Raw genomic sequence first — 288,358 nt, forward strand, 5'->3', positions numbered from 1 at the left:
TTTGCTGTGAACTTAAAATTGCTCTAAAAAATAAAGTCTATTTTTTTTTTTAAAAAAAGAATAGCTTACGATGCTTTAAAAAGAAAAAAAAAAAAGTCAGGGAATTCCCTGGCGGTCCAGTGGTTAGGCCTCTGCGCTTCTACTGCAGGGGACCCGGGTTCAATCCCTGGTCGGGGAACTAAGATCCTGCAAGCCGTGTGGCTCGGCCAAAAAAATGAAAAGAAAGAAAGAAAAGAAAATAGAGAAAAAAGTCTACATAAGACTTGATTTTAGGTGTCTGCAGTCACTCTGCTTAACATAACCATATTGGCCTCTAAAAACTTACAGGAAAAAAGGTTCTACAGTCTAGCATCATATTTTTGTGCTTCAGACTTTTTCAATTAAGTTGACCTTCAATAATGCTACTTTATTTTATTCTGTGATAATTTCAGGAAGATGCTGGAGAAAAGAATTAAACGTGGGCGGTAGGGATGAAACATGGTTTTCTAAGAAGAAAGCCACTGAGTTGATTCCAAACTTACAGATTTGGGGGAGGCCTATGAAATTTGTCATGTTTCATTTCTCCACTATAATCAGGGAGAACCATTCCCCTTATGGAAATTCCTCAGGTCACAAACGCTCGCCCTCATTTACTGACACTACTGCTTACTTCCGTTTATCAAACACCTACTAAGTGCTGGGCTTTACGTCTGACACCCCACATGCATTTTCTGTAGTTCTCACAACAACCCTGCCGGGGCACACTATTTTTGACAATTTATACATTAAAAGCATTGAAATTCAAGAACATTAACTTTCCTGAGATGACTTAGCTAGTGAATAGAACAGCCAAAATTCAACCTAAAGTCTGCCCAACTCCAAAACCCAGCTCCTTTCCCCAGTACCATGCTGTCCAGCTATTTCGGAAACGCTTTCATTCATCCCAGAACATTTTCTGTAAAGCTACTGACATCATCCTATTACTATTTCTTTCGCTGCCTCCTCTGTCTCTGTTCACCAGCAAATATTCTCCCGCCTTCTGATAATAGATTTATCACCCCTCCCCTAAGGGTGGGGTTCAAGAGGGATGGCCCATGGGTTGGAATACAATCCAAGTCTGGCCAGTCGGTAGTATTCCAATCCTTTTACTTGGAATGATCTGTCCCGGTGTGGATCCATAAGACTCAATCCCAGGTTTTTTGCTGGAACTGTGACAGAAGGGTAAGATGTAAACCTGGAGGCTGGAGACGCTGGCAGTCATCTTGCTGTTTTGAAAAGTACCTGCGAATGAACCCAACACAGAAGCCAGAGATGACAGGGACCCAGCCCTGAATCTGGACTGCTTGCACCCTGAATCTCACTTGAATCGAGGGTCTGCTCCTTCGCAGTTATATGAACTATAAACTTCCTTTTTTTTTTTTCCATAAGCAACTGTGAGGTGGGTTTCCTGTCTTTTGTATCCCTTCATAATATGCTGCCCTACTTATTTAAAAATGGATAGCTCACCATTGCTAGTGGGATTGTAAAATGGTGTGGCCACTTTGGAACACAGCCTGGCAGCTCTTCAAATGTTAAACATGGTATAACATGAGTAAGTTACAGTATGACTCTTGACTCCAATCCTAAGATCTGAAAACGTACGTTCACACAAAATCTTGTACACGAATGTTCACAGCAGCATTATTCATAATTGCCTCAAAGCGGAAACAACCCAAGTCCAGCAACTGATGAATAGTTTTTTAGAAATGTGGTATACCCATATGATGGATAATTGTTCAATGAAAAGGAATGAGATAGTGATCCGTGCTACAACGTGGATAACCCTTGAAAACATGCTGTATGAAAGAAGCTGGTCATAAAAGACCGCATATCATGTGATTCCATTTATATGAAATGTCCAAAACAGACAAATACACAGAGATGGAAAGTAGATTAGTAGTTGCCAGGGGCTGGGGAGAGAGGGGGAGTTAGGAGTGACTATGGATACAGGGTTACTTTCGGGGGTGATGAAAATGTTTCAAATTAGATAGTGGTGGTGCTTGCACAACTTTGTAAGTATTCTAAAAACCACTGAAATGTCCACTTTAAACGGGTGAAATTGTATGGTGTGTGAATTATATCTCAATAAAGCTGCTATTCTATTTATAGTTTGACTCTTTAAAATGCAATTATATTTACAGTTCAACTTTACTACTTTACTGATGAAAATAGAAATTTAGAGTATATGAAGGATTTCCTCTAACTGTATGATTCTAAATTGTCCTATATAAAACACTTTACAATAATGTTCTTTTAATGAAGATAAAAAATCATCAAGGAAATATTACAAAGGAAAAAAAAATAACAAAGACAAAATTACATAATTTTGATAATTCATGAGATATAATTAGATATTTCTATAAGTTTAGCTAAACAACTGTACAGTAATATTTAAATAAATCCTTTTGTTTCACACAAAAGAAACACCCTAACACAGTAGAGTCTTGTAATGCCTTCGTGAACACCAATTTGATGCTTTAAGATTTTAATGTGCTGTTAACAAGTTTTCAAACTCAGGCAAGTTTAGAAATGTCTTCGTATTGAATTCCTTCAACTCTGCGTCCTTTTAAAGGGCCCTACAAATTAAAATAATTGAAGAAGAGGTTAAGAACACACATGTACTTACAAGACAAGAAAAGGACACACACTTCTGGATCCAAATTTGCCTTTTTCACATCGCTAAGATACCATTAAGGTAGCTAACAGTTCCACACATCTGTGAATTTTTAAAGTATTCTACGGCATCCTCATCAAGAACTGGCCGTATTTTCTTCAGTGCTATGTGGCATGTGTTAATCTCTAGACCCTGTGGCAGAGCCTGGCTAGCTGGTCAGTATCTCCTCTGCTTCCTGGATAAAGTCACACTTCCTGGCTCCTCCTGTGGTCAGGTATGGCCGTGAGATGGAGCTCCGGCCCAAGGAAGGGAACAGAAGTGACGCGGGCCACTTCCAGGCCCAGGCCATGCTCCCCTCCACAGGCAACCCGTCACGCTCCCCGCGGCCTGCCTCAAGCACACAGACATGGCAGCTGTCAAAGCCCCGGCTGAAGGTGGTAGAGCCACAAGTCAGAAGGACCCTGGGCTCACAAATCACCCCTAAGAAAAGAGCCATTCCCTGATTCAGAAGACCTGTTCTGGACTTCAAAATGAGAAGTTAATGTCTATCATGTTTGTGCCATTATCAGCTGGGTTTTTTTTTAAATAACAAATATTATTTTAAGCAATACAAATCCTCATACTCAAACATATTTGTCTAGTTTAGCTGTGACAGGCTGGTCTTATTGCAGAAAATGAGTCTAACCTGAAATATGTTTTCTTCTTCCCTTCATATCCAACAAAAAGGGAAAGGGGAAAGAAAACTGGATTAATGAAAGATGATACCTGTCATAAAAGCTGATACAGCCTGGGAACACAGAGGCTAAGAATATGAGCTCTGGACCCAGACTGCCCAAGTTCAAACCCCACCCTCAGCAGGTGACAAAACCCCTCAGTGCCCCATTATCCCCTAGTGGGGAACAGTAACAGTACCTACATTACTGGCTTGCTGAGAAATATAAATGAGTTAGCGCATATAAAGTGCTCAGAATAACATCTGGAACATAATATGCATATGAGCTCAATAACTCTTAACTCTTATTATTAAATCTTTCGGTTAAAGTTTAAAAGTTGCTCCTCTCCACTGCGAAATAGAAAATGATGACGAAGACTCTACCCCTGGGCTGAGATTTCAGCATTTCTTAGATTCCTTTAAAAAATGCTTTTAAAATGTCTTCCTTTTAATGTACTATAACGATTACATATAAAGGAAATAAGTTCCCAGATAAAGCATGACCCAGCTTGACTCTTTCATTATCAAGTTTAAAGGTCGAAGGTCAATCACACTTCTGTGATAAGAAGGCCAAGCAAGGGATAAAGAAGGGGGCCAGACTTGGGTTAACTAGGCAAGTAGCTAAAAAGCTGCGGCTGGTTTTGAACAATTTGTGAGCTATTTAAGAAATCTGCTTAATAAATGTGTAAATTTCAAATCTTATGATACTGATACTAAAATTTAAGATGCCACAAATAATAAAAAAAGGAGAAACCACTCGAAAAGTTCATGTTTTTCAGGGCATTGACTTGGAGAAAACATGCGGACGTAGAGGCAAGCTGACCGACATGCACAAACCAACACAGATATTTTTAATGGAGGCAGGCTGCAAAAGAAGGAAAAAACAAAAAATTTGCATGTGGGTTTCCTCTCCCAAGAGTACACGCTGCTTTGCAATCAACCAGAAAGGCTTTCCCTGCGATCACCTCCGAGGTTCTATCTCGGTCCGGCTCTGAGAGCAATGAAAGCATTAGAGGGGAAGATGGAGCTATGGGTTCACAGCAAGGCCGGGAAGAAAGCAGCTCTCGAAAATCATACAGACTGGAAACCAAAGGTGTGGATGGAACCTAGAATATCCTCAACAGTACTCAGTCGTTCTGTTTCCCTTAGATGAAAACGTGAAGCGAGATCTAAGTTGGATAGTATTAGGAAACTAGAAAGTGGAGGAGATTCAACCTGCCAAGGAAATATGAGAGTTTCCACGATCTTATGCTGATTGAATCAGGAAAAAAAAAAAAACTGATTTAAAAAAGAGCTTCAATCTGTTCATGTAGTCAGATTAATAAATTCCCTACTGACAGGTGACATTCCCTGTTCCTTTTTTTCCCCTTAGAGTTTATGTTAGTTGGTGATTAGGTTAGTATTTTCAAGGACAGGGAAAAAATGCTTAATTTACTGAAATGTGATTTCTTTCAAATAAGAACCTAAATGGTTTTTCTAGAAAGCTTTCCTGAAACACATATTCTCAAACCAGTTCATAGGTGGGCTCAGGGGACCTAAGAACTCCTTAAAGGGAACACATAAAATTTGGCAGTTTATGTGCAGTTTCTTGCAGAGAGCCCAAAACTTTCATCAGACTCTTCAGGAAGTTGATTATTCCCCCAAACACTAAAACTTCCTGTACTGGAGATGAAAAAGCCTCTCGTTTAGAGATAAAGATACACGGTGCAGTAGCGCAGGGATCTAAAAAGAATCAGGCAGTTAGGAAAAAACATGTTTCAGACCCTTCCTTCTGAAGACAGCTCAGGTCTCACTCAGCCTCATGCACAGACCTGTCAGTGGACCATCAGTTCTAAGTCAACGAGCAATTTTACTTAAATGTCAGATTTCTTAAAATTAATTACTTTATTGATCTCTCCTACCTTAAATCCTTTATGAAAGAAAGAAGGACATTAAAAAATATTATTGAACTCTGTGGCTTTTCCCCCATTAACTCTGACTATACATTCCCCACTAATCACACTACTACGGCAGATTGAATTTTATGTTAGATGTGGGGGAAAAAAACTGGGATACAAAACTATGTGTAATATATACAATTTTATAAAATACAAAGACTGAAAAAAACAGACCAAAATATTAATGGAGGTTATCATTTGCCTGGAGGTTTACGGGCAATTTTAAAAATTATTTATATTAAATTGTATTTTTCAGCTTTTATCCAAGAGAGCTGCTAGAGACTGAATGTTTGTGTCCCTGTCAAAATTCATTCAATACATTCAAAATGTGATGGTATTAGGAGGTGGGGTCTTTGGGAAGTGATTAGGTCATGAGGGCAGAGCCCTTGAGAATGGATTAGTGCCCTTAAAAAGGGATCCCAGAGAGCTCCCTTTCCCCTCCCACCATGTGAGGACACATTAACCAGGAAACAGGCCTTCAGCAGACACCGAATCTGCCTGGGCCTTGATCTTGGACTTCCAGCCTCCACAAATGTGAGAAGTAAATTTCTGTTGTTTCTAAAGCCACCCCAGTCTATGGTATTTTGTTATAGCAGCCTGAACAGATTAAGACACATAAGGAATTTCTTTTGTAATCAGAAAATAAAATGCTTTAGTAATGTCAGTCATTAGAGAAAATAAGCTTACAGATTTCCAAATAGGAGAGAAGGCAAACAGAAAACCCAAACTTAAAACACCAATCCAATAAAAAAAACCACAGCACATTTTAAAAGCATTTTGAAATTTCTGTCTTTGTGTAAACTATACTTACGGTTTCAATGACTATAGTAGCTGAAAAAGTCTTCTCATTGATGGATTCTAGGGTACCTTCATTTCCTCTGTAGCCTCCATTTAAAACGAGAATTCTTTTTCCTATAACAGAAAAGGGTTAACACTTAATAAAAAGAAAATGGCCACTTTCTTCTACTTTCTTACAGCCAAATGCAATTACACTGAATCAACGTAGTAGAAAACAAAACTATTCTCTTAGAAGTTCTTAATCATTTAATATCTGTATGATTCTAAAGTACAGTTTGTAGATACTTTGATTACTATAACATTACAAGACTCATCATTTTTTCTACTTATTTGTCAAGAGATGTTTTAATTTTATACCAAGGAGTATAAGGTTCTTGGAGGAGATGCCCAGAGCCCAGAAGTAATCAGAAAAAATTCAGCTTACTTTTAATTTCTCTCTTTTTAAACTCATAAGATGGTTGCTAGTTTCATAAAAGCGTAAATATATGCCTGCTATTTGGTTGAGCCATTCTATCTCTAAGAATTTTCTCAACAGAAATCACATATCCATACAAAGATCTGTATGTGAATGTTCATATAGCAGTTTTGTCTGTAATGGCCAAGAGCTGTAAACAGCCCCAATGTCCATCAGTAAGTGACTGGATAAAGAAACTGGAACATCCACATAATGAAATACTTGGCAATAAAAAGGAATAAAGTATAGATGCACACAACAACGTGAATGAATCCAAAATGATGCACTTAGTGAAAGAAGCCAGACAGAGACACAGGACATGTGGTATGATTTTATTTATATAAAATTGTAGGAAAATATGAGCTAATCTATAGTCACAGAAAGCAGATTGGTGGTTGCGTGGGGGACACGGGAGACAGAGCAGGGAGCGAAGGATTATAAAGGAAACAGGAAACTTTGGGGGGTGATGGACACATTTGCTAACTTGATTGTAAGGATGGTTTTCACGGGAGTATGCATGTGTTGAAAACATCAAATTATATACTTTATACAGATGCAGTTTATGTCAATTACATCTTACTGAAGCTGAAAAAAAAGTCCACAATTTCTAATCCATAAAATGAATTTTATCTTAGGGAGAAAGAATACAGGAGACTAGAGACTAACATTATCACTGTGCCAGCAATGATACCACCATGAAGAGTCTGGGTCAGAGGCAAACAACCTAACTACAGAAGCATTTATACTAGATATGTGTAAGACAATTAAGGAAAAGAAAATGCAAAATAATACTGACTTTTACTCTACCATCTCAAATAGCTAAACAAGTATATTAATAATAATCCTAATATGATTGATTTTATCCGGATATGTCTGTGATTTGCATCTGGAAAGAAAACAAAGATTCTAGAAAGGGAAAATTTATTTACGCCACAAAATAGCTTTCTCAGAGGACTGGTAAACTACCACCTCACCAAGTCAAACTGGGATCAGTTATACTGGCAATTACATGTTTCTAAAAAGGAAACTCATACCCAGAACTATCAAGTAACGTCAAAAACTAAGGTTTTAAGAATGGAATCACTTATTTCGATGGTATATTAAATGGTCTGCAAAAAGATTTACCTGGTGCTGGAATTACTGTTTCTAAATGAGTCTGGTCAAGTTTCAGCTTGTCTCCAGAATCAATCATCTTCACGACAGCTGTGTAATTGTCAATTACTTCCTGCCATGTAAAACCAACACTTTTATAACAGAAGAGAGATGTGAACACAAAGTCCAAAGGACAGAAATAAATGTAAACAATGAAATTCTAACCAAAAGGTAAGAGTAACTTGTTTTAAGAGTAACTCCTTGTATCAATGGAGTTTATTTTCTAGATGCCATATATGACCTCAGGCTATGGTTCTTAAAGAATTCAATTCAAAGCTTAGTTAAGGTTTTCATCTGGAAAGAAAAGGCTGGTGATCTTAGAATAAGACTTTAAGAAATACAATGAGAGGGATAATTCTGTGTCATTTCAAGTACAGTAGGAGGGCAACTTATACACGCACAAGGCTGGGTGCTAGCATGAAACTATACTTCGGAAAAGCAAAAGAGAGAAAAAGACTGGGACTTCCCTGGTGACGCAGTGGTTGAGAATCTGCCTGCCAATGCAGGGGACACGGGTTCGAGCCCTGGTCTGGGAGGATCCCGCGTGCCGCGGAGCAACTGGGCCCGTGAGCCACAACTACTGAGCCTGCGCGTCTGGAGCCTGTGCTCCGCAACAAGAGAGGCCGCGATAGCGAGAGGCCCGCGCACCGCGATGAAGAGTGGCCCCCGCTTGCCGCAATCAGAGAGAGCCCTCGCACAGAAACGAAGACCCAACACAGCCATAAATAAATAAAATTCTTTAAAAAAAAAAAAAAAAGAAAGACAGAAAGAAAAAGACTGGAGCATTGATTTTTACATTTTAAAATCCTAGAGCAATCAAAAGATAAGTCTCTCAGGCAAACCACAAGGAAGTCCTCCTTGGAACTCTGGGCCACTATCACATTGCCCGTCATTAACAAAGGGAATGTACCTTACTTACTAGCAAGGTGCGCTCACTGAATTTTTTTAAGTGGGATTTCATACATACCATTTGCTCTAGCAAGAAAGTGGACCTAAATTAAGTATAAACTATGGCTGGAAATGAAACATTTCTCCAACCATTGTGAAGTCAGCCTTCCTTTCATGGACCCAGCAGGAACCTTAGACACACTGCTTCTGTTACCAGGACGTGATTTTTAAGGAATATCAAAATGGCTTTACTCAGCCACACACCAGCTCCTTCCCCAAATTCCATCATAACTTCATGTTCTTACCTTAACAATCCCCTTTTTCTTATGATATTTCTCTCCAAGTTTTTTGGTTATAATTTTCACTACAATTTCCTGGAAAATAAGAAAAAAATAAAGATGGAAGGAATGATATAAATTATCTTTCCCCTTTTGATCCTTCATTTTAAACATTTCCACCAAAAATCATAGTAAAATGTTAACTGCTTTGCTAAATAAGACATTCTGGAGTTGGAGGCCTTCCCAACGATGGCAGATCATTTCCTTAGTTGTCTCTTTTTATTCAACACAGTTGGTTACCAAGAGGAAAAAAACGCATATCTCATGGCTGATTTCCATAGTGAAGGTTTCCTGAAATCTAAGACTTTCATCCACCAATCTCAACTCTATTAATCCAGGTCTTTCAGAGACAGCTTCTTTCTTTCTCTCCATTCAAGGAAGAAAAAATGCCAAGGATGTTTTATGTTGACGTTCACCGCTGACAAAAAAACTCAGAGAGCAAGAGTCTCACTGGGAACTGCAAGAAACGGAGGCTTCGAGCTAAAGCACAGCACTTTCCACAATGCTCTTGTCTCACGATGTTGCTCTGGCTTTTTGATAAGACTGGACTCCTCCAGACCACCTCCAGCTGAAAGCATCGCTCTGCTGAGCATCTAGTTCTCAACGGGAGAGAAATCTGAGTTTCTTTCTGTTTTTGTTTTTTTTTTTTTTATAAATTTATTTATTGATTTATTTTTGGCTGCATTGGGTCTTTGTTGCTGCGCGCGGGCTTCTCATTGTGGTGGCTTCTCTTGTTGCAGAGCACGGGCTCTAGGCGCGGGCTTCAGTAGTTGTGGCTCACTGGCTTCACTAGTTGTGGCACACGGGCTTAGTTGCTCCGTGGCATGTGGGATCTTCCCGGACCAGGGATCGAACCCGTGTCCCCTGCATTGGCAGGCGGATCCTTAACCACTGCGCCACCAGGGAAGCCCCATGAGTTTATTTCTTATTAATGCCTTCTGAGTTTGCTTCTTTATCATTGTTTTCCTGAGTTCGATTAGCTAACGGCTGACGATGAAAATTAAATCACCTGACTTAATTCCAGATTCACTACAGCAATTCTGTATTTGCTACTTCAAGTGGATACAGCAGAAGTACTAGATGGTCACAAGTACTTCAATAAGCCAGGCTAAACATTACATTAACAAAAACCTAGTAAGGACTTTGGGGGAGAATATTTAACAGCAGAAAAATATGTTTAAGAGAAGGCTTGAATGTTCTTATTCTTAAGCCAGTATTCTATTAAGACTTTCTCAATGAAGCCATATAATAATACCAACAGCTTCTCTGATTTCTGGGCTAAATTTCTCAAGGCCCTCATGGGTACACACACTTATAATTTAAACGTAATTCATTACTTCATTGTACTATTGACACTTGCTCATAGCACATCTGTCAAAACTTTCTTTTCTGAGTTTAAAAACTAAAGCTCTCCAATCCATCTCTGTGGGCTGCTGGTTATTTTAACACACATACTGCCCATTTCAAAATGAGACCACACGCTGAGTCATTGGATCCCTGTTGGCTGATCTTCACTTTTAATGTAACATTCTCCAAGAGGAACTAGGAAGAAAATCTGAATAATTTACTATACCAGAAGATTATCAAACTGAAAATAAAATTTTATTGAAAGTATTGTCAATGCAGGGACTTCCCTGGCGGCCCAGTGGTTAAAGACTTCGCCTTCCAATGCAGGGGGTGCGGGTTCAGTTCCTGGTTGGGGAGGTAAGATCCCACATGCCTTGTGGCCAAAAAACCAGGGCATAAAACAGAAGCAATACTGTAAGGAGTTCAATAAAGACTTTAAAAATGGTCCACGTTAAAAAAAATCTTAAAAAAAAAAGTATTGTCAATGGGAAGAGAACTTTTGGACTAACTAAAAATGCTTTGCTTTTTTTTTTTTTTGCTTTTGGTTTGTTTTCTTTTTCCTTTAAACCAATGGTTCTGAACAAACGTGATTCTAAACATGAGAACCACCTAGGCGGTTAGTGAAAATAGCCATTTCACCCCAGGAGACTGGATAGTGGTAGTATTGAAGCATATATATCTTAGAAAGAAATGGTCTAAATTTTTTTGAATTGTGCTCTGTTTAAGAACTACTGCTCTAAGCAAAATTCTTGATTACACGTTCATAAACAATATATGAAACTATTAATATCAAATGCTAGCTACTCCGACAGGGAAAGCAAACAAAATAATTCATAGATGGTTGCCTCTCTCTAGGTCCTTCCTTTTCTAATCCTGACCCAAACTTCTACTCAGAGACGGAAGTAAGGGAGACTAATGCATCCCAGGAAGTACTGTTTATCAGGGCAGAGTACAACCTAGTGAATCTGACTGCCAGGGAAATCCTAGCTCACCACTTTCTAAATGGCCTTGGGGGAATTACTCAAATAATCTATACCTCAGTTTTCTCACCTATAAAAAGGGAATAATAACAGTAATTACCTTGTAGGGCTGATACGAGAATCACCTGAAATAATTCATATGAAGCACTTTTTTTAATATATATATTTTTAAATTGAAGTATAGTTGATTTACAATGTTGTGTTAGTTTCAGGTGTACACCACAGTGATTCAGTTATATGTATATCTATTCTTTTTCAGATTCTTTTCCCTTATAGGTTATTAAAAAATATTGAGTATAGTTCCCTGTGCTATACAGTAGGTCCTTGTTGGTTATCTGTTTTATACGTAATAGTGTGTAACTGATAATCCCAAACTCCTAATTTACCCCCTCCCTACCCCCTTCCTTTCCCCTTTGGTAACCATAAGTTTGTTTTCCATGTCAGTGGGTCTATTTCTGTTTTGTAAAGAAGCTCATTTGTATCTTTTTTTTTTTTTTAGATTCCACATATAAGCGATATCATGTGATATTTGTCTTTCTCTGGCTGGTTTATGAAGCACTTATTTTCTATTTAATACAGCAAGGATTTTCATTTTACATAACTTATTTCATGATCTTTCATGTGATCACCAGGCAAATGTTTCCCACTGTAAAAGGACATAAACTAAGACATGGAAACAAAATTATTTTTAAGCTAGTGAGGGAATAACTATGAAGATTTAAATTAGAACTTTATGCTTTTTGATCTTCCAGATTATTATTAATAATAATAATAAATCAGAAATTTTCAAATCAGAAATTACCCAAATAACTACTTTTCACTCTCGTGTTATTGATCAAGCCAGCTTCTTTAAGGATAACTAAGATACCCTGAAGGTTTTATGAAAACTTCATATTCCAGTAAGTTCAAAATCGAGCAGCAATAAATAAAAAATATTTAAAGTACTGAAATGTTTAAAAATTATTATGCAATTGTTATCTTAAAAGAACAAGAAATAAAGTGAAATAAGTCAGAGAAAGACAAAAACTATGATATCGTTTATATGTGGAATCTAAAAAATACAACAAACTAGTGAATAAAACAAAAAAGAAGCAGACTCACAAATATAGAGAACAAATTAGTGGTTACCAATGGGGATAGGGAAGTGGAGAGGGGCAATAAAGGGATGAGGGGAAAAATAGTTATTACAGGCTTACATGAAATCATGTGTGTGAAACTTTTGAAAACTGGAAAGCACTACAGAATTTAAAGAATCTTTCCTTCAATAAAAAAAATTTTTTAAAGACTTTAGTAAATTAGATTAAGGAAAAATGAAAAAAGAAAGAAGAAGCAATAATAAAAAACAAATCTTTCCTTGAACGTATATAATTAAAACCTGTTTTTAGAAAAGGGAACCCTCTTGCACTGTTGGTGGGAATGTATATTGATACAGCCACTATGGAGCACAGTATGGAGGTTCCTTAAAAAACTAAAAATAGAACTACCATATGACCCAGCAATCCCACTACTAAGCATATACCCTGAGAAAACCATAATTCAAAAAGAGTCATGTACCACAATGTTCATTGCAGCTCTATTTACAACAGCCAGGACATGGAAGCAACCTAAGTGTCCACTGACAGATGAATGGATAAGAGAAGATGTGGCACTTATATACAATCGAATATTACTCAGCCATAAAAAGAAACGAAATTGAGTTATTTGTAGTGAGGTGGATGGACCTAGAGTGAAGTAAGTCAGAAAGAGAAAAACAATACCGTATACTAACACATATATATGGAATCTAAAAAAAAAAAAAAAAAAAAAGTGGTTATGAGGAATCTAGGGGCAGGATGGGAATAAAGACACAGACCTACTAGAGAATGGACTTAGGGACACGGGGAGGGGGAAGGGTAAGCTGGGACAAAGTGAGAGAGTGGCATGGACATATATACACTACCAAACGTAAAATCGATAGCTAGTGGGAAGCAGCCACATGGCACAGGGAGATCAGCTCGGTGCTTTGTGGCCACCTAGAGGGGTGGGATAGGGAGGGAGACGCAAGAGGGAAGAGATATGGGGATATATGTATATGTATAGCTGATTCACTTTGTTATAAAGCAGAAACTAACACACCATTGTAAAGCAATTATACTCCAATAAAGATGTTAAAGAAAAAAAAAAAAATGCTGTTTTTACAACAAAGTACCTAACTGGGTATTCTTATAGCAAAAATTGAAAATAATTCCAGGCTTAAATTCAAGGTGTCCATACACAAATCTGGCATGAAACTCAAGAAGCATTACTGGTCCATGAACATGAAGTAACCCTCTAATAACAATACAACCAATACTTACAGAGTAGATGCAAAGACAAGTCATTAAAGTTATAAATCTATCTATAGAATTTACAGATATTTAAAACATTTAGCCATTTATACCAAATGCTATTTAAATCATTCGCTTAAAAGCACATTTAGAAGTAAGAAGCCCCAGCGGGATACGTACAGGCTGGAGCCAGTAATCTGTTCGGGCAGCTCTTTTCTTCTCCTCTTCAATCTAGAGGACGCATGAGACATTCATAAAATTACCTCTTTAAAATCCTCAATTTATTTCAAATAACATTCCATTTAGCAAAAGAACACCATAAAACACACTTCACAGAAGATCGATATAATTTGCAAGCTCAGATAAACACAAACCTTTTTTGCAATTAGTTTTTGATTGAAAAAAAAAAGCAACTTGGATTTAAGAAAATAAGTGATAGGCAAGTCAACTGACCAAGAAGATAAACGCAAACAACCTCTATTGGGTCAATACTGCAACGCCACCTGCCAGCATTACTCTGCCCTATCCCTGCTTCCTCCCCTGGACTGTCATGAGCTGGAAAACAGGCGATGTTTTCAGGGGGTAAAAACATAACTCTTACAGACCAATTTAGCACAGCATAGTTGGGTATACAGTTTGATGGCAAAGAGGAGCTTCCCTGTTTGATAAGGATAATAAAGCTTGTGAATGGAGGGGAAGAAAAACACAACCAGGAGAGAAGTAAATGAAAGGGTGACCAAAAGGAAAACGTGCTGACCAGCCGACCTGGCTGTATCTCACACCTTTTTCTTTCTCACCTGCTCAGTTAACCCTAAGTACCTACTTTCAAAGGGACTGAACAATGTCGCTCTTTGGTTGATTCAAAACCTCATCTTAGTTCCTCCAACTTTCCAATATGAACAAAAAGTATTCTAAACTTGGCATGGTTATATTCTAAGCAGGTAGATCTGGCTTTCCATTTTACTTTGAATTAAATTCAAAATGGCTTATAAGACCTCTGTGGTGTTGCCCCTGTTTCTCTCTCCAACCTCAAATGTCACCACTCTTGTGCTTACCATGCTCTAGCCACCTGGATCTTCCCTTTGGATGCTGAACTACAGACCTCCCCTGCCCTAGCGGGGGAACAAGCTATCTCCCCACTCCCTGCCCTCAGACCTCCTCAGCACATAGCATTTTGTAATTACTTATCCACTGGTTCACTTGGTCGTGGAATGCCTCCTTCACTAGGGTGAAAGCTACATGACATGCAGGGACTGTGTTTTTCTCCCTACTCTACACATGCAGGACCTCACATGATGCCCAGCACATAACAGCAACTCAGTATCTGCTGAATGATGGAGTGACTACATCTCACAGCGTACACACGTTATGCTATACTTTAAGCTTTTCTAACTGTCCCGCATTGTGTGAGGACTCAGTAACAGGGAAGACCAAACAGTTACCCCCATTCCTTCACAAATGAAGAAAAGGGATGAGGAGACCAGAGGAAATGATGTTACGGGGAAAAACGTTAGCTTCTTGTATCCATTTATTCTTTGTCTTCACCTTTTCTACTTATTTCATAGATTTATTGATAAGGGAAGGTGATGTGTTGGAAGGGAGAAAGGAATATTTAGGAATATATTAAGAACCTTCTGCAGAACGGCTCTAGAATTTCAGGTAAATTTAGAGCAAAAGTATAGCCCTAGATCCAGATAATCATAGGTTTTCAATGATTCATCGTATAAACTTGGCCATCAGGTTAAATCAAATTAAAAATATGTCAGAGCTTTCTCTCCCGGCTAGGAGGTGGTAAGTGGAAATCAGAGGCAACACGAGAGCCCAGGTTGGTGGGGGCATCCATGGAGGATGCCAATTTCACGAAGCCACCAAAGGTGAGCAGAGCTTTCATTTCTGGCTTCAATTACCACTGAGGTTCTCCTAAACTAACTCTATTGACCATAATTTCATGGAGTGTTTTGAAGATAGCACTTGAGGCAAGAAAATAAACCTATCTAAGGAGGTTCCAGCTCCATTCAGATGGAATTACATCTAGGCTCTTTTTTCCTAACCTGGTATGAGCACATTTTTCTCACTTTATATTAATCTCATAATTGGTGAAACTATTTAACTTTCCTTGGTTGGAATCACATCATTCCCCAAACAGCTAGAGTTGACAAGCAGTTCATAAAGCGTACCTCCATGATTTCATCGAGTGCAGATTTCTTCTTCTTCTTTTCTTTTGACTGAGCTGAGCTCTGGGAAGATTCCTTCCGTTTCACCGATGCTGCGTTCCCTATTGTCTTCAGAGCACTTGGTCCCAAAGAACTGATGGGAAGAGGAACCGTGCTGTTAACAAAAACTGTGCAAAGACGTAGGCTTTATAATGTGCAAAAGGAACAACAGAGAAGAAATCTGTTATATGGTTAGTTTCCAACAGATTAGTCAAAACTACGAAGGGCGTGTCTATCACCTACAGACTGGCAGCACCATGAGAACATGGAACCCTTCCTGTCCCTCCCACCTTCAGTTAGTGCCACTCTATCAGTGTGGCTGAGTGACGGATGACAGCATTGGCTTCAGGGTTGGGGCCACCAGGGTCTGATCCTACTTCTGCTGGGACCTTGAGCAATTAACTTTTCTAAGTCTCATTTCTTCACATATAAATGGGGATAGTAATGTGACCCAACTGTAGCTCGACCGGCAGGATTAAGTGAGATGTTTGTAAAACAGCTGGTAGAAGTCCAGCACATCGTTATCAGTTCTATTTCTTTAAAGCAAAGATCTCAACATTCAATTAGAAATTTTTTTATCGTTCCCAATTGCCTAACGTCATCAGTGTACATTCTAAATTCCTGAGTGCCATGATAAAATTGTCACCACAGGCCCCAGAATGCCATCCCTGATGTATTATGTATACTTGTCATTCTGAACAATTTGCTGTTGACTGAGCCATGTCCTGTGCTTCAAGCTTTTGCAAATCTGCACATGCCTCTTTTATACCTAAAATAGTCTCTCCATTGATCTCCATTTGCTGAACTTCTTTAAGATCCATTCTTCATGAGGCTTCTTGGAATTTGTCGTTTTTGAACCGCCATAGCACTTTGGGGCAGGCTTCCCACTCCACCTGGTATATAACCATTTGTATACGTGACTCCTCTCTCACAGTAGGGGAGAGAATATATATAGCCACATATATATATATATATATATATTTTTTTTTCCCCCGTAAAGTAGCAGTAACTATCTTGTGACTCAGATAAAATAGATGCTCCATTAATATTTGCTGACTCACTGAATATTATCAGTCTAGTTATTTGATTTGTCATACTTGTAAAATACAAAGAACACATATTTGCGCAAAGCTACCATGGAAACAAGAAAAAAAGTATGATTAATAGAAAATACAGTAGGGTTAATATTTTCCACTCTTTGGACCTTTTCCTTAAGGCATTTAAAGGCAGCACTAGCTTTATTAGCAGCCAGATGACTGTCAGGACTCCCAGTGGAGCCTGCAGTCAACTGAAATCCCTGCTTCTTATATGGGGAGGCTGCAGGTCAGGACTCCCCCACCCTGTCTTCATGGAAGCCATTCTCTCTTTATCTAACTGGAAGGCTTTAAAATTTACCCTTGCAACATTTCACTTACTAGGTTTTGTCCCATAATTCAATCCTCTGACATACTTTTAAGTTCTAAGGTTTGTGACAACTGTAAATAATATACATTGGTTGTGAACAGATTAAGTCCAAATAAAGATAAACTCTTCAATGTGCTACTCAAAATAAATATTCTTTAGATTTAAATGTACTTTGAGCTAGGAATTATTTAGCAATAATTCCAGTTCATAAACAACCCCAATATGTCTATATAAATAGGCACTAATAATCCCAGCAGAAGGGCAGTTAGGATTATGTGGCTATTTTGGGGTCTAGTAATTACCTCTTCCTTACATGTTCACAAACCACCTATTTCCTACTATAATCACTAGGAAAACAAAATGTGTCTATATATACAGTGGGGTATTATTATTCAGATTAAAAAGGAACGAAATTCTGATCCATGCCACAACATGGATAAACCCTGAAGAGCTTATGCTAAGTGAAAGAAGCCAGACACAAAAGGACAAACACTGTATGATTCCACTCAAATGAGGTAGTCAAATTCATAAAGACAGAAGAGTAGAACAGAGGTAACCAGGGGCTAAGGGGAAGTGTAGTGGGGAGTTATTTTTTAGTGGGTTCAGAGTTTCAGTTTTGGATGATGAAAAGATTTGGAGATGGATACCGGCGATGGGTGCACAACAATGTGAGTCTACTTAATGCCACTGAATTGTATACTTAAAAATGGTTAAAATGGACCATCTTATGTTATGTATATTTCACCACACAAAAAAATTAAACTGAATAGGAAAAATAAAGTTTTCTATTTAGAAAATGTATTCAGCATTACTAAATGATTAAAATGTGAGAATCATTGGAAATAAAAAGATGAACAGAATAGCCCATCAAGATCTCATGATGTAGTGGGAGAACAGATACGGAGGGCATTCCGGGAGAAAGAGCAGTAGATGCAAGCGAGGGTGAGACCACAGAGTGCTTAGGAGACAAATGGCTTAGCGGAGCTGCGGTGCAGATGGCAGGTGGTACACCTGTAAACATAACTAGAGGTTATCATATAGACGATGGCTTAAATTGCTGATGGTCTTTAACAAGAGAAAGACATGGGAAGATTTGACGTTCAGAAAGATCCTTTCTGCTTGTGATATCAAGAATCTCTTAGAGGGACTTCCCTGGTGGCACAGTGGTTAAGAATCTGCCTGCCAACATAGGGAACACGGGTTTGATCCCTGGTCCGGGAAGATCCCATGTGCTGCGGAACAACTAAGCCCATGCGCCACAACTACTGAGCCGGCATGCCACAACTACGGAAGCCTGTGCACCTAGAGCCCGTGCTACACAACAAGAGAAGCCACCACAATGAGAAGCCCATGCACCACAACGAAGAGTAGCCCCCGCGCGCAGCAATGAAGATCCAACACAGCCAAAAATAAATAAATAAATTAATTAATTAAAAAAACAGAATCTCTTGGAGCTAAAATGAACAAATGAAAAATATAAAGAAAGTTGATGAGACATGATGAAGGACAGTATTCTAAAAGATTAATAAAACATAATAAATTTGAATACCTAGTTGAAAAGAATATTCTAGAAAAACAAAAATTATACAAATGATCAAAATTGACACAAGATTAAGTTGAAAAACTGAATATACTAATGACCAAAAAGAAACTGAATCAGTAAAAACTATTCCTTCACCTGCAAAAGACACCAGCACAATATCTTACAGAAAACTTTTACCTTTCAAGAAGTGATGATCCCGTCTTTAAAACACTATTTAGAGTAGTCAAAAGAGAATATGTATACAAATCATTTTAAGAGTTTACTATCACCAGGAGCACAGAAAAGAAAATTAAACATCAATCTCACTTCTGAACATGAAATTAAAACGCAAAAGAAAATAGCCAATTTGTTTCCAGCTTTGCTTTGTATGATATTTAATCTTACACCAGCTGCTGTAACAATAATGCCCCTCCTCCCCAAAAAAAGATTCTAGTAGAAAGGTGAGAGATTGAGACAGGGTCAAATGAGGTTAAAATCAAGGCAGGAAATGAACAGTAACAGACTGGAAATGGAACGGAAGGCTTCTAGAACAGCCCTAGGATTCTGCTTTCAGTAACTGGAGTGGGCATTTGTGCCAAGCCTTCCTGGAGACGCGGAGGTGTGTGGAGGCCAGGCTGTGTCTAGAGATGGAAAACCAAAGACAGCATGTGGCTGACAGGGTCTTGATGTTCCGGTTGGGTGTCAGGTCTGAGCCTCTGAGGTAGGAGAGCCAAGTTCAGGACTTTGGTCCACTAGAGACCTCCCGGCCCCACGTAATATCTATAGTCAAGAGCTCTCCCAGACATCTCTGTCTCAACGCTAAGACCCAGCTCAACTCAACGACCAGCACGCCATGCCAAACAACTAGAAAGACAGGAACACAACCCCACCCATTAGCAGAGAGGCTGCCTAAAATCATACTAAGTTCACAGACACCTCAAAACACACCACCGGATACAGTCCTGCCCACCAAAAGACAAGATCCAGCCTCATCCACCACTACACAGGCACCAGTCGCCTCCACCAGGAAGCCTACACAAGCCACTGAGCCAACCTTACCCACTGCGCGCAGACACCAAAAACAACGGGAACTACGAATCTGCAGCCTGTGAAAAGGACACCCCAAACACAGTAAGTTAAGCAAAATGAGAAGACAGAGAAATATACAGCAGATGAAGGAGCAAAGTAAAAAACCACCAGATGAAACAAAGGAATAGGAAATAGGCAGTCTACCTGAAAAAGAGTTCAGACTACTGATAGTAAAGATGATCCAAAATCTTGGAAATAGAATGGAGAAAATGCAAGAAACGTTTAACAAGGAACTAGAAGAACTAAAGAGCAAACAAACAATGATGAACAGCACAATAAATGAAATTAAAAATTCTCTAGAAGGAATCAATAGCACAATAACTGAGGCAGAAGAATGGATAACTGACCTGGAAGATAAAATAGCGGAAATAACTACTGCAGAGCAGAATAAAGAAAAAAGAATGAAATGAATTGAGGACAGTCCCAGAGACCTCTGGGACAATATTAAACACACCAACATTCGAATTATAGGGGTCCCAGAAGAAGAAGAGAAAAAGAAAGGGACTGAGAAAATATCAGAAGAGATTATAGTTGAAAACTTCCCTAATATGGGAAAGGAAATAGTCAATCAAGTCCAGGAAGTGCAGAGTCCCATACAGGATAAGTCCAAGGAGAAACATGCCAAGACACATATTAATCAAACTATCAAAAATTAAATACAAAGAAAAAATATTAAAGGCAGCAAGGGAAAAGCAACAAATAACATACAAGGGAATCCCCATAAGGTTAACAGCTGATTTTTCAGCAGAAACTCTGCAAGCCAGAAGGGAGTGGCAGGACAAATTTAAAGTGATGAAAGGGAAAAACCTATAACCAAGATTACTCTACCCAGCAAGGATCTCATTTAGATTTGACAGAGAAATTAAAACCTTTACAGACAAGCAAAAGCTAAGAGAATTCAGCACCAACAAACCAGCTTTACAACAAATGTTAAAGAAACTTCTTTAGGCAGGAAACACAAGAGAAGGAAAAGACCTACAAAACAAACCCAAAACAATTCAGGAAATGGTAATAGGAACATACATATTGATAACTACCTTAAATGAAAATGGATTAAATGCTCCCACCAAAGGACATAGACTGGCTGAATGGATACAAAAACAAGACCTATATATATGCTGTCTACAAGAGACCCACTTCAGACATAGGGACACATACAGACTGAAAGTGAGGGGAGAGAAAAAGATATTCCATGCAAATGGAAATCAAAAGAAAGCTGGAGTAGCAACTCTCATATCAGACAAAATAGACTTTAAAATAAAGACTATTACAAGAGACAAAGAAGGACACTACATAATGATCAAGGGATCAATCCAAGAAGAACATATAACAATTGTAAATACTTATGCACCCAACATAGGAGCACCTCAATACATAAGGGAAATGCTAACAGCCATAAAAGGGGAAATCGACAGTAACACAATCATAGTAGGGGACTTTAACACCCCACTTTCACCAATGGACAGATCATCCAAAATGAAAATAAGAAAGGAAACACAAGCTTTAAATGACACATTAAACAAGATGGACTTAACTGATATTTATAGGACATTCTATCCAAAAGCAAAAGAATACACTTTCTTCTCAAGTGCTCATGGAACATTCTCCAAGATAGATCATGTCTTGGGTCACAAATCAAACCTTGGTAAACTTAAGAAAACTGAAACCAAATCAAGTATCTTTTCAAAGCACAATACTATGAGACTAGATATCAATAACAGGAAAAAACCTGTAAAAAATACAAACCCGAGGAGGCTAAACAATACACTATTAAATAACCAAGAGATCACTGAAGAAATCAAAAAGGAAATCAAAAAATACCTAGAAACAAATGACAATGAAAACACGACATCCCAAAACCATGGGATGCAGCAAAAGCAGTTCTAAGAGGAAAGTTTACAGCAATACAATCCTACCTTAAGAAACAAGAAACGTCGCAAATAAACAACCTAACCTTACACCTAAAGCAATTAGAGAAAGAAAAACAAAAAACCCCCAAAGTTAGCAGAAGGAAAGAAATCATAAAGATCAGATCAGAAATAAATGAAAAAGAAATGAGGGAAACAATAGCAAAGATCAAAAAAACTAAAAGCTGGTTCTTTGAGAAGATACACAAAATTGATAAACCATTAGCCAGACTCATCAAGAAAAAAAGGGAGAAGACTCAGATCAACAGAATTAGAAATGAAAAAGGAGAAGTAACAACTGACACTGCAGAAATGCAAAGGATCATGAGAGCTTACTGCAAGCAACTACATGCCAATAAAATGGACAATCTGGAAGAAATGGACAAATTCTTAGAAAAGCACAACCTTCTGAGACTGAACCAGGAATAAATAGAAAATATAAACAGACCAATCACAAGCACTGAAATTGATACTGTGATTAAAAATCTTCCAAAAGACAAAAGCCCAGGACCAGATGGCTTCACAGGCAAATTCTATCAAAGATTTAGAGAAGAGCTAACACCTATCCTTCTCAGACTCTTCCAAAATATAGCAGAGGGAGGAACACTGCCAAACTCATTCTATGAGGCCACCATCACCCTGATACCAAAACCAAAGATGTCACAAAAAAAGAAAACTACAGGCCAATATCACGGATGAATACAGATGCAAAAATCCTCAACAAAATACTAGCCAACAGAATCCAACAGCACATTAAAAGGATCATACAGCGTGATCAAGTGGGGTTTATCCCAGGAATGCAAGGATTCTTCAATATATGCAAATAAATCAATGTGATAAACCGTATTAACAAACTGAAGGAGAAAAACCGTATGATCATCTCAATAGATGCAGAAAAAGCTTTTGACAAAATTCAATACCCATTTATGATAAAAACTCTCCAGAAAGCAGGCACAGAGGGAACTTACCTCAACATAATAAAGGCCATATATGACAAACCCATAGCCAACATCATTCTCAATGGTGAAAAACTGAAACCATTTCCTCTAAGATCAGGAACAAGACAAGGTTGCCCGCTCTCACTGCTATTATTCAACTTAGTTTTGGAAGTTTTAGCCACGGCAATCAGAGAAGAAAAAGAAATAAAAGGAATCCAAATCAGAAAAGAAGAAGTAAAACTGTCACTGTTTGCAGATGACATGATACTATACGTAGAGAATCCTAAAGATTCTACCAGAAAACTACTAGAGCTAATCAATGAATTTGGTAAAGGAACAGGATACAAAATTAATGCACAGAAATCTCTTGCATTCCTATACACTAATGATGAAAAATCTGAAAGAGAAATTAAGGAAACACTCCCATTTACCACTGAAACAAAAAGAATAAAATACCTAGGAATAAACCTACCTAAGGAGACAAAAGACCTGTATGCAGAAAACTGTAAGACACTGATGAAAGAAATTAAAGATGATACAAACAGATGGAGAGATATACCATGTTCCTGGATTGGAAGAATCAACATTGTGAAAATGACTATACTACCCAAAACAATCTACAAATTCAATGCAATCCCTATCAAACTACCAATGGCATTTTTCACAGAACTAGAACAAAAATTTTCACAATTTGTATGGAAACACAAAAGACCCCGAATAGCCAAAGCAATCTTGAGAAAGAAAAACGGAGCTGGAGGAATCAGGCTCCCTGACTTCAGACTATACTACAAAGCTACAGTAATCAAGACAGTATGGTACTGGCACAAAAAACAGAAGTATAGATCAATGGAACAGGATAGAAAGCCCAGAGATAAACCCATGTACGTATGGTCACCTCATCTTTGATAAAGGAGGCAAGAATATACAATAGAGAAAAGACAGCCTCTTTAATAAATGGTGCTGGGAAAACTGGACAGCTACATGTGAAAGAATGAAATTAGAACACTTCCTAACACCATACACAAAAATAAACTCAAAATGGATTAAAGGTCTAAATGTAAGGGCAGACACTATAAAACTCTTAGAGGAAAACACTCTTATGACATAAATCACAGCAAGATCCTTTCTGACCCACCTCCTAGAGAAATGGAAATAAAAACAAAAATAAACAAATGGGACCGAACGAAACTTAAATGCTTTTGCACAGCAAGAAAACCATAAACAAGAAGAAAAGACAACCCTCAGAATGGGAGAAAATATTTGCAAGCAAAGCAGCTGACAAAGGATTAATCTCCAAAATATACAAGCAGCTCATGCAGCTCAGTATCAAAAAAACAAACAACCCAATCCAAAAATGGGCAGAAGATCTAAATAGACATTTCTCCAAAGAAGATATACAGATTGCCAACAAACACATGAAACGATGTTCAACATCATTAATCATTAGAGAAATGCAAATCAAAACTACAATGAGGTATCACCTCACACAGGACAGAATGGCCATCATCAAAAAATCTATAAGCAATAAATGCTGGAGAGGGTGTGGCGAAAAGGGAACCCTCTTGCACTGGTTGGTGGGAATGTAAATTGATACAGCCACTATGGAGAACAGTATGGAGGTTCCTTAAAAAACTAAAAATAGAACTACCATATGACCCAGCAATCCCACTACTGGGCATATACCCTGAGAAAACCATAATTCAAAAAGAGTCATGTACCACAATGTTCACTGCAGCACTATTTACAATAGCCAGGATATGGAAGCATGTTAAGTGTCCATCAACAGATGAATGGATAAAGAAGATGTGGCACATACATAGCATGGCATATTACTCAGCCATAAAAAGAAATGAAATTGAGACATTTGTAGTGAGGTGGATGGACCTAGAGTCTGTCCTACAGAGTGAAGTAGGTCAGAAAGAGAAAAAGAAACACCGTATGCTAACACATATGTATGGAATCTAAAAAAAAAAATGGTTCTGAAAAACCTAGGGGCAGGACAGGAATAAAGACGGAGACATAGAGAATGGACTTGAGGACACAGGGAGGGACAAGGGTAAGCTGGGACAAAGTGAGAGAGTAGCATGGACATATATACACTACCAAATGTAAAATAGATAGTGGGAAGCAGCCACATAGCACAGGGAGGTCAGCTCGGTGCTTTGTGACCACCTAGAGGGGTGGGATAGGGAGGGTGGGAGGGAGATGCAAGAGGGAGGGGATATGGGGATATATGTATACATCCAGCTGATTCACTTCGTTATACAGCAGAAGCTAACACAACACTGTACAGCAATTATACTCCAATAAAGATGTTAAAAAAAAAAAAAAAAAGACAGGGAAGCCCAAAGGAAAAACAGAAGTGAGAACTGAGTAATCTTTGTTCCAGCAATGGGGAAGCAGGGCTTATCTTTGTGCCTCACACAGCCTAAATTATCCATTTTTGATATCTAGATCACTTAGTTAATTCTGGGTTTTAAATATATAAGAGATATAAATCAACAGGAAAATAAATCCCAACCTCTAAAAAAATACACCATAATTTCAGAAAAAGAAAACTTAGATAGTCTCTCCATTGTATTATCTACGACACTATTTTCACATTACTGTAGACAGTTGCGACTGAAGTCACAGAACTTGGTAAAATAAAACTAATGTTTTTACTAATAAAGTCACAGTTTGGCATAGGGATGTAATAGGCTGAATAGCAGACCCCCAAAGCTATCAGGTCCTCATCCTTGGAACCTACAAATGTTACCTTATTTGGAAAAAGGGTCTTTGCAAATGGGATTAAGTTAAAGATTTTAAAATGAGATTATTCTGGATTATCTGGGTGGGCTCTAACTGCAACCACATGCATCCTTTAAGAAGGAAGCAAGGACTTCCCTGGTGGCACAGTGGTTAAGAATCCGCCTGCCAATGCAGGGGACACGGGTTCGATCCCTGGTCCAGGAAGATCCCACATGCCGTGGAGCAAATAAGCCCGTGTGCCACAACTACTGAGCCTGCGGTCTAGAGCCTGTGAGCCACAACTACTGAAGCCCTCACGCCTAAAGCCGAGCTTCGCAACAAGAGAAACCACTGCAATGAGAAGCCCACGCACCGCAACGAATAGTAGCCCCCACTCGATGCAACTAGAGAAAGCCCACGTGCAGCAACAAAGACCCAAAGCAACCAAATAAATAAATAAGTAAATAAATAAAAATAAAATTAAAAAAAAAAGAGGGAAGCAGAGGGGGATGACACACAGAGGGGAAGGTGATGTGAAGACGGAGCAGAGATAAATCTGAAGGGATGCAACCAAAAGCCCAGGAATGCCTGCAGCCACCAGAAGCCGGAAGAGGTGAGGAACAGATTCTCCCCAGAGACTCTGGGGGGGAGCACAGGCCTGCAGACACCTTGATTTTGGCTCAAGGATACTGATTTCAGAACTCTGGCCTCCAGAGACAGAATCAATTTCTGTTGTTTCAAGCCACCTAGTTTGTGGTAACTTGTTACAGCAGCCATAGAAAACTAACATAAGGGCGATCAATTTGGGGCCCAGTGGGACCAATCTCAACATTCATCTACACTTAGGAATAACAAATAATAAAGGAAAATAGAAACACATAAGGGTCCAAAACTATATGGCACTTGTTAAGATATACTCCAGCCTGTCTTCCAGGTCATATCACAGCAATATTTTGAAAAGAAATTTTCTTTTCAAATGTATCATATATAGAACCCAATTAACCAATTTCTTCATGATATCTAATATAGATGTTACTACTGAAACACTTTGATCGAAGTTAAGACAGTTGGCAAGTCATCCTGAAGCAGTTAGGCATTGCTGACTCAGACTGCCCATTTCCTTCAATTCTCCTAGACACTTATTTAGTCGTGCAAATAACCACTAGCCTGTAAACTAACCAAAAAAAAAAAAAAAACTCCCACAAACAAAAAACTGAGTTAGGTTAAATAAGCACCATGTAGAATATTAAGTAAAACAGCAAATCACCCAGCTTAAAACTAAATTGCAGTAGATACTGAATATACAGTGCCCTCCTGAATATCCTGTCTGATTTATCTTTTCACCTCCATAACCAAACTGAATGCACTGCACATCACTAGTACTGCACAGATATTTGGTGAAAGAATATATGAGAACTGCAAGAGAAGAGAACATGAAAAGTAGATATAAATACCTGACTACGTGCCATACCAGGGCTTGAAAAATTGCTGTTGAGGGCCAGATCCAGTCTGCTGCTTGTTTTTATAAATAAGATTTTACTGGAACACAGCCAAGCTCATTCACTTATGTATCATCTATGGCTGCATCCCCGCTCTGAGAGCAGAGTTAAGTGATGACAAAGACACATGGCCAACAAAGTCTAAAATATTTACTACGTGGCTCTTTATAGAAAAGGCTGGTCAAGTCTTGCTCAGTACCACACCATCTAGAAGGGAAGGCAATTATTACTGAGTGTCTACTAATGCACTTATATTCTACCAGGTGCTAAGGAGACAGTTGAATAAGTTAGTCTCTGTTCTCAGAAAATCATAATAGAGCAGGTAAAACAACAAGTGTGTACTCCAGCTAACAAACTTGGTAGTGGGCTATGACAGAAAACTGAATAGTATTGCCATAGCACAGAAAGAACCTTTAAGTGGAGAAGCTTTCAGGGAGAAGCAAATGTTTACCACGTGAAGCATTTAATCAAAATGAGCTTTTCCTTAAAAGATAGGTTCAGCTCATCATAGGCAAATAAGAGAAAAACCAGTTCCTAAGAAAATCATTAAACAAAAAAGAAAAAGAGATGAAAATAGCAACCAGAAAAAAATAATTCACAGTACTGCACCTTTTAAAATGTAGTAATCAACATTTCATCAAAATTTTCAGGTTCTAAGATACCTGTTCACATAGCTCACCTTGATTTGGAAGATGCTCCTCCCGAACTACATGCTCCTTTATTCAAATTAAATGTAACTGCAAGAAAAGAATTGGTATTCCATATATATTTCAGGAAAATTATAATAAAACAGCAGATATAATAAAACAAAATTACAATAAAAATTATAATAAATATCACAATGCAGCTACGTAGAAATTCATGGACATTCTGAATACATGAGAGCTGGAATGCTCCTACCCAGAGATCATAAACTCCTGTAAAATATACTGGGCTGATGCTTAACAGAGCTGGGAAAGACCATCATATGATGTAGCAGACAGCCTTGGCCACTTCCCCACTCCACTGCCCCTCTCCCCTTGGTAACAGGAATCCAATTTTGTTTGGGTGTCCATACCCCTCACATATGGCTTGGAGGATGCTATGGTCCGAAGGTTTGTGTCCCCTCCCAAATCCAAATGCTGAAAACCTAATGCCCAAGGTGATGGGACTAGGGGGTGGGACCTATGGGAGGTGATTAGTAAGGCTCTTTGGTCTAAACCAATCAAAATAATTCCACTCCCTTTCCAAGTGACTGTTTTTGAGGTGGACATGTGATACAGTCTGGTCAATGACATTCAAAAGGAAGTATGCTGGTGGGAAGAAGGTCTTCTAGGAAAAGTTTCCTTGCTCACAGGGGACTCCAAAGGAGAGAGATGCTCTCTGTCTTCTTCTGGACAATGCTGGGTCTGCATATGACGGCTGGACTGCCGGCAGCCACCTTGTGTCCAGCTGCTGATAGTGTGGCATCTGGAACCACCCTACCTCTGGGACTCTTGGTATGGCAAGGTATTTCCTTATTGTTTAGGCTCATTTTACTCAGTCTGGTTACTTGTTGCTGTCAGCGTTCCATCCAGTTCATTGTTATCACCTTTTCATTTTACTGATGAGAATAATCCAGACAGATAATACCTCTTGCTCCCAAACATGTTGCTAGTTTCTGGCAGAGCCAATACAAAAGCATCCATATTAAAAAAGGAAGAAAGAAAAGTAAAACTACCTTTTTCTTCATCATTTTCTCTGCTTAATTCCGTAAAAACAGGGACTTCCTTTAAAAAAAAAGTTTGAAGGTTTGGTTCACAACTGCATTTACCATCAATATTCAATAGTCCTTAATTATGACTTGCTACCTAAAATGGTTTAAGATACTAATTAAGAAATTATATGTATTGCAAATATTCTCCAATAAAGAATTATTCTACAGGGGGAAAAAAGTAGCTTTTCTGTACCAAACTGCAGAAGTTTACCTACATTTTTATTTCTATTACAATTTAAGCAGGAAACAACAACATAAAGCAATAAACTCTAGGAATCTTAGCTAGAGCATTACTTTAAACAGCAAAACCTTTCTCTTTTGTAGTACGCTTTAGTGTAATGATCAAGGGTCTAAGACTAACTCAAAGACGACTGTGTATAAAATCCACCTCTGCCACCTATGAGCCTTGTCATCTCGGTCAATCTCATCGTCTCCCTGAAGGCTCAATCGTTACATCTTTAAAGTAGGGATAACCTACATATTTAGAGTTACGATAAGGGTTAATTAGGATAATATAAATAAAACACTTAGCATAGTGCCTGCCGTAGTGTTTGATAAATGTTAATTGTTGTTACTACTGATAAATAAGAAGGATGACCTTGAGATCTAGCTAAAATATTTTGTTAGGTAATGTCCATATAGGATTTCACAAAGGAACACAAAAGAACATGATCTTACTTTGAAAAAACTGATATGTTTAAATGTGGAATGAGGAAGCACTCATCAATAGAATTTCCCCTGCTTTTTTGGGTAAAGATACTGTTTACACCTGAAAAGTACAATTAACTTGAAGGTTTTAGCAATATTAAGCTAAAATGGTACAGAGCAATAACGTTATTCCAAAAAGTAAACCTCTTTCCTCAGTACAAGATGTGAATCCTTTGTAACTTCCACGATAGGAAGTTATAATTTTTTCTCTATTGAAAATGAAGATTTAAATTTTTAAAAAGCAAGAGAATAAAAAGCTTTCAGTCTTAAGGAGTTTAAATTTCACATTTACAGCAGTTTAAGCACTGTTCCTGTTTTAATTTAATGTAGAAAACTCCTAAAAGATTGTGTGACAATACGCATGTTAATGTAAGTAATGTTAACACACACTCACTCTCTCACTTATCAAGAAGTTCAATCAACATGGTACAAAAGTTGATTCACAAAGTGATCCTCACTGATGTCTTAATTCTCATCGCCTGCTACTGCCTGCATCACTCTGTACTCAACGGCTTATACAACATGTGCTCCACAATGATCAGAACAGCTGTACTCATAATAGCTCAAAACTGGAAATGAGCCACATGCTTCTCAACAGGAGAATGGATAAATAAATTGTATTATATTTGTAAAATGAAATACATCAATCAAAAAAAAGAGTGAAGCACTGATAGGAAAGGATGTAGACGAACTACACATACAGAACATTATACAGAGCTAAGGAAGCCAGACACAGAGAGAACAAACTGGATGATTCCATTCCTATGAAGTTCAAGGGCAGACTAAACTAACCAACAATCAATAGTATATCAGAACAGTGCTTCCTTCTTGGAGGACAAGGAATATTAATTGGGAATGGGCATGAGGGAACCTTCTAGGATACTAGAAATGTTCCATATCTTGATCTGAGTGGTGGCCACAGGGACTACCTATCTATTGATCCATCCATCCATCCATCTAAAGACACATACATACGTGAAAGTTCATGGAGCCGTAACCTTAAGATAAATGCACGTCATCCACTTTACTTCATGTGTGCTACACCACAATAAAAAGTTTTTAAAAATACTAAATGGCTAGTAGTTTCACATACACACTAGGCTGTATTTTCCTGCTCACACACAACTTCTAGTATGTAAGCTCCTTGAGGGCAGGGATTTTTATCTTTTGTCCACTGGCTGTATCCCCAGTGCCTAGAAGAATGCCCGGCACACAGGAGGTGACCAATAAATGTCTGTTGAAATAAATGCCTTGATCTAGTTATTCCAACACCTGAACCAACTTTATCGTGCTCTCCCTCCCCCATTTACCTGGATTTTACCCATTAATTCCTCAAGACTCCTCAGCCTAGGGGATATATCTACCTCCAAATATTCTAGGTCCTCCCCAGGCTGGAGCAAGTGCCAGCCCTCTGTGTTCTCACACACTGTGTTCATCCCCAGCACTGCATTAATTATAATCAGTTGAAACGCTCTGTTTATGTCTTCGCCACTAGCTACTGACTCTATTTTAGAAATGAGGAAACTGAGGTTTAGAAGATTCCATAATTACACTTGTGAAGTCAGTAAGTCAGGAATGGACCCAGGTTTGTCTCAACTCCACAGCCCGGACTTTTATACCTGGCTATGCTCTTTCTCCTACAAAACTCATTCAAGGCTTAAACAAACAAGCAATTTTGCTTCTTCAGACCTTTGTCTATTGCCTCTCTGGATGATGCCATGCCCACCTGCTCTCTCCCCTCCAGACCTCTTCTCACTTGTTCTTGAATAAATTTGGCAGTTTTTTCTTCATCATCAAGGTCCTGCTTCTTCTTCTTCTCTAGTTCCAGCTGCCGGCGGATCGTCTCAGGGTCCCTATCTATATACTGAATATACCAGCCTTTTGGTGTTTCGTCCACTTTGCACAAGCCTTAAAAAAAGTAACGGACACTATAATTTTGAATACAATCAAAGCTGACAGTACATATAAATGTGGTCTCTCTCTGCAGTATTTACTCATTCATTCAAATACACTCATTCAAACACATTCAAATACACAAATTCATACAGCACGTGAATTTTCCATATTTACAGTTAGTGACATTTAGACTTTAATTGGAATATTTTATCTCTTTAAAGAGAAAAGAAATATTATTTTGATTTTTGACTAGGTTGAGGCAACACATTTAAACAAGGGAAACATAAAAAGAGCATTATCTTGCTTAGTAATTATTCAACTGTCTCTAAGTACTTAACATCCACTGAGTACAGGATATCCTGCTAACTTAACTAAGCAGAAATCTTCCCCAAAATGGAATAAAGAAACACACTGAATAACTAATACCTTGATACAAAAGTTCTTTCTCTGTTCCTTTCCTGAACTTTCCATCCTATTAGAAATGGGAAAAGAGGCAGCAAATTTAAAAACTGCCTTAAGAAGGGGTAACAGAAGTTTCCAAAAGTGCAATGAAGGCAGGGGGAAAAGTGGAAGAGGACGGGTACTGATCCTTAACCTAACGAGTGGATGCTTCAGTGATACATCTTTGCACTGTTGACAGAATCACTCCAGACGCTCTTACACACCTGCAGCGCACAAAACCAATCCTGGAAGACTATGCTCCTCTCCACCAGTTTCTAACTGCCCTACTCATCCTCTTTTTCATAAATTTACACAGAAAATATGATCATTCTCTCCCTGCCTGCAGTGCAGCCATATAACAGCTGCTCACATCATGTCTTCCTCTTACCTTCCCTGCCCAGCCACTTAGTAAAATCTGTCAGCGTCTCCCACTGAGTGGCGTTCATGTGGATGTGCTCTCGGTGGCTGATGTACTCATTGTAAACGATGTTGTTGTGAACCCTCTTGGTTCCTAAGAAGAAATTACGACACTGCTGACCCTGAGCAGATTATGAGATTATAAAGTCATTATGTGCACAAGACTTAAGATACTTACCAAAGCGTCTCCTGAGAAGTTCTAGAAAGTCATTTCGGAATTCCCTAATAAAGCAGGGAGGGAAAGCATTAAGGTAATTTCTACAAATACATAGCATCACCTTCCTGAAATTTAAGCCATCATATAGTTTGCATGAGCACATGATATATAAAACATCTACGTGAATATCTGTTCCGAACCTTTAAAAACTGAACAAGGGAAGAATCCTGAAAGATTACAGCTTTCAAGAATTAAAGTTAAAAGTCAAGTTGGATTGGAACTTTTTGTCTTGGTAAAGGAGGCACAGCAAAAGTGCCCACACATCTTTGGAGCGGATTCTTCATGGAGTCTCAGTGCTACTGAATGTGGCATAATCATCCCATTCTATAGATAATAAAACGTGAAGTTGGCACTTAATGTGTCCCTCTGAGCTGAGCACACTGTGTTAAGTGACAGATAAACATAGGTGAATAAGATATACATTCTGACCAAGACGTTTACAGGTGAAGAGAAAGAGAAGGCTGTTCCCATCTGGCACAGAGACATGAAAGCATCATTTGATATTTGAGAAATGACAGACATATAGACAATAGTTATTTCAAATTAAGTATTCAGTAGATATTTTCTCAAAAATAAACAAAGTGAGCCTGTCACGTCAAGAAAAACAACTGACGGTATTTGTTGCCAATGATAAAATTTGAGCTTTCAAGCAAAAAATGTGAATTCTGGTAAACTAGTATCCGCCACCATGAGTCTGACATACTTCCCAATACTTAAAGATGTTTCTGACAGCACTGAGTTGACATTAGTGAATATGATTTTATGATATTGCATAACAAAATGTATCACCGTTCAGAATTTCAGAATACCTGTGTAACTCAATGAAGCAATATTTTCCAAATGACTGATGTGTGATGTTACAAAACCATGCATGGGTACAAGATCCACTTAAAGTAAAAGATCACATGGATTTTAATGTCATAGAGTACAAAAGGTTTGCTATATGGTCTCTGATTCCACATTGCAACTAATCTTTAAGAAACTACCACGCCATTGTGTTTCAAGGTAGTATCACAGAAAAATAGCCAAAATTATGTGAAAAGGCTACTAAAATACTCTCCCCGCTTCCCACTACACATCTGTGTAAAAGCTGGACTTTCTCTATGTATTTCAACCAAGCAACATTTCAGAAGAGAATGAATGTAGAAGCAGATGTGAGAATACAACTGTGTTCTATGAAGACAGACACTGAAGAGATTTGCAAAAATGTAAAACAACTCCACTCTAATTTTTTTGTGTGCTTTTTGTGTGTTGGAAAATATAGTTAATTTTCATGTAACAATGTTATTTTAACTGTAATAGGCTTATATTGTGATTTTAAATGAATAAATTTTTTTTAATGTCTCAGTTTTAATCCCTAATTTACAAGCTATAACCCACATAAACAAAAGTCTTTGGGGTTTAAGACCAAAAGGTCTAAAACCCTGGAAAGAAAGAAAGGGATGGAGGCAAGACTAAATATTAATTGTAATAATAATAATTAACAGCTAATATTAATCGAGTACTGACCACTCTTCTAAACACTTCCAAAGTATTAACTCATTTAATCTTCGCATAAACCCTATGAAGGAAAGACAATACTTGAAAGGTACAAAACCTACAGATGAGGGGACTAAAGCACAGAGAAACTGAATAAGTTCACCCAAAGTCACACAGCTCCTGAGTGGAGAAGCCTGGGTTTAAAGGACTTAAAGACAAGCAGTCTGACTCCAGACCTGTGCTCTTAGCCACAATTGTTTTAGACTGAGAGATGGTTTTTCATATGTTTGAAGTGAATGGAAGAAAGACTGACTTGTGAGACATACTTTTTTAACAATTGCACACAATGATAAACTGTCAAAAGAAAACAAAAACTGAGCACAAAGACAATACAGCTATCACATTAATATGTAAGGAATAAACAGAGCTTCCAATATATTAAATATTAAGCATCTATTAAACATCCAACTGAATAAAGCTTATGATATAAGGATGGCTTTGAGTTACTTACTCTGAAAAATAATCCATAAACTGCTGAGGATTTTCTGAAGCCAGCAATAGTTGTCTCTGATGAGATTCGGACATACAATGACACTTAAAGCCATTCTACAAAAATGTAAAGGTAGTGGTTAAATCTTGATTTAGCTCATCATAATGGGCCCTAAATATAAGTATTTAATTAAATCCTAAAAAGCTGCTCTTTGATGATAAATTGTAAAAAATAATCAAGTCACTGGCTGTAAGCACCCTATCGTTTTAAAAATTTTTTTTTATAAGTTGAGTTTTGCAACCCTGCTAATCAAAGAATCCCAGAAGATTAAAGAGACAGAAAAATACTGCTCTGGAAAACAGACATTAGTAAGAAACATTACAGGGCACAGTAACGGAAGAGCGATTTTATTTTTTGACTCAATTTAACAAATTCCTATTGGGCACCTACTTCATACAAAGTGTTATGCAAGCGTTGCGAGGACTATAACAAAGTAAAATGGGTCATCAGTGAAGTTCCATTAAGGAAACTATTTTCACTCACTTTCCTATACTTTAGCTCATTACCCAAAATACACTTGCATTTTATACATAAACCTTATTTTATCATACTAAATCTGTATCTTCTTCAGATGATTGTAAAAAACATCCAAGTTTTGACTTTGTGTCTATTCTACTTAACATTTGAACCTGATTCTCCACTAGTAAGAGAAATGAAAAATGTGCCTCTCCTCTGTCTCCCCCATCTTGGTGAACAGCACTGTCCTGTACCGTCACCCAGGCCAGGACCGAGGACAGCACCCCAGCGTCCTCCACCTCCACTCAGCACTACGTCTACTCCGCCGTCCTAATAACTTACCCAGTCCCTCGGCTCAATCCCATTGCCACTGCCCTGATTTCAACACTCAGTCTTGCTTAGAGCAGTTTCCTAATCTTCAGTCATCCACAGATGCCTACACAATTCTTGCCTCTTCTGTGCCCTACCTATGCGTTACTCTTCCTTAACTGCGTCTTAAAAGGAAACTTGATATCAGTCTCATAAACGAAAAGCCAGCACCACTTTCCATAAATTATAAATAAATCAGTAAGATGAAAGCAAAATAATGTTATTAAATTCTAGAAACTCAAGGGAGTGGATGGGCAGGAGGGGAATACTCCGGATCTGACCTTCCTCCCCCTCAATCTGCCGGTATTAGAGACAGAGACAGGGGAGGGGGCTTGCAGGGGTCAGCTTCTCCTCCCCCAGGCAGGGAAGGGCAATGAAAAGATGTGAGGGCAAACAGGTCAGAATCACCCCAAGTGTCTTACTCTGAAAAGTAGTAATTAAAAGAGAGAATCAAACGTGTCTTCTCTTTCCCTGAGGAATTCTATTTTAGGATAACATTTGAGGATAACCAAATAACCCTAGTTAATGAGAAAAAGCTCATTGTTACAAAAGAATGGTGGTCAACAATAAATGTAAAAAGAACTAGAAAAATAACCACTTTGCAACTTCTAATGAAATAAGTGACACAAGCAAAGATGTTAAAACACGAGTAAAAGGCTGATGGGAAATTGGAGCTATGGGCACGATTCCACACTCCACTAGTATTTGTTACTCGTTCCCCCATAGTTACTTGCTCTTGCAAAGGGGAAAATATTACTTTCCAACATACTTTACAGGCTGTCAACTGTACCCAATTTTCTTAGCACTACCAGACATCATGGGCTTCCTTATTTGATGCAATGTGATATACACAGGGTCACCTATCAAGGATTCTGCTCCCAAATATTTAACCTGAACCTAATCAAGCCTTCAGACCTAAGTTCCAGTTTACAAAAACTACAAGAGTTAGAGAAAGAAGACGAACGACAACCACAAGAAAACTTAATTGTTAAAGGGGGAATCCTCTAGGATCATTACTGGCCTAGCCTCTTCAAGTCAATGTCAAGAAAAACAACTGAGGGGAAGGGAGGGAATTCTATTTCAAATTTAAAATTGAGAGAGAATTAAAAGTCCTAACACCTGACACCAGAGATTTTTAGGGCAGTGAAACTATTCTGTATCATACTATAATGGTGGATATTTGTCATTATACATTTGTCCAAACCCACAGAATGTTCAACACCGAGAGTGAACCTTAATACAAACTATGGACTTTGGTGCTAATGATGTGCCAATGTAGTGTTATTGATTGTAACAAAAGTACCATTCTGTTGCACCAGGCTGATGGTCTGGGAGGATGTACATATTGAGGGCACAGTGGCTACGAGAAGTCTCTGTACCTTCCGCTCATTTTTGCTGTGAACCTGAAACTGCTCTAAAAAATAGTCTAGTTTTTAAAAAGTTTAAACAACCAAATCCAACTATAGCTTTTGACTGGATCTGGGTTTTTTTGTTTGTTTGTTTTTGTTTTTACTTTATTTTATTCAAGTATAGTTGATTTACAATGTTGTGTTAATTCCTGCTGTACAGCAAAGGAATTCAGTTTTTTATACGTATATATACATACATACATATAATTCTTTTTCATATTCTTTTCCATTATGGTTTATCACAGGATATTGAATATAGTTCCCCGTGCTAAAAAAACTGTTTTAAAAAGCATGCATGGGAACAACTGAGAAAATGTGACTATGGAGTATGCACCAGATGATATGAAGAAATATTTATTAATTTTGTTACGTGTGATGACATATATGGTGGCTATAGAGAAAAATATCCTAATATTTTAGAGGAGCGTATTTGAATATTTATAGGTGAAATATCCTGATGCTTGTAATTTACTTTACATATTTCAGAGAAAAGGAAACATGGCAAAGTACTTAAAATGTTAAGTGAAACTTAAAGCGTTAAATCTGGGTAGTGGATATATGGATGTTGCCTGTACTAGTCTCTAGTTCTCTGTGTGAGAATTTTACCTTGACTAGTAGTAAAGAGAACTAAAGAGAAATGAAAGAGAATAACTGTATCAATGTTATTCAACGTCAGGCCCACCTGAAGTATCTCATTCCTCACTTGCAGAAACACTGGATTAGATTATTCCAAGTGCCCAGTGTTCTTCCTTTCCTACCCAATTCAATCTCCAGAGAAAAACGTGATCCTGTCACTAGCCTGCTCTCAATTTTTCCAGGTCCTTCCTCATCCATCTAAATAAGGGGGAAAAGCGTAAACTCCACAGCACAGCATACAAAGGTTTTTCAAGATCTGCTCAAAGACCCCTTGAGCCACTTTATACATAATTGACTCATTTAAAACTCACAACAATCTTACAAGTAGGGACACTTACTATTCTCACTTTTCAGATAAGTAAACAGGCAGAGAGAATGTGACTTGTAAGTGGCCACAGCTCGGTTTCCTAACTCTGATTCTGACTCCAGAGGCCACATCTCACTCGCAATAACATCCTGGTCCTGGCACATGGCAGGTGCTCGATAAATGCTTGTTAGGTGACTAGTGTGCAAGAGCTTAGTTCTCCTTTTTCATCTGATCCCGAAAAGAGGTGTACACCCTGATCATGTCTAAGAGCCACGTCAAGTCAGAGACGTCTGTTACTGTCACTCCCGGGAGTCCGGCTCGGCACTGTTCACCCCGCGTTTCTTGACGACTTGAGTGGGGTCACTTCTCCGAGGGCTGCAAAACCTTTTCTTACTTCATTTCTTTTTTGGGGTTAGACTGGGGAACAAGGAGGTGTCAAAGGCCACTGGCTCCCCGCAAGGACAGGGCTGAAGGGAAGGACGGCCCTACTGAGTTGAGTCCTTGACTCACCCTGCGCAGCCCCCACGACTAGGGACGGGAAACCCAGGCCCTCACCCCGGCGTCGGGGACCTCAGCCTGCATCTCCAGCGGGGTCCCTCCGGGGAGAGGAGGGGGTGGGCAGGGGACCGCCCCGGGCCCGCTTACCTCGTCCCGGCACTGCTTCTGGCACATCTGGCAATACCAGCGCAGCTTCTGAAGCCCCTTGGACTTGATCCTGTTGGCGATGGCCTTAGGGGTAAGAAAATCTGATTTCCCCATCGCGCCCTCCGCAGCAACAACTTTCGTGAGCCCAGCGCCGGGTTGACCGGAAGCGGAACAGGGCTGGCGGGCGTGGGCAGGACAAATACCCTCCACGAAAGGAGGTGGGGCTTCGGAAGCCTGGGCCCCTCCCCAACGCTCGCGAGGCTTCGTTCCATCCTGCGGGAAGAAGCGAGACTGAATCAGACCACGGGGTGGGCGGGGCGTGTGGGGCAGCTTCCGCGCAGGCGCGGTGAGGCCTGTCTGCCCGACCTTGAGTAGAGTCGGTTATCACCATGTTTTCTCCGGCGGGCCTTGCAGGGCTCTCGGCCTGGGCCGTGCAGCCGCAATGGTATGGCAGCTCGCGGTGGGAACGGGAGGGTTGCGACGGATGGAGGGGCTCAGGCAGGGGGCAGGGGAAGCGGGTGGAGGCGAGTGGGACGGAACCGGGGTCGCAGGGCCGGCCAGGCCCGGGTCCCTCAGAGGCCCCGGAGCCCGGGCTGCAGGAAGCGCTCGGAACCGGGAAGGGCGCGCCACGTCTCCGGAGGCGGGCTGGGGCGGGGTGAGGGCCACGAGGAGTGCTCATCTGGGACCTCGAGAGTGGGGCCTTGGGCCCAGTTAATTTCAGGACAGTCGTGGATCCCCTCAGCTACTAAATAAATGCTTAGGGAGCCTCTGCTGCGCGCCAGGCGGCGAGCCTCTGGGAGGCCTTACCCGGGCCCTCAAAGTGGGGGAGGGGAGGGCCCCAGGGAAGGTCCAGCGGAAGGTTAAGGTGTGCTTTTTGTCCTTGGCGCCTTTTGAAACCCTCCGGTGCAGAGCGCAGTAACCCCCAACGCGAACTAAGCAACGACCTTGCAGCAGGCGCTTTGCTGGGCCCAAGTGAATAAAATAAGTGCCCTCGTGGGTTGCAAAGGGGACTTTAAATTATCTGTTGGCGAGGAAGGGGAAGACACTTTGCACTATCTCGAAACCGTTGTGCTGAATCAGTAACCCTGCAAGGTCATGACATCGTCCCAAGGCCCCGAGGAGGAGGAGATAGATGGACTTTTATGCGTCATCTGTTCACTGCCACGCAAGTTTTAGGGATTTTAAACATTGGTCTCCCCCCACCCCCAGAAAAAGCATCTTAGAAGGCCTAGGAATAGGCAGACAAACGTTGGTTTGTATGGTACCCTATAATGGCATGAGATGTGTTGAAGCTAGACAGAGTCTGGAAGAATTTCAGATACAGTGCTAAAGGGTTAGCTATAGACTGTAGCACTTCTCCGGTTTTACAGTAAAGGAGAATTCTAAGGAGCCACCCCACTAAACTAGATTTTTGTATCCTAATTTATGAGAAGGGACTATAAAGCATTAATTAAAATAGATATGTGTTCATTAAGCAAAAAATTTATAACAATAAAAGATTTTCAGCTTAATGAAGTAACTAAATCTGATGTGAAAAACCTACATACAGATGTTAGTGGATTTGCCTTGGAATTCAGAGTTTCTTTCCCCTAATATTGAAAGAGTATTCATGGGAAGTAAGAAGTCACCTTAGTTGGATTCTCACTGGTATAGGTTGTCCCATTTCTTAATCACTCAGCGCACATTTGTTGGGTGCTTGCCCTGCGTCAAGTTGGCACTGTGGAAAGTGCTAAAATGTGGTGAACAAATTGACATGGTCCTGGTGAGCTTTGTGGGACAGTTCCTCACATGCAGTGGTGCTCTGCAAACATCAGCTCTCCTTCCTTCCCATCTTCCTGTGCATTAATGTTATCTGGAAGTATTTTTAGAACTTTAAGTTACCCAAGTTGACCTTTAAAAATGGACAGTTTCTGAAATGAGGACAAAATATATTACATAAAATTGTAAAAATAACTTTTAAAAAACCTGTAAGATCTTTTGAAGATCTTTTAGTAAAGAAGCATTTAAGCGCTCGCTGGGTCTGAGACAACTACTGCGTGGGGTGGGGCTTAAACTGGAACCTCAGTCAGCAAATAAATGTCGAAGTCCTGACCTTACTCCCTTTGGAGTGTTGGTTTTAAATTGTTAGGTTATGAATATTCATCAAACATCAGTTTCCACCTTGGAAAGCATACTCTGTCCTCTTCCTTTTCATATATTCCATCACTCTGGGTGCCTGCTGTCTTTCCTGCCTCTTCTGCCTTTTCCCTTCCACTCCCTATAATTGCCTTTTAAATTCAGAAACTAAAGCCATCTTAATGTTTCACACTCCACATAATTAATTTGGAAGGGAAATATATTATACTTTTGTCTTTGCAGAACCAGAAAGAGGCATTTCCTTGGTTGTGTTTTGGTTATTGAAAGCTTTTTAAAATGCAATTTGTTGTTATAGTTTTGGTTTCAAGGAGGTTAGCATACCAACATTAACTAAACATTAGGCTTAATTAAACATAGTGAAGTTGTTTTAATTGTTCAGGGTGTCAGTAAAATACCCTAAATTTTTGGAAATTAAACTTTTTTTTAAACTAGTATTTAAGAAAATGGAAATAAGAAATTTGGTATCTCAAATTAGGGGGAAATACATTTCTATTTCCTAGTGTTCCACATTGTCTAAAATGGAACTGTTTTATAATAGGAAACCAGTAGGCCGTAAGTTGAACTATGGACACTGAAAAGGGAGAGAGATGGCATTTCAGGGGAGAGAAGAGAGGCCGTCATCTCAGGCTGAGATAGCAGATATTTACTTTTAAACTTGAGGCGGCAGCCTGTAGTGTACCTGATGGAGTGGTGCCAAACTGCCCGGCTTTGAATCCTGACCACCGCTCACCTGGCAGTGTGGCCTTGGGCAAGTTACTCAGTGTCTCTGTACCATTTCCTCATCTGTTAAATGGGGGTAATGCTAGTACCCCATTCACTGGATTAGTGTGAGGATTAAGTGAGTCAGTATTTGTAAAGAACCGAGGACAGTGGGAAAAATGCTTGTGAGGATCCAGATGTATCAGTTGAAAAATGAAAACGAATTTATACATACACGTTCTACATAAAATGTAATGTGAGAAGGTTAGAAGCCTAACAAGACTGGTTTGTGGGTCATGGTTGGTGATAAAGTTCTGGGGAGTCACTTGGTGGAGAGGCCGGGGTCGGACTTTCACCCAGGCATTCAGTGTTAGAATTAGACATACTTCATAATTTTCTTTTCCTTAGGAATTAATGGATGCTACTTCTTCCTTAATTTTTATATTATTCAGCATTATGCACTCCTTAAAATTCATTCAAGCTGTCTGTAATTTCTTTGAATGTTACATAGTTCACCCACGAACCTGCTGTGTGATCATAGTAGATCATGGTAATCCGCCATCTATCTGTGCGATTTGCCCTCGGCTATATTTGACGTGTTTCTAGTTTCTCACATAATCTCCCGAGAATTTTTCAGGACATGATGCAATTTTCCAGAACACAAAACTGACTCAGAACTTCCTTTATCTTCTCATTTGCAAAAACTGTATATTCAGTAGAGCAGTCTGTCGCTAGAGAGAGTTCAGATCAGCTCGTGGTTATTTTGCACTCAAATTGTACTTAAAAAATAACTTTGTAACACAGATAGACATGTTTAGAATTAAATGAAGTCTAAACATGAGAGTGCTTCAAAATTGGGGAAATTAGGGTGTGTGCACAGCAGAAAGAATCACAAAAGATCCTATATCTTCCTGCATACCTCTCACTTGGGATACGTGTGGAGACCCGAACATTCTGTGTTCATCCAGATATGGCATGCAGTTCAGAATTTGTTCCATATGATGTGCTCTGACTAGAAACCTGTGTCAGTTAAATTGGAGTGCATGCCTGAGACCATGCGGTCCCAGTGTCACTCTTTATAGTCTCTAAATTTAGAATGGGCAAAAAAGTTGTTATTCCAAAAAAAGAAAATCATCCCCAAAATATTACTTTTCAAGTGCCATGATGAAAAGATGTTCATGGGATGGTCATTATGTCGATAAGTCTGCCCTCTGAACTAGCAGAGCTTGTCAGTGTTTGACAGCTTTTATCTTTGCCTTTGGGGGATCCACTCTTTTTTTTTTCTTAATGGCTGTGTTGAGTCTTCATTTCTGTGCGAGGGCTTTCTCTAGTTGCGGCAAGTGGGGGCCACTCTTAATCACGGTGCGCGGGCCTCTCACTATCGCGGCCTCTCTTGTTGCGGAGCACAGGCTCCAGATCTTGTTGCGGAGCACAGGCTCCAGATGCGCAGGCTCAGTAATTGTGGCTCACGGGCCCAGTTGCTCCGCGGCATGTGGGATCTTCCCAGACCAGGGCTCGAACCCGTGTCCCCTGCATTGGCAGGCAGATTCTCAACCACTGCGCCACCAGGGAAGCCCTGGGGGATCCACTCTTAAAACCAAACCTAATATTTTCCAGGTAGTCTTCTTCCTCTTATTTTCTTTATTTTTCTTTCTCCGTGGCTGAGTAATACCAGTAGTAAGATACATAAGTCAAGAGATCTTTTAAAAATAACCGTTCTGGTTATGAACTTTCAGACTTACTTTTGTGCACATAAACACATAGAATCACAAAAATGGCATCATATCTTATTTCATAGCCTGCATTTTAAAGTTATTATAGACTTTTTTAGTCTGTTTTTTAGTACAGTTTTAGATTTATAGAAAAATTGAGTAGCACAGAGAGTTGCATATACCCACACCCCGCTCTGGACATTTTCCCCAGTCATCAACATCTTGCATTAGTGTGGAGTGTATACTACAATTAATGAACCCGTGTTAATGCATTATTAACTAAGGTGCATAGTTTCATTAAGGACACTCATTTTGTTGTATACTTCTGTGGGTTTTGACAAATGCATAGTGACCTGTGTCTTCCATTACAGTATCATGCAGAATAGTTTCACTGCCCTAAAAATATCTCCCTAAAATCCTGGCAACCACTGATATTTTTATTGTTGCTATAGTTTTGTCAGTTCTGGAGTCTTATAATTGGAATCATACAGTATGTAACCTTTTCAGACTGGTTTCTTTCACTTAGCATTATGCAGTTAAGGTTCCTCCATGTCTTTTTGTGGCTTGATGGCTCATTTATTTTTATTGCTGAATACTGCTCCAGCTGTATGGATGCACCTGTCTGTTCATCCATTCATTCGTGTATTGAAGGACATCTTGATTCCTTCCAGTTTTTGGCAATCATGAATAAAGCTGCTATAGGCATGTGAATGCAGGTTGTCATGTAGATATAAGTTTTCAGCTCAATTGGGTAGGTATTTAGGGTTATGATTAGGGGTATGATTGCTGAATCATATGTTTAAACTATGTTTAGATTTGTAAGAAGCTGCCAAACCATCCTCCAAAGTAGCCATACCATTTTGTATAACCACTGGTGATCAGTGAGAGTTCCTGTTACCCCACATCCTTGCCGTCATTGGTATTGTCAGTTTTTGTTTTAATTTTAGCCATTCTTTGGGATTTTCTATGTAGTTGATCATGTCATCTATGAACAAAGACAGCTTTATTTCTTCCCTCCCAACCTGTATACATGTTGTTTCCCTTTTTGTCTTATTGCATTAATTAGGACTTCAGTACAGTGTTGAGTAGGGGTGGTGAGACAGGACATCCTTGTCTTGTTCCCAGTCTTAGGCAGAAAGCTCCTAGTTTCTAACCATTAAACCTTAGGGGTTTTTTTGTGGATGTTCTTTATCAGGTTGAGGAAGTTCTCCCCTATTCCTAATTTGCCGAGAGGTTTTTAATCATGAATGGGTATTTGATTTTGTCAGATCCTTTTTCTGCATCTATTGATGATATAATCTTTCTTCTTTAGTGTGTTGATGTGATGGATTATATATTTGAATTTCGAATGATGAACCAGCCTCACATACCTGGAATAAATCCCACTTGGTCGTAGTGTATAATTGTTTTTAATACATGGTTGGATTGCATTTGCTAATATTTTGTTGAGGATTTTTGCATCTATGTTCATGAGAGATATTGTTCTCTAAATTTCATTTCTTATATAATGTCTTTATCTGGTTTTAGTATTAGGGTTATGCTGGCCTTATAGAATTAGGACATATTCCCCCTGCTTCTCGTTCTAATTCTCTTTCTTTTTCTTTTTTTCTTTAATTTTATTTTATTTTTTGGCACCAACTACTATGTCTACTGATAGTTACAAATCTGTCTCAAAATTCATTATTTCCAGGGAGCTCTCCCCCACCCAGTTTTTCTCTCTTGGTTAAATGACAACACTGTTCATTTAGGTCATTAAATTAGAAACCTTTGGGTCAGCTTGCTCTCACATCTGGTCTCCTGTTGCCTAGCCAACCTCTCAGTCCAGGTGCTTGCCTTCTCTTGTCTGGAAGCCCCTTGTTTGGCCTCCATGTCATCAACATTTGGTATCATTTTATGCTTTTCACTGCCATCCGAGATACCTTACTGAAAAACTAAACTGATTTATGGGCTTAGAAACATTCATCATTTCCCCAGTACCTATAAAGTAATATTTAAACTTATTAACCCAAGCTATGTCTCCAGCTTCAAAACTACATCCAGTTCCTAGGAATGCCCTCCTTAGGCCCTCCTTCTTTATGCACAAATTTATCGATTCTTCATTTCTCCCGTGGAGCTTTCCAGGCCAACACAGGTACTTTATGGACTTAAGAGCTAAAAGATAATGTATATTCGATAACATGTCTTCACCAGTAAGAGGAGGATCCTCTCGTAATTTATCTTTCACCAACATTACTTTTAAGTCAAGTCGTTTTGACTTTAATGCATTAGCACTTTAAAGACTGTAGAAAATATTTAATGTAAATTCCATGTAAATCTAAATTTGCATAAATCTTGTTTATGAGATAATAGTATGCTTCTTGTGGTCAGAGACCATGTCCTGGAGCAGAGTAGCTGCTTAGTAAAAAGCTTACTGAATTGAGTTGAAAAAGTTAAGAATTGGTTTAAATAAACTGTACTTTGACACATGTGGTCATGTTAGAATGTGTAGTTGAGCCTAAATGTTATTTGAAAAGGTTTCAGTGAACTGAGGAAGTCAGGAACAATATAGGCAAAGACATAGGGGTGGGAATAGAGCATGTGTGAGTGCCATTGTGACCTCAGTGGAAGCTTTGTGTTAGATCAAATAGAATGAGACCTTTGATGGTATAGGGTTTGGTATCAGTATTGAGGAATTTATGTATATACACACACACACACACACACACACACACACACACACACATTCAGAGTCTTATAGATCATTTCTTTATGGAACACTCTTTAAATTAGTTTATCAACTTTGAAAGTTTTTCTTTGAGCTATTTTTCAAAAAACTAAAATGTTTTTTACCACCTTTATTCTCAGGATCCAAGTTCGAAATATGGCAACCTTGAAAGATAGTAAGTACTTCATCACAATATGTGGATTAAGAAAAACTAAATTTTGACAAATAAAAATGTGCTGCCTTAGCCCATTTACGTATTTGGTCAAAATGGACACAGTGAAGCTATGTCATCTGTGTGCAGCATTGAACTTGTTTTGGAAAAGACCCACGTGAGGTCAACAGCATGGTTGTTGATTCTGTTGTCTGTAGAATGATAGTGATATAACTAGAAAACACTGTGTGTATAAAACGTTATGGAGTATGTGGCTAAAGGCCATTTTCAGTACCATTTAGTGGTTTAAATACATAATTTATTGATACTGTTACGTTGCCGTTTTGCTTGTCCTGTCCAGGTGGCGCAAGGTCTGAGTTATTGGTACTCTAACATTAAGCCTAGCTTAGCAGCTGCTATTAATTGAAGGTCTAACTGCTAGTTATTCTACCTTGCAGTTTAGGAAAATATTTCGGTAAATCCACAAATGAAACCGTAACTCCTTTATCTTAACACAGCACCTCTATTTTTCAGTTACCAGGCGACTAAAATCGATCAAAAACATCCAGAAAATCACCAAGTCTATGAAAATGGTGGCAGCAGCAAAATATTCCCGAGCCGAGAGGGAACTGAAACCAGCCCGGGTGTATGGAGCAGGATCCTTGGGTACGAGGAAAGTACAGTCACACATTACGAAGTACCGTTTAACCTAGAGATCACTGCTCGTGACTCACCTGTCCTGAGTACTTCCCGGCCCCCACCCATCACAGCAGCCCTGTGCGGGTGGGGACCGTCAGAGCTCCCGCTTTGCAGAGAAGAAAAACTGAAGCCCAGTGCAGTCGTAACGACACCTCTGTGACTTGGCATCTGAGCTTCTCTATTTGTTAACCACCGTACGTGATCGTGTTCACTCTTAAGATATTCTGAAAATTTTCTTAGATTATTAAGTATACCATCAAAAGAACTTGGAAATTTAGTGCAGCAGACTCAAATGCTTCATCTCTCCCCGTTACACTGTGATGTGACCTTTTAGGACTGCAGGGTGGGGAGGGGGTGCCCTGGAGTGGAAGGTGACTGAGTAGTCATGGATATGACTCTGAGTACATGAGCGGAATGTGTAAACATCAGCTGTAAAGAGGGAGACATTTGCTTATTTCCAAATTGAAGAAAAGATGTATCTGTATCATCTGTGTGTTAGCACATCTGTGTATTACATATAAATTACCTTGTGCAATAGTTTTCTTGTGCTCTTCATATTTTTTAAGCATGCATTTATAGCATGCTGTTTCTAATCAAAGTGTTTTGGTTTTTGGCTGCACTGGGTCTTCGTTGCTGCGCGCGGGCTTTCTTTAGTTGCTGTGAGGGGGGGCTAATCTTCATTGCTGTGCGCGGGCTTCTAATTGCGGTGGCTTCTCTTGTTGGGGAGCATGGGCTCTACGCACGCAGGCTTCAGTAGCTGTGGCTCGCGGGCTCTAGAGCGCAGGCTCAGTAGTTGTGGCACACGGGCTTAGTGGCTCCGTGGCATGTGGGACCTTCCTGGACCAGGGCTTGAATCCGTGTCCCCCTGCATTGGCAGACAGATTCTTAACCACTGCGCTACCAGGGAAGTCCAGTCAGTTTTTTTACATATAAACTTATTTATTTTATTTATTTTAATTTTTGGCTGCGTTGGGTCTCTGTTGCCGCGCGCGGGCTTTCTCTAGTTGCGGCGAGCAGGGTCTACTCTTTGTTGCGGTGCGCGGGCTTCTCATCGCGGTGGCCTCTCTTGTTGTGGAGCACGGGCTCTAGGTGCGCGGGCTTCAGTAGTTGTGGCTCGCGGGCTCTAGAGCACAGGCTCAGTAGTTGTGGCGCTCGGGCTTAGTTGCTCCGCAGCATGTGGGATCTTCCCGAACCAGGGCTCAAACCCGTGTCCCCTGCATTGACAGGCGGATTCTTAACCATTGCGCCACCAGGGAAGCCCTAGCATGCTTTTTTAAGCATGCTCTAAAGAAACTTTTGTATGAGAAAACGATAGGGCACTAGGCTTCAGTGGAAATGGCTCCTTGCTTTAAAAATGCCATATTTAGGGAATTTCGCTGGCAGTCCAGTGGTTAGGACTTGGCACTCTTACTGCCAGGGCTCGGGTTAGATCCCTGGTTGGGGAACTAAGATCCTGCAGGCTTCGTGGCGCAGCCACAAGAAAAAACAGCCATATTCAGCTTTTCCTAGGAGGCATAATGGAGACTTGCTAGGTTAGGGTTAGCAATCACTAACAGCCCCAGCCGTTTGCTCTCCTGAGTCCTGTTCTCCCACCAGCATAATACTGAGCACCTAGTTAGCGGCCCAGTAGAGGTTGATAAATTACTCTAGCCTATTTCTATGAAGAGGGGAAAGTCATTCACTGTTCACCTTTCGTGCTGAAACGAGTAAGTGTAATAAATTTGTTTCCCCTCAAAACTCTATAACCACAAAACTATCGAATAAGGAAATTGGCTCAGATATCTAATTATAATATTTGTGGTGTAATATTGAAAACTCAAGTTAAGGCTGCCATTCCGCTTCTAAGTCCTTCAAACTAAAAATACTAACTGCTAGATATTAAATGGCTGATCATTTAAAATATTTAAGAACTTTAAAAAAAAATTAAAAAAAATAAAAATAAAAAATAAAATATTTAAGAACTTTAAATAGACATTTTATGCTGTACAATATAAAACATAAAAAGAGACTGAAAAGGAATATTTTCTCCACTTCCCTAAACTTTAGAGTTGAGTATTTACTTCTCTCTGCTTTTTATGGAGGGTCCTCAGGTATTGAAATTTGAGAATCACTGCTCTATACTGAAAAAGGCAATAGCAGGAATTTTGTTGAAGTGGGGGAATGTGGCAGCCATGAAGATGCACTTTGTAACTAGAGTGAGCACAGCTGCTGAATCGTCCTGTGTTCTTGCACCTAAGCCATGCTTCCCACGGGCTGCTCCTGGCCAGCACCTGAGCACAGGTGGGATACTCAGGTAGGCGTGTTCTTGTGAGACTTGGGGCTCCCTGGCAGCCTCGCTGAACTTTCCCTCAACTGTACAGCGGTCCAGGAAGCTGCCACCCCACCTTTCTTCCCACTGGTCAGACTGGCATCCTGGTGTGATGGCTATTCTGACCTCCTTCCTATTTTCTCTCACATGCATTTCCCCAGTAAAATCAATGTGTATTTTGTCCTATTTAAACACCTCTTGCCTTCTGCTTCTTGGAAGACCAACAAAGTGAGGTTGTTAGTAATACCAAAAATAGGGACTTCCCTGGCGGTCCAGTGGTTAGGACTCCGTGCTTCCACTGCACGGGGCACGGGTTTGATCCCTCGTCCCGCAAGCCACGCAGCCCAGCAAAAAAAAATAAATAAAAAATAAAATGGCGTCCATCATTTTAATGTCAACAGTTTTCATAAAAGCTTGCTATGTAGATTATATGAGCATTTCAGTAAATATTTGTTTTCTGCTTTTTTGGTTGTACACTGAAGATTTGTCTTCTTTAGAAATTTGGCAAGTCTAGAGAAATTGGTACTTCTATAAGTCTGGCCTTTTTACAAGTTCTTTAATTGTGCTAGCGATTTCTTTTAGTCAGTATTTAAGATAATTTGGCCCTTAGGAACCTTCGTCTTAAGAGAGATTTAAACCGTTATGGTTTTCAGCCTGATCGTAAATGAAATACGTGCACAGACACTTGATTATATTGAGGCATCATTTTGTAAATTAGGGATTATTGCTGTATTTAGTGTAATTACACATACTTTTTTTTTAGCTCTATATGAAAAGGCTGATATTAAGGTGCCTGAAGACAAGAAGAAACATCTCCTTATTGGTGTGTCCTCAGACCGAGGGCTTTGTGGTGCTATTCATTCCTCGATTGCTAAACACTTAAAGAGTGAGGTGGCCAATCTCACAGCAGCTGGGAAAGAAGTTAAGATTGTTGGAGTTGGTGATAAACTCAGAAGTATACTTCACAGGTAATTTAAGTATATATTGTTTATGTTTAAAAGGCTGCAAGAATGAATAAAGGGAAGTTTCTTTGATAGTTTATTTAAATAAAGCAAGGTGTCTTTTTTTGGTTACCATTTTATACCCAGAGGTTTTGTTTTGTTTTGAATTTTTTTCCAGAATATAGTAGAATGGATAGATTCCTCTGTTTTCTATTTATCTTTTGTTTTTCCTTCTTCCAGACCATAGATGGAATACAATAGGAATATCAGAAGCTATGGGGTTTTGTTTTGGGGGGCGTTTTTTTGTTTTTTTTAATGAGGACTCTAAGGAGCTCTCACAGCCTAGAAATGCCAGAAATGAATGACACTTGATTAGGACTGGAAGGAGAGAAGTAAAGGCAGAGAGAAATGTAAGACAAGAAAGGCCTGATGTTAGTCCTTAGTTCTTGGCAGGTGCTGAAGGAAAGGGACAATCATGATAATGTAGGGGCACCTTAATTCAGTGAACACCCCCCGGCCCCCTCAAAAAAGCTTGATCTGTAGTGAGAGCGTTTTTTCCTTGTTCTCTGTTCTTTCAGCAGAAGTATTCTGTTAAACTATTTTATGTGACCTCTTCATTTTCATGTAGGACTCATTCTAACCAGTTTCTGGTGACATTCAAAGAAGTGGGGAGAAGGCCCCCTACCTTTGGGGATGCGTCGGTCATTGCCCTTGAACTGTTAAATTCTGGATATGAATTTGATGAAGGATCTATCATCTTTAACCGATTCAGGCAAGAAAAATGTTGAAATCCGAGCTTTTTTATGTTTATGTTCAGATTTTTCAATTAAGTAAATGTCTACTTAACAGTTTAAAATTATACTTTTGGAATTTACATTTGCTTTTGCCATTTCTAGGTCTGTCATCTCCTACATGACAGAAGAAAAGCCCATCTTTTCCCTTGATACCATTGCAAATGCTGGTAAGTAGGTTTTGTATGACGAGTATTTTTCCTATAGAAAGGAGAGATTTGTACATGTAGGAAAACAGTGATTGTCAGGGTGGCTTTTTTTCCGCAGTAACAAAAATAACATTGGGCTGTTTCTGTCACCGTCTATTAGTGGCTTCCATGAAATCATAAACATTTATTGTTTGACAACTCTTACTCCATTCTTTCATTAATTGAATAAATAAATAAATATCCATTGAAGGCCATCATTAGATACGATTTCTGTCCTTGGAGATTGAAGAACTTAGCTAGAATGATCTATTGGCTTTGCAATCTGTGTGTGGGAGCCCTCCCTAACCACAAAACAGATGCTCTAGAATAGAGATTTGAACACTATTCACAACTAATATACGTTGAACAACTCAGTTCTCTTGTTTTGCTGTTTAAACAAAGTGATCATTGCTCAGTGATGCATCCTGGAAATAATACTCAGGAACTGATTTTATTTTCCCTTTTTGTATATTAGATTTCTCCTGTTCTAGGTGTGTAACTTTGACATTTTTTAAAATAAATTATTTATTTTTTGGCTGCATTGGGTCTTCATTGCTGCGAGTAGGCTTTCTCTAGTTGAGGCAGGCGGCAGCTACACTTCATTGCAGTGTGCAGGCTTCTCATTGCAGTGGCTTCTCTTGTTGCGGAGCACAGGCTCTAGGCGCATGGGCTTTAGTAGTTGTGGTGCATGGGCTCCGTAGCTGTGGCTCATGGGCTCTAGAACGCAGGCTCAGTAGTTGTGGCGCACAGGCTTAGTTGCTCCGCGGCATGTGGGATCTTCCCGGACCAGGGCTCGAACCTGTGTCCCCTGCCTTGGCAGGTGGATTCTTAACCACTGCGCCACCAGGGAAGTCCCTGTAACTTTTACGTTTTAACGTCTTAGAAACTGGGATGCTTCTACCAGTCGATGGCATGTCATTTTTAATTGGCTATGTTATTTTCTTTCTTCATGGTACATAAAATAGGAGTTATAATCCACCGCATCTTAAGTTTGATGAAATCCAGTACTGTCTCAGCACTTTACACTAATGAATGAATTTTGAAGTCTGCTGCTACGTTTCCACTGCCTAATTACTAAAACGCACAGCAGCCTCTTAACTCTTCCTCTCTTCCACATTCTCAGAAAAGCTTTCCCTCCCTTATTTTCCTGACACTTTCAGATTTCCCCAATAATCAAATGGCTGAAATGGGATTTTTATATTACACTATACGAGTCTCAGTTCTTTCCTTAATTTTCTTTATTGAAAAACACAGTCACTGACTGTTGGGTGGCTTCGTGGCCAGCACGCTGCCAGAGACTGTCCAAAGGATTTGTATCCATGAAATGTGGTGCTGTTACTTTAAATGTGGACTTCTTAAGTTTTATGAAGTTAAGCATTTGAAGTAGAATATCAAATGCTTTGTTTACACATCATATTTTGCTGAAAATCTGCTCTTATCTGTAGTACGGAAATAGATGAAGCTTTTAGAACTGAATCCTTTAGCCAATCTTACATTGACTTCTCTGTAATTGTAAAGAGTTTTTATACTAGGAAGCTGTCTTGATTAAATCAGTCTTTGTGCTGTATCGCTTCAGAGAAATCCATGGCTTGTTTTAACAGAGAGCATGAGTATCTATGATGATATTGATGCTGACGTGCTGCAGAATTACCAAGAATACAACCTGGCCAACATCATCTACTACTCTCTGAAGGAATCCACCACGAGTGAGCAGAGTGCCAGGATGACGGCCATGGACAACGCCAGCAAGAATGCTTGTAAGCGCTGAGCATGTTCCTGAGAGAATTCCCTTGCGGAAAGCAGCGTGAAGACCCTCACGTCAGAAGGCATTAGCGATTCTGGAAGTGGACCAGGAAGCAGGAGAGCTGGGGTCTAGTCCTGGGCTCTGCCACCGATTCTGTGAGGATAGAAAAATTATATTCTCTGCCTTAAAGGAAGTAATATCTTACTTGGTACGCAGTAAGTGTGCAGGTACTTTGAAAAGGTATCTCGTGGAAGAAACAAAAATACCTTCATAAAATTTTTTGAGTGGCCAGTTTGGGTACCCAAAAGGAAACAGAATCTTATTTTTGAATTAAGCAACACACGTCTATAAATGAGTTGGTGAAAAAGGTATTCTTTTCTAGTTTCAGGTCTTGTTGTCTAATCTTTTGTTTTGTTTTGTTTGTAGCTGAGATGATTGACAAATTGACTTTGACGTTCAATCGCACCCGCCAAGCTGTCATCACCAAGGAGCTGATTGAAATCATCTCCGGTGCTGCGGCTCTGTAAGTAACCATGCGTCGCCCTCAGACTCCGTGTCTCATCTGTGCCTGCTAGTTTAACCTTTGCATGTTTAAGTTTTCCATTTTGTTTTGTCTGTTAAGGATGAAATGATCCATTGCTTAATCTTGTTTCCTTAATCGTAGAACATAAAGTTTGATGTAAATGAGATCTCTGGTGTATTTTGATTGTTTCAGCTGAAATATTCAGGCTTAGTTTCTTCTTTTTAGAAATTAGTATATTGCTAGCTTTCACTTTCTTCAAGTTTTAGGAATAACGATGTGAATAATTCAGTATCACTTATAAAATCTGTCTTTGAAACTTAAAATATTATAAATCAAGCTTTCTGAGTTACAGGACTGGTTTGGGGTTTGGTTTTATATAAATCTGCAGATCATTGAATGGTGGTAGGGTCCTGGAATTTTTAAATTAAGTTTTCTGTATCAGTACTGTCTTACAGTAGTTCTTAAAATACCGCTTTCCTCAAGAAAATGTCTTGGTTGTCTAGCTAGATATGTTAATGTTTGTGAAACCAGGGTTACGATAATGGGAATTCTGTTTTAAAAATTATTAAGTTGAACACCCATTATATGCCTCATACAGTGCTAGGCACGGTGTTAAAGGATGTGATCCTTTCTTCCAAGGGATTTACGTGCTAATAGGATAAGAAAAAAATGCAGATAATTGTGCTGAAAGATAAAATGTGTCGTAAGTTATCTTTGACTCATTCTCTCTCACCTCCTGCTAATTGGTCACCAAGTTCTGTAAATTTTACCTTCGAAATATCCTTTGACCCTTTTCCCTTTATGCCCTCTTCACGCAGATCCTTGTCATTTCTCTCCCAAATTAAAAAATATATTTTTTGAGTGGCACATGTTTTTTTCCCTGAAATGCCATCCTTCCGCTACACCCTTGAGTCTACATCTGACTCTGTTTATCTTTCCTAACGGAGCTGGGGGTAATCCTTTTTTCCAGAAGTCCCCCCTTCCTGGTTTGAGTGGGGCAGCCTCCTGTGCGTCCCTTCATCATAGCACTTACACTGTTTTACTAGGAGTTGCCCTTTTGTTTTTCTGTGTCCTCCTGCGGCTTGGGACAGGGAGTGTCTCATTCAGTCTTGTAGCCCCATCACCTGGCACATACTTTCTCAGTAAATATTTGTAGGGTGAATGAATGACGTGCCATGAATATATATATATTTTTTTAATTAATTAATTTATTTGTTTTTATTTTTGGCTGTGTTGGGTCTTTGTTGTTGCTGTGTGCGGGCTTTCTCTAGTTGCGGTGAGCGGGAGCTACTCTTCGTTGCAGTGCGTGGGCCTCTCATTGTCGTGGCTTCACTTGTTGCAGAACGTGGGCTCTAGAGCGCAGGCTCAGTAGTTGTGGCACACGGGCCTAGTTGCTCCGCGGCATGTGGGATCTTCCCGAGCCAAGGATTGAACCCCTGTCCCCTGCATTGGCAGGCGGATTGTTAACCACTGCGCCACCAGGGAAGCCCGCCATGATTATATTAAGACCTGGCAGTTCAGCAGAGAGAGAAGTAACATTTTATGGGGGATGTGAAAACGTGAATCCAGGTTAAGAATCAGGGAAAGGTTTATCACTACGATGACATTTAAGTTGGTCCTTTTGTCTCTGGAGGATAGAAATGGGCAGAATGCCAGAGACACAAATAAACTGGTTGAGACTGTCCTGTAAGTGTTGGTTGGATCCAGCAGCCTTCCTTCTCTTATTTTGCTTTCAAGCGTGAGTTTAAGACTAATCCATCTCTCAGCCTGGTCACTACTGCTCTGTTAGCATCAGAGTCCAGTGCAGTGAGGAGCGGCCCTGCCATTTACCAGCTTGATAGACGTGGTTAAGATACTCTCCCTGCAACGCAGTTGTTTTCTATGACATGGTGGCTAATACAGGGATTAAATAAGTGTATTATTCACGTCCTCCTTGCTGTACTTCGTACTGCTGGAGCCACGCCGACTTCTTCTCGGGTGGCGTGCATGCAGAGGCCTGGGGGACAATTTTGACTGCGCTCTGAAGGTCCGGGAGCTGTGAGATGTGGAGAGCCAGGGAAAGAGGAATGAATGCTCGGAATAGATGGAGGCTACAGCCTCTGCAGAATTGAGGACCAGGCTCTTTCTTGATTAGGAATGCGGGGACTTGGCTGAAAAGTAGCAAAACCAGAGAAATGAGGAGAGGGAGATTGGGACATGAAGACCAAGAATTTTAAAAAGAACTCAAATAACTGGAAATTGACTAGTTTTCGCTTTCTAGAAAGGCAGTCTAAATCCTTTATTTCAAGTGAGCTGTGCAGCCCCACGGTGGATTATTTATATGAATGGACCTGCATGCTCTGTAACCTGTCAGCTCTTCTGCTTAAAGGCTTTAATACAAACACATTTGGCTCTTTGGTAATAATGTAAAAGGCATGAATAAACCATAATTGAGGTACCAAATATTTAGTTGCTAGCCTAAAATTTTTTAATATATTGTATGCTATTTATAGAAAAGTTGTGGTTTAAAGTATGCTTTCATAGTCCTGCCTACTTGCATGAACATGGGTTTATTGCTTCTAACCAGATTCAAGTCTATGACCTTTTATAACAATCATTGAATCTGTTTTAAGGGAATATTTTGGTAAGTATTTATGTGATATACTCAAGGTAGTGAGTGAGGAAGTGGGCTTTTTTCGTCAGAAATTGTATGATTAACCAGCATGGATTGTTTCTTGACCTGCTTGTTTTGTGTTTGTCTTTTTCTTCTAATATAATAACCCAGGAACTAATGAAAATCGAGTTTCATCCTCAGACAAGAGGTAAAGTGGTAATATTTCACACACTCTCCCCTACCCCGTCAGAAAAGAAGCCCAGTCAGGTAGAATTGAAGGTAATTCAGCAGCAGTGAAACGGATTCCCTGAGAGATGAGATGGCCAGGCCATTGGAGCAGCAGCCAGCTTGTGGGAGTATGTGGGTGATGCTAGTGGGCTTTTTTTTTCTTCTTAGATATATTAAATAAACTGTAAGGATAAAGAATTAGCATTCTTAGGACCTCTCTGGTGGTCCAGTGGTTGGGACTCCACGCTTCCACTGCAGGGGACACGGGTTCGATCCCTGGTCAGGGAACTAGGATCCCACATGGCTCATGGTGCGGCCAAAAAGAAAAAAGAATTAGTATTCTTTTGAGTTATTAAATACAGGCTGGTGAGGAGCAGTGGTTCTCAAACTTCCTGGTCTCAGAACACTTTGATATCTGACTTCACAGAGGATGGCTCAGTTCTCTCCATTTCTGTATTCATTCTGTTCTGATATTACATGTCACGTAGGCTCTGGAAAACTCCACCGTGTGCACCTGAGAATGAGAATAAAATAGGCAAATAACATTGTTATAAAAATAGTTTCGCCCTCACGGACCCCATGAAAGGGTCCCCAGACCAAAATTTGAGAACCACTGGTGTAGAGTAGTAGCATTTTATTATGTAGAGTCAGTTCTTTAAGTCCCACTGAAATATGTATTCTCTCTTGACATCTTTATTTTTCAAAAAAACATTGTTTTTTATTTGTTCTATACTTTTATCTTTCAGGTAAAGAAGATTCAGCAAGCTGATTTTGTTTTTAGCTTACTGCTGTCCTTGTCAGAAGAAATTGTTGGTCCATTGTTTAAATCAGTAAAGACAGCGAGATATTTGTAAATTATCTTACAATAAATGACTCACCGTAAGAAAATCACTGTCTTTTCTTATTATATAAGAACAGCACTTTTCCAAATGAGATCTTAAAACACTTAAAAATATTAACATGCTTCTATTAAGAAGATAGTTGAAGAGGCTCCTCAGATTTTCTGGTTGCCTAACAGCCGTGGAAAGCCTGGCCTCCGTGGGGTCAGAGTGGAAGGAGGAGGCATCAGGCCACAACCCCAGCCCAGGCACCCGAGCGCCACACCTTCATAGAACAGCCAGCACAGGGAAGCAAACGCGCTGTCCGGGTCATCTGCTGTTTCTCACGTGCACGGTGTAGAATTTCAGGCATATACTAAATCTAAATAAATTTTTAAATCTTTTCCAAGGACTGAGAAACATTTCAGTAGGATATTTACTCCATGTTCGCATTTAGATAACCATTAAGATTGGGCGCGTGAGCTACTCCACACAGCGAGTTGGCCATGCCAAAGTGTCAGGGTTTTTTCCTATTTATTTAAAAGAGGGCTTAGGGGTTTTTATTGCAAAAGTAGTATAGGAATTACAAAAGACTGTAGAACTATAAAAAAATACAAAGCCCATTCTCACTTAACACTTTATATTACTCTTTTAAAAAACATTAAGTAAATACATGCATATGCTGTTATTTTACCAATAACTTCATAAAAATGAACAATAAGTAATATAAAAATGGATTAGCAACCACAAACCTGTAAAGAGCAGTGTTGCCACTTTAAGAAGAAGGCTGCCAGGGAAAGATAAACTGAACAGAATCTCAGGGTCATTTTCTAGCTTCCCTGAAATGTTACAAGAGGCATTTTGATTTCCGAGCCTTGGTGACATTTTTCTCTGAAAGCTCATAGGTCTTTACCTGTGTTGCTCTGAAATGTCACAAGGATGATTGTTAATAAGCATCCTTGGGGAAGTCTTTGCACACTTGGACGAGTACTTCTGTGTTCTTAATTTTCGGAAGTGGAATCGATGACTCAGACTATGTACATTTTTTAATTTAATGGACACTGCCAAATGGCTCTCAAGAAGATTGTAAACTTGTGCTAACAGTGTATAAAATTGATTTCCTCTACTCGCTGAGACTTTGTCTATCTTTTAATCTTTAATGATCTGATGGGTGAAAAGATAATAGACTACTCATTCGTTGCCCATTTTTTTAAGTGAGTTTTTCTCTTTTTCTCATTGAAACATAAAGAGTTCTTTGCATATGAGTGACATCAGCTCATTTGTGTTGCAAATTAATTTGTGTTAGAAAGTTCGCACTTCCACTACTTGCAGATGCAGCATGGGGTCTTGAGAAATAAAACTAAGCAAGGATTTAACACGAGTGTTCGATGCATAGAGCAGTGGTTAAGAGCATAAACTTGGGGCAAACTGGGTTGGAATCCCAGTTCAACCCTTACCAGCTGTGTGACATTGGGCAAGTTACTTAATCGTTCAGTTTTATCATCTGTAAAACGACGATTAAAATAGTACTTACCTCATAGTGTTGTTATGAGGACTAAATGAATCAATATTTGCAAAATACTTAGAGACTGATGTGGGACGAATGCTGTGTCTGTGATTAAACGTTGCCTGATCTACGTAAGTGACCATCGGTTCAATATCATGTTTCTGATGTTCTGTGTATTAGCACTCTTAAATTCTGAAGCTACGATGATAATAATTATACTTCCCTATAGGAGCTTACAGTCTGGAGCAAAGACAAGCAAATAATGAAAAAAAAAACGTGGTAAGGTTTTTTGGTAAACTGTTACTGAAGTATAGTGTATGTACAAAAGAAGGCATAATTCATAAGTTTATGGCTCAGGAAAATTTGCAAAGTGTAAACACTCATGTATCTACAATCTAGATCAAGATCTAAAAGGTCCTATCGTTACAGAAGCCTCCCTTGTGTCCCTGCCCTTTTTGTTATCTCCACAAAAGTACCCACAGTCATGACTTCTATCACCATAGATGTGTTGTGATTGTTTTTGAAATTTAAGTAAACAGAATCATACAGATGAAGCCTTTGGGGTTTGCTTTTTCTTAAAATTCCACATTATGTCTGGGAGATTTCATTCACATTTGTAGAGCAGCTTTTTTCATTGTTTTATGTTACCGCACGTGATAAATATCTCAGAGTTTAGTAATTCTGTTGATGGACGTTTAGGTTATTTCCAGCTTGGAACAATTATAAATGCTTCTCTAGATCTTTTGTGCACCTCTCTTGGTTTAAATTTGAAAGAATTTCTGTTGTGTACATACCTAGCAGCGGGATTGCTTGGCCATAGGTTCTGTAAATGTTCTGCTGCTTTGGCACTGCCAAACACTTCCACAGAGTGGATGTATTGATACCAGTTTATACTCTCTGGCAGTTGTCTACATCCTCATCAACACTAGGTATTGTCACCCTTTTTCATTTTGCCATCCTGGTAGGAGTGTAGTGTTATATAATAACACCTTTAACTTGTATTTCTTTGATGGCCAGTGAGTGGGGTTAATCATGCATATTGGTTGTTTGGAACTTAGATATTCTCTTTCCAAAAGTTTCTGAGCACTGTGTGTGTGTGTGTGTGTGTGTGTGATTTTTGCTTGTTTTCTAATTGAACATTCTATTGAGAGAACTGTAGATTCACATGCAGTTGTATGAAATAATACAGAGCGATCCCTTGTACAGTTGCCTCAACTCCCCTCAATGGGGGCTTCACATATCACAACCAGGATATTGATACAATCCAAAAATCTCATTTAGATGTCCCCAGTTTTACTTAATAGTTGAGAATCTGAACTCATAAGGACAACACTTATTAGATAACCTAGGAAAATGGGAGGGGGGAGACTAGTATCTTAAAATGTTGGGTTGGATTCCCTGAATTTGCTTTTTAAAAAAGAAAGAAAAAAGCCCTAGAATGGCTGAGATAAAGAGATGATTATATCAAATATGGACTGAAGTCCCATACATATACATGCTGAGAGTTTAAATCAGGATAAACACCTTGAAAAACTGGTCGGCAGTATCTACTAAAGTTGAACATTTGTATACCGAATGATCAACGATCTAAAATATATACTCATCAGAAATGCATGCAGTCACATGTACAAGATATTCATAGCAGCACTGTTCTTAGTTCAGATAACCATGCTTTAAAAAAGGGGAAAGAAAGGTTTACTTAAGATGTCATGGTAATTAAGATAGTGTGGTGGTGTTTCAAGGATAGAAAAATAGACAATGGAACACAATAGACTAGAAACAAATACGTATACAGCCACCTGATTTATGAGTCACTGTAATTCAATGTGGAAAAGAATATTTCCAGTAAATGCTGCTGGATCCGCTGGATATCTCTATAGGAAAAATCCCTGATCCTTATACCATACACAATTTTAATTTGAGATAGATCATAGATATAAAAGGTATAATAATATAGCTTTTTGAAGAAAATAGGAGAAAGGCTTCATGATATTGGGAATAGCAAAGATTTTTTAAACATGACTCAAAAAGAACTAATCATTTAGGGAATTCCCTGGCGGTCCAGTGGTTAGGACTCAGCGCTTTCACCGCCACGGGGCGGGTTTAATCCCTGGTCGGGGAACTAAGATCCCACAAGCCACACAGTGCGGGCCAAAAAAACAAAACAAAACAAAACTAATCATTTGAAAAACATTGATAATTGGGCTTTATTAAAATTAAATTATCAAACGACTGAGGGAAGATATTTACAATACAAATAAATCTTGTATATAGAGTATGTTTTTTTAAACATCCACAAATCAGTAAGAAGACAGAAAATCCAATTTTAAAAAATGAGCTTGGGACTTCCCTGGTGGTGCAGTGGTTAAGAATCCACCTGCCAATGCAGGGGACACAGGTTGAGTCCTGGTCCAGGAAGATCCCACGTGCCGCGGAGCAACTAAGCCCGTGCACCACAACTACTAAGCCTTTACTCCAGAGCCCGTGAGCTGCAACTACTGAGTCCCCGTGCCACAACTACTGAGCCCTCGTGCCTACAGCCCGTGCTCTGCAACAACGGAAGCCACCGCAATGAGAAGCCCGCGCACCACGACAAAGAGTAGCCCCTGCTCGCCACGACTAGAGAAGGCCTGCATGCACCAACAGAGCCAAAAATAAATAAACAAATTTTTAAAATGAGTTTGAAGTATTAATAGACACAGTAACAAATGAATTTCCAGGGAATTATGCTGAAAATGTGTTTATGTGCACAAAAGTAAGTCTGAAAGTTCATAACCAGAACAGTTATTTTTTAAAAAATCTCTTGACTTATATATCTTACTACTGGTATTACTCAGCCACGGAGAAAGAAAAATAAAGAAAATAAGAGGAAGAAGACTACCTGGAAAATATTAGGTTTGGTTTTAAGAGTGGATGCCCCAGGGCTTCCCTGGTGGCGCAGTGGTTGGGCATCTGCCTGCCAATGCAGGGGACACGGGTTCGAGCCCTGGTCTGGGAAGATCCCACATGCCGCGGAGCAACTGGGCCCGTGAGCCACAACTACTGAGCCTGCGCGTCTGGAGCCTGTGCTCCGCAACAAGAGAGGCCGCGATAGTGAGAGGCCCACGCACCGCGATGAAGAGTGGCCCCCGCTTGCCACAACTGGAGGAAGCCCTCGCACAGAAACGAAGACCCAACACAGCCAAAACTAAATTAATTAATTATTTAAAAATAGTGAAAAAAATTAAAAAATAATTTAAAAAAAAAAAAAAAGCTGTACTGATAAAAAAAAAAAAAAAAAGAGATCCCACAGAGCTCCCCAGCCCCTCCCACCTTGTGAGGTTACAACCTGAGAATCTGTGCCCCAGGAGAGGGCCCTCACATGACCATGCTGCACCCTGATCTCAGACTTCCAGCCTCCAGAACCGTGAGAAATAAATGTCTGTTGATAAGTTACCCTGTCTGAGTTATGGCAGCCAGGAGCTAAGACAGTACGGACTACCATAACGCACTGCTCAGGATTAAAGGCTTCAGTGTTCTGTGGAATTGCCCCAGCTGCACTCAGCTCCTTTGCCCGAGATCACACACCCTTTCCAGGGAAGCCCTCAGGCAATGACTTACCAACAAGGGAATATAAAGGTCCAGACCCCTTGTCCCAACTCAGGACAGAGGTGATAGGCCATCCCCGAGTTAGAGCTCCCTATGGGATTGCCTGAGGCCCTCCTTGAAAATGCAGTGCAACCCCCTTCCCTTGCACAGGTGTGGATCCCAGTAGCACTCAATAAACCTGCAGGTTGATCTCCACCTCAGAACTGGAGAACTGAATCTGCGACACATGGTTATGTAGGGGAATGTCCTTGTCTGGGGATATACACGCTGAATTGTTTCCGGGTTAGATGTCACGAAGTTTGCAACTTATTTTCAAACTGTTCTGAAAAAAAAAAAAAAACGGTTTGTGTGTGTGTGTGTGTGTGTGTGTGTAAACATAGTAAATGTGGCAAAATAGTCAATATTAACAATTGGTGAATCTAGGTGAAGTGTGTACCTGTGTTTATACTTGTTTCAACTTTTCTGTAGGTTTGAAATTTTCCAAAATAAAAGATTAAGGGGTAAAACACACACACAGAGGCAATATAAGAGATGTAAAAGGAGCCTGCAGAAGTATTGGAACAGAAGAGAGCAGGGTGTTGTAAGATCCAAGGTACTAGAGTTTCAAAATTAAGGTAGTGTTCAACATTCTCAAATGGCTACAAAATGGTCAAGCAAGTCTAGGACTGAAAAGTGTCCCCCAGATTTAGCATCTAGAAGGTCCCTGATAATCTTGGGGACAGAAGTGTCAGTGGAGAAAATATTATAGGCACCCTGCCACCTAGCATCTTGCTCTTGTCTACAGATTGTCATTTAGCGGAAGAATCATATTTTCCATTCTACTGGGTTTCTGGGACTTCAAAAAAATTGAATATTGTGTTCAAAGTTCTGGAATGGTCCCTCTAAGGAAAACGTAGAGCCATGCAGCAACTCACAGTTTATTGGAGAGGCATGTTAAACTCAAATACTAAATGCACTGTGATAGGTGCAAGAAGAGGGGAACACAGGAGGGAGAGGAGGGGAAGGGAGGAACACTCCAGAAGCTTTCAGAAGAAAAAAGCACAAAAGGATAAACAGACTGAGTAGGTGAGCCACTGCAACCTGGCTACCCATAGGCTGAATCTGGCTTAACCGTGGGATTAGTTTGGCTTGCAAATTAAAACTTTAAAAATGTATTTCCAATAGTTAAAAATATTGATCGAGCTATTGATCACAAAATCTCGGTGTCCCGCATCTGGTTAAGATCTGGCAACACCTGGCTGGAGCGAGGAGAAGACTGGGGCAGGCAACAGTTCTCCATACACAGACTGCTTCGCTGAGTTAAGGACTTTCCGCAGGCAACCGAGTCCTTTCTTCCTTTGACAGGTCCCAGAGGCTGGTGAAGGGCACATCGGCAAACTCTTGCCCACAAGCATGCCACCCGTTTTTGTAAATAAAGTTTTATTGAAACCAGGGCTGGGATTAGAAAGAAGTGAGTGAGGCCGGAATTCGGGGGCAGTGGTTGGATTTTTTAAAAATTGTATTAAAATATTATTGATCTTGATTACGTTTTCTGCTGCCCCCGTAAATTTTGTCCGGAGGTCAGTGCCACGCTGGCCACACCCTGCACCCCGCCCTATAGTGAAGGGTTTTCAATGCCATGCTTAACAGCTGGGACCTGATTTAATCTATACAATGGTAAACAGCTTTTTTTTTTTTTTTTTTAGCAGAGGCAAGCAGAGGATTAGATCCAAGTCTGGGAGAGTCCTGAAGTTTCCACTCCCCAAATCCCACCCCTGCACTCACAGCCTCTCAGATTCCCACTCTTCTCTAACACCCGGATTTCAGTTTCATATCCCGGCTCTCTCTTCGGCCCCTGATCCACTGACGTTCCCTCCTCCTTCATCTCCGAGCGAGCACCCCGGGAAGGCCCCAAGCACCTGCCTCCTCGGACGCATCCTCCACCGGCGCTCTGAGCTGCCGTTTCCTGCATTCTTCCAGGCCCGAGAGTCGATACCGGGACCATCGCTCTGCTCCAACGGGGCGGAGCTTCCTCATCGGCGCGCTCCGCACTCGGCTAGTGCTGCCTCCCCCCGGCGACCATCCAGCGGGAGGCGGAGCGAGTCCAAAATGGCGGCTCTCAGGCTGGCGCGCTCCGTGCTGCTGAGGCTTTGAGGTGGTCGCCGGGGGTCGGGGGGGACGATTTCCCCGCCGCGGGGGCCCTAGAGGATGAATCAGGGGCTCTTCTAAGGTTAGGCGGCGGGGGTGGAGAGAAGTGGCAGCAAGGACTGCGGTGGAGTCCACGGAGCGGGATGTGCGAGAGTTACTCCAGGTCGTTGTTGAGGGTCTCGGTGGCGCAGATCTGCCAGGCGCTGGGCTGGGACTCGGTGCAACTGAGCGCCTGCCACCTCCTCACGGACGTGCTGCAGCGCTACCTGCAGCAGCTGGGACGGGGCTGCCACCGGTACTCTGAGCTGTGTGAGTACCGGGCTGGGTGCGGGAGGGCTGCCTCTGGCCAGTCACGGGTGACACCTCCGCGTTCCCCTTCGCTCTCCCGGCGTCCAGGAGGTGTTGGTCCTTCACCCCCACCCCGCGATTGGGTGTCTTCTCGGCCCCTGACGCCCCTCCGCTTCCACTGTCCCTGGAAACTCGAGTCATCCCTTTGGTCCCTCTTCGTCAGCCGCTAACTTATCCCGCCCGTAGCCCGAGCCCTGTCCCCGCTCCCAGCTCCACAGCCTCTGCCCTCCTCTGTGATCTCATCATCGGTCTTAATCATCGTCTATTTGGGCTGCGTGTAGAACCACCTCCAGAATGTCTTACAGCCTCTGTTACTTTGGTCCTTTTCCTCCCTTGCCCGCAAACTACTACAACTAGTTGTCACAGGCGCTCCGTCTACCGGCCGTTTCTTACAAGCCTGGCCATTCTTCAGCTCCTGACAACACATACTCGTTGACAGCTCTGCTCCGTTAGGGACACTGCCTCTTCTTTATGTGCTCGTTTCATAGACAGCATCTCTGCTTACTCCTTCCCAAGGCCGACTTGGTCGGTTTCACTTAGATTAACTGTGGCTTACGTCTCCGCCACCCATTGATTTCCTCCTCTTCTATATTTTTGTGTCAGTGGTTATCAAAGTGTGTTAGAGGGATCTTCGGCAATTTACAAGGCTCCCCAGGTAATCTGGGCTACAGTACATGGTTTTTAAGCGAATGTCTGGTAGTATCTATAGCTGGTGGCATTTACTAAGTAGAAGCAACACATCATCTCATTGATGGGAAGTCTGTGTGTGTGGAGGGGGAACTACCCCTCATTTAAGTTTCGGGGCATTATTTTTCAGGTGTTAAGCTGGAAAACTGGGTGAAGTGTTTCATAGGATATTTTTTGTTAAAGAGGTTGCTCCACTGAAAAGTTGAGACCCATGAATACACTTTACTTCTTAGGCCCCAAATTCCATTCCGGCGCCATAGCGCTGCCAGAATAATCTGTTAATCTCTCCATCATGCAAATCTGGTTGTGTCATTCTTAAAAATATTTCAATTGGTTACAGGCTGAAAAATCTAAGCTCTCAAGCAGCACACACTTCCCTTTGTGAGCTAGCATTTTTCTTATCTTCTGCCATTCTGTCATCCTAAATCTGCAACCATGCTGAGCTACCTGCCTTTTCCGAAACACTTTAAGCCATCCATTCCTGCATGCATGCTGTTTCCTAGCGTGTCCTTCGCCCCCTGGCCCACCAGTAGTACGACTTCTAGTTTGAGATTCACTTATCACTTGCTTTAGCAAACTCGTGATACCTGTTCTCATAATTCTGTGCATATTTCTGCTATGTTATTGAACACCTTGTTTTGTAATCATCTGTGTATATCTCTCACCCTCCCCTCTCCCCTCCCCAGGAGACAAATTTATTATATTTGTATTCTGTAACCTAGTACAGTGCCATAATAGAATAGGCACCCAGGAAGTATTTGTTGAATAAATAAGGGAACTGATAATCCACCACCACAATAACTATTTAGTCATTTCACCTTTTGAGTTTTAAAAATGTGTGTTTTTAGACAGCTTGATTTCATGGATACTTCTAATCTGAATTTGGAACTGCTGAGTAGCTCTCATTCATCTTGATCTTAAAAGTACACCACCAGCACACCGCTCTCTGCTTATGCTTCTCTTCCCTCCCTCCTCCCTTCTGGTGCTTGAGTATACTGTTACAGCATGCGTAGTCCAGGTTATATTTTTGCTACCAAGTTCCCTAAATGAGGACAGATGTTCTGTACCTTTAGGTAATCAGAATAACCCTGAATACATAGTTACCGTTCCTGCCTTATACATGGAACCAGACAGGTGCTGGCACTCCAAGCAACCAGGTATTCTAGAGTCATCGGGTGATCCCTGTTTTGTGTTAACGTGAACCTCGATAATCACCCAATTTCTGTAATGATTTTCTTGCTTTTAGTGAGAATACGATGATCGGGTTCATTATTCTCCATTGTGGTTTGGTGACTTTTTGAAAATGCTAATTCCTGGTATACTTATTAGTCATAGACTTTTTTTTTTTTTAACATCTTTATTGGAGCACAATTGCTCCACAGTGGTGTGCTAGCTTCTGCTTCACAACAAAGTGAATCAGTCATACACATACACATGCTCCCATATCTCCTGCCTCCCGCATCTCCCACCCTCCCCATCCCACCCCTCCAGGTGGTCACAAAACACAGAGCTGATCTCCCTGCGCTATGCAGTTGCCTCCCACCAGCTATCCATTTTACGTTTGGCAGTGTATATATGTCCATGCCACTCTCTCACTTTGTCACATCTCACCCTTCCCCCTCCCCATATCCTCAAGTCTGTTCTCCAGTAGGTCTGCGTCTTTACTCCCATCCCACCACTAGGTTCTTCATGACCTTTTTTTTTTTTTCCTTTTTAGTCGTAGACTTTTAAATATTCTTTTCTCTACACTATTCTTATTTTAAACCAGAATTCTGTAACATCAGGTCACCACTATGCAATCTTGTATTCTGTTTCTTTATTTCCTTTGTCTTTCTGACACACGTTTATTGAGCACCACTTATGATCTGAGTTCTGTGCTGCGTGTTGGAGACATAGGATTACTTAGGCACAGTCCCTGCCCGTAAGGTGTGTAAAAGGGTGTCGAAATGTCAGTAAAAACAAACTGATGGTATTTGTTCCTTTTTAAAAACACGCTCTAAAGTTAAAGCAAGTATCAGAAGTTACTATCAATTCAACAAATAATGCATTTGAAAAATTCCCTAAGGTAACGATTTGCCAAAGCGTTCAGGGGCAGAAGTTTCTGTATGCATTGTATTATACATTAAATAATGTGTGTGTACACTGAAAGCAGTGCACGGTATAGGTATAGGCAGTAAATGCAAAAGGAATACAGTGAAGGAGAGACACATGCACACTCTGGGTTCCAGGGCAGGATTCACTGGAAAGATGAGATTTGAGTTGAGCCGTGAAGCAAGGTTGTATAATGTAGGGAGCGTGCCAGGTAGAGAAAAGCATAACCTGAGATAACCAAGAGGGAGTAAGTGAGGCGGCCAGCTTGGCATATGTAACCAGTTCATTTGGAAGGTGCTAGAGGAAAATGTTAAATGGAGCGAAATCAGCTTAGGGAGGGACTTAACAGAGAAATTACAACGTGGTAGGAAACACTGCATACTCTTACGGAGGGGGATTGCGTGATGAAAGTGAGGCTTCAAGACAATTGTGCTGTCGGTTAAGTGCAAGAGAAGCGCAAGTGGGGAGACTTGAAACTAGGCTGAGACAGTGAGAGTAGGAAGAGGGAGAAAGGAAAAATTCTGAAAGCCGGGACCCAAAAGGGTGCAGGGGGAGCACCGGAAGGTCTTGGGTTGAAATTGCAAAAATGTGGAAGAATTCAAGAGGACCACATTTTTAAGATTGAGAAAAGAATATTGCTTTTAATAAGAATCAGAGAGTTGAAATGCCTGTCTGTCATTAAGGGAAAGAATGAGTATTCATTTTATTTATCCTCTCTTTTTTCTACGTCAAAGAAGTAACCCATACTTGTATAAAAATTCAGACTACAAAATCTTTGAAGTTAGAAACGAGTCTCCTGCTTCAACTCTGCCCTTCCCCTGTTCTGCAGCTTTCAGCCCCATAAACTGTTACAGTTGGATGTATATCCTTCCAGAAGTTTCCGTGTGTGGGTGTGAGCCAACATGTGTCTGATTTTTATGAACTTTGGATTATTCTTTTCCATTTTACATCATGATTTAATTTCAGACAAACTGAGTTTGGCATGATCATAGGAGATTATAGTTAAAAAAAAAAATAAGCTATTTATTGGAAATCTGGAACTGGAATTTTCATAGAAGTTTTAAAAGATGTAGAGACCTTAAGTTCTGCTAAGGGCAGGCAGAGGAGAAACTTCCTTTTGTAAAGAGAATCTCACTATATCTAATGTTTTATCATTTTACCTCTACCCATTTTATACAGTGTCTTCTAAATACATTTAAAATTTATATGTAAATTACCTTTATGGTCTAAGCTCTTTCAGCACATTTTCTTGGATTTAAAAAATTGATTCAGTGGTATAATTCATTCAACAAATGTTTATGGAGTGCCAACTATATGCCAACCACTGTTGTAGTTTCCAGAGTTGTATCACTGAGCAGTCGAGAAAATGGAATGGACATTTACCTAGCTCAGCGTTCTATCAATACTTATTTGATAAAATATAATAATAGTAATATTTATCGGGCATTTACTTTGTGTCAGCCACTGTTCCAGGTGCTGTTGACCATCTATAAGTTACTTTTGACATTAGTTCTGTACTGGCTGATTGTTAGTATGAATTGTCTGTGGTGTTCTGGTTGGTTGTCAGATCATATTTAAAATTGACTTTCAGAGTCATCTTTCTAATATTTAAACAATATGATGTTCTACTGAAAATCTATTCAGTTTTTTCCAGTAACTGGGTCTTAAGTATATAGTATATTTGATTCTGAGCTGCATATTTACCTAATACTTTTTTCTTCATATTCTAAAAAATATTCATGGAATTTGCTTAAAATAATTTGCTTTGCTTTTGACTTTGTTTCAGATGGCCGGACAGACCCAATTTTGGATGATGTTGGTGAAGCTTTCCAACTCATGGGGGTTAGTCTTCATGAACTAGAAGACTATATCCACAACATTGAACCTGTCACTTTCCCACATCAAATTCCTTCATTTCCTGTTAGCAAGAACAACGTACTTCAGTTTCCTCAACCCGGAAGTAAAGATGCAGAGGAAAGAAAAGAATACATCCCTGATTACATGCCACCCATTGTGTCTTCTCAAGAAGGTTTGTGGGGTTTTTTGTTTGTTTCTCGCTCATATATTTGTAACTATTTTAATGGGTTTTTAATCTTCTTAGATTTCCTAACAGAATTACATAAAAAGTTATGCTAACATATAAATTCTAGAAATGCAGTAAAAATATTGTAATACTACTTACAAATTATTCTAACCTTTAAGCCAACAAACTTGCAGCGGGCCTCACCAGGCAGACCCATGGAATCAAGGGTATATCTGATGAGGCTTTGATTTCCTTTGTAAATTTTAAGTAGGGGAGAACAGAATGTGACCACAGAGAGAAGTCTGTCAAAGATGTATTATATGAGAATGGGATATTAAGTAAATGAGAAAGCCTTTGAAACATAAAGAAAATTGGGGTAGCTCTCCCCCTTCCCCCCTTATTATAAATGTGAGTTGGATAATACTGGAAACAGTGAGTGAGTGAACATTCACTAATATTATGCAGATTTATCTATTTATCTGTTTTGTTTTGTTTTGTTTTGTTTTGTTTTTGGCTGCGCTGTGTGGCTTGTGGGATCTTAGTTCCCCGACCAAGGATTGAACCTGGGCCATCAGCAGTGAGAGTGTGCTATCTGCATTTTTACGATGAGTAGAAATGTTTATGTTTGGTCATATAGAATTTTTACTGTAAAATAATACCTAATCAGGCACAGTAGTCAATCCATGCAGAGTTCCTTTTTTCCTGCATGATTTTACATGTTAATCATTTAGGTTCACTAAGATTCTAAAGAGATACATAGTAATTTGTGGTCTTTAACACAGGTACAGAATATTTTTTCTTGTTAAAAAATGGAAAAGCTGAAATTTCTTTCTTTTTTAAAATTCTAAAGCCATAGATGTGCTTCAGGATAATGCCAATGATGGCAGAAATAACTTTCTAACCTTTTTATTGATGTGCAGTTCAGTGGTATTAAGTACATTCACATTGTTACGCTACCAACACCACTGTTCATCTACAGAACTTTTTAACCTCCAACGCTGTAACCATTAAACAATAACTCCTCATCCCCTTAGCCCCTGGCAGCCACCATTCTATTTTCTGTCTATGAATTTGACGACTCTAAGTACTTCATATAAGTGGAATCTTACTTATCTTGTGTCTGGCTTACTTTACTCAGCATAATGTCTTCAAGATTCATCTATGTTGTAGCAGGTGTCAGAATTTCTCTCCTTTTTAAGGCGGAATGATACCTCATTGTACGTATTAAACCACATTTTGTTTATCTATTCACTTGGTGGTGGATACTTGGGTTGTTTCTACCTTTTGGGTGTTGCAAATAATACTGCTATGAACGTTGCAAATACCTGATTCCCTGCTTTTCAGTTCTTTGGGGTCTATACTCAGAAGAGGAATTGCTGTATCATATGGTAATTCTATATTTAATTGTTTGAGGAACAGCTATACTGTTTCCACAGTGGCTGCACCTTTTTTCCTTCCCACCAGCAATTCCCGAGGGTCCCAGTTTCTTGTGGTTCATTTCTTCTAATCTCCAATTGCACTTTAATAGCATTTTGAAGTGTTAACTTACTTGTTTCAGAGACTAGCTTTAGACATGAAATAAGTTGTTTTACAGTCTGTGTGTCAGTGTTTCCTCATCTGAAAAAGTGGATGAAAACTGGCCCTAAGTTGTAGAGATTTATCCTGGGTTGGTGCGTGGCCATCAGACACTCTGGGTCTCGGGGCAGCAGGCCCTCTACTGAACAGTGCTGGTGCTGTAATCAAATGTGCTGAGGTGAAGTGCTGTGTTCGTGCTTGGTGATAGGCACCATGGGTGTGGAAAGAACTCGCTGTAACCTTTTGGAAAGTTGTCATAGCTTTCTGATTTGAGTCCCTTAGAAAAAGACTCTGCTTGACAGCTTAGCACTTTTCTGCTTAAAGTTCTTAGAGATTTAATCCTGACTGAAGGCAGCAATCAGTTTCACCAGTAAATGTGATACAAAGGGTGCCTTCAGTAAATGTTCTTGAACTCAATTCAAGTAAACGTTGTTTATAGGATCTTGCCTGTAGAGGTTCCTTGTTTCTCCTTTTCTGGCCTAATGGTACATGAACAGCAGGACTTGGAAATCTTCACATGCATCTCGGTCATCCCCAGCTTTCCTTAGTAGCTGCTAAAAATCTGTCTCCTCCCCGGCTTTGAATTTATTTGTATTTGTAGCCTTTATTACCTTGGAGGAAATCTTACTGTTTGTAGCTCCCTATGTAAAGTCATCTCTTTAAACCCCTCATTCCCCAATGTCAGTGTTTTTGATCATAGAAACTTATATTTGTTACAGCATCTCTAAGCATATATTTATTTACTTTAAAAATATAACAAATACGTTTCAATATTAAAATTATCAAAGGAGGTTTCTTGGGCAGAGGCCTGGTAGTAGCTGTATTGAAAAGAACTCCGTTTTCTCGTATAAACAGGTCGTGACTATCAAGTAGGCCTGGAATGTCCTTCTTTGCTGTTGTCATTGGATGTGATTTATTCAGCATCCTGGACCTCTTCATGAAAGTAGTGCTAAGTCAGTCTGTGATGTGTCCTCTTGTACTTTAAGAATAATCTTTGTATGGCTCTGAAATTTTTAGCTGAAAGGCCACTTAGAAGTACACAAAATTTGGAATTGTGCTAAGAAAACATGAATGGTAATCAAATGCTGGGGGGAAACTGAAGGCGTTACATAGGAGGAAACTAAAGGAAAGGCACTGTATATAACTGACACATCAGTGATCTCAGAAGGATATGAGTTTTATGTCAGTGGGTTAGACAGTGGTAATGTGTAACGGCCAAGACTTATGTTCGTTATCAGCTGGCGTGTGATTCAGTTGGAACTACTATCTTCCCCATGTAGAAAGTTTTAGTCCATTTTCTCGGTGCGCTTTGGAGGAGGTTTCTAAATCTGTTTTGTAGTTTTCATTTCATTCTGTCTCTTGTTACACCTCCTGTTTAATAGTTATATTGTTTAATTTTTTTCTAGTCTTTTTGAAAATTTGAATTCATATTTGATTAATCTCAGTTCCTGGTTCACGCACAGGTTCATCTCTGGTCCATGCATGGCCTGCATTTATTCATTTAGAGAGTTATTTAATTATTTTTAATAATGTAATAAGCCCTAATGAGCTCATTACTCAAAACCAAGGCTAGGACTTTGATTATAATCTACGCTTAACCTTTTTGTTTCATTTTTATGGCACGGTGAAATTCTCTCCAAGTGATACGGTTATCATGTTTAAATACTGCCAAGGAAATGTAACTGAGATAGTAGATTTATGCTGGGTAGTGAAGGAAGTATGAAAAACAATTCAGTGATTTTAGCTAGTGACTTCTGTCTGAAATTACAGTAGTAAATTTTTCAGTTTCTCTTCTGGATTATTTGAAGCAAAAGAAGAATCTTATTTCAAGTTTTCTTCAATAAAAATTATAAACATTTTAAGAGGAGAATAATGTAAGCCTTGACCACTTCTCTTTTCAGCTAACACTTAGGGATTTTCTAAGGAGCAGAGGTATTGCTGATTCATACGATATGCTTATGGTTCATAAGGATGTAGTAATGATAGGCAGTACAGTAAGATGCTTATCAAAAACTTTTCCCCTTATTCATGGAAAAGGACATAAAATACAGTCCTGTGGTTACCATTTTTTAATACAGCCACACAAGTCAACTTAATAAGTCATTTACAACCTGATGTCTTTTCTTCCACAGGCACAGCATGTTAGAAAGTATCTAGTATTCTGGTTAGTGGTGTGCAGTGTGGTACAGACGTGAACAGCTTTGATAATAACACCTGTTCACCAAGCTTTTTATTTTGTTTTTATTTTCCTAAGAGCCATGGACATGGTCAGACTTTGGTCATAACATTTTGTTCACAAAGTACTGTCATGGGACTACGCTCTTATCAATCCTTTGACTTGGTTCTCGTCACAAAGGCGTGTGAACGTCTTCTCCACACACAGCAGTCTGTCATCTGGTGGGGGTGGAAGCGTAGAAGGCCTGAAGGAGCAGCGGGCTGTAGTAGAAGAAGCTTGGGCTTCGTGGAGCTGTTCAGACGTGACTCAACTAGTTACTGAGTTTACAGTCTCACCAAGTCACTTTACTTTTCCGAACGTCATATCCATCATCCATAGGATAGGTATAATAATACCTGCCACGTGAGTGATGGTGAGGACTAAGTGAGAGATTTTGTAAGACATTTATATAAAATAGTACGGTGCTGAACGCATAGGACACGTAACAATGAATGTCCCATCTCTCTTCTTTTTTTTTTTTAAATAAATTTATTTATTTATTTATTTTGGGCTGTGTTGGGTCTTTGTTGCTGTGCACAGGCTTTCTGTAGTTGCAGTGAGCGGGAGCTACTCTTCGTTGCAGTGCGCGGGCTTCTCATTGCAGTAGCTTCTCTTGTTGCAGAGCACGGGCTCTAGGCATGTGGGCTTCAGTAGGTAGGTGTGGCATGGGGGCTCAGTAGTGTGGCCATGGGCTTAGTTGCTCCGCGGCATGTGGGATCTTCCCGAACCAGGGCTCGAACCTGTGTCCCCTGCATTGATAGGCGGATTCTTAACCACTGTGCTGCCAGGGAAGTCCTGCTTCCTCACTCTTGAGGAATTTCCTTTTCGCTTGAAAGACAATATACATTTGTGAAGTGACTTGACAATAAGAATAAATCTAAAACAACGTTAATCACATGCTTAGGGCTGAGGGAACACAAACTTAACAGCTGGGCTGGGGTGCGTGCTTGATGGAGGAGCTCTCTGATTGTCAGCCCTGTGAAGATGGTGTGGGAGGAGATGAAGTAGAAGGCATTCCTGCCCGTTGTATCTGATTAAATGTTTACAAGTGAGACCTGTTTGAAGTATTTTATAAATGCACATCTTGCGTAGACTATTACAGTTCTGATGGCCGGTACGCAGTGTGTTTTACCAAGAACATTCTCCCGCCAGCCTGCCATATGTATTTTCAGATTCACAACAGTAACAAATTTTTCTTCCCTGTTTTGTTGTGCTGAGGAATGCGTGAAAAATAGCATTCTCTGCCAAAGTCATTGTTTGGTTCTCACAGTGTGTTCAGTAGTGTTCAGGTGGTCTGTTGATCTGTCCATAATATTTCAGAAAGAAAAAATAAATAGAAACCATTTACTCTGCTTTATTTATTGCAGAAACTTACCAACGTCAACCTAGCAAACTTGGTAAAGATACTGTGATGTTGCTACTTTTAGGGTTTTTATTTCTAAAATATTTTAAATTAACTTTATTTTTTAGAATAGTTTTAGGTTTACAGAAAAATTGAGAATATAGTACAGAGGGTCCCCTTATATCCTGTACCCAGTTTCCCATAGTTTTAGTATGTTATATTTAGTTTGGGATGTTTGTTATAGTTAATGAACCAGTGTCAATACGTTATTATTAACTAAAGCCCATTATTTTTAGTTTTTACCTAATATCCTTTTTCTGTTCCAGGATCCCATCCAGGATACTCATTACTTTAGTTGTCCTGTCTTAGGCTCCTGTTGGCTGTGACAGTTTCTCAGACTTTCCCTGTTTCTGATGACCTTGACAGTTTTGAGAAGTATTGGTCAGATATATTATAGATGCCCTTCTGTTGGAATTTGTCTGAGGCTTTTCTCATGATCGAACTGGAGTTATGAGTTTTGGGGGAGGAAGACCACAGAAGTAAAGTGCCATTTTCATCACATCATATTAGGGGAACATCCTATCAACGTGATTGATCAGTATTGATGTTGACCTTGGTCACCTGGCCGAGGTAGTGTTTCTCAGGTTTCTCCACTGTAAAGATACCCCCTTTCCTGCTTCCCACACTGTCATCTTTGGAAAGAATTCCTTATACCTAGCCCACAGTTAAGGAGCAGGGAGTTACACGCCCCCTCTTTGAAGGTGGAGTATTTCCACCTTCAAATTAAACTCTTCTCCAGAAACTATTTGAAATTCTTCTCAATTTGTCTCTTCTCCCCCAGGGCTTATATTATGAAGCTCTTTTATTTGTTTGTTTGTTTGTTTATTTATTTATTTATTAAATATTGTTTTGTGTGTAGTTTTTAAAAAAAATATTTATTTTTTATTATTTATATTTTATTTTATTTCACTGCATTGGGCCTTCGTTGCTGCGCACAGGTTTTCTCTAGTTGCAGTGATTGGGGCTACTCTTCGTTGCGGAGCTCCAGGCACGCGGGCTTCAGTAGTTGTGACACGGGGGCTCAGTAGTTGTGGCTCACGGGCCCTAGAGCGCAGGCTTAGTTGCTCTGCAGCATGTGGGATCTTCTGGGCCGGGGATCGAACCCGTGTCCCCTGCATTGGCAGGCAGATTCTTAACCACTGCGCCACCAGGGAAGTTCTATTTATTTATTTATTTGACTGCACTGGATCTTACTTGCGGCACGCAGGACTTTTGTGGCCGCGTGCGGGATCTTAGTTTCGGCATGCGGTATCTAGTTCCCTGACCAGTGATTGAACCGGGTACCCTGCATTGGGAGCACGGAGTCTTAACCACTGAACCATGAGGGAAGTCACTATGAAGCTCTTTTAAAAGGTAAACATTTACAGGTTCAAAATAATTAACAAAAGTAACACAAGCGTGTTGAAAAAAAAAAAAAGAAATATTGCCTAAGTATATTCAGTATAAAACGAAAGGTCCTCCTCATTTTCCTCGTACTCCCATTCACCGTGAATAACCTTGTTTAAAGTATGAATCCTTCTAGATCTTTTAATAGGAAGTGTTTTGACTCCTTAGACTCAAGGATATGTGTCTATTTCAATCCCTACTATTTATTTCTCAAGCTACTGCCATCTGACTTCTCCCTCCATCCTTTTCTTGAAGCAACTCTCACTGAGATCCCAAGTACTGCCTAATTGGTTGACTTAAAGGAAATTTTTATCCTTACTGATCTGTTTTTTTCTGGGGGTGTGGGTATAGCTTAGTGAATTATTATAAAGAAAATACCTTTTAACCATCTCCCAGTTCAATACATAAAACTTTACCAACCACCCCAGAGCCCTCCACATGGCCAGCCCCTCTTCCCTCCCTCCACTGTCCTCACTTTATAGCACATACTGCTTTGCTTTTCTTTATAGTTCTGTCAGTCAAACATGTATCTCTAGATACTTTAATTTCTTTTCACAGCCCCTCTTTTTACTTCACATGTCTTCTAAAGTTTCTTTTAATCTACAGATCCTCCCTGTAATTCCCTGCCCCCACCAAATCCCTCTTTTTCCTTACAATGTATTCGTTGAGGAACCTGGGTGGTTGGACTTAGAGGATTTCCCAGTCTGGATTTTGCTGACTGTGTACTCATGGTGCAGCACAATGTGTTTCTTGGAAATTGGCGGCAAGAATCTGAGGATTGATCAGTACCTCTGGCAAGATAGATGCAGGGTCATGTTCCTTCATCAGGAGGCAAATAATGTCTGGTTTTCACTCTTTTTTTTCTTTGGCTGTGTTGGGTCTTCGTTGCTGCGCACAGGCTTTCTCTAGTTGCAGCGAGCGGGGGCTACTCTTTGTTGTGGAGCTCGGGCTTCTCATTGCAGTGGCTTCTCTTGTTGCAGAGCATGGGCTCTAGGCACGTGGGCTTCAGCAGTTGTGGCACGCGGGCTCAGTAGCTGTGGCTCACGGGCTCTAGAGTGCAGGCTCAGTAGTTGTGGCGCAGGGGCTTAGTTGCTCCGCGGCATGTGGGATCTTCCCGGACCAGGGATCCATGTGGGATATTTCTGGACCAGGGATTGAACCTGTGTGCCCTGCATTGGCAGGTGGATTCTTTTTTTTTTTTAACATCTTTATTGGAGTATAATTGCTTTACAATGTTGTGTTAGTTTCCTCTGTATAACAAAGTGACTCAGCTATACATATACATATATCCCCATATCCCCTCCCTCTTGTGTCTCCCTCCCACCCTCCCTATCCCACCCCTCTAGGTGGTCACCACCTAGAGGGGTGGGATTGGCAGGCAGATTCTTAACCACTGTGCCACCAGGGAAGTCCCTGGTTTTCACTCTTTTTGATACTAGGAGTTTCAGTGCTCAGTGCCTAGATCTGTTCATTCGTTGGGGTCACAAGGTACTGATATTCTATCATTTTGCTTTTATCTCATTCTTTAACTGGAATAATTTTATAAAGAAATCCTTTCCTTCATCCACTGTTTAGTTACTTAGTTCATACAGCAAAAGCAGGATAAATGCTTGGTTCTTTCATTTTATCTCCCTAGTCTTTAAGATAATGAATTGGTTCCTTGTCATTCATAGGTGACTAATTATTTTTTTTAAATATATCATTATGAACTCATAGATTTAAAGATATTTGTTAGGTTTCTTTCATTACAATTCTTACCCTTATTGCAAACCAGATCTTCCCATCTTTTGGCCAGTGGAGGCTCCTTCTGTCTGGCTTCCGAATCCTTTTGACATGATGCTAGTGGTCTCTGACGGTGCCCTTGCTACCTGGTGTCTTACAGTGCCCTAGCTCATCGTGTATATTCTTGTGCCACACTCGGAATCAGTCACTTTTCCAAGAAAGCCTTGGCTTCTTGGGAAATGGCATTTCCAGTTCACAATCTGGGCAGTTGGGGTGCTTACTACAACTGGGTTGTCATTGTTCCTAGGCAATAACTAAATAAATATCTATATCATGTATATACATACAGATGTGTGTGAATACATAGACAGTTAGACAGACAGATAATAGATAGGTGACCTCAGGAGTTTATGCAGATATTTCCAATTCAAATTCATGACTCTAGGTGTTTTGCTTTTCATGTTACATCAGTAAATACTTTTGTCTCTAACAAGAATTCTGGTTCCCAGGGATAAAAAGAAGATGATAAAATTAGAACATTCCATAATTACTCACTTGCCATATCCTAGATTACACGTACAGTGTTAAAACCGTCATTTATGATTCATGAAACAGGTAAAATTTTTTTTTTTTGCTTATGCTATCCTATTACTCCTCACCCCCAGTTTTCTATGATTGTACCTTGTCAGACCATATAGCTACTTTCTTGAGTTCTGTTACATCTTTTGAGTTTTCCTAATTTTGATTTATGCTCTTTCATGTCTTCTAGACCATCTTCAAATAGAACATTACAGTTTTCATCTGTTTTTTGAGTATGTGTTTCTCGTGTACTTCCATTGTCTGTAGGGGTGTTATTTTGGTATTTCATCTCCTTTTTCTTATAGAAATTGTGCAGGTGAGTGTAGGTTTTCTGAACATCTGGAAGGAAGTTGAGGGTGGTTTTTCTAGCTTTACGTGCTCCCTCTTCTGCTGTTGCTGTGTAATGTGCAGACATAGCTTGCTTTCTGAGATTTTCTGTCTCATTTTCTTCCAGCACTTGTATCTGGATCCTCTCTTTCCTTCTTGCCAGCTTGCTTTTCCTTTTCTGCTCCGCTATGACTCCAGGCCCAGCAAGTTTCTTCTCAGTGGGCTCTGTCCTGGGCAGAGGAGCCAAGGGTCAGGTTTGAAAGCTCAGGGGGCTTGACCCTTCCGCCCTCTACATCAATCCCCCCCACCCCCGCTTCCCCTGGCCCCTGGAAGTGGTCAGACCTTCCCAGCCTCAGGCCCTCCTCTCGTGTGGCCTGCCTGGCTGGCAGTCAGGACCTGCTGGGGTTTTAAGGCTCTCCTTTTTCAGGAGAATCTTCTTTCAGTCTCCCCGTTGCTTCTCACCGTTTGCCCTGGCAGATGGGTAGTACTCAGGGCTCGTGGCTCTTGGTGATTGGTCCTCACACTCTGTGTTTTGGTGTCAAGGGGTGTACTTTGTCACCTCATGATAGTAGTTGCTCTATTTTTATGTGGTAATTTGGGAAGATCCCCAAACTGCACTGCCACTAAAGCCACTTTCTCCTAGGATTCCCTTTATTGGGCCTTCTTGCTGCATTGGTCACTGTTGGGCACCCCTTGAAACTCCTTTTCTTCAGTGACATCGTCCTCTCTTAGTTCTTTTTATGTGACTAGTTCCCTCTCTGTGCCTCCCATGGGCTCATCTCCCGTGGCTCTTCTACCTCCAGGATGTTGATGCTCCCAAAATTGTATCCTTGACCTGCTGCTTCCCACGCTGTACAGCGTTTCGGTGTGTGATCTTCTCTACTCTCCTGGTCTCACCTGTCATCTGGATACTGATGAGTCCCCAAATTGTCCCCTCATACCACACCTTTGAGATTCTATATCCAGGCGTCAAGCGGCCATTTCCGCATTTCCCATAGGTACCTCACGTTGGCACGTCAAGGGCTACACACAGTATCTCACCCTTGATGACCTGTGTTATCTGTTTCTGTTGGTGGCACCATCTGATACCCAGCCGCTCAAGCTAGACGTGTGAGCGTTGTCTTTGGCCCCTCCGCTCACTCTGCTCCTTCAGTCCCATAACCAATTCTGCTAATTTTCTTGCCTAAAAATTTCTAAAACACTACTCCCAAATTCCCTTTGTTTAAACCTTTATCTCTCTCCTGAACTGTCCTTATCTTCCACGATAAGCTGCTAAATAAAAGTTAAGTCTATCCCATAGTGTAAAACACCTTATTGGCTCTCCACTGCTTACAGGTACAGTGCGTGCTCCTTGTTTCTCAAGGAAAACCAAAAATGTCTGTGGAGAGCAAGTTCTTTTTTTCATTCAAGATAAATATAGCTTAAAAAAACTTTTTTTATGTAAATGTAATTTGATTTCCACTTGGGCCTCTTATTTTTAAATTTAAAAAAAATTACTGTATTTAATTGAACATTTCCACTTTTTTTTTTTTAATGATTGCTTTTATTTATTTATTTTTGGCTGCGTTGGGTCTTCGTTGCTGCGCACGGGCTTTCTCTAATTGCGGTGAGCGGGGGCTACTCTTCGTTGCAGTGTGCGTGCTTCTCATTGCAGCGGCTTCTCTTGTTGCGGAGCACAGGCTCTAGGCGCGCGGGCTTCAGTAGTTGTGTCTCACAGGCTCTAGAGCGCAGGCTCAGTAGTTGTGACGCACGGGCTTAGCTGCTCCGCGGCATATGGGATCTTCCCGGACCAGGGCTCGAACCCATGTCCCCTGCATTAGCAGGCGGATTCTTAACCGCTGCGTCACCAGGGAAGTCCCTAATTTAAAAAAAAAATTTTTTTTTGTTTTAAATTTTGGCTGCACTGGGTCAAGATAAATGTAGCTTTAATCATTCTAAAGAAAAGATGTTTATTCTTCCAACTTAGATTACTTACTGACTGAATAGAAGAGCGCTAATGAGGAAATTTGCACTGCTTCTAAGGAACTAAAATATCAATATTTGTTTATTTGAAAGTAGAGATATAAAAGCTTGGCATCACATGGCAAATTTATAAATATTATTTCATTTAATCTTGAAACAACCCTAAGGGCAGATGCTATTATCACTTCCACTTTACAGAAGGAGAAATGAAAGGTCAAAAAAAAATGTTTCAGTTACCTTGCCTTGCGTTACATGGTGCATTGGGAGCAGGGCTGGATTCGGGTTTTGGTGATTCCGGTCAGTGCTGCGTGCATGGATGTCCAGTGTCGAGTCCTACACGGGGAAGTGGGATTGACCGTAGAGAGGAGAATGAGGCATCCCCTCTCCCCACTCTCGGCCTTTCCTTCTGTGGTTGTTGGAAATCTCAGCCTGGGCAGACCTTCCTGGGTGGAGCAGTACCGTCATCAAGCCCGTCTTCTCAGCGGACAGGCTTGCGGAAGGCGTCCTGGCCCCGAGTCCAGCCCAGTGGCCAGCCCTTCCCTGGACCCTCTCAGGGTCTTCCCTCCTGACGTCCCAGGGCTGGGGCGCGAAGGTCTGGGCAAAGTTTATTCTGTGTATCCTAGGTGGTTACCTGGAGGCATCGTGTTGTTTTTCTTAATCCTACAGCATCTGAGCCTAAAGGTTACATCTGAAGTGATATGAAGGGTTGATATGTGGTGACTTGTCTACGATGTTAAGGACAAATTTCTGAGCGTGAACCTATAGGGCCCTCATGATGAGACTTCTGTTTGCGTTTTCATATTAGTTTCCTGCCCCTCATTGCTTCAGGCCTTAATCTCCAGAATCATTAACTTGCTTACGTTTCCCCAAATGAACCATGCGCCTCCATATCTTTGCTCAGGTTCATCTGGAGTCCCCTCCTCAGCCAGGCTCCTTTAGGGGCCATGTAATGTGTGTCTCCATCATCACCCTCCGTATGTCTTGTTCTAATGATTGGTTTTGTCTCCAGAACTTACACTGGTCTTGCTTCCTCTGCACTCTCTCTCCACTCCTCCTTTTGTGCAAAACCTAAAGCCCTTTTACTCTACCTGAGCGGTCAGTTCGAGACACAGAGAAAGGTACTGACCGCTGTCCTTAGGGCAGTTTGTTCAGAACGCTGGGGAAGCTGTCTCAGGAAGTAGCTTGTCCAGAGTGATACAGCTGCTGAGTGACAGAGCTGGCCCTCGAGGCCCAGAATTGGTCTTAGCCCAGTGTCCTTTGCATCGCTCATCACCCTGCTGTTATTCTCCAAGTCCAGGTGTGAAACAGAGCAGGGTTTATCCTTGGGCTCTTCCAGTGTTCTTCTTTTCCTTTCAGATTGACTCCTTCAGTGCAGTTACTTAAAAAAAAGAAAAAAGAAATCACGTTTGGTAACATCTTATTTGATTCTTTCACTTTTGTGAGTTTCTGCTTATTATTATTGTCCTTTGAAATGGATTTTTACCTACAGCATAAGTTTTTAAATCAGGTTTTTTAAAAATATGTGTATCTCTTGCTTTGCATTCAAACTAGCAGAATCAGCCCTTAAGTAGAGGTGTATACATTTCACAGTGGACAGTAAAAGTACCAGCACATGCTGATATGATAGACCACAGTTTATAGTGGACCAGGCCAAACTTCTCTTCCTTGTTGAAATTTTTTCCCTTTAATTTGTCTGGATTTATAAAAATAAGAGCACACTTCCAGTGTTATGATAAAATAGTTTGTATGTTTCTAAATCAACAAAGTAATATCAAATGCCTTAGAAAAGTTAAGCATTTTGATATTTTACATACTACAACCACCAAATTTGTCTGTTTCTCCCTTCCAGGCATCCATGACAGAAAAAAATACTTTGTCAGTTTTTTATGGAATTTTAAAAATTTCAGAAGTTTAACATTTCTAATATCCACAGTTAGATTTCTTGGATTAAATTTCCTGTGTGTGTGTGTGTGTGTGTGTGTGTGTGCGTGCGTGTGTGTGTAGGGAGGGAGGTTGAGGGGAGTAGGGAGATAGTTGTTACACAGTTGACCTGGGTTAAGACCCCAACGTTAGTGTTTTTGTCGTAGTTAGGATTTATTCTATCTTGCTTTGCTGAATTTGAATCTTATCTGGGACAGTGCAGTAATTGCATTTTATTTAATTATCTGCTATGGTTACATAGAGCTTTTCTGTTTCAGAGAGAATAATATCAAGTTATTTGCTTCAATTTGAAGCGGCTATATATTTATCCTGTACCATTGGTGCTAAAGGCAAATTCAGAATCATTTTTTCATTATTTATCAAATAGCTATGGAGAGCCTACTGTCAGCCAGGCATGCTGCTTATTTATGGAGATACAGGGGTGAACGAAAAAGAAAGCGCCGACTTTGCCTTCCTAGAGCTTCTAATCTATAGGAAAGAAGAAAGATTAGACTAATATTTATAGATGATTTCAAATTATTATTTGAGATATTTACCTAGTGTGCCGTAAGGATGAGGGACTGATGGCTGTTAAGTGGCCGGGATAAGCTGATTCCATGAGTAAATTCTCATGGTGAGGAGGAGGATGGCCTCGAGAGAGAAGACCTTGCAAAGAGCCTGGGTGGAGCTTAGTGTGGTCATGCAAGGGGGAGGTGATGGGGCCTGAATTCTGACTGTGGTGAAGCGATCAGAGGAAGGACCAGATTGGAGAGGTGCTGAGTGGACAGGATTGGGCAGTGGATAAATTATAGAGTGTGTTAGAGAGAGGAGCGGGGCTTCATGCTGGGGAGGCTGGGTGGTAATCTCAACATGTAGGTGTCCTGATCTTAAACAGATTGGCCTGATCTGGAGATTAACCTTAGAATGGACTTTCTATCCCTCAGGCAATGCTCTAGCATAACCTTGTATTTATTTTTTAAAAAGAGGAATCAGGTAGAGTTCAAGATTAAATAATCCGGCATGAACCTGGGACGCGAGCAGACTATGTTGCTTGTTAAGGGCAACAGATGCACTTGCTTTAAAAAAAAGGCCGGGTTTGTGCATTGTTATCATTGTCATTTTTACTAGTTTAATTTTAGGGCACCTGCTTTGTGCCAGGCCCTGTGCTCCATGTTGGGGGTGCAAAGGCTCTCCTTTCATTGACCTCATGGTGTAGTGAGGATTTTTGAAGATGGCCCTGTTTGTCATTGTAGGATACTGAATTAATATTCTTTGAGATTTTAGAACAGAAACTGTTCAAAAACACCTCATGTTAGTTTTGTTACAAAAGATTAAACATTAACCTTCACTTTATTAGTTTAGGGCTTAAAGTTATAGGTAACGCTTGTGCTGTGATGCCTAATGGTTGCTGTAGTCATGTGGTGCTTGACTGCCAAAAATTGTAGATTGGTATTTCATTGGGGTTTGATGATTTAAAGCCTTTCTTTTTTTTTTTTTGCTTTCTCCCCAGTATTGTTATGTCTACTCTTTCCTCTCCTAAGCTCCAGTTTCCACATTTGTAGAATGGAAATAGTAGCCTCCATAGGGTTGTTATTATAAGTGAATGAAGGAATTCCCCGGTGGTCCAGTGGTTAGGACTCTATGCTTTCACTGCCGTGGGCCCGGATTCAATCCCTGGTCGGGGAACTAAAATCCCACAAGCCACGTGGCGTGGCTGGAGAAAAAAAAAAGTGAATGAGATTAATATCCTCTATTATTGTAAGTCTTCAACTTGGTCTTTGAGAGCAGGACCACATTTACAATTTGTTCCTGAAAATCTCAGCACCAAGTATGATGGTTGTCATACCATTATATCCTGAAGAAACACTTACAGTACCATAAATGTACACGTTGGTAATAACACCCAGCCTAATTCTTTCTGATGTGAAAATTCTGACGGTGTGTGAAGTGCTCGGCCCAGAGTAGGTTCTCATCTGCTGGGGTATTTTACTGCCTTCTGGTTGACGGACTGTCCTGCCTTTCCTGTGTGAGCTGCACTGCCAGCCAGCTCAGGTCCACAGACTCACACCTGAAGACCATAGCGTCACTCAGAATGTTACCTCGCTGGTTGGCTTTGAGAGAAATAAATTGAAGATGTGTATGAATGTGCAAGTTGTTTGGGCCAGATCTTTGCAGCTATCTTTTATATTTCTGCATGTCTCTTTCGTTGTTTTTTGGTGATAGGCTTTAATTTTACTGATCCACTTTCAATAACTTGTAATCAACTTTTTCTAACCCTTAGACATATTTAAGAATTTTATTTCACATAATACTTAAAGGTAGCTATTTGCATCTAATTTTACCACAGAAAAGAAGCAATACTTTCTCTCTTTCTCTTTTTCTTTGTTGTGAGCCTTGTGATGTTACGTTACAGTGTTGATTAATTGTTGATGTTTTGTGCTAATACACTGCCATGTGCACAATTAACGCATTGATTGATTGTTTTTCCTGCATGTAATCAGACTTGGTTTAAAGTTATTATTCATTTTTATCAGGTATTATGTAGTAAAAATGTAATGTTTAAAATACGCTGCTAGCTCATAATGTTTAATTATCCACTTTACTCTTGCTGCTGGAGACTTCAAATTCTGCAGTCTAAATAGGAATATTGATTTCTTTTTTACTGTGGAAGGGATTACAGTTCAGTAGGTGGCACTCTTTCCTTTTCTGTTAGTGTTAATATCCAATCAAATGCCAAAAAAAGTTTTTAAAGTCTTAAGAACAAGCATACAACTTAACCATAGATGGCTTGTTTTAGAAAGAAAAACAGCAACATTGTTAATAATTTAGTGTCTCTGGAACTTTGCTAGAGCAGTTACATAGGAATATATTTAAAATTTATTTTCCTTAAGGAAACTTTTGCATCTAGACAAGAATTTGCTTTATCATTTGGCAAAGGCCTGTTATCCTTTCTGAAACTCTAGATTTTCTTCTCAAAAATTTGAAATTATTATCCATGAGTATCTACTTTTCCCTCCATGTTTTGGTTTTTAAACATTATCTTCAAAGTCCCATTAGAAAATACTTTAAAAATGAACACATTTTCCCCACTCTAACATAACAGTCTTCCTTATTTTTCAGTGTGCCCATCCCTTTTTCATTTATGAAGAGAATTTTTGGTTAATTGACATAGTTAATACAGTTTTTAAACCCTTTTTAATTTAACAGTATTTATATTCTGCTTTTTTAAAAATAAATTTATTTATTCATTTATTTAATTTTTGTCTGCGTTGGGTCTTCACCACTGCACGCGGGCTTTCTCTAGTTGCAGCGAGCGGGGGCTACTCTTCGCTGCGGTGCGCGGGCTTCTCATTGCCATGGCTTCTCTTGTTGCGGAGCACGGGCTCTAGGTGCGCGGGCTTCAGTAGTTGTGGCACACAGGCTTCAGTAGTTATGGCTCGCGGGCTCTAGAGCGGAGGCTCAGTAGTTGTGGCGCACGGGCTTGGTTGCATGTGGGATCTCCCCGGACCAGGGCTCGAACCCGTGTCCCGTGCATTGGCAGGCGGATTCTTAACCACTGCGCCACCAGGGAAGCCCCTATATTCTGCTTTTCTAACTTAACATTTTTGTCATCTCTTTTCCTTGTTCCTGTGTATTTTATATTTACTCTTTTTTTAAAGAATGTACCATAATTTACTTAGCCATTGTCTTATTTTTAGAAACTTTTAATGTTTTTCAGTATTACAATGTTGCATCGAGTATCTTTGTGCACATTTTTCTTTTATATTATTTCTTTATGATAAATTCCCAGGGTAGGAGTTTTTAGGTCAAAGGTATAAACACATGTATGGCTTTTGACATGTATTACACATTGCTTTACAAAAGAATTGTATCATTTTGCGATGCCGTAATAAATTTGTGATTATACCAATATCCTGGAAGTCTCACTGGAATTGAATTTCAAAGTATATATTTACAAACTTAGATTAAATACATTTGAGGGGGCATTTTGTTTTAAATTTTTTAGGTAAAAATTGGGAACTAAAAACAAAAATCTCTCACTGGAACATAAGCACTATTATTACAGTGATGTAGTCCTCAAAGTAAGTGTGTGTGTGCGCCCTGTTAGTCGTGATAGGGTGTGTGTAAACAACGATGTGTTTGAAGTAGGGTGGGGGTACGGAGGGGCTGCAAGTGTGTTAAAGATTTTGATTTGCGGTACTTACTTAGTGAATATCTATGAGTATACGCCTCATAGCAGTTAGCTGTTCAGCTACAGAATGATGGTTGAGAGGTCTCATCTGAAATAAAAGATGAAGAATATTATGCCATGTTCCTAGACAGTCTTAAAACCATCATTTTATTTTATTTTATTTTTTGGCCACGCCACTCAGCTTGTGGGATTTTCAGTTCCCGATCAGGGATCGAACCCGGGCCCCGGCAGTGACAGCTCAAAGTCCTAAGCACTGGGCCGCCAGGGAAGTCCCTATAACCATCATTTTAAATGACTGTATGAGAGGGTATCCCTTAGTCTTGAAGATTTAGGCCTCTTCTAAGTTCTAACTTATATGAATACCACTGCAATATATGCTTTCATTCATGCAGTTTTCTCAATATTTCAGATTATTTCTTATGATTGAATTTTGAAAGTTTAACTACTGAGTTAAAGACTATGGAAGTTAAAAAAATTTTAATGAAATTTCTCTTAAAATATTATATTAGTTTACAGTACTGCTAGTAATACAGAATACCCATTTTATTCCATCTTTCATTTAAAACAGTGTTTCTAATTTAATAGATGATTTTATTTACATTTAAAATTTTTTAATTTTTTAAATTTTTCTGGTATTAACATTTAAGTAATTTGAGAAAAAGTATTCTTAACCTTCGGTGTATTGTTAGAGTTGATTGGCTCTAATTTTGTTTTTGAGTATTGAGCAGTTCTTACTGTCTGAAAGGATTGGCATTTCATGATTTTTATTCTTTCTTAGATGCTGTCAAAGCACAAAGAGAAAATTTATTTAATTTTTTTAATTGAATAAAACTCATTCTGCCTTGCCATTACCGTATGGGTCCATTGCACCCTTTTATAAATCTAAGTTACATTATGGGATCTTATGGATCATATTTTCCTGTATCTTGAAACATCTTGTTATTTTATCATCATAGGTATTATTTTATTATGACTCATCATTACTCATCAGTTATTCCCAAATATGCTTTAAAAAAAAAGACTAATAAAATGGAAGAAGGATGAAATCACCTAGATAAGGATGATCCAATAGTGAAATAAATTGTCACCCTTCATTTTTCTAATTTTGGGACTATTTTCTAATTCTATATTCTGTTTCAAGAATGTATGTAAGAAGACGGGAAACATCATCGTTCTAGCCTACTTTAGGGTTAATTGAACATATTTGAAAATGCAGAATTTTTCGTTTTCCCCTTGTGATGGAAAAGAGAAAAAACTGACATTTCATAATTATTAGACAAATCACAAATAAATGCAGAGATAGCAACATTTCTAGCCTTGTTTTCACTATCCTTTTATTCATATTTCTGTAAATTATATATAAAAATAGCTTAAAAATATGAAGGTTCCATTGAGCCCAGATGTCAAATGGTAATAGCTATTTTTCCTGATACACTGAGGGTGAAAGTAAACATTATTTGTTGGATTTAATGGCACTATTACATTTTAACACTTCCTTTTTAGTGTGTAACCCTAATTATGTCTGACAGACACAATTGGGAATAGTTAGAAGGAAACAGTAGTTCTGGACCAATCAGCAATGGAATGGAAAACTCAGGAAGTCCCAGTGCCATGGTAAAGGAGAAAAACTCACTTTTCATTTCCTTTCATGTATGGTATGTTCAGATTAACTTTAAAGGAGACTGAGGTGTAGGTTGGAAGATTTTGTCTGCAATTTTGTGTTACCTGTGTGTGGAGCCCATCTCAGCAGGCATCTCGTCGTCAACTCACAAACCTTGCCAAGTCCCCTGATAGTGGCTGGGTATCCTATTGCAAGTTAAATATGAAACAGGGATACACTTAGTTTTGCATTTAAAGGGTTTCTTAAAGTTCAACTTCAAGTGAAGCTGGTAGTGCATTCATTTTTATTAAAGCTGGCTTTGTTGGGAAGGAGAGGATTGCCAGAACTGTCCTCTGTAGTATTACCAAAAATGCTTTGGGAAAAAATTTTTTTAAATGGCATAGAATTCTGTACCTTTACATATCTGTACAGTAGACATTGTAAGTCTTCTTACAAATACTATGCAATTGTCGAACCTGCCAAAGTGGTATTTAACCCACTGTGGCAGTGGAGCCTATCAGTAAACTCGTGTTTATAGTTTAACAGATATTAAATGTTTCAACAAATGTGTCATGGCAGGGGTTTTTTTTTTTGTTTTTTTTTTTTGAGACTTTATTTTTTCAACCTTTCTAAACTTTAATAGCAAAAAGGTGTAATGCATGGTGAGTTTATATCACACCTTGAAGGACAAGAGACTAAATGCTGGATTTGATGAAACTTGGTGAAAAACAGCAGCACTTAGATGCCCTGACTTAGGTGCCACACACTCTTCTGAGGGCTTTACACATACTAACTCATTTAGTCTTCATCATAACCCTATGAATTAAGTGCTGTTATTGTCCTTATTCTGTAGACGAGCAAACTGAGGTGTAGGGATGGTAAACTTTTAAGATTACACACTAGTAATTGGGGGGTCCAGGATTTGAATCCAGACAGTCTGACTCCAGAGGACTAGTTTGTTTTTTTTTAAGTTACTTGAGCTTTTTTGTGCTTAAATTGTATTAATGTGATATTTCCATTTATAAGGTTCAAAGATCCATAATGAAGATTTTCGATACTTTATGCCACTGGTTTCATCCTGTAGATCTTGGACTTCTGGGAAGACTTGAGGTTATTGCCTGGGTCGTGTGAACTTATATTGCGTAAAGCATTGTATGTAGGCTGAGTAAAAGCACTTATGTGAACAGACATGTAACTATATTTTAAATGAGTATAACAGTTGTGGTTAATAACATACAGTTTCATTTAGTTCATAGCCGTTTGTTATTATGTATTTCCCTAATTAATGTACACTGAAATTACAGCTATATTGTTGTGGGCATTCATGATACCTTTTGATGTTAAAAAAGGGGGCATTATTTAGTAGAAACAATTGGGAACCATCAAGTGAAAGATTTCAGGATCCCCATGTCCTGATGAATCCTCTCTGTCTGGGCCAGGGTGAATTGCTCAGCCAACAACAACAACAAAACCCGGTGTTATTTTCTATTCTCAGTGATGTAACTATAGATTAAATGTTTATGGTATTTTAGTTAAGAAGCACACTTGACGGTTACTACTCTTTTCATCGATTTCATTCATTTCATTTTGGAATTGTAGGGCAACTCTTGCTGTCAATTTGGGGAAGTCACGTGGGAGGCAAAATCCATACCATACCTAAATTTAAAGTTAAAAATGGATATTATTTAAAATATTGGTCTTGTAATACATATTCATTTATTGAAGTCATTCAGCACATACTTACTGATCTCTGGTTATGTGTGCCAAGCTCTATTATGAACACAGAAAATACATGTGGGCAGAATGGACAATAGTCTTCGTCCTTGTGGATTTTACACTTTAGTGGTTAGAATAGACAGGAAATAAAAATAACAAAAATAAGTAAATTACATAGTATTCGTGGAAGGGGATAAGTAGTATGAGAAAAAATAGAGCATTATGAGGGGTAATGAAAACGCTAGAGTTGGGGAAGAAAGTTGCAATTAAAAATGTGGTAGTCAGGTAGATATCATTGAGAAAGGGACATCTGAGCAAAGACGTAAAGGAAGGGAGGGAGTTAGCCATGCAAGACATCTGGGGAAAGAGCCTTCAGCAGAGAAATCTAGTGCAAATCCCCCAAAAGGTCATGTGTCTGGTGTGTTTGACCTGGGGGTGAGCATGACTGGTACAGAGTGATTATAGAGGGGCAGAGTGCTAAGAAAGGAGGTCGGGGTGGGGAACACCAGAAGGGATCATCCTGGGAGGCCTTGTGGTTGGAGTCTGCCTTTTAGTTTTGGTAAGATGAATAGCTATTGAAGTATTTCAATATTTAAACATTTTTTATTATAGAAAAATTTCAAACACACAAAGGTAAACAGACTCCAATAATTAAATTCCATGTATCCATTACCCAGCTTCAATATCTACTCATGACCTGTCTTATTTTATCTATACTCCGATTCATTTCTCCCCCTTCCATATTATTTTTATTTTTAACATCTTTATTGGCGTGTAATTGCTTTACAGTGTTATGTTAGTTTCTGCTGTATAACAAAGTGAATCAGCTATATGTATACGTATATCCCCATATCCCCTCCCTCTTGAGCCTCTCTCCCACCCTCCCTATCCACCCCTCTAGGTTGTCACAAAACACCTACCTGATCTCCCTGTGCTATGCAGCTGCTTCCCACTAGCTGTTTTACATTTGGTAGTGTATATGTGTCAATGCTACTCTCTCACTTCGTCCCAGCTTACCCTTCCCTCTCCCCATGTTCTCAAGTCCATTCTCTACGTCTGCGTTTTTATTCCTGTCCTGCCCCTAGGTTCATCAGAACCATTTTTCTTTTAGATTCCATATGTATGTGTTAGTATACGGTATTTGTTTTTCTCTTTCTGACTTACTTCACTCTGTATGATAGACTCTAGGTCCATCCACCTCACTACAAATAATTCAGTCTTGCATATTATTTTGAAGAATATCCTTGACATCCTATTAATGTGCCCATAAATGTTTCAGGATATATCTCTGAAAGATAAGAACTATTTTAAAGCATAACTACAATAGTATTATCACACCCTCAGAAGTAATAATAATTCTGTAATATCAAATAACCAGTCTTTTTTCAAATGTTTGTCTCATAAATGTCATAAATGTTTATTAGGTTACTATTTAATTTTTTTTTTGAATCAGGATCCAAATAACACATTGTCATTTGTTGATGTCTCTCTCTCCCTCCCTTTCTTTTATCTTTCTTTCCCTTTCACACTTGAATATTTGTTGAAGAAACTGGGGTGTTTGTCTTATAGAGTTTTTCAGTCTGAATTTTGCTTATAGCATCCTAATGGTTTTGTTTTACATGGTCCTCTCCATATCATATAAATTGGTAGTTGGATCTAAAAGCTGGATCATTGTCAGGTTTGATTGTTTTGGCAACAGTATTTCATAGCTGGGATGTCTAATTCCATCTGGGGACATGTCATTTGTGTGTGTATGTGTGTTTGTGTGTGTGTGTGTGATTTAGCAAATATTGAACCTTTAAATCAATAGAAGTTGCAAAATGGTGACAAATTCCATCCCTCTTTCTTCTTTTGTTAGCTGAAGTACTACTATAAGAAAAACTTCTGTTCATCTATTATTTGTGTGCCTAGTGGTACAGTTTATAAAGGATAGGCTAAATAAGTGTTTGATCTCTTTTCTTCATTCATCAGTTTTCAAAATAATGACTTGGTTCCCTGGCTTCTTCCAACAGTCACCAACTAGTTGTGCCTGTGTTTTCCTAAGTTCATTGTGAACTTATTGTGAGCTCACGGGTTTAAACAAATGTGATGGGTGTCAGCCCGTGGCAGCTGTCATCCTTACTTGTGTTCAGATTGTCCAGTCTTTGGCACATAGGGGCCAGTGGTAGGCTGGAGCTGGCTCATACCTACCTGCAAGAGCCGACTGTTGAATATTCAGGAAACTTGTGGGTTGGTGGTTTAACATAGCCTTTATTAAAAATAAAATCCTATACACTTATACAATTACCTAAATTTTATTAAATGCAAAGGTACTCAAAATTTACCACATCCTGGTGACTTTACTCTCAAGGTTAAGTTTCTTGTATCTGTAGAGTGGAACGCTGTATGATTGTGTGCTACTGTATGCGTCCTCCCAGCTGCACATCCACAAACCTCACATTGGTAGTTTGAAATCAGCCATGGCAAGGGTAGTTACATCAAAGTGGTGGTGAAAAGTGTTGAAAATATAAATTCACTTCAAAATGTATACTGCCTGTAACCGTTCCACTGAATGGTACCAAAAAATGAAAACGTATTCTTCCAGTGTTCTAAAACGAGTCTATATGAATTACCTAAGAAGTTGCTCACATAGTTGACAAACAAGTGAAGTTCTGACGTAAGCCCCAAGCCCCACTGACATACTTAGAGCTCCCAACTGTCTTTTTAGCTCCACTCTTAAACATGAGCAGATCACCAAGGATTCCCAGACAGTGGAGAAAGCTCCTAATGTGAAAGAGAACAAAACAAACAACAGAGCAACCTGGAGGACACAGAATTATGCAAGAGGAAAAGCTGGAAGTTGTTCTGTACTGATATCTTAAGAGAGTTAAAAGAACCTATTGTAATGGTGAAGCAGGAACAGAATACTTTGAAGGAGGAGATGGAGGAGAAGTAGAAGCAGCAGAAGCAGCATTCATTCTGAGACTGGAAGAGCGCTTGGAAATGTAAAATCATGGTATCAGGGAAAGGAAGAAAAACAAACTCAGTAGAGAATTAGAAGATAAAGGTGAGGTAATCCTATAGAAAGCAGAACAAAAAAAGATTTTAAAAGAGAAAAGTTTTTTTTACAAATTACAGGACCAGTCCAGGAGGTCCAATATCCAAATGACAAAAGTTCCAGAAAAGAGGCCATGAAGCCACAACCAGCCCAGTAGCATTGAGCACCACTAGAGCCAGATTGTTGTCTTGAATTTACTTCTCTCTGAAAGCCAGGGCTCCTCAGAAAGATGGTTGTTTCCCAGTCTGGGGTCTTAGTTGCAGCACACAGGATGTTCCGTTGCGGCACGCAGGCTTCTCTCTAGTTGTGGGGCTCAGGCTCCAGAGTGCGTGGGCTCAGTAGTTGCGGAGCACGGGCTTAGTCGCCCTGCAGCATGTGGGATCTTAGTTCCCAGACCAGGGATCGAACCCACGTCCCCTGCATTGGAAGGCAGATTCTTAACCACTGGACCACCAGGGAAGTCCCAAGCATTTATGACTTTTGTTTTTATATACTTTAATCAATTGTAAGCTTATAGGATCTGATTTTAATTAAATTAATTTAATTTTCTCCCTTTTTGTAATAGATGTGTATATCTGAAAAAAATGATGTCACTCAAATTTTTAAAAATAGAATTTAAAATAAAGCCAAAATGCTCCCTACTTAAAGGATACTTGCCCCTAATCCTTTATAAAGTGATGAATCCTTCTGAAAAGCAAGTAGTGATCTCACTTTCAGATTAGCTCTTTGAGGGACATCTATCTATATATATAATTAAGACCCTAAAAACCAAGAGAACTCTCTTAAACTTTTAGCTCCCTGGAAGGAAGATAGATGGTGCTTTGTCTTTAGGATATTATGATAACGATATTACAGTTCCGTCACAAAAGACTATGAGGACTAGAAATCCCCCCGTTAATGTTCTAAAATTTCTTTTGAATTTACTTCTTAATGGAATCGAATCCGCTTCTCTTTTTGTTTGAGTAACGATCAGTGCAAGTAAGCACTTTGTTTCTAAGGCGATATTATTTGGGTGGTCATGCTGGTGCCTAAAATAAATAAATAAATGTGAAAGAAAGTAAGGAAGATAAAGGAAAAAACGAGGGTTAATTAAAATGCAGGGTCTTCAGCAAGCCACACGAACTCCTTTCTGATGGTGTCTCTCCTATCACAGGAACATCATTTCATCCCATTAGCAAGTTAGAACTGTTTCTCACCACTGCTCTCATAGGCGATCTGTGTAGGGGAAGGTTCTTTGGAATTGGAGGAGAAGCTGGCAGGATGCCTGTGGAATAGCAATGGGTACTCCCAGAGAGTCAGGGACTTGGTGCCGGAAAGTCTTTGGAACATTAAAGTAGACACTGGATAGTGTATTATTTGGGGGACTGTCACAGGACTCTACTCAGACTTGTTCTAAAGTTTTAAAAGGCATTTTGATTTTATGTTGCTTGAATTCTTCATCCTATTTGTGAGTTATTTCATGAAAGGGTAATTGTATTTTGATTTGAGGGAATAATGACTTTTTTCTTTCACACGGGTATAAATATCATCCAAGGAAAGCTCTTAGCTTTCTCGTAGCTTTTTTACATGATTGTTTACCTCAGCATCTTAAGCGACGTTTTGTTAAGGTTAAGAAAGGAAACGTAGGAGAAAATTAGAGAAGTTATGAAACTACTATTAGCTTTCTAAATTCATTAGGGGAATACTCTGATTTTCCACCGTACCACACCCCAGGGTCCTTTTCAACATTTCTGAAACATGTTTTTTTTCCTGCCAACCTTAGGGATTTCTCAGAAACTTTATCTACCTGTCAGCTGAATTATTTGGGGGGAGGTGGGAGTAAGGACGAGTGGAATTTGAGGATTTATGGGGTTGACAGATTACGAATAGGTTTAAATGGCCTCAGTAGCATATTAACTGTTGAGCTCTGTTTTATTACAAATGGGGACGTGAGATCCTATAACTCTCCCTTATAGCCTATCCCCTCGTAGAAGAACTACTCTTTGAAAATAGTAACTGACCTGGCTGTTAAAAACGGTCTTTCCCAAGGAATTTTAATGGTAGAATAGTAAGCTTTTCATCTTTATTCTAAAGCCACTAGTTTAAAAATCATCAAAGAAATGAGTGTGTTATTACAAGGGGTTTCCAGTAATTTTGTATAATTTGGACTTGGATTCTAGTTCCTTCCCTGAATTTTATATTTAGTTTTTTTCCCTGGCACTTGGTGCTTTAGAACCTCCTATATGATGTAATCATTTATGTCAGTGTCAACTGAAAAAAATACACAACCTGAAAGTTGAGAATTATGTTTTATTCGGCGAATTTTCTGAGGACTTAAGCCCGGAAGACAGCTTCTCAGGTCGCTCTGAGGGACTGCTCCTAAGAGGCCAGGGAGGGGCCAGGATATACAGGCGTTTTGGGAAAAAAACCAGGGAGTGGGAACATCAAAAGATTACTATTAATTAAAGAAAACCAGGCATCTCAAGGTAAGGAATTTAGCACTTTTCTGTGTATGGGAAGATGCAAGAGCCTGTGTCTGGGCTCATGAAATCGTTCCTTTGATAGGCATCTGAACTGTCTGGGGCCAGTCTCCTGCTTTTCTCCAGCCTGAAGGACCCCCTCAGGGTGCACAGGGTGACGGCAGTGGCTGCTGGCCTGCTGGCTGCGGCTTCCTTTGCTTTACTGATACGGCAGGTGGCGTTTTTCATCCACATCAGCCAAGCTACAATGAATATCATTAACAAAGTTGATTTATTCTTGGATACATACTTAACCGGTTTTTCACGAGTTGTGGTCATTCCTGACTAGTTAGGAAGGCTCCAGGCTGTCTTATTCGAGTGTGGTGCAGACTGGAACACAGAACTGGGAGTCAGAAAGCTCTAACATTGACTCCTCGATTCCTAGCTGTGTTATGTTGAACAAGTCTTAGGTTGTTAACCGAGTTCTGTCTTTTTGTTTGTTTTGACCCTCAAAGATATATCTGTTGTTAACTAGAAGTTACTGTAGGGTTGTTGTGAGTTTAATGCATATGACACACTTAGAACAGTGCCTGGAACTAGTCAAGCACCCAGGTCATTAATTGTTTTAATGTCAGTATCATCACCATCATCATCAGATCTGCTGGTATATTACAGGTTTTCTTTTTCACTTTTGTTTGTTTGCTTGTTTAGATCATCCAAGGTACTACCTTACTTCATTACTTGCAGGACAAAAAAATGAGAAAGTGTGTGCAGAGTTGCGCCCCTGGCTCTGCTGCCTGTCTGGAACCTGTTGTCTTCAGGGTGGAGAGAGGTGGAGAACTGGGTGTCCTCAAAGAGGAAGGGCTGAGCCCTAAGCAGCCTCTTCCCCTGCCTGACTCCCCAGACAATGAAAACAGGCTGCTGTTACTGACTTTACAGAGAAACATTCTACCCCCTGCCTTCCTTGTGGCTTCTGTTGATAATACTGTCTGACCAAAAATGGCCAAGCCCTTCTAGCCCACTTGTTTCAAGAAATATTGACAGCAAAATGCCAGCATTCGCACAAACTTTACTTAGTCGCTTGTGGGTTGTTGTAATAAACCTTTGACCTGCTGTGCCTTCAGCCAGCACTTGATCTTGAAGGCTTGGTCTATCAGATTTCAGACCAAGGCAGCATCACCCTGTTGCTGCAGCACTTGTGGCGTCTGCTTTGTCAGTGGAGCCGGAAGTGGAGTTTCTGTGTCGACAGTTAGGAACTAGCCAACTTATTCTGAGCATCCACCGTCTGTGCTCATTGCCTCAAATACATCATCTATTTAATCCTCGTAGCCACACTGTGAGGTAGGTCTTTAATCCTCATTTTAGATGAAAAACTGAGTCCCAGAGAAGTTACATAATTTCTAAGATGGCAGAGCCAAGTTTGTAGGACTCTCCATGTATCTGTTTTTAATTGTTTCTTAATTAATCTTTTATCAAACAAGTGTGAATGATAATTGGGGATGCATAGGGATTCTGAAAGTTATGTTCTTTCTCTCCTGTTTAACTTCAGTGACCTGAGGCTTGTTGGTGGGGATGACACCAGAGCCTTTGCTGTATGTGTGTATATATATGTTCTGTTTTTGTTTTTGTTTTGTCCACGCAGTGCAGCATGTGGGATCTTAGTTCTTTAACCAGGGATCGAACCTGCGCCTCCTGCAGTGGAAGCGCGGAGTCTTAACCACTGAACCACCAGGAAACTCCCTGTGTGTGTATATGTGTGTATGTGAGTATGTGTGTGTGTGTGTGTGTGTGTATGTATGTGAGTGTGTGTGTATGTGACTGTGTGTCCTACTTTACTCCTTGCATCCTTACCTTCTTCAGGTCTTTAGTCACATGTCATGTTATTCTTGAGACCTTTCTGGAGCACCTTGTTGAAAATTGGAATCCTCTTCTATACGTACACATCCTGTCTTCAGATCTTACTGTGTGGTTTCTGGGTTCCAGGAGGGCAGCCGTGATTTCTGAAACACCTGACATGGGCTTTTCGTGCAGCCCATTCCAGATTGGGCTGCGAGAATAATGGGGACCCGTACTCCAGCTTCCCCACTTCCTGACACCATGTCCAGGGAGAGACTGTCTGCTGTTTACTGGCCTGGTCTCACCTCATTCATTCCTTCTCCCATGTCTTTGCCCTTGATAGAGACAAGAATTTGAGACCATCCTCAGCTGAGAATGAAGTAAGGAAACAGAAAGGGAGTCACTTGTGTTTTGCTCCATTTTTTTTTTCCTGTGGTGCATTATGGCTGCACTTTACATATTTTACCCATTTAGTTTGTCTGTCTGCCTCTACTAGAATGTAATCCGTAAGAAGGTGTTTTTGTCCCTTGTGTTCACTGTTCCATTCCTAGCGTAGCCCCTGGTTTGTTGAACAAATGGCTGTTTCCTAGAGAATTTATTTCATGACAGTTACTGTGTATATTGCCCTAGCATTGTGGTTTTGTGTCTCCCCATCCATCTTATACTAAATATGGTTGATAATGGCAGATACTTAGTCTAAATTCACCCTTTGAAATTTTATTTCAAGAAATGAATTCTTAAGTGTTTGAAGTTTGTTGTTTGAAAAACTGATTTTTAAACATGGTTGGTGCAGTAGGGAGATACGATCCATGATGCAATAAAATACTGCTTTTTAAAAAATTAAATTGATTTATTACCTTTAAAAGTGTATATTAATTCCTATAACTAATTGATAACTAGTAAGAGCAAGTACACAGTGGACTAGTCATACTGTTGGTAGCTCTATGCTCAGGCACCCTGGGTGACACAGTGAGCTCACAGGGGTGTGAGGGGTGCCATAGGGTATTTTAAAGTTTCAAGGGAAAAACAAAGATACTTAATATCTGTGGGACACTTGCAAACTACTAGCTCAAGGTAGTTTATCGTTTTAACGTTAGATGACGCTAAATTCTTCTTAATGATGTCATGTATTTACAAAACTAGATTTTTAGTGGTTGCTGTAATTAAAAAGCAAGAACTGTATGAAAACCACTGTAAAGCAGATGAGGGTGGCTGGGTCCAGTCTGCAAGGTTAGAGAAGTTGTACAGGACTGACAGGCACACAGCCAGTTAGGAGTGACTGGGTTACTCAAGACTAAACAGCAAGTTCTAAAAGAATGTATGTTATTTGATTTAAATAGCTACTAGGTTGATAGGATGTAAATACTAACTATTGGTACTTAACAAATGGAATGGTTCTGTACTTCTCTTGGCTCTGGTGGACCGTGAAAAAATTACTGAGACTTGCTAAGGGCACTGTGAACTGAAGAAGTTTGGATACCTCTGGACTAGTCTGGGAAGAGGTAGTGATGCCATCAGCAAGTTTTTTTTGGTTGTTGCTTTTAGTTTTTGTTTTGTGGGGGAAGCAATGGAGAGATGGTATAAGAAGCTTGAAGAATTTAAACAATGGATTAGATTTAACCAGAGGTCCCTATCAACCTTAGTTTCTGTAATTCTATGAACATTTCCTATATATATATGAATTTATATATAAATAATATGTTTATATTATATATTATAGTTATTATATTATTGTATTTTAATAATTTGTATTATATATTTTATTTTAAATACATTTAAATATTTACATTATAATATAATATGTGTAATAAATTTATGCATATGAATTTATTAAGCTTTGGTTTAAATCTTAAGTAAATCTTGTTCCAAGGAGTGAACTTGTTCCAAGGAGTTTTACTTTAAAACTGTTCTAGAATCATTTGTAGTTAACAAACGTATGGAAGCCATGTAGATCTTTAGGTCACTATTGGATTCCTTCAGCCAGGTTTGTGTTTTTGTCTTTTGGAAAGGTTTTGCTCTGATCAAGCACTCAAATTTCCGTATCCCAGATAAGGCATTGCTAGTGCTGATGTTTTTAAATGGAAAGCTTCTATCTACCTATTTTGAAAGTAGTCTTAGAGGTTTAGAACTGAGAAATTGAAATGACCTGTTAGGTTATTTTGCCCCATACCAATCACAGCCTCTTTCTCCTTCCAAAGTAATCTCTACATTGATTTTTGATTACACATTGGAATTATTTTATAAGGAGACACTTCGTCTCATACTATCTGGTTACCCAGTGGGATAGTATAAAATATAAAATAAAAGTCAGGATAAATGCTTGCTTTTTTTTTTTTTTTTTTTAATATACTCTGTTTTCAAGTTGACAGAGTGATTCATTGTTACCTATGAGGTACCAATTACATTTTATATTATTGTGAGCTCATTGATTTAACCATATATAATGGATTTTAATCCATTCCAGTTCTTATCCTTACTGGAGCCCAGTAGCCCAATCTTTTGCTAGCAGAAGGCTCTTTATATTTGCTACTTATTCCTTCTGACTTATCCTAGTGATTTTTGATAGGTTCCTTGCTGTCTGATATGTTAAAATGTTACAGGCTCTTAGGGTAGGTCTCAATTGACTGCCACTTCTCTTGAGTATGGATCAGATTTTCCTGTTTTTCATACGTCTAATAATTTTTTATTATTTTCTTGACCTTGTTAATGATCCTTTGTAGAGTATGGACTCTGTTATCCTTTGAAGAACGTTGATTTTTTTGTTTCAGCAGGAAGTTAACTTGGTTCAACTCAAACTCCAAACTGTGTCTCTCATATGTTGGGCAACAGCTGAAATCTGTTGAGTGTTTGATTTTTTTTTTCACTGGATTATTGTCTTAACTTTTTTTCCAGCTTAATTGAGGTATAATTGATGTGCACTAAGCTCCACAAGTTTAAAGTATACATTTTGATAAGTTTTGACCTATGTGTATACTTGTGAAATCACTGTCACAGTCAAAATACTGAACATGTCCATCTCCTCCAAAAGTTGCCTTAAGCGCTTTGTAAACCATCTCTCTTCTGTCCTCCCTAACTCCCTCCCCAGGCAACCAGTGATCTGCTTTCTGTCACTGTAGGGTAACTTTGCATTTTCAAGAATTTTATATAAGTAAAATCATAGTGTATACTATTTTTCTGACTTTTTTCACTCAGCATAATTATTTTGAGATTCACCTATTTTTTGGCAAATATTCATAACTTAGTCCTTCTTATTGCTGAGTAGTATTCTATTATGTGGACATATCACAGTTTGTTTACCCATTCACCTATTCATGGACATTTGGGTTGTTTCCTGTTTTGGACTATTTTAAATAAAGTTGCCAGGAGCATTTATGCTTTCGTTTTTCTTGGTTAAATACCAGGAGTGGAATGGCTGTGAGTAATAAACTGTTCTTCGTCTCTGAGCCAGGAGTCTGGTGTCATCTACCAAAATCCATGAAACTGTGGCAGACTAACTTTTTAGGCTGAAAGTAGAGTAGCATTTCAGATGCTTTATAGTACTTGAAACTAGATGCTTTACAATTCCATATAAAAGTTAGGAGCAGCCTATAAATTTCTACATGAATGACTGTTGGAATTTATATTGGGACTGCATCCCATCTACAGACCAATTTGGAGAGAATTGAAATCTTAACACTATTGAGTCTTCTGATCAATGGACATGGGATAACTCTCCATTTATTTAGACCTTCTATAATTTTTCTCAGCAACGTTTTACAGTTTTCGGTGTACAGCTCTTATACGTATTTCGTAAACTTGTATTTACAAAAATAAACGAGTATTTCACATATTTGATGCTGTTTTACAATACATGGGATTTAAGAAGAGACTTTATTTTTTAAAATAGTTTTAGGTTCACAGCAAAATTGAGTGGAAAATACAGAGTTCCCAGTTGTTATCTGGGGAAGGCTTGTCTGACATGTGCTGTTCTGCCATTACTGGAAGTTGAACTCCAATCACCAGTTTTTCTCTTGGGAAATGGTATTTCAGAACCACAGTCTAAGCTCTGGAATGTTCCTTGCTATTGGGTTAGCCTGTCACTAATGGTCTTTTCCTTTTTAAAATCATTTGTTCTTTTTACTTACATGCTCAAAGGATTTTTTTCTTTTTCCTAAGAAGTCTACAGACTTTATCAAAATATCTTGGCATTGGTTGTTCTGGTTGATGTTCTCAGGTACGTTGTGTCCTCTTTCAATATGTAGTTAAAATCTTCAGGAAAATTTTCTTGAAGTATTGCCTTTGTGTTTGCTCTATTCTTTTAGTTTGATTTTCTTTTTCAGGACTTACCGTTAGCTATATGTTGGGGCTTTTTTGCCTTTCACCAATATTTGTCTTTTCTTTTTAATTCTTTCTAATCTTTTAATTTTGATTTATAGAATTTTCCTTTTCACGTTCTATTTCTCTTCAGGCATTACTGGGTTTATTAGCTCTTTTGCTTTTTCTAGTTTGGTCTTTGTTTCTAAAATGTTTTTTTTAATTTCTAATTTTTTTGCTTCTATCACCTCATTTCTGAATTTTTCTAATTCTCATGTATGCATTTTTCATAGCTTATGTAATTTTCCAAATGTTCCTTAGCTTGTTTTTAAATAGTATGTTTCACTGCTGAACAATTTATGTTTTTGCCATGTGTTTTTCAGTTTTGCTTTCATTTTTGATGGAGTGTTAATCTGTTCCTCCCTTTTTCACATAGTAACTTAGTTTGGGTTTTGACCTTGATAGTTCTCTGATGCCCTGTTTTTTTTTGGTTAACATCTTCATTGGAGTATAATTGCTTTACAATGGTGTGTTAGTTTCTGCTGTATAACAAAGTGAATCAGCTATACATATGCACATATACCCATTTTCTCCTCCCTCTTGCTCCCTCCGACCCTCCCTATCCCACCCCTCTAGGTGGACACAGAGCACCGAGCTGATCTCCTTGTGCCATGCGGCTGCTTCCCACTAGCTATCTGTTTTACATTTGATAGTGTATATATGTCCATGCCACTCTCTCACTTCGTCCCAGCTTACCCTTCCCACTCCCCGTGACCTCAAGTCCATTCTCTACATCTGCATCTTTATTCCTGTCCTGCCCCTAGGCTTTTCAGAACCTTTTTTTTTTTTTTTTTTTGGATTCCATGTATATGTGTTAGCATACGGTATTTGTTTTTCTCTTTCTAACTTACTTCACTCCGTATGACAGACTCTAGGTCCATCTACCTCACTACAGATAAGTCAGTTTCATTTCTTTTTATGGCTGAGTAATATTCCATGGTATATATGTGCCACATCTTCTTTATCCATTCATCTGTCGATGGACACTTAGGTTACTTCCATGTCCTGGCTGTTGTAAATAGTGCTGCAGTGAACATTGTGGTACATGACTCTTTCTGAATTATGGTTTTCTCAGGGTATATGCCCAGTAGTGGGATTGCTGGGTCGTATGGTAGTTAAATTTTTAGTTTTTTAAGGAACCTCCATACTGTTCTCCATAGTGGCTGTATCGATTTACATTCCCACCAACAGTGCAAGAGGGTTCCCTTTTCTCCACACCCTCTCCAGCATTTGTTGTTTGTAGATTTTTTGATGATGGCCATTCTGACCGGCATGAGGTGATACCTCACTGTAGTTTTGATTTGCATTTCTCTAATGATTAATGATATTGAGCATGTTTGTTGGTAATCCATATGTCTTCTTTGGAGAAATGTCTATTTAGATCTTCTGCCCATTTTTGGATTGGGTTGTTTGTTTTTTTGATATTGAGCTGCATGAGCTGCTTGTATGTTTTGGAGATTAATTCTTTGTCAGTTGCTTCGTTTGCAATTATCTTCTCCCATTCTGAGGGTTGTCTTTTCGTCTTGTTTATGGTTTCCTTTGCTGTGCAAAAGCTTTTAAGTTTCATTAGGTCCCATTTGTTTATTTTTGTTTTTATTTCCATTTCTCTAGGAGGTGGGTCAAAAAGGATCTTGCTGTGATATATGGCATAGAGTGTTCTGCTGATGTTTTCCTCTAAGAGTTTTATACTGTCTGGCCTTACATGTAGGTCTTTAATCCATTCTGAGTTTATTTTTGTGTATGGTGTTTCGGGAGTGTTCTAATTTCATTCTTTTGCATGTAACGGTCCAGTTTTCCCAGCACCACTTATTACAGAGGCTGTATTTTCTCTATTGTATATTCTTGCCTCCTTTATCAAAGATGAGGTGACCATACGTGCATAGGTTTATCTCTGGGCTTTCTATCCTGTTCCACTGATCTATATTTCTGTTTTTGTGCTAGTACCAAAAATGCCTTTGGTAGTTTGATAGGGATTGCATTGAATCTGTAGATTGTTTTGGGTAGTATAGTCACTTTCACAATGTTGACTCTTCCAGTCCAAGAACATGGTATATCTCTCCATCTGTTGGTATCATCTTTAATTTCTTTCATCAGTGTCTTACAGTTTTCTGCATAGAGGTCTTTTGTCTCCTTAGGTAGGTTTATTCCTAGGTATTTTATTCTTTTTGTTCCAATGGTAAATGCGAGTGTTTCCTTAATTTCTCTTTCAGATTTTTCGTCGTTAGTGTATAGGAATGCAAGAGATTTCTGTGCATTAATTTTGTATCCTGCTACTTTACCAAATTCATTGATTAGCTCTAGGAGTTTTCTGGTAGCATCTTTAGGATTCTCTATGTATACTACCATGTGTTCTGCAAACAGTGACAGTTTTACTTCTTCTTTTCCCATTTGGATTCCTTTTATTTCTTTTTCTTCTCTGATTGCTGTGGCTAAAACTTCCAAAACTATGTTGAATAATAGTGGTGAGAGTGGGCAGCCTTGTCTTGTTCCTGATCTTAGAGGAAATGGTTTCAGGTTTTCACCATTGAGAACGATGTTGGCTGTGGGTTTGTCATATATGGCCTTTATTATGTTGAGGTAAGTTCCCTCTATGCCTACTTTCTGGAGGGTTTTTATCATAAATGGGTGTTGAATTTTGTCAAAAGCATTTTCTGCGTCTGTTAAGATTATCATATGGTTTTTCTCCTTCAATTTGTTAATATGGTTTATCACATTGATCGATTTGCGTATATTGAAGAATTCTTGCATTCCTGGGATAAACCCCACTTGATCATGCTGTATGATCCTTTTAATGTGCTGTTGGATTCTGTTTGCTAGTATTTTGTTGAGGATATTTGCATCTATGTTCATCAGTGATATTGGCCTGGAGTGTTCTTTTTTTGCGATATCTTTGTCTGGTTTTGGTATCAGCATGATGGTGGCCTCGTAGAATGAGTTTGGGAGTGTTCCTCCCTCTGCTATATTTTGGAGGAGTTTGAGAAGGATAGGTGTTAGCTCTTCTCTACATGTTTGATAGAATTTGCCTGTTAAACCATCTGGTCCTGGGCTTTTGTTTGTTGGAAGATTTTTAATCACAGTTTCAATTTCAGTGCTTATGATTGGTCTGTTCATATTTTCTGTTTCTTCCTGCTTCAGTCTCGGAAGGTTGTGCTTTTCTAACAGTTTGTGCATTTCTTCCAGGTTGTCCATTTTATTGGCATATAGTTGCTTGTAGTAATCTCTCATGATCCTTTGTATTTCTGCAGTGTCAGTTGTTATTTCTTTTTCATTTCTAATTCTGTTGATTTGAGTCTTTTCCCTGTTTTTCTTGATGAGTCTGGCTAATGGTTTATCAACTCAAAGAACCAGCTTTTAGTTTTATTGATCTTTGCTATTGTTTCCTTCATTTCTTTTTCATTTATTTCTGATCTGATCTTTATGATTTCTTTCCTTCTGCTAACTTTGGCGTTTTTTTGTTCTTTCTCTAATTGCTTTAGGTGTAAGGTTAGGTTGTTTATTTGCGACGTTTCTTGTTTCTTGAGGTAGGATTGTATTGCTGTAAACTTCCCTCTTAGAACTGCTTTTCTGTTGCTCATTTTCGTTGAGGTTAGTTTTCTGGAACTTTTAGGAGAGGGCTTGGTTCGGATAGCTTTTGTGTCTTCCCAGAGCTCCCTCGTTTGGTCTCTGCATGTAGTGTTAAATTATACTGCAGCTTGATTTCTGAGGTCATCTGCCTGCTTCTCCTCGTGCACTTTGTATGACTTTATCCTTCTTTCATCCCTGTTGTCCCTGTTCTGTTCCAGTTCTGGTACCTGTCCCAGGGGTTTCTCCTGGTTATGGGGCCCTGTTGTGGGAGGGTGCCCTGGCCTTCATCAGCCCCTTCAGACTTCACCCAGGGACTCGTCTGGTTTGGAGCGGCCAGAACCTCTGCAGTTTTAGCCACTGTTCTCAAAGTGGCCCCTGCACTTTCCTGTGAATGTCTGTTGGTTATTATTAAGGTTCTTCTGTTCTCAGGTTAAGTCCATGGCTCTGTTGCTTTCTTCTACTTTTTTCGTAATATCCTGATGATAGACAGGTCTTGTGTCTCTTGTTTTTTTTGTCCACATCTGCTTGTATATTGGACTTGTTGGGGATACCTTATCCCTTAGTTTTGTTGTAAATATTATCCATAGGTTTCTGATTTTGTATCTCATTGTTCTGCTGTTATCATATGGAGATTCAGAGAGATCCAAAAATTATGCTGCTACTGCTTACCACCATTTTCCCAGAATTTTCAAGATAATTTTTAAAAAATGTGAATCATCGCAGTAAGTTTCTTGTGCCCCTTTGTAATCAATTTCCTCCCGTCCCTCCACACTCCACCTTTGCACCCCCTCCCCCACAATCGCTGCTCTGTTTTCTATCCCTGTGATTTTTCCTTTCCTAGAGCATCATAAATGGAATTGTTCACTATGTAACTTTTTGAGTCTTCTGTTACTTAGCATAATGCTGTTGAGATTCACTCATTATATAGTCATTCCTTTTTATTGCTGAGTTGTAGTCCATATTATGAATATGCCACAAGTTTTTTATCCATCACCAGTTGATGGACCCTTTAAAAAAAGTTTTCGGCAATTACGAATAGAGCTGTTACATATGTTAACGTGTAGGTTTTTGTGTAGGCATGTGTGTTCATCTGTCCTGAGTAAGTGTCTAGGAGTAGAATGTCGGGGTCACATGGCTTATTTGTCTTTTTATTATTGAGTTCTTTATATTTTCTGATCACCAGTCCTTTATCATATATGCACTTTTTGTTTGGCAAATATTTTCTCTCAGCCTCTGTTTTGTCTTTTCATTTTATTAACAATGTCAAGGAGCAGACATTTGAAATTTTGATGAAGTCCATTTTTTCTTTTTTTTTTTTTTTTTTTAATACTTTCTGTACTTTTTGTATCTTGTGAAATCCTTGCCTATCCCAAGATCACAAAGATTTTCTCATATGTTTCCTTCTAGAAGTTTTTTAGTTTTAGGTTTTACTTTTAGATTTATGATCTATTTTGAGTTAATTTTTGTGTATAAAGTGAGAATAGGTTTGGGTGGTTTTGATTTTTTTTGTTTAGTTTCTTTGTGGGGTTGTTTTTTGTGTGTGTGTGCATGTGGGTGTCCTGTTGTTCCTGCACCATTTGTTGAAAAGTAACCCATTCTTTACTGAATTGCCTTGAGTCCTTTGTTGAAAATCAGTTGACCATATGTGTGTGGAGAGATGGTCTTTGATAAGACATTTCTCCACTGTTATGGGAGAATCCTGTAGAAATGCAGAGAGATTCCTAGACTTGGTGAGGGGCTGGGAGGGAGTTCCCAGTTGTTGGCTTCTGAGTGAAGCGTGATTCAGGGTGATGAGTGGAGAGTGGTGAGTCAGGAGTGAGCGTCGGAAGGTTGAGGAGAGTGGAGACGGTAGGAACAGTGGTTCAGAGAGAAGGAAAGCAGGCCGACCAGAAGGGCGCAGTGCGATTGTTGAGCTGGGTTGAGGGCCTGCTTTGAGGCTGGCAGTAGTAACAGGCCTGCCTGTGTTGTTTCACTTTTGCTGTCTAGCAGTTTGGTTGCAGGCCCATGGAAAGTGGCAACTGGGCTCATCTAGACTGAGGGGTTTTCACAGGCAAGAGTGAAAGAGAAATAGAAAGGTTAGTAAAGGTATTTGTCTTGAATAGGTGATACTTTCACTTAGCTCGAAAATCAAAACAACATAAGAAAGTACACACTGAGAAGGTTTCTCCCCTGGCTTTCCCTCTCCATTTCATTCCCTTCTGTTCCCTGTAGAGCACTTTTATGTTTCTCTTTGCAGTGTTTATTTATGCAGATAAAAGCAACCGTGACTCTTGTTTTATCCTCCCCCCATCATTTCCTACACAAAGTGCTGCATTCAGGGTACACCGTCCTGCGCCCTGCTTTGCGCTTTGCTTAACAGTATAGCCTCTTGCTCTTTCCCGACTGGTAGTTAAGAACTCGAGTCATCTTCGTGATGGATATGCCAAAATATTAATAGCAGTTTTGTTTGGAATATAAAATAATTTTAAAAATGTTTTTTTGTATTTTCTAAGTTCCTTCAGTGTGCATATGTCACCTTTATGATTAGTAAACTTGGAAAACTAAATTTAGCTCTGTCGACAGATGTCTCCTTCGTGCCATCACCTTTCTGAGCACTGAGGATGTGGCAGCAAATAGAATAGGCAGAGGGTCCTGCTTCCTGGCGCTTGGGTTCTATCTCGTGTGGCCTAATAGTCACCAAAGAAGAAAAGAGGAAATGATGGCACGTGTTATGTGTGTAGAGATTTAAAAGAAGGGGCGTGACTGTGACCCGCCCTGGGATGTCAGGGAAGGCCTCCTTCAAGAGGGGAGCATTTAAGCTGATGTCTCGGTGACCACAAGGAGGTCGTAATCGGGGAAGAAGAGGGTACGAGGCAAGAGCGAGCCGGTGCCAGAGCGTGAAAGTAAGATTGGGATTGTTTTCCAGACCCAGAAACGAGGCCAGTGCCTCTGAGAGGTAGAGGGGTAGAAGATGCAGCAGGGGTCAGTCCTGACCTGGTACTCAGGGAGAAGAAGCAGGATTTTATTTTAAGTGCAACGGGAAACCCTTGAGGAGTTTTAAGAAAGAAAACAGAGCTATAGAAAAAGCTGCAGTTGACAGATGAGTCAGAGGAGAACCTGGAAAGCCCAGTTGGAAGCGAACTTTGAAGAAAACCCTGTGGTGTTCAAGGCATCAGGCGGATGCTGAGGTGGAGGGCTGCAAAGAGTTTATTCATTGTTTTTCTGGTGTGCTCTAAAATGTAATCTACCCAAAATGGTAACTCCAGATCTAAGAGATAAATTCAATTTTAGATCAATATACAGTTTAAATTCCAAAGTGAGGAATGCTGTTTTTTAAAGATGTGATTTCAAGTATGCATTTAAAAGCTATTTTATATTTTAGAGTAGGGAACTAGTACGTAGTTACTTACTTCTTTGAGAATTATTATGCTGATACTGAGGGTGAAATGCAGTGTTTAAATTGGAGCTCAAAAACAAATATTTCCTGACTCATTAAAAAAGAAAAATCGCTCTGGCTCGAAATTAGCCAGGAAATTTGTGTTTTACTGCTACTAGAACCACAGTGTACAAGGATATATAGAGAGATTCTGAAGAAGGTACATGCTCATTCCATATGGAGGAGATAGGGTGGCTACTAGAAATTTAAAGGAAAGGGATATAGTCTTGCACTGCTCTGAATAGGAAGGAAGATTGGTGTATTTGTTAGTCAAAATGAAGAGTTAGATTTTTATTATATTGTTTGACAAGTGAAATATTCTAAAATAAAATAATAGAAAATCATGGTCCAATAGTAGTAGGAAGAACAACAGTAGCACAGCTAGAGTGACCACTGAGGGACGGAGGCAGTAACACAGTGGTTAAACCCTAAACTTTGTAGGCACACAAGTCTTGGGTTCAAATTCTGGAGTAGCTCTTCGTAGCTGTTTTATTGGATGAGTTGCTTAAACGTTCCAAGTCTCATTTCCTCAGTTGTGAAATATACGTCACAAATATACATACCCTACCTCATGGGGTAATGGAGAAGATGAAATGGTAGTCTGGGTAAAGATCTTGGCACCCTGTCTTCTGGCCCCTAGAAAGTGCTGAGTAATCAACAATAATATAATTAATAATCACTATAATTTTGTTATCTGTTTACTCATAACCCATAAGGAAAGTATTAATACCCTTATTTTTCTGATGAAAAACCCACTTTGAGAACTTTAAGAAATTTTCCTAAGGTCACACACCTAGGAAATGCAGAGGTAGGATTTAAACTTAAGAAGATCTGACTTCAGAATTCATGCTTTTAATCATAACTCCATATCATCTTCTAAAAAGATCCTTTTAAGATTAGAATTCAGATCATTGGATACAGAGTTGAGAGTATAAACCAACACATCATAGAATGATTCCCCTATCTTGTTTGTTAATCTGAAGATTTCATACTGTATTCTCACGTCCTACTTCTATGTTAAAAATAAAAGCTTTATTATATAAGAAAGATATTAATTAAAAAATTTTTTTAAATCCATATAAGAAAAGGAAGACATCACTTACAATCACACTGCGTAATGGGATCCATCCTGATTTCTCCCCCGGGTGTGTGTATGTAGGTATAGTTCTTATTGGTTCCTTTTTTCCAAAATAAGAATACACCATGCATACTATGTTCTGCTTTGGTTTCCTTCCCACTCTCTTATTTTATTATCAATGTCTTTCCATGTCTGTAACCTTATCCTCGTGGCAGCTTACATTATTACATTGTTGCATTATATAGGTGTGCCGGAATTCATTTACCTGACTCCTTGTTGTAATCTTTAGGTTGTTTAGAATTTTTCACCATCTTAACAATGCTTTCATGAACACCTTTGTCCACATATCTACTTGCACTTTCTAATAATTTCCTTAAGAGAAATTCCTAGTAATAGCATCGCTGGATTGATTAAAGGGTTGCCACATTTTTGAAAAATAAATTTATTTATTTTATTTATTTATTTTTGGCTGTGTTGGGTCTTCGTTGCGGTGCGCGGGCTTCTCATTGCGGTGGCTTCTCTTGCTGTGGACCACGGGCTCTAGGCGCGCGGGCTTCTGTAGTTCTGGCTCGCGGGCTCCAGAGCACAGGCTCAGCAGTCGTGGCACACGGGCTTAGTTGCTCTGCGGCATGTAGGATCTTCCCGGACCAGGGCTCCCTGCATTGGCAGGCGGACTCCCAACCACTGCACCACCAGGAAAGCCTGGGTTGCCACATTTTTAAGGATACATGTTCCAAATTGCCCTCCAGAAAGGTCACACCAGTGTGCTCTCCTGTGGCAGCATGAGACTGCTTCTTCCCCGACACTCATCTCTATCCTGGGGCTTATTTTTGATCTTTGCCAGCCTGGTGAAAAAGGGCTATATCTTATGCCTTTGATTACCGGTAGATGTGTTTATGAACTATTTGTTTTCTTTTCATTGTAAATTGCCTCTTTTTATCCTTTGCCCATTTTATCATGCCTGACTTCTGAGTTTTGATTGGTCCAAATAAACAATTTTCAGGAGTTTAAATTTTTGGGTGGACTGTATTTGATTTCACTTTACAAATATTTAAATTTAGGGACTTCAGGTGCACATCCTTTTTTTTTTTTTTTTAAAGATCATGAGGAGAAATGACAGATGGTCTATAGTAAGTAATATATGTGTCAGAAAAGGCCAAACAACTTGCTCTAAGGATTTGTCTTCTTCCCTCCTACATCTTAAACAGAGACATAACTCTGAACTCATTCTTATGAGTAGGAACTTTAAAAACTCTGATCCCAAGAATGATTCATTGGATCCTTTCCTTTTTGTAATCCATAACTCCCTCTTTAATTTTGAAGATCTTCCAGTCATCGTTGTACTGTCGTGCTTTAAAGTACATACCAATTCTGACTCTTTCAGAAAAAAATCCTCAGATCCATCAGGGTATACTCACTCCATTTTCACGTCTAATGTAATTCTCTGCTGCTTACATAATTATTTCTGTTTCTTCTCTTCCAGTGGTCAGTTTGCATACAGTTTCTTTCCTAATTGAAGATATTTTCTGGTGGTTCACTATAAAAGCAGTGTTCATAATGTAAATTGTATTTTTCTGTTGACATCCATTATAAAATTGAAAATTAACTGCTACTGAGAAATGGGGGTCTTTTGTTGAAGAAGAGTCCAGTGGTAACCGGTTAAACCATCAGCTGAACCCTTCTCACTTGAAAGTTTTAGCCCTTGCCCAGCAGCACAACTGGAGACATTTCTGCCTCTTCCTCTTTTTCTCAAAGTCTGTTCCTTGGACCTCTCAACAACCCTCCCCCTGCCCCCACCCGAGACTTTACCCTCTTGCCTGACAGTTTCCTGCTTGTGGCTTCCTTGTTCTCTATCCCTTCCTCTACCCCGTTCTCCCTCCCACCTGGATTTAAGTTGCTGAAAGACTATATTCTGGGCATCACCTTTCTTGAGTTTCATGTTATATAAAACAAATTGGTTTCCTACACAGTTATGAAGTTCTTGTACTGCCTTTTAAATTACAGTTTCTGTAACTTAGATTGTATATAGCTGTGATAGAAATAAACTGTTTATAAGGAAAAACAACAGGAGAGTTTCTTCAGCTCTAGATATAAGGAATAGTTTATTTTTGCTAGATTAAAAATCGTAATACATTGAGGTCAGTTGATGTACTTGTTCTTAAGCTCTATTTTTTAAAGTTTTCGATCTTACAGTGTAAGATTCAAAGATTTTAAAGTACATGTAACTTTAAGTCTCATACTGTGATTTCTTGTAAATCAGGTTTCATGTGTGGCCAAGTTTTTTACTTCAAATGCAAGAACTATAATAGTAAGGATGGTTGTTTTGTTATTGAGATCCATATGCTAAAAGTAAGCATAGATTGTTAATTGTTGCTGAAACCAAGGGTATTCTTACAGAAACACTTACTAGTTTAAGAAATACTAGCTGGTTAAAAGAAATAAGTACGAGAAATAAATTTTCTCTGAATCTAAGTTGATTACAAATAACTATTGTTATCTTGATATTATGACCTTTTATGCATGATGGACAGAATTAGGTAAAAATTCATACAGTTTAATGAGTGAAAATTTAGTTTCTTGCACTAAATATGCAAATTTTAGATTAAGAAATATTATTTACAAATTATCTAAATATTTCTGATATTTATTATTAAAAAAAAATTGTCTTTTACCCAGATGGTATAGTTGTAAGCCGTATTTCTTAAATTTAGTTATTTCAAAACTCTAAATTTCATTAAGAAGCTTTTCAAATATAAAGGTAAATATTGATTTGGGTTTAAAGTGACACAAGTTGAATTTGATTATTTATATTAAAAGAAGGCAGCAAAATTTTCAGTAATTAAAGTTCTCTCCGGCTTTAGTTTCTGAGTAAAATGTTGTTTTTCTCTGCAAAGTTTGACACTTACCAGTAGAGGGCACTGTTGTAACACGGTAGATGTGTTTTATTGATTCACTAACTCCCCCATCTGCTTTTGCAGTTTGGAAAGTGTTTTTAAAAGCAGTGTTCTCTGTGTAATTAAAATCAGTTCCCTATATAATTAGCAATGGAGCCTTATTCTTTGTGGCAGAGTTTGTGGATGGTGGTTTTTTTTTTTAGCCTGTACTCTTCTGTAGCCAATGCCAAAAACTGTCACCTATTAAAATACAGAAAGTTATATTGTGGTTTATCAGCACTATATTGTAGATAGAAATATATAAAATCACAGTATGTTTTATTTAGGTGCTCTGAGCACATTATTTGATAGGAAACGTTTAAAATTCCTGGTTCTATCTTGAGAAATAGCAGAGTTAATGTGCCATAGTAATAATATCTTGTGTTCAGGTGCCCTGAATAATAATAGAGGACAAGGAATTCTTGCAGGGTTTTAAAAAAATGTATCAGCATTAGTGTGCTGCTTTAAGAAACCGCTGATCTACTTAGCAAATTCTGTATGTAATTTCTTTTTCGTGCCTTTTTAAAATCAAACTACTGATGTAGATATTTAGCTACTGAAATAGTGAATATTAAAGCACAATTAAAGTTAAACCTCTCTTTCTGAAAGGAACATAAATGTTACATAAAACGACAGTAAATGTGCATTCACTGCCTGGCTGCCTTGGGAAATGTGGGGGGGCGGGGAGCGGCAGGGAGGTTAGAGAAAATCCACGCCTGAATTTGAAGTTGTCAGGGCTGTGATTCATAAAGTCGTAATTTATCCATAAATCCCAAAGTAGCTTAAAACACACAGGAATCTTATTTGAAATCAAATTATAGATTACTAGTGATATAATTTTCAGGAACTTAAAAAATTAAGTAATAATTTAATGTGTTTGAAATTAATTTCATCCTATGCTTTAATATTTGTAAAAGAAAAGTATTTGAGAATTAAGAATCTTAATGGTTTAGTTTATTTTTAAATCTTTAATTGGCAGCCATGTGAAATTCTGGAATTAACTAGCATTTTCTTCAAGTTTTGGTGTTTTTTTTTTAACTTTATGTAATACTCTAGTTAAGGGTCTAATCGACTGTTGAAATTGTGTTTATCTCAAAACAGGCCTTTATTTTAAAAGGTGAAGAAGGACTTGCATTGGCCTACTTTATGTATCACAGACTTTGAAAAGCTGAATAGGTGATTTAATGTTGATTTAGCCATTCACTCTGACAATAAAAATGCGGGGTAAAACTTGAGAGAGGAATAAGATGGTTGAGGGGAGCTACCAATGTAATTATTTTAAAAAAAAGCATTTAGAAATATCTTTTATGTATTTTATGGTCACTATATGTATATTTTTAGAATATTTTAGAGGAATTGGAACAAAGCGTGAGCTGGAGATTGGAATGCGCCTTAAGAAAGCTCTGTCATTTCCTCCTAAATTCCCCTGACGTTACAGATGTCGGAAGACCTTCTAGTTTTCTCCCCTTCCTCCCATCAGTCCCACACTCTCTGTGCTTTAGGTGCATCATGAGACAGATGAGACCAGGTGTTTTGAAGAAGCAGCCACATGACAGAGGATATATAGAAACTGTACTAGATTCTTGTTAGGCAACTAAAATATGTTAGGTCGATTAAATAAAGTAACTTAATGCTATTTATCCATAGATATAAAGCTATTGTCTTCTCATTGCTTATGACCACAGTGAGAGTAAAACAAGTTTTCATTTTGTGGAAGCCTTTGTATCGAGTGCTTACTGTTCCTGTATCATCTTGGTAATGATTATTGCTGTGTTTTCCCCCTGGAGAGGCCATCACAGGTTTTAGTTGAGGCTGTTTGTATTCAGCAAGGTCAAGATAAGTTTTATCTCTCCAGATAAGTCAAGTGCATTAGGATCGATAAGTAATTGTAAAATGCACTGAAAATATTATTGCCATGCTCTTAACGAATTTGTAAAGCTGTAAGCTTGTCATATAAAATATGCCTCTTACTGTTTTTATTTATTTGTATGGAGCTCATGAGTGCAATTAATTTTACAAGCATTTTAAAGAAGAGAAAAACTGAGGAACAGATTAATGTTTTTAGAAGTCCTTAATTGCTCTAGATTTAAACCTGTACTGCCGAAGTTTTAGAGGCTAATTTTTTTAAAGAAATGCAAAAGAATAAATATTACAAGGCATTTATAAATTACACATATTAATTGAGTTTACTTGTTAAGATAATCATTTTTATGAAGTTACATATATCTTTACCTCTGGACTTTCCTGCAAAAATCAGATTTCTGCTTCCTTGGTTGGGGGATGGTGGTAGGAAAAAAAGACCTTATACTTATCAAGAGATGATGGTGAGTATTGCATTATTTTGGCACTTCTTTTCTAACCCAAGGATATAAATAAGCTCTACACGTTTAAAGACAAAAAGGATTTTTTGTTGTTTTTTGTTTTCTTTCTTACTCAGAGGAATACTTTTATGACATATGTTCATGAATATATTAGAAAACGTAGGCTCTAAAATGTTACGTTTCATTTTAATATTTTTTTCAGTTAATTTTCTGTGGGAAACAAGACTACGATGTTAGGAGAAATGTCAATTGAAGTAATTTTCCCTCAAGGTGCAGATTACTTGGAAGAATTTTCCCCAGATTACTTGCTTACAAATATCACATAACTATCGAGAACACGTATACTAAAGAAGTTACATACTGAACTCGAGTTCCTTTTCCTCTTCAGTAGTCTTATTAAAAAGAAAGCCTTTCTGAACTTCGTGGGTTTATAGTTTGGAATCACGCTGCCCCTGCTTGCGTTCATATTTCTTAATTCTCCAAAATGCACTGTTTTTCCTTTAGCACTCAATTAAAGGTACCAGTTTGTAAGTTTTCCTTGTTTTAAATGAAGCTTGCTTATCTGAGCCATTAATTGAAATAAGGACTGAAAGCAGCCTTCATGTTGATTTTAGGTATTATTTATCAGTCGGTATTTATATGGTAGTAAATAAAAAACGCTATTGCTGTCATAATTGTCCCTTCTTACTTTTTCCCCCTCTCTCCATACTTCACAGATTGTTTATTTATTTAACCATTTAAATTGAAGGTAATGTAAACATCTGGCACTGTTTCTGGAAATTGTAACCGTTTTCTTTGAAAGTTCCTATAAATGATGGTCTCTGAGCCTCACATTTATTAATCTTTCTAATATGGGCCTACATTTCTACCTACTTAGCCATTTCTCTTTCTGGCTGAAGAATGACACTTTTCCCTCAACGTTAGGTCGATTTGTTTTATTGCTGGATTGGCTAGATTGTGTCATAACGAAGAGAAAATCCAGAGGTGTGGAGGAAGGTATGGCCAACGCCACTGAGAGCAGACAGGCTGTATTGTAGGGTGAGTGGGACCAGGACAGCGGCTGGCCTCGAGGGGAAAAGCAGTTTGAAATAGAAGTTGACTGTTTCTTCAAAAGTTATCTTTGTATGGTGGTCCTAATGCAATATTAAGAAAATTAGAGCCTTAAAAATAGAACAATGGTCCTTTTTAAATATATCTAATTTAGTAAATTTGACCCCCATCTCTGGTGTCTGATTACTCCAAACAGAAGAGAAAAAGGAGAAATCCTATCTACCGACAGAAAAGTGCGTTGCAAAAAGTGGCACGTTTTTACTTCTTTTCGTGGAGAACATTTTAATTGTACTTTAATCAAGAGGGCAATAATAGCAAACTTGGTTTCAAAAGCAAATAAATTTTTTTCCCCTCATAGAACTGTTTTACTGACAGAATATAGTCAAACTCCAAAGGAGTGATAGTAATCTCATATTACTCTTAAACTTTAAAATTTATATTTACAAAAAAAAAGTTTTTTTTTTTCTTCCTTCTTACTTACGGTTTGTCTCTTCTGTATAATGAAGGGAGACACCTAATGACCAAAAGGTAAATGTTACGTGTGTATAAATTAGTTGGTGAAGTGATTGGTATTTTTCTTTTCTTTGTTCTTGAATAGTCAAAACAGAGAAAATTTCAACAAGGGAAAGATGAGACTGTTGCTTAGGGTTAATTTCCTAAAATAGTGTAAGGTGCTTTTTTTTCTTTTTTTTTAATTTAAAAAGATTGTTACTGGAAAACAGTGCTTTACCCGCAATGTTCAGGAATCTCCGTATTCCTGATTGTGGGCCTTGTCATCTCTAAATTTAATCATGAACAGTCATCTAGAGGTATTTTATTTTGAATGAAATGGGCCATGTGCAGGTATTTTAAAGTGCAGATTGCTTTCGAAAAGTTTTCCTGTTGGTTGTGTAAGACTTAAGTTTGAAGGAACGACTTATTTATTGTCACAGTAACTACTGAAATGCTGCTGTCAGAAATGCGTTTATCGTACACGTGGGAGGGAGAAGCCAGTGAGAGCCTCACATGTTCATGAATGTGGGAGCTGTGCACAAGGTCATGGGTATTAATTGTTACGTCATGTTTTGTGCATTTAGTTTTAATTAGCTTATTTGAAAATATAAATGTATTGTCCTAAAAGTCGTAAAAGCTCTTTGGTTACTTTCTTTACCTTTGGAGTATAGCCAAAATCAGTTATTTTACTGAAATCTTTATCTACACTTTAACTTTTCTGCCACCTATTAAAACTATTTTTTCACCTCCCCCAACAGATTGCTTGAACGTTGAAAGTGCATGATTCTTCCTCCAGACTTTTTCCTTGTACTGGAAATAGGACGGTGCTAAACCCATCACTTTTACTTTGATTTGCTTCCTTTATCTTTAGCAAATCTAAATAAAGCTGTCATCCTGATTTTCAGATCTCTCTTTGAACTTCCTTTACCCAAATTGCTCACTTTCCTATCGGCTCACTACTTTTTTTTAAAAATGGAGAGTCCACATCCGATGTTTATTTTTTCCTGTTACTATCCTTTTTTTTTTTTTTGATTTTTAAAAATACTTTTACTTTATAACTTACTACTTGTTACTCGCTTTTTGTTAACTACAAACTTCGTTGAGAATCTTACAGAAAAATGAGAAAATTATCAGCCTCTGAGTCTTTAGGAGTAATTAATACTGACTTTATAAATGTTTTAACGATACCTGAATTTGTAGCCTTAGAATTCATTGGTAGGGACTGAGGGGGTGGTAAGGGTGTGGATACCTAGTAGGGTTTTTTCCCCCCACATTTGAATGTTTTTTACGTGATTAATTTCTCGGTATTTTAAAAACTTTCGGTAAAGTAGGTATACACACTTATTAGCCCAGAATAGTCAACAAAAGTTTTTTTTTTTAAGTTGGAATTTCTTGCTCAGTTCTTAAGACACACAGAAAAAAATTAAACTACCTGTTTACTTAGTTCCTAAATATTCAGAATATGAATGAGAATATAATGAGAATATAGCATAATATATTATTAGAATTTTCAAATACTCTTTTACTAAAAAGTAGAAATACTTTTCTTTTATCATTATTATCTTACAGTGAGAGAGTCTAAGAATCATAGAACTGGAGAGACGTCTGAGATTACAACCCTTCAAGGTTAAAAAATAAGGTGGTTCAGGCTCATAGTGATAAAGTGACCTGACTAAAGTCTTAAAAGCTAGTTAGTGACAGATGGAGATAGAATGAGGTTTCTTGGTTCTTACTCCACTTTGTAAAACTGCATGATAAATTCAGCGTCCCTCTTTCCCCTTTAAATGCCCCTTATACGCCACGTATGTTGTTTTGAGAAGGGCCTGGCTAGAGAGGTAGTTCCCATAGTGTGATGACAATTCAAATGTGAAAAACATTTGAGCTAATGTTTCTGTCGTCTTACCTGTCACGGTTTCCTTTCAATGACTTTTACTGCACTTTCCAATTTGGCATTTATTCAGTAGACATTTATGAGTACATACCATGTGCCACTTTACTGCAAAACGATAGGTCACAGATAGTGTGCCTCTGACCTTCCCAGGCTATTCATTGTTCTAAAACATGCCTTTAAAAAGAATACAAGACCGTCCTATGGATATACCCAGGAGCAGATCTTGGTTTTGTGAGGCTTAAAGCTTATACAACTCCGGGAGCCTTCTTTAAGAAAGTAATATAAAATAACAAATACAAAAAAGCAGATTCAAATTCCTATTGATGGTGGAATATATATATATATATATATATATACACACACACACACACACACATATATACAGTGTGGAATATTATATGATAATGAAAAATGATCTCCAACTACAGAAAATATAGAAAAATCTCTCAAACATAGAGTCAGTGAAAGAAGCCGGACCAAACACAGCACTGCTTCTGCTCTTAAAAGAGCATTTGGTGGTGACCTTGTGGAGGGTAGGAGGGACTGGAAGCCTAGGCTGCTGGTCATGCCCTTCTCTTGATCTGAGCGAAAGTTCATCAAGCCGTATGCTGCAGTATACGTACTTTTCGTATACTTATTATATTTTAATAAGAAATTTTTAAAACTTGGATATACAGCCTTAGGGGAATCCAAAGGCTATTAGCTTCATGGTAAACCCCCCTCTAGATGCACTGTAATACATTCAACCAATTTACTTTTTTCAGACATTTAGGCTGCTTCCAATACAGATATCCTTGTGAAGTTAAAAGATTAAACATTTATAATTTTATGAAATGTTAAATATGTCCATGTTTGGGTTTTTTGTTTAAGTACTGTTTCCAAATAGCAGAATAACAAGGAACTTTTATTTCCTTTCTCCATTTTCATCCTTTTTATTTTAAGAAGTTATACCTTTGGCATAAAATTACCTTGACCAATTTTAAACATTAAAATGTACAGTAGATAACTACTTGCAAACTTATCTATGAAAGATTTTTGGAATTATATGCTATTAATGAAATGCAACCTTGCATTTCACTTGGTTACATTAATACATATTTGATTATATATATTTATCTTGTATAGTTTGGAGTCAGAACTACTTTCAGTTTATATTAAATGAAATGATGATGCTCACCCTCATCTTTGTCACAAGATTAAGATGAACAACAACAAGGAACTGTTTTATTTGGAAAATGGCACAGTTATTATTTTAGATGATATTTAGAAATTTATTGTAGTAACGAGTCACCAAATGGACTCCTAAAAGAAATACAGCATGTAACCACAGGCTTTTAAAAAGTAAGATAATTCAGACAGCATTCGAAATAATGGGAGATGTTTTCAGGGTATTTACTTTTCTACCTCTACCTGTTAGGTAACTTGCTTTGTCCATCTAATGGACCATAGTTATTTACCTTTCTGGCTTTATGTGTGGCTTTTCAACTATTGTTTTAATTCTGGTTTTGTTTCGTAGTTTTAGTCTTATCAACGTGTATCATTACAGATAAAAAGGCATGTAAAGAAAAACACATACTTGGATTTTAAAAATTTATTCCTTCTACTTCTGGGGAAAATAAAACCTCAGTTTCGGATAGTGCTTTCATTTGAAACATTTTTGCACATCTGAAAACAAAAAATATTTTCTAGTTAGTGTGATCATCTGTATATAAGGTCCGGTGAGGATCTGGAGGGAATTAGTGGATGTGAGAAATCAAAAATATACAGTTATTCCAACCAATACCCCTAGCACTATAAAACAATGCTTAAGAGAACTTAAGATAAGTAAACAGTTGAGTAACAGAAGCTATGTGAGAATTTTCCTATATTGCCCCCCCCCTCTTGGATTGTATGATAGGTATCATCTTGCTGCCATTAGTTTCCTTTGAGAGCAATTTCTTATAAATGCATTCATGTTTCTAGAACAAGCTGTTCTACACAGAACAAATTGTTTCTTCCTGTGCTTTAAGTCCCTCTTCTGTGTGCATTTTCTGAATGCTTTCTGTTCCTGCTAGCAAGGTTACCAGAAGCAACTCCTTACTACTCATCACCGAGCTATTTACATTGTAATTTGGCAAACATCATTGTTGATGGTGAGTAATATAGAATGTCTAACGTTTCAACTGTATAACCCATTCATATTAACTTATCTACATTTCTGCAAATCCAGCATATCAGTGTTCAGAGGGACAAAGAGATAAATTAGGGCGAAATTATTCACCTCACCAAAGGATTCCCTTAAAAAGTTAGGTCTTTGAAGACACGATTTTCCCACCATGTATTGCAATACTGTGGCGTACCTTAAAAATCTTCAGTTATATTTTAATACCCTGGGTCCCTAACCTTTAAGAGTTGCCTTTAATTAGTACCTCTGTGTCAGCAGTATATAAAAATTCCAGAATTCCCTTTTAAAGAACCATATGTTTTATAAAACAGGGTGATCTAATAATTAAATTAGGAAGGAGATAAACAAAAGACTCTTGTCTCTCAAACATATAAAAGGGACAAAAAAAAAAAAGAATAAAATGGATGGTGGGTTTAATGCAAAATTTAGCAATGAAGCATGAACTTTATAAATAATTTGTTTTTTATATCAAATATGTTTATATATGTTTTACAAATAATGAGAGCAAGACACACGCCATTTCTAGAGAGGTCGTCAAAACATGATAGAGTAACAATTGTGTGTTTAAATGTCATGAAAAAATTATCCTCAAGGAAGCATTCCAGGATCAAGTTGGCAGAGTGATAGGATACAGTAGAAAGAGCTCTGACCAGGAGTGGAGGGGAGTGGGGGGGTGGTTAGGCTTGAGTTCTAGTTCCAGCTTTAAATCTAATTCACTGTGTAACTCTGGATGAGTTACTTACCTCCTCTGCCCTAGTGGACTTGTTTTTTTTTTTTAATTACAGAACTGCATTTTGTGATTCTTAAGCAGAGATACTATCACTAGGGACTGTTTATGTTAGATGTTGATCGGTTCCCATAGGAGTTATTCCTGTAACTTCACAGGTGTGTCATAGGATGAATAATGGAAAGAAATAGTAAAGTCAGTTAAACAGCTATCGATTGGCTACTTAACAGTGGGTTCAAAACTATAAATCAAGCAGGTTTGATTTAACCACAAGTCTTCACAAAAACAGCTATTTCCTAAAGTGGTGGGTGCATTATATATTTTACTGGATTGCAGGGAAACAAAAATTTATTCAGATTTTGGAAAATTAGATATAGCATGTGGCATTGCGCAGAGATCCGCTTACTGGAGAATATCAAAGAAACATTGGTCTTAGCATGTTGGATTTGGAGGTTTGGTGAGTCCAACACGTGCATTCAGATATCCCATGTGTCAGCAGCAGGCATACAGATACTCCACAGTCCTTGCCTCTGAGAAATTCACAGTCTTGTGCTAGGATCTGAGAGGCCATCGAGTCCACCTACTTCATTTTATAGTGGAGGAAATAATACTATTAAGAGGCTGAGAAAAAAAATCTTCAAAAGCAAGAAAATGAGAGCAAGAAGTTTGGTCTCGGAAAAAAAAGAACATGTTACCATTAAACCTAAAGTTGGTAGAAAGCCTTTAAAAGGACTTAGGGAAATAAGACTGTAACCACAGGAAAAGGCACATAGGTTTGATAGGTGAAAAATACGCAGGGCATAGATTGAGACTCAGTATAAGGAAGAACTGTCTAACAGTTACAGCTGTCTGAAGATGCAGTGGTTCATATCGGAAGGGGGTCGAAGGAGTGAGCAAGTCACTGGTGGGCTTCAGGAACTGCCCAAGAGAGCACTTGAGGTTCTTGCAAAAATATTAAGCAATAGCTGGTTTAATACACTGGATGATTTTGTTTTACTTTCTACTTGGAGATAATCTCGGACTTACAGAAAAATTGTAAGACTAGCACAAAGAATCCCCCATATATTCTTTATTTATATTCCCTAAACATTAACATCTTACTTCATTTGCTCTGTCATTCTATTTCTGTATATATATATATATATATATACACGCTTTCTTTTGTCTTTTCCTGAACCGTTTGAAAGTTGCCGACAAGATGCCCTTTTACCCTTAAATATTTCAGTGTGTATTTTCTAAAAACAAGAAATTTCTCATATGTAACCCCAATACAGTCATCAGAATCAGGAAATTAACATTGATATAATGGCATTATCTAATTTACAGACCATATTCAAATTACATCAGTTGTCCCAATAATATCCTCTACAGCAAAAGAAAACAAAAATGTTTCTGGTCCAGCATCCAATTAGGAATTACATGTTGCCTTTAGCTGTCACGTCTCTTTAATTTCTTTAATTTAGAACAGTTCCTCAGTCTGTTTTTGCCTTTCAGTGACCTTGCTGTTTTTGAAGAGAATAAGCTACTTATTTTGTAAAATGTCCCTCGATTTGGGTTTGTCAGATATTTCCTCACGAGATTCAAGTTATGTGTTTTTGTCCGGAATCCCATAGAATAGTGGTGGTGTGTTCTTCTCGTGGGCCGTGTGAAGAGCCCAGTGGTGTTGATTTCACGTTGACTTTCCTTGGTTAAGGCAGTGTCCGCCAGGCTTCTCCACTGTCAGGTTATTATTTTTCTCTTTGTCGTGGCTAACTTTCTTGTGGGGAGATGCTTTAAGGTGATGTAAACATTCTGTTTTTCACCCAGTTTTATCCACCACTTTTAGCATCCACTGATGATTTTCACCTGGACCAGTTATTACCATTATAGTTGCTGGATGGTAAATTTCTAATTCTGTCCTTCTTTCTACATTTATTAGTTGGCATTCTACTCTAAGGGAGCTTTTTCCTTCTTTCTCACTTATTTATTCATGTATTTATATCAGTGTACACTTGTGGATTTTTTTTTTACAGCTGTGTTTTTATTTATTTATTTATTTATTTATTTATTTATTCATTTATTTATTTATTATTATTATTATTTGGCTACATTGGGTCTTTGTTGTGTTGCACGGGCTTCTCATTGCAGTGGCTTCTCTTATTGTGGAGCACAAGCTCTAGGCGTGCGGGCTTCGGTAGTTGCGGCACGTGGGCTCAGTAGTTGTGGCACATGGGCTCTAGGGCACGCGGGCTTCAGTAGGTGTGGCTTGCAGGCTCTAGAGTGCAGGCTCAGTAGTTGTGGCTCACAGGCTTAGTTGCTCCATGGCATGTGGGATCTTCCTGGACCAGGGATCGAACCCATATCCCCTGCATTGGCAGGCAGATTCTTAACCACTGTGGCACCAGGGAAGTCCCCACTTGTGGATTTTTATTTTAGTCAGTGGTTATACTCCATGACTGTCATCATTTATTTTGGTACTTAAATGGTCCCTGATTTGGCCCACGCAAGCCCCTCAAGTTGCCTTGGTGTTCTTTGACATGTTTCCATCGTTCTAGGAGCACTTCGTTACTCTGTGGCCCGACAAGATGATCCATCTCTTCTTGTACTTCCCAGCTCTAGCCCAGGAGCCAGCGATTTCTCCAGCGCCCTGGCTCCTTTTTTGGAAGAATGGAATTCAGAACCCAGGATCTGGGCACTAGGACTGACCACTGCTGCTACCGTGTCCTTGCTATTAGGTGCTCTTAGCAGACAGAGCTAGGAAATACATTCATGTGCGCGCGCAGACATCTGTATCTGTTTCCATAATTCTCTCTTCAGAGTAGTAAGAGCAGGAGTTTATACTGCCAGCTCCAAATTGGATCCAAAAGCACAGAGTTTATTCTCTTATTTGCTTAACTCTAGAGTATGCGGAAAGGAGCTTCAGAATTGCTAACCCATAGCAGTGTGGGAAACAATCCTACTAACTAGATTTCAGTTTTTGTTCACAGTTATTTTATTTTTTTAATCTTTAGTTTGAAGGTATGTAGTCAAAATTTTGTGTTAGAAGTTACTAGAAGGGCTAGAGGGTTATTGCTTATTTACCAGCTCTAGAGTTTCTGTTTGGGGTGATGGAAAAGTTTTGGAAATAGATAGTGGTAGTGGCTGCACAGCATTGTAAATGTAATTCATGCCACTGAACTGTACACTTAAAAATAGTGCAAGTGGACTTCCTTGCTGATGCAGTGGTTACGAATCCGCCTGCCAATGCAGGGGACATGGGTTCGAGCCCTGGTCCGGGAAGATCCCACATGCCACGGAGCAGCTAAGCCCGTGCGCCACAACTACTGAGCCTGCACTCTAGAGCCCGTGAGCCGCAACTACTGAGCCCACGTGCCACCACTACTGAAGCCCGTGCGCCTAGAGCCCGTGCTCCACAACAAGAGAAGCCACCGCAATGAGAAGCCCGCACACCGCAACAAAGAGTAGCCCCCGCTCGCCGCAACTAGAGAAAAGCCCACGCGCAGCAGCAAAGACCCAACACAGCCAAAAATTAATTAATTAAAAAAATAAAGTACCTCATATAAGTGAAATCATACTTTAAAAAAAAAATAGTGCAAGTAGCAAATTTTATGTTATATATATTTTACCACACACACACACACGTCGCTTGGATTGGTCCCCTTTTCTCCTGTCGACAGTATAGGTATGTGTGTTATTCATTGGAAATAGAGTTAGGTTCATTTGTTTCTATTTATATTCCTTTTTAGGCTTTTCCCCCATCCTTGAGGTTTTTTCCTTATGTAAAATATTAACATGGCTCCAACAAATTGGAAGTGTCCTCAGAGAAGTGTCGCTCCCTCATTTTATCTGCCCCACTGCCCCACCCCCCCCAATCCTTTCCTCTTGTTGCCACCACCCCGTAGGTGACACTGGTCACTCATCCCATTGGTGACCATTCTCATGAGCTTCTGGCTTACCCTTCATGTCTCCCGTATATTCACTTTCTCCTTTGTGTCTCTTATTTGATTACAAGCGTTTTTAATTCAAATACCTCTGTGCCTTTGCTCTTGTTCCTCTCGGTGCTGTATCCACTCTCCCCCAGATGACCAACCTTTCCTCCCCACGAGGACAAGCGCACCTGTGTTCTCTCCCATCAACAGGCGCCCCACCTTTTCTCCACGGGAGCCTCTTCGAGCTGAGCGCTCTCATGGGCACTGCCCCAGTGATGATTTCTCATCACCTGTCCTCGGGTTTTAAGTTTGAAGAACCCCGTCTAGGCCAGGTCTTCCCTGTGTTGATGCTTTTGGACGAATCGGCCACATTCACCGTGACCAGCCGCCCCTCCCCTCCTGCCGCTGCCCCCTCCCTCCCCAAGTGCTGGCATCACCTGGAGCTCCGGTCCCTCTTCTGTTTCTCAAGCAGTTTCTTTGCTTTCTCCTGCCTCTTTCCTTTATTACTGTCCTTCCATATAAACCTTTTAATTTTTTTCTCCCAAATATGTAACTATTCCTGTTTTCTTTCCTCACCATATATAATAACTGAAGAAAAGTGTGGGCTTTGCACTCCTAGACCTGGCCGAGAATTCTGGCCTGGCCCCTCAATAGCTGTATGGTTCTCTGAGCCCCTGTGAACTCAAGCTTCCTTATCAGCAAAATGAGGATAATCATATCTCACAGAGTTGTCGTAAAAGTTAAATGAGATAACGTATACATCGTAGCACATAGCAGACATCCAATAAGTGTTCATCTCCTTCCCAGTTCCCCATCTTAACACTAATATTCACTTTACTTGCAGCACTTATAACCTGATCTCTGCTCTCGAGTAACTTCTGTCAGTCTTATTTAGGAAGTGAAACTTGCACTCATGACATGAATAGGAAAATAATATAGACCGGAGTAATCACATACTGAAATTATTCTAAATATGTTCTTTAAGAGTATCTTTAAATTTTGTTTGAAATGTTCTCTTTTATGAAAGGGATACAAGCTGGTGGAGGAAATGATTAGGGAAACAGAATCTAAAGCAGTTTCTGGACAGATACCATTGTTAAAGGGGTGCTAAGGAAAGTGAAGTTACACCGGGACTTGCTGTCTTATGTAAAATAGTGTAGCTCTGAGGCTGGCATGAAATGCTGCTTACAAAATTGTTGCGAGTGTGGAGAGAACTTTTTGTGATCGCACAGTCAAGAAAGGCTTTATCTTCACAGTGAAAAGACTCCGTGTGTAGCTCTTCTCTCTTTTCCTCTCTCTCTTTCTCTTCTTTTTTCTTTCCCCACTTCTGTTGCTTATAGGGAGAGGAAGCAGGAGATCAGAGAGCAGAGTAGATGAAAATGCAACATAAGACTTTTCCCGGTGATAACTGTGAACTATTTAGGAAGATGAATTGACTGCCTGGGACTGAAACAGATAAGAACCCCAGGAGTGTTTTGATGCTGAATCATCTGAAGTCTGAGAACAAACCTCAAGAAAGGCTTTTCAATCCACGCTAGAATTGGGGGGTGATAAAGACAAAGTTAAGGATTAGAGAGGAAGATACCTGATTGTACCCTTAGGTTATTAAAATTCTTTATAATTTTAATTGGCCATTTAAAACGGAACGCCGGAGGAAATTATAGAGTTGAAAAGTGAAGCATTTAAGTCTTAGATACCAAATCCTCCATGTGAGCTCTTGGTCAGTGGTTCCAGCTCCATTCCACAGAGCAGTAATAGAATAACTTGGGAGGCCTTTTTATTTTTTATTTTTATTTATTTATTCATTGAATTTTTAATTAATTAATTAAGTAATTATTTTTTGGCTGCATTTGGATCTGCGTTGCTGCGCACGGGCCTTCTCTAGTTGTGGTGAGCGGGGGCTTCTCTTGTTGCGGAGCACGGGCTCTAGGCTCTCGGGCTTCAGTAGTTGTGGCTCGCGGGCTCTAGAGTGCAGGCTCAGTAGTTGTGGCGCACGGGCTTAGTTGCTCCGCGGCACGTGGGATCTTCCCGGACCAGGGCTCGAACCCATGTCCCCTGCATTGGCAGGCGGATTCTTAACCCCTGCACCACCAGGGAAATCCCTATTCATTGAATTTTAAAATTCAACATCTGTCATGGAAAATTGTTATGAAAAGCTAAATAGACTTAACCACATTTCGAAATCAGATTCATCTCATACCATCTCAGTACTAGACAGGCCTGTAAACTTTCAACCTTTAAATTTGTGCTAGTTTGGGGGACTTTTTTAAATAGAGATTTCTAGGCCCTCGAATCCACCTTTTAGAATACCGCTGCCGTTGTGGTGAACTGACTCACCTGGCCAGCATCCGGTCCATTGCTCTGCATCCTATCACCTCTCGTTTCCAACTCTTTCTCTCCATCCCCCCTTCCCCAGCCTGCAGACACGCTCCGATCTCTCCCATCTTAAGAAAAACGTTTAAAGCCCTTCTTCAGCTGTCTTCCTCTAGGCTGAGAGCCATGCCCCTTCCCTCTGGGTCTCCCCCATGTCCATGCTTGTTCAAGGGCCCCCATCATCCATCTCATTCCCATGGTAGAAGCCCGTGGGGTCCTCTGACATCTTCTCTTTCGCACTCTTCTAATCAGCTCTCTCTCGAATTCTTGTCAATTCTACCTCCTAGACATGAAATCCATATTCTTTTCCGACCCCAAGGGCCCAGTTCTAGTTTCACAGCTACCCTTCTCTGTCCACCATACTGGACTAGAGCAGTATTTCTGAAATAGAGATCTGGTTACTGCTCTACTTGAAGTTCTTCAAATTATTCTGCCTTCCTGATAAAAATCAAAGCCTTGGCCGTGGCAGGTAGGATGAGCCTCACCTTCCATCACCCCCCTTTGCCCTTTACTCACAAGCCTGCAATGCACCGCCCGCCTTTGTTTTCTCTGCTTCAGAGACCACTTCTTCTTATCTGCCTGCTGAACTTCTATATCCTTTTTAGGATTTAACCCCTTTCAAGTTCTCTTTGACCTCTCCTTGCTAGCCAGGCCTGGCTGGGTGCTTCAAGCATCCTGTTCCTGTGCCTGTGCTGGTGCCTTATCACTCATGAGTGAGCTCCTGCATCTGTGCTCCAGGTCCCAGCTGAGTCCATAGAAGCTCTTATCAGACCTCAGCTGGTCAGTTCATCACAGAAAAGAAGTTAAAGCGGAGAATTGTTTAAAGAAAAGATTCATACATGAAAACCGTAACACTCGATACTCAGTTGAGACATATAAATGTCCCTCCACCTGGCTCTCTCAATGGGGTCAAGGCTCAGTGAGTGTTGGTTGTCTGGTTGGAATTTAACATGACTTTTCTTGCATCAGACACCCTCTGGTACATCATCTGTGATCTCCAGTTTTACTTTCTTTAAATTGAAGTTAGAACTCTAAAACCTTGCAAAGTAATCAGTGCAGGATCCTTCTAGACTTTAACTTCTAATGCTTCTAGTTTGTTTTTTAAATCCTTGCCCACACTTACATCAACAGACATTTTCCCCTCAGTGATGGGTCTATATTGAGTCTTCCCGAAGCGTTCAGTTTAGTTTTTGTAAGAAACAAGACACTTTTTGCACTCATATCTCCTTGGTTAATATTCAGTTAAGCAACACAGCTGCAGTAACAAGTACAACTGGCAAGAACTAGTTTGAGAACAGCACAGCTGATTTTTGGTAAACACATAGCTCAACTAGTGGAGGCCAATATTTATGGGACTGATGGAGAGTTGCTCCAGGCTTTATTAGCTGCCTGCTTTCTGCAGACTGGGAGTGTCAGCAGATAAGTTTTAGAGGAAAATATAAGAGCATTAGTTAATCTCGTGAGTCACTTAAATGAAGGTTGCAGGCTTTTGATATAGATGAAGTTACCTTTCTTTGGTTGGTTGCTGGTCATAATTTGTTTTTTTAGCTGCTTTTATGGTTTTACCCATTTTGATACGTGGGAGTAATTTTGTGAATGAGCTTTAATCTTTCATCTTTTATTTATTTATTATTTGTACCACTAATTACTTTCAGCAAAGACTTGAAGATGCTTATTGTAAAAGGCACAGATACAAATTACATTTTGTACATGCAACTGTTTAAAAAAAAAAGCCCAGCAAATTATATCAGTTTCAAAAAACTTAATATAAATTTAGTTATTTCTGATTATTTGTGTGCTAACTGGTAATGCTGTGAACTAACCAGTAATGTATTGAAAGGCATGGTTGATTCTTATGGTGTACTACTTACAGAAGAAGTTACAAAAACATGTTTTTTTCCCTAAAAACATCAGTAAGTTTAAAAAAATATTTTCTTTCCCCTCTTTTTTCTCTTTACCCTCTTCTCTATATTCTTGTTAAAAAGTTTTTTCCTTAAGATATTTGATTATGGTATAAGGCAGCTAATTTAAGCATCTGTTTATCACTGCCTGGCTAGACTGAATGTAAAATTTCAATTGAATTACCTCCCAAGAGGGCTTGGAGCTCTTAGGGTAAAACACATCATTTTCTCTTTTCTCTCCCGGGATTGTCAGCAGAAAGAATTCATCTAAATAGTTTACATGCATTTTGAAAATGTTGTATCTACTGGACTTAGCTCTGTCGTTTGCGGAACATTGCCAACATAAATGGAATAGCTGCTTTGCTTGTTAACGCAAGCACAATGGTGTTATGTGGTCTTACAATATGCGTATAAATTGTAGCAGTGAATGACTTTTGCTGATAGTTAACTTGTAGCCAGTTTTCATATTAACAAAGAAGAGATTTTCCTCTTTTAACAATTTGTTTTCAAAACCGGGATGTTTGGAAACATCAGTCATTCATTCAGTCATTAAATATTTATTGAGCAATTTTCACGTATACAACTTTATATATTACAAAATTCAGATATACATTGTAAATGCTTATTTTGCCACTTTTCTCTGAAAGTTTTGGGTTTTCTGTGCACTTTCATCTGTTTCGTAAGGGCTTGGTTAAGAACTAATTGATTGAACTGAACCAAACATATCAATAAACAAATTCAGTGTATTCTGTCTGTCAGCAACTATAGCACAGACAGGTGTGTCAGCTCCTGAGCTTTCAACTTGGAGGACTCTTCATTCCTTTTTTCAGATACTACTTTCATAAGAAAGCACCGTAATTTTCTTCTCTTTATTCTACTTGATTGCAAAAATTTTGCAAATATAAAAAAAGCAGATGAAAACTCAATTGCTCCAGTTTTTCTTCTTTTACAATAAAAATGATTATTTTAAAAAGCAGCACATAATATTTCAAAAATTTAAAAACTGTGTTAAAATATTAAATCTTAACATGGTAAAATAGACTATATTGTCAGATTAGTAAAACAAAAATATTTGTTATCCCTAATCATTAGTTCTGCTATAAAGTTTAGGTTGATTTTTGAAACACGTTGGGTTTTGTTTGTTTGTTTTTACAAAATTCCAACAGCATATGTATCTGTTGGTTGATCCTTCAGTTGGTCAGTTATCCATCTTTGAAATGTCGAAGAATCTAAAATGGAAATCATTCTTTATTACATTATTTCAATATATTAAAATTTATTTTATAAGTAGGCTTTAAAATACACTCTTGAGTATTTGAGATGTATATTGAGAAAGTTGCTAATTATTTTGTGAACTCTCTATCTTTTAAGAGAATAATGTCAAGGCCTAAATTACTGAAAGAAAGCTTTGTTATTTAACAATGAATTAGTATAGGCCTTACGGGAAGGAATGTTTTGTCTTTGGTTTTGAATTTATCATTTGAAATGTATGTGTCCTTTAAGATGAGATAAACATGTAAGAAGTAGGGAGGAGCCATTCAGTGTGTAAGTTTCTGCAAGTTGTCCTGTGAGGTGACCCAGCAGAATCCCTACAGAGCCAGGAGTTCGTTTTACTGGACCAAACTTTCATCTTCTCAGGTGTTCTCCTCTGTGCTCTGTGTATCTCATCTGGCTTTTGTGCCCTAGGTGCTTGTTTCCCTTCATATCGTTGACTGTATTTGTCACTTCCTTTCACTCCTGTAGCCAGATCTTTCCTGGTCGTCTTCTGCTCTGACTGCTTCCCCTTCCTTCTCATTGATCCCCTTGCTCTCAGCACTGTCCTAGTAGCCTATCTGATGTGAGTTTACCACAGTTATCTCCTTCTGCCCGTCCAGCTTCAGCTGCTTACCTCTCTTTTGCCCATATCAACTTTTATCAGATATTCTCAATCCTTATTCGGAGCTTTCTTATATAAATTCACCCTCATAATTAAAATACCACCTCTTTTAATATTTCTGTATACCCCATGTCTATTTAATCATCCTTCTCAAAAGAACTCTTGAAGAAAACCAGAAAGAAACAGGGTCAGTTGTCTTCTATCTTTAACTGAATGTTTTGCCCAGCAGAGTAGGTACAAAGGTCAAAATACATTTCTTCTTTCCTACTGTAATCGTCTGCCCTATATCACCAAAGGAATCGCACATTTTATTTTATTTTTATTAGGGCTAAATCCTTACCCTTTTCCATTTTTATGTTGTCTTGAAGTAAACTCTCAGTTGACAATTAGCTCTTCTAATGGAAGCAATGGAATGTAATCCAAAGTTGTAGTTACAACTATATTTGCCTTGGGAATGTTGCACATTTTAAAAACTTTCCCTTTCCCTAACCAGTACACACTGTTCAATGTCATAAATACTGTACCTACTGTCAGCAGGGGGTCTTAGCCTTCAAGGTTCATAAGAGCAAATAAGAAGAAAATGACCATATAAGGTAGAAAATAGTAAGAGAGAAAAACAAAAACAACCAGGTAATTGTTGCCGGCCTCACATCTCAATGCTGTCTGGTTTCAAATGTAGGAGAGGGGGTATCTGGTCATCCTGGCAAGTGCGGTGTGGTGTGTGAGTGAGCTCCTTGGTTCCTGTACATTGAACTGTTGAAAGTGGAAACATGATTTTCTGTTGGTCAGTGTTTTAAATTGGAGTTCATTTCCTGGAAACCTCTTTTCTATTCATTTATTCAGTCACTTAATGTTTATTGAGCACTTACTATAAAAATGTCAAAATCATCGATGAACATTTTATATATGTTTATTGAATATATAAAATCAAATATTCAATATGGAACTATTTTAGTGTACTTTTCTCTTAGAGAGTTTTTCTTGATGGGCTGGGATATAAGCTAAGACTATTTAAATATGAGCCTGATGATGTTTTGATCAAAAATACTTTCCTCTTTTGCTCTATATAGGAAGCCTTCATTGCTCCAGTAACCTTCAAACTGTATTCAAAGTAAGGTCTTTTGCTCTTGAAACATTTCATTTTTTCTTTGATGTGCTTTTAAGCTCCTACCTTTCTTCACATGGTAAATCCTAAACAAGGGGCGGCTTCCTTGGTGACTGCTTCAGTGAGCCCTTGCTCCCTGTTCTATCGGCCCATTAGATATCTGCCTAGAATATTTGTGTCTTCCTTTTCAGCTATGTCAGCTGTTTTGGAAAGTTCTTGATATATCTGTAATGGCTTCAGTTTCCCACTAAAGTTAGAGTTTGTGACAATTATTTCTCTCCTGAAGCTAGCAGACAGTTCTTACTTGTTTCTTAGACATTTCACAGCTCTGCCTTAAGCATTTTGAAGAGATGCTTAAGACAGATACTTTTCTTAAAATCAGTGCATCACATTTCTTATTGATCATTGACCTGTCAGCAGTCATTACTTTAGGAGTCTTATTTACAATAAAAAGGAAAAGAGGATAAAAGCATAGGGTTCCTGGTTGAGTCTTGGTAAATTGGGCCATGATTCTAATCGGGGAAAAAAAACAAATGGGCTTCGGAGTGAGATTTTCCAGTGCATACGTTCTTTCACTAATTGTGTGGCCTGCACATTGTATAGGACCTGTGCTTTCTCATCTACAAGATGAGGATGACAATACCTCCTTCGTAGGGTTGAGGTGAAGATGAAATGAGATGATTCGCACAGGTTTCCTGGCATATGGTGGACATTCACGGCGTTGGTGCTGCGGTCACAAGACAGGGACCGACAGTGCCTTCAGTGAGTGTGGGGCTGACTGTGTGAAGGCGGGAATATCCAGTTGGGCTAGTGACTGGACTAGCAAAGGAGTCGAGACCTGACTTGGGCGTAGCGGGCATGCAAAGCAGAACAGGAGCGTCGGGGCAAGAAAAGAAGTGGCGTGAGGTTGCTGATGGCAGCTGAAAGCAGGTCCCAACTGTTGCTGCTGACTGGTCCTCGCGCTCAGTTTACCCACCCCTGGAACCCAGTATGGAACCTTGCTCTGTTCCATTATGTTATAGTATAAAGCTGTAAAGCCTAGGTAAAAAGCAAGTCTGTTTCAACCCTCCGACTTTCTAAGAAAGTAATAACCCTGCTCTCTATTGTTTCTCCCAGATCTTTTAATGTTGTGCTTTGGTGAATGGGGGTGGGGGTGAAGATCAAAGCCAATTCTTGCTGAACCCAGCCTCATCCTGGGTATGGGGCTAAGCTCTCACGCCATCCTGTGACTGTTCCCAAGGAGGGGCTCCTAATACCAGGGCGCAGGCAAAGAGGGGGCTCATACAACATTGCATCTTAGACAGTTTCTCTTCATTTCTCACAGTTTCTGTAGGTCAGAAGTCAGCTGGGTTTTCTCCTCAAGCTCTTACAAGGCCAAAGTCAAGATGTCAGCCAGCCTGAGCTTGGGGCCCCTTTTCCAGTTTTTCTGCGCTGGCAGATTTCTGTTCCTTGCAGCTGTAGGACTGGGGTCCCGGTTCCTAGCTGGCTGTACTTGAGGCTGCCCACGTTCCTTGTTCCCTCCCCTCCATCCTCCGACCAGCAAGGGCCCATCAGATCCTTCTCATGCTTTGAATCCCTGGCTTTCTTTTCTGCTACCAGCCAGAGAAAACTCTCCTTTTAAAGGATTCGTGTCATTGGATTAGGCCTCCCTGGCTCCTCTCAGTTCTGCATAATTGTAAGAGCGGAGGTCTCCTCATACTCCTGGTTTCACTCACACTCAAAGGGGAGGGCATTGTACACCAGCGAGAGTCACTTTCAGAATTCCGCTTACCACAGGTCGTTTGGCTGAATAAAAAGTTCTAAACTGGTATTTATTTTCCTATAGAATTTTGGACAAATGACTCCATTATCTTAGCGTTTAAAAATATAGTCGAGAAATCCTGTGCCATTGGGAATCCCAGTCATGCATATCCTGTCAGTATTCTCTCTCTAGCAAATTTAGATTTTAGAATTTCACTCGCATTTGCCTCCGTGGGGCTCTCTTTTTTTGCTTTCATTGCACTGCTGGGCACTTGGTGGACTCTTTTAACCCCGTTCTCTGATGAAAAACCTCACGTCTTCTGCCAGAGTGAAGAAGGAGTAGGTGCCTGGACGCTTACATTGGGAAGGCCATCTGGGGGCTGACTTGTAACCCATTCAACCAGCCCCCCTCTGGTAACCCCCTGCCCGTCCTCCAAGGGGCCTGGTGCCTCTGATTCCCCAGCTTTTCCCTGTCTGTCCTGGGAAGCAGTGTGTTTACTCATTTGCATTTGCAAGTACTTGAAATATCAGCTTGTCCTCTCCCTTCACCCAGCCACCCCTTCTCCATTTGCTGAAAACAGCGACATCTCCACCTGTTATTTTCTCTTCTCCTGCTTGCTTTAGCATTGTAGGTTTAACACCGTTTTAAGTTTCTTTAATAACTTTTTTGAGGGGAGGGCAGGAGAATTGGATAAGAACAGAAATGAATCCCTCTTTCATTCTACCATCTTGCTTCAGAAATTCTGCCTTTGATTGTTTAATCATGATTATTTATCTTGCTTTCACTATAAAATTCAGTTTTGTGACACAGAGGACCAGGTTACAACATAGTTCTTTTTAAAGTTAACATGTAAATGTATATTCCGTGTGCAACAGTGGACTAATAAATGTTGGGAAACCAGCCAAGAAAGGCAGTCTGTGGTCTCAGGACGCTTCCAGTCCTGTTGATGTTGAAGAACACAAAGGAACACAGAGGAAAAAAAATGGAGGGAAAAACCTAAATGCCCAGCAGTGGGAACATGCTCTGGACTATAATGTTAAGTGAAAATGGGATATAAACTGTTTAGTATGATTTCATTTATACAGGAAAAAAATAGAAATGTGTGTAGAAAAAATTAAGAGAAAATGAAAACCCTAATTATATTAACAGTGATTTTTAGCCTCCTGGATTGTGGGATTTGGGTAATTTTAAAAGAAAAGTACCTATAATTAGGATTCCCTTTTCGCCTTATTTTCTTCAATTGCCATATTAACTAGCATCTACTTATGTTAATGCTTCTTTGTTTGCCTCCCCATTAATTGTCTACTGGAATATTTTGGAGAGGAGTAGGTATTTGTATGATGGTGTAAAACTTAGGCCAGAGTAAAACCACTGACTGGATAACTTGACTAATTATCCCTGCACTCTTGCCTTTACCGAACGGTTTCAACACCAGAAATTTAGCCACTGCTTCCCATTTTCCCCGTTATTTCTTATTGCCAAAGTAAGTCTTCTATTCTTTAAAAAAGCCAAGAAATGATGAAGAGTACAATAGTCTTATATACATGTTGATGAACTACACTTTTAATAGAGGCATTTGTCTCAAAATCATGTTAATGGACAAATAACTAGAATACTGTATCATTTCTTGGGATTTTCATTGATTTGGGGAGCTAGAATGTTGCTGATAAAGTGCATGACTATTTTATATGTAACTACTTGGAAGGCTGAGCGGGGAGCCCGTGAGCCAGCTACTATTGTGTAACTCTGCCAGGAACCAGGAAACAAGCACAAAGATTGTATAACGCTGGTGTCATTGAAAACGTGTGCCATGTGGACTGTGAGATCCAGTCTCGGAAAATAGAGTAGAAAGTTATGAAATGGTTCAGATTCTTCGAATTACTACAGCAGAAAAACTTTTTATGGAAATTGTCACACATAGGATGTATTTAAGAAGCAATTTTCCCGATTTTCAGAGAGATTTCATAAGGAAGGTGTTACACAAGGGAGGCACACCTACTTATAGGGTCTTGTTTGTTTTTAACTTATTCTGATTTACAGAATTTTTTTCTCTTTAGGATTCATATTAACAAAGATTTTGATTGGGAGCATGTGAATTTTATCCTAAGTTAGCAAGAAATCATAATTTTTAAAATCATAGCAAATTCATCACAAAATAATTCACATTTAGGATGCCATATTAATCTTTAAAATTATTTCTTAAGGTCGTGCTTCATAAAGTAGTAGTGTATATAAATATTTATAATTTCTTTCAGCAGGCTTATGGAAACTTTCCACATGTTCAGTTTTTTTTTTTTATTAAAACCCAGACCAATCATCCCAAAACAAATTTTTAGCTTGCACATTTAAAGTTACTAAGCTCCATTGCATTTGATTATAATTTACTTAAGAATGCTTCATATTATAAAACCTATTTTCTTTATGAGGATTTACTTAGACATATAATGTCAATGATATTATTAAAGGTATTTGTAATGGAGTTTAAATACTATAACACTTAATGTATATCCTTAAGGTAAAGAAAAAAAAAATACTAGAAGAAGCAAAATTTTAAAACAAATAAAAACATTCTTGGAGTGTTTCCAAACCTAAGCATAGTCCATGCCACAAAAGTAAGAAGTCTTTTTGAATGAAGTTAATTACCCACAGGGTGCATGTTGGTCACTCTTTAAAATTCTTATAAAAACAAAGAAATTAATTATCCAGTATAAAAACCAGTCATACTCTTTCTGGCAAACATTCAATTAACTTTTTAGTGCTTGCTACTTAATGTTGTTTTTGACCAACCAACCATTGAAAACTACTTTCCTTTGAAATTGGGCTTGAGTGGAAAACAGTGTTGCATGTAGCTGTTTAGATGGCCGGTTCCACTGGATCGTCAGCTTCTTTCCCATGATCTGTGAATTCAGTGGGTCGTTATATTTTAGACTCACTGTGAGGCTTGCATGGAGCCCAGTTATTTTGTGTGTTTAGTGTTTAACAGAGTTAACCTCTCTAATCTATTGGGAATAATCAGGAAAATTCCTAAATTAGTGTTTCATATTAGAACATTCCAAAAATGTCATAGCATTAAAAAATTTTCCATCTGATCAACTAAAGCTGGTAACAGTTACATTTAATTTTTTTCCAGATAATAAGTGCTTGCATTGCTTTTCTTTTTGATATTTTGACTGATAAATACCTTTTGTTTTTAAAAGCTATATTGCAAATTTGATAATTTTAACAATTTGCCACATTGGCTTTTTTCTTTGAACACACAGACAGGTACGTGTGCACACATACACACTCACACACACACACACACACAGACACACACACACACAGAGCCAGGCTTTATTTTCTGAACCATTTGAGAGTGATTGCAGATATTATGACACTCATCCCCTGTATATTGATACTTCAGCATGTTTTTCCTAAGAACAAAGACATTTCTCCTACATAACCACAAATTAACACACTTAGGAATTTAACATTGATGCAATATTATTGTCCAATATCCTGTTTTCCCAATAATGTTATTTGTAGCTATCTTTTTTACCCCTCAATTCAGGATCCAGTCAGAGATCACACACTGTATTTAAGTTCTATCTTTTTAGTGTCTGTATTTAAGTTCTATCTTTTTAGTCTCTGACAATCTCTTAGCCTTTTTTCCTCTTAAATCTTTTACTGTAGTGATATTATTGAAGAGTCCAGGCCAATGTGGATTGTTTCCTCATGATTAAATTCAGATGGAAACATTTTGGCAAGGATACTTCATAGATGATATTGATTCCTTTTCAGTGTGTTACATCAGAAGACGTATAATGTCTGTTTATCCAGTTTGGGGTTTTTTGGTAATGATGCCGGATGCTCTTCATTGTAAAGGTAACTTTCCCCTGATGAGTGTTAGGGGGAAGAGTCTAAGACTGTGTGAATATTCTGTTCCTCAGCATTCATTTAGCATTCATTGATGATTATTGCTTAATCAGTTATTATAATAGTGGTTGTAAGGGTTGATTTTCTGTTGTTTTCATTTCTTCTGCATTGGAATTCTGTCCCTCTCACACTTTTATCCCCCTTTAAGTTATAAGGCAGGACACAGGATTCTTTTTTTATTCGATGTGTAATAATCTGTTCCTGTCATTATAGCTCTATGCAGTCGGTCCTCCGTATCTGCAGGATCCACATGCGGGGATCCAACCAACCAAAGATTGAAAATACTTGAGGAAAACTTTTTTAGAAAGTCCGAAAAAAACAAAATTTGAATTAGCTGTACACTGGCATCTATTTACATAGCGTTTACATCGTGCTAGGTAATGTAAGTAATCAGAGATGTTGTAAAGCATAGGAGGAGGTAGATTATGTGCAAGTACTGTGCCATTTTATATAAGGGACTTGAGCATCTGCAGATTTTGGAGATGGGGGACGGGAGGTGGTTCTGGAACCAGTTCCCCTCAGATACCAAGAGATGACTGTATATCTTCTTCCCCTGTGAGCATTAGAGTTTGAGGCCCCTGAGGTAGACAGTCCAGAGCTGACACCTGTCAGGTGAGGTGATAGTCGGGAAGAGGAAACGGTGACAAGTGCGCCCTCAGAGAAGTGGGAGAGTCGAGAGAAGCGTGTGGTTTGGGGGGAGCCAGTGATTTTGGTAGAGTTTTTCCTAATTTTAACTCAAAGCATTGATTATTTTCTCTCTTTTAGACAGAATCTGTTTATCTTCATATACAATGAAAATATAAGTATCCCTTATGGTCCAAATTCATTCACATTTTGAGGTTTGTTAGAAGGAGTTCATATAGCTAGAGATGCTTGTGTTGCAGTCTATTTTTGAATGTTTTTATGAAGTTTACAGCTCAAGGGGTAAAAATATTGCAAGGCAATAACACTACTTTAGAAACTTAAAATTACGCAAAGATTCTGCCTTATAGAGTTTGTACTTTTAAAAATTGTGGTAAATGCTCCAATTTTAGGCAGAAAGTTATATTCCAAAAGTGTTTTGGCAACCGCTAATCAGGCAAAAGGGAATTTAATAGGATGGCGTTTAGTGAACTACATCACAGGTCATTAAAGATGCTCCCAGCATAGGAGCTGACGCTCTGAAGAGACTCTTCTTTGGCCGCTTGCGTGCTTCAGAGTATATACATTATGCTGCTTCTCTTGTTGTCTAATTCTTTTCCCCCAGCTCTCCTTTAATTTTTCCTGCTGAAGTTATTGTTTCATGGTGTCTTGTCTTTAATTTGAATATCAGATGGTAACATTCCTCTCCATTGCTGGCACATAACCCAGAAGTAGAAAAAAGCAAGATATCTGATAATGCCCGTGTTTAAATAGAGCAGGGTTGGATTCGTTGGTACCCCTTCTGACAGAGCTAACAGAGACAGGTGGTAACCACAGCTACACGATTCTTATTCAAAGGAGAAACCTTATGTTTGCCGATTAAGATTACCATTCTGAAGTTCTCTTCTCCTTTCAGAGGTAAACTTTGAAAAAAACCAGTAAAATTTGGAAGGATTTAGGAAGGTGGCTGTTTTGGGAAAACTTAAAGATTTCTGCTGAGTTGCTTTTAATTTGCCCTATGGAACCAGGATGGCACCAACAAAAACATGGTATTCTTTTGTGGCTTTCTTATAGCTGTTGACACCCCTAACCTAATAGCATCTTTCGTATCTGACACTGCACATGTGAAGTCTAGCCTTTCTGACACTCTGGACTTTCTCCCATGCATCTTGGGCTGGAATTTAGGTGACTGTCCTTGGGCAAACAGTGTTCATTGGGCCAACTGGCTTAGCCTTCTGTAGACTCAAATAGCTTGAATAACTGTTAGCAATCTTTGTGCTCTGAACCCCAGGCTCTGGCACATGCAGGGCACCACCAGTGCACACGGAAGCTCTGGGGTTAAAGCTGAGGTACGTCCACATCTCCGGTCGGTCGTGGTGGTGTTGCCTTAGCACTCGGAGCACCAGGAGACCCAGCGGTCCTTCAGGAGGTCTGGCACTGAGACCTGACTTAGAGCACAGAATTATCATGCTTGTGAGATTGTCTAAATCCAGTGTTTCCCAAAGTGTGAGGTGCACATCCCTGCTGGCAAACAAGGTGATGTTAGGTGACAAATTAGCGTTTAAGTTTATTTTTTGTATTTTAACGTATACTACAAAAACATAATTAACACAAGGATCTGGTGATTTCACAGGTATTACTGGTTAGAACAAGGGTAAAGTGGGATATAAGTTAAAAATTAGCTGAATTTTAAGAGAAATAAAGGGATAATAATCCACACTTTATGCCAATATTGCAAAAAAAATGGTAAAGGTAATATACCAATGCCAGAAGTTTGGGAAATACTGCCTCTGTTGAACCACAGAAAGAAAAATGAGAAGTGAAATGTCTTTCCCAAAGTTAGGTGGATGATTTGTAGTATAGCCTTGTAGTGTCTTATCTTTTGTATTGCCTTTTATTGGCTAATTATACCTCAGGAGAAAATATACAGTACGTTACTAGTACTGCCTGTTTTTTCAGAGTGCTGCTGTTTCAGACAGCCTGTCAGGTTTCTGTCTGTCTCTCTTCATAAAGGGAATACTAGTTTTCTGTTCCCCACACTTTATACATGTTGTTGTGTTCTGCTTGCTGTACTGTTTAAATTAGAAAATGGATTGCAATCAGCCTGACCCCTGGTTGAATATCTTCTTAATACCAACTCCTTTTCTTTTTCCAGAATATTCAGCATGTTAATTATTTTTTGTTAGTTTGGGTGTATGGGTGGTTGTTTTAGTTTTTTGTTACTTTGGGGAGAATAGGATTTTCTTAGAACTTAGTACGTTTAGTTTATCACTGGCTTGCTTTCTAAAAGGGTTATAAGTCTACATTAGAAAAAAAATAAAACACAAATCAAACTGTATTAATTAAAGATAAGGTTAAGCTGCAGTCATAAAAAGGCCAAATAAACAGTGGCTTCAATAAGACAGGAGTTCAGTCCTGCAGCTACCAATGTGGCTGGTCTAGGCTTGCAAGACAGCTGTCTTCCCCGAAGTCCTTCAGGGACTTGGGTTTTGCCATCGCGTTGCTGAGCTGTCCCCTAGGAGAATTGTCCCAGTCTACTTGGGGGAAGCAGAGTTACTGCCAGCTGGGTGTCCCCGAATCCAACGAGGCTGTTTTGACTTGGAGATGACCCACAGTAACATGCTGCCATTCATACCCACTCGGCTCTCCTCTGGCACACGCCATACCTGGGTTCGAGGGAGGCTGCGAAATGGCATCTCTAGCTGGACCACCCGGGAAGAAGGTGAGAACTAAATTGTAAGGGACAATTAGAGCAGTTTCCATGTTCATCTTTTTAATACATTTATCTCCCAGGTAAGCTTTTTCATTAAAGAGGAGGTTCTGTGTCTTAGTTTGAAAGCTGCTATTATAATAATGTGGAACCGTGAAAGGTTTTTGGCAAGAAGGCAGAATGATTAGATTTGTATTTTAGAAAGAACATTCTTAAGGCAGTGTGGAGGTTGGACTGAAGCTGGAAAAGACTGCAGGGAGGGAACTAGTGCAGTGAGTTCTGCAATAATCAGCAAAAGTTGGTGGAGACTTAAACTAAGTCAGTGGCAACAGGAATAGACAGAAGGCGATCGGTTCAAGAGATGCTTAGGAGTTAGAAATACTAATGATGCACAGTCATCTCTAGGATTTGCCCTGTGCCCACACGTGTTGATGATTCCCCTTCAAAGCCTTTATTCCCGTTTCCAACCTGGCTTTAATTCCATTGTTCCCTTTCTTCCCCGTCCCCATCCCCTCTGTATATAAATAGACATATACTTTTTTTTTTTTTTTTTTTCAAAGCAGGTGCCACAAATTCATGCCTTCCAGTACCAGGAATTAATGAAAATGATGAAAGAGCCTGGGGGTCGGGGCGGAACCTTTGAACTGGAGGGCACCTTTCCTGTCGCAAGTGGGTGGCCTGGGCGGCTGCTGCTTATTAGCCCAGCTGATTATCCTTGGGCAGGAATGCAAGCTCTACGTTGCCAGGTTTTTCAGTTTTAAAAGCAGAAACCTGAAATGTCCTGATTTTTAGATGTTGGTAACTTTAAATACTCTAAATTCTAACAATAGCTATTTCATGGGGTGGCCACAAAGATGAAATGGGTTCATAAATAAAAAGATCTTAGAATAGTACCTAACACCTTGTAAGTGTCACCTGGACGTCATCATTGTCTGCATCCCCATCTTCACGTCCCCCTTCTCTCCTACTTCTGCGGTACTGAGAGCTGCTAAAAAAAAGTAACAGTAAAGCATCCAGGCTACTCCATGCTTCCAGAGTCACAGAGCACATAATGAGACAGAAGGGACTATCAGACATTTTTCAAGCCACAGAACCCTTTCTTCGACAAATGCTTACATGGAAACCTGGTATGTAAGAAGGATTAATTTGGATGTGCTCTGTTTGAAGTGTTTATGGGGAACTGAATAGAGCAGTGGTTCTTCAACTTTAGTTTAGGTCAGAATCACTTAGAAGGCTTATTATAGCACAGATTTCTGGGCCCTAACCCCAGAGTTTCTGAGCCGGCGGGTCTGGGATGGGCCCAAGAATGTTCTCGTCTAACAAGTTCCCAAGAGACGGTGCTGTTGCTCGTGGTGTTGGAGGGGGACCACACTGAGAACTACGCTTAGAGGGTGCGTGCGGTACCTCAGGAGACTTGCTTTGAAAGGAAAAGAATCTGAGGAGGCGTGTTACTTCTCAGCCAGGGCTGCGGCCGTCCCCTCTTCCTTGGATGCCTGTTGTCCAGAATGTGTTCAGTGGTCTTGACAAAGCCTGGTCCACTGGCCAGCAGCATCAGCATCACCTGGAGCGTTTTAGAAATTCAAGTTCAAGGGCACCATTCCAGACCTGCTGAACCAAAATCTCTTGGGAGCCCAGGGTCTGTGTTTTTTAAAAGCTTTCTGGTTGATTCTTTTACATGCTGAAGTTTGAGAACTGCTGGCCCTACTCAGGAGTGGGGAACAGCTTATAAAACGCCCGTGGGTAGAACTCTGTTCACCACTTCCACGACTTGGCCTGCACCACGGTCTACCCCTCAGAGCAGCGCTTGTGTTAAATGAACGGCCCTGACTCCCCCAGGAGCTTCCGTGGCCTTCACTGTTCTGGTGTCATTGGCTAAACTGCTGCATCGGTTCACAACTTAATTTCAAAAAATGATTCAAATTGTAGGAAATGAGATGGGATGACAAGCCAGTTATGTAGAAAGGGTGATGAATTAAATTTTAGAAATATTATTTGTGGTTGATGGCTGCAAATTTAGGGCAAAAGGAAACTAGCATCGTTTATTAGTCTAACATATGCCAGATGCTTTACTAGGGCCCATTTAATTCTCATAACAGCGAAGAGAATTGCCACTGCAAAGCAGGTAAGGGTATCTTCATTTGCAAGAAGAGGAATCAACTAGGAATTGGCAGAGGCAGGATTTGAACCCAGGTATTTATGGCACTAAAACCTATGCTCTCGGCACTCTGAGCTCCCAGAGCCCTTAATCTCCTCCTTATGCTGAGCACTTACAATTTGTAACCACAGAATTTTTCCTGCTTTATTTGGCAGGACCTATCTAATAAAAATCTAATGTATAGTACGATGTGTTGCAAATAGGCAGCACTAACTACTGCCGCAAAAACATTCCTAAATATCAGGCCTTTTGAAATTACTTCTATATTTTATAAATTTTAAACATGTTTCTGAGTATAATAATTCAGTTAAAATTACTTTTCAGGAACATTAACCTAACTGCCAACCAAAAGCTAGGAATAATTTGGTGGATTCTGACCTGAATTTAAATATCTGTTTGTATATGGACTCCTGAGCCGGGCCAGAATTTTAAAAATATATAGCAATAAGTTCAAACCAGGAATAATGCATATTTTCTTATGTGGGACATAATTTTCATTCATCCTGCAGATATGTGTTGTTGGACTTACACAGTGTACTTAAAATCTTTCCTTTTGTTGCCAACATTTTTAATTTGGATAAGTTTTCCACACCAAATAACTGGTTTTTAGATCTTTCCTTAAAATTTGGAAGATTTGGGAACACTGAGCTTCCGTCCCTAATGGCCCCAATGACCTGGAGCAGAGACTCCCCTCTCTAGTATGCTCTGTGGCGCCTTCATGTGGTATATCCAGCTTGCTTTACTTGTAGACCACACTTTCCTGGCCCCTCAAACATCTGGGTCTGGGACCCCTACTTTAAACAATGCCTAGGCTATTACAAGGAATCACACTCACTCTAATAATTTTGTCATCCAGAATTCTGAAATCAGAATTATTAGTGATTTACGTATTCTTTTTATGTACATTTGTTTCGGGAGCGCTTCCTTATATGTGATAGGAAAGATATTGTGCTCATTACCTCATCATTCAGGAAACATGTGTCTTTGAGGAATTGAAATGGAAAAATAAAGAGCCCGTAGATGCAATAAAATTTGAACTTGAGTTTATCTATGAGAACCAAGTACAATTAGGAGAAAAATTCTTAAATGGTAATTTTTATGAGTAAGAAACAACATGGTGTAGTGGAAGAAAGGAACAACAATTTGGGATACTTTTGTTCTGGGACTCATTAGTTTTATAAGTTTAGTAACTTTAGTAGATCTTGATTTCATCTGTAAATTAAGACTGAATGACCTAACCCTTCCACGTATGGAAGTTGCGGTTTTCTTAAATTTGGAAATACATGGTCATTCTGAGGGAAAAATCTACCTTCGGCTATCTTTGGGTATTAGCAGGTACACCAGTCAGAAACTTGAGCAGACAGTGGAGTTAATACAAGTAGATGAGCTAACATTTTCCCCCCAATCCAAATCCCATCCAGCAGTTACTTGCCAGTGGCTTGATCTGTCAGCCCAGGTCCTCTGACCTGAACAAATACTCATTGGGGAGTGAACTGCATCCAGGTGCTTTTCTGTTTCTTTCTGAATTGGACCTCAGGATGCCCTCTGCTAGTTACTTTCACCTATTGGGTTTTTAGATAGAAATGAAATAAGAGTAAATAAGGGGTTTCTTTTAAATGCGGGTTAAAGGTGAGAATGTCGCACAGCACTACTTAAGCTATTTGTCCCTGCTGCTCCAGGCAATACCTGGCATCCTTTTTCTACCTCTTTCTCTCAGAAATAATGGAAAGAGAGAAATCAGAAGCACTTCCCACTTCTAAAAGCTTGCCAACCCAGTTACGCCATAGGTTTTAAGATTAGTGTTTAAAATCCTTTTCAGTGAGGAACTCACCACCCAATTTTCAAACCTATGTGTATAAATGCATCTTCTCCATCTTCATCTTCCAAAGAGTCTTCCTTGCCTCTTACTTTCAATTCCTCAACAACACACGGTTGACCCTATGCCAGGGACATTCTTCCTCCCTCTCTTCAAATCATCCCAGTGACGAATTGTGACAATACTAAAAGTGGGACAACCAGACATATGTGCCTCTAGTGTGACGCAACAGGAAGCACAGTGCATCACCCATGAAGGGCTCTTGCCAAGCAAATTGAACTTGAATGTAATTAAGACTTTAGATCCAGCTACATGCTTATCGGAAAAACAGAGGGTAGAGGAACAAGTGAAACAGTACCATGAGGAGGGAAGCAGCTGAGCCCAGAGTGGGACATTCTGCCAAACAAGCGACCCAGCAAATGAACAGCATGAAAAGGAGAGGAAGGCGAACTGTTATTGCTCAAAAGAGACTTACGGGTCATAGCAGCTAATTGCAATGCATGGTCCTGTTTTAGATGCTGATCAAAGAAACCAACTACAAAAACACGTTTGCAATTTTTGAGGAAATTTGAATATGAACCATGCATTTAAATTCTTATTAATTTTGCTAGGTGTGATAATGGCAGTGTGGTTATACATACTTTTTAAATGTCTTTTCTATTAGAGATACATATGGAAGTATCAATATTTACTGGTGAAATAACATAATGTCCGAGATTTGCATTAAAATACACAGGGGAGAAGGGAGGTAAAATACACTGGTCAGTTCCTCGTCCTTTAGGTCTTGGCTTAACGTTACCTCCTTGGGCATCCTTGGCCAGAGCGGGTGTTTGCCCCATCCCATTATTTTTGATCATGTTGTTACTTCACAGCATTTATCATAAGCGGTAATTAAGAGTTTGTGTTTATTTACTTATTGTCCTTCTTGCCCCCAGACTATAGACTCCAGAAGGACAGGGACCATCTCTGGTTCACCACTGTATACCCAGAAACTAGCACACTGTGTGGCACTTGGTAGGCAGTCAGTGAGTATATATCAAAAGAATAAATGAAAGAAAATCTGATTTCATACAATGTTTGCATTTGAGTGTTTCCAAATTTGGACTTGCACTGTAGTTTGTTATATAGTCTATTGTAAATGTCTAAAGCCTCTTTGCTTACCTTTTTTTGGTGAGGGTGGGGAGAGACAGTAAGTGCTGCCTAAGCTTTTGTACTTAAGAACTCAAATATGAGATAAATATGGACATTTTAAGTAGAGTCTCTTTAATAGTGGGCACCTTGTCGTTAGCATTGAAGGTGGAGCAAAACCTTTATTGTTAAATCATTGACCCATTAGTCCTTTCCATATATATGATAAACATGTCTTTGCAACACGTACCTATCGTAGCTGTGTATCTCACGCTTTCCCCACTCCTTGGCGCTTTCATGAGAAGAACCCTGTTGCTCTTCCCTTTGCTCTCACTTTCCTACAGGAGGGTGAATTCCTGTTAGAGTTTAGGAAGAGGACTTTTTAGGCTCCTAAAGAACTATGTCATCCTGAGTTTAACACGGTGTAGCTTTTAAAGCCCCAGTCTCGTTAAGAGTCTAAACGGTCTGCTGTATCTGTTGTATCTAAATGAGTGACCGGTTTGTAAATTGTTTCAGTGTAGTTCTTTCACTTAACCCCAAAGTGTTTAGTTTGGATCCTACCCAGTAGTTACTTGTTAAAGTACTACACAGAATAGAAACCTTGTTTTCAGCCAGGTAGCTAGTTTCCTTTGTTAATGGATTATTACATTATGTCTTTGTCTTCAGGTAATTAATGTAGGTATTCCAGTTTTGACCGTCTTTTTAAGTTGCATATACACAGAAACTAAGTGTGGAATATTCAAAAAATTTTTAAAGGTTTTTTGTTATGGAAAATTTCAACCGTATACAAAAGTAGAATAGTGTAATTAATTAATTTCATGTAACCATCACTCAGCTTCAACTCCCATCAGCTTCATATGTGGATCTTAGCTATAAAATGTGATAAATATAAGAAGTTAATTAACTTTAAGAATATAAGAACTGGATTAATTCTAAAAATGTCAGTGTATCTGTTGTTAATATCTACATGTATCTCAATTTTAGTAGAGTTTGTTTTAATAACGAACACCACATCTATTACGTAATTTTCTATTTAACATAACCTCCCAGCTAGCTGAGCTTGTAAAAGGCATGTCTTTCCTATCAGGTGAGATTTTAAAGTATGCAGATTTAATCTGTAAATCCCAGTTTAACTGCAATTAAAGGAATCTTTTAAAAACTCAGTTTTATTTTTGTGTTTATAAATTTGAACTGTCATGTATCTTGTTGCTTTAAACCAACCCAAGAGTGTATATAGTTCTCTTTTTTTCAATACTGGTGCCTTATCTATTTTGTTTACTATTTGAGGTATATCCTTTATCTTAAAGTATAATGAATAATTTTGAAGTAAGTTAATGGACTGACAAAAAGTAACTGAATTGGGCTTATACTTATTTAGCTAATTTTCTTGAGAAATACAGGCAGTATGTTGTATCCTATTAATTAATTTATTTATTTATTTATTTTTGGCTGTGTTGGGTCTTCGTTTCTGTGCGAGGGCTATCTCTAGTTGCGGCGAGCGGGGGCCACTCTTCATCACGGTGCGCGGGCCTCTCTTGTTGCGGAGCACAAGCTCCAGACGCGCAGGCTCAGTAGTTGTGGCTCACGGGCCCAGTTGCTCCGCGGCATGTGGGATCTTCCCAGACCAGGGCTCGAGCCCGTGTCCCCTGCATCGGCAGGCAGATTCTCAACCACTGCGCCACCAGGGAAGCCCCAGTATGTTGTATCTTAGAAAGAACTTAGGCTTCAGAATGATAGGGACCTGGGTTTGAAGCCTCTCCGCTACTTACTAGGTTCATTCATTCAACAGATATTCATTGCATACCTCCTATGTGCTCTACACACATAAGCTCATTTTTTGACATGGGAAGTATATACATCAATATATATACATCAGTGCACAAAACAAACAGGGTAAATCCTCTAGTTGTGCCCGCATTTTAGTTGGGGAGACAGACAATATAAAAATAACTGAATAAACATTTGACAAAATTTCAGATAGTAGTAAGTACTGTGAAAAAAATAAAGCAAGGAAGGAAAGAGAGTGAGGATGGGGAATCAGGAGAGGCGGTACTTTGGATGGAGCAGTCAGGGTGGCATCAGAGCAAACCTGATAAAAAAAAAAAATCCAGGTGGATGTTCCCCCCACCAACCTTGTGTATATTTTAGGTAAAACTATTTCAAGCAGAGGGTGCAGCAAGTACACATGCTCTCACACAGAAGCAGGCTTCACATTTTCTAGGAATAACAAGGTAGTCTGTGGCAGCACAGGGCCTGGAGAAGATGGTAGGAAATGAGCGTGGAGAGGTACGGGGATTTGAGAGGCTGGTAGGCCTTGGTATAGAAGAGTTTGGATCTGTTCTAATCTAAAGGCAGTTTTCATCAAGGGAGGGGCATGATCTAATTTGTGCTTTGACAAGCTCCCTGTGGCTGCTCTTTGGAAGACTAGCAGGTAGGGGTCGGGCTAGGAGCCTGTTACCAGGCAGTGGGAGAGTTGGTTTGCGTTACAGAGGTGGCTCTGGAGGCGCTGGCACAGGGACTCGATAATGGATGGGGTGTGGGGTGTGGGGAGAGGAGAAGGCGCAGATGCCAGTGAGGAAAAAGGCAGTTAAGAAGGAAATACTTTTGAGAAGTTACATAAGATGAAAACTGAAAATGGCCCAGTGGATTTGGCAGTATAGAGGCCACTGTTGGCCTCGACGAGAGCAGTTTCGGGGGAGGGTTGGGGATGAAAGTCTGACTGGAGGGGGTTGCAGAGCAGACGAGAGGTGAGCAGTGGAGACAGCGAGCAGGGCAGTGTCAGAGCATGTAGACAGGACAGAGCAGACACGTGGGAGAGTGGTGGGGCCAAGGAAGGGTCTTGGGTTAGTCTAGTTTTGCTTTTCAGATTGGAGATGGCATGGTGTCTGCTACTAGGAAGGATCCGCTTGAGAGGAGTCAGCTGACGGGTACAAGGGAGCCTCAGTGCAGGAGCAGAGTCCCTGAGTAAACCGGCCAGTAGAGGAGCAGCAGGCAGTGCCGGTTGCTTCCACTGGAGACACAAGCAAAGTAAGAGGCCGTTAAGGGCCGAGAGGGAGAGAGGGAGAAGGCGGACGTTGGCAATTTGATTAGAGAGGAGAAGCATGAAACAATCTCCAAGAAAGAGAGGAGAGAGAATTATCTAGAGAAGTGTAGGATTGCCAGGCAGTGCTCTGGGCCCCTTTGAAATGAATGTTTCTGTGTTCAGAGAGTCCAGATTTAGCCAGTTGGGTAGAGACTTAGGGTAAGTGAAGAGCTGGATTTCACCAGGACTGGGATTTGGCCAGGTCTGTACCATGATGGGAGAGAGGGGCAAGATTGCCGAGAGACTGCAGCGTGATTTAGGTTTGGTCTGAGGTGTGCAGCCTGGGAAAAGAGGGTGCTGAGAGCACGGGGGGTGTTGGGTGCCGAATCTGTAGTGGGTCAGGCTCTGTGATTGTCCTCCTGCTACAGACAAGGCTCCGGTGGTCAGGCAACATGCCCGCCAGGAAGGGGTGCACGGAGTTCAGCTCTTGGCTTTCAGCCTTTGAAACCACTACACTGATATTGTTTGGGTCACTTGGGTAGAGGTGGAGAGAACAGGAAACTGGGGACTAGAATCTTCCAAAAACGAAGAGGACTAACTCCTTGGGCCAAAGATGAGCACTACAAGGAGAGTGGTAGCGACGGTACCTGATGGTGTGTGCGTCACAGGGAGCGTGGCAGAGGGGGAGGATGGTCGAGAAGCAAAATGAGGAGCAAAAAGGGACTAACGCCACCTCGGGACAGCTTGGCATGTGGTACATGGGAGAGAAAATGGCGCCAGTGGAGGGGCTGTCATGGAAGTAGTATCCTCTGAGGTTTCACAGAAGGTGGAAGGAAGCCTTTGCAGAAGACCCTGGACGCACAGGTTGTGAGTTTCGGAGGCAGAGTCTGGGCAGATGGGGCTGGAGAGCCACGCGGGAGTGAGGAGCCTGGTGATGATGGGTGGGCAGCCTGGGAGGCTTAGCTTCTGCGATGAGAGGAGACTGGGGTAATCGGGGATGTCCAGTGAGGTATCAGCCTTGCTTTCCTCTGAGCAGTCATGGCTGCCCTGTGATAGGCCCCTCCTGGGGTTTGCCTTTTCTGCACCTTGCGGCAGCGAGGTAGACAGTATTGAGCCTGGGAGGGGCGGCCCCACCAAGAACTCAGGGGTCCTTGCTTCCCTCTCGCAGAGTGCGCGGTCCTGCGGTTACTTGGATTAATTGTACACGTGAGCAAGTCATATGGCCTTCCCAAGCCTCAGTGTTGTCACCTGTAAAACGGAGATATGTCCAGGCTTGCAGGTATTTAAGATTTAGAGATAATGTATATGTAGAACCCCAGTAGGGTCTGGGGATATAGCAGATGCTTCATGACATTTCCCCCCAATATGTACATAGAAAGGTATATATATATATAAAATGCTTGGGTCATTTGTTGGGTTTTCTCCCCCACTAGATGAATGCTGTGGGAATTGTGTGATCCCAATCTCTGTTCATAATGTTGAGGTTTTCATGCTGTCCATTTTGTTCTGAGATATAAATGATAAAATGTATTTCTAGCGGTCTTATCCGCAGTAAAGTCATATTGATTTTTGTGTAGCGTATAATGAAATAGAAAATAATCTCCTGGTGTCTATTCTGTATTATTCATAGAAACAATTTCTAAAGAACAAGTCTGCATTTGTACAATATAAATGCCTTATCTTGTTTACTTGACATAAACTGGCATTTTTGAATTCAGAACAGAGGTAAAAAATCGCAGTTAATTGTTGTCCTTCTTTAACATAATATGGCTCAACCTGAAAAGCTTTTTGATTTGCAGGTAAAACATTTCTGAAATAAAGCTTATATTTTTGCCAAATACTTTAAGGAAACTTGGTAGCACTGAAATAGAGTGAAACTGTTTTTGTCAGTTTAGAAAGTTAATAATTTTGTTAACAGTGATTTATACTGTAGCTAAAAAGCTCTTGGTAGTTTCCCAAATCTTAAAGCTAACTGACCTTGCATTTGAACCCAGCTGTAATGTAAACATTTTCTTGAGATGGTGAGGGCTAGGGCCAGACAATCTGGAGGATATTAGTGGTATTCTGTTTGAGGGAAGTTGGAATCCCCAGATAATTCTCAGGAGCCCTTTTTTAGGTCAGAAGCTGTCTTAGACATTATATATTTCTTAATTCTTTCTTGGTCTTGTTAATAATGCATACTGTTCCTCTTGGAAATCTAATTAGTAAAAGACATACCTTACGTTGAAGTAGGATGGTAAATGTAGTTTTATTTGGTAGTTTTTCTATCCTTTCCACGTTATTTAGTTGCTAAAAAAATATAGTATTCAGGCTACCGAGCTTGAGGTTACTGCCCTACTACCTTTAAAAATTCTTCTTAGTATTCGGTTACTTATCCAAAATATTTTGTTCAAAACTAAAACCTACATCAACTCCCTTTGACAGCTCCCCCCTTTTATATATAGAAAAAAAGATTTCCAAGATGTACTGAGCAGTGTTTTTCCAACTTCAGGTCATGACTCATTAATGATTGTTAAATCAGGTTAGTGGGCTGAAAACAGCATTAAAGTTTTTTTAAATAGAATTCGTCACTCATAGAGAGGCTAGGTATTGTCTCATGACACTTTTGTTGTACTTACACATAGATGTGTATGTCCGTGTAGAAGTATGAAAATGTAAAGTATTTTTTACTGTGGGCTGCTGTCAAAGTCTGGAAACATACTACAGAGAATATTTCAGGTAAAGGTTTTATAGTCTTTCTATGCAAGTTTACATTTTAAAATCTTGAGTTTTCAGCTAAATGGTCGATACTGTTGTTAGTTGAATATTTTAGAAGTTTAAAAGACAGCAAAGTTTTCTATTTTTTAAAAGTGATTTTTATTTTCTAATTCTGACATTATCATATGATCAGAAGCTGAAATTCCAGAGCTAAGCAAAAACCATGCTTCTCTTAATTCAAGAAACATTTAAGGATCTCATGCCAGGTAATAGACATATTTGAACTATATAAGGTACAGTTTTCCATCTCCAAGAAATCACAATCAAATTTTTGTCAAGCCTATGTTGAAATATATATGTGTTCATATTTGTTTTATTTTTTCTCTTTAAAAATGGTGACCTCTTAATAAATTCAACTCTTCAGCATTCAAACTCAAAGGAATTTTTAAAAGGACTATTTGCCCCTGGAACCTTGTCAGATTTCTCCAGGCTCTAATTGAGTACTTCTTCCTGCTTGAATTTTTTTCTGCTTATTAAATAAACTATCATTGAACTAATGTTAATTGTTAAATGGTTTGGACTAGGTTTGTATTGGGGTCCTATTAATATGGTGGATATCTTTACTGCTTTTTCTGGAATCAGGGGAGGACCGATTTGTGAGTTTTAAACTTGTGCGATTTTTCCATTGTGATATTTGTACTATCTAATCTCATCCCTTAATTTCTCCAGACGTCTCTTTCCTCTTCAGTAGACTGTAAATGATAATCAAGTTGTGCTCCAAATATCAAGCAGATGCCTCAATATCTAATTTAAAATAATCTAATACTCAAATCCCCAAGACATTACAAATGACAGTGTGCTGATTAGTAAGAGGGGGGCTTGGTGTTTTTATGTCAAGTACCTTTTGGATAAAAGTACAACATAACTGAGATAATAACTGAGCCAGGCAATTAAGACTTGATTGTTGACTCAAAACAATTGTACTCTGTCCTCAAGTAATCGCTTTTTAAAGCAGATGGCTAGCAATCCCTTGATCATGGTTTATTACTTAGTTATTCATGTTTCAATGTGTATTTTGACTACTTACTGCCAGTTTTCTGTACTGGAACTTATAAAAGGTATTCTATTTTAAAGCAGTGTTACAGAATAATAATGCTACTCCTTGAAACATTAAGAAACCACTAGGAGTTCATTTTATCTCAGCCATATGTCACTTTAGAGAAAACAAAAGCAGATTACAGTTCATAATTGGAGCACTGTATTGGTCTGCCATAAATAATAGGTTTATTAGAAAACTTGTGTCTCCTAGCTTATACATTTAAACCACTTAGTAACATTAGGTTCTTTTAATATGTATAATCTTCTATATAAGATTTCTGGTCAGCCTACCAAACAGTTAATTTCCCCATACTATCTTTATTAAAAGTTTTTTCTTTCTATGTGAGTAAACCCAAATCATTAAAATGAGCAGCTATGTTTAAATCCTATTATGATTATGACAGAAATCTCCAATAGCAAAAGAGTTCAAGTCGAAGGCTGACATTTTACATCCGTGATTCATGGTGTGTGAACAAAAATAGAGAGTCACAGGAGCAGAGTATCAGATATAATTGAAAATTGCTTTGTGTCACATCTTAAGTAATAATATATGGTTTATATGTCTGTTTATTAACCTTTTTGTCATGGGTTTTGTGTGTATATGTCATGAAAATGGACCCCTGTGTACTTTGGAGGAGGGCTTTGTTTATTATCTGTAATCTGTAATGTTACTTGCATGAAAACTAATGCTAATTTTAATTTTTCCAGTGTTTACCACATCTTTATGTTGAAAGCAGTCAAAAGGAGCTTAATTATTTTCTTCTGACTTTATTTTTGAAGTTAATAATTACTGTGTTTGCTGTATAGTAAAAACAAGTCTTTTCTTTTTTTCCTTCCACCTCTAGTTGTCACATTAGTCCCCAGTTGTCTTGATGTTCATCCTGAATTAAGTACCGTAGTTGATGCATGATGACACTTTTTTTTTTCTTTTTAGTGAAAGGGCTACTTGATTGATTGATTGATTGATTAACTGATTTTTTATTTATTTATTTATTTGTTTGTTTTTGGCTGCGTTGTTGGCTGTGTGCGGGCTTTCTCTAGTTGCGGCAAGCGGGGGCTACTCTTCGTTGCAGTGCGCAGGCTTCTCATTGCAGTGGTTTCTCTTGTTGCGAAGCACGGGTTCTAGGTGTGTGGGCTTAAGCAGTTGTGGCTCACGGGCTCTAGAGCACAGGCTCAGTAGTTGTGGCGCACGAACTTAGTTGCTCCGCAGCATGTGGGATCTTCCTGGACCAGGGCTCGAACCCGCGTCCCTTGCACTGGCAGACGGATTCTTAACCACTGCGCCACCGGGGAAGTCCGATACATATTTTTTAAGGGGTACCTTCCTGCTTTAAATATAAACAAAACATGGACTCTGTTCCCCAGTTTTTTGGAGTCACTGTACAAATACTGCTGTAGTTGACAGTCCATTGAATTTCAATAAATGGGAAAAGAATTAAATTTTTGCACACATGATTGACTCTTTATACAAAAACCAAGGTTAGATATCTTGAAGAAGAAATTTATAGAGCTAACATTTGAAGTGAAGTAATAGCGAAACTTTATTTTCATTTTGAAAATAAAGGACCATTCCAAGGTATAAAGTATATTTCATACTTGAATTTTATGAAATTTGATAGAAACATTAAAACTAGGACAGTTGAACTATGCAGTTCACAATATTTAGGCTATAATTTTATTTAAAAAATTCTTTTTGAGCAGCCTCATACCATTAAAAAGAGAACGTTCAGCCCTTTCCCTATCAACATGAGTAAGTATGAGTATCTCATCCTTAGACAGTGTTTATTACTTACTGTTTTGTACCTGGTGCCAGGATGTTTGAGAGGCAAGGAGAAATGGAGAGCCAAAGCTGATTTTTTTTGTGCACGAAGTTTGTTTCATTTTGTGCTGACTTGATGAGAAAATATATTGGTATAAAAACATTGAAGACAGTGACAGTTCTCTGCTAGTGTGTTCTGATTTTAAAGTACATCTGAGCAGTCTGAGTGTTTTGTCCTGTCAGGAAGCCGGTGTGACTTAGTGTCTGTGCTTCGTTTATCATTGAGGAGTTTGAAATTTCCTGCCTATCAAACCATAACAAACACAGAAGTCAAGCATGTAGGTCATTCACACGGCTTCATGGGACTACATCTTCCCTTTTCTCTTTAACCTTTCTCAACACCAAACTTGTTTCTTTTGGTGGAAGTTAAGAGTTCACTCTCTTGGTGGTGACCTTATAAGTGATCAAGTGTTCTTTAAAAATCTATTCAGGTTTTTTTTTTTTCTTTTTAAATATGCACAACGTTAAAGAAAAATTGGAAAGTGGAAAAGAAAAACACCCATAACCTCACTACCCCAGTGCACTATCTATGCTTTTGGTGGGGCAAGGGGGGCAGAGGAGGGAAATCACTTTTAAAACTTTGAGGAAAAGTCCTAGTTCTCTAGTTGTCACATTAGTTTCCTTCTATCAAAGGACACAAATATGTCCAAATCTCACTTAAAAGATATGTTACTCAGAAATCATAGGTTGCTAAATAGTCTGCTTTTTGAGTAATCATGTCAGTTTACTTTCCTGATACTTTATCTTACTACTGTTTCACTCAAACTATATAAATAATTTTTTCAAAATTCATCTGTTTGAATGTGTAGGGCATCCAGTTTTACCCCGAGGAGACCACTGAGGTATTAACTAATACTGGCAAACTAGCAGGCTTCCTGTGAACCTTGGGGTAAAGCACCTCTTATTTTTGATTCATTTTAAACTTCATAAATGTATAATTAATTGCCTAGAATTGTAGTTCCTTATTGATCTTTGGACGAATTGTGTTCCTTATGCTTTTGCTCTTATAAGGTTGAACAGGAAGGTCTGTGTTTGCTCACGTGTGTGACCCTGTGGGTTGCAGGCCAGGAGGGCCGCCACATGTGTCCTCGGCTTCTTCACCGTTGTGTCCCCGACACCTAGAACAACAGTGCCCGGTATGCAGGAAGCGCTCAAGTGGTTGTCGAATGAGCTAATTAAAATAGTTACACTACAACAGAATTACCCTTGCCCTACATCTTTAGGTAACTGGGGGAGTTCCATAAATGGATTTTCTATGAAATTTTACCTTTTGAGTCAAAAACGCCATTTTAATGCATTATGGACATTTTCAAATTGTATCATCAATTTTATTAATTTCTTAACTGGAGTACTCCAAACATACTTCATCTACTGACGTCTACAAGGATGTCATTATGAATAATAATTGCTGTAATTCCTATGTGGGCAAGTGAAGCTTGTGGGACTGCCTTTGTGTTAATAACCGTGAGCTGTTGTGCTGGTGATTTAGAACAGATAAAAACTAATATTCTAATGGCTTTTGTAGTCCTGCCTACCTACAGTTATCTAGGTAATAGCCTAAGACTGGCTCCCTTTCTCTTATCAAGAAATGCAAATGATCTTTTTGGCAGATAGTTATTATTTAGTAGCTTTTGTTTTCAGGTTCAGAGAACTGTCTGGAAAATCTAGAATGTCAAGATTTTTTTTGATGCCTGACCTCTAGAGAAGTAGGCATATTGTAAACTAGGTTACACCATGTAGTTGAGGGCATGTGCTTATGATAAAATTCTCATCTTCAAAGCAGAATTGTTTTTTAGTGTTTCCCATTTGTTTGCACTGTTTGAAATGGTTATCATAAACAATCTTTAGTTACCATAAGCAAAATTCTCATAAACTTGAATTTAGTGTAATAACAATATTTGTTCTGCAATGCATAGTTGTGTTTTAAGGGAGGTTTTTTGCCTTTCAGATTGTTCTCTTTCTGCATTTTATTCCACTCAGAAGGATTTAATTTCTAAATGTTAGAAAACGTTTTATACAGAGACAGGTCTTCCTATAACTAGAACTACAAGAATCTCTTCATTTTCATTAATTGAGAGATGTAAATTTTTTCTCTGTTTTTGATAGCAGTCTTCCACAGTCTCTATTACTGTCGTCAATTCAGTGCTTTCCAGTTAAGGACGATTGTGCAGGTTCAGATGAGGACAAGGAAGCGGCTCCTCCGGGAGCTGGGTTACGTGTGGCGTCTTGTTTTGCTTTGTTTTGCTGTGATGTTCCACATTGCTTCTCTGTGTTCTCTACTTTTTAAAAATAATAACCCTATATTATTTAAACAGCATTACCAATAAATAAGAGGAGTGTAGAATACTGTTTATGTTCATTTAAGAGTTGGGCTTTACTCCAATTTTATAGTGGTTCTGAAGTAGTAAGATGCAAAAACAAAAACAAAAACCAGAAATTACAAGAAGAGGGAAAAATAAGTCAGAGTGATAAACCCAAGTAAGAAATTAAATTTCTGTGTAAATATAAAGGACACAGCTTAAGAGAGATCCTAATAGGCAAGATAGATTTTTAAGTAGGAGGTGGGTAGCTAGAAAAGGAGAAGACAGGCAAATATATACTTATCTGAAGAGATACTTAAGGTACATATTTTATTATCAAATATATTTTTAATACATTTGCTCTAATTAGACTTCATTGGCATATTTATCAGCTCACCTCTGGTAGTTCAGGGATTGTTTTCAGCTGAAAATTATAATACTTCCCAGCCAGAAACATTTTTAAATGTACTTATGTATTTGTATGATACTGCTTCGTGTAGGTAACAGTGCCGTAAGACGTTCTTGTTGATGCGCCTATAAAAACATAAGCTTTGCCTTTCTTTAGTTAAACCAAGCTCCAGAGAAAGCTTCAGGGAATCTAACCAAATCCTAGGTCATCACCGACTGAGAAGATCCTGGGGTAGGTCTGTTTCAGACTTTGCAGTGAGGGTTGCAGACACAGATCCCGAGAGGAGCTGGGGGACATGGTGACAGTGAAGTGGCCCCCTCCTCCTGTGGGCAGGCTCACTCTGCCCCAGTGGGTTATGGCCTCGTGGGAAGGTGGCTGTGGAATTTTACATCTTCTGATGTTTTTTAGTAGAGGCAGAAATTTTAGATTTTTATTTTTTGACATTTCTGGATTCTTAAATCCTGGCAGTTAACTAAAAATGTTGAAAAACATTATGCACCACCTCCTGTGTACTGTCCCCCTCAAAAGACACTTCTAAGCCTTGGATCGCCGGTTGGAATCTTCTGCTCTTAACAGGAATTTGACCACCTCTCATGGTCTCCCCTGCCTGGTCCAGGCCCCAGACACCTCTCCCCTGGGCCACTGCAGTCGCCTCCCATCTTCTCTCTGTGCCCCTGTTTGCTCCCCGAAAGCCTGTTCTCAACCCGGCAGATCTTGGGGTTCTGCTGGGATCACATGTAAGTCAGGTCTTATCCTTCCTTTTTGCCCCACAAGCCTGCTGAGCCTGCACTCAGGCTCTGGGCCACGGCTTTTGCAGGCTCAGATGTCAGGCTCACCTCTTGGTTCTTCTTCTGGATCGCGCTCCTGCAGTGCAGGCTTCCTGGTGGCTCTCTGATGCCTTCAGAGCGATGGAGAGAGCCAGAGGGGCGAGGCGGGAGATGGAGGAGGCAGGGAGCCAGTGCTCAGGTCTTCTCATCATTGTCTGCACGGGCTCACCTGCAGCAGCCTCCGCAGCCCGTGCCCGAAGCAGGCCTCCTCCCTCGGGTCCAGTTGTGGTCCAAGGTCACTTCCAGAGCCTAGAGACTTCCTAAAGGGGAGAAAAACTGGAAGGAATGTATATAAGAAACATCCAAGTAAAGTGTTGACTAGACGGAAGGTATGATAATGAAGGTAAAGAAAAGGTGGAGAGAAAGGTATGATAATGAAGGTAAAGAAAAGGTGGAGAGAATTCAGATGTCCTCCCTCAAAAAAAAGGAGAGAAAGAAAGACTGAAAAGAGTCCCAGGATGAAAAGGCTTAAATGCGAAAACTGTATTGCCACACACAGAAGCTGCCACTTAATGTCCCTTCTAGAGTGTCTAAGTGAACCATCTTGAAGGTATCGCTTACTCAGCAAGTAAGGCCTCCCTGACGACTTAACATTTATTGCCTGCCTAGAAATACAGAAAAGACACTTCCCCGCCTGTGGGCCTGCCATGTGACACAGGCAGCTGGAAGGAGGAGAAGGCAATAAAGTTGGCTGAAAATTGATGGACTACTTTGCTTTCTCCTATTTCTTTCTCTCCCTCTCTCTCCCTCTCTCCTGCTCTCTCTCTCTCTCTTTTTTTTTTCCGCTCTCTCTTTTTCTCTCTTTCTCTCTCTCTCTCTGTCTCAGCTGAATTCCCTACTTAACTGTTTAGCCACAGCAGTATTCAGAATATAAAATCCATATGGTAATGATTTTAAAAAGATTTATAATCGAAAGTATTTATGATAAAATGACAGGAAGACAGATATTTAAAAAATAATTCTCTTTAGTGCACCGCGTTAGGTCTTCCAATGAAGGACAAACTCTAGGAGAATTCTGTTAGCACAGGGTGTCTGGATTCCCATTCTGCATTACTATCTAATTATTAAAACACCTGAATACAGGTGTCCGACACATACACATGGTCTCTGCTGTACGTGGATGAAAACACCCTTGTCACCTCTTCCCCATTTACAGCACCACGCCTCATCACTCTGTCCCTTTATCCTGCCTTTTTAAAAAAATACCATGTATATTTGAGTTTTTTGCTTTCTATCCCAGTGAAGGCAGGAACTCTTTCCCAGTGCCAAGAGGAGTGCCAGGCATATACAGTAGGCATTCACATGGTTGTTGAGTAAATGATTGTCGTAATGTAATGATTTTATTGAGAGGTAATTCACACATCAGGCAATTCACCCATTTCAAGTGTACACAATTCACTGGTTTTTAATATATTCATAGAGTTGTGCAACCATCACCACAATCAATTTTAGAACATTTTCACCTTCCCCCCAAATAAACCCCATTCCCATTAACAGCCACTCCCCATTTCCCCCCAGCTCCTGCCAGTCCTAGGCAACTGGTAATCTACTTTCTGTCTCTCTAGATTTGCCTATCCTGGACATTTCATATAAATGGAATCATATAATATGTGATCTTTTGTGACCGTCTTCTTTCGCTTAGCATAATGTTCAAGGTTCATCCATATTGTAGGATATATCAGAACTTCATTCCTTTTTGTTGCTGAATAATATTCCATTGTATGGACATACCACATTTTATTTATCCAAGAATGAATGAATTTTTAGTAGCAGGTATAGCATTCCAAGTTGATGACTCCTACTACAGAGCATATTTCTGACCAGTGCACCCACCCCCAATTGCCATATAGTGAAATCTCAGCAAAGACAAGTAATTTTCATATTCATCTGGAATAAACATTATTATACTTTGCACATCCTGGAAAAGTGGGATTCATTTTAATTCAACAAAGATTTGTTGAACCCGATGCCTGTCATGTCTCAGGTACTGTAATCCCATTATGTGGCTCACATTTTATTTCTATTGGATGGTGCTGCTCTTACTATTTGTTTCTGAGAGCCTTAGCACTCTGCCCTTTTTTTTTTTTTTTTTTGGCAGTGCCGTGCCCGGCTTGTGGGATATTAGTTCCCTGACCCGGGATCGAACCCAGGCCCCCAGCAGTGAAAGTGCAGAGTCTTAACCACTGGACTGCCAGGGAATTCCATCTGCTTATTTTTTATTATTGCAAACTACCTCATTTTTTAAAATAAATTTATTTATTTTTGGCTGCGTTGGGTCTTCGTTGCTGTGCGCGGGCTTTCTCCAGTTGTGGCGAACGGGGGCTACTCTTCATTGCGGTGTGCAGACTTCTCACTGCAGTAGCTTCTCTTGTTGTGGAGCACGGGCTTTAGGCGCGCGGGCTTCGGTAGTTGTGGCACGTGGGCTCAGTAGTTGTGGCTCGCGGGCTCTAGAGCACAGGCTCAGTAGTTGTGGCGCACGAACTTAGTTGCTCCGCAGCATGTGGGATCTTCCCGGACCAGGGCTCGAACCCGTGTCCCCTGCATTGGCAGGTGGATTCTTAACCACTGCGCCACCAGGGAAGCCCCAAACTACCTCATTTTAAGTGATACGTGTGTTTCTCAATTTGTAACTTTCCCATAGGTGAGCATTTTGAGGGTCTTTTACTTATTTGAGTCCTTAGCTCCTGGTGCCCAGCACATAGTAGGTGCACAACAAACACTGTTGAATGGAAGCCCCCCTTTTGTCGACCTTCTCCACGTAGCTTCCAAGCCTTACTCTAATCTCCAGTGTCCCTGCCAACACCCTGCTCGCTGCCGGGGGTGTCTGTGAGCCACCAAAATTAGACACTGCCAGACTCAAGCTTAATATGGCCACGAAGATTAAATACTTCCCAGTTTTCCCTGAGGTCAAAGCTTGCAGATGGTAGGTGCTCAATGAATATTAAACGCACGATTTGTGTCTCTTGGTTTTTTTTTTTCTGGTGCCAGTTAGAGTTCTAGAAGGAGCTAAAGGTAAGCAAAAATTAGCTCCGTGGGTTTTCAGCTTTCTTTCTTTAGGATGCATTCCAAAGCAAGTTCTAGTGAATTTGGAATCACTGTCTCTGTCATTTCCATTTATTAGCAAGGGAAGTCAAGAATTGAGGTAACTGGTTTGCCTTACTTGGAAGGTAAGCAATTAAAAAAGAAAACACATGCCCCCTTTGTAGACTGTGTTTGAGCAGCTGACTGTCCTAGGGTCCTTTGAACTTTGAAAATGGGATGGGTTTTCTTGTTTTGTGTGCAACTGATATTAAGGGGAGAACACAAAACTATGAATCCATTCATGAAATGTGCTTTTAAAATTATTCATTCCTTTTTTTTTTTTATGTTGGGGTGTGTGTGTGTGTGTGTGTGTGTGTGTGAGAGAGAGAGAGAGAAGACAGAGAGGTAAAGAGAGAAACTAACTTCTTTAGGCATGATTGTTAATTTTCTTTTATTTTCTGTCTACTTATTGCTTTGGATAAACATACTGGAATACTGCCAAAAATTCAGGTGGCTGAATACTAATTTTGCTGAAATTGGCAGGAATCCCCCGCCAATTTTCTGTCTAAATTATGCAGAAATCTGACTCTTGCAAGACGTAAGTCTGGTCAAAAATAGAGTCCTAATTTTCTAGTTAGTCAGTAAGACCTTCAACTGACTAATTCTTCTTGCTTCAGCTTTTACTTTTCAGGTAGGAAAAGAAATCCAAGAAAAAATGAAATGCAGTGAAAGTTACTGGCCATTTTTCTCATGTGACCCAAATGTAGATTTACAGTGTTAAAGAACATGACATTCACAACTTGTCGGGTGGAAAGCAGGTGTGAGCCTCAGAAAACAATTAGTGCATCTTTCAGATGTACGGTAGTTATTGAATAATTACTCAAATAATGGTCAGTAATGGAATACAAAGGGTCATCTCTTAGCTAATCCTCAAGTAATGGAATTGGTGTATCTCTGATTTTTCTGTTAGCCTTCCAAGGTTTAGAAGAATGAGACAAAAGTGATTGTGGGAACTAGTGGAGCCACTGGAGGCCAGCAACGAAAAGGAGACCTTATCTTAAGCAATTAATCAAGAAACTCATATTGTGGGACAATTATTCAGAGCTAATTCTAAAAGAGCTTTAGAGCCCCAGGTCTTCAGATATTTTTTCCAGAATTTTGTCAAGGTCATTTCGAGCATGGGGACAATCCTACATTAGAATAAAGGTTTGGTTAAAAGTACGTATACTCTGTACCTAGAAGTCTGTGCAATGTAAAAAATCAATCAACTTAAATGTAGTTGTAGTTTTTACTTTATTTTTATTTTTGTGGTAGCAAACTGCGCAAAATAGAATAAAGTATTATCCCAAAGACAAATGTCCTATCTTGATCCACTTTAAGTGCGTTGCCCTCTGGCACGTGTCTGCTTCACTGTGTAAAAGTGGGAGAGCAGTGCCGATATGCATGCTCGGTGACTTTTTATATGTGTGTAATTTCATATAATAATTGATTTCCTATTGGTGTGGTTGTGTTAAATGCAGCCAGTCCTTTAATTTCTTTCCCCATGAGTAGACTAAAGAACTGTTATATTCTGGTTCTTTTGTTCGCCTTACCTAACAGCTGGTCTTGTTCATCCGTCTGCACAGTGAGCATTTTGAGACCTCTCTGTAGCGATCTTTCCTACCTTCCTCCGTCATTTCCACTCTTCTGATCACTGAGCTTCCCTTTGAGCTCAGACACACTCCTCCACGCGCTTCACCTCCAGCCAGCCTGCCTTTCCTCCTGTTCCCACGGCATGGCCTCGCCCTTGCCCTCTCTTCCCTGAGATGCTTGTTCACAAGATCACCCCATGCCTCTAGCTTTCTCACAAACCTGGTCTCAGCTGAAACATCACTTCCTCAGTGAACGTTCTATCTAAATTAATAGCCCTTTCCCTCCCCAGGCACGCGATCTTGTTTTATTATCTTCCTAGCATTTAATCACTATTAATTATCTTTTGTATATATCTGTTGCCTGTCCGCCCTACCAGCGTGTAAAGTCCATGAGAAGGGAAACCTTGTTTTTTGTTTACTTAATCTGTATGGCCTGTTGTATATAGATCGTAATAAATGTTTGGTGAGTGAATGGATGGATGGATGGATGGATGGATGGATGGATGGATGGATGGATGGATGGATGAATGAGGCGGTCTTCACTTGGTGATACTTTCCTTACCCTACCGCCTTCCAGCTTTTGCTTCCACCACTACTAAAGCTGTTTACTCAGCTCACCAATTACCTGACTAGTATTCTTTACACAGCTGCTGGAATAATCTTTTTCAAGACGGATCAAACTATTTTAAAACTATCACTGACGTCCCATCAACCTTTCAGTAAAGCCCTGTGTGCCTCTCCAGCCCATCCCATTCCGTCTTCCCCTCCCTGACTCACTCTCACCACACAGGCTTCCTGCAGAGACCCCAGCACGAAACCACGGCTGCTCCCCGGGCTGTTCCCTGCACCCAGAGTGCTTTCCCCCGGCCTGCTCTGACTGGCTGTGCTAACTGTTCACACCTCTGTTTAATTAATCAGTGTTTAGATAGTTTCTCCATTCCGTCTAAGGAGGCAGCATTGTACCTTACACTACCTCCCTGGTTGCTATTTTCTATTACTTTATCCTATTTAATTCTTTCATAGCTCTTGTCATGGATCATAGTAATACTTTTCTTTTGGCTTATTTGATACTTTTCTGATCTTTGGCACAATTGAATACTCCCTACTTGTTAAAAATTCTTATACTTGCTTATACATTCTCCTCTTCCGACTTATTGGCTAATTCCATCCCATTCTCCTTCTGCCACTACTTTACATTTTGCTGTGTCTCAAAATGTCAGTTCTCTGCTCTTCTCAGTCTGTGTGTTTCCCCGTCGGCCTTTCTTAAACCCATGGCCTCAGCCACCACCGCAGGCAGGATAGCGTGCTCATTAAGAGCTTTCGCTCAGCAAACATTAAGGGCCTCCTCTGGGTTAGCTGCTGTTTTAGACACTGGGAATATAGTCCAGAAGATACAGTTCCTGCCCTCAGAAAGCTTACATTTTAGTGGGTGAGACAAAAAAATAGCTAAGCAAATAAATAAGACGATGTTAGGTAGGACTGAGTGCAGTGGAGCTAAAGCAGGTCGTGGCAGTGTTGGGGGACAGGCAGGCCGCAGGGGGCTGGGATCAGAGCAGACCTCCCTGCCAAGGGGACATTGGAGGTGTGAGTAAACTGAGAAGAGAAGCAGAGAGAAGACCTGGAGGAGGAACATTCCAGGGAATCAGCTTGGCAAGTTTGAGGAACACTGAAAGACCAGTGTGGTTTGAGAAGAGGAATGGTGAGTGAGGGCAGGGGGAGATGGTGTGAGACCTGATGGGCCACAGCGAGGGTGGGATTTTACTCTAATTGTGATGGGACAGGACAGCATCGGAGGCCCTCGAGCAGGGAAGGCTCTGGTTTAGCATTTGGAGTTGGAGAGAGTCAGTTCCAGCCTCATCCGACCCGTGGCCTTGATAGAACAGACAGCTGTCATATTTAGCCTTTTCCTAGTCAAAACTATTTCTTTGCGAAGTCACACAAGTGCAGTATTGTAATGACATTCATCCCTGAGGCGTTGGGCCTTCCTGACACGCCTTTTACCAAAGAAAATTTAAACGAAGTTCCAAGTCATTTCAGTGTTAAAAATCAGTACCTTTTGCTTTTGCTTTTTAAGAATTTTTTAATCCGTATCTCACGTGTGTGGTAACTTTCTCTTACTCATAGACTGGTTAACCTCCGTGCTCCTCCCCCTCCTCCCTATCCATGCCAGGAAAGAGTTGATTGTAATTTCATAGCATTTTCTAGTAATTTTTATGCTGTTGTGAATTGCTTGTTTTGTGGCTTGTATGAGGCTGGATTCTTAGGGTGTTTTTTTGTTTATTTTGAGTCACCAAAGTTTGAGAGGCCAGCAGCAGATTTTACAGGCTGTCTTGTAAATACGAGGATCTTTGGAGTTAATAGAGTGAGGCAAGGATAGACACATAAAAATCCGAAGCTTAAATATTGAATTTCTTTCCCCCTATTAAATTTACCATTTGGTACTGAACTAATGTTTCTCTTACCATTTCAAACGAGAGTCATCCGAAATTTGGTCTTCTTTCTAATCTTGCTTTGATAACAGCCATTGTGTAATTATACCGAGCTTTCTTTTGAAATGATTTTGCTAAGATCTCTAGGATTATACGTGCGTAGTTGGGGGAAGCTCACTGCTGGAGCAGCTCCTCTGGGGGACGGGCTCGGCGGCCGGGGTGGGCGGGGCTGCTGGTTGGGTGGAGGACGGTGGCAACGGAGGGTCTCGGCTGCTGCTGCCGCCTCTGACACCAGCTTCTGTCTGAAGAGTTTTCAAAATGATTTCACGTTGAGCTCGTGCTGACTGCGCACGATAACCCTGGGGAGTAGGTGGGGCTGGCATTATTTTGTGTGTGTGCGGATAAAGAATCTTGTGCGCATCGTCGCAAAGGAACGTGGAACCAGGGTCGTCTCGCAGTCCATTGCCGTTCACGCTGTAATGAAACGCTGCCTCAGTAATAATGTGTGGCTTGGAGTAGAGCCTGCTCCTAAACACTGTCCCCAACGCAGAGGTCACGGGGCAAGTTAGTCTCATAGAAAGGACTGTACGCATGATCTAGTTGATGGGGGGCAGGTCTTATGTAAGTGGGCACAAGAAGGGGAGGAAAATGGAGAGCCCTGGGCGACAGCCAAACCTACCACTTACCTGAGCCATTCCCTCTGAGTCGCAGTTTGCAAGTTCTCGTGGGTCTTCGTGGACCCTTGGATTTCAGGTGTGTCCAGTTTAATGTTACTTTAATAACTAAAACAATTTCTCTGTATTATATAGTAAGGAGCATAGTAAACATTTAATAATAATTTGGAACGGCTATCATATTTCACTGGTCTTAAGACACCATCAATCATAAGAAGCACCATTCTTTTATGTACCACTAGGGAAAAAAAAAACATGCTGCCAATTAGTCTTATCATACAGATGTTTCTTTTTAACTGCATAGAACTGAAGAAGAATATTTCTTCTTCAAATTTTTAAATTGTTTGTTGACTGAAACACTGGTGTCCAGTCAGTCATGCTACCAGGAATGACGGTCAGGTTCACCCATGGGCAGGCAGTGACTTCTCCATCACTACTGTCCCTCATCCAATAGAGACAAGAAGATGCTACTGATTATTCTAAAAATAGCAATTCAGAGATATACACGTATTCATATTTTGACAACTTAGAATCAGAAAAAATATGGTAAAATAGTTTTTCTTACTTTTCTAATAGTAATGCTGCTGAAGGAAATATTGATTATTAGCCATGGATGATTGCTTTGCAGCCCAGGGAAAACATGGTTAGTGAAGCTTAGTTGGGGAAATAGATTTTAAAAATGCACTAACAATCAAGCAGTTACAAATTGCAACTCATGTTGGAGATAAGGCGTGACCAGGGGATACTTCTTTGAGAAGTGCTTAAGCTTAAGACTTAAAGGGTGAGAGACGACCAGCATGGAAGTAACAAAGGGAAGAGTGTTGCTAGTGGAGAGGAGCGGAATATGTGGGTAGAAAGACCCTGAGAAGGGAAGGAACTGGGTATGTTCCAGAAAGTCGAAGAATGATCATGTGGCTTGAGCAGAATGTTCTGCACATAGCTGCTTCTTTGAATTTAAACTAAAATACGTCCCAGTTTGGATTTGGGAAACTGTCTTGCCAGGTATAATCACAGTGTTATAGTTCATAAGGCACTTTTCATCTTCTTATTAAATACCTTCTGAGGACTGGAATTACTTTTCAAGTAAAATCTTTTCTTTTAAATCAGTTGCTCATAAAAATATTTGACGTTGACGGGTTTGTGTCCATTTAATTATATGTAGCCGACCCTCATTATGCGCTGATTCTGTGTTTGTGATTCCGCCTGCTGGCTGGAATGTACTTGTAACCCCCAGATCAGTGCACACACGGTGCTTCCACAGTCATTCACGGACAGGTGCAGGGGGGCAGGAAATTTGAGTTGTGCACATTTCTAGCTGAGTCTAAACAAAGTGACACTCTGCCTTCTTATTTCAGCTCAGACTGTCGACAGGTGTATTTTCAATCTATTTGTTGCCATGCTTTTTGCATTTTTTGCTTTTTTGGGTGATTCTGCTATCTAAAGTGCCCCCCAAGCGTGACGCTGGCTGGTGTTCCCAGGTGCGAGAGGGCTTGATGTGCCTTAATGGAAAGAATAGAGCAGCTCCGTGCAGTACTGTTGGCCGTGAGTTCACTGTGAATGAATCAACAGTATATATTAAATGAGATGTCTTTAAACAGAAACACACATAAAACAAGATTCTGTATTGATCTGCTGACGAAAATGTTGTGACCAAAGCCTCATAGGAACCTAACCTTGTATTTCCTTTGGGAGCAGCGGTTTTCACTGACTGAGTGTTTGCAGCCCCTTTGTAGAACATAATCACCCCAAATAACATGAATCCACTGTACCTGTACATGTGAACACATGGTTAACATGTTGCTGTGTAGCAAGCCACCCCAAAGATTAGTAGCTTAAAACAGCAACTGTTTACTGGCTCATAATCCTGGGAGTTGGCATTTGGGGTTGGCTCAGCGGTGCAGTCCTTTTGCTGGGTCTGGCTGGGCTCGGTTGGACATTTGCCATCAGCTAGTAATCGATGGCATCACTCATACGTCTGACGGTCTGACTGGGGCTCTGAGCCACGCATTTCTCATCACCCAGGAGGCTAACCCGGGCACTGGGGTGGTTGCAAGTCTCCCATGAGCAGCAGGAGGGCAAGCCCCAGTCTGCACGTGGTTTTCCATCCTGTGCTTGTGTCGCATTTGCCAACTCTGACCCATCAGCCAAAGCAGGTTACCCAGCCACCCAAATCAAGTAGGCTCCACCTCTTGCCGAGATCTGGTGGAAAGGGCATCGATGCAGGGAGGAAAAGGATTCCTCTTACTGTTACTCAAAAGCCAGAGAGGTAGTACTAGCTGTTAACCCGAATGGGCATAAAAGGAAAGGAAAGTTCAGAAAGCTTAAGCAACCACACAGCCAGTAATTGGCAAAGGCGGGTCACACATGTCTGCATGATGGCAAAGTTTTTATTCTTTCTCTACTGCTTTGCCTTCTGATAGACGAATGGCTAATTTGCCTAGTTTGTCTAGTTCTGGGGAGGAAAAAACAGCAGTAAGATTAGTCTCATCAATACAAGAGAGAAACAACTGTCATTGTCTGTCTTGGAAAAGAAACCGTATCCTATGTGCAGTCTTACTGCTGTGGTGAGTTTAAGAACATCATGGTGGTAGTGATTTGTGAATGTGTGGGGCTCGATCATGAATTTGATTTGCACAAAGGGCTCACGTCCTGGATATGGAATCTTAGTTGTAATAGAATTTATTCTGAAAGACTTAAAGGAAGATGATTAAAATATTAGAGATATTGACATTGTCTGAAGAGATCTCCTTCTATTTATTTCTTTTAAAAAATCCACAATATTACCATAGCCAGACCCTATTATGCTATTGTAATCATAGTTGGACTAAGAAGGGTGATTAACGATAGCAATTTATTGTATCTGAGGAGGAGAGAAAATAGGAGATGTTGTTGTTATCATAAATCATATCGTAAATAACCAAAAAGAAGCACTCAGAATGCTCGTGTAGTGTCAGCAGCCAGCCCTTTCAGGCACGCCAGCCCAGGATGTAGCCATAGAAACCCCAAAGTCATACTGTTATCTTAGCCTTGCTGCAGTTATGTGATACAACAGTATTAACATATAGATTAGGCCATTTATAATACTAGGTGTCATTTCAGGTTGGCTTGCTTATATAGCATTTTAGTTTTTTATTGTGCAGAATGTTAGTGAAATAGTGCTTTTCTGCAGGTCAGTGTATATATAGGTATTTATAACACATCAGCTTCACTCTGCTATTAATTTATTGTGTTATTGATTGGTTGTACTGTATGAATTGTCAGTGCCTAATTGTCTTGTCTTTGCTAGTCATTTCATTTTTTTAAGTAAGTAGGTTTGTTTAGAAAATACCTACCCACTTATACATGTTGAGTTGTGTTTCAAGGGTCTAATTTCAGTCCCATTATAGACAGGACAATTTTTAAAATATTTTATGAGGGCATGTAGATGGGATTCGAAAAAAATTTTTGGCCTCATTTGGAACTAAGAGATAAAATGTTGGAATGGGTTGTTTTAATATTGCTGCTCTTCCTGCATTTCCCAGGCATCCAGTGTCTGCCTGTCATGCTCCAGCTGCCCTAGACACGCCCCCCAACAGCAGCAGCCCACCAGAGCCTCCCCCTCTTGGCAGCACCCTGGGTTCCAGACCCTCTCCATCCTCAGCATTCTGTCAAGTTACTTCACTGAAGTACCATTTACTCAGAGTCTCCTTCCCTCAAAAAGTAAGATAGAATCATTCATGTGTCAGCTTTACAGTCTTAAAAATATTTTGGCAGCAACATCTTAAAGATACTGCCCTTATCCAAGACATAAATCAAGTGGTCGGAATGCCAAGCACTGTAGCATGTGGTCAGTGAGATATTTAGGGGCAGAAAGAACTTTGTCCTGCCCTTTAGGTCATCGCCCTGCATGTGGAGATGGCCCTAATATTAGAGACCTTCAGTTCTTCGAAGCAGGAGTCAGATGTCCATACTTGTGTGTGTGTGTGTGTGTGTGTGTGTGTGTGTGTGTATTTTTTTTTTACTTTTACTTTTTATATTTTTTATTGGAGTATAGTTGATTTACAATGTTGTGTTAGTTTCAGGTGTACAGCAAAGTGATTCAGTTATACATATACATATATCTATTCATTTTTTTGTTTTTTAGATTCTTTTCCCATATAGGCCATTACAGAGTATTGAGTAGAGTTCCCTGCACTATACAGCAGGGTCTTATCAGTTATTTATTTTCTATATAGTAGTGTGTATATGTCAGTCCCAGTCTCCCAGTTTGTCCCTTCCCACCCCCCCACCCCCCAGTACTTCTATTTTGCAGATGGGAAAACTTAGGTCTGAGAGAGTAAATGGGCTGTGCTAGGTCGAACTGTGGCTCTGGTAACAGACCCCAGATATAGTTTCCATCCACTTCCTCTCTAGTTGACCTTGGGATTTCTGTCCTCGTATCCCTGGATGTGGCTACGTATGTACCTTGTACCGATCCTTGCCACAGCACTTGAACTGATGGCCACAAAATGTAGTTGATTCTTCAGGATAGGAAGTCATGTCTTACTTGACTGTACGTTCCTAGGATCTAACATGGTGCTCCCTGCACTGGTGTTCACAAGGCACTTGGTAGGTGAACGAATGATTGAATGATGAGTAAGGAGTGAATGAATGAATGTAAGTAGTATGGAGTCACTTCAAGTAATTGGTTGTAATAAACATACCTAATATAGAAAGATGTTTTTTGAAAAATGTATATTTTAAATGAATCCTTTCATCTCTGTTACAAAAACATCAGTGTGCATAAACTAATAAGACAGTAGGAAAGTTCATGTCATCGTTGCTAGAAAGTAATTTCTGCATGTGTATTTCCAAAAAATTACAGGAAATCTAGTTTTTCAATACATTTAATTTTTGGTGAAATATATGCAGATAGCATTTTATTGTCCCTACAGAGTTCAGTAGCACAAGTATATTTTCTGCTTAAGATCATGAATCTGTGTAGTTAATGAGATAAAAAGCTTTCATGCCTTTGCAATTTCCTTTTTTTCCTAATGTCCATGAGCTTTTTAGATTATAGTGTTTCTTTAAAGGCATTTATTATTCTAGTTAAAAAGATTTTTTTAAAAGATATTTTATTCTAAGTCAATATTTATAGTAGCTCAGAACTAACCCCTAAAAATCCTTTTGGTGTGTTCAGACCATATTGCCTTGTTTCGGTTTTGTTCGATAAGTTTGGTAAAGAAGTGCGTTTTGCTCATTACTCCTCCGGGAAATGTAGGGAGTGTGGATTATTTATTTGTGTCATTAATGAAGGAAAATTGGAATGGGGTTTGTATTGTCTACCCCCACTCCTCTCAGTATTTGTGAAGTTTTAAAAAAAGATGGACCTGGGACTTCCCTGGCAGTCCAGTGGTTAAGACTTTGCCTTCCAGTGCAGTGGGGGGAGGTTCAGTCCCTGGTCGGGGAGCTAAGATCCCACATGCCTCGCGGCCAAAACACCGAAACATAAACCAGAAGCAATATTGTAACAAATTCAATAAAAACTTTAAAATTGGTACACATCAAAAAAAAAAATCTTTAAAAAAATAAACATATTTAAACAGTAGAAAATAAGTTCTTAGTTCTCTGGAAATAAAAAAATCTTTAAAATACTCCTCATATTGTAACATCACTCTTTTGACTTCCGAGCACAGCTTTTATTTTTGTGTCTGTATTTGTGTTAAATGAGAAAGAGCTTGTGACTCAAAAAAATTTTTATACTATTTTTTTACACCTTTATATAATAACATGTCAAAAGATCAAGTATCTTGTAATATTAAACTTCTGTTAACCAAATTATATGCTATTTTATAGTAAAACTGTTTTCATGGATAAGTATAGGAAAATGCTAAAAACCATTTTTAGGATATTTTACAGATTTTTGGTGAATCATGCTCATTATACACATACACACAAGGAATACTTCATTGCTGTTCACCTGTAATCAAACTGAGATTAACCTTCAGGTGGGGGTTTGGGTGATGGTAAAGAATAAACCATTCAGTAGCCATCACATATTTATCTTACTCCAAACTCTTAGAACACAGAATTAAAATAACTCATGTAATAGAAAGCCAGACACTCGTTATGCAAAATCACCAATTAAGTCTGTGTTTGAGCAAGCATAAGCTAGATCAGTTGTATTCATTTGTTTGCATTTTGTAATATTTTAAAAATAAAATATATTCACTCAAGTGGAAAACTTTAATACTGCGGAGAATGGATTAATAAGCGTGGTACATTTTTACAACAGTGAAAATGAATGCACTACAGCTACCTGAATGGACATAGGTGATGCTCAGAAACATAATGTTAGGGGCAAAAAAGCTGAAGAACATTATAGTATGATACCACGTGTATAAAGTTCAAAAACAAGTCACTACATACAAATGTGGTAAAACTGTACAGGACACAAAGAAAGGACAGATATAAAAAGATGAGTAGTTACCTGGGGAAGGGGGTGGGAGTGGAGAGAGGAGAGGATGAATCAGAAAGGAACCGAGGGGAGGTGTGATGACGATGCTAATGCTGTCTTCCGGAAGTCGACAGCTGTTCTACAGGCATCCATTCATTATTATGCTTTATGCCTTACATGCACATCACTTCTGCGCTCTGCAATGTACCAGATAATTTCTAATTCAGAAAATTGTTTTAAATATTTTCACACTTTAAACATTTCACACCTGTTCTTATTAAAGCTTAAGGCTTTCTCTTCCAGCAAAATTCCCTTTTCATTTTGATTACTTTTGATGCTGCAATTGAAGCTTTCTTATAAAATCTTTAAGCGTAAAGAAATTGTAAATTAAAAATAAACATTTGTATATTTAAGTATTCCTAAAATCAGCTCTTGTAATAGTTTATTTTTATAATTCATTTATATTCCTCTAAACCACATAAAGCTTCTAGAGGCATACAAGTTAACAGCAGGGACTTGAAATAAACAAACAAACAAAAAAAGAAACCATAAAAATAAAATAACAGAAATGGAGTAATCCCTCCTAGCTTGTGGAGACCGCTTTGAATTAAGCTTTATGTTAAATTTTTCTCACTTAAATGTAAGCAACAACCATTAATTTTTAAAATATTTTTCTGAGGTACTTGAGCTCCAAATTCTAAATGAACCAGTGTGTTTTCTAAAGTATTTGCTGGAAAAACAGTCCAGTTTTCCATAGCCCAGTGTGACACACATCCTGCAGTTCAAATGCCTATGTGGTAGTCATCTTGCCAGTTCCAATTTGATAGAATTACACACTGGCAAAATAGTACCGTCTTTAACACGATGCGTAGAAACCCAGTGCTGAGTTGAGCTAACAGTAGCGATGGGGAAAACACATGAAAGGAAACAGAATAGAAAACAGTTCACAATTCTGATCTGGAGAAAGAGGGGGAAGTACAATAGCAGCCTGGAGTGATGTTTCTCACTTAGGTGACTGGATGGATGACAGTATTATTCTCGAGTAATGGTAGCAATAATTGTGTCTCCAGTTTGTCTTGTCCTCTGTAGTTTACAAAGCGCTTTCACGAACCTTACGTCTTCCCCCCCTTAGTGCTCCTGTTGGAGGGACTTCTGCTGTGAGCCTTTGTTCTCGCTGCCCTCGTAAGCGTTTGACTTTGTTCCTGAGTCCTCCCCTTGAAAACTGTTACCCCCTTGATCTCTTTGACATCTCCTGATTTCTCTAGTGCCTCCTCTTCTCTTTATCCTTAGAATATCTAAACCTGACTACCCTGATTGCTCCCTTGCTGACATTATCCATTATTGTGATTTCATTGAGCACAGCAAAGATTTCTCTAACACCCTGTCCGGTTTTCTGAACTTTAGTGTATCTCAAGGATTGAGCTAATTCATAATCATCTTCCTTCTCTATTTCTTTACTTCCTGTTTGTATGAATGACTGCATTTCTCACTCACCAGGGCTCAAAGCCTCAAACCTGTGTTTGAATCCTTCCTCCACTCTTATACCTAATCACTTATCAGATTCTGTTCATTCTGTCTTCAGAATATCATCTGCCTCTTACCCGATACCGCTCTTCTAGTTCAGACCCTTCTTGTCACTTCCCTACATCATTTCATAACCCCTAACCTGTCACCTCTCCATTAGGATCCGTTGCCTCCCATCCGTCATATATGTTCCTGCCAGGGTAATTTTGCTAACATACACTCCAGTCATTTTTGTCCCTTGTCTAAAAATCTTTACAAGGTCTAAACTACCACTAGAATAAAGATCATGTTTGTTTTTCTGGAATTCAAAACCTCTAGGATCTGGACGTAAGCTTGCTAAACTTACTTTCTGCTATTTCCCATCTTGCACCCTACCTTCCAGACAAATTATTCCCTGGTTCTTATACAACTTCTTATGTGCACCCCTCCATCTCTGTGTCACCTGTTCCTACATCCTGTACTTCACCATTATCAATCTCCAAATATCCAAAATGCTACCTGAGTAGTCAAGTCTGTCCCAGATCTTTGACATTGAGGTATTCTGTTTCTCCTTTGAACTGCTATGGCACTTTATCTCTCTTATGGTACTAATCACTTTCTGTGTGCTAGACATCTACACGGCGACTCCTGCTGAACTGTAAGCTCTTTTAGGTCGTGGTTTATTTCTGACTTACTCTGTAGCTCTTTCAGCCTTTATCATTGTGCATTACACATGGTAGATGCTTAGTTAATATGTGTGGAGAGAAATCATCTGACCCCACAGCAACTCAGTCAAGTGGGCAGGGCAAGTAACGTTAGCCCCTTTTGAGAGGTCAGAAGACAGCCTCAAGGAGGTTAAGAGATTGCCTTAGGCCTGTTGCTTTGCGATGCCTGAACGCCTTCTGAAACACCGTCTTTCTAATGCCAAGCCGATGTGTCCTTCATGTCACCACACTGCTTCTCAAAGTGGCTGTCCTCAAGCCAGCGGAATAGAAGACATAAATAGCGTATGAATTGTGTCCAGGTTGGAGATTTACATTTTCCAAACTCCAAGAATTAAAATATGTTATGAAGGTTCTTTTAAAAAGTATTCTTTTCTGTCATTTCTGAGGAAAGTAGTCATATAATAACCCATCTCTTGATTCTTTAAAATACTTATTTTTTAAATTTATTTATTTATTTTCCTTATTTTTTTGGCTGCGTCAGGTCTTACGGCACACGGGATCTTCGTTGAGGCATGCAGGATCTTTCATTACGGCGTGTGGTCTCTTTGTTGCAGCACACGGGCGTCTCTCTGGTTGTGGTGTGAGGGTTTTCTCTCTCTAGTTGAGGAGTGTGGGCTCCAGCGCGCATGGGCTCTGTAGTTTGCAGCACGTGGGCTCTCTCACTGAGACACGCGAGCTCAGTAATAGTGGCGCGTGGGCTTAGTTGCTGTGCGGCGTGTGGATCTTAGTTCCCTGACCAGGGATCGAACCCGCATCCCCTGCATTGGAAGGTGGATTCTATACCACTAGACCACCGGGGAAGTCCCCCATCTCTTGGTTTTTAGAGGTAGGTGTGGGTGTGGGTGTGTGGGTGTGTGTGTGTGTGTGTGTGTGTGTGTGTGTGTGTGTACACACGTGTACGTAAGAGGAGGGGGAAAACAGAAAGGCAGTATTTAGTCAAGTTAGGAAAAGAATTAATTAAGGAAGCAGAGGGCAAACAGGAAATCCTTAGCAAACTCCAGATCCTGCATTTAGGGCCACACCACTAGAAAGGAAAACGGTTTGTATATCTCCTGTCACTGGTTGTCACTCTTCAAAGCACGACAACATGCAAGTTTGGAAGGTTCTAGAAAACTTACCACTTTACTCTCTAACAACTGTCAATAATTTCCTTTCTTTCTTAGAAATCATGTTTGAAGCATTGTTTGTATTTCTTAGGTTTTATATATATGTATATTCTAATAACACTTCATTTTTCTGCCTTTACCAGAAGAAGAAGAAGAGCAGGTGCCCACCGATGGGGGCACATCAGCAGAAGCCATGCAGGTTCCCTTGGAAGAAGATGATGAACTGGAAGAGGAGGAAATTATCAATGATGAGAACTTCTTGGGTAAGAGACCGCTGGACAGTCCAGAAGCTGAAGAAATGCCCACGATGAAGCGGCCACGCCTGCTAAGCACTAAAGGGGACGCCCTGGACGTGGTGTTACTGGAGGCTCGAGAGCCACTCAGCTCAATAAACCCACAGAAGATCCCACCAATGCTGTCCCCCGTCCACGTCCAGGACAGCACGGACCTAGCTCCTCCGTCACCAGAGCCGCCAATGTTAGCTCCAGTGGCAAAATCACAGCTGCCAACCGCAAAACCGTTGGAAGCAAGGTCGTTTACACCTAAAACAAAGACTAAAACCAGTTCTCCAGGGCAGAAGACTAAATCACCCAAAATGACTCCGTCACCAGCAATGGTCGGAAGTCCTATTCGGTCTCCAAAAACCATATCCAAAGAAAAGAAGTCTCCCGGACGTTCGAAGAGCCCCAAAAGCCCCAAGAGTCCCAAGGTCATCACTCACATTCCCCAAGTACCCATCAGACCCGACACCCCTAACAGGACTCCTTCAGCTACAATAAGTGAAAAAATTAGCAAAGAGACCATTCAGGTGAAACAAATACAAACAGCCCCCGATGCTGGGAAACTGAACCATGAGAATCAGCCGAAAAAGGCCGTCGTGACTGATAAGACCATCGACGACTCTATTGATGCCGTGATTGCACGGGCTTGTGCTGAACGGGAGCCAGACCCTTTCGAGTTTTCTTCTGGATCCGAGTCAGAAGGAGACATTTTTACCAGTCCTAAGAGGATTTCAGGTTCAGAATGTACTACCCCAAAAGCTTCCACTTCCTCCAGCAACTTCCCCAAGTCCGGGTCCACCCCTCTCCCTCTTTCAGGCGGAACTTCAAGTTCTGACAATTCCTGGACGATGGACGCATCCATTGACGAGGTGGTCCGGAAAGCCAAGATGGGGACCCCTCCCAGCGTACCCCCCAGCTTCCCTTACATCTCCTCCCCTTCAGTCTCTCCTCCCACCCCTGAGCCGCTGCACAAGGTATATGAGGAGAAACCCAAAGTGCCGGCCTCCACAGACGTCAAAAAGAAGCTGAAAAAGGAAATGAAGACGAAGATGAAAAAGAAAGAGAAGCAGAGAGACAAGGAGAGGGACAGGGACAAAAGCAAGGAGAGAAGCAAAGAGAAGGAGAAAGGGAAGGAGACCAGCAGGGAAGCCAAGTATCCCTGGAAGGACTTTCTCAAAGACGGAGAGGCAGATCCCTACAAGTTTAAGATAAAAGAGTTTGAAGATGTGGATCCAAAAGCAAGATTGAAAGATGGAATGGTGAGAAAGGAAAAGGAGAAGCACAAAGACAAGAAGAAAGATAGAGAAAAAGGCAAAAAGGATAAAGAGAAGCGGGACAAAGAGAAAGCGAAAGAGAAAGGCCGAGAAGAGAAGCTGAAGGCTGCCCCAGCCCCCCTGGTCCTGCCCCCCAAGGACATGGCGCTGCCCCTGTTCAGCCCCGCGGCGGCCGTGAGGATCCCAGCCATGCTGCCCTCCTTGACACCCATGCTTCCCGAGAAGCTGTTCGAAGAGAAAGAGAAGCCCAAGGAGAAAGAAAGGAAAAAGGACAAAAAGGAGAAGAAGAAAAAGAAAGAGAGAGAGAAGGAGAAGGAGAAGAAGGAGAAGGAGAGGGAGAAGGAGAAGCGAGAGAGAGAGAAGAGGGAGAAAGAGAAGGAGAAACACAAGCATGAGAAAGTAAGCACTTTATCCTTGGGGGCCCTGTCTGATCCAAGTTCTGTTGAAAGTGCAGGTGAACAAAGCCAGCAATTGTCTGTCTTTTTCGGATGTAAATCACCCACAGCTTAACTGGAAACACGTTTGTAATGCGTTTACAAAATTTAATTTTAATTCTCAAACCCATAAACTTGCCATCAACCCCCCAATACACTGGAAAACGTTAAAACTTCATAGGCCAAGAGCAGTCTAATCACAGACCATCAACTCTCTGTTAACCACACTAATCTCTGGCAGTTTGAAAAGATCTGTAATCTTCAACTGTGAATAATATTTTTGTAATTATCAAGTCTGCAGCATACTAATTTGTACCCAAATATTAGATACCCGGAAAAGGCAGCACCCAGTTTTCTAAGAGCAGGTAAAACCATGGCGCTGTCCTAAGAGGACCGCAAGGCCCCTGGAGTCCTTGCTCACTGACTCAGTTTTGTTTGGTGAGCCATTTTTGCAAGTATTTAAGGTTATGCCTGTCTTCTACTTTCTGTAGCATCTCTTATCCTTCTATTTTCTGCTTTATTTTTTTTTTTTTACAGGATTTTTTAAAATTAATTAATTTATTTATTTATTTTATTTGTGCCTGCACGCGGGCTTTCTCTAGTTGCTGCAAGCGGGGGCTACTCTTCGTTGCAGTGCGCGGGCTTCTCATTGCAGTGGCTTCTCTTGTTGCGGAGCACGGGGTCTAGGCATGCGGGCTTCAGTAGCTGTGGAACGCGGGCTCAGGAGTTGTGGCTCGCAGGCTCTAGAGCGCAGGCTCAGTAGTTGTGGCGCACAGGCTTAGTTGCTCCGCGGCATGTGGGATCTTCCCAGACCAAGGATCGAACCCGTGTCCCCGGTGGGTAGAAGCTAATTCTAAGTGTTTTCCCATGTAAGTAAATCCGGCTTCCATAGAATATAGCCAAAGAAACTGATGTGCATCATGCACTTTGTAGCAGCCAAGACTTCGATCCTTTGGGCACAAGATGCGACCTCTGCTTTTATAGCTTTGCTCTCTGTCCACAGTTCTTTGGGTTATAGTGGTTGACTTGTTGATGGAGAAATTTCTTTTAAACTTTCTTAAAAAGTGTCTAAGTGTCTGGTGCCATACGTACAGATCCTCAGGTAGCCTTTCCCTGCCCTCTGGAAGCATTCCTCTTTGAGGGTGGCTACAAAATCATACCTAGTAATTTTTTCCACATGATAAAATATGCTGTATTTGACCTACAGCAGCTCCATTATCCATACTTTTGCAATGTTTTCCATTTCAGACTTAACTGGGAAGATTAGTTTAGCTGACGAGCTAACTACCCTCTCACATTTTTCTGCCTAACTTTTTTCTTTCTCTGTCCCCCTTGGCTATTATTCTAAAATATAAGGCAGTAGAATGGAAATTCTGATATTAATAACTGAACATCAGCAAGTTAACAAGACACAGAAATCCAACTCTCTTTTCCATTTTTGAAATCACTTTATCATTGTGTTATTTTTCCGTGGTACCTGGAAGATTTTAAAGCACTTCCACGTACCTTAGTTTCTCCCCCGACACACCCGTGACACAGGTCCAGCAGGTATTATTATCAACCTTTATGGATGAGAAACAGCCTGAGTGACTTGTCCAAGATCAAGCTCACACAACCAGCAAGAGCCAGGTCATTTACACACAGACTTACTTCCCGTTTTGAAATGTTTATGGCTGGTGATCCTGCCCGGCAGCGATTAGCCGCTTACCCATCGGGTACCTAATAACTTGCCAAATGAGCCCTCAGCACATCAGAGTACTGTTGCTTTCATCACCATCTCACCTCTGGAAAGTCAGTAGAGGTGTTTCAGAGGCCACTGTGAGCTTCAGTAAAGCCCATCAGGTTAGCTGGTAGCAGCGGCCCATGCTTTTTCTCAGCACCTACCTGACTTTGGGAAGGACATGTCTCTCAGACCATCTTGGCTAGAGGCAAAGGGTCAGTTATGAGTCACACAGATTTCACCTAACAGAGGAATACAAGTCCTTGTATCAGTTTTGATGGTTATGGATCAGTTTTTAAAGATAAAAACTTAACAAAAGTCAGCCATCAGGGCTTTAAAAATAATAAACATTATTGCCTCTGGAGTTAAACCTGAGTTCCCATCCTGACTTTTTCAGCCCTGTGAACTTGGGCAAGTGGCTTAGGTGAGGATTAAATGAGATAACATCTGAGACCTGCTTAGTACCATTTCCGGCACATAAGTAAATGCTGAATAAGTGGAGAAGGCGGTGATGGTGATGGCGAGTGTTACTATTCCATTTTGAATCAACCACTAAAACACAGAAACCTGAATAGAGGCGGCTGCTTCATTGGACCCTGGTGACTGACCTGTGTGTGACAGGGTGAGTCGGCTGTGGTTCCAGTGTTGAAAAATTATGTCTGCTTCCTGGGCATTCTTTTAAATTTTAGCCCTTTGCACAGCTAGGAAAGGGTAAATCTAGTGTAACCCGTGGGATGCCATTGACAAGGAGTAGAAATTGAGATATTAACTTAAACATTAGGACTTCTCTTTTTTCAACCCCACTTAATCCCCCTAAGTATCAAGCCATATGAGTAAATGAAAATAGACCTGAAATTGGGTTGCCTATGATCTAAGAATTTTCTTACGTACGCACAGAAGACAACAAGAGTAAATCAAAACAAGGCGTACATAAGCTGCCCCAAGGAAAAGTCCGCAGTCAGAAGGCCGAGGGCCGTAGTTTCCTTCCTCCTGCTCCTCCTCACCAGCTCACAGAAGCAACGGTCATGGACATTGACCTGGATCAGCAAGCAAGGGCATTGTTTTTTTGTTGTTGTTGTTTTTTAATTTACTTTATTTTTGGCTGTGTTGGGTCTTCGTTTCTGTGCGAGGGCTTTCTCTAGTTCCGGCAAGCGGGGGCCACTCTTCATCGCGGTGCGCGGGCCTTTCAGTATCGCGGCCTCTCTTGTTGCGGAGCACAGGCTCCAGACGCGCAGGCTCAGTAATTGTGGCTCACGGGCCTAGTTGCTCCACGGCATGTGGGATCTTCCCAGATCAGGGCTCGAACCCGTGTCCCCTGCATTGGCAGGCAGATTCTCAACCACTGCGCCACCAGGGAAGCCCCATTGTTTTTTAATTAAAAGAAAAACCTCCCCATATTTACTTTACCTGCCTATAAAGTTTTTACCAGTCATACCCACTTTTATCAATACAAGAACCAATAAAGATCCCACTAATTAAACGGGAATCTGCATGGTAGATAGAAGGAGCCTTGGACTTTGGAATCAGGCAGATCTGAGGCAGGTGTTTTAGTTCCTTAATCCGTAGGCATTTCATCTTTATTTTTCATTTTATTTTATTTTATCTTTTTGGCCGCACCGTGCGGCATGCGCGATGTGCCCCGACCAGGGATCGAACCCGCACCCCCTGCAGAGGCAGCATGGAGTCTTAACCACTGGACCGCCAAGGAATTTCCCGGCCTTTCGTCTTTAAAGTGGGATATGATAATAACACTTTTTAAAAAACTGCAGACAGTAATAGTTAACATTTATTGAGTATTTACTGTATGCTAAACACCATATACAAGTTTAGTTCCTTATCACAACTCTATCAGGTAGATAACTGTAATTATTGTCACTTTAAGATAAGAATCTGAGGCTTAGAGAGATGAATAAACTTGCCCAGGATCACACACCCAATAAGTGGTTGAGCGGGAACCGCATTTTCAACCCAGGCCATCAGCTGCTATAACTAATGTTCTTAACCACACTCCTTTCCTACAGTTAAATTAAAAATGGATTAAGTGAAATAATTTATGGCACCGGGTTCAGTGATGCACCCTCAGAAGGAAAAATCGTTTTTCTAGTAGTGGTAATAATCCAGAGTATGGCGATTTATGCACAGTCTTCTAATTCCCCTTTATGGGCAGTAATATGCATCAGTCAGGGTTAGGAGTCTGGTCTTTCATCTGTTTCAAGTAGAACCCAAGTAAATTTTTATGGAAAACATACGAAGAGCAACGTGTTAAACGGTCACAAACTTGACCATAATAGCTTTAGCTGTGATAAACCTAATAGAAAATTTCAGAGCAGTTTAAATTTTTATTATAATTTTGTGTTTGTGTTTGTGTCAGTGTATGTATTACATGACTTTATTTCAAACCATGGCTCTTTTTACTTGTGGTATTTTCAGTAAAAATATAAATAAGAAAATGTCTCGTTTATGTTAGTGGAATTGAAGGTTCATATAACCTTGTATAGAAGACAAGCCAAAATCCATCTGTCGAACTTGGAAATATGTCTTTGTGCTCTTATTGGAGTATGAGCTGAGAAGACCTGGTAGAGTTTCACCCCAAAATGATGACATCACAGACTGTAGATAAAAAGGCCCAATACTGGGCCTTGAAGAGCCTGGGCTTTGGCAGTCAGACTGACCTGGTTTTTGGTCTCAGCTCTGCCACTTCTTAGTTACTCACCAGGCTCTCCTAACCTCTGACCCTCTGCTTCCTTCCCTCTCTCCCTCCTCCCATTCGACACCGGGAAGAGACCGCATCATTATAAAGTATGCTTTCCCTGTGTTTAAAAACAATAGTTTTATACGTGCTCTAAGAATATTTTGGCTTAAAAGGCTTTCTCTTCTGCCTTCTCATAGGAAACACTGAGTGAAGACTAGTTTGTGTCATTTAAGATACATGGACTCGGACAATCCAGTTTCTTTACAATAACCAATAATGCTGATAATCAACCCAGAGATAATTGGGATCTGTTTATAATGGAAAGCTCATACTTCTATAATGGAGCGCCCCACCCCACCCCCGTTTTTCTCCTGTTGGCTGATGAATTGTTTTATTTGAGCTAACATTGGCGATTGAGTGAACTAACCCAGATGGTAAATGACATCAGCGCACACTTGGTATTTAATGAGTGAGTACGCTTGGTCCTTGCCAGGCCTGGCCGACAGCTCTGAGGCGGGGAGACCGTTGCTCCTGTTCCTCAGTTGAGAAAACCGCGCAGGGAGGTACGGTGACTTGTGGACAAGCTGTGACATGACCCAGGCCTGTCTGCTTAAAGCCCGTGGGCTTCTCAGGCCCACGATGGAAGCTGGTGAGGGGGATGAGAATGGCTCACAGTCTAGAGTAAAGGGCCATCGTGATTTTTAGAAAACTTTAGTCCCTGATCAGCCCATAGTGAGCTCCCGTTCAGCTGCCATGTTTTAAAGGACAGGCAGTGGCGGTCCTCAAAGCTTGAATGATTTCAGTCATCAGAGCAATTAAAATGTCTCATGTGTCTCCAGTCTACCCCCAAATCCCTTAGCATCTGCCCCGAAATAATCTTTTATTGAACTTAAACAGTTTGTTTTTTAGAGAATGAGAAGTGGTCTTCCCGGTTTGTGCCTTTGACAGAAGGTCTCCATCGTCTTTCCTTTCTATGTAAAGTACTGTTGACTCGTTTCCAGCCTTTTCTCATCAGCTTTCATGATTAACTAGTGAAATGAAGGGTTTTCAGTAAATAAAATAACCCCAGTAAGAAGGGGGAAATATTCCCTCCTGTTTCTTATAACTATTTGTTCCAAGGGGAAGCCAGTAACTTAATGTTTAAGTGAGTATGTTTGAATTTATCGAAGTTTCCTGAAGTCCATCCCCGAGGCTTCAGAGGAATGAACTGAACACTCACTGAAAGCCCGAGTCCTGTTTCATTGTCCTCGCGGGATCCCACTTGTTTTGCTTCACCACAACCGTAGATCTTCTGTCTGTTGAATATTTTAAACAGTCTATCAGTGTTAGACTATGTTTCTGAATGGAAATAATGTACAGACCTTCATCGTTAAGAAAGACAACAGGATGGTTACCATTTGTCATAGTTCAGCATCTAAAATATTCGGTTTTTAAATTCAGCTTTTCACCAGTAGTATTTCTGGGTGTTTTTCTGACATATTGGCATAGGTAGACATCTGAACTAGTGCTGGCTGAACTTGCTGCCACCCTACCTAGCACACATACATAGGTTTTTTTTGTTTGTTTTTTTTTAATGAAAGAAGTTTAACATTTAAAAAAATAGAAAGTAAAACTTGGCCAGATTATATTATATTGACAAAGCTGCCCATTACCTTTGCAGAAAGTCCCTGTCAGAAGATAAACTTTAAAGCTGGAATGCATGAAAGAGTTCCAAGATAGAATTTAAATTTAAACTGATTCCTTATAGATAAGCTTTTTAAAAATCCACCTCTTTGCTTCAAGTCAGGATTTAAAAAATAAATTTCCCCTTTAAATCTCTTGAGCGATTTTCATTTTTTGCAAGGCCGCACTGCTGGTGTCCCGGAAAAATGGAGAGTTAGAGCTTTATCAGTTGGTGCCCTGAGGTATGTGGCAAAGAAGCTAAATCCTTGAAGATTAGCAAAAAAAATGCAGCACATGGCAATAAGGGGCTTATATGACTACTAGTATTAGTTCAGGTGAAAGAAGTATTGCTTATACATAAAACTGGACAAATCCACTGACAATGTATTTTTAGTTAGCTACAAAGGAGTCTTATATTACTGGACTTTGCCTCTTTGGTGAATTGGGAAGCTTAGTAATCCACTGTAAATGCTGTTCTGCGTGCCCCAATTCTCAGCATCGCTCTGAAGTACTGTTCTTTTATTTTAACCCTTACAAGCTCGTGTTTCCCCCAGATTTTCGTTTCATGCCATTAAAAGATGGCGGTAAGTAATTGAAGTCATTGTCATCTAGTTTGTTGATTGCTGGGATGGACACATGAGAAATTATTTCATGATTGTAGGAAACATCCCTGTGTTTTTATTTGGGTGGGCATTCAGATAAAGTTAACAAACAAAAGTCTGGTGAGAAATTTTTATTTAGAAACTGTACTTTCTGTATCTACATTGTTAGCATCCTTATTAGTCTTTTTCCGTGCTTGCTTGAATTTTATCTTTAAGTTAAATCTGCTTTAACTTCTTTAAGAATGAAATTTAACTATTAAATTTAACTATTAAGTATTTAACTATTTTTAGGTAGGGTTGCAATATGTCCTGGTTTGCCTGGGACAGTCCAGTTTACACCTGTTACATGGTGTAAATAACAGAGAGAAAAAAATATATTTTACAGTGTACCCTAGACATCTCACAAGTATATGTCATTCATCATAAAAGACATTGACAAAGCAACGAAATAGCTCCATGCGAGACACCAGCATTACCAGAAAAAAGGACTCAGAAATGTCTGGCAAAGAGTCACGAGTAGTATGGTAGAACAGGATGAATTTGGTGCCAGGAGAACTGGATTTCAGTCATTTACTTACTAACTTTGTAACTGGCCAAACCACTTAATCTTTCTGAGCCCTTAGTACATGTGAGTAATAATAGCTTCCACACCTACCTTATAGAGTGGTGAAGATCAAATTGGATTATGTATATGGGACACACTTTGTGAAGTGCTATACAGGTAAGTCATAGTTATTGTGTAGTGTGGTAATAGCAGTGGACCAAAATACAATGTGAAGCATAATAATAGTGAAGAAGATTTTTTGAAAGGTAGGGCAAACAGCTTTATTTTTTAATAAAGCTTAAGAAAGTGTTATTTAAGTGCTTCAATAATAGTATTGTGGGTTGAAGGAACATGGAATATTACTCCCAATACTCAGGTCAATTAGGAGTGTGTGACCCTAAAATTTTTTAGAATTGAAGAAATATAGGAACTTTATATAATTTTTTATTCTCTGAATAAAAAGAATTGTATTCAGTCCTAGTGTTGCTATTTTTGTGACCTTAAACCAGAAAAGGAAAAAGAAACAGGAAAGAAAGGAAAAATGGTTGCTTCATGTATGATCAGTTTCTCTGTAAAATGGAAACCATACCCCAACCGGTTTGTTAAAGAACCTAAATGAGAACATCTGGAAAATAACCAAACACAGTGCCTGGCAAACATTAAGTGTTTTATAAATGTTTGTTTTGTATATATTTGTTTACTTTCCCACAGATAACAGAATGGTGAGAAAAATATAGAAGTCTTAGTAGTTTACAAAATAGACTAGACCACTGATTTTCAGATTTGTTTAGATATGGAACCCTGTGTTCAAAAACAAAGACGAGAGGAGAGGACTTTGCTAGGGACAGGGAAGGAGTGTGATGAAGACCTCAGTGAAGAAACAGACGGGGCATTTGGAAAGATTGTCTAGAAGGAGTGGTTTAGTGGTGTGGTTGGGCCAGAAAGTAGAGTGGAGTTGGGTGAGGAATGAAGGAGAAATGGAGAAATGCAGACGATGAAGTGAAGACTAGAAAGTGTGAGAGGTTGTCAGCGAGAGGTTGAAGGGGAGGTAAGTTTTTTAAAGGATAGAGTTGAGCGCATTTGAAAGCTAGATGAAAATAATGAGTGGAACTGAGAAGCTGAAGATGCTACAAATAAGGAGGAAGTCTTTCGAAGACTGGAGGAGATGGACTCTAGTGTAATTGTGAGCGCAGAGAAGTTTGTAGGGAATTGAAGGAATTCTGCTTAGTAGCCTCAGTATTTTTTCCTGTGGGGTTTGAAGGGCAAAAGAGGAAGGAAATCATGGGATGGGTCTTAAAAGCTGTAAATAATCGCTTCCGATTAATTTTTAAAATATATCTTAAGCACTTATGTGTCAGACCCTACGATAGGATCTGGGAAATAGCAACAAACAGAACAGGCATGGCCTCTGCTCTTAACTAGTTTAACTGGGAATCCAAATAAGCAGATAGTATTAAAGGCACAGATGAAATTGGAGTTTTGATGGCAGAAGTCTGTACAGTTTTAAATATTTTCTTTGGAATTACTCAGTGCCCTAGAGAATGATTTTAGATTGGTCCTGGATGAATGGTGAAATGACCAAGAGGCAAGGGAGTTGAGGGTGCTTGCAGGATAAGTGGTTCATTCAACAGACATTGGTTGAGTACCTCCTGCCTACCATGCACTGTTCAAGAGAATGATCGAAGTCATAGATCTTGATGTGACGGGATTAAAAAAAAAAAAAAACTCAAGAAGGGGACAGGTAAAAACATGAAAAAAATGATAGATTTGATCAATGTGCAATATATTGATTGTATGATATACTATACTGAGCACTGCGTTATAAATTCCTTCCCCTTTAGAACCACTGCACTGTTCTGTTACGATTTAACTCTTGAGCTTGAAATATATAAGTCAGTGGTTTGCACTAGTTGTCACAGTGACTAGCAGTGTCCTACTGGCATGTAGTTGTACCCGAGCCAGGGATGTTAAACATCTGGCCGTGCCTGGGACCACCAAGGAACCGTCCCACCAAAAATGCCGGAATACTCTGATGTAGATAATAACTTGAACTGCACATCTCTTGTTCATTTTGTTCATTCAAAATGTCAATTGTTCTATATAGGATCTTCAAGCCAGAAATTGTGGAGAATCCCTTTAACACCATACTTAATTTGTGTATTCCCTTTCTGATTATTAGCTCAGATATTTGTGAGATCTTCAACTTATTCAGCAGTTATTGCCTTCACCATAAATCCTTTCTAAATAAATATGCTTTGTCTCGTACAATATTTTAGATCATTTTTCTACTAGCCAAAAAATGGAAGAGTTCAGTGTTGTAGTTACACTTCGTGTGTCGGTTTTCTTTTATGACGTTGTAAACATAAGATGAGTTCAATGTTTTTCAAGACCCATAAATAGATGCATTTTATCTTGTAGTGAAGCTATCACTGCATTTTTTTCTGTTTTTGTTAAGTCTGGCAGTTACTTAAACGTTCCACTGAATGACCCAGGTAACAGTTTCTGTTTAAAAATTCTAACAATAAAATCCAAGAAATTAGTCAAAACTAAGAAAATACAGAAATAACTCCCATATTTACTAAAGTGTTTAAAGTTTATGGAATTTCCCATGTTGCCTGGTGGCCTTCAGTTGGGGAGCGAAAACAAAATAGCCCAGTTTATCTTTACATCTAGCATTTTAGACACATTTGAAACTTAAAGGCTTATCAAGTTTGTGGAGATGAGGAAGTAGGAGAAAAGGGAGGAGGTACTTTTGTTGAAAAAAATGTATTTGACTCTAACGTAATATCTTCAACAGATAAAAGTGGAGCCAGTGGTCCCAGCCCCAAGCCCCGTGATCCCCAGATTGACTCTCAGAGTTGGAGCTGGCCAAGACAAAATGTAAGTACAGACATTTCCAGTTAGGGTGCAATAGATGGAACTTAACCTTCACTGCTCCTTCCTAGTGGATTTGATTCTATAGACCTTTTCCCAGTGTGAATATGTAGTAGGGTCAAGCTGTATTTTGAGAAGTCTTCATTTTCAAAATTTTATTGGTTTCTTCCTCAGAGTTAATGCTTATTGCTTTATTCAACATATAGGATCCTTTGTTTTTTGGGGTTTTTTTTTCTGGCACTTTTTCTCTTTTATAAAGACTAGCACAGGACATTGTTTCTGCATAGTTTGTAAGGCTCTGGTTATCTGAAAAATAAGAAACTATGTATTGAATGGACTGACTACCATGTTACACCCAGGTGGATGTAATGTTAAACCTTTTCAAGTGTGTGTTCTCTGTCACCAGGACAAAGAATGAAGATTCTCTTCTTGCTCAGATGGCACATGGTTTTATTCTGTGCATACAAAACAAGGATACTGCCAAAGGCTTGGTGAAACAGTATATAGTAGTAACAACTGAAGTCTGAATTGTCTGCTCTTTTTTTTTTTTTTTTTTAAGAGAGAACTGGAAATGTAAACCCCATGTTTGCTGTTTATTTTCTTAATTTTCACGGAATCATCACATCCACCCACCCTGCTTCAAAGTAAATTAGTTGGCTATGTTTCTTTTATTCATTTTGAGGGTATGAGTTAAGGTCTACAGTGCTATTATATGATCCTAATAGGATAATGAAGCATTGATTTTTTTTTTTGTAAATCATGTTGAAAATCATTCTTCTAAAAATCATATTATACATCATTTAAATGAATTTTACAAGCTCAAAGTACAAGTTTACAACCTTATTTTTTACCAGTAAGCCTGAAAATGGATTAGTTTACCTTGCAAACAATCAAATATTATGTAGAAAATAGGCTTACAAGGCATTTAACTTTCATTCAATTTTTAGCCATAAAAATGAAAGTAGTAGCCATGAACTTATTTATTTAGTAAGTAGAGTAGACAACAGGAAATTTGCTTTGCATTCTCATGGTTCGTTCCATCTTAAAGTTTGTGTGTAGCGTGTATTTTATGCAGCCACTGCTTCTGTTAGTTCTAAGTGTAATACAACGAAAAATCCCAGCATCATTCTCATGAATGGTGGTGTAGGGCAAACGTGGCCTTCTAGGAGAGTGTATATTCTTCTGAAAGAAGAAAATCCGAATAGTTTGTGCTTTTCTTACCTAAATTATCTGTGTAATTTCCACGTTACTCGTTTTGGTTGTGCCAGTAGAGACCTAGACAGTAGGTGGTAGTATTGCTGACAAGCTTAGAAAACGTAACAAAAATACTGTAGATGGAGCTCTTTCTAAACCAAATATTGGTGCTGGTGCCCTCTATCTTACCTACAAAAATTTTAGTAACATCCTTCTCCCTCAACCATCAGAGGACAGAGGGCTAGTTAACAAAGAGACCCAACCAAAATAACTGTACCTACCATCTCCTTGGAAATCCTGTACTTGGGTTCACTACTCTGAAGGAAGATGTTCTTATTTATCATTGGACAACACTTTTCTCCTACCCGTTCATATTTATTCCATTTTTCTCATAACTCACCATTACTTCATCTTTCCTTTCACACAGAAGTTTGGCTTGCTTATTCCTTTAGAGAAATAAGGTTTGTAAAAAGGCACTGATAATAATATTCATCTCATCTACCCTTAAGCGTCTTTCAGTTATTCTGTTGAGTAATTTCTTTTCCTCTCGATAAATCACTCATATACCTAAGATATTGGAAGATGTGAGGAATAGATCCTATGACTCTGGAACAAAATGTTCAGTATTACGGAAATTATAGTACCCAGACATTCTAGACAAATTGTCCTTGAAAGTATAACTTTGTGTAACATGTAAACTTTCTGACATTTAGGTAAATAACTCCCATATCATATGAATAATTAATCACTTGACCAAAGTCAGACACAAGGAAATACTTATAATGAACAAAGGAATAACTTAAGTGAAATATATTACATTTTAAACTTAAAAAGAGAGAGAAGAAGAGGCCCAAGTCACATAGCAATAGGATTTTATATAAAATATAAGTTAATGAGTAAGGGTTTTTTTTTTTTAACTTATTTGTTTTCTGTTTTTTTGTTTTAAATCTAAATCAGGGGTCAGCAAACTATGGCCATGGCCAGTCCATCCCACTCTCTGTTTTTTATGACTCACAAGCCAAGAATGGTTGAAAAAAAATTAAAAGAAGGATAAGATTTTATGAACATGAAAATTATATGAAATTAAAAGTAATCTTTTATTGTCATAGCATAAGGATACATGACTTATTCCTTGGCAGTAATAATGGAAAAGAGATGGTAGATTCATATAAATGTGCCTTTACTTAGTTTGTATACAGCCAGGGGGTGTAATGATGCTCTTTTGAAGTGGAATTAATGAGCAGACTAGCATTCAAATGGGGGAGTTTGAATAGTCTAGGAGGAGGGGTTGTTTACTGCTAAAGAACAGGCAGAGAATAGAGTCTTTTGAAACTACAGGAAAAAGAAAAAGCTTTACAGGGTTCAAATTATACACTCTCTTTGGAAGATCTTTAAGACAATATTTAGTTTCTAAATCTTATAAAGAAATTATGCCTTTGACCCGTGATCCAGGAAGGTACTTTGAGGTTAGATTATTTCCTCTATTCTCTATTATTGTCCCTTGAAGCCAGACAGAGGGCCCTTGTTCTCCCCTTAATTTAACGTGCCTGGAAACTGGATTCTAAAGGGTCTGTGGTCAGTCCAGTGCCTCCTTCTGATAGTGTTAAAATTCAGGGTGACTTTACAAGGACCTCAAATTCCTGTAATAGGTCTCCCAGTAATGGGGACCCAGAGTTCCTGTTAGTCTGTATTGAAGATGAAACTAAAATACTAACCCTGAAGTTACAGTCTCAACATCCATAGTTTGTGGGGGTGATACGAATGGGGAGAAACAACACATTCAAATAAATCATTAAGTAACTGAGTCTGGCCCAACAGTCAAGTTTTGCCTTGATGCCGAGAAAGCAGGTAGGTTTCAGCTTGCCCAGGAGCAGCACCTGGAGCCATATTGATCAGGATTTTGAAGGTCCCGCTGGACTTGGTGACAGAGAGTACAGTGCGTGTGATGTCCGCTATGGGATGGGCAAGTGGCAGCACAGTCGCCATGTCATTCGTTATCCCAGTCTTACCATCCCTTTATTTTGAGCAAGTGTAGGGAAATTGGGCTAACTTTCGGCATTCGTTCATTTATTCATTTCTATGAAGGATATAAATAGAGCAGAGTAACGTGAGGAAGGGAGTACCTTAGGGGTGGGACTGTTTAGATAGGATTGTTGGGAAAGACATGGCAGAACATTAAATGTGTGGTTATATTTATAAAGCTCAAAATTCTGTTAAAGGAGCTTCTCATTAAAAAAGATAACTTTAGGTATTGGTAAAGTATTAAGAAAAAAGGTCAAGGTTTGTAAAGATTTGGGGGTGAATAATGGTGGTGCTTAGGGGGTTAAGCGTTCTTTCCCCCTCAACATTTCTCAAATGTATCTTGAATGCTGTCGTCTCCCTGGTACTGGGGAGGCAGCTCTGTCCTTTTCTCCGTCTGTTCCTTGGCTCTTCCGAGGGCCGAGTGGCTCTCCCACCAGGGAGCTTTGGTCTGGTCGGTAGGGTTACTGTACTGGAGAAGTTGGGAGCTGGTCCTGCTCTCAGGACATTGCTGCCCGTATTCAATGAGCTCACCAGGGAGGGGGTAATGAATTGGGCCCCGCCAAAAATCCAGTAAGGCTCAGTTATTGTTCCAGTTAGATACTGTATTTGATCAAGTGACACAGAATCATTTATGATACCTTTCATGAAAACAATATCATTATCATTAATAATCCTAAATTTTCTTTTGGCTGAGAGGTCACAATAAGTATTCTCTTTCACAAGTTTAATCCTTTTCCCAAAATATGCAAATTATGCTGAGATATTTTTCAGTGACCACTTTACTGCTGGAAATTACAGTTTTCTTTCTGCTAACATTTCATCACCACAGCTATGAGTATTATAATACTCATGGTATTATGTATTTCTTATAATTCAGGAAATTCTTTCATTAATCAGACCTCTCTTAGCAGAGGTGCTGAAAATTGGACGCTTTTTTTTTTCATGCAAGTAATTCAGTTTTTTTATTGCAGTTTATAGAGTTTAGTTTATGGCTGGGAGGAGGCTTCTTAATACTTGTAATTTCTAAATTATTTATATATGCTATAAAAATGAGAGCTAAAACTTTGCTCATTAATCTTGAAAAATAATGTTCAACCTTTAAAAATGTAAACTATGTACAGATATTTGTTGTCTTTTTTTTTTTTTTCTTTAATATATTTTCTTTATTTATTTTTGGCCGTGTTGGGTCTTCGTTGTTGCGCACAGGCTTTCTGTAGTTGCGGAGCTGTGGCTTCTCTTGTTGCAGAGCACGGGCTCTAGGCGCGCGGGCTCAGTAGCTGTGGCTCGCGGGCTCTAGAGCTCAGGCTCAGTAGTTGTGGTGCACGGGCTTAGTTGCTCGCGGCATGTGGGATCTTCCCAGACCAGGGATGGAACCCGTGTCCCCTGCTTTGGCAGGCGGATTCTTAACCACTGCGCCACCAGGGAAGCCCTGTTGTCTTTTTTGTGGTCCAAACTTTTCTGATTAACTATTTTTGATAGGACAGCCAGAAATAGAGGATGACCATGGGCAATTACAAAAATAACCATTTAAAATATTTTTAAAGAAAGTAAGCGTTTTATATTTTTATGTAGCCAGATTTCACTGAAAGACATATAATAGGTGAAACGTGTATAGTGGTGTTTTAGTGACAAGTTCTTTAGAAAAATAATAGCAAATGATTTTTATCTCACTTTCTACATTTTTTCCTACACTTAAAATGTCATTTATTCATATGTAGACTTTTTTCCAGTCTAAAATTTAAGGGTGACTTAAAGAGAGAACATAAAGATACTAGAAAATACTAGGAAACCGAGGCCAAGGAGAGGAAAAAGAAGCAAATGACTGCACATCAAATATGATTATGGCTTGCTAGCAATAAGTGCAGAGTGAAATGCAGTTTTAAAAAGGAAGGTACCTCCTAGTTTCTCAGGAGAGACAAAGTTTTTGAAGACACTAAATTTGAAATTTTATTTCCATAAGGAACCAGATGGCAAGAACACCTTTTTTTTATTTGACTGTTTCTTACACCAACCCCTGATCCAAGGATGTAACATAGACACACACTCAGTGAAGGTGCCTCTGTAAGGAGTCTTCCTTTCCCTAGTTGAAACATTCACTTTCTCTTTGTATTAGTCAGGACTGTTGGTTGCAAGTAGGAGAAACCCTAATCAAACTAGCTCAAAGAAACTGGCTTTAGGCAAAGTGGTAACAAGGGTTCAAAAACTGTCATTAAGACTCTGTTCACTTTCTTTTTCTCCGTCTAACCTCTGTGTGGTGGCAAAGATGGTGCAAGTTGCTCTTGGCTGGTGTGGTTCTTAGTGCTCACAGGCTGAACTGCCCGCCCCACCTTTCACAGCATCTGCTGTGGGTTCCCATCCAGGAACCAGCCCCAGTGGGAGGGGGGAGAGCCCTGTTAGAAGGGGAAATGTTAGGTTCCAGAAGGAAAGAAGGACTCTCCTACCAGAATAAGGGATGAGGGGCAGGCAAAAACAATTGATATGTTTTTATTTTATTTAGGGAAAGGCAATCAGATTCATATTTTTATAAAAGTATACTGAGGAGGCAGAGCAGGGAAGCTTATTGGTTAAAAAAAAAAGATCCTTTAGAAATAAAGTTTAAGAACATTTCAGACCATCATCCAGTCAGATTTGGAAGGCCTTTTTGTTCTTCTATTTTTAATTTGTTTCCCTTCCGATAAAACTGTCTGCTTTGATTTTAAAAAAAAAAAAAAAGAGAGAGAGAGATTGAAAAGTGTTGATAGTTTTCTATGTTTTGCCCTGGTTAACTTGCCACTGATAATGAAACATTTCATAGGTTATTTTGCCTATATTAGAAGCTAACTAACAAGAACAGTGACCCACCCCCCCCCCCAAAAAAAAATAAGAATAAAAATCTTGAGTGACTGTATTTAAAATTTATGGCAAATGACTTATTTTTAATGCTAGTGAAAGATGGTAACATTACAAATGAAACTTCCTAGCAGCTGAACAATGAGAACACAAATTGTGGGTGGTATACATTATTCTTGCTACCTTTTATACTTATAAATTCAGCAGACCCAAACCCATATATCTCAGTTATAATTCCAAGAGGAAGCAGGTGGTTAAAATTTTTCTTACTCGGGTCTTCAGCCCTTTTCTGATTTTTCCAGACTAGGATATCTTAACCTCCGTATATCACTCTCTCATTTTTACTGAGCTAAAGTTATGATGGAATCCCCAAGTTTAATTTCTTCCTCTGGCACATGATAGTTTGTTGAGTAACACCAAAGATGCAGTGTATTCAAGAGAAGAAAATAGTATGCTGTCAGAAAAACTGGCTTTAGGTTTTGGGAAATGTTTTTACTACCCAGTAAAACAACTGGAAAGATTATAATCAAAGCATTTCCTTCTTACTTGTAAACAATTACAGCAGTCCTTACACGGATGCCACATTACAAGACTGGGGAAAATTTACTGGATTCCATTCTAATGCAATTAGAGCTAATTTTGTTCTTTAAATGAATAAAAGGTCAGCTAGTAAATCTAGCTTATCTTGAGTCCAGACTTCAATAAATTGTTTTATTTAATTTGTTGTAAAAGATCTTATCCTTAATGGGTCTAGGTCTTATTAGTTCACTTAGGTTTTAAAATATTTATGACCACCTTTTTAGATATGATTTGAATGATAGTTGGAAAGTTTCTCCCTGCAGTGTTATCAAGGCCCAAGATCACTAATTGAGTGAATATAGGAAGGTACTTAAGATTTGTTATCTAGACAAAGCTGATGCGGACTTCCAGAATTTAAATGTTCTTCAACCTGTGACAGGCAGAGGTAATTTAGCTATATCATGGTAACCTTTTGGATACTATCTGACTATAATTTCCCCTAAAGATCAAACTACCCACACTTCTAGTGTTTAAAGAGAATGTATACCTACTGATGAGAACACTCTTACTATTACTGACAGCAACGTAGAAAATGTAAATTCTTTGCATTCTGTTGTTCCCTGTCTTTTTAGGGGCTATAACATTAAAATACTTACATAGAGACTTTAGAGGCGTAGTGTGATGCTTCTTCCTTCCTGTTCCCACTCCAGCCTTCGTAGCTCGTGAGATGGAAATTTGTGTCACTGCCCGACCTCTGTGATTTAGAACAGGGGTCCCCAACCCCCAGGCCGCGGACCGGTACCAGGCCATGGCCTGTTAGGAAATGGGCCGCACAGCAGGAGGTGAGCGGCAGGCGAGCGAGTGAAGCTCCATCTGCCGCCCCCCGTCGCTTGAACCAACCCCCCCACCTGCCCCCCACCCCCCGGTCTGTGGAAAAATTGTCTTCCACGAAACCAGTCCCTGGTGCCAAAAAGGTTGGGAACCGCTCATTTAGAATATTGCAGCCTTTTTTAAATGTGGCTGCCGTAGTCTCGACACATGGGTTGGGTTGAGGGACACGTCACCGTGGGGACTGACTAGACGCGTTACCCCGTTTGGATTTACTCTTCTGGGTTCCAGAACTGCATCTGTCCTCACGGCTTGTCCTCCAGGGTCCAGCAAGGAGCCCAGCATCCCTCCTGATCTTCAGGACCAGCTCCTTCTCCCATCTCCGCCTTTCCTGACCCTGCCCTCCCCCCCTCCCCCCCGAAGTTCTTTCCCTTCGTTATCTCTTCTCCTCTGTATCTGTCTCTCCTTCCTCTGGTATCTTCCCTTCAGCCTTGGGGTCTACCATCCTAAACCTTCCCACCTTCACCAGCCTCCCCCTCTAGATGAGGGAGAGGCCATGTAACTTCCTCTTCTCATTCTCGCTTCTCAAAGCATATTCCTTGTATGTACTTTCTTCCAATTTTTTTTTTCCAGTTTTATTCCTAAACTCCCTACGCTCTGGTTTCTGCCCTGGAAACTTTTCTGAAGCTTCTCATTAAGATGATTAAATGCGTCCCAAGGCGGTGCTGCAGGCCTGTGACTTCATCCTTCCTGCTTTTCAGATACAGTTGTTCCCACCAAGCCCTTTATGAAACTCTATTCCTTGTTTTTCTTGGTACTACGTGCATCTGATTCTCTTTCTCCATCGTTGCTTCTATCTTTCTTTGATCACTTTTCCTTTCTCTTCTTGCCCTTGGCCTACTACTCTGTTCTTTCTCCCTAAAGTTTCTTTTTCACTCTTTCCAAAATTAGGTGATGATGATTCCCAAATCTTTACTTCCAGCTCAGATTTCTCCCCAAAATGCAGACTAGTCTGCCCAGTTACCTGCTAGAAAGTCTGGAAAGACCAGAGGCACCTCAAACATGGCCTTTCCAAATTGAATACACCATTATTTCCCCAACCTTGTACTCCTTATGCTTTTTATTTGTTGATGATGAGATCAGAGCCTCCATTTTCAAGCTGTCTTAGTTTCTAGAGTAACTTGAAATTAGACAAACACACTCTGACTGGGAGAATTGGGAGATTTTATTTATGTCATATCGCCAGACGGGACATCTGAAAATTAAGACGTGAATGTCTCCCAGCTCCAAAAGTGTTGTTTTGAACGAAACTTAAGGACAGAGAAAGACCCTTTCCTGTGAGGTCTCCTTTGAATGTCACTTGAACTCTTGTACCTCCCAGTCACCACCTTCAAATTTGGGTCTTTCCTCCTTGTCTAGACACAAGTAGTCATCAGCACCAGAGGAGGAAAGATGTTGATGCCTATTCACAGGCCTCTGGAACTGCCCCCCACCCTCCAAGCAAAGATGCCTTCGGCTCGGAAACACAAATGCCCTTAGCTACCGGAGCTATTTTGCCTCCTTGAGAGAATAACAGATTTTTCAGTTTTCCACTTTTCAAATCAAGTACCCAGCACCGATCACCCTACACCCATCTGAGCTCTAAGCTCTACCCTCTAACTGTAAAAGCTCCAGCATCACAGAAACCCAAGGCAGGGGGATGCCTCCCTCCCTTACTCCCAACCCCTCACCCACCCGACAACCAACCAGTCCCCAGCCCCTCCCCGCCTGACCGACAATATTTGTCAATTCCTTACCCTCTTCTCCTTTCCTGCTGCCTCTCAGAACTGTTCTCCAAACTTAGTCCCTCCAGAGCAGTCTGTCTAGAACGCTTATGCTTTATATGTTGTGGCGCTTCCAAACTGCTTGCGGTTTCCCATGCAGAACAGGATGCTTTGCATCTTTATTCCTTTTCTCAGGTTGTCCCATCTGCCTCAAATGCCTCCACCCCCCTGCCTCTTCATCGGAGTCACTCGTATTCATCTTTTAAAACTGTCACTTGTCATTAGGGAAAGTGATCACAGCCCACCTTCCCACCCCTACCCCAGGCTAGCCATCCTTCTGCCAAGTGCCCAGAATACACTGTTTTCATCCAAATTATTCCACTTCGTATGCTTTATCGATCTACTACCCTTATGTGACTGTCTTCCCCCCCAGCCGTTTCTTGGAAATTGAGGGTGTGCCCCATTCACCTTGAACCCAGCCACCCAAGGGTAGGAGACGTAGTAGACGGGCGATAAATATTTGTTGAGATGGATTCACGGACTGAAACAGCCTCTCATTTGTTGAACCATAGCACTGATTTTCACTCTGTTTGAACAAGCTTTCATAGATTTGAAGTGGTATCAAAATAAAGTTTAATTGAGTTACTTTTCCAGAATGGCTGTAACATTAGGAGTTGGTTTTATCAAGTAAAAACTCCTTAAGTAAGAGGGCTGAAGGGGACAGAGGAAGCTTACTCTTAGCCCTGGAGTACAATGGGAAGGCTACGTTTGGTCTTGAAATCTTCTGTCAGAGATTGCTTTTCCTTCCTAAACTGTGACTCCTGGTATTCTGCCTAGCTTTAGAGGTCCTTTGAATAATAAGAGGATGCTGAAAATAAGTTGCTTAAAGGAATTGGAAGATCCTACAGGTGGAGTGACTAAGTTTCCAAATGTGTTTTATTAAATAATGTAAAGTCGGTCATTCTGTAGTCTATGTAAAAGGGAAATGTGGATTTTTTTAAAGACTTGCATTATCTATCTAGTAACAGATGCACCTCTCATATACTCTGGATAGATGAAAAATGACACCCCTCAATTTGAATCTGCTTTTTTTTGAATCTGGGAGTAGCTTTTCTCCCAGAGCACACTCACTGATTGCCCGTCTTTGGCTCTCTATGCCGCGTGTACTTGGGATTTTAATCAATTACTTCTGCTTCTTTAGTCCACAAAGGTGAAAAAACATATATGTGTGTGTATACATCTCTCTATATATCACGTGCTATAAGTATATATATATGATATTTTTTCCATGCTATTTACTGAGGAAGATAAAAATTCATGTAAAGCATGGTGATTTTTGGTGAAGACACAGCAGCTATTATCAAATTTTAATATATTTTAAAGTAGTGTTGGGTTTTCCAAGCATGACTTCAGTAATAACTGAATATTATAACACTACAGTGAGATACAAATCTTAATCACAATCCTGTTCATTTTTCAGGTTCACTGAATATCATCTTACTGCTTTTAATGTTTTCAAATAACTGGGATGTTATTTAATCCTAAAATGAATGAATGAATGAGTGAAGGTTTATCTTTTATGGATAACTTGCAACTTTAGCATATGTTCATGTAAAAGCATCTCATCCTCCTCTGTAGACTCCAGGCTCAGAGAGTATTAAAAGTGAAGTTTCATCAATGTTGAATGTTCAGTGTCATTTGGTTTTGCTTTTTCTTACTTAAATGTACCCTTTCTTTGCTGGAGAGAAGCAGAAGCTTTTCTAAAATCACAAAATCTTTTAGAAGTTCTGACTCCAGGGAATTTGGTTTTTGAAAAGAACCCTGACAGTGCCCTAGACAACACCCTCATGGTTTTACATTTTTTACAAATTGTTTTGCATTTGAAAAATACTAATTTTGATTATATACATAGTAAAACTGTGTCGAAGGAGATACACTTGTGCAAATGGTAAATTTGAATCAGATGTTGGTTCTTCTCTCAGGAATGTAGATGTAAACAATCATAATAGAGGTGGAAAGTGTTAAAGTCTATAAGAGAGACATCTCAAATGATACAGAAGTTCAAGGTGATTGCTTCCAGCAAGGAAGGATCAGAAAAGACTTGGGTGGAGCAGAATCTGAGGAGGGTCCAAAGTGCTGACCTCCTGAAGTCACCTGAAATAATTCTGTGTGTGTGGTTGTGTCACCAACAAGATATGCATTGAGGTTCATTCCTTTCCGTTTATTTTTGACTTGTAGGCAATTTTATAAATTTAATTTTCTGAATATGTAAGACATGTACTTGCCCCCAAAGTTGAAACTATGTAATATGTTCAGAGATGTCTTGCTTTCCGCCCTTTCCCTCTACCTTTATCCTCCTCGACCTATAGGTTACCATCTTTATTTCTTTTTTTAAATTATCCTTTTGTATGCCTGTTTGCAAATATGAGGAAATATGCATTATTTATTATTTATCTAAGTATTCATGCCCTTTTTAGGGTATTTTACAGATCTTGAACATTTGACAATAGAAGTCTAATCATTTGGGTATCTTCTTTGGAAATGAAGATTCTACAGTGGCTATATTTTCCTCTAATTACTTCATACAATCTGTTTCATTTTTCAAATAGGTCATGCCTGAATTAAAAGACAAAATGTTTGCTACTTGGTATGTACTTGGGCTATGACAAGATAAGATGATGTAAATATTCAAGAGGCAAGCCATGAGCTTGAGGAATTAAATCCATTTACAGTTATGTGCTAATTACATGAATGCTAAAAGTCGAGCTGTGAGGATCAAGAAGAATAAGGATAATGATTGATTTGAAGAATCAACATAGCACTGATTCTCATAATTGTCTTTTGTTATTTGTTCCTTTTGATCACATGTGAAATATGGAAATGACTGTGTTACACTTTGGCATTTTAAGTACCGCTGCTCTAAAATATAATTTCTCCTGAATTCTGAATATTCGTTTATGTACCTAAATGTGATAAATTAAATACTTGGTATATTAATTTTCTATTCCCACATATAACAAATGACCCCAAAACTTAGTTAGCAGCTAAAGCAATAAACGTGTTACTTCCTAGTTTCCCGTGGGTCAGGAATTCGGGTGGTTCTGACTGCAGTCTCCGTCAAGCTGTTGCCCAGGGCTTCAGTCACTGGAAGGCCTCACCAGGGATGGAGAATGCACTGCGGGCTCACACAGGCTGTTGGCAGGAGGCCTCAGTTACTGGTCACATGGGCCTCGTCCTAAGGCAGCTTCAGTGTCCTCATGACTTAGCCACTGGCTTCCGCAGAGCAAGGCAGAAGCTGCAGTGTCTCTTATGACCTACCTCGGATGTCACACACAGTTGTTTTCACGATATCCTGTTAGCTGTCCAAGTCAGAGCCCACCCAGGCTGCGAGAACACTCCACCAGGGTGGGAGGGGGCTGCCTGCCACGCTTGGGCTTAGTATTTCCGGGACTTTTACAAGAAAAGTAAGAGAGCAAAACTGTGATGTTTTAGATAACTACAGACACAATGATCTGGTTTTATAGTAATATATAGTGAAATCTTAGTTTACAATGCAACATGGGAATCTGTTTCATGTGTATCTCAAAAGGTGCATGGTATTTCTGAGATTGATCAAAGTTCTAAATCTGAAGAAGAAAATCAAGTTGTGGCTTGAATATGTGTGTGTGTGTGTGTGTGTATGTATATATATTTTTTTAATCAAAGTGGGTTTTCTCCCAGACATCAAAGAACTTCCCTGTTGAGAAGTTTATATAACATTCATGGAGGTGCTTATTACAGTAGTCTTTACCTATGGCATCGTTTTGTCACCATTTAAAAATGGCTGTTGGCTTTTGAGGCAAGTAAGTGAGCCATGTGAGGGAACTTTTGAACTTTGTGCAGTTCAGTAGCCAGTCATACGGACTTTGATAACTTTGATGGCCGGCTTCACAGTGTTTGCACACAATCGCTGACTGAAGAGGATCATTAAACTCCCCATGTAGACGTATCCAAATGGTGCTTGCCTCTAACCTCCGAGCCTCTGTGTGGCTGGAGAGGTGAGGACGGGCCCTTTGTTGACTTGTCAAGCTGTTGAGTTTGCATTACAGGCCAGGCAGCGCATGACCCACTCTATTTATTTCACTGTTTTGTGCTGGGGAAACAGGTAAAGAAATCCTGCCAAAACTCCTCCTTCTGCATGTTTTTATGAATAACCCCAGTGTTTATAGCAGCTAGAGCCCTCTGATCAAATCCTCCAAAAGATGTAATGTTAGCAGCGTGGAGCCATTGTGGGACCCAGCTGTGGGCGGTGTTGGTTACTCTGAAGACATTGCTTATTCAACAGAGAGCTCTGGAGGAGAGCTTACTATGCAGTTAAAGAGGAGGGAAAGTGCCACTAAAGGGAAGAAGTACAGAGAAAGTGCTGTTTAGAAGTAGGAAACAGGGGCTTCCCCGGTGGCGCAGTGGTTGAGAATCTGCCTGCCAATGCAGGGGACACGGGTTCGAGCCCTGGTCTGGGAAGATCCCACATGCCGCGGAGCGACTAGGCCCGTGAGCCACAATTACTGAGCCTGCGCATCTGGAGCCTGTGCTCCGCAACAAGAGAGGCCACGATAATGAGAGGCCCGCGCACCGCAATGAAGAGTGGCCCCCGCTTGCCGCAACTAGAGAAAGCCCTCTCACAGAAACGAAGACCCAACACAGCCATAAATTAAAAAAAAAAAAAAAAAAAAAAGAAGTAGGAAACAATAAAGATCGGCGGTGGAGGCCAATAGGAATCCAAAATTATTTTTACAGTGATCATGTTAGGTTGAGTAATGATAGTTTATCTCACAAGTGATGAGAAATTATATCATGTGATACTGTTTATGTATTTTTTCTGTAATGTTCTGTAAATTAAAGAGATAATAAAAGAATTGTTCTCAAAACTGTGCCTCCAGTTACCACAAAAGTAACTGAGCAGCTAGAATCAAAAATAACTTTCAAACTCTGTGAATTTTCTGGTGAAATTCAAAAGAGTTGGGAAAGACAAGTCACTTTAGAGCCTATATAATACCAGTCTAATCTCTTGGAAGCAGAAAATTAGGACGTGTTTTGTCTCATCAACACTGAGTACCCACTTTTATTTTTTTTCCTTTTGCTACTCAGAAAATTTGAATGGGAAATATAAATATATATATATATTCAATACATACCAAATTTAAAGGGGAAATTTAATTGAACTGGAGGAATATTTGGCATTTTGGAAGGATTATCTTTATTATGAGTTATTTTCATTAAAAGACCATTTCTCTGAATTGAAAAATAAAATTTGTGCAAGTAGGTATTTCTGAGATTTCAGGTACTGCCCCATAAATTGATCAACAGTCTGTTTACATCCATTGGCTGCACTGCTATTGCTAAACCATTCTCATGGGCACCATTCACAGGCCTTGTAGGAAAGGGAGAAATCTAAGAAAAATAGAAAGAGATGAAAGGGGATTGAGACAGAGTCAGGCAAGGCAAATAATATTCATTACGGGTTTGGTATAGCTTAAAACAATTTAAAAGCATTTCAGATAAAAGAATGAAACCTTCATGATGTGTTTGTACCTTGCATTGGTGTCGTGATCATTCTTGGTCTAAGAATGAATAGAAAGATGAGGAATTAGAATCCATGTCGGCACATAGAAATCTCAGTGGTCTTGGGACTCATTAAGTAGTGTGGAAGGAAGGTAGGCAGGAAGGAAAGAATAGAGGAAACTGACGTATTTTTAAATATTTTAAACAGGCAAAAAATATTCAAAAGTAAAATAATTATTCTATAGGAGCATTCTCCCTGTAATATTAGGCATTAAACATATTAAAGTTGATGAACATGTATCAAGACACTGTGTTTAATACTGCAGATAATTCAAAGACAAATAAGATAGTACATACCTTACTCCTGAGGAATATACCACTTAATGTGAGTGATAAAGACAGGTATGCACACAATTAGGATACAAAGCAGCCATGGATGTTGTTTTTTGTGTTTTTGTTTGTTTGTTTTTATTTATTTTTGGCTGTGTTGGGTCTTCGTTTCTGTGCGAGGGCTTTCTGTAGTTGCGGCAAGTGGGGGCCACTCTTCATCGCGGTGCGCGGGCCTCTCACTATCGCAGCCTCTCTTGTTGCGGAGCACAGGCTCCAGACGCGCATGCTCAGTAGTTGTGGCTCACGGGCCACGTAGCTCCACGGCATGTGGGATCTTCCCAAACCAGGGCTCGAACCCGTGTTCCCTACACTGGCAGGCAGATTCTCAACCACTGCGCCACCAGGGAATCCCGGATGTTGTATTTTTTTTGAGAAGGCCCAAGACTGTTATTTCAAAGAAAATACCTGAGAGCATTTGTTATAGATGATAAAATTCAAGCTTTTATGTGAAAGTTAGAATTTTGGAAGACATATCATTACAAATTGACAGCTCCTCAACAATTTAAGAAATTTTTGATGAGATGGATGGCAACACCAACAAATATGATTTTTTAAAATATTATATAATGTATAAATATTTGAAAGATCTGCATAATTCAGTGAACCAATATTCCAGATCACCAGTGCATGATGTTATAAAATCATGCATTGGTAAAATATCTATTCAAAGTGCCAGACAGGTCAATGGACTTTAATATAACAGAATATGAAAAGCTTATTGATATGGTTTTAGATTGCACATTGCAACTAACTTGTAGGAAACTGCCCCTTGCTTTTCATTAAAAAAATGCTACCTGTTAACGTGTAATGGGTTTGTTATTGTTATCTTTAAACGAACTCTCTAATTATTTTTAAATTTCTCAGTTTCAATTTTTAATATGGTACGTATTGGCAGATATAATGCACATAAACGAAAGTTCTGTATGTTTCTCACTAATTTTAAGATTGTAAAGGGATCCTAGGACCAAAAAATTTGGGAATTGCTACTTTAGAATTTCTTTTAGTAAGGGTCCACTGGTGGCAAATTCTCAGATTTTGCTTGCCAGAAAATGTCTTTATTTCATCCTATTCTTGAAAGGTGTTTTTGAAGACAAAATTTATTTGCCTTTAGCATATTGAAGATGTTACTCCACTGTCTTCTAGATTTTAGCATTGCTGTTGAGAAGTCAGCTGTCACCTGTTTTTTCTTTGAAAGTAATTGTCCTTTTTTCCTTTGGGCTCTTTTCAGACTTTTTTCCTTGCCTGTGATATTTTATCTTTTCACTCTGATGTGTGTATGTATAGATTTCTTTTTATTTATCTTGCCTGGGATTTGTTGGGCCTCTTAACGTCTGTGGATTAGTATCTTTCATCAGTTCTGTAAAAGTCAGATATTCTTTGTTAACATTTTACCTCTGTTTCATTCTCTTTCTAGAATTTAGATTAAACAGTACTAATTAGACCTTTTTATTGTATTTTCTTTGCCTCTCCAGGCTACATTCTACATAATTTCTTCTGTTCTATTCAGTTTAGTTCTCCCATCCAGTGAGTTTTAAATTTCAGTTACTGTACTTTCCATTTCTATAAGGTCTGTTTGGATCTTTTCAAATCTGCTAGATAACTCTGTGTAACCGCCTATTACCTGCAGATAATTTCCAGTTTTGCCTTTTATTTTTTTAAACACTGTAAGCAGAGTTGTATTGTAGTTGATAATTGCAGTATCTGTGGTCTTTATGGGTCTCTTTATACTGTCTGTTATTTCTTCTGGTTCTCCCTGTTGCAGCCTTGCTTCCTTATATGTTTATCTTTGATTCTGTGCTGCTTTTTTTCTTAAATAATTGTCTGTATTAATAATACGAAGCCTAGATTTTAAGTTACTTCCTTTCAAGATGATTCGTGCTGGGTACCTAGGTGCATTACAAGTGCAAATTACTTTAAATGTGTTGTCCTGGACCACCAGAGTTGAGAATTCATGAGATCTGATTCATTCTTACCTAATTGGTGTAGCCTGTTGGGAGTCGTTAATGTGGGGAGGGAGTTCTAGTAGACTTTCCACTTTGACAGGCCCTGGGCTTTGAAACCCGTCCTCTGTATCAAAACCAAAGATCAGATTCACCTTATACACAAATGTCCTCAGAGTGAAGCATCTGTGTTCTACTTACCTCTCTGGGTTCCTGCTTTTCCTTTAGTTTTGGTTCCAGCACCCTTATTTTATTTTATTTTTAATATCTTTATTGGAGTATAATTGCTTTACAATGTTATGTTAGTTTCTGTTGTACAGCAAAGTGAATCAGCTGTAAGTATACATATATCCCCACATCCACTCCCTCTTGAGCTTCCCACCCTCCCTCCCTATCCCACCCCTCTAGGTGGTCACAAAGCATCGAGCTGATCTCCCTGTGCTATGTGGCTGCTTCCCACTAGCCATCCATTTTACATTTGGTAGTGTATATGTGTCCATGCTGCTCTCTCACTTCGTCCCAGCTTCCCCTTCCCTGCCTGTGTCCTCAAGTCCATTCTATACATCTGCATCTTTATTCCTTCCCTGCCACTAGGTTCATCAGTACCATTTTTTCAGATTCCATATATGTGCATTAGCATACGCCAGCACCCATATTTTAAACCATTATGGGAAACTGCCTCCCAGAACAGTGTTTTTAAATTTTAGTCTAACCATAAGAATAAGGAGTGCTTGCCCTATGGATATAAATTCCATAGTAATAACTTGGACCTCTCATCTTACATGTAAGGCAAACCTCACTCAGTAAGCACTGAGAGACAGCAGAGTGTAGTTGTTAAGATCGCGGGTTCTGAAATCAGGCTGCCTGGGTTTAAATCCTGGCTCTGCCACATAGTAGTCTGTGAACTTGCGTAAGGTACTTAATCTCTGTGCCTTGGTTTCTTCCTCTACAAAAGGAGGATAATATCAGCACTTGTTACCTCATTTGGTTGTTATGAGGGTTGAGATAGGCAAGTAAACATTCAGCAGGTGCCGGCATGCACTTGGCTTTCCAGCACTCACAACAGCTGGGAACTTGGTTAGTGCTGGATAAATATTCACTATGAATTACATTAAGCAGCTATTGAGTGTCTCCTGGACAAACAGCCCATGTTAAATTCTCTTGGTCTTTGGCTGCATTCGAGTTAGGAGGGTGATCACACTCACATGAAACAAGTGGAGAGCAAGTAACAGCACTGTTTATTTGCTTGTGTAATGATGGAATTTTTGAAATACTGTTTTATAGTCTTCTGACCAGAATAGCAAAGAATCAGTGCTTTGTAGGGGAGGTGTTTTTCTAAACAAGGACTTTGAGAAAGAGGCCCTGTGTGGATTGGTCATGACAATGCTGGGGATGACATGAGCAATGGCCATGACACTTCACATTTGTACACAGTTCTTGACGGGTTCCTCCCCATTCAGGTTCTCACCATAGCCCTCACAGGCAGCTATCTTTATTTATACTTTGTTGATCAGAAAAGCAAGGTCTGGGAAGGTCAGTGCGGGATCGTAGGAAGAGGTAGGTCAGTGCAGCCTATTTTAGAGAGCAGCTCCGGATTCCTAATAAAGATGAAACTTTATGTCTAGGAATATAGCCCAGGGAGATTCATCACCATATTTACAAGTTAACATGTAACATTTACAAGGTAATACGTTGTACAGTCAGTAGGACAATGGGCAAAAACCCTTTGCCTTATTCATACTATGGAATACTATATAGCAATTAAAATAAGTAATATATATCGATAAATCAAGAGCATAAAACTAAGTGGGCAACTAGTAAACAAATAAGTTCTAAGGATCTGATACACAGCATGGAGATTATAGTCAACAATACTGTATTACAAATGTCAAGGTTGCAAGAGACTAGATCCGAACAATTCCCTTCAAAAAAAGAAATGATAATTACGTGGTGTGATAAAGGTATTAGCTAATAAGGCCACTGCAGTAATCATTTTGCAGTTTACAAATGTGTCAAGCTGACACACTGTGCAAACTTACACAATGTTGCTTATATCTCAGTTACAAAAAAAACTAGGTGAGGAAAGCTAGTTGCAAACGATAAATATAGTGTGAATTGTTTATATACTTGAAACACATAAAACAGTGGTACGGTATGCATTGTTTATGGGTATCTGCAAAGGCAGAAAAAGTTCAAAGAACAAAAATTTAGAAACACACCTCCTGGCTGGAGGACAGTGGTTCCTTCTGGAGGAGGGAGGGAGGGAGACCAGAAGCAAATATGTTTTCTCTAAACTTGACATGATATACTTATTTCCCCTCAAATAAAGGCACTTTGTAAAAAGAAAAGAAGAGTTTTAGAATCAAATAGACCTCGGTTCTAAGCCTGCCACCCGTTTACCCAAATTCCTTTCTCTCTCTAATCCTGTTTCCTCATCTATAAAGCGGTGTCACTATAACTTCTTTGAAGTTGTCGTGAGGGCTAGATGAGGTGATGTATGGAAAGCCTCTAGTATAGCACCAGCTGCTTAGAGGCGCACAGTAACTAGTACTTTTATTGTTTTATTTTTTATTTTTGTTAACATCTTTATTGGAGTATAATTGCTTTACAATGGTGTGTTAGTTTCTGCTTTATAACAAAGTGAATCAGCTATACATATACATATATCCCCATATCTCTTCCCTCTTGCGTCTTTCTGCCTCCCACCCTCCCTATCCCATCCCTCTAGGTGGTCACAAAGCACTGAGCTGATCTCCCTGTGCTATGCGGCTGCTTCCCACCAGCTATCTGTTTTACATTTGGTAGTGTATATATGTCCTTGCCACTCTCTCACTTCGTCGCAGCTTACCCTTCCCCCTCCCCGTATCCTCAAGTCCGTTCTCTAGTAGGCCTGTGTCTTTATTCCCGTATTGCCCCTAGGTTCTTCACGACCTTTTTTTTTTTTTTTTAGATTCTGTATATATGTGTTAGCATACGGTATTTGTTTTTCTCTTTCTGACTTACTTCACTCTGTATGACAGACTCTAGGTCCATCCACCTCACTACAAATAACTCCATTTCGTTTCTTTTTATGGCTGAGTAATATTCCATTGTATATATGAGCCACATCTTCTTTATCCATTCATCTGTTGATGGGCACTTAGCATGCTTCCATGTCCTGGCTGTTGTAAATAGAGCTGCAGTGAACATTGTGGTACATGACTCTTTTTGAATTATGGTTTTCTCAGGGTATATGTCCAGTAGTGGGATCACTGGGTCGTATGGTAGTTCTATTTTTAGTTTTTTAAGGAACCTCCATACTGTTCTCCATAGTGGCTGTATCAATTTACATTCCCACCAACAGTGCAAGAGGGTTCCCTTTTCTCCACACCCTCTCCAGCATTTATTGTTTGTAGATTTTTTGATGATGGCCATTCTGACTGGTGTGAGATGATATCTCAATGTAGTTTTGATTTGCATTTTTCTAATGATTAATGATGTTGAGCAATCTTTCATGTGTTTGTTGGCAATCTGTATATCTTCTTTGGAGAAATGTCTGTTTAGGTCTTCTGCCCATTTTTGGATTGGGTTGTTTGTTTTTTTGATATTTGAGCTGCATGAGCTGCTTGTAAATTTTGGAGATTAGTCCTTTGTCAGTTGCTTCATTTGCAAATATTTTCTCCCATTCTGAGGGTTGTCTTTTCATCTTGTTTATGGTTTCCTTTGCTGTGCAAAAGCTTTTAAGTTTAATTAGGTCCCGTTTGTTTATTTTTGTTTTTATTTCCATTTCTCTAGGAGGTGGGTAAAAAAGGATCTTGCTGTGATTTATGTCAGAGAGTGTCCTGCCTATGTTTTCCTCTAAGAGTGTGATAGTGTCTGGCCTTACATTTAGGTCTTTAATCCATTTGGAGTTTATTTTTGTGTATGGTGTTAGGGAGTGCTCTAATTTCATTCTTTTACATGTAGCTGTCCAGTTTTCCCAGCACCACTTATTGAAGAGGCTGTCTTTTCTCCATTGTATATTCTTGCCTCCTTTAACTTTTACTTTGAAACGACTTACCCCAGGTCACGTGCCGGCCTGTGGAAGACGTAGGGTTTGAACTCAGATATCCTGGCTCCGAGCCTAGTTCTTCTTCCCCGGCATGGGTTCTGTGGGTAAGACAGTGTTAATGAAGAGACAGACCTACTAGAGAATGGACTTGAGGATATGGGGAGGGGGAAGGGTAAGCTGTGACAAAGTGAGAGAGTGGCATGGACATATATACACTACCAAGCGTAAAATAGCTAGCTAGTGGGAAGCAGCCGCATAGCACAGGGAGATCAGCTCGGTGCTTTGTGACCACCTAGAGGGGTGGGATAGGGAGGGTGGGAGGGAGGGAGATGCAAGAGGGAAGAGATATGGAAACATATGTATATGTATAACTGATTCACTTTGTTATAAAGCAGAAACTAACATACCATTGTAAAGCAATTATACTCCAATAAAGTTGTTTAAAAAAAAAAAAAAAAGAGAGACAGAGCAGCACGCAGCTCTAATCACGACTTGGCGACATCACCAGGGAAGGAGCTGGAGCCTCACCCCCGCTGCCTGACATCTCGGCCAGCCGTGACCGAGTAAGTGGAGAGGCAGGTTGGGGAAGGGCCTTTAACCCTGAGCTCCGTTGCTCCCTGGACTCCCCAAAAAGTCTTTTGCTGCTAGAAGAACCAAGTGATTGTGCGATCATGTTTTTAGCTACCTGGCTTGACTCAACTATGTGTTTTGACTTTTCCTTTTCTCTCTTTTGTTGACAGTGTCATCAGCAAAGTGGTCCCAGCCCCCGAGGCTAAGCCAGCGCCTTCTCTGAACAGACCCAAGACGCCGCCGCCCACGCCGGCCCCCGCCCCTGTCCCCGTGCACGTCACCCCCGCTCCCGTGCCTTTGCCCCTTCTGGCCCCGGCCAGCGCGCCCCTCACCGGGATGCCCGCTCCGGCCCCCGCCGCCTCGGGAGCTGCCAGTTCCAAAGCCCCCGTCCGGAGTGTGGTCACGGAGACGGTCAGCACTTACGTGGTGCGCTACTTTCTATTTTTGGAGTATTTAAGAAACAGCCACTTAAGAGCTCACTCTTTCCTCATGAAAATGTTTTCAATTAAAAAAATGCAGTGTCAGATGAATCATTATTGAATTTCAGAGGCAATTCTTTATGACTGGAAAGGCATTTTCATTGCACTTTCAAGCTTTCAGCTGAAAAGTATTGTTAGGATGTTTGCATATTTAGTCTCCATAAATAATGTCAGAGCATTGTTTTTCTTTATTCGGCATTGTTTTGGAAGATGACTATATACCTATACACAGCACAATCAGTGTATAAATACAGAGGTGAATAGTGATAGTTAAACCCCTCATTGACTTTCTTGATCAAGCAGTGATTCACTTAAGAGTATAATTTGTGTGATATACACACGTCTGATGGGCCAGCTGCTCTTTCTGAGCAGCAGCACTCATGATAGTAACTCACTGGCTAAGGTGCAGAACATAGCAGGGCCTGCAGAGTGAACGGAAATGAACTTCCAGACACAGAGCTTCCTGGGTCCAAGCCGGTCTTCAGGTGGAAAAACTCACCTTGATGAATAAGTTCGCACGGTTGTCATGGAACCGTTTTTACGTGTTCTCCCCATACTTAATAGTATCAGATCTTACTCAAGCCCTGAATTCAATCAAGTAATAAAGCACTTACATAAATATGTCCTTTGAGCTCTGTAGAGTGACACATAAACAGACGACAAAAAGATATCAGGCACATGGAGGTCCTAGCTGAGCTGACACAGCCGAGATCACCAAGTACGTAGACTGAGATCTGTCAGCCTAGTGGTGGTTCGGGCCTTTCTGAATAGATGGGGCTGGAGGGTGGCAGGGTCAGACTCCTGCTGTTGTTGTAATAAATTGTGCAAGTATTACATCTCTATAAAGGCATTTGGGAAGGAAATTTCAGTGAATCATTAAGTATTTGAGGCACTATAATGATACGAAGGATAAGAAAATCTCAAAAATCTTCAGAGAGGATATAAAGGCATGAAATATTAACAGGAAGAAAGAAATTGGCCATTCAAGACAAAAACAGAAGACATGATACAAAAATCTGTGATCATCAAATCAGTCCATTCGAGGACCAGTTGCTACAGGTGTTTAATTGAGGCCGCATCACCCCAAGATTGGTTAATCGGGGAGGATTTTACACTTAATCTCCTCGGCCTCCATTTCTTCAGGTGTAATTAGGGGTTTGATAGACTAAGTGGTCGCTGATTTCTGATTCTCCAGTGGATTTTTGAGTTAACTCCCTGGAGATGGATCAGATTTGCATAGACAACATGGATGAAAAGCCTTCTGTCTCCTCAGAGACACTTTGTAGACAGAAGACAAAATGTGTGAATTGAAGGAAGGACACAGGCTATACAGCAAAAAGGCTGATTTTGTCACTGCCCAATCTGTGACATTGGAACTGTCACTGACATTCCCTTAGCTCCAGTCTCCCCATTTCTAACCTATCCAAGCATTGTTTTAGGATGATGAAACCAAGTAAGACATTTGAAAGAACTTAGTAAACCGTGAAGGGCTGGGCGTTAGTTATTATGGGTGCTGTGGCAGATTTCCCATGTCACAGGGTCACGGCCTCCTAATTTCAAGAAAGGTCAGCCAGCAGCAGGACTGGCCATGCATGGCAGCTTCAGGGCCCAGGGCGCTGGGCCAGCCTTCGCCCCAGACAGCTGGCACGTGCTAACTGGTGGTCTCTCCCCTTGAAACTAGAGAGGACCGAGTCAGGGATGCAGCTGCCCACAGATTCGTTTAGGAAGCCTTCACATCAGCATCCTCTGCCTCTGTAGAGACTGTTTTGAGAATGGTCAGCCTTAAAATAGCGAGCGCATCAGTGGAATGAAACATCTCTGCCCCCCGTACACCCATCACACACAGAGAAAGCCACTTCTCTCCTGCACATCTAGTCAGTGTTGTATTTTAAAGTACCAGAAGAGACTATAGCTTGCAAAATAAACTGAATGAAATTATATGCTGTGTAATTGGAAAAACTTTAGAAAATTATCATTCCTGGTTTTGAATGCCCGTCATAGAATTGTTTCTTCCAAATCGGTCTTGTTCATGTGGAATTTGAGGAAGTTGTTCAGTTAGGGGTGCTTCTTATTTGGAACTGCTGAGTTAAGTAAAGCAAAGTTCAGAGCACAGCATTATTTGTTGCAAAATAACATGAAAATGTGTGGCTCTTTGGCCTCCCGCGTCCCTTATTTCATTTGCCCTTTAGTTGATTGTACTTTACTGAAAATGTCATAAAGGGAATGGAAAGTTACTTAGTAACAACTCTTTTATATCCTTGATCTTATCAGCTAGTTCAGGAGAAGGGTTTGGCTAATAAGTAATAAGGCAATACATGCACATTGGCCGTATTTATTAATTCCAGGCCTGTGAATGCGATGGAGGAAACAACATAAGAGTTAAGCTCAATAGCTTTCAAAAATATTCATCGTTACTTCCATGCAAACCCTAGTCATTCAGGATGTGTGTGTTTACAGGATTTCTTTAGATAAAAGTGGCTGTAGGTCATATTGCTCACAGAAATGATTATAAAATGCTTTGTTTTTATGACTTGCAAAAGAGAGTTTAAAATATTCATGAGAAATGTCTTGGGAGTTCCCTGGTGGCCTAGTGGTTAGGATTCTGGGCCTTCACTGCCGGGCCCTGGGTTCAATCCCTGGTCGGGAACTGAGATCCTGCAAGCCGAGGGGCAAAAAACAGAAAAAGAAATGTCTTATCATTGAACACTTAGTAGCCATTTGCTTTTTCAGGTGATCCCAGGATAGTGGTGACCATGATCACAGCTTTACTAAATTGTTAACTACTGGGTTTTTTGTTTTTGTTTTTAGTTTAATCTGTCGGTGTATTAGCTTCTCAGTGTGAAGTAATGATCCTTATTGTGCCCTTTTTTGGGTTCTTCTTTCTCAAAGCATCTCTGTTTTGCTCCCTCCCCTGCAACCCCAGATCCGAGACGAATGGGGGAACCAGATCTGGATCTGTCCCGGCTGCAACAAGCCCGATGACGGGAGCCCCATGATTGGCTGTGACGATTGTGACGACTGGTACCACTGGTGAGTCCCCATCGTGGCCCTGGGGGGAGGGGCTCTGCACGCAGGGTGTGGGGGTGCCTCTGGCCCGTCCTGGCTTTTCTCCCAGGGCAGTTCCTCTCCGGAGAGCGGTGTACAGAGCAGAATCCCTACCAAGAGAAAGGCGTTCATGTGCATTGCAAAAATCACGAGTCTTTGGACTATCATTATTCAGCCTAAATTCCAAATGTGTTGCTTGGCTTATGTATCCTCCTGCTTTAACAAAGGAAAAGGAGCTAGAGGGGGTTCCCTTTCCTTTCTTGCCAGTCGTTTTCTGTAGCAGCTGCAGTGCTTGACGGCAACGCCAAGGGAACCCCCCGCAAACGTATCACAAAGTGCAGAAGTGAAGGGACAGCTTGTGTGGTTTCTGCACCTCTTCAGCGCCCCCCCAAAACCGAAGAGACACCAGCAAAATGCATGCAGTCTTCCTGTTTTATCTTGAAAATATCAGATATAAAAAGATAGGAGTCCACTTAGTCACGTGCTATATGATATCTCTGAGATAAAAACAAAGCCGTGGCTCAGAAGCATTAGACTATTTCTGGCTGAAAGGATGAATGAGCTAATTAATTTCTCCAGCGGGGCCTGGAGAGGGGCTTTGTGTAAGGTGATCACCCACACGCCCAGCAGTAGCGCAGCATCCGTCAGAGCTATGTGACTTGGATTTCTGGTAAATACATCACAGACTTAGGACATTATTTAATGACTTGAAATTCTTTAAAAACACCGGAAAAGAATGTGTGGGTAAGTAAAGCTTGTTTGTCTGAAGCCTTTTCTTCCTTGGTAACCATGCAGGCCCTGCGTCGGGATAATGGCTGCGCCCCCGGAAGAGATGCAGTGGTTCTGTCCCAAGTGTGCCAACAAAAAGAAGGATAAAAAGCACAAAAAGAGGAAGCACCGGGCGCACTGACGCCCCGGGGGCCCCTGTCCTGATGCCTCAGGGGAGGTGCCGTGACCCCGCCTCCGTGTCACCTCCCACCATGTTCCTGCAGGTTATGAACCTCGCAAGACTGAGGACAGAAACACACCACCCGCAGGGATTTTCCTTCCGGAACACCCCGGCCTGGGGCCACGTGGTCGAGACCGAAGGAAAACTCACGTGGAGGCGGGGCACCGGGGCCACCTCGCCTCCGTTTTCTATTACCAGTGACAAGTATTACTAATAAAAAGACCATAATCTTCCCTTTAGATTTTTTTGATTCTCTCCAGGGCCTTTTCCTTAAGGTGTTAGATGAGGAGATGGCGTGTGGCCTGCCTTGACCGTGACTGAGGGTGACGTTGGTAGTCTGTCTGCGCCTCCAGCCTCCTTCCCTCTCTAGTGAGATAATCATAATCACATAAAAGAAAACTCCAGGTGGAGTGTCGGTAAATATTTTTGTGATGGAAAATATATGAAGCTTCCCCTCCCTCCCTGTTTTTAGTACTAACATGTAAAATGTTCAGGCTTTTTGTGAAATACCTTATATTTTTTAAGAAAAAGGTTTCTATCATGTCCTGTTGGCTTTTGTGCAAATTATTTTTGTTGACTCTCACCTATTTTCTGTCTCTGTTGCCTCCCGACTTTGCCCATTTCTCTAAACTGCTGGTGTTCTTCTCACAGCTTATCCATTTCATCAACTTGTATAAAAACTCTTCAGACCAGGAGATCTCCCCTAATGTAAATAATAAATATTTATGAAGTAGTTATTTTTAAAAATTTTTTATCATGTTTAAATCTGGCTTTCTCTGAAATCTGCTGTGATTTCAGCCATGTCTGTAATTACTGCTGTACATAAGCAAAGAACGCTAGAAAAAAAGAGCCATGCGTAGTTCAAAGTTACCTACCTTGAGCTGAACCCATGCAGTACCCAAAACACTGGGGGAAAGGACCCGAGCAGTTGGCAGGAAAACAAGGCAATTTAAATCTATGGTTTATGATTTGAAATTGTTTTGTTATCTCTTGTTTCTGTAAATTTCTTTGACTTCCTTTTGTTTCAAAGGACATGTAGATTCCCTGAAAGTTAAAAAAAAAAAAAGGAAATATATATATATATATATACTGTAGCATTTTGTGTTTATATTGTTTTATTTCTGCAAATCTGTTCATTGATATTGTGGTTTAAGGCTGAAATGAAGTATATTATGAAATTTTTTTTTTAAAGAAAACTCATCAAATTTCAGGGTATCACAAAACTTTATTATATTACTATACTGCCCACTATTTATTATATGTTATAGATGTCTGAGAGATAAACCAAATATTTTATTTTTAATGTAAAACATCAAATTTAATTTTATTAGCATATTTTAGCAACTTTGGAATAAATATGGACTTTTACTTGATTTTGAAGTAATCCCAACTTGGGCCAGTGTAATGGATATCTTGAATACTAGAATATGGGCTTTGAACCTAATACAAATATATTAATAGAAATTGTGATTTTTTTAAATGCCAAGTAAATTGATACTAGTGTATGAATCATATTTTAAAACATCTTATGTGGTTAGAGAAATGAGGCTTTCTGCCATGGATGTTAAATTGCAAATCAGTGGAAATGGAGTCACCCTTTCAAGATTGCAGTATTTCATTGCCCTCCTTGTTCTAGAAGTCAAAGTTTTTCTATCCCTACAAAGAAACAAAGCATCTATGTTGAGACACGTGTTTTTTGTTCTATTAATTTGAGATCATCCTAAATACTTTATACAATATTTTCACATGCACAAATCTACCCATTTAGTGCTTTTTGGAGAGGGATGGGGGTGGGGAAGTGCAAAATAAAGATTATTGGCTATTTCATAGTTTGCTTTTCCATTTTCTTTATTTAGGATTTAGCTCCTCGAGGCATGGTCAGTGTATCTGACGTTGCCATGTCTAAGTGACCTGGTCATGCCACTGAAATAAGAATGGAGGTGCCAATATATAACCTTCGCCCAATCCTACTGTCTGAGAGACTTCAGCCCAAACGACATTGAAGGAATTTCAATCAGTTTGTTGTCCCTTGCTATTTCATGGTTGCTTTCCTAAATCCAGTTCATGATTTTATAAATGGCCTTTGCAATAATAAAACCAAAGAATCATTTTCAGGGGGCTGGAGAGCTCAAGGGATTAGTAATGGAATACAGAGCCTTTCACCTCTAGGTCAGTGAGTTGAATCCAGTTCAGGTCACCAGAGACCCAAAGTTGTTACCATCTTCTGACTGTTCAGTGGCCTGTGTGAAACGGGCTGGTGGTCTCAGTCTCTACTGGATGCCTGTCCGTATACCAACCAAAGGAAGTCCGAGAAACTGCAAAAGGAAATGTGGATTAGAAAATGAAACCCTGGCGTTCCAAAGCAGAGTTAGGAAGTTGGGCAGAACCATCCTCCATAAAGTCACACTGAAGAAAAAGAGAGTAACCACAAGTGCCACAGACGTCACAAAGAGACTGGAGGTTAATTCACTTGCCCTAATGAAGTTGAACTAAACAGGGAAAGGAAAAACCTGTATTGGACCAGAGGGGAGAGGGTTACATTGGGAAAGATGACAGTTTAATTGGGAGAAAACCTTGAGGGGACCCACGCAAGAAGAAGAAAGTGGGTTTTGACTTTTGAGGGAGAAGGAAATCAGAGAGCAGCAGACCTTTGAGGAACTACCGGAACTGAGAAAATTCGATGCCAAGGCACCAGGAGAGTATTTCCCTAGGGAGCATGAGAAGTCTCCCAGCGGTCGGGAAGCTGGTTTACCATCGTCATTTATGCCAGCACAACCATCTGACCTCGGCACTGACGATGCTTCGTGAAGAGAAGTAGTCTGGAAAAAAATTGGCCGGGCTAGTGATTTAATTGGAGGGGTTGGTATGAGAGAGAGAGAGAGAGAGAGAGAGAGACCCCTCCCTCCCAGGAACCCCATTCCTCGGGTGAGCTGATCTGCCCGCGGAGCGCTGAGGAGCTGGCCAAGCGCGATTTCTGTGACTGGCACACTCTTTGTCTTCTAAAGGTGTCTGCACTGAAGCACAGTGAGGAGCTCTATCCTCTAGCTGATCTGTGGCTCCAAATATCCTGCAGAAAATCAGAGGGCATCAGAGCATTCTGGCTCTGTCGGGCTTTTTGCAAAGATAAAATATAGTGCCTTACCCTACTGTATCACCTAAACCTCCTTTGTCCTCCTTTGAATAGGACGATTCAACAAAGACCTGGTAACCAAACTAAAGTATAAAATGAACACAGATATGGAAACCTGGCCAGTGAGACTGCTAATGAATTAAGTTCACTGAAGGCACACGGGCTAAGTTTTCAATACAAATAGTTTTATGGCCAATCTCTTCAGATCATAGCAGTTTTCTTTAGAAGTTCAAGTCTAGAAGTAGATAGTCGCCCCCCGACTGAAGAATGAAACAGATAATGTTCTGAATAACGTTCTCTCCACAATAGTATCAGTCATTCTCTTAGGAAACCGTTTCTTTGAGAACCTTGCATTTGTTGTGGCCTAAAAAGTCTAAAGTAACTATTAATCCCCGCGTGCCGGCCAGTGGTGACACTGGAAATGAGATATTTAGGTGGACAGCTGAACGTTTTCTTCTTCCTATCAGGGAAACATAACATTTAGTTTATGTGCGAAGTATTAAAACAACTGCTGGTTACCTTTTTCATCCCGGACAACTCAGCTTTCAGTTTAGTTTATAGAAGGACAGTTTTAAACACTTTGGTTCGTTCATTCAACGTTGGCTAGACACACTTCATGAAAATGGCAAAAGTGCATTAGCTCCACGTTGAGTTTTCCTGCAGTCTGGCCTCCACCATTTTGTACTTGTTTCCACCATATTCTGGTATTAATGTGCATTTCATCAAATCCTAAGCCCCTTCCTTACTAGTTTTTTCTCCACATCATCTTTCTATCCACCTTAGACTGCAGTGGTTTTTAATGTGGATATAGCTTTATATAGTTGAAGGGTTTATATTTACAACAAAATATTGAAAAAGCTTAGCGAACGGTTACATTGACTATCCTGGGAACTAGCAGAGTTGACAATATAGGAAAAAATGCATTTATACGTAAACAGAAGGATGCCACGAGATGTAAATGTGCTGGGCTTTCAGAACAGAAGTATATTGGGACTTCCCTGGTGGCCCAATGGTTAAGACTCCGTGCTTCCACTGCAGGGGGCACAGGTTCGATCTCTGGTCAGGGAGCTAAGACCCCACATCCTGCATGCCGCGTAGCATGGCCAAAAAAAAACAAAAAACAAAAAAAAACAGAAGCATATTTTAGGTACTCTGCCCTAAGCAGTCATCTCCTACTGTATCCTTGGAACCTAGTCAGGATTTTGTTAACCTTCTGAAGTTTTGTGGGAGTTTTTTTTTCTTTGTGGTTTTTTTTGGCTTGGTCTTGTATTTGATTAGTGAAACGCTTAGGATGGGATCATCTTAAGCAAAACAACACAAAACTGAAGATTGTCATTGTTACTGTTCTTCATGAGTTAACTATTGCCCAGTTCAATGGTTTGAAGCAAATGTCTGTGCTGCTTCTAGGACCTCATTTAAACCTCTAATAAAAGTAGTCATCACAGGGAGTTCAAATCATCCAAAAATATCATCAGGTTATATTCTGACTATTTCTTTTCCTATACTGTTTGGAATGTTGACTAAGCTTTTTTGGCTAGCTTTTAGAAAGTGAATTCTCTAGAAGGTTTCTAAATGAGCAATTCCTCTTCTCTCCTTCATTCTATTACTTTTTGACGTGGCTATTTACAACATTCACAAAAACAAAGAAGAGGCCCAGAATGTTCTGCACTTAACCACATCCACGTGCTTCCCAAAAAAACCATTAGGCATCTTCCCAGGCTACGGGGATGCAAAGATGACCTGAGACACGTCCCCAGTGTCACAGAGAGATGACAGAGAATGACATGAGAGACGTGGTCCACATTTCAAAAATGGATCCAAGCCAGAGTGCATGGAAAGATGATCAGTTCTGACTCCTGTCTGACCAGTTTTCAATTTTAGGTCCATGAGACCAAGGGACAGCTTACCACAAAACGCTGTAAACCAATCCAGACATCAGAATATGTGTAGTTTGAGTCCTTGTATATAAAGTCCCAAAAGGGCAAAACTACACCGCGTGTTTCAGGATGCACACAAAGGTGGGAAAGCAAGGAGGGACCCTCATAAAAGTAAGGATGGCGGCTTCCTCTGTGGGGAGAGAGGGGAGTGTGGATGTGGAAGAGGCGGCATAAGCAAGCTCGGGCTGCTTCCAGGTACAGGCAAAGTCTGATTTCCTGACCTGGGAGGTGGTTATACAGACACCACTTTATAGTCATTTGTTTAAACTGTATATATAAGTTTTAGCTATTTTTGTGCTTGTTCTTTTCTACAATTAAAAAAATCTTAATTGAAAAAAAAAAAAAAAACAGCAGTAAGTTGACAAAATTATAACATTCCCAGGAAGAAAGATTGGATCTGAAACTGAATAAAATCAAAAAATTGAGCCTTTCTAGAAAGATCAATCTACTGAAATAAATGTATCCTGATGCAATAGGTGTAAATCAAATTTTTGTTAATCCTGTCATGTTAAATGCCAGAGGAGAGTTTTGCTTAAAGGAAAAATATGGTGAATTCTCACTAAGGAAGTAAGGTAAGAGGAGAAAAAGCATTTATAAACACCTGTATGGTTTTTTTTAAAAGTATGAGGAAAAAATTTATTTTACTCTGAAGGCTCAGTGAGACCGTCAGAGCTTCCCAGGAAGGCTGCTGTGGAATGCAACCTTCTAGAAGCTCAGCTGACACCCTCTCAAATGTCATTTTCCACAAAGACCCCACATGGAAATAGGCCTGTGGGTGAGGTTGCTTTGTTGTTTGGTTTCATTTTGGGGAGAGCGCAGCACAGGGCTGTAAAAATTTTGAATCTGAAAACCTTTAGGCAGACCACACGGTGGCCTTCCTTGTGACACGGGTGGGTTACCCGCCTGACTCCTAGGGTCGCTGTGCCCAGGAATCACACCCACTTCCAGTAAGTGCGCGTCAAGCCAAATATTGTTTGAAGTGTGATAAAAATATTTTTGGCTTACCATATTTTCACCGATTTTTAAAAAATTGAATTGGCTAGACCTAGGCCCCCATTAAAGTGCATACAGGCTGTTTGATGAGCTTCATGCATTAAATTGATATTTTCTGCTTTATAGGTCTTCTTTTCACATTGCATTTAGATCTTTAACTAAATTTTAAGGAATCTAGACAGCAAGACAGTAGCCAAGAGCACACTTTTTTCTTAGTCAGAACCTGGATCTGAATCCCGACTGTGTTGCTCAACTGCTGAATGAACTTCAATAAAGAATTTAATTTCTCGGGGCTTCCCTGGTGGCGCAGTGGTTGAGAATCTGCCTGCCAATGCAGGGGACACGGGTTAGAGCCCTGGTCCGGGAGGATCCCACATGCCGCGGAGCAACTAGGCCCGTGAGCCACAATTACTGAGCCTGCGCGTCTGGAGCCTGTGCTCCGCAACAAGAGAGGCCGCGACAGTGAGAGGCCCGCGCACCGCGATGAAGAGTGGCCCCCGCTTGCCGCAACTGGAGAAAGCCCTCGCACAGAAGCGAAGACCCAACACACCCAAAAATTAATTAATTAATTAATTTTTTAAAAAAATTTAATTTCTCTAAATCTCAGCTTCCTTCTCTGTAAAAGGAGAATAGGACTGTCTTCTTTGGGTAATTATAAAAATTGAATAAGATCATATGTAAAGCATTTAACACATGGTAGGAGCTCAACAAGTGGGAGCTATAGTATCTATTGTGGGTTTTTTTTTTTTTTTTAGTTCTATTTGTTAATAGGTACTACCTTGCTCTTCCAATAAATTTTCAGTGCTCTATAAATTCTGAATTTTCTACGAGACTCAGATTCCGGATTTCGACACCCCATCAAAACAGCGATCTTACAAAAAACAAAAACAAAAAACAGCAATCTTGGCCAGCAATCCCACTCCTGGGTATATATCCTAAAAAGTTGAAGGCTCTCATTCAAAAAGATACATGCACCCCAGTGTTCATAGCAGCACTATTTACAACAGCCAAGACATGGAAGCAACCTAAATGTCCACTGACAGATGAATAGATGAAGAAGATGTATATATACAATGGAATACTACTCAGCAATAAAAAAGGAATGAAATAATGCCATTTGCAGCAACATAGATGGACCTAGAGATTATCATACTATATGAAGTAAGTCAGAGAAAGATAAATATATGATATCACTTATATGTGGAATCTAAAAAATAGTACAAATGAACTTGTTTATAAAACAGAAACAGACAAACATAGAAAACAAATTTATGGTTACCAAAGGAGAGGGGAGGGGAGGACTAAAATAGGAATTTGAGAGTAACATATACACACTAGTATATATAAAATAAACAACAAGGACCTACTGTATAGCACCGGGAACTCTACTCAATATCTTGTAATAAACTACAATGGAAAGAATTGAAAAAAAGAATTTAGATAGATACATGTATATGTATAACTGAATCACTTTGCTGTACACCTGAAACTAACACGATATTGTAAATCAACTATACTTCAATTAAAAAATTTTTTTTTCATTTAAAAAAGAGCAATGCTCTTTTGATGCTACAATCGAGGCTGGAATGGTGGACAAGACATTAGCCAGGCGATTTTATTATCAGGCTATTTGATTACTGGACACAGAAGGCCACCAGGAGAAAGACTTCCTCCCAGTGCCCATTTTCTCCAGCTCAATTTTACACCCACCTGTATGGCACCCAGTGGTGGAGAGCGGAGGGAGAGGTATGCCGCTGTCAGCAGGCCTGGATGACCGATGTTGATATGCAGCAAGTCAAAGTGCAATGGATTTGGCATTGGCACTTTCTGATTCTTATGCTGAACAATCTCAGAGAAATAGACGAAACAGTAAATCATGGAGGACAAGGCCTTGCTGGCCTTCACCCACATTCAGCAGGCACATGGTTGCCTGTCCATTCCTGAACAACCTCAGGCCTCAGTGCAGGAAAGGGATCAGATAAAGGAAGGAAACCTAACTTACACTTAAAACAAGGAGGAATTTCTCAAAGCCTTCTGAATGTAGTCGGGCTGGAGGGATGCACTGGAGTCTAGAGCACCCCCTAGTGGAGGAGCTGCCACTGCACCACTCCCCACCCCCCTTCCCTATGTGCTTAGGAATCCCTTCCACGCACAAGCATTTGTGTTCTGGAGTCACTGCATTCATCTCTGGGCTCGGGCCATGAGGATGGAAATGTCCCGTCACTTCTGCTCCGGCCAATACCGGGGCCACGGCCACATGGACTATGGAGCACTTGAGATGCGGCTACTGCAGCTAAGAAGCTGAATTTTTAATTTCGTTTAACTAATGGAAAAAAATTTTTAAATAGTAATTTAAACTAATTGAAAATTTTAAAAATAATAATTTTAACTAACTGAAATGTAAATATCCACAGGTGGCTAGTAGCTAGCACATCACTGCAGTTCTAGGACAGACACAACCACGGATGATCTTTGCTCCTTCGCTGTAGCTCTGACCAGGAAGCACTGACATCACAGCCTCACTTCCTAACTGTCTGCCCAACTCTCCCAAGGGCCTCAGCCCCTCCATTTTGAAACAAAGAGGTCCCATGAGGTCTACATGCTCCTTGTAGCTCTCACATTCTGTGCTCGAGACTTCAAACGTTATAAATAAATTAGTTCCGTTTCAGAGGTAGCGACACGTCAAATCTATCCGATGCCTGTTAGGATGTCAGGTCCATAGGTGAAGGGATATGTGTGTGTCGCGTGAAAGGAACCCAGTCAGAAATGACTCACCCTCAACATTTTTAAAGTGTGGATTTCATTGAAAATAACGTTAAAAAATAGGCTTAAAGTCAAAAAACTGAAATAAAATCAGGATACGAAAAGTAGGCACATCCTTTTCCGGTTGTTTACCTCTTGTAAGAGCACATTTTTAGGAAGAACAGCAGAAAGGCATCTCTCCACCAGGTACAATGGCTGTAGCAGTGGTGGGGTGGCCGAGAGCTGCTGACGGGGTGGATACATTCCCTAACATTTCCTGCATGGGACGGTATCTTTAACAGCATAGAGTTATTTATATTGCCTTATTGTCAATAGATGGAAGAAGGCAAGAAAACACAAAGAGTTTAATGTTTTCAACTTACTAACAGTTTTTCATTAAGGCCACATTTTGTATATCCAGGAGTCTGCCCCTATCAGTTATCAGTGGTTTGTATGAGATTGTAGTGAAATTTTTCTACTGCACTGATTCAACCATTAATAGGAACACACGATATACTTGTTCATATACATACACTGAATCTATGGACTTGGGAACCACTTCCATGCCCTTTCTAGCATCTTGGATATAATATAAACCCTTTCAACATCTGCTTCATTTCTTGGATGGTTAGTTATTTGTTCAAATGTTTTTATGGACAAATCATTGTCACTGAACTTTGTTTCAAATCACTAAAAACAACAGAGAAGCTCTGCTTATTGATTACAAAATACCAAGCCCTCACTGGAGGGCTTCAAATTACCAGACCGCCCAAACTAAGCTAGCCCACGTTTCAGTTTGTAGTCACAGACAATACAGCAATTTAATGCAGCAGAAATCCTGACCGAATTCAGAAGATGGTATTTCTGCCATAAGAAGTGTATTTACCTCCTTTCCCAAGCAACTGGTTAACGCTGACATTTGACAGTGGCCCACTTTGTCTCTGAGAAGTTTGTGGACACAGATTCAGCTGAAGGATGTTTATATAAAAATACATGGTGTAATTAAGACCTACAGCTCACAGCATTCCCTAAGTATATGTTCATGTATAATTTTTACAATTATGCAGTTTACAGACACAGAAGTCACATCACATGGCTATCATTTTTAATATGTATCATGCACTTAGAAACAAGAATCTGGCTTCATTTAAGCTGTTAATCATGTTTCACTGGTGCTCAAAGATCAGAAGGAAAACAGAAGGTTTGGAGAAATCGTAAGGAAGGGCCCAGGTGAGCTGCCTCTGCCCCAGTCACTGCTCAGGTGTGATGACAGCCCACGTCGCTAAGACAAACAAACCTCAACCCTGCCGTTCGATGGTCTTGGCTGGCATTGTCTGAATTTTTTTTTTTTCCCCACAAGAAAAGCTGGTCTTTCATATTTAGTGGAGTCATGTCAGAAATTGGACAAACAGTATATTCAGAGCTCAAGTGGAGACAGTGCCCTTTATGTAAAGAAGCGGCACAAGGTTTAAAAAGTGTGCTAGGGTTTCAGTAACTTGATTGTTTAGACTCAGGTGAGGGCACCAACGCTTTGAGCCAAAAAAAAAAAAAAAGGGAAAGAAAGAAAGATTAATCACGTTGTACCTAAGCCAATCCACTAATCACGAATACAAAATATGGTGCTAAGATATGAAGGCGCTACAGACATGCCACCAAAAGCTGGATGTGAAAGTAAACATTCCAAATTCCCTACCCCCCTCTCACAGCTAATCTGATGGAGCCACCCAATGGCTTTCCACCAGGGTAAAGGGAGCCGGCTGCCTCTGAGTCTAGGCAGGCTTTGAAATGGCCTTCCATTAGAAACCCGGTAGAAGCATCTCCTGGGATTGCTGCCGTGCTCCGTTGCCGCCTGTCAGGTCGCCACAGCCACCCCGCAGCAAACCCCATGGAAATGGAAAGCACCACGTGACTGCCCAGGTCCACCCCGTCTCTGTTTTCAAGGTCTTTCCTGAAAGTTGGCCACACAGATAACCTGGTTTCCATGCTATTTGTTGCCCAGGAAGGAGGAAGGGTTGAGCCCAACCCCTTGGGGATGTGAACTTGCGGTTCCAGGGAGTCTAGGGGATCAAATCTGATGCTTTCAGGGCTGAGCTGCCCCAGAGAGTGAATCCAACCGCAGCTTTCTCCCAGAACCAAAAGGGGAACCGAATTACAATAGCTCTTTCTTATTTGTGACACATGGTGGGGTGGGGGGGAAGAAAAGAAAAGAAAAGAAAGCTTTCGCTAGTACTTTAGGACATATGTAACCTGTGGCTTTTGCAAATAGTCGTTTTTCTACATGGAGAATGAATTCCCCTTAATATTCTTTTTATTAACTGAAACATCATTTTACCCGAGATCCCCATTTACTGGTGGCAAATCTGGGTCACTTTAGAGACCCAGGATCACTTCTCCCATCAAAATTACTTAGTCTGCAAGTTAGGGAAGATTCTATGCTTGGGTCAAACTCCTGCCCTCCTTCTTAGCGTTTTAGCAAAGATAAAATTCATATGGTGTTTTTAGTAAAAAATGATTGCCTTCTTGTAAAAGATTGCACTAAAGACAACAGCGGAATGATCATTTTTTTTTCCAGCAGCACACAAATTTGGTCTTTGGAACTGGATTTATGAAACAGCTGCCTTTGATGTACTTTGAGGCTTTCATTTTGGGTGAGTTCTGGACATAGCCTGACTTGGGGACCCATCTAGGTAAAGGATGATGTATCTCACCAGGCAAGACATCGTTAAAGACAGTGAAAAACTAACCTCCTCAGCTTTGAAAAATAAATGTTTATTCAGCCATCAGTTTTGGATAAGACTCTGCAACTTCCAACATGCTGACGGGTTGGTCATCTCTGGCCACCATATTCCTCACAAGTATTGAAAAGCACATTTTTACCTGTTTGTAGCTGCTCAAAAGATGTTTGTGTTGATCTCCCAAGGTTCTGCCACTCTTTAGAAGACTAGATTTCACTCTGTAAAATCCAGTTCCTCAGACCTGCTCGGCTTTTGTGTGGTTGGAACAGCACACCCTGAAAAAGTATCAAGGGTCAACTTGGTTCAGAGGTCCGGCTGAAGGTTTAAAGTTATTTAGAGAAAATCGGGTGCTGATGTACTATGACATAGATGTACTCACACACAGAAAATACTTCCTCCTGATTCAAAGGAGCTAAAAATGTAGGTCCCATTTCTGGCTCGTTAAATAAAGTTCCCTGTTGCAGGATTATTTATCATGGTTAGCGGTTGCCATCAGTCATGAAAAGTTAACCAAGACCTATTGGGTTTATCTATAGGCAGCTAAACAAACATATCTTGCTCTTCTGTTATCTTCTTGTTAACAAAGCCCTATCAGGGTGTTCTCAACATCAGCATTTACTGCACAGGGGCCCTTTATCTGGGATGATATATAGGGAGACCATCAATTAGTGTGAGGGTTTGTAGATACCTGCCATATATTCATGAGGGCGAGCGGCTTCCCCGTCTCTTGCTGTCACAGACACGGTGCAGCGCGGTTTTCTAGGTGGTGTCACTGCTCACCTTCTGGGCTTTGGCTGATTTCTGTCACGGCTATGAAACTGTCAGAGTGCCTTTGGTCCAGGCAGAGCTGTGACTGCAGCAGAGCCAGCGACCAGGGCTGCTGTTCTCAACACACTTACACAAGCCCAGAGGACCAAGGTCCCACGCAGCGATAGTGAGAAAACACACAGAGAAACAGGAGCCTTGGTGTAAGTGTTGCTTTTGCCTAAGCATTTTTTTTAAAATTGTTATTACCCAGTCGCTTTATACAGTTTGGAAGTATTGAAGCAGACACTTTAGTTGTGGGTGTGTAGCTGAGGGAAAAGGGGAGACTGGTCACCGGAATGGCATCTAGAATCTCCAACTTCACTCGTTCTGATCCTGCTGTTCGTCTGCATAAAGACCATCGCTGGTTCCCCAGTGCCCACAGGACAAGGCCACGTAGCTTGACTCCGTGACACTTCACTGCCCTGTGTCCCTACCTCTCCCACTCCTCCCCTGCTCTGGGAACTGCCTTTCCCATCCTTTATCAAACTCTCCGGACCCTTTCCCCACCCCAGTGCCATCGAACCTGCCTGTTCACTTCTGGAATACCTCTTGCCCCCTGCACCACTCTGTGAGCTCATAAGCATCCGGAGAGTCAGATCAAGCTTCACAATCTGGTAAACATTCGAAGACACTCCCAAGCATTCTGTCCTCTGGGCTCACACAGCAGGCATTTCACAGAGTGTTTATTGCATCTCGAATGATTTACTTGTTTGTCCTTCTCCCCACTCTACCTGTACACAGAGACAGCTTCCTGCTTTGTGGTCTCAGAGCTTAGCAGGGTGCCCATTATGGGGACACAGTGTTAAAGGAAGGAAGGAGGGATGAATGAAGAAATAGAAAGGCCGGTAACCCCACTGATAATCCGCAGCGCACACTGAGGTCTCCTGGAAGGAAAGAAGTCCCAGGAGCAGGGATGAGGGCTGGTCACGGCCAGACAGGATGCGTCACCTGTAAAACAGGGATAAACCTATCTTACAGGGTGTTCTGAGTTTAATGAGCATTACCCTGTAACTGATATATTTTATGATGGATGCAGTCACTGTTATAATATAACCAGGTTGTTATTGTTATGGCCTTTGGTGTAAGTGCCCCAGCTTCCTGTAACCTGGACGGTCCTTTCCTTAGAACAGAGTTTCAGCAGTTTGGTTTCCCCAAGATAACTCAGCTGCCTGGTGAGTTGTGTGACACGTGGTGCCCTACAACACACGGATGGCAGATTGTCACACCTAAAGCTGACCCTCAGCAGAGACTCCCAGGGCCACCGAGTGTGCTAGCACTATTGTCACCTCCACTTCCCAGCCCGACTGCACACGGGAGCAGGCCCCTGAGGCCCACTGCGGCCTTTCTCCTCCCATTCCTCGGATGCCCCGAAACCACACTCAGCCCCCAACCCCGAGCCAGGCGTGTTCCCAAGGCGGCAGGCCGTGTCACCTCCGTGTCTGAGCAAAGCACCCCTCGCTCCGGGGGCAGGAAGGAGCTGGGGTCACCCGTGCAAACGGCATCCCCTCTGGCCTTCAGCATCGCCGGTGGGGTCGTGACAGGCCGTGGGCAATTCCGGGCTCGGGGAGGGAAGTTGACCCCTCGCAGCCCCCTGGAGCACCTACACCTGCTGATCTAAGAGCCCCCGACCTTTGCCCCGCCGCTGCACGGCTCTGCGTCCCCGCTGGCGTCTTCAGAGCAGCGAGCCATCTCCGAGGCCCGGTCCTGACGGGAGGGGGGCGGAAGGGGGGGCCGCGACAGGCCGCAGTGGGGGCGACCCTGGCTGTGGGTGAGGCAAGCGTGTCCCCCGCGGACCCCAGGGTGCGTGGGTGCAGGGGCCGCGAAGGCAGTGCCTGGGGCCTGGGGCTGGTGGAGGCCAGGTATTCCCGGGTCAAGGTCACAGAGACCGCTCTGGAGCCTGAGACTCACTCCCTGAGGCCCCAGTGGGTCCTCCCGTGAAAAACAAAGACTGGGAGGGGCGAAAGGGAAGAAAAAGTCAGGAAGGAAGGAAGAGAGGGAGGAAGGGAGGGAGGGAGGTACTGGGAGAAGATGGGAAATAGAGGCCGTGCAGTCCTAGGCCCTCACCACCGCCCTTTGGCTTTGGGGGCCTTGCAGGCTGGGAAGACAGATGTTTGCCGTGCTTGCTTTAACGGAGACCGTTCTCGGGGTCGTGTTCTTGACTGACCGCCCCAGACGGTCCGGTTCTTCCACTCCCCACCTGCCAGCCCCAGCCCCAGGCCGCCGCAGCCGGAAGCCTGGGGACCAAATACATCCATCTCCGAGCCTGCGCCCCCCTCTGGCCCTTTTCCTGGCCAAACTGGGAACAGAAACCTAAGACCCGTGCGCTCCTGGCAGGTGGCTTCTCAGGAGCCAGGGCGGCCAGCGCGCCCGGAGGGGCCGGCGGGCGCAGGTCCCCAGGAGGGGAGGAGAAAAGGGGTGTCGCCGAGGGAACACTCCGAGAGAGGGGACAGCGGGTGACTATACATAGGAGGGTAGACAACGAAGGGGCCTGGAAAGCCGGTTCCCGTCTGCACTTAGATGCTTCCCCCTCTTCTTATCCCCGAGGTCCCAGAGGTAGCGTCACAGAAGACCTCAAAGGGCAGATGGGGAAGTGGGGGGACCTCTGGCCCCCGCGCGACGGTGGCAGGTGAGGAGTGTCCGCGTGGGGCCCACGCACCTGAGAGCAGTTAGTGCCAACACGGAGCAGGCCAACGATCCCCCCCCCCCCCGCCGTACAAGTGCAAACTAGTTTCTGTGTTGGGGGAAAAGAGAGAATAAAAGTTTAATAAACGTGTGCTGTGTTGTGAACGACTTTGTGACGACCTCTGTTGCCAATGGCCTATGCACGCGGAATAATGGTCTCCTTGCAGAGAGGGAAATAGCTTAGCGCTATCATCGTTGCCTCGGTAACCATCAGAGTCCCCATCTAGCAAGAGAGAAATGAGTTATGAAAAGGCTTGAGTGAAGAAGGGATTAACACATGATCCCAGGGACAGTATGTCAATCAAAATCAACTGAGAAATTACACTGCTCTATTTGAGAATTTCTCCGGAACCCGAACGGTAGTGGAGTTGGGTGCGTATTTTCTCTCTCTCTCTCTCTTTTTTTTTTAATTTGAGAAAGAAGGGGGAAAGTAGCATCGTGATTAGTCTTCGTGACTATCGCTGAGAATTACACTGAGGAGAAGGAAAAACTCACCAAAAGGAGGGTTAAATAGACCCCCCCCCACCCCAGCCAGCCCACCCGGCACGTCCGGGCACCTCGCTCTTGTGTTCCGGCCGCCGCGCTCCTCCTGTCCGCGGCACTCACCCCCCACTCCGCAGGCTAGTAGCCCGGGGGCCAGGCGCTCGGCCTCGGACGGACCCCGAGCTGCGCCCGAGGAGGCGGAGGTGGGGAGCGGGGCACTGGGAGGGGCAGGGCAGGAAAGACAGTGCGGACCTGGCTCACGGTCCTGGAGCCTGAGCGGCAGCCTCCGAAGCAACCTCTTGCCGGCTGCCGACTGGCTCGACTTGGATTTTCGACTCAGCGTTCGGCGAAATGAATCGTCGAGTCTGGTGCACACACCCCTCCTCCCCCCGCCACCGACCCGCCCGGTAGCCGCCAGCCATCAGCTCCCACCCCCAACCCCCCAGCTCCTGAGGCTGGCGGCTGAGACGCCCACGCACGCAGATCAGCGCGCGTGCAAACACAACCCCCCACCTTGCTTGCGCACAGAGACCTGGGTCTCAAAAATTAAAAAAAAAAAAGACACCGTGAAGTCCTAAGGAGCGACCTTGGGTTAATCGTTATCTAACCCCGCGCGCGGTGCGCCTGCAGCTCCGCTTTGCGCCCAAAGGCTGAGTCCGCTTGGGCTTCCGCTTTGGCTCTGGAGTCGGGAATTTTGAAGGAAACCTCAATCCGCACCCCCTCCCCTCCCAAAAAGAGGATGCTCTCTTTGGGAAACACTTGAGAGGCACAAGACTGCGGGAGAGAGAGCGCCTAACGAGTCTGGGTGGGCTGGAGCAGGGCACGCGGGACTTCCCTAGACGGCGACCCCCAGAATAATCGAGAATAACCGCCGTTGCTCCTGGAGGCGGAGCCCAGGGCGGGGCAGGGGTGGGGTAGGGGGGAGAACCCTGCAGGCTGGACTGGGGGAGTTTGAAGCTCTCGCTGCTGGAAGTCTGGCCAGCGCCTGTGGCCGAGACGCGGGGGGTGGGGGGGGGTGGGTACCGGGGTCCCCAGGGCGCATGGGGGCTGCAGACCTGGTCACCTCGGGGACGCCCCCCTCCTGATTAACCGCTCTGGGCCTGCAGCCTGCTTTTTCCGCACGGAGAAGGGACCTTGGCCATCCTCTGGTCCTACCCCCTCAATTAGCAGGTGGGGAAACTGAAGCCTTGAGGCAATACAATGACAAAAGGTACCCGTTGAAGCGCTGGAGAAGCGCCCAATTTCTTAACTTCGCTTTAGAAAATTGGCCTCATTATATAAAAATAAAAGTTTTAAGGAACTTTCCTCCAACTGAGAGCCTTGCTTTGCCCTGCGGGGCGAGGAGGTGCGTGGAGGCGCTCTCAGCCCACGTGTGTCTGGGTGTTCATTCCTCATTCATTCATTCACGCATCATTCATTCACTGGCCTTCCCTCCGCCCGCCTTACTCCCCCGCGAGTCCCACACAAGTTTCAAGGCCCGAGCGCCCTGCGCGGTTAACTAAATCGCCTTGACCCCGGCGCTATTTGATATTTGCCTCTTTGACACTCATTTAGGGGCTTGGAGCAGCGACGCAGACATTGGACAACTCCAGCCTGAAACCGAAGCCTTATGGAAGGGGGGGACGGGGAGAACCTGATAGCTGGAAACTCGTTTTCTCCAAAGGCTTTCGGGACATTTTAGCCCGGCTCCAGGTCCTCGGAGCGCCAGGGCGCCGCCAGTGCGGGTGTAAACGTTAAATGTTAGCTATTTGTTCCGATGATTGGCATGGAAATCGACTCTTTCTTGTCTTCTTTTTTTCCTCCTGCTGCCTCTTTCCTTTCCTTTCTCTCTCTCCCCTCCGGATTCCCACAAATACTAATTCAACCAGTGGCTCCTCTAATCCGCCTTCCCTCCCGGCCCCGCCGCCACCCAAGTCAGAAGACTCCCGATTTGGGGAAAACTAACACAACAATAACAAGCCAGGCGAGGCAAGGGGCCACTTTTCTGGTTTCGCTCCACTTCTGGAGGCGACACTATTCAGTGCGACGGACTCCTCGTCTCCTTTTTCTTAGTCCCTTGTATCTTTTTCTTTTCCTTTTAAAAAAAAAATTTTTTTTTGGCCTTTCATTTCTTTTAAACAGCGCTGGAGGGAATAAAGTGTTGGTGGCATATTAGAAATTCAGGAGGGCTGTGGTCTCTATTAACAGAGACAAACAGATGACCAGATAAGGGAGTCGCCTGGTTTCAAAACTTGCAGTTTCTGCTTGAAGGGAGCAACCCAACAGAGCATCTTACCCGGACCCCGACCGGCAATGACCGGCTGCCCAGAAAGGGAGGAAGGGCCACACAGTTAAGGCTGGGTGCCAACGGCACTCCCCCAGCCCATCCACGTTCCAGATCTCAGCCCAATCCCCCCTACCCCCACTCCCTAATTCTCTAAATAAACCCATTCATTCCAGACTCCCCATTTCCGAAGGCTCATCCTACCCCTCCCACCCCCTCCCCATCATAATTCTCCATTTCTCTTATTTGTCCTGTCACTACCTATACCTTCTGCCATCATAACCTTTTCAAACTCTGATTAGTGAGGCTTTATTTGCCCCACTCACCCTTTCCCCCGCACCCCTCTCTCCCCTTCTCCCTCCTTCTTAAAAGATTTTGGAGCTGAGAAGATAAGATATGCAATCCTCTATCGGGAATCCTGTAATATTAAAGATCAAACGTGGCATCAATGGAAGACCAAATGCAGAGAGAAACAAAAGGGGGAGGCTAGGAGATGCTCATCAGCTAATTACAGCTGCAAATATTATGCAAATTTATCTTGGCACAGAAATGGAGAAAGCGAGTTTAAGTGTGGAGATAATGCCGGAAAATTGAATGTTCATCTGGGCATGGGAATTGGCCCAGCAGGCTCCATTGGTCTGTTTCATCTAGGGAAGCACCGTTTTTATACTCCTATCAGATCATCTGCTCTTCACCGGTTGGGGCTGAGAAATTAATATTACTTATAATTGATACTTGAAATTCTTGGAGTGATGTGTCCTGAAGAGCAGGGAAAAGAGAGGAAAAGGGAGAGGGGGAAGGGATGAAAAGGAGGCGGGAAGGGAGAGAAAGAGAGGGGAAGGAGAGGCAAGTCCTACGATATTGGACCCAGAATTGGAACTAGACATCTTTTAAGTCCACTGAACTAAGGCCAAAGTGAACAGAAAGAGAAAATATCCCAGAAAATCAGGTCTCTCTCTCTCGACCACCCCCTAAAACCTGAAATAGCTTTATAATCAAGATTCAAGCTTTTAAAATCTATAATGATTTGGCTGCCTACTTGGCTTGAGAGAGTGGGGGCAGGATCAGGAGTGGAGACTTGAACTCCAGATAGCTGGGAACCTACGGTGGTCTCAGGAGAGGCTGCAAGATGGGTAGAAGTGACCAAGTGGGACTCTTTGCAGATCTAAGCAGAGGGAGGAGAGTAGATCTGGCTCTATAGACCCTCACCCTTACTCCCGCCCCAACTGTTCCATTTCCTCCATCTTTACCGGCCTGTATTCAACTTTCTTCAACTTACTCAAAAACTGCCTGGGAAATTATATTCCCAGGAAACAAACTCCATATCCTTACACGTCATAAGTTAATGTTCTTTAGCGTAGGGGAGGAAGGGAGATAATAGAAACTACAGTGAACAGAAAAGAATTCTTAAAAAAAGGATCAAGTCCTCCTTCCCCCTCCCAGTACAAAGTCTACTACAACCTAGAGCAAACGTAGAGAATGTCAGATGAGCATTATTCGGGTGCAAGCCATCCAGTTACCAAGAAATTATGATCTGACGTCAGGAGGGACAATTGGAGAGCGAATATGTATGAATCGCCTTTCACTGGTTTGCATATTTGCAACGATTGTTTAATCCAAGCAACAAGCAAGTAATCAACAGGCACAAAAAGCTTAAAGAGCAAATTACTAGTGACTCCTGCCCCTTCTACTTCCTGAAGCCAGGAGGTGGCTAGTGCTGTCTGTCAGGGGTAGGGAGGGGACTACGGGTGTAGCCTTGGATTCTGAAATCCATCCTGAAAGAGGCAGAGAGGAAAGCCTGTTGCGTTTAGATGACTTTTGTTCCATGGTCGTTAGGGCAAAAGACAAAAGAAACAAAAATGCCAATTATTGTAACTAATTAACCATTAAATGAGATGTGTGTCCTCTTCTCTCTAACTCTAAAGGAGGGAAGAGATGAGGGTAGGTGGGTGGGGGGGCTCTGCGAGAACAGGCGGATCCACCCACCACTCTGCTCTGGGGGAGGGAAACCTGTACAATTCTGCATGTGTTAATAAGACAAAGCCAGAGGAGCTGAATATATATAAAAATATATACACTTTAAAAAAGAGAGCAATGAATACCAAAGAGGAACCTGGAATTGATTTTTTTTTTTCTTGTGTACTTGGAATGGGGCTGGAGTGGGCAGCGGGCAGGGTGGGAGCTGTGTTGGGGCAGGAGATGGTGAGGAGAGAAGAAATCTCAGAAAAATTAACATTATTGGTATCTTTCTATATAAAGATGCAAATGGCATTTTATCTCAACTTGGCTCTGTGCTTTCGTCAGTGTTTATGATTAATTATCTCTTTTTTCATAAAAATAAATCATGTTAAAAATTGGCATCTTGGTGCTGGGGAGAAACTAAGCGCTGGTTTCAGGTCGATCTTGTTAATTTCAGCCTGAAATTGACACACTAATTAAAGAGCAGAGCGGTAAAGCACGAGCAGGCAAGATTATACCCAGCTTTTTTTTTTTTTATCAGATCTACCTTATATTTTCCCAATTAAAAACTGCAAAAAGCAGTTTCATTGCCCCGGGATAAAAAATAAGGGCCCCCTTTCACAAGGTTGGCCATCACTTTCTACCATCAGATTCATTGTGATGTATTAGATGCAATAAATTATCCCATGTAACAAAACATTGGGAGCTGAAAGGCAGATAATCTGGAAAGCGGAGATAAGGATTCATTATTCCAAATCATTATGAATCCAACGTTGCCTCTGACTTCTTTCTTAATCAGCTCCTCTGATCCTGGATATGTGAGCAGTACAGATAAGGAAAGAGTCGTTTATAATTCTCCACCTCGTCTAATATTTTAAAATAAAGTCAGAGGCAAGAAAACGCCATAAAACACTGGTGAGCAGGCAAGCACCGAATGAAAAATCACTTCCATGTTATTATATCCACAGTAAGATTTAATTAAAATTCTCCACGTCCACGTGCTTTATTTTCAGATAGGATTTTTTCCCATCACGTAATAATTGATAGGAATTTGCAAACGGGGCTACTTATTTAGGGCGCCTGGGTGGAATAGGTCTGATTTTTTTTTTTTAAATTTCCAGTCATTGCTTTGTGAAACTTTCATTTGAGGCATCCATGGTTCCACACCACCCAGCGCCCCCCACCCCCCGCCCCCAGCCCCGCAGTTTTGGTTAGAGAAACACAGGCAAAGTGCCAGACCAGAAACTTGAGTTTAATAAAAATGTTCTGTTAAAAAGAAAAAAAAAAAGAAAGAAAAATGAAAGAACTAGTGAACGACCCTAGAGGGCCGTTTACTCCCTCTCAACACCCCACCCACCCTACACATTTCTAATAAAATAAATCTCAGTGAGTGTGCTTGAAAGATTGGAACTTTTAAACCAAGGCTAATCTGAGTGTGTGTTTTCGTCTGGCGGAGAGTGAACTTAGACGAACTAAGCCAATCTGAGGGTATATAAAGGACGGTAGAAAAATGGACAAGAGGAATGACGATGTAGACCGATGCACAGGAGAAAAAAATATTACCTGTGTTTTACGGAAAACAAATGGGATGTGGGAAACCCGGAAGAATAAATATATGGTCCCCACCCCCACCCCGAGCCCTGCTTAGAACAACTCTAAGTGGCGGCACATTCTTAGTAAGATTGGAGATTCTGCCAGCGATTATTTCTTCCTACGGGGTCTCCTTTTTCTTTATCCAACAGGTGAAGTTCCTATCTGCGCGGCCATCGCAGAGATCCAGGGACACAGTGTTTCTATTATTATCTGTTAGTCATTTACTGATCCATCTTCTACCTCACATGCCCAGCGACTTCCCTTTATAGTTAAAATCCAATCAAACGCCTTAGCTTGTGGGACTGAGGTCCGACGCACCACGGGATTGAAAGCAGTCGATGCTGGTGCCAATTAGGATGGCGTGATTCCCTCCAGGAAGAACCCAAACCCAGCTCAGTCCCCAGGCCCTGGAGCCTCAGAACAGTTCTCTCCGTGGTTCAGCCTCTGAATCCAACCCGGGGAAGGAGGATCGCCTGTCCAGGGTTAAGGGATTAAAAGGCCGGTGGTTGGTGCTGGGGGCGGGGATGGGGAGAGTCAGGGGTGCAGGAACAGGTGAGCCGCACCTGAGTGTCCTCTGTATGTGGTGGGGAGCTGGGTCCCTGCCTTCTGGCACTGGCGCTCCAGGCGCTTACCAAGCAAGGATTCCTCAATGAAAAGGCTCACTGGAGAGTCCTGAAACCTTGGGGGTGAAGTCACCCTCTCCCCCTCGGACTTGTTAGGACGGGGCAGCTCTGAGCACCCTGGAATCCGTGGCCCCTCAGCGTTTAACATAGTCGCCCCCGAATAAGAGAGGGTCTTTTTTTGCTGTCTCTCACGCGCAAGTACACACACGCACACACACGCGCAGAGACCTGAACCACGAATCAGCGAGCCAGGGTGGTAGCTTTTAAAATTCAGAAAGCGACTTGTAGCTTCATAAAAGCAACGTCTTTACCGTGTGCATGGGCCGGTGTCCGCGAATCGAATAAATCTTTGGCCCGTCTGGCTAAGCGACCAGCGTCTTTCCTTAACTTTGTTTACTTCTCAGGATAAAGTCTCTCCTTTCTTCACCCCCCTTCCCACCCACCGCCCCCCATCAAATCTCCCCCAACCCTCCTGGAATAATTCGCTCCTGGACCCTAATTAGCAGCACTTTGCACCGCTAAGTCCATCAAGATAACAAGAAATGCCCAGCTGGCATTTCTTCTCTGAATCTTGCCCCTGTCTGGCCATTAAATTCAAAATCAGTTATATTTTAATTAAGTCCTTTGGATTTTTTTTTTTTTTAAGCCCGAGTGTCTTTGGCAGTCGAATTTCCTTAAACTAAGCCTTCCTTTACTGAAGGTAGAATTGGGCGATGGGGGAGCGGTGTGCACGCGATCAGATTTCTCAGTCCCTTAACCAAAGAGTCACTTTAGACCCAGAGACAAGTAAGTGCCCGCGTCAGCAGAAAAGGAACGGGGACAGGGGCCGCCAGACCGGCCGGAACCGGGCGGAGGGTCGCGGGCACGCGCTGGGGACAGAATGGCGAGGGTGGGGGTGGGAGGGGTGGCGGAGAGGGAGCCGGCCTGGGGTTCCAGGGGGTGCAGGGCAGGATCCTGATTCTACGGGTAAAGGCTTTCAGGTTGGAGGTGACTCTGTGGTGGGGGAGGGAGGAGGGGGGAGGGATGGGAATCTCCAAAGGGCCCAAGAAGCCGGAGGGCAGCTGGAGAAAGAGGCAAATGGCCCCACGGGCCTGGTGGACCGCGAGGCGGGGGTACTGCTAATATCCAGTTTAAGGAGACAGCTACCGCCATCTGGGTGATGGATGACCCCTCCTGGGCCCCGGGGTCCTACTCTCCACGAGGCAGCGAGCGAGGAGGAGCGAGGTGGCCTAGGGACCCCGAAGGGCCCGGAATCCCCGCGGCCCAACCCTTGGCGGCCCTCCCGGCACAGCCCACAGCTCCCCGAGATGCGCCAGGGCAACAGGTTGGGGGAAGACTGTCAAAAGAGTGACCTTCTCCCCAGCGATCTCGAAACGCGCGGCCCTGCGGACTCTGCGCCCTGGCGCCGAAGAACTTGGCTCTGCCACTTGGTGGCGGAAGGCGGGGGCAGAGGGCAGCAGGGCAGAGGAGGGGCTGAGTCGGGACGCGAGGTGGACTTTGGGGCCTCCTCAGGGGCAGGGAGACCCCCTTTCCTCTCCTGGCCAGCTCGGCAAACGATATAAGCCCCTTTCTCCAGCGGCTCTCGGCTTAAACCTGGACCCGGAGGATGCCGAGCGGGGCGCAAAGCCGTCGGTGCTGTGTCTGAGTTCAGGGGCCTTGAGCGGCTGCAGGCAGGCGGGGCTCCAGGGCGGGGGCAGCAGCCCATCCCCGATCTGGATGCCCGCCACCTGGGCAGCGCTGGGTACCTGCTCTCCTCGACCCTCCCCCACTTCCCTCCGCGTCGCCGCCCCACCTCTGCCCTCTCACTCTGACCCTGCTGACCAATGGCCTCGTCCTCCCCCCAAGGGACAACCACCCCTGAACGCTTGGCACCGTCAAATTGGGCCACTCCTTCCTACCGAACTGGTTCCAGCACAAGAAACTTGTTGACTTCCTGGCCCAGCGTTGGACACATTTTATTTCTCCCCGAAGATTGATTTATTTTTAAAGTCAGTCTCCATATTCTTATTGTATAAATATTGTGAAGGGAAAACTCTACCTGTCAAAACAAATGGATGCTGACCTTTCTACCCCAATGTTTATGGAGTTTCATTTTACTCTTGCCAAATTTATTCATGGCAGAGTCCCTCCTTGAATTATTTTGACCTCCCACCAGCAGAAGTAGGGATGGTACAGGAGAGGGGGGTTTCGAAGGGGAGGGCTGGAGTTTGTTGGGTCCAGTGGGTAGACTAATAGGATCATTTTCTTTCTGACATTTTATCTTCAGAGTGACCTCTGATTCTTGCTCCCTTATCTCGCTCTCCTAGAAGGTTAATTTCCCCTAGAAGTCTTCTTGAAAGAGCTTGGGAACCCTAGAGAGCCCATCCCCAAACCTCTACTTAGTGGGTGCACAGGTATCGCTACCTCCAAATGTTTTTATGGTGACCATGAGGAGAGCCAAAGAGTAGCAAGCAAGCCCAGAGCTGTCACTGGCCACCCTACTTTTCCTTTCACTGGCCAGCTGTGGCTGCAAGTACCGGAAGGTAGCGTGTATTCATTTTTGAAGCGTCAGCATATACAGAAATGGGTGGAACAGTCAGATGGCGGGGAGGACCTGAGGGGCAGAGACCCTGCTAATGGTGGCCGAGAGTTTTACTTCTAGATGCTCCCACTGGGTCCCCACTTCCTCCCAAAAGGGGAGGGAAACTCTGCAAAAGCTTTTATATCTATGGTAGCTAATGACCCAGTCAACATTACTGGTGACATTTATAGTGTTAATTCCAGCCCTGCTAGAGACAGTGGACTTTGTAGGTGCCACGGGGCTTGGTCACATTTCAGGCAGTCTTTCCCCATCCCTCAACTCTGCCAGTGCCACACACTCCTGATGTGCGGTTTGCCTGTTTGCAAAAAGGGGTGAAATTCATTCCTCCCTCAGTCTTCCTCCCTCCCTCCCTCCCTTTCCCTCTTCGCAACCCGGAAGAGCTCCGTTCTCTACAGTGTGCAGAAGGCGGGGGAGGGTGTTCCTAGGAAGGATGCACATCACCCAGGTTTTACTTCTCGCTGGAAGCCCGCGTGAGATGCCGTAAGCAGCTGGGGCGGTGAGGACCGCAGCGGTGACAACAGTGGCGAAGTCTGCCTGTCATTTCTGCCTTCAGACCTCCAGCAAGTCAGGAAAAAATAAAAAACAGCTGGCCGCCGAGAGCAGGCTACCCAGGTCAGTGAATATCACTATCTTCTGTCTCTAACTCTGCAATGGCTTTCCCTGCTCCACGTGGAGAGAATTAAGAGGAGGTCTCCACTCCAGAGAGACAGCTGCCCCTGGAAGAAAGTGAACTAGACCCCAGTCCTTATTGTTCTTTCTGGTCCCTGGAAATCTTTGGCTTTCTGCAATGACCTTGGGCGCGCGTGGTGTGTGCATGTGTGTGTGTCCTTGTTTGGAGGAAAGAGCCAGTAGAACTAGGCATGCAAAGAAAAACTAAACAGAAAAATAAGAGATGGTGGGAATGCTTGGGAAGGGCTGGACATACATTTTCCACTTCAGGGAGGGCAGAGGGTTGGGGAATAGAACCAGTTTGAAGGAGCATCTCAGCCTTCTCCCCAAGGTGGCTGCAGGGTCCAGTGTCAATTTCATGTTTTTATTTCCCTCTGCCTACAAGTGACTGTTTAGGCTCATTGTCTCTGCATATAATTAAAGAAACAGCTGTGCACTGTGGGTTGAAAGTTGGAGCCCAGATGTGTGGGCATCTGGCATCCCTTGGGGAGCTGGTGGCTGGCAGGCGCCTTTGCTTCCCGGAGCACCCTGAGGTGGGTGAGAAAACCGCAGCCTGGGAGGGAGGGTGTCCAGGGTCCTGGGGAGTGGGAGGGGGAGAGGAAACAAGAACTCTACTTTCTCCCGGGACATTGGACCAACAGACCTCCAAGAAGTCACTCAATCAGAAGCAGTTCCCAACAAAGACAGATAACGTTAAAATGCAAGGGAAGTTGAGTGACTCTGAGTAGGAGAGTTGTTTTTATTCACCTTTCCTTCCTCTCAGACACCGGAGGGTGCTTTGAGGAAGTGGACACGGGTGAGTCTGTCCAGGGCAGGGGATGCAAAGGAGTCTAACCCGGAGGATCTCTCCTCTGCTTGGTTCCCAGTTCACCTGTGCTTTTCTCTTCCTCTGTCACCCACATTCACCAGGGCACTGGGGTTGTTGGGGGGAGAATGAAGTTTAAAGGGACAGATAATAATAAAGGAACATTTGCAGCCCTCCCATCCCTTAGCGGCTGTGGTAGAAAAGGGGTGTGTGTGTGGAGGGGGGCTGTTGGTTGTGTGACAGGCTTGGGGCAGGGGGTCCCAGTCAGGCTGGTAGAGTCAATCGAGATGGAGTCCTGGATAGGAGATGCTTGCAGGGCCCCAGTGGCTGGTTGTGAGGAGGGGGCTTACCATTAAACCTTTAAAATGTGTGATTCTGAGGGAAGGACTTGCTGCCCATTTGAATCTGGGGTGGGATACGGCATCCAGGTCAGACACACCAAGACCCAGGTGGGTGCAGACCCAGGGTCTTAGGGGCTCCCATATCGACTTTGCCTGGGACTGGGCAGGAGGCCCAGCTCCCAGCAGTAGCCCTGCCAGGCCTCAAGTTCCTGGCTGGAGAAGGCAGCTGGGGTCTGAGGAGCCGGGTGAGTGGTGCACCCTACACAAGCCCCGCACCCCACGGGCCCCCCTCCCTTCTACACAGAATCTCCACCCACCCTGCCCTCCCCCCCCACCCCCACGAATCAGGATCAGGGTTGGTCTTCCCTGCCAAAAGCCCGGAGACAGAGGAAGCTGCATTTTGCTTTATTTGTTATGTTCATCCTGCCTTTTTGCCAAGGATACAGGAGGTGGGGGTGAGTCGGGGGATGCAGTGAAGGGGTGGGAGTGGGCACCCCTGGGTGGACGCCCAGCAGCGCAGGGCCACCCTGAGAGGCCTGGGAAAAGAGCAGGTACGCGGGAGCCGGGTGGCTGAGGACCCCTCTTCTGGAGGTTAAGGCAGTTTGCGCCAGGAACCGCGGGAGGTAGCAGGGAATTAGAGATGCAGATGAGGTAGTGGGGGCAGAGTCCGAAGGCCCAGTGCTCTCCGGCAGCCGGTTATTCTAACCACTTCGGCTGCGCTCAGGTGTGGTCTCCTTCTCGGTGTTCCAGCCCTTTCGCACAGAAAAGTGCATTCCTTTTGTGGTGTGTCTTTGTGTGCGGACCAAATATTTCCGATCACCTCTTTTTCTTAATGGTGGGAGTAACCGAGCGAGCGGGCCAAGGAAGCCCCGGATCTGGAGTACGAACCCCACTTTTTGTTCCTGGCCGCTGGGCAGCCGGGACTAGAGGTGGTGAGGGGGTGCGGCGGTTGGAAGAAGGAGAAAGAAACGTGGCCCAGGGCGCTCGAGCGGAGCACTCCCTGGGTGTCCGTCGCTGCGGGTGTGCAGACACACGTGTGTGGTTGTTGTTTGGTTTTATATAACAAATTGCTCGGGGTCCGCGAGGTGGCAGGCGGCGGAGAGCCGAGCGCGAGCCGGGGCCGCCGGGGAGAGGCGGCGGCCGGGCGCAGTCCTGGCGAGAGGGAAGGGCGGAGGGTGGGCGCCTCGGAGCCGGGCAGATCTACAGATTTTACCGCGCTCTCCGGCGTGTCCAGAGGAAGACACGAACACTTCGCGCCTCTGCTGTCTGCTGGTCGGAACGGAATTACCTCCCCCCATTTCCCTCTCCCGGTCGTGAAGTCCCCTGCCCTCGAAGCTGTCATTGTCCAGCAATCGACACCCCAATTTTTCAGGCTAGAGAAGTAAAAACACAGTAGCCCCAAGAGAAAGCCCTCCTTCTCCTGAAATGCCAAAATGAAGTGGCCGGCGGAGAGTCGGCCGCGGCGAGCGCTGGGGCTCGGGGCTGGCCAGGGGCCTCTAGAGATGCGCGGCGGTGAGGCGGCGGGCGACAAACCGGGGGCGCTGGGAGGCTAGGGGAGAGTGGAACCGGTGCCCCACGTGCACCCCTTCTGCCCCCAAAACGCGAGGGCCTATTGTTCACGTGGGTGAATCCCGCACTGCTGACTCCTTTCCTGGCTGCGGTGGCCGCTCCCTTCCCTGGGCGTCCCGGAGGCTTCAGCGGTGCGGCCTGAGGCACCCCCAGGACGAGAGCCTGGGGTGAGGCGCCGCTAGCCGCTTCCTACGACAGTGGTGCTGCTGGGGCGGGACAGACGGCCTGTGGCCGCGGAGACGCCGCGGGGACCCGCTGGAGCACCTCCATCCCTTCCCTTCTCTCGCGGCTCCACCTGTCCCCCAGGCCCCCAAAACCGGGAAGGAGGGAGAGCTCGGAGGGGCCCCCTTCCTCCAGGGTGACTCGCATTCCTTTCAACTGGCCCTCAAGGGGAAATCTTTCTCCCCTATCCAACCCCGGGGCTCCCCCCCATGGCCAACCCTCTGACATGTGCATTGTTAAACTCGAAAACAGAAATCCCCTGTCGTCTCCCTCCCCCTCCCCCTTTCCGCTACACCCTTACCTACCCAATTTTTATCTCGCTACCATCAGGGTTTTTCTCTACGGGGGAGAAAAGGGTATCGGCAGAGGGAGGGCCAGGATCCCTTGAAGCTGGAGGGCCCGGCCAAGCGGTAGGGGCAGATTGGGAGGGGGTAATCTCCGAGGGCATCTCCTCTCCGACGTCTCTCGCCGCTCCTCCTGGCCCGAGCGGGTTTCCTTCCGAGTTTTAACCGGTGATAGATGAATAAGCGGAAAAAAAAAAAAAAAGTAAATCAAACCACATACCACCCCCAAAGTGCTGGCTCATTTTCCAGGGCAGGTAGACCCTGGGCCTGGGCGGGTGGGCGTGGGAGCCGGGAGGGTCTGGGCGCGTGCCGAGAGCGCTTTTCGCCCGAGTTCCCGCGGGTTTCCCCTTTGTCGTTTCCACCTATAGCATCTTCCCTTTGCCTGTGAATTTTGGGGTCCCCTTTATTCTGCGTCCCCCCCCCCAAGTTCCCTGCTCGCTGTATTTCCTTTGAACAGAACAGTCAGCACTGCCCACTTCTCTCTCAGCTTGTGATTCCGCTCTCCACTTTCTGCATTTCAGCTCATGCGGGAAAGAGAAAGGGGGCTTGGGTGGGAACTGCAGAGATATCGTAGAATATGTGTGTAGCCTGCGCTGTCCCGGGACGCCGCGCCCGAGCGGGCTCCCCCGCCGTTTCGCTCGCGCAGCCGGGGCCTGGCGGTGGCGCCTCCGGCCGTGTCCCCGGCGTAACCCTCTCGCCCGGCTGCCGGCGAGCTGTTTATACAGCTTTACCTGTGCTATTCTCGTATCCAGTAAAAATCCTCGCCCCGCCACGGTAACATAATCCGAGGGCCGAGGCAGAGGAGGGGGTAGCGAGGCTGGCTCGGTGGAGAGGGAGGTGTGTACGCGCCAGAAGGGGGTTCTCTCCTTTGCCCCTCCTCCCCCAATGGGAAAGGAAATTGGGACAGTTCGGGTGATCGAGGTGGGGGACCCAGGGCTAAGGAGGAAGGAGGCCGGTTTCCACGTCCCTGTTCTCTCTGCTTTTCTTCCTCTAACAGGCACTGGGGACCCGCGCGGTGGCCGCAGCTCGGACGCGTGCTGCCTGCAGGCGCGGCGGTTCCGGGGGCGCCCCTCAGGGCTAGCGAGGCCCAGGACGGGTTTCCCCCCGTCCAGGACCAGGACCAGGACGGTTGCCCTCACCCCGCTTTCAGCTTGCCTCTTGAGACCTCCCACACCTAAGACAAAACCGGCAAGGCAGGGATCCGACACTTAACCAGGTCTTCCCTTCCGGGCCAGCCACTTCTTCCAGAGCGCCCTAGTCCCGGCCGCAGCCGGCGCATGGAATCGAATTAAACGCCTCTTGGCGCTTATTGTCTCTCGCTAATTGCTCCAACAATGGCCACTATAAAAATGGAGACATCCAATTAAAGGCCCCGCCGGGCCGCGCTCGGCTCCCGGCGACGAACTGGCTGCCGGCCTGAGGCTTGCAGACCGCCCGCGCGCGAACCGGGCTGGTGCGGGGCGCCGGCGCAGGCCTCGGCACCTCTGGCCTCCACTTCCTCCCCAGACGCACAGCGACCGCGACCGGTTCACACCATTTTTAATGACCGATCGCAGCCAAGGAAGATTGATCGGGCTGGAATGGGAAGGGACTTCTCCTCCTCCAGCCCCAGCTCGCCAGAGCCTCGGGGCCGCGCTCCCATTTCTGGCCTTTGCTGTGGCTCTGCGCCCTCCCCGCCCCCAGCCCCGCAGGTCCCTGGCTTCACTTCTGTCTTTAACTGCGCGGCCGGGTCCGCCCAGGCCGGCGCCGCGGCTCCGGTGGGAGGGACGCGGCGGCGCGGCCCGGCTCCGCTTCTTTCTCCCGCCTGCAAATATTTGCTGCCTCTCTGGAAATCCGACTATTTCGCGCGCGCTCCGCTTGCAAAGTCCTTAAGTAAACACGCTCAAATGACCGCCGCAGGCGGCCGAGGCACGCTCTCTCCCCCTGCGCGGGATTAGTAACTTTATGACTTCGACCCCGAGGCTCGGCTTTTCTGGTTACCCTCGGCGGGCAGCGCGCGGGCGCCCGGGGCCGCTCTCCCGGCACCTCGGCCCCGCGGAGCTCGCCTGGACGCGCCTGTCGCCAGGCTCGGGTGGGTGACGCTGGCCGCGTGGATCTCCGCTCTCTGGGTCCTGAGACCCCAGGGGTGAGCCTGGGGGTACGCTCCTCTCCTCTGCACCGCGGGCTCCGGTTCCTTTGCGGGACTGGGTTCCCCCCACTTGCATCCGAAGAGAGCTTCTGAGCTCCGGGGAGGGCGGGTGGGAGGGACCTGAACAGGGGGGCATGTGTTTGGGGTGTGTGTGTGTGGGTCCCAGCTTACCCCAACCCAGGAGAGAAAGTAAGGCTCCATTTCTTACCCTTTCCCCAAGAGGGCACACACACCCCGCTCAATGTGACGCCTGAAGCAGCCACCTCGAGGCCTGGCGTTTCAGATAGGCCAACCCGCTCCCGCCGCCCCACGCACAGCCCAGGTACCAGCTCCGGGCGGCGGGGGATGGGCGGTGGCTGCGCTGTCGCCTGCTCGGCTCCGGGATGCTTGCCCCCAGGGTCCCAGGCATCCAGACCTCGGCCAGCCCCTTACCCTGGTGAGGGAGGCCTCGCGCTCTGCAGGAGCCCGGGGCCCTGCAGCGGTGGTGGCGGCGGCGGCAGCATCCTCCCAGGTCTCCACCTCTCTTCCTCCACCGGAGCTCCGCCGGCCGCTCCCGGGGAGAAGAGGGGACTCGCTAGACCAGGCCCGGCCCGGGGTCCTGGCTAGGGGTGCCTTCAGGTCTGTAGGAGGGCGCTGAGGCATCTCCACAGGAGGCCAGGATTAGCTTTGCGAGCTAAGGCTGAGGGGGGGGGGGCTCAGGACCACCTTTCCCCCCTTTCGCCGGGCCTCGAGCCCCCTCCCCTCCCCCGCCCTCCGGAGGAGGAGGAAGCCCGGCCTGCATTCGCCGGCGAGGCGGGTCAGGCCGGCGCCTGGCCTGGCCCAGACCCCCGCAGCCAGGCTCTCCGCCTCAGGCCACGCGCCGCAGCCTCTCTCCGGCCTGGCTCCCTTCCCCCTTCCTTCCCCCTGGGTCCCGGGGCCGACCTCGGCCCTCCCTCCCCAGTATCCCCCTCCTCTCCTTTTCCCTCCCCCCCTGCTCTGTGCTCCTGGCTCTGGGGCTGGGCCCGTGACGTCAAACCCAGTGTGGCGTCGGCGAGACTGGCCGGCGCGGGCCATCAAAAGAGCAACGTCCTCTTTCCCAATTACCCACTGTCAGTCCGGGAACAGGGGCGGACCGGCTGGGAATTAAATGTTAAATACCCCCTACAGGCTGGCTCTATTACACGGGGCATCCAGCCACAGCCCCCCACGCTTCCCTGCCACTTCCAAACCACCCAGACCAAGAGGGGCTTCAAGATCTTTTATTTTTCCAAGGGTTGGGGGTGAATCTTGAGCTTACTGCAGCCTGACTCGGCGCTTGCGATTTAATTAAAATGAATAATGCCCCCCCCCCCAAAAAAAAGTTTTGTCTGTTATCAGAGAGGCGCCGCTACACCGGAAGGCCTCCTTCTCATAGATATTTTTCTCTTTGTCTTTTAAAATCGGTCTTAGCCTCGGGAGTTAACATTTTCAAGTCCTGGCGTCAGCGGTTTCTCTCTCGGAGGATGGGTCCCTTTTACTTCCCGGGCTTTCAGTTCTCGGCGTAGAGGACCAAAGAGCTACGTTTGGGATTTTCCGCGTGGCTTTGAACTGGGGTCCGGCTAGTGTTGCCTGGTCTTAGACCGACGCGCAAAGATGCTCCTTTCATTTTTTTCGCCTCTGCTGCCATCCTTAATCTTAATCTCGGGGATTTTAGCAAAAATGTGTATGCGTTCGTCTGTCCTTGTTTATGGAGCGGTTTCCGGTGAATGTTAGAAACTAAATAATTAAAAGGTTTGCAGAGCGCCGTGAGCAGGAGGAGAGGCTGGCAGCTTGACTGGCCCTAGAGAGACGTGGTCGGAATGAAGGAAAATCGATGCTCTTTTACTGGGCCGCCCTAATAAACAAGGACTAAATGGGCTCAGGAGAAACATGGGGGAGGGGGGTTAATTTAGGGATTTTCTTCCTGTTCCGTATCTAGAAATTCAACCCTGGTTTCTAACGAACATAAGATTTAAGAAGACGGAGACTCAAGAGAAGCTCCAATTCCAAGTTGGGAAAACCCACGTTTCTACCATTTCTTCTAAATAAAATTTACTAGGTCTTTCTACGAGAATTGTATATTAAAGCAGGACACACACCCCACACCAAGTAAGGCTGAGTGTTGATGTTTTTCCTTCACCGCACGAAAAGAATCCTCTAGAACTTACTTTTAGGAACGGTCTCTTCTATGATGACTTTTTTGTGTGTGTATTTGTAGGGAATTTTTATGGGGCAGAGAAGCGAAGAGGGAATAATGCCTTCAAATAAAACCCCAAATCAAGCTCTTAGTACCGTCCGTGGGAAAGCCTGCGGGAGAACCCACACTCTGTCCTCGCACACATTGCCCTGGGGTGAGCCACGGGTGGAACCTGAGTCTTCGCTTCCCGCCTGTCTCTTGCACACCCGGGCCGCGTTCTGGGGCCAGCCGGCTGCAGGAGCCTGAGCGCCGCTAGGGGATGCAGTGGCTCAAAGCACCGAGAGAGGCCGGGGAGGTTGGAGCCCGCGGGGCCGACCAATCGCGGCCCGTCCGCAGCCTCGCGCGCTGATTGGCCCCTTCCCGGCCACGCCCCGTGCGCCCCGCCCCCCCTCGCGGGGCCGTGTCTGAGACCCGCTCCCTCCGCTCAGGGCTGCGGGGTCTGACCCGGCGAGTCCCGCGTTCTGCGGGACCCGGGGGAGGCCGCCGCTGCCCTGCCCGGCGGCCGGGGTGGGGGTCGGAGGAGGGGGCTGGGGAAAAACGCCGGGAGCGGGAGTTAAGTAGGGCCCTGGGCGGGGAGAAGGGAAAAAGTTGGGTAACCGGAGTGAAGACCCGAGCGCTTTTCTCCCCACCCGCTCTCTCTGTGCTGGGGGAGACAGAGCCTCTCGCCCCCTCTCCTTTTCATCCATCACTATTGTCACTCAAGTCAAAAAGCACACATTGATTACAAATATTAGGTCTGGAAAGGACAGCTGCAACAGCTGAAACATTCGAGAGGCTTATTAACGCAAGAGGCTGGGAGAATGTTGACCACGACCACCAAAGTATCACCGACATTTCAATCAAAGACAGATTTTTTTTTTTTTTTTGCCCAATTTCTCAATCCCTAGGTGAGAGAGGCACGTCTCCAAGTACTATGACATTACATTTTTTTTTCCTGATCACTTTTACTTGCACAGAGACCCCACATCAATAAACTACCCCATACCCTGGATTGAATGCAAAAAATGTTTGCTCATTTTAAAAGTCTGAAAAAGAAAGGCCGCCTGTAGAAATGAACTTTATGAATGGGGCAGGCCGGTTTCCTCGGCACGGAATAACCTACCGAGCCGGAATGAATTGGCAGGCGCTGGAGCCACATTTAAAGGGCCAGAGCGCGAATTCCCTCCGGCCCGCCCCCTCCGCCCCGAACCCGGGTGCGCCTCGCCCACCCGCCCCGCCGCCCCTCCGCCCTGGCCGCCCTCCGCGGCGCCCCTTTCCGGTCAGTGGAGGGGCGGGAGGAGAGGCGGGGGTGGGGGGGGGGGCGGTGAAGTCCTGAGCGGGTTTGGGTTGCAGTTTCCTTGTGCTGGTGATCCTGTCCCCTCCTCGCCAGAGCCAGGCTCCTCCCCCGTCGGCGCGGATGACACTAGAACCTCCTTAAGTTCCGTCGCGCCACAGCTGTCTGCGAACACTGAGCTGCCTGGCGCCGTCTTGATACTTTCAGAAAAAATGCATTCCCTGTAAAAAAAAAAAAAAAAATACTGAGAGAGGGAGAGAGAGAGAGAGAGAGAGAGAGAGGAAAAAAGAGAGAGACGGAGAGAGCGCGAGACAGAGCGAGCCACGCAATCTGACCGGGTAGTTTCTGCTCTCCCAGGTCACACGCCTCCTCCTCCTCCTCTCTGCTCCTCGCTACCCAGGTTGGTACTGGCGACTTTTTTTTTAAGTTTGATTTGTTTTCTCTCTCCATTTGGGAGGACTTTAAAACATTGAAAACTCAACCCTCCTCTTTTGGAGAGTTTCTGGAGGCTGGAAAGTAGGTCCTGGGACCTGGGTCCCTGGAGGGAGGGAGTTGTCGTCCAAGTTGGAACCGCTCAGTCAGTCCCGGGTTCCCGGGAGAGCCGGGCTGCTGGGGATGTATTTGGGAGTCATTCAGTCCCCCGCTGCCTCCCGGTTTTCCGACCTCCGGAGGGGGCGTGCGCGTGTGCGCGCGTGTGCGCGTCGTGTGTGCGTGTCCCGGGGGCGCGGGCGCGGGGCCGGGCGGCTCGGGGGGAGGTGGTGCCACTTCATAAACTCAGGTGCTAAGTACTTAGGACCTCATCCAGGTCTCCCCTTCTCTCCTTTGCAGGTGACCCGGGAGAGACTCAGTCTTGGAGCCGTCGAGTAGCCCCCGGTGCAGAGGAGCCTCACTTGCAGAATTCCAGCCAGTCTTCGCCCCCCTTTTACAATTTGGTCCCCCTTTATACTCCCATACGTAATTTTTGGAATTTCTTTTTTCTTTCTCTTCTTTTCGCTAAACTACCCCGCAAAGATTAAAAAAAAAAAAATCTCATTTGCTCACCTTTCCTTCCTAGCTTTCCCATTTCCCAACTGAAAACAAATCTTTAAACGACCCCCACCCCTCCGACGGCAGAAGCACCTGCAGAGCCTCGTAGCCCCCGACCTCCCAGCCCGACCGCCCTCCCTCTCAGCGCGCGGGTTCCGGGCCCGGCGAGAGGGCGAGAGCGCAGCCGGGGCCATGGAGGTGACGGCGGACCAGCCGCGCTGGGTGAGCCACCACCACCCCGCGGTCCTCAACGGGCAGCATCCGGACACGCACCACCCGGGCCTCGGCCACTCCTACATGGACCCGGCGCAGTACCCCCTGCCGGAGGAGGTGGATGTACTTTTTAACATTGACGGTCAAGGCAACCACGTCCCGTCCTACTATGGAAACTCGGTGAGGGCCACCGTGCAGAGGTACCCTCCGACCCACCACGGTGAGTCCGCCCCGGGTGCGGGGACCTCCGTCCAACTGTCCCGGCTCTCTCGGGTCGGAGAGGCAGGGAGGGACCAGGGGGTGGGGATACCCGGCCAAAGCCCCCAAGTGCCGTTGCTGCTTCATTAAAAACAACAACAACAAAAAAAAAAACTGGGGCCCGGAAATGGGCGAGGAAGGCGTCTCGATCGTCGCGAGAGTCTGTTTTTCAAAACAGTCGCAGCAGGCGCCTCTGCGCCACTGCGGTCCCCGGGGCCTGGCGCTCACCTGGCGGGCGCCGCGCTGCAGCCCTCTCTCCCCGCGCGGCCGCTGGTTCGGGGGCCTCGGAGATCCCGGGCGCCGGGAGCCGAGCCTCTGCCTCCACCGGCCACCGCTCCCCCGACCGGGCATCCGGTGCCGGCCAAACCTGGCTGGGGCTGGGTTCTTTCTAGGGGCTTCGCTCCCCCGGTTATCCCGTGGTTCTCTCTCTGGGGCTTCTGCCGGCGTGCCTCGGTATGTTTCTCCGGCACATTTCCAGAAAGGCCCGAGAAACGTATTTATTCCCACCGCTGTGTTTCGGCCTTTCCCCAAAGCTAGTGCATTTGGTTTTTAGGCACATCTCCTACCTCTAGGCTCTGAGGAAGGGAAGTCTGGTGCTTGACCGGGTTTTGGTGGAAAGACTCCCGTCTTAAGTTTGAGACATTTGGGGTTTCCTAGATTCCCGGCTGCACGGAATTTTCCTCCGTCTACACTTTTTGGTTGTCTCATTGCCTGCTCCCTGCAACTCTTGCCTTGCTCTCTCCTTCGGCCCTACAACAGACCCATTAGGCTCCCAAAGGAGATCTGGGATCCATCAGGGTTTCCTTTTATGGAGGAGCGATCCAGTTGCTTTTTCTTTTCTTTTCTTTCTTTCTTTTTTTTTTCTTTCTCTTTCACCTTGAGGAGTTCAGGAGAGTTCTGAAATGGTAGAGAGAAACCCAGCTCTATGTAGTTGGGGGGAAAAAAGCTCTTAAGGCTTTCCATCTGTAAGCGTGTTCCCAAAGAAGAAATTGCAACATTTCAGGCGGAGGAACTGTGAGGCGATCTCAGTTGAGGTCTGCCCTGGTTCCCCGACTTAGATCCCGGGGTTGGGGCCGATGACAGAGCCCCTAGGGCAGCAGGCGTTCTCCTCCCTGCTGTCACCAGGTTTCAAACAATTGTTTCTGCGGATGGGGCGCTCTTTGCCCTTGTTCTGTGCAGATCAGCAGTTAAGTGGAAATGCGGTAGATGCAGCCTTAATATTATTTACTATACTACTTCCTGCATAATGTGAAGCTTGACCCCTTGGTGTTCGGAGAGCTCTCCTTCCCCCTCGACTCCCCTCCCCTTCCTTTCTCTTAAGATTTTAGTTTCGGTATTGTTCTTAATGGTTAAATAGAATGTCAAATGCTGAGACAGGTACTGGATTAAAAGATCAATAAGTGTGTGGATTTGTACTTGCCGTTTAAACTTACCCCTCTCAGAGCCTCTTCTGGTCTGAGTTACAGCTGCCTTAAAACTCTGCATTTCAAACGACAGCTCTGTTTACTCTGTGTGTGAGTGAAATAGACACAGAAACTGGAATTTTGTGTCTCAGGCTCAGGTGAAAATTCACATATTGCACTGGTGGAATCATAACTCTGGGGGCCTATGGGCCTGTTTTATTTTTTTCCAGTAGGATTTGGGAGGGTGAGAACGGCAGATAAAAGTGCCATCCCTAGAGTCCAGCCTTGGAAACTTTCTCGGACAGCCTGAGCAGTTCACTTCCCTGCAAATCCCATTCCAGGCCTGGCCAAATACGAGCAAGCAGTGAAGTGGGGTTACGTGCAAGTAACCCTAAAATGCTCCCTCTCCTCTCTTCCAAGCCCTCTCCCTGCTCTGGGCGTGGGGAGCTGGCTCTGCAGCTGGGCCTCTCTTAGGGTCCGTGTGTTCTCCTGGTTTTGAGCGGTTGTATGGCTGGGCTCACCCCTTCAGGCCTCATCCTTCCCAGCCCACCCTCTTATCAGGCTGCCTGGGATTAGGTCCGGGCTGGGGGCCGCTGGGCCATTGAAGGAAACCAATAAATCAAGTCAGGTTCCAGAGAGGGACCTCAGGGCTGTGATTCAGAAAGTGTATCTGGAGAGGCCAAGGAAGCCAGGGCCCTTCTCGCTCCATGACAGCACCTCTTGGGTGTCAGACACAGGCCCTTAATTCCCTGGATTTGATGGGACATTGGTGGGGAGATAGGGGTGAAGGGGGTGGTGTGCTGGCCCAGGTACTGCCGGGGCCCCCAGGATCAGGGAGTGTGAGGTCCGGTCTGTGTGGGGATTGTCTTGCCAGGGAGGCAGGGGTGGAGGGCGAGGATGCCCAGGTGCCTGAAGGCCTCTGGGGGCTACTCTCACTCGCCTGTCTCTCTCCCGGGCCTTCCCCTTTACCCACGCAGGGAGCCAGGTGTGCCGGCCGCCTCTGCTGCACGGATCCCTGCCCTGGCTGGACGGCGGCAAGGCGCTGGGCGGCCACCACACCGCTTCGCCCTGGAACCTCAGCCCCTTCTCCAAGACGTCCATCCACCACGGCTCCCCGGGGCCCCTGTCGGTGTACCCCCCAGCCTCGTCCTCGTCCCTGTCGGCGGGCCACTCCAGCCCGCACCTCTTCACCTTTCCGCCCACCCCGCCGAAGGACGTCTCCCCGGACCCGTCCCTGTCCACCCCGGGCTCAGCCGGCTCGGGCCGCCAGGACGAGAAGGAGTGCATCAAGTACCAGGTGCCTCTGCCCGACAGCATGAAGCTCGAGTCGGCGCATCCCCGCAGCAGCATGACCACCCTGGGAGGGGCGGCGGCCTCAGCCCACCACCCCATCACCACCTACCCGCCCTACGTTCCCGAGTACAGCTCCGGACTCTTCCCACCCAGCAGCCTGCTCGGGGGCTCCCCCACCGGCTTCGGATGCAAGTCGAGGCCCAAGGCCAGATCCAGCACAGGTAGGAACCTTCTCTCCCCTCGAGACCTTTCCCCTCGTCCCCTTCCCTGCTCCAAAATCCGGGACAGGGACGAGAGCGTGCCCTCCGGCCCCTCCCGGGAGCTGGGTGGCCGTTCAGACCCTTCGAGATTTAATATCTTCCCATTCTTCCAGCGGGGAAAGAATGAGGTGTGTCCTATCTCATTCCTGTCTTCAGGGCAGAGGGCAAGTGAGATCTGATTGAAAAGCCAACCCCAAGAGCTGGGGAAGGAAAAAGACAAACAAAAACGGACCCCCATCTCCTGCCCGTCCTGCCAAGGAACTTTTGGGTGCTGGCAGTAACCTTTAGTCAGTTTCCAAGCGCAAATGGAAGGGGAGGGAATAAATCTTTAGTGTTTAATGCTAAAACGAAACCTCCTGAAACCCAAACAAACACAGGTCCCTCCTCTGACCCCCCTGGCCTCTATGTCCTGCCTGTTCCCCTCCGCTCAGCTCAGAGGGGGTCATACAGTCACCAGAGGACAGCCCTTTACACAGACATGTACAAATAAAGCGTGTGTATATTTTTCGCCGGGGGCGGGACCGTGGCAAAGATAGGACACACATTCTCTGCGTGGAAGAGAAGTCTCCCATCCTGACTTCTGGGTAGAGAGGTGGGCTCTGCCCTGGGGAGGCAGTTCAATGAAGTCAGAAGGGCTAGTTACCTGCAGTATCTTCTAGTGCTGGGAGCTCAGGCAGGGGAAGGAAGTCATCTTACGACCCACTTCCCGACTGATCTGAAGCTAGAGGGGTTAGGAAGGATGGAAAAAGATTCCCCAGGTGTGTCTCTGCTTCCTCTGCCCATCCTCTCTCAGAAAAGCACACCCCAGCTAAAAGCGAGCAGCATTTTTATTCTCTTGGTGTAGAGGCTGGCATGAAAAGAAACAGTAAAGCCCACACAAAGTATTTATGCTTTAAAAATAAAATAACCACCACCAATGTCGAAGCAGCTGAATCAGAGTCGGGGAGTCTCTGAGATGAGATTTCACTGTATTTTTTGAGGTGGTTTGGGGAAGATTGTCATGTCTCCGTGGGGGTGTCCATTTCAGGGTGGGCGTCTCCGTCCTGGTCTGTCTCAACTGGCTACCCTCTGCCCTCTCTCTGTAGAGACTCCGTATACACAGAAGTGGTGGAAATCACTTGTCTTTGCTGGATGAGACAACCAGTCTTGAAACAGAGCCTGCAAAACCCGGGTTTAGAAAACTTCCGAGGGAGGGCTCTGGGTGCCCAGTGACCATGAGATCAGTTTCCAGGGTTTTTTTCCAGGGTGACATTCACTCCGACTGCCTGGGCAGGACTGTCTCTATTTAGTTGATATGTTTTAGCTAATCCAATTATTTTCAGACTGCTGCACGCGACAGTTGCATTGTTTATCCCGAGCCAGGAACTTTAATAGAGCCCGGATGCGGTTAGGCTGACAGAAAACTCAGACCTGCGTGTTCAATACATGAAAGTCGGCAGAGGGAGAGGGAGGTAGGCTCGCTGGTGGAGCCGAAGAGAAAGCAAGGGGAAGGGAGAACAGGGCAGGAAAGTGGCCTGGCTGCCTCGGCGAGCAGAGGGTCCCCGGGAAGCAGGGTACAGATCTGCTCACAAAAGCGGGGGCGGGGTGCAGGGGGCTCGATCCAGGCTCCGAGGCTGATGGCAGTAAGAGAACAACCTGTCCATTTTGAAGTCGGGGTGGGATTTTTTTGGGGAAGTTCTCTTTTCTGGTAGGGCTGAAAAGTTGGGGGCCAGATTGTGGTCTCTGAGGCTGGGGTGGCGGTTTGTGTAGGGAGGGGACAGAGTGACTTTTCCAAATGCCTCTCGTCCTCTGCCCTCATTTCCGCATTTGATCTCTCCCCCTCCGTCCACACCTTCTGCCTTCGGGTTTGTCTGGCTTTTCTGTCTCTTCCCTGGAGACTGGGACATTTGGGGAGGGGTGAGGGCGAGGGCTGCGGTTTCCCTAAACCAGAACCAGGGGTACCTGTATACCTATTTTCTTTTATTTTTTTGGAGAGGAGAGGAGCCAGTTTAAATTTGGGTCTTGACTTCCTCCTCCTTATTCCTTTCTCACAGTCAAAAAAACCCAGAGCAACACACCTGGGCGGCGAGGGAGCTGGGACTTTCGGGAACGTGGAGCGTGTGGGGCAAGTGTCGAGGCTCCGTGAAGAGGGTGGAAGGAGTGGGAATTCCTGAGAAGGGGATTCTCTTGGTTTTAGTGGTTGCTGGTTGCTTTTCTTTTTTTTTTTTTCTTTAACCTCTTCTTTACTATCGTCTGAAGGAGGAGCCCAGAGAAGGGAGGGTTGTCGCATTTTGGAGAAACGGTTGAGCTGTGGTTTAGAGCACCTATTGCTTTTTTAACGCCCGGGCTGTCCGGGCTGAGATGTGTCTTTGCAAACAAGACACCAAGCCTTTTGTGTGTGTGTGGTTGGGGGGGGGGACCATTTCTTAGCTCCCCCCTCCCTCCGCGGTGGGCATCCAGCTCCCCCTTTTTCTCTGCAGCCTCCCCTACTCCTTCAGTCCAGCCCAGTTTCAGGATTTCAGTCGGAGGCCAAGGGGTGTTTGAAAATGGCTGTTGAGGGTTAGGAGGCCTCCCGGCGCTGTGGTTGTCACCTAAGAGCGAGGTGTCTGTCTGAGCAGCTCACAGCAGGCGGTGAGCGAGGAGAAAGAAAGCAGGAGACAGTCAGGGCCTCCATTAGGAAAACTGGTTGTTTGCTGAAGTCACAGATGAGAGGCAACAAGGAGAGGAAAAAAATAAAATAAAATAAGAAAAAGCCACGCAAGGCAATCGCAAACTTGCCGAGTGAATCAAGACAGAAAATTGCTCTAATGTGCAATTGCTGGAGAGGCAACTGTTGCTGGCTTTCAAGGTCCCTCGGAAAAGGAAGCTGTTATCCTCCCCACTGGCTGACAAAGGAAAGGAAATCAGACTAATCGTGTCAGGCAGGGAGATCCCCCGGCCCAGGTGCCCAGGAGCGGGGCAGTCCAGCCCGAGCTGCTGGGGATGGAGGGGATTTGGAGCCCGAGAAACCCCCCAGAGGTCTGGGACAAAACGGCTGGGAGCCCGAGGCCCCTGTCTGCGCAGGATGGGGAGCGTGCCAGGCCAGGCCAGTGTCCCCAGAAGAGGCTGACGTAGCGCCCACCGGGGGCACAAGGACTGCAGGGCCCTGGCTATGCCTGCGGCCACACCTCCTCACCCACTCGCCCTCTCCTCCTCCCCGTGCCTCTCCCACCTTCAGCAGCCCCATCCCGCAGGCTTTTGACCCCAAAGGAGAGGAATCTGGATGTGATTCAGCCCAGAGCCTACTCAGAGCTGCTGGGTGCCTAGCAAATGCTCCTGGCCCATGAGGGCCACGTTTCTGTGGATAATCTCAGGGGTTCTTGGAAGGCTCTCTGTAGACCCCGGGTTAAGAACCTTTTGGAATTTGGAGCAAGAAATTGAAATCTCTCAACTCCTTAACATTTTCTTTTTTTTTTTTTTTTGACAGCCTGTCCGTGGAGAAAAGCCCAGGCTCAGGGGTGTAAATTCCCTGCCACCCTCATACTTGGTCTGGGGGTTTCCTAAATCTGAGCAGGTCCCCGGGCCCTGGGCTGGCCTTGCCCTCCTCGTGGGGAGTCAAGATTCCCAAGCGTCCTGCCTGCGGGTTCCCTTCCTCCACCCTTCCTCCCTTCTTCCTGGTAGTTTGGGGTCAGCTGATTAACCTCTTAAAAAGACTGGTAGGGGCTCATCTTTCTCTCCTACCATCCCCAAGGCCCTTCCCAGCACCCTAAAGACCCTTTCCTGACTCCTCTTCTTGGGGGCACCAGCTCTGGTGAAGCCACTGGCCCTGCAGGGTCGGGGGCTCCTCCTGGGTCCCTCTCGGTTGGTAGTGAAGCTGGTGCGTCCTTGCCAGGAGAACGAGGCCCCCCAGGCGCGGGGCAAGTTCTCCCAGCAACCGTCCTGCTCTTCTTCCTCCCGAGGAAGTTGAGAAGAACTCTGCGAGCGAACTCCCCTCCTCCTAAAATGGTATCTGGAGGGATTCTTTCCCAGGGCTTTCCCTCTGGAGGTGGGTGCCGTCACTCTCCAGCCCCTGGAGTGAGTGCTGTTTCAACCCGGCCTGGCCGGTTTTTTGTTGATTTTGTTTGTTTGTTTTTTTTGGAAAAAGAGCAACTGCAGGCAAGTCTTGGTTAATGAGCCAACCCAAGGGCCTCCCCACTGCCCTCCCCGCATAAACCGGCCTCTTCTCCTGATCTTCTCCTCCCTCTGCCCCTCCCAACACGCCCCCTCGCTCTGTTTCCCTCCCTCCCCATCTCCAGCTTCCTTGCCCTCAGGATTGCTCTGCGTTTCCCTCCAACCTTCAGACTGGGGTCTCAGTGGCTGGAAAACCACCCAGAAAACCTTGGTTTTTTCTAGAGAGTAAAAAAGATGATGGGGGACTGAATGAGTGGACCCTGCTGGGTCTTCATCTATTCCTTGCCCGCCAGGGACATTTACAGTTTTATTGGAAGTAAAATCTAAGGCCCTCGGTGCTGGAATCAATCAGCCGATTGATCCATCTGTTCATCTGTTGATTATCTGTTTCTCTATCTACCTATCGATGAATCTCTCCTTTGGCCCCATCCTAATCTTCCTTATTTAATCAATCCGCGTAGACAGACCTGGTGACGATAGTGGATCATCTTTGTTTTCCTCTGAGGGAAGCGAATGGAATGTTGTGCTTTCGCCATCGTCTGGGGCTCAGGGTTTTCTCAGGGAACCGTTTCAAGTTGAAATTCGCCTTCCTCCTTGGCTCTGCCTGACCTTCGCCATCAAGTCAGGCAGGCCCAGGACGAGGTTCTGCTGCTACTGATTCCTGCGCTGTTTCTTGGGCTGAGAGCCGTGTGTGTGTGTGTGTGTGTGTGTGCGCGTGCGTGTGTGTGCGCGTGCGCGCGCGCGCGCACGGGGAATGGTTAGGCCATGAAAGGGTCACACAGTAACTCTTTTCAACTCAGGAGCCACCTTCAAGGAAGCTGGGAAAGTTCCCCAAAAGAGGAAAAAGAGATAGAGAAAAAGTTCTCCATTGAGCTTTCATTCCCTAATTCTGCTGGCAGCTTTTCTGTCTGTTTTCCTTCCATAAGTGACTTATGTGTGATCTTGCTTCCAGAAGGCAGGGAGTGTGTGAACTGCGGAGCAACGTCTACCCCACTGTGGCGTCGAGATGGAACAGGGCATTACCTGTGCAATGCCTGTGGGCTCTACCACAAGATGAACGGACAGAACCGGCCCCTCATCAAACCCAAGCGCAGGCTGGTGAGTTGTCCTTGGGAAGCACTGGCCCAACACTCTCCATCTTGTGTCTTTAACTTCCTCTCTTCAGGAAGAAGAGCTTTCTGCTGGAAACTGGCAGGACGGCTCAAAATCAGCTTGCTTGGGATAGTTTTCTTTTTTCTTCTTTGTTTTCTTTTTTTCAAATTAGATATACAGAAAGGTCCACCCCACCCCCCACCCCCGCCGCCTTTCTCTCCCCCTCCATGGTTCTTAAGTCACTTATCACATTTTTCAGGATGCTGACTTCTGGGTTATCAAATCTTAAATGTCTTCACTGATAGAATGATTGCTTTAACAGGACCACGGTGACTGATTTAAGATGCATTGATAGTCACGGTTTCACAGAGGAATGTAGTACGGGGATGGAGTGTCCCAGGTGCCACCCAGAACTTGTTTCTGAAGTCATACAAGTGGGCTCCTAAGAAGTAATTACAGTCTCAGGGTTGCCTTAGTGCCACGGGTGAGATCTCATGTGCCAGGGCTAATTAACTGAATTTCACAAACAGCAGCCGTTGGACTTAATGGACTTTTTCTTCTTCCTTGGTCTGAAGAATTGAGGAATTGCCACAGGTAATTCCTGTGGGGAAAACTGTGTGATTCCTGTCCTGCTTCTTGGTTTCCCCTAGTGTCTGGTCTTATTTTCCCTTTGAACTCCTGCCGGTCGGTCGGGTGATAGTTTCCTCTCTCCCCGCTCTTTGTCCCCTTCTTAAACCTCTTGACCCCTAGGAATACTTGAGAAAACCTGGCACTGGCAAGCATTTATAAGGAAAACGAGCCGGAGAGGTTCATTTGCAAACTTGTCTTTGGAATCTCAGGCCAGATTGAATAGCAAGTGTGTGTAACAGACGAATAAAAGCAGGCTTGGCAAATGATAACTGTAACCACAGTCAAGAGATCAAAATGCTTTTTGTGGTGATTCACCAAGTAGAGAGGGGAGGAGGGGAATTTCCCCATGCAAATTAATGGATGAAGTAGCATCCCTCAGATCCTAAGGTGGACCCTTCCCAAATCCTCTGCATCCTTTTTAAAGAATTATTTGTCTTCTCCATCAGATTTTAGTGCAAATCAACACCTTTCACACCCTCTTCAGAAGAAGGAAAATCTTTCTAGGGATGGCAGTGCCCACATGACTTTAATTTTTGGCAATCCTGGGTCTCTAGGCTTTATTCCTTCTCATCTTTGCCCCCTTCTCCAGCTCTCTCAACCTTCCCCCGACTTGTCCCCGTGCTCTTTGGTACTTTTTTTTTTTTTCCTTTCTCTCATGTGCAAAGCTGACTTCCTAGGAAAAAGCTGCCGGATATCTGAGCTCTGGAGATAACTCATAAACAACAACTCAGCTTCCCCAACCTAAACATCAAGATGTTTGAACGTATCAGAACAAGACGTGTTTGAAAAAAAAAAATGGCTGGAGGTGTTAGCACAGAATGAATATGATCGCACCACAAAGGAATGTTCTGAATCACTCAAAACCTGGTCTTAGGAAAAAAAAAAAAGAGAAAAAAAGAAAAGAAAAGAAAAACAAAAGAAAGAAAACTAACAACAAAAAACTTCTTGTTAAAATAAGTCATGGTACCATTATAATTGGACTTTTTTTTTTTTTTTTTTTTTTAAGGTAAAAGTAAAGAAGGAAAAAGAGAGCAGTAAAGTGTCAGACCCCGTAGTTGTCTGGTTGATGAGCAAGAATACGTTTGACATTTTCTTGGGGTTTCTTCTGTCTGGGTAGATTGTACAGGAGGGCTGGACTTGCATTTTACATGATTTTGTCTTCATTCACCTTTCATAAGAAATCTCTAGAACTCTGAGTAATAATTACTTTTAATTCTAGAGTTCCTTTGCTGTCACATGTGAGGCTGCCTTCTCTTTCTTACTCACCTCTTCTGGGTGTTTTTTTATTTTTAGTTCCATAGAATTCACATGCTCCAGAGAAACACTCGGGGCCCATTCAGGATATATATACTTATATTTTTAGCCCATAGATGTATTTGACTTCTGAATACCTAGAACTTTCTTTTTGTTCTTTCCTATATTTCCTGTCCCTCCTTCCCTGCTCTGTCTCTCCAGTTTGCTGCTTTTGCTCTGCACATTTGCAGACTTGCTGAAGACCACCCCGCCCGCCCCCTCTGTGTAGTTAGCTCTTCTATAGATGCATATCTAACACTGAATAAACTCGTGCAGGAAATAGAAGGGAAGACCCATAGAATTTTTTTCCTAGTGTTGCAAGATTTTCATAAGTCTCACAACTAGCTTGCTTTATTAATGTACTTTGTCTTCTGCTAGTGACCCAAACAGTGTGACTTTTAGAGGTCCTGTATAAATTCTCATAAAGTCTAAGCCTGTTTGGATTCATGTTACCTTCAATACACTGCAAAGGGCTGCACCATGAGCATGGTTATTTGGAACTCTTATTTTATCGGTTGGTATTATGCACTTGTACCATCCCTTCCCAGTTGTTGGGCTGGGAAATCCGGTACTTGAGTAGGTATTAGTCTATTATATCCAAGTGTTTCTTTTAAAGGGGGAAAACCAGTCCAGGGCTATAATAATAATCACATGATAATGGAATTGTCAAAATCCTTAAGCACCGATTTCATATATCGTTTTCCTCCCAAGAGTACACAAGAGCAACGGTTAAGTCTTAAATTATCATGTTTCATAAAGGCAGGTGGACCAGAGGCATATGGGATAAGAGGCAGCACTCTTGGACTGTGGTGAATTGTTTTCCAAATGGACAACTCAAAACTAGAACCTTCTCAGTTATGAGGGAGAAGGGCTGTTTTTCCCTTCTAGTTCCTCAGAACACAGAAACTAAGAATTACTGAAAACAAACAAACAACCGGAAAAAGCCACAGCTCTGCTATTTGAAGCTGTGGGAAGGGGCAGCCTCTCTGTGGAACAATTGAGTAGCTTTGAAAGGAAAGGAATCAGCTTGGTTCGTTCAGAATTGCCACTGGGTTTTCAATATCTGACCTCTTCGGCTTTTTGGCCCAACTTCTTGCTGGAGAAAATACTGATGGAAAAGCACGCCCTGATCCCTGTTCTTTTGTTCCGTGCTTTCATAACCATGCCAGAATTTTCTTTTTTTTTTTTTTTTAATTTTTATTTATTTATTTATTTATTTATTTATTTATTTATTTATTTAGGCTGTGTTGGGTCTTCGTTGCTGTGCAAGGGCTTTCTCCAGTTGCGACGAGCGGGGGCCGCTCTTCATCGCGGTGCGCGGGCCTCTCACTATCGCGGCCTCTCTTTGTTGCGGAGCACAGGCTCCAGACGCGCAGGCTCAGTAATTGTGGCTCACGGGCCCAGTTGCTCCGCGGCATGTGGGATCTTCCCAGACCAGGGCCCGAACCCGTGTGCCCTGCATCGGCAGGCAGACTCTCAACCACTGCGCCACCAGGGAAACCCCAGAATTTTCTTGATCACAGATAAAGACCAGCTGAATTCTTACTCCTTCTCTTGTCTTTGATAATATTTTTAAGTCCCAGGGACCGAAATAATTTTGCAGTTGAAATTTTCTTTTTATGTTGCAAGGGGATGGGAGGAGATGAGAGATACATGGTTACAAGTGACCCAACCTCATTTCCTTTCAAAAGTTTTCGAGCTGAAGTTTTCTTTTTTAACGTATGGACATAGGAAACAGTCCCCTTATACATTTAAGTGTGTCGAAAAGCGAAAGAAAAATCTCCCTTTTAAATGAAATGAAGGCAGTGACACAATCAAATAACGAAAATTCAGCTTGGGGCTGACACCTGACCTGTAACCATTTTGCTCTGTGAACAGCAGATAGGAAGCACCTACTTTCAAGAGGGTGAAATGAAATGAAGTTAGGAGCGGGGCCAGTGTTCCCGGTGGATTGCAAAATTCCTTGTTCCTCTCAGTTCGTCTCACTAACTGAAAGCCACCTAAAGGGGACGAAGATGGCTGTCCCCACGAGTGATCAAATCTGAAAACGTGGGCCGTGCACATTTAGGATGCCTGCAGATTGGCTGGGGTCTTGTTTCCTCAGGATGTCTGGCTTGGTGCTTTCTCCGTGGCCCATCCTGTGTGTGCCAGCCACACACGCGCAGACGTTCTCTCATTCTGTCAGCACTCTGCCCTCCTTATCATCCAGCGTTTCTTTTTTTTTTTTTTTCTAATGTAAGGGCTTGGGTGCTCTTATAGCTACTTTATTTATTTATTTATTTATTTTTGACTGTGTTGGGTCTTCGGTTCGTGCGAGGGCTTTCTCTAGTTGCGGCAAGCGGGGGCCACTCCTCATCGCGGTGCGGGGACCGCTCTTCATCGCGGTGCGCGGGCCTTTCACTATCGCGGCCCCTCCCGTTGCGGGGCACAGGCTCCAGACACGCAGGCTCAGTAGTTGTGGCTCACGGGCCCAGCTGCTCCGCGGCATGTGGGATCTTCCCAGACCAGGGCTCGAACCCGTTTCCCCTGCATTAGCAGGCAGGTTCTCAACCACTGCGCCACCAGGGAAGCCCCCAGCATTTCTTTATTTGGGATCTAGAAAGCGCTTTTGATGCTTGGGTTTGTTCTTTCTTGGCTGTTGGTCTATTGTGATGACCAGTATCCTTGTTGAGAACTGCTTTTCTGGGCAGTTGCTCTTGAAAAAGACCTCCTGTAGGCCTGGCGAAGGATGCCACTGAGAGCCTGGTACCCAAACCAGTCTGGTTAATTCAAAATTGCTACCCATAAAAATGAAACATCTGGCAAACTTTGTGGGGGAGGGAGGGAGGGGGGCTCGTTATGTCGGTGAGGTGGTGTCTGCTTTCTCATCCTCCCGAATCCTTCCCCAGGGGACAGCGGGCTCTGTGCTGACCACCGGACTATGGTCTGACCTGCTCCTATGCCAGTGGATTGGCTGTATTTTTCTTCTTGATGCAGCTTCTGGGGATCTTTATTACTTTCATGTGGGCCACTTGCTAGTTTTGATTTCAATGATAATTTTTTTTAAGTCGGTCTCCGTAGTTCTGCAAACCCATTTAACATTTGTTTTGATTTTTATCCTCCCCTCTCTTCCCGCTCCCCAGTCAGCAGCAAGAAGGGCAGGTACGTCCTGTGCAAACTGTCAAACCACAACTACGACTCTCTGGAGAAGAAATGCCAATGGAGACCCTGTCTGCAATGCCTGCGGGCTGTACTACAAGCTGCACAATGTAAGTGTCCCGGGCACCACCGCCCCCTTCCCCCGACCCCGAATGGCCCCCTTCGGATGATGCCCTGTGCACAGCTTCCCCCTTCCCTGGTCCCCTTTCTGATTTTTTTTAAAAAAATTTTATTGGAGTATAGTTGATTTACAATGTTGTGTTAGTTTCAGGTGTACAGCAAAAGTTCAGTTATACATATATTATATCTATTCTTTTTCAGATTCTTTATCCATCTAGGTTATTACAGAATACTGAGTAGAGTTCCCTGTGCTCTACAGTAGGTCCTTGTTGGTTATCCATTTGAATCGCCCAATGACAAGGCTCAGAAAAGGCATCGCAATAGGACCCAGCGTAGGAAAGGACTCGGCACAGCGTAGCCTTGCTGAGATTGAAGGCTTTAAAGCAGATGACCCAGCCCCTTAGTTTGTATTGGAAACAGTACACGTGGTGGACCTGGTCTGGGTTTTTAAGGGGAGAAAAATCTTTCTCTTGGAAAAACCAAAGTCACCAGTCATATTTTGATGTTTCCTTGACTTTTAAACATTTTGCAAAAAAAAAAAAAAAAAAAAAAAATAGAGAATGAGCCAGAGAGTGAAGAGAAAGGTAAATAGGATTGTAATGCACGGCGCAAGAGTTCAGGGCGATTCAGTTACTGAGGGGTAAAGAGGCTTGGTGAATTTTAAAAGGATTCTCTGAATAAAAGATACGAGATGAAATGGCTGAGAGATTTCATCTGCTGACTTTGTCCTCACCAGGAGAACTCTTGCAAAGCAGCCGACGGAGGTTATCCTTACCAGGGAAAGGAATGCTTTTCTCCTTCTAGATCACATTAGCAGAATGATAATTGTCAGTCAGTCACATGGGTTTGGCTGTGTCATTTTTAATCTTTCAATTTGGGGGTCCTCCCATTTTGCAATATGTTTACCTTTAAAAAAAATTTCAGCTACTTTTTTTTTTTTTTCCCTGCAGCAACTCTGGCTGACAGGCCATGACCCTTATGAGGCCAGAAGTTTATGTTGATCCCAGAGAAAGAATTTTCTCTCTGTCTGTATGTCTCTGTCTGTCTTTCCCTGTCTCTCTCACATCATCTCTCTGGCTCTGTCTGGTTCTCCTGGAGTCTCTTGACCAGTCTGATTTTGGTAATGTCTGGGAGTGAATGAGGAAAGGCGGAGGGCTTTGCTCAGAACCATTCTGGCAGTCAACGCATCTTACCCAGAAACACCTGGGAATTGGGGAGGAAGCTTTTTTGGTTAGAGTTTTTGAATCACAGGAGAACTTCCCAGGGTGACCCCAGCAATCTAGTCCTTTTGTGCTTCTCGGGAATGAGTTGATTTGGTTCCCGGGGACCCCCGTAACACTCACCTCCCTGCCCGTATGCCGTCCGCTCTCGAGAGGAGGGGCCTGGCGCTGACGGAACTGGGGTCTTACTACAATCCATCGCTTCTCTCCCACACATCCTCAGACTGTGGTCTGTGTACATTTATCAGCAATGAAACCCCAGACCTGTTTTCACTTTGGGGAATTTCCTTGCTCACTGCCGTGGAGAGAAGCAGATTTGTGATTAAAATCTGGACGATTTGGGGCCTTAGGGTTTATGAGCTACCCAGTGGTTGGTACAGCCGATAAAGTGATTTTGGGGTTGTAATGTATGGTTTTGCAAAGAACTTTCATGTTACTTGATTACATTTGAGCCTCAAAGAGTCCCATGATGTAGACAGGGCAGAAATTATTTTGATTTCCCTTTTACTTGGATAAATGATGACTCAGAGAAGTAAGGAACATGGCTGATGAAGGAGAAGGGCCAGGATGGATTTCTGAATTGCGAAAGGCCTTGCAGGGAGATCAGTAACCTCAGGACTAATAGGGAGGAGAGGAGAGTAAGCACCTTCTCATTTTAGAATATACCAAAGTTCTGTTCAAAGTAATGAATTGCGTGTGTATATATACTTCTTTCCTGTTTCCACAGAAGTATAGGAATTATGAGAAATGAACCAGCTGTAAATTTCTTTGACTACCCAGCCACAGTGAGATAGGCTGTCAGTTGTGTCCAATCTAAAAAAATATCTATTTCTGAAGAATACGAATTTCTCATTAAATCAAAGACAGGTCAAGGAACCTTCTTCACTCCTCACTCCCACCCTATTCTTTTTTTTTTTTTTTTAATTTATTTTTGGCTGTGCTGGGTCTTCGTTTCTGTGCGAGGGCTTTCTCTAGTTGCGGCAAGCAGGGGCCACTCTTCATCACGGTGCGCGGGCCTCTCACCGTCGCGGCCTCTCTTGTTGCAGAGCACAGGCTCCAGACGCGCAGGCTCAGTAATTGTGGTTCACGGGGCCTAGTTGCTCTGCGGCATGTGAGATCTTCCCAGACCAGGGCTCGAACCCGTGTCCCCTGCATTGGCAGGCAGATTCTCAACCACTGCGCCACCAGGAAAGCCCCCACCCTATTCTTAATTAGCTCCCGACTTCACGGTCGGGCCCCAGTGGCTGGGAGGTAGAAGCGTGCTCATCCACCAGAGTGGTTCTTCTGCCTTCTTTGGTTTAGTAAGAATTCACAGAAGGAGGCGGATTTGTTGTGTATTTAACAATAAGAGATAATAATCTATTAACATTCTCCTCTTGTTGTGTTTTGTTCTGCCCATCGAGATACCATGCACGACCTAAGTTAGTTCCTGTCTTCTTATCTAGGTGTGTAGATAACTACCTATCTCAGTATCAGTGTTGGGACTAGTTATCTGGCTTTGTGTGGCTATCTGTGTAACTAGATATTATATTTAGATACCTGGCTCTGTATATCTAGGTATCAGCGTAAAGAGCCGTGTGTCTAGGCAGTATCTTGGGGGAGATTCGATGTGACAGTAGATTCCTATCGCCTCTGTAGCTGCATCTTTATCTTGATTATGACTTTGAGGAAGGAACCCTGAGATGTTCTTTGGGCAACAACCTTTTAGGTCCTCTATCGTCACTCACGTGGCCTTCCTGCACAAGGGGGAAAGCAGGTGTCAGTCCCACGGAGTGGTTCTGTACCCGTCTCCAGGTGACCAGCTCAGGCCCAGGAAGCTGTGGGTTTGCTGCTCCCAGTAGCGTTGTCGGAGCCTGGCCTTCTTGGCTGCTAGATTCTCTCTTCCTTAACTATCTCCTTCTAGCTTTTGGAGCAAACAGGCAGATCCTAGAGCCGTGAAATCTCCTCTTCCTCCACCCTTGAGGACCCTGGAGGAAGTTGTTTGTTCCCCAAGGAGTCAGGAGCGACTGAGACCCTGACCTTCCCTCTTTGAGTCCCTTTGCCCATTTCCCCAGAAACATGGCCAGATGTGCCGTTGGTTTGCTCTGCGGGGCAGATGGCCGCTATTGAGGTCAATCTGATTCTGACTCCTCGTGGGGAATGATCTCAGTTTGCTTTGTCAAGTCCCCTCTCTTGATTCTTCTCCCCATCCCCCTAAAACAAATGTGTATTCAAAACAAAACACATGAGGCTTATCAGAAAGAGAGTGATGGTCTGCCGCCCCGGAGACGGAAGACTGGCGCTTGCCTCTGTCTCTTTACTCAACTTCAGGCCTGGTCTTTGATTTTTAGGAGGAGAGTACTTTCAGGCTAGCACAGGGCTTTGTACCCCATAAGTGGATATTAAATTCTTGTGGATTGGTTGTTTCGCTGTTTGTCTAGGAAAAAGCGGATAGTCAGGACCAGGTAGAAATTGCAACTTTCAATCATCACAGTTGCTGTGGCCTGGGCAGGAGCTTATGTTTTGGAAAGACACTTTGTCTTAAATTATGACCCCAGAACTTATACATTTCAGGGGAAGATTTTACAGCACCTCTTGTTTCGAAAAGTTCGTTAGAAGAGAGACAACCAGACATTACTTTGAAGAGGGAAGCGGTCCTAGCTTCTCAAGGCAGAGACAAACGCTTAAGATCGGTTGCCTTGCAGTACTTGCAAAGTCCTAACACAGATTTTGGACCAGTAGACAAGATATTATTTCCCCCTTGAAAATCCCTCTGTTGCCTCCATGCTCATGAGATAGTCTAAGGTCATTCTAATGGAAGAAGACAAGTTATTATATTATATTTTATTTTATTTTAAAAATCTATCTATTTATTTATTTATTTTTGGCTGTGTTGGGTCTTCGTTTCTGTGCGAGGGCTTTCTCCAGTTGCGGCAAGCGGGGGCCGCTCTTCATCGCGGTGCGCGGGCCTCTCACTGTCGCGGCCTCTCTTGTTGCGGAGCACAGGCTCCAGACGCGCAGGCTCAGTAGTTGTGGCTCACGGGCCCAGTTGCTCCGCGGCATGTGGGATCTTCCCAGACCAGGGCTCGAACCCGTGTCCCCTGCATTAGCAGGCAGATTCTCAACCACTGCACCACCAGGGAAGCCCAAGTTATTATATTTTAGTTAGCAGAGAAATACAACCATCTTGGGTGGGTCTCTAGAATATGGTCCTTGGAGACAGAAAGTTCCCTGAGGCAAACTTTCCCCCAAATGACTGGTGCAGATGAACATAATGAATAAGCCCTGCTTGGAACACCTTACGTGTGGCCTCCTGGTTTCTGAAATTGATAGAGGCTGACAGACCCCCACTGCAGAACCCTAGCCTGCGGGACCCTGGGTCCCTGGGAAGGAGGCAGGAAGCTGGGGAGGAAGGGGCCCCCTGAAAGCAGATCCCTGATCTGGGGCAGTCAGAGGAACCCGGGTTGGGGTGTGAAAGTCTGCAGTATTTCAGAGCCAGCCAAATAAAGTAAAAAAAAAAAAAAAAAAAAAAAAAAAATTGATCTCTGTTTAGATTAACAGACCCCTGACTATGAAGAAGGAAGGCATCCAGACCAGAAACCGAAAAATGTCTAGCAAATCCAAAAAGTGCAAAAAGGTGCACGACACGCTGGAGGACTTCCCCAAGAGCAGCTCGTTCAACCCCGCCGCCCTCTCCAGACACATGTCTTCCCTCAGTCACATCTCACCCTTCAGCCACTCCAGCCACATGCTGACCACACCCACGCCGATGCACCCGCCCTCCAGCCTCTCCTTCGGACCTCACCACCCTTCCAGTATGGTCACCGCCATGGGTTAGGGTCCCTGCTCGATGCTCAAAGGTCTCCAGGCGAGAGTCCCTCCAGCCCCTTCTACGTGCATTTTCGCAGGAGCAGTATTGTGAAACCGAAACCCGATGGATCTACACGTTTTTGCAGGCAGAAAGCAACACGATGTTTGCCACTTGGACAGAGGAACCCACTGTGGTGTCTGTGTTCTCACTCCCTGAATCTGGATACCATTTGTGAATAAGCCATTCAGACTCACATTCCCTATTGAACAGGGTCTCTCTAGTGCTGTGAAAAAACAAAAAAATCGCTAAACATTGCAGATAACTTACAGTGTAAGAAATACTGTACATTGGAAGAAGAAGACTTTATCGCCTCTGTCAGGAAGGCACGAAGGACGCCATGCATCTTAAGGACGATGGGAGAAAATAAAGTGTGGAAATTAAGAAGAAACTAGCTCTGATATCCAAATGGACAAACTGCCAGTTTTGTTTCCTTTTCCTGGTCACAGTTTGATGCATTAAAAGAAAAAAAAAAAAAAAAAAAAAGGAGAAAAAAAAAGAAAAATGTTGTAGGCGAAATCATTCGTTCAAAGCTGTGGGCCTCTGCGTAGGAAGTTCTATCACTCCGGGCAACGCGTTACACTCCCAGGTTGCCGTGGAGGGTTCGGTTAGACTCTCCCAGGCCTCCATGCTTTGTGAACAAGTCCCTGTAATTGTCGTTTGTATGTATAATTCAAAGCACCAAAATAAGAGAAGTTGTAGATTTATTTCATCATATTATACAGACTGAATTGTTGTACAAATTTATTTCCTGCTAGTGTTAAGAACTGCTTTTTTTGTGTGTGTTTCCTTCTCTCTCAATTTTTGGTTGAATAAACTAGATGACGTTCAGTTGACCTAAGGCGGTTTTGCTCCACAGGGCTGATTTTGTTTTTCCTTTTTGTTTCTCCATGATATTTATTAAATAGCTTCTAAGGGTACAAGAGCATCTGTCCTTTGTCACTTCTCCGGCAGCCTGTGCTATGAGGGTAGCAGTGTATGAGCTACCCGCGTGCATGTCAGCGGCTCAGGCCCGCCAGCCCGGGTTCTGAGAGCAACCTGGCTGAATGTTAGCACCTGTTGTGTTCTGTGTTAGTGATCACTGCCTTTCATGCAGTCTGTTGGAATAATAATATAAAAAGATAATAAAGTTAAAAGATTTAAAAACAACCACATAACATGGTATCAAGGGTGGTGGCCAAGCTCTTCTAAAATCTGGTAGCTCTAGCTAATTGAAGCAAAAGGAGTTTAAACAAAGCAAAACAAAATAACGAAGCCCAAACTTGTTCAGTTACTCACTAGGAGATACGGCAAACCCCAGATAGTCAACATCAATTCATTTGGGAAACTGGGGATCTTTGGGGCTCATGGGATGCAGCCCAGAGGAAGCCATCCCCAGGCTGGAGTAAGTTCTGTGGTCCTCTCTGAGCCGCCGTTCCCTCCTCCTTGTCTAGCCTCAGGGAGACGATCTTCTAGCAGGAGAAACAGGAAGATTTCCTCGTTGGGATTCTTGGGTATATTTGCAGTTGATGGATCTCTGCAAGATGGAAAGGAGCTGGCTTCACGTCTGTTTTGCTTTTCTACTGTTGAATAACACCACAGTGAAGGGTTGATTGGAATGTTTGCGAAACATGAAATAACCATTTTGTAACCTACGCTGTATAGTTTCCTTTTTCTCTGTTGACAGAATGTGTAACGCTGGCACACATTTGAAAAATCTCTGTTAATCGCCTCTCTGCTTTCTTAGCAAATATTTCAAGCCTAAAGCTCAATGTTGAAATAAAGAAGTAGAGGATTACTGAGATGCAAATGAAGATCTGACTGGCTCCTAATTCGGATGTGGTTTCCGGTTACTGGTGAAACACCCAAGGCAGTGGTCGTCTGTTGCCATCTTAAACTTGGGCGCTGTCATTGGAGAGTTCCAATGTTTCGGGATTTGCCACTTTTTCCCTTCATACTGATTTGAGTGAATGCCCTTTCACCTTAAGAACAGGAGTTCAAATTCTTGACATTCTTGGGGGTAGGAGAAGGGCGGGCAGGGGTGGGGGGCACACGTAGCAAAATCCCAAACTCAACACTCCAGCTACATTTTGTTTTAGGTGCTATAGCGATAGTGGCACATTTGATTGTATTCCTGCCTCAGACAAATGTCATTTTATCATTCTGTACATGGATTTTACATTCTAAGATATTTTTGGAAGATGATGCAAAAGATTTTAAGAAACTATGTACTATTCTCCAGTTTCTCCTTTCGAATGTTATCATGTGTTTTCATGGCTTCAGTAGTTTTGTTCTTTCTTTTTTTCTTCACTTAAAAAAGACACTAGGACAGCGACAGGAGAGAGGGTTTCCTCTAGAAAAACAGAACAAGATTGTAGATCTAAAATGCTGCTCCAATAATCTTGAGTAAATTGTACTCCTAATTAATTTTCCATCTCTTCTGCCTCGCTTTTGAAATAGCTGCGTTTAGCACATCCACGGGAATATATGTGAAGATTTGGATTATTCCTTAAAAACATTTTAAAAGCCAACATAATAGAAAAAAAACAAACTACATAGTTGTTGAACAGTTTTGCCATTTATGAACTCCTCTCATATCTAACAGTGGATGTTCATGATGTAAAAATTCTGAATGCAAACACTTCTTTTATTGATTCGACAAATACCTGTTGAGGATCTAGGTTGAAGTCCATTTAAAAACTTTTTTTTTTTTTTGATTAAAAAAAAAACAGATTAGGAAATAGAGAAACCAAGGTTCCAGTGTCTCAGTCTGGTGACATTTACAGGTTATTCCCCTTTGAAAAGAACGACGTGAACTTTGGCGAGGTTGGGCCCCTGGGTTGGTCTCCATGCAGGCAGAAGGTGTGACACAAGTGGGGACACTCAGAACCTGCCTTCTGAGAGCAATGTCTATTTTCTAAACCTTTTTAAGCGTTTAGAATTATTTTTAAAGCTGACTCCTCATCACAGGACATCATTTTAGTATTTCCTAAGTCTAGAAACTGTGAAAGGAGCAAATTCTTCCCAGGTAATGCATGTCGGATCCGAATTCAGTGAAACACCTGTTCACAAAATTCAAACTCAGAAACTCAAATGCCATCCATTTCCCACATCTGATATGTTCTTCACAATGGTGAATTGTCCCCCTGACCTTTCGAAGATTTAGAAGCATTGTGATTCCACGTTCTCCTGTGTACTATCCCCCTGTCTTCAACCCCAAATCCACCCCAAATCCTAAAACCATTTTTGTGATCCTTCCTGGACAGCAGGCATTACTGACTCCTCTGTAGAGAAATTCCCTTCCATTTCCAAGGTAAGCAGAGATTGAAGAATTTTTTTTAATTAAAAATTTAAAAATCACAAAAAGGTGCAAAGAAAACATTTGAACGATACCATTTTATCGTTTTATCCACAGAGCATAAATTTTAACCATGATCCAAAATAGCTGAGTAATACACCAACCCCTTTTGGCACTTTCAAATGAAATGAACTTCTGAAAAACATTTTCATTTTCGCTTATTCCATCTTGCTCATATTGGTGTGAACACACCCTCAGACTGGGACTTGTCTGCACTTCTTTGCAAAAACCCAATAAAGGGAAAACCCCAGAATTCAGAGAAATTCACTGATCATCTGAAATGTCTGACCACCACTGTCTTAGGAGTCTGGGAACTTGGGTTTTTATTCCTGGCTGTGCCACTAACAAACAGGGTTATCTGAGGAGTTTTGTTTGATTTCTCTGGGGGTGGGCTCTTTACATCATTAGAAGACATGTTGTCTAAGACCCATGTGAGAAGAAAAATGCCATGATTCCATTGGATTTTTAAACTTTTTTTGGAGAACATCCTTTATTAGGAAAGACGTCCTCACACCCCTGGTTAGAATCTTGAGCAGGCTGTAATAAGGTTCCGGATGGGCTGGGGTCGTTCCACTCTCATCTGCCCTTAGTGCTATCTTGCAAAACACAAATTAACTTGTATTTTGTGACTGTCACCCTGGGACAGGAGTTAGTGTCCCAGCCTGCAGATTCCCTGCTCTTTCTGAAATGTGTCCAGGCCCCTCTTGAGCGGAACACACAGGACTTGCTTGTCCTGCTGATGTTGGCAGTGTGATTCATATTTCACTCATCCGTTGTGTAAAGAAAGTCTGCCTGAATTGCTTATAGCCTATTCTAGGGAGGTAGCCAGCATCCAGCCTTTCTTTTTCCTTGTGCTCTCTCTCTCTCTCTCAGGAGAAGAGGATCAGCAGAGGAAATAGATCAATGCACCCCCAAAGCTGTTCCTTTTGGGGTGCTCTGTCCGGATTCTGGTTTCTCTGGGCTGTTCCTCCGTCACCCTTGACCTTCTTTGCAGGGGATCCTGGTACATTAGACACATTGTTTGCAGTGCGTTTTTACAATCCCCTGTCATGTCTGTGTGCACAGTTTGGAGTGGGGATTTGGAGAGCGGGCCCCCTCCCCGTCCACCCCCCTACCCACCCAGTCTCAGGCTAAACAAAAGACGTGCAGTACAAAGCACTCCGCCATGCCGCCAGGGCCCAGCAGCAGTCCCAAGGCCTGCAAACACCTGGAGGGGAGCTGCTGATTCCTAGGGAAGCAGCTGTGGGCCCAGCCTTGTGCAAATGAGGGATGTAGTGTGGCGACAGGGCAACCAGCCCCTGGCACCGGCTCCTAATTCAGTGCATTGACCTGATGGGGACCCCACTGCAGAAGGATCCGGATGGGGTCGGCTCGACGCCCAGACTACCAGGTAGTCGACCAAGACATCAGCCAATCTGGTCTAACTTTTTTGGAGGAGAGGCCAGTGGACATTTCCAGAAAATGAAAGTTTTGCTTTTTTCTTTGGTTTTTTGTTTGTTTGTTTGCTTTTTTCTGATTATAGAATTAGTTAATACTTCTTAACCAAACTTGTAAAATACCCCTCAAATTTTTAAAGTTAAATTTTACTTTTTTCCCTTTTTTTTTTTTTTTTTTTAAAGAAGCAGAAGAAACAAGATTTGGGGGGATGCTGTTGAATGGGCCATGTGTGGTCCGGTCTTTTGAATAGTTGGTCTGGAATTGTTTTTTGAATCTGGTGGCCCCAGGTGTGGGGCTGGTGGGGCGGGGGCTTGGGTACAGCATGTGCTTTTTGAGGGTCCTTACAACTCCATCTTATGAATTGGGAGGGGTCGTTAGGTAAAATCCACCCGGTAAATGCGGCCACGCTCTCCTTCTTGGTATTGGGAGGTTTTCTCCCCCCTTTATCGGGCTGGCCTCTCACAGCCGGGCAGGACAGCTGCTGGGCATCTTGTAAAACAGGCGTCTCTGAACACAGCTGCCTCCTCGGCCGCAGCCCCGTCCACGGTCACTGCCGACTCTGAGCTGAAGCTGCCTGGACCTCCTCGTTGACAGCCTGTGACACTGAGTCAGAAATCCTGCTGAGTTCTCCACGGCAGGCCCAGAGCAGACCTGTCTCCTGTGAACTTGAGAGCTGAGTGCACGAAGCCCCCTGTCCTTCACCTGGAACTTTCTGGGGCTCCCTGGCGGCCTTAAGCTCAGCCTCCTTCAGAGAATTCCCAACTTCCCAGCGGTCAACCCATCGCGTTCACTCTTCTGAAGACCCGAGGACCACTGACAACGGCCTGGAACCATGGGGGCCTCCCAGAAGGACAGGGGCTGGTCATTTGTTCTGTCTGGCCCTCGGGACTCACGTGGACTGGACCCTGAGAGGAATGAGGGTGAGAACGTGGCCTGGAGGCTATAGCGCACATCGGCTCCCCACCAAGGCCCAGGGCCCGTCAAACCACAGAGAAATGAGAGCTGCCTTTGTGTTGCACACACGCTGTATGGAAGGCACGGGGCTCAGTGCTTCCAAAGCCCGGTTCCCAGAAAAGCCATGTCCAGCGAGAAGAGTCTCCTCCTCATTTTATGGAGGAGAAAAAGGTAGGGTGGAGAGGCTGAGGAACGCCCAAGGTCACACGTCTGGTGAGGGGCTTTGCTGAGACGGAACCCCCTGGGTGCACAGCTGGCCCCTGGATGGGGGCTTAGCCCCGTGAGGGGCAGTCAACCCCTTGTGCTCAGCTCGGTGCCGGGCACGTAAGACACAAGCAACACATTTCGTTTGATTCACAAACGGCTGTGTAATGCTGCTTTGAACCTAGATCGGTCCCTTTCTCAGAGGAGAAATTGAAATCCCTCACTGGACACAGTGGCCTCCAATCTGACCGAGTTCTGGGTGGGGAGCAGGGGTTGGGGGTGTTTGAGGCCGACAGGATGCGTTTGAAGTTCCTCCAAGGCCTGGTAACAGGTCCGCAGCAACAGCGACACAGCTTTGTCTCCCAGGCAAATTCTTGGGGAACCTCAGGTCCGGTGCCTCTAGAAAGCCAACATCTGTATCATTTTCTTCCTGCTGCTGTAACAAACTGCCGCAGGCTTGCTGGTTTACGACTCACTTCTGGAGGTCAGAAGTCTGAAGTCAGTTTCACCGGCTTAAGTTACAGGATCACGGGGTCACGGGGTCACGGGGTCACGGGGTGGGCTCCTTGTTGGGGCTCTAGGGGAGGATCTCTTCTCTTGCCTTTTTGAGCTTCAAGAGGCCTCCTGCCTTCCTTGGCTCATGGCCCCTTCCTTGTTTCACTCCAACCCCTGTTTTCATCATCACGTCTCCTGCTCCTCTTTTGTCAAAAAATAGTAGCCGTCTGTCCCCCTGGAGAAGGATACGGCTTGGAGGGGGGGAAGGGTCCCGTCCCCTCCCTCTCCAGGGTTAGCCGTGCTATGTGAAACTGGGGTCTCTGATCTTGTCTTTATCGGCATCAGGCCTTAATCGACTGCGTTTGGCCTCACTGGCTGCTGCGCACTCTGATACCCGGGTACTGATGAAAGAAAGAAGGGAATGAAGAAATTCTTTACCCGAGCCCAGGGCAGTCTTAGACACGGCCCCTAATCTCACAGGGTGACTTGGGTTTCTTGGGCTCCAAGGCGCGGTGGGAGTGAGGTTCTCACTTTATGATGCATGTATTGAGACAGGTGGACGACGTGGCTTCCTGTGAGCAGGGCAGGGACTGAGCCCTTTTTCCATCTTCTTGCTCCTTAGGACCTTTCTGTGATGGTGGAGTGTAAGGCAATGATGGAGACCCTGTGAGTCTCCCCTTCTAAATTGGGTATAAATGAGGGCATTTCCAGGACAGCATTTTACCCATGTGACAGTCTTTTGGAATGGAATTTCAGAGACTCTAGCTGGTGAGTAGCAGGATATATCTGGGTGAGAAACAGCCCCCTCTCAGCTTCCCCCAAATTATACCAAGCAAGTGAGCATCTAATCCAACTATAAGTGAAGTCAACCCTTCCCTTAAGACGTTTGCAGCCTCTCTGGGGAGATGAGAGGTGCCTGAGAACAATTAAATTGGGAATGCAGATCTGGTTCACTGGTAGAACAGGTTCTGAGGCTCAATCCTCTGCTTGTAACCAGGAGAAGAGAGGACCTTGCTGTTTTAATTGGATCGGGGCCTGGAGCTGCCACTCGGGCTCCCGACCTGTGATGGGTAGTGATGTTAAGGCATGGACCTTGGAGCTTAATTCACTGCACCCCCGATTCCATCCAAGGCTGACTCTCCAGTTTGGGGATTAGACTTTCTGCAATGTTTCTTTAGAGATTCCAGAGCCAGCCCGCTCCTCTGTTCCTTAGCTCACCCGTTCAAAGATGGGGAAGGGAAAGCAAAGCATGTCTGCCAGCCTGCTGGACTCGTCACCAGCAGCTCTGATGAAGGTACAGGTTTTCAACGGCAGCAGAGCCTAAGATGAGGGTTGGGGATTAGGTGTCTGCTCTCCATTACGGCAGATAGAAGAGCTGGCAGGACGTCCACTCTCATAGCCAGCTGGCTGGACCGAGGTGAAAGGAGAGGAGGAAAGAAAGAGGCATGTATCAATCCACTTTTTCCATCTCCGAGGTCCTCGGAGGTACATAGCCGGCCCGTGTTTCCTCACTGTCACGACCTGGGAAACAGAAGATGGAGGGGGCATATCTGAGTTACCCAAAGACACAGAGAACCTTGTCCTCAAGGGCCCGTCCTAGACCGTGTGAGTGCTGGCGTATCTGTTCTCAGCCTTGACAGTAAAAGACAGAAAAGCCTACACTGTAAGCCTTAACACGTAAGGGAAATGCTGCTTTGGTTTACTTACTGCTGAGAAAACAATGTTTGATATCTAGAAAAAGATACCTCTGATGGAAGATGTCACCTTGAGTTCACATCTTAAACAAAAAGTCCCATTCCTGTCCATGGATGTCTTAGCACCATGCTTTGCTCCCATCGGCCGCTGAATTTAATGTCTGTGACATGTGACAAAGAGAGAGTCCTGGTTTGACCCTTTGAGTCTCCATGGAGCCTCACGGAAGACAGACAGCCGGAGTTTAGTGAGAAAAGATGCTCACTGTGGGCTGAAGTTTGCAAATCAATACAATGTGTTGGCTTGCTCGGAACTTCCCCATTTTGTTAAGGATTACGTTTCTACATGGTTTGCAGACTAGATGTTAATCAGTGGCTGTTGGCCAGAGAGGGCCAACCCCACCAGCAAATAAATACATTTAAGATGTTGAGAGTGATCGACCGAGGAATATGTACGCGGAGACCTGGAGAATATGAAACCAGTTAAGAACTCAAAGGTCATTTTGTTCAGGGCAAAATTCTTGTGCATGGTGCTGACAGTTTGCCCTCTGGGTGTTTTCGGAGCTTAAAGGATCAAACTCGTCCACATGAAATATGGAATGTCTAATACAGAAGCCTCATGCACGCCTTCAGCCCAACCTTTTGGCCCTGTAATTAACATGGCTCCAGCTTCCTGGTGGATACCACCCTGCCTAGAGCTCTAGGTAGGCATGGCCTCGCTGAACTCATGGGCTGGTACCTCCAGAGGATGTTTAAAGTAAGCTTAGGTCATACAACAACATGGCAAACTGCACCGTCCACAGCTTCCTTTAGGCTCTGTGCAGGAGGGGGAGGGGGAGGGGGAGGGGGGTCTCTTTCGCCACGTCTGAGATCAGATTCCAGCAATCGAGGAGCTTCTTTGCAGAAGTCCCACCTAGGCTGGCCTGAGAATGTCACTGTCAAATGGACTTCTATGCTAAGAGAGGGATGAACAGTGAGTTCCCTGACTCCACTCTTTCTTTTTCTTTTTAAATTTTTTTTCCAGCTTTTTTGAGGTGTAATTGACACAGAAAAATTGTACGTATGTAGGGTGTACAACGTAATGATTTAATATACATAGACATTGTGAGATGATTACCACAATCAAGTTAATTAACAAAGCCATCACTTTATATAGATGCCTTTTTTTGTGTGTGTGGTGAGACATTTAAGATCTATTCTCTCAGCAGATTTCAAGTATACAATATAGTATTATCAGCAATAGTCACTATGCTGCACATTAGATCCTCGGAACTTATTCATCTTAAAACTGGAAGTTTGTAACCTTTGACCAGCATCTCCCCATCTCCCCCACCCCCAGCCCTTGGCAACCACTGTTCTGGTTCTATGCTAACTTCACCCTTTTGAGCTAAGGATGTTGATGAGCCCTAATGGCTTAAACTTACCCTTCTTTGCTGTGCTTTCCATGTCAAAGAAGCCTTTCTTGCCTTACAATTTAAACCAAGCACAAGAGTCCCATGGGAATTCTAGGCCCCAGGGACCATAGGATAGCTTTGGGCAAAGGGACTTTTTTGGTGTCTTTCAACACCTAGGACAGTGCTATCTGTTGAACAGTCATATCAGCTAATGCATAAAATGGGCACCAAATGTGGAAACGTAGCAATTATTTTAGCATGTAAGGAGATCACTGTCAATAAACCAATGATGTATTCCCTCATGTTTTTAGACTTGGGGGCCACCCTGAATATTGAGCACTTACTAGGTGCTTTACATATGCTTCTCATTTAATTATCCCAACGGTCCTGGGCTATAGGTATTACTCTTAATCATCCCTGGTTCACATAGGAGGACAAAGCTTAAAGAAGCTAAATCAGTCATGAACGTAGGCTCCGGAGCTGTGTTGCAGTTGTGTTGCTGGGTTTTTCTCTCTCGTCTGAGAGCTCCTCCTCAGCAACAGAACCCAGGAGCTGAAGAAAGGACGCTGTGCTCCCATGTTCTCAGGCTTTTGGATCTTGGGGGGAAGCATTTTCCATTGATTCTTTAGGCTGAGTGATTCGTCTTGCAGTTTCTCCCTTAAAATGCAGCCTAACCATTTAACCCTCTCTCCCAAGAGGTTAAGTTACTTGCCCAACATCTCATGGCAGGCAAAGGTCAAAACTGGGGTGAAAACTCACAGGCAGAGTTCAGGGCTGGTGTCCCGTGGGAATGCTCTTAGCAGAGGCAGGTTATGTTTAAATTCGATTGCTTGCTGGTCACCGGCCGTCTTCGCGGGAGTTCAGCATAATCTCAGTGCGGAAGGTCTGGTTTTAAAATCCCTTTCTGAAAAGGAAAACTCACCACAGTGTTCATAGCAGCATATTTACATAGTCAAGACATGGAAGGAACCTAAATGTCCATTGACAGATGAATGGATAAAAAAGATGAGGTATATATAAATATACAATGGAATACTACTCAGCCATTAAAAAGAAAATGAAATAAGGCCATTTGCAGCAATGTGGATGGACCTAGAGATTATCATACTAAGTTAAGTCAGACAGAGGCAGACAAATATTGTATGATATTACTTATATGTGGAATCTAAAAAATAATACAAGTGAACTTATTTATAAAATAGAAACAGACTCACAGACATAGAAAACAAAATTATGGTTACCAAAAGGGAAAAGGGGGGGATAAATGAGGAATATGGGATTAACAGATGCACACTATTATATATAAAGTAGATAAACAGAAAGAATTTACTGTATAGCACAGGGAACTATATTCAATATTTTGTAATAACCTATAATGGAAAAGAATCTGAAAAAGAATATATCTATGTCTATGTCTATATCTATATCTGAATCACTTTGTTGTACACCTGAAACTAACACAATATTGTCAATCAACTATACTTCAATTTAAAAATATCCCCTTCCAAGACTGAAAAAAGATGCAATTTTCCATTGCTCGACATGTAAAGCGTGGTCATTGCCTTCCAAATTGCTGGCTTGCCTGCACACTGGATAGCGGGGTTTCAGGCCCCACTTGGAGACCTGCCTCCCTTAATTATGTCTTGGCTGGTAAAATGCAACCAAACTAATCACAAAACACTTAGTGCAATAAAAGAATCCATTTTTTATAATGGAGAGATTAACCAGTGTTGGGCAGTAGGGGTTAAGGAAACTGCCATAAAATATAATTATAATTATAAAAATAATATGAAGAGTAGTACACGGTACATGGCCTCCTGCCTTTCATCCCAGATCTGATACTGACTGGCTAATGCTAATTAATACGACTTGCCCATCAGAACTATGTGTGGGTCTAGAGAGGAAGCAGGGATTTGTTTGTTTGTTTGCTTTTATAAATTGTGCCGCTTGGCTTGGCCAAAATGAAGAATGAGATGCAACACTGGAGCTTTTGTCCAGGAACTTGAGCGCCTTCTAAAGTCTTGTATTGAAGCTTCTAGGACTGCGATTCCAGACTCCCTGAAATTGTCAGGTCTTCTGTCACGGAATTCCTGTGACACTTGGGTCCAGTCTTGTCTTCTTTTGAGGAAGAGTGTGGGCTTAACACGGTTCCCTCCCCATTTGGGCTTTGAACAGAATTACTACCAGCACAGAATTTTATTTTATTTTTGGCCGCACAATGTGGCTTGTGGGATCTTAGTTCCCCGACCAGGGATTGAACCTGAGCCTTTGGGATTGAAAGTGTGGAGTCCTAACCACTGGACCACCGGGGAACTCCTTAGGGCAGAATATTAGAAGCCTAGGTTTTCAACCTAGGGTACTGTGTACTTCACCTCTGGGTGTATTTGGTTTCTATCCCCAGGTTTGCTGGGCTTGGCTAAGAAGCAGGTTTGGTTAGTGATTGAAATGGGCTCCCGAGGACCCGGATCACTGATACTGTTGTTTTGGAAGAAGGAATGAAGGGGACGGGGAGGACCCAGCATGTGCGGCAAACTCTCCAAAGCTGGTGTGTCAGTTGTGCATTTCTTTATTCCCCGTGAGTTTGGGGTGGAATCATGGCGGCCAGAGGGACACACTCTCCCGAGCCACCCATCGGATGGAAGCTTTGGGAAGAGATGAGGATAGGAGGGTCCAGGCAGATTCCTGGACCTGCGAACTGGGCTGCCAAAATCAGGGTCAGCCCTGAAACAGGCAGCCATCTGTCTGTTCACCTTCCAGCTGTAGCAGAGTGGTAAAGAGCACAGATTCTGGAGCCAGGTAGCCTGGATGCAAACTCTGGCTCTCTAGGCGTCAGTTGCTTCATCTGTAGTAAGGGGATGTTCTATGCATTTAGTCATTGTGGGGATTAAGTGAAACACTATATACCTTAGAACTATGTTGGACACCAATTCAGCCTATAACGGTGAAGGGTTATCATTATCCCTTCAACTACTGAAGTCTTTCCAGAGTTTAGTTACCAACAGATTGCCTGGCAAGGATTAGTTAACAGCAGGGTCACAGGAGAGGTATCCTGGATGGGAAAGGATCACTTGGACAGGGTGAGTGAGATGGCTACAAAGATATATTCACCTTGTTCTATCTCTGCCATTTGCAATTCTGTGCGAGACCCTCCAATGAGCCCTGGACTTGAAACTGCTGCTCTAGCACATTCGTGGGCAAAGGTGGGAGCAGGGTGGATGAGATGCTAAGTGATCCAAAACCCAGTGCCTTAGAAAACAATTCCAAGTAATGTATTCAGGACAAACATCTCAGACTGGGAGAACTTCTACAGGCAGCATGGAGGATGGAATCACAGAAGATGGGTGGATGTGATGCTGAAAGGAAGGCTTAAGGCACCAGCATTGGGACAGAGCCATTGGGGAAGACTGGTTTAGTGCATTTCTGTCTCTAGGCATGTTTAAAACCACAAGAGTAATATAAAAACCTCAACTGAAGACTGGTCTTGCATCCCAGGGAGGTCAACCATTATAGATTTTAGGGGTGGTGAAGGCAACCAGTTGCTATCTGTGATATCCAAGATAAGGCTGGGTATTATGATTCATTCTTGCGATTACTCTGAAAACCAGAGCACCCCCAAAACCAAACAGTTCCATGTTGTGTTGAATGGATGGCTCCACACCAGCATGCCATGAATGATATCCAGCAAGGGATGGTGGAACAAACAGAAGCATTCAAACAGACCCAGACTAGATAAGAGTCAAAACGACTGGCCTTCCAAGAGGTGGCTACTGGCCTTTTACAGAGGCAGGTATTGAACAATGACAGAATCTGCTGTCCCAAGGCAATGATAGGAATATGGAGGCTGCCACTTGCCAGGGATTGGCCAACAAAGTCAATTTTCTAAATGTCTGTCTGAAACTCCTTTTTAAATTTTTTTATTTATTTAATTAATTTATTTTTTACTTTTTAATTTTTAAAAATATTTTATTGGAGTATAGTTTGCCTGAAACTCTTTTACAAAATTCCCTAGAACTCTAAGGATTGGTATAGCAATGGTAAGTACAGTTTAGGTTTTCGTTTGTACTTTTCTCTGTCAGTGTTGTAAAAAGGCAAGAACTAACATCATCCGTATGAAGAGAAGTGAATATCCACCAAGGATTGGATTTGATCTTTCAACTTCTCTTTTCTTCCTCTTGGAACCATTTGGTTCATGACTGAAAGTGATGAAAAATGTCCAGAATGGTAGAGATTCTCAGTCTTTGTCATAACTTTCACTTGTTACGTGAGACCGGACAAGGGGCTTACTTTCCTTGTGCTACAGTTTCCTCATTTCAAGACCATGGAATATTATGGAAATTACAGCTTGTGGGTCCTTTGGTGAAGGGTGTATCAATAGGAAAGTGTTGGCAACTCCATCGTGGCCTATTTTGTTTCCCCCAAGGGTTGTTAGTTTAGCCGAGGGTGAGGCCAAGTTGTTGGACAATACAGAAAAATGTTGGACTACAGTGTGCTATTTAACCCGATGTATAAAATACTCTTGGCATCTGGAGTACGATATTGGCAGCGTGGATATCAGCCTGGACATCAGCCTCACACGTGTTCAGGGAGATCCTCAGAAAAATAAAAACTTAATAAAACTCAATACGATCAAGACGTTGGCTTCCAATAATAGGATCAGATTCAAGTCGTTATTTATTGAGGATGGTCACAAATGTAGGTGTTTGTGTCGAGTGTGTGTGTCTACATGTTTGTTTGGATGGACAGGTGTTTGCATGTTTGTGTGTTTCTCTTGACATTCCCAATCCAAATATACATTAGTTTAGGTTTATTCATGATCTTGAAATGCCCGTGTCTTTTTCCTCTTCCATCAGAGAAGACAGCAGAAGCGCAATATTTGGGTAGGAAAGAGAATGTTTTTCAGGGTTGCCTTCTCTTTTTTTTTTTTTTTTTTTTGCTGCATGGTGCGTCATGTGGGATCTTAGTTCCCCGACCAGGGATCGAACCTATGTCCCCCTCCAGTGGAAGCACGGATTCTTAACTACTGGACTGCCAGGGAAGTCCCAGGGTTGCCTTCTCTTTAACGTAGGGCTAAATTTTCTGGAGGAGAATCACTCTGATTCTCTGACGTTTGGATGGGGGACCGACCTAGCAAGAACTCTAAGACCCGGTTCTTCCTCGGGGAGACAGGCATCAGTAAGCAGGCTCTGCTCTGGGTGTAGCTGCTGGCCTCGAGCTCCAGTGATGCTTCCCATGGACTCTTATGGACTCCTTTAAGGGTTAACCAATGATCTGAACTCTTATCTAAAGCAGTTTCCTAAAGCATTCGGGTAAGGACTGCAGTCAGCCCTCACGTAGACTCATGTCTCTAACTCTCCTCAATCTGGAAGCATCTTAGAGCCCTAGAGGGGACAAGGAGTCACCTTTCTCCTTTGCATGATTAGAAGATGTGTTGTCATTTTGGCAAGGCAAACTTGTCTGATTACATATTATAGCTGGGCATGCACAGTAATTCAATTACATCCTAAAGAAAAAAAATTTCAGTAAAGGCATGAAGTACCCACTGTGTCGTAAACATTGGGCTATGCCTTTCATGGTGATCTGATGGTTTGAAAGATGCATAAAACTTCAAAACCGAAAAAAGAAATGATTCAGACACATTAAGACAAACAGGTTTGACTGCTTCTCCTGCCTCTGGTGTCAGATTGACTCGTGGCTGGAGCTGATTAATAGCAATGGCAAGTTCCATATGAGTGGCTCTTCATAAAGAGAATTAGTGGCTGCACAAACTCAGCTATTCTGAAAAATAGGCACTGAGGCTAAGTTCCAGGTCTCTCCCCAGGCTCCCAGAGCTTAAGTAGAGCTCACAGGGGCAGAACAACTGACTCATGCATTTTTTCGATTGTAGAAAATGTATTTTCTCATCAGTAAAATGGGCGTTTCTATGAAGATGATGAGATAACACAGGTAGAACATTTAGCCTAGTGCATAGCTATTCAGCAGATGATGACTGTTCTTAGTATTATTAGAAAGGCTCAATCATCCACATGTTTAATACCTTTGAAAATGATGTTAAAGATAACATGTGTCAGTGAGGAGGTGGAGAAATTAGAAACTTTGTACATCAAAAAATTAAAAATAGAACGGCCATCTGATCCACTCCACTTCTGGGTATTTATCCAAAAGAACTAAGATCAAGATCTTAAAGAGATATTGCCTCTACTATGTCCATCACAGCACTACTCACAATAGCTGAGATGTGGAACAACCTGCATGTCCATCAACAGATGAATGGATAAAGAAAATGTGCTCTATACTTACAGTGGAATACTATTCAGCCTTAAAAATAGAAAATTCTGCAATCCGTGAGAACAGGGATGAACCTGGAGGACATTATGCTAAGTGAACTAAACCATCACAGAAGGACAAATACTGCATGATTCTACTTTTATAAAGGATCTACAGTAGTCAAATTCACAGAATCAAAAAGTAGAATGGTGGTTGCCAGGGCCAGGGAAGGGGAGAAGAGGAGTTACTAATCAATGGGAATAAAGTTTCAGTTAATCGAGATGAATAAACTCTAGAGGTTGTACCTAGATTGTACATTGTACCTGAATCCATAATAATATGCTGTACACTTAAAAATGTGTTGAGGGTAGATCTCACGTTAAGTGTTCTTACCGCAATAAGATAAAAATGAAAAAAAATCAGTGAGGATAGAGAAGACAATTAACAAAAAGAAAAAGAAAATGATGCTGATACTGCTATGTAGCTGTCTGTCAAAACGAAGATGTCTGTGACCAAGACGTTTGGGTCAAGAACTCTATAGATTCAATGAATGATCAGAACATTTTCCAGCTGTAGAACTGACAAATGCTTCCTGAGAGCTGGCACAAGGCAAGACAATACCAGGCCCAGGGAGGGATGTTAAGAACTAATCACCATGGGCATTACCCTTCAGAAGCTTAGAATCTAGGAGGGAAGATGAATCACGTCATGAACAACCACACTTTTAAGTCTGATTAGGAAGGTGCAAATGAAAAGGAAGATGACAAGGAGTGGACCAAGGAAGGTTGTGGAGAGTGAGTATCATTTGATATGAGTTTGAGGGGTAGTAGGATTTTACTAGGCAGCTTGGTATGGAGGGCAGAGGCACTGCCTGCAGAGGAAAGTGTGTGAGCTACATATGGAGGCAGGGAAGGGGGAGGCTCTTACCTGGAGTTGCCCAGGTTTCTAAGACTACAGAGGACACATAAAAGCTAAAAAGAGCCGTCGGGGCCAGATTATGAGTGGCAGGTCAGAGAGCTGGGAGTTTCTTCACTCCTCAATATGGAGGTGTGAAAGGTCTTTCAGCAGAGGAGTGGTCCAGTCACAGCTGTATGTGTGATAATGGGAATAGGATGGGTTGGGGGCAGAAAGAAGGAAGAAGGGACACCAGCCAAGAGGCCATGGCAGGCACCCAAGTAGAAGGTAATAAATGGCATCTAATTCAGGGTAACAGCTTGAGGAGGTGGGGACAGATGGGAGAGATCTCCTGAAGGAAAACTCAGTAGAACCTGGAAACTGGTTAGATGACATGGGCTGAGGTAGAGTGGGCGTCTACACTGGGTGACAGTGAAAATGACTACCATTCTCATCTGCTCTGCCTTCCAAAACACCCCAGGTCCCTCCTAGAAGTGCACGTCGAGTCTCAAGGTGGCAGTGAATCCAGATAGGACGATAAACCAAGCCTCAGACATATTGAGTTGTTGGTGGGGTATCTTGATCAAATTGTCCAACAGGTGGGGAGATATATGAACGTGGAGTTCGGAAGAGATGAACTTTTGGGGGTGGTCTAGGTAGAGTTATGCTTAAGGCCATGGTAAGGCTATGAGGTCACAGAGAGAGAGCTTGAGGGTAGAGATTATGGATTCATGAATGGGAACATAACTTTGAAGATCACCCCATGTAAGAGGTAGAAGGCAGGGGACTTCCCTGGCGGTCCAGTGGTTAGGACTCTGTGCTTCCACTGTAGGGGACACAGGTTCGATCCCTGGTTGGGGAATTAAGATCCTGCATGCCACGCAGTGCAGCCAAAAAAGAAAAAAAAGAAAAATTAAAAGAAAAAAAAAAAGAGGTGGAAGACAGGAAGCACAGGAGCTGGCAAGGCTAATGCGGAAGACTGTCTGAGAGACGAGGATGGAACCAGGGAAGGGCTACCTCCTGGAAGCCGGGAGAGGAGCCACTTCAAGAAGTAAAGTCAAGTGTTGCAGAAATCAAGGGTTCAAGATGGAGGGAAGACCACTAGCTTTTGGAGTTTGGCAGCTATTTTGACCTGGAAAAAGAGTTCTGGGTAGACGGCCACGGTGGCTGCAGGATTGTTACGAGTAAAAGGAGGAGTTGGTGGTGAGGAAGAAGAGGCTCAAGACACGTAGACCCTGCGCTGGGGAATCTCTGCCAGAGGAAAGGTGGGGGGATTCAGTTCAGGGGCTGAGAGGGCCACCATGGAATCAGGTGGGTGAGCAGAAGGGAAGGAGTAGTTGGAAAGAAGGCAAGATTCAAGGTGCAAGACAGATGGGGCCGAGCGGAGAGAACCCCATAGAGAGGGGTCGGGAGCAAAGGCCTTGGAAAAAGGAAGTAGCATCAGTCTTCTCCTGAGAAAAAAGAAGAAGAGATGGAAAAAGATTCAGAAGTTGAGGGGGCCAGAGGAAAGTGTGTCACCACACAGATGTCACACCTCTATGGTTTGGGGCTATGGTGGGAACTCGAGAGATGTCATGATAAGACCATATTCTCAATAAGGCGGGTGGCCAGGCTGTCTGCAGGGAGGCCAGGGGGGCCAGGCAGGGTGTGGAGGCCACGCTGGAGGGTGGGCCCGGGTGAAGGTAGGTACTTTCTGTAGCTATGCCCAGAAGTCCGGGACCAGAGTGGGGAAAGGAGACTGAGATTGTACTCTCAGCTGTCTCGAGACTGAGTCAATCCCACCATCAAGGGTGGCATGTGATGCACGTGAGTGGTACAGACAATAAGAAGTCACAGGAAATAAAATTCCTTTCTGCTTCTTAGCCTGAGGTAGGAACATGGGCAGCTCATGTATTGGGCGGGCCTCTGTGTCCAGACAACCTCTCCTGACGCCTGCCCTCCTCTGGGCCACCTTTAGGTTACTCTGCCAGATTCTCATCGTGGGATTTTTTTTTCTCTGAAAGATGAGAGAGTGACTCCCCTGAGAGAGAGGAAAATCTGGCCCATTGCTTGTTCTCTGCTCGACTCATCTGTGCAGGACGTCTGGCTTCCTTATGCTCCTGTAACAGGGGATGTTTAATCACCACTGTCAGGCATTGAAGGGCAGGCTTCAGCAGCGATGGTCTGGTGGCTGTTTATAGTCCCTGGGTTGTATGTCCCAGAGCGACTTTCAAGGCTGCAATCCTATAAGGACAAGAAGCAGTGGCGGTGACAACAACACGAACCGAGATGGATGGGAATCTGCCAGTAATCTTGCATCAACCTAGCAGAGCTGATCACATGATGGGTGAAGGCACTCAAGTTAGGATTTAAAGCCATGTTCGGCATCGGGTGGTCTTCTGAGTTATCCTCAGGAAGTTCAGCTGAAGCTTTGAGGGACCCTGTAAGAGAGAGAAAAAAGGGACTGGTGACTGTGGGTCGAGAGCATAGGGGTTGGACTCTGAAGACCTGGGTTCAAATCTGAGAACATCTACCCAGCGGCCTCAGGACCTCAGCCTCATCATGTGTAAAATGGGTACAGTAATAGCTAGCTTGCGGCATCACTGGGGAGATGTATGAGGTAGTGTGCAAAAGGATAACACGCACCTCACAGATGTTATCATGCGATGTCACAGCTGTGTGTTTTTAACATTTGTCTCCCCCACCGGATGATGACTTCCTTGAAGGCAGAAACCACGTGTCCTCAGAGGACACGTTATCAATAAATGGCTGTTGAATGAATGCGTTGCTGGACAGAAGCAACCAGCACTCACTAAGGGTTCACGTACCAGGTTCAGTGCATGCGTTACCCTAACGAATCTTCACCACAACTCAGTGGGGGAAATACTATTATTATTTTACAGAGGAGGGTGCTGCGGCCGAGGGAGGGTCAATGATGAACAGCTGGTTGGTGGTCGAGTGACCTCTTAGCCACCGTTCTGAGCTGTCTCAGGAGAGAAACACAGGCGCAGGAAAAGGCTTCCTCCAAGGAGCTGAATCTCAGGGGCGTATCCGCCACTGGGAACCCAAGACGGGAAGATACCCGGTCGGGAGCATCCCTCTGATGGTCTTCAAACTGCGTCTCCCGTGGAACGTGGAGAGACATGAGGCCACTCGGCCTGCCGCCCACTCATGTATGAGGTCAAAAACATCCATCAGCGTGGACCCAGTGGAAGGCGACTCCTGCCAGGGAATGGAGAGTCGTAGTTGGGCCGGGAGGGCCCTGAGCCTTGGACGGCCTGCCTCGCTGTTTCCTGCTCCCAGGCTGTTGCTCTCATGATGAATGGGGCAGTGGAAAATTCCTCGCTTGGTTTATTTTTTTTCCCTGAACTGAAAACTCGATTTAGGAGCAGTCAGTGCCCCCGGGTGATGCTTTCCCATTTGTCAGGACGCGGAGCGGTCCACCCTCACCTGGATGGGTGTCTGGCGTTGCAGACAGGCCAGGCAGGGACTGGACCTGGCGGAGGCTCCCCAGGCTAGGGCTCACTTGCTGGGGTTGTGGGTGGGGAAAGGGGCCCTGGGGGTGCGCAGCTGTGATAGTCCAGGTCCCTAGCTCCACAGAACGCAGTCTTACATGGCAGGAACCAGAGCATAGCACCACGGCTTCCTTGGTGTGGAATTAAAATGTCCTGCCCTGGAGTTGCCCTCCTGTGCAGCATTTCAGAAAGCAAGGATGACCTCTGCCTTTAAAGAGCTCCAGAAATATGCCCTCAAGTTAACAGCAGTTACTGGGATTATAGGTGCCCCTACTTCTTCATACTTAACTTTCCACATTTCCCACAACGATTCATGAATTGCTTTAATAATCAGAGAACACAAGGAAAACTCTAGCAGAATGTTAGCCTTCCTTTGAGCTCTCCCTGATTCCTCACTGTCTTTTTTTTTGGCGTGGATGGCGGGGGTAGAAGAAACTGGCCACCCCTTTCCTCTGAATGGACTCTACCTCGGTTTACCCTT

At 42.1% G+C, this 288,358-nt stretch overlaps 4 protein-coding genes across 8 annotated transcripts; 3 read left to right on the top strand and 1 right to left on the bottom strand.

Annotated features, from left to right (window-relative positions):
• Nucleotides 1–2,368: 2,368 nt before the first annotated feature.
• On the bottom strand, nt 2,369–38,267 carry KIN (Kin17 DNA and RNA binding protein). The gene is made up of 13 exons (XM_068538372.1): nt 38,112–38,267; nt 34,251–34,345; nt 32,222–32,265; nt 32,015–32,137; nt 31,016–31,197; nt 28,546–28,594; nt 27,526–27,583; nt 15,722–15,851; nt 13,725–13,775; nt 8,879–8,947; nt 7,659–7,758; nt 6,093–6,193; nt 2,369–2,594 (listed from the first exon to the last, which is right to left on the bottom strand). The coding sequence occupies exons 1-13, from the start codon at nt 38,223–38,225 to the stop codon at nt 2,532–2,534; spliced, it is 1,179 nt and encodes a 392-aa protein (XP_068394473.1). The 5' UTR covers nt 38,226–38,267; the 3' UTR covers nt 2,369–2,531.
• Nucleotides 38,268–38,443: 176 nt separating this feature from the next.
• ATP5F1C (ATP synthase F1 subunit gamma) lies at nt 38,444–56,416 on the top strand. Of its 3 annotated transcripts, XM_068560019.1 has the most exons (10): nt 38,444–38,556; nt 45,503–45,537; nt 46,048–46,179; nt 49,284–49,488; nt 50,090–50,233; nt 50,358–50,422; nt 52,042–52,197; nt 52,611–52,707; nt 55,472–55,508; nt 56,275–56,416. In XM_068560019.1, exons 1-9 carry the CDS (start codon nt 38,501–38,503, stop codon nt 55,476–55,478), a joined length of 897 nt encoding a protein of 298 aa, XP_068416120.1. In that variant the 5' UTR covers nt 38,444–38,500; the 3' UTR covers nt 55,479–55,508; nt 56,275–56,416. The 3 variants fall into 3 exon arrangements, with proteins under 3 accessions (XP_068416120.1, XP_068416130.1, XP_068416136.1); XM_068560029.1 differs by lacking the exon at nt 55,472–55,508; XM_068560035.1 differs by lacking the exons at nt 55,472–55,508; nt 56,275–56,416 and having other exon boundaries at nt 52,611–52,711.
• A 7,107-nt stretch (nt 56,417–63,523) lies between these two features.
• Nucleotides 63,524–214,809, top strand: TAF3 (TATA-box binding protein associated factor 3). Its single transcript, XM_068560048.1, has 7 exons — nt 63,524–63,877; nt 68,481–68,723; nt 175,681–177,491; nt 187,544–187,626; nt 209,417–209,672; nt 212,649–212,755; nt 213,566–214,809. Exons 1-7 carry the CDS (start codon nt 63,712–63,714, stop codon nt 213,678–213,680), a joined length of 2,781 nt encoding a protein of 926 aa, XP_068416149.1. The 5' UTR covers nt 63,524–63,711; the 3' UTR covers nt 213,681–214,809.
• Nucleotides 214,810–238,667: 23,858 nt separating this feature from the next.
• On the top strand, nt 238,668–269,502 carry GATA3 (GATA binding protein 3). Of its 3 annotated transcripts, none has more exons than XM_068560071.1 (6): nt 238,668–238,859; nt 248,621–249,251; nt 251,670–252,206; nt 257,326–257,471; nt 262,511–262,636; nt 267,399–269,502. In XM_068560071.1, the coding sequence occupies exons 2-6, from the start codon at nt 249,011–249,013 to the stop codon at nt 267,681–267,683; spliced, it is 1,335 nt and encodes a 444-aa protein (XP_068416172.1). In that variant the 5' UTR covers nt 238,668–238,859; nt 248,621–249,010; the 3' UTR covers nt 267,684–269,502. The 3 variants fall into 3 exon arrangements, with proteins under 3 accessions (XP_068416172.1, XP_068416181.1, XP_068416161.1); XM_068560080.1 differs by lacking the exon at nt 238,668–238,859 and adding an exon at nt 247,973–248,192 and having other exon boundaries at nt 257,329–257,471; XM_068560060.1 differs by lacking the exon at nt 238,668–238,859 and adding an exon at nt 247,974–248,192.
• The last annotated feature ends 18,856 nt before the right edge of the window (nt 269,503–288,358 follow it).

The sequence above is a fragment of the Eschrichtius robustus genome, chromosome 1 (genome assembly GCF_028021215.1).
Source record: "Eschrichtius robustus isolate mEscRob2 chromosome 1, mEscRob2.pri, whole genome shotgun sequence".
NCBI lineage: Eukaryota > Metazoa > Chordata > Mammalia > Artiodactyla > Eschrichtiidae > Eschrichtius > Eschrichtius robustus.

Coding starts and splice junctions, on each gene's coding strand:
- KIN (XM_068538372.1), bottom strand. CDS start 38,225: ATGGGGAAATCAGATTTTCTTACCCCTAAGGCCATCGCCAACAGGATC. Junction 15,852..27,525: donor GGAGCATCTTCCAAATCAAG/GTGAGCTATGTG, acceptor TCTTCCCATCAG/TTCTTTGGGACCAAGTGCTC. Junction 7,759..8,878: donor AGAAAAAGGGGATTGTTAAG/GTAAGAACATGA, acceptor TTTACATGGCAG/GAAGTAATTGACAATTACAC.
- GATA3 (XM_068560071.1), top strand. CDS start 249,011: ATGGAGGTGACGGCGGACCAGCCGCGCTGGGTGAGCCACCACCACCCC. Junction 249,252..251,669: donor GTACCCTCCGACCCACCACG/GTGAGTCCGCCC, acceptor TTACCCACGCAG/GGAGCCAGGTGTGCCGGCCG. Junction 252,207..257,325: donor CAAGGCCAGATCCAGCACAG/GTAGGAACCTTC, acceptor TCTTGCTTCCAG/AAGGCAGGGAGTGTGTGAAC.
- TAF3 (XM_068560048.1), top strand. CDS start 63,712: ATGTGCGAGAGTTACTCCAGGTCGTTGTTGAGGGTCTCGGTGGCGCAG. Junction 187,627..209,416: donor GGAGCTGGCCAAGACAAAAT/GTAAGTACAGAC, acceptor TTTTGTTGACAG/TGTCATCAGCAAAGTGGTCC. Junction 209,673..212,648: donor AGACGGTCAGCACTTACGTG/GTGCGCTACTTT, acceptor CTGCAACCCCAG/ATCCGAGACGAATGGGGGAA.
- ATP5F1C (XM_068560019.1), top strand. CDS start 38,501: ATGTTTTCTCCGGCGGGCCTTGCAGGGCTCTCGGCCTGGGCCGTGCAG. Junction 46,180..49,283: donor GTATGGAGCAGGATCCTTGG/GTACGAGGAAAG, acceptor CTTTTTTTTTAG/CTCTATATGAAAAGGCTGAT. Junction 52,198..52,610: donor CAACGCCAGCAAGAATGCTT/GTAAGCGCTGAG, acceptor TTTTGTTTGTAG/CTGAGATGATTGACAAATTG.